At 45.9% G+C, this 202,342-nt stretch overlaps 2 long non-coding RNA genes and 1 pseudogene across 44 annotated transcripts; 2 read left to right on the top strand and 1 right to left on the bottom strand.

The window, feature by feature from the left end:
• Positions 1-35,427: 35,427 nt before the first annotated feature.
• LOC111559277 lies at positions 35,428-101,228 on the bottom strand. 20 transcript variants are annotated; one of them, XR_006593723.1, is made up of 14 exons: positions 99,804-99,939; positions 93,402-93,491; positions 74,175-74,377; positions 61,965-62,049; positions 45,548-45,686; positions 43,260-43,316; positions 42,652-42,821; positions 42,279-42,339; positions 42,136-42,164; positions 41,979-42,046; positions 41,761-41,855; positions 40,517-40,599; positions 38,955-39,092; positions 37,988-38,358 (listed from the first exon to the last, which is right to left on the bottom strand). It is a non-coding gene; the product is annotated as an uncharacterized LOC111559277 (long non-coding RNA). The 20 variants fall into 20 exon arrangements; XR_006593722.1 differs by lacking the exons at positions 37,988-38,358; positions 40,517-40,599 and adding an exon at positions 35,428-36,733; XR_006593724.1 differs by lacking the exons at positions 37,988-38,358; positions 40,517-40,599 and adding an exon at positions 36,743-37,480.
• Positions 99,841-156,314, top strand: LOC109499376. Of its 24 annotated transcripts, none has more exons than XR_006593703.1 (14): positions 99,841-99,980; positions 100,877-102,227; positions 102,998-103,061; positions 110,834-110,853; positions 115,026-115,130; positions 115,586-115,721; positions 116,900-117,000; positions 117,227-118,088; positions 124,457-124,614; positions 134,229-134,619; positions 136,101-136,189; positions 137,864-138,020; positions 155,301-155,457; positions 156,158-156,314. It is a non-coding gene; the product is annotated as an uncharacterized LOC109499376 (long non-coding RNA). The 24 variants fall into 24 exon arrangements; XR_006593707.1 differs by lacking the exon at positions 115,586-115,721 and having other exon boundaries at positions 117,227-117,577; positions 117,799-118,088; XR_006593702.1 differs by lacking the exon at positions 115,586-115,721 and having other exon boundaries at positions 117,227-117,866; positions 117,994-118,160; positions 156,158-156,313.
• LOC111559416 lies at positions 132,161-132,313 on the top strand (annotated as a pseudogene).
• Positions 156,315-202,342: the final 46,028 nt, after the last annotated feature.

Genomic DNA, 202,342 nt, shown 5'->3' on the forward strand with positions numbered 1-202,342 from the left:
TCACATCCATTCATGATAAAACCCCTCAGCAAAGTACATTGAGACTCAACCTACCTGCACATAATGAAGGTCATCTATGAAAAACCCACAGCTCATCTCATCCTCAATGGGGTAAAATTGAAAGTTTTTCCTCCAAGGTCAGGGACAAGATAGGAATGACCCCTCTCACCACTGTTATCCCGCATAGTACGGGAAACCCTAACCACAGCACTCAGACAACACAAAGAAATAAGAGGCATCCAAATCGGCAAGGAAGAAGTAGCACTTTCGCTATTTGGAGCTGACATGATGTGTTGTATAAAAAACATGAAAGACTCCCTTAAAAACTGCTAGAATTGATATATGAATTCGACAAGTCACAATCTACAGAAATCAAGGTACATAGATGTATTGAATTTCTAACACAAATCATGAATTAACAGAGAGAGAAAGTAAGGGATCAGTCCCATTGAAAGGCTCACAAATACCACAAGAAACCAGGAATAAACCTAACCAAAGAGGTGAAAGACCTGTACTCTAAAGGCCGTGAAACACTGATGAAAGAAATGGAAGAGGACACAAAGAAATGGAAATACATTTCATGTTCATGGGTGGGAAGCACAAAATACTGTTAAAATGTCTACACTGCTCAAGACAATCTACACATATAATGAAATCCCTATCACACTAACAAAAACATTTGTCACAGAACAAGAACAAATAATCTCAAAATGTGTATGGAATGACAAAAGTCCCCAAACAGCCAAAACAAAATTGAAGAAGAAAAGCCAAGCTGAACACATCACAATTCCAGACTTTAGGTTATATTACATAGCTGTACTGATCAGAACAGTATGGTACTGGCAAAACGACAACAACAACAACAACAACAACAACAACAACAACAACACACAGAGGCAGAGATGAATAGAATGGAAATCCAGAAATGAACGCACACCTATATGGTCAATTAATTTTCAACAAAGCAGGGAAGAATATCCAATGGAAAGAAAGATAGTCTGGGGACACATGGGTGACTCAGTCAACAAAGTGTGTGATTGTGAATTCAGCTCAGGTTATGATCTCAGGGCAGTGCAGACCATGCGTGGAATTCTCTCTCCCCATTTCTCTCTGCCCCTCTTCTGCATTCTCTTCTCTCTCTCTCTCTCTCTCTCTCTCTCTCTCTCTCAAAAATAAATTAATAAATTTAAAAAAAAGGCTCCTCAACATATGGTTTTGGAAAAACTGGACAGCAACCTGCAAAACAAAACAAAAACAATGGACCACTTTCTTACAACATACACAAAAATAAATCCAACATGGATAAAGACCTATATGTAAAACCTGAAACCATAAAAATCCCAGAGGATAACACGGGTAGTATCTTATTTGACATTGCCTGTACAAACGTCTTTGTAGATATATTTCTAGAGGTAAGGGAAACACAAGCAAAAATAATGAGACTTCATAAAAACTAAAACCTTCAATCACCAAGGAAATAATCAACAAAACTAAAACATCAACAGAATGATATTGCAAATGACATCGGATAAAGGGTTACCGTCCAAAATATATACAGTTATACGGCATCCAAAAAATGAGAAATCTGATTAAAAATGGGCAGAAGACACGAATGGACATTTCCTGAAGGAAGACATATACAGGCCAAGAGACACATGAAAAAATGCTCAACAATACTGATCTTCAGGGAAATACAATTCAAAAGTACAATGAGAGAACACATCACATCTGTCACAATACTAAAATCAATGAAGGATGAAACAACAGGTGTTGCCAAGGATGTGGGAAAGCATAACCCTCTTGCACTGTGGGTAAGAAGGCAAACGGGTGCAACCAGTCTAGAAAACGTCATGGAGATTTCTCAAAAAAAAAAAAAAAACTGGAAATAGAAGTACCTTACGATCCAGCAATTTCACTCGAAGGTATTTCCACAAAGAATACAAAATCTTCAAAGGGATACATGCACCGTGATGCTTACAGCAGCATTTCCTACAACAGCCAAATTACAGAAACTATCCAAGCATCCATCAACTGATGAATAAATTGAGATGTGGTATATGGAATGTAATATTATTAGGCCGTAAAAGCATGAAATCTTGTCATTTGCCATGAGCTGGATGGAGCGAGAGAATGTTATCCTGGGTGAAATAAGCCTTTCAGACAAAGACAAATACCAGATGATTTCACTAACACATGGATATAAAACAAAACAAAGCGGGGGGGGGGGGCGGGGAGGAGACAGTGACAAACAGACTTTTAACTAGGAAACAAACTGAGGGCTTCCAGAGCAAGGTGGGGAATGGGTGAAAGAGCTGCTGGGGATTAAGAAGTGCACCTGGGATGAGCACCGGATGACGTGTGGAGGGGTTGCTCTATATTTTACACCTGAAACTAACACTACACTGTATCTTTACTCACTGCAATTTAAATTAAAGATAACGTACGTCAATGACAGGTATCTACCAGGTTTTCTGTAGTTTGCAATCACTTCACTAGGTTCGAAAAATAACCATGAAATTTTTGAAAAAGCATGTATGATGTGGGGGACAGTTTGTGCCTTTACCTCGGTCACTGGTTTCAGCAGAACTTGGAAAATGGGTCCTAGCTCATACTTCTAGGAGTTCCCAGGAAGAGAATTTCATGTATTCATGTCCTAACGGAATGCAGCTCCCGTTCTTCTGAATTTCTGTCAGGGTTTCTTCCCGGAAACTAGCCTGAATCTGGAACAAACCATCGACTGCATCGATGAGGTGATGTCGTGGGACCCTGCAATCCACGAGACCTTTAGTAAAATACATCTTGTTCAAATACTGTCCGGGAAGGGGAGGAATGAAACACGGGAACAGCTCAGAAAATGCAAGGGCCTGGGCAGCTCAGCAACCAGCTTGCCCAGGGAAGCCACCCAGCGCCCACTCCTCAGCACTCAGTACAATAAGGCAAATTCTCTCTGGCGACTCAGGAGATGCCAAGTTGCTACAAAGCTCCCAAGATCTCCCCTGGGGCGGGCAGCACAACCTGCTGGAAATGCAGCTCTGCTCTCTGTACTGAGGCAGCGGCAGAGGCCCTGAGTCCTCTGGGAGCAATCAAAGCTCTTCCTGCTCTCAGGTGCCCTGGGTCAGAAAAGCCGATGGTGCGCCCTCTGCTGGCCATCACTGCCTGGGCAGAGGAACCCGCCCGTCCGGGTCTGTGGTGCTCGAGCTCTCTCTGCTGGCCATCACGGGCATTCTTGCAATGTGGAAGGCCCTGGTCGCTCAGCTGAGACACTGAAGGTGCTCTGGGCAACTAAACCTGTTCTCCACATTGGGAAAGGTTTTAATGACAAGGCCTGGGACACAAAGAAATCTTTTCCTTCTCCTTTCTTGTGAGTGAAAACTAAAACCAAATTTATTGACGTAATGACATCAGTTGTAATGCTTTAAGCAATGTTCACATAAAAATAGGCCGCCAATTTACACTTGTTAAGCAAGTGGAAATTGTGTTTACCACCAAAATACTTAGGTTAGATAAAGAATGAACACCTTTGAGAGAGATACCGGCGACAGCTATGGAATGAATCAGTCCTAGGGATACAAGGGACAGCCAATGGAATGGAGTCAATCCTGTAATAATACTGTTGCATGCTTTCACAGGATAGCTACACTTGTGCTTAAGTACAATATAATTTATAGACATATGGAATGACTACAATGTATGCCTAAAACTCATACAACAAATGTGTGAACAATATTTCAATTAAAAATAGACATCCTTTACACTATCTTTAATTTCTCCTTCTTTGCCAATAAACTATCATTCCTGGGGCGCTTGGGTGGCCTAGTTGGTTAAGCGTCCGACTTTGACGCAAGTCGTGATCTTGCTGTCCATGAGTTTGAGCCCCGTGTCAGGCTCTGTCCTGAGAGCTCAGAGCCTCGAGCCTTGCCATCAGATTCAGTATCTCCCACTCTCTCCCCCCTCCCCAGCTCGGGGCTCTCTCAAAAAAGAAAAAAGAAACATTAAAAATGAAAATTCATTCCTAATTTGGAAACCTGTGAAATTCCATTTATACCAAGATTCTAATAACATCACCTTCTTGATGTGGAGAGCTTATCTGAAAAAGTCACTAATAATATTCTTTGATGGCACATATGTTGAAAAGGTTCAGAATGAAAATCTTACAGGGAGCTATGAATCAGTTGTGGAATTTACAGTATGTATACTTGGCTAATACTTCCAATGACAAACGTGCTTTAGGGACAAGGATGGATGAAAATATGTCCAATAGTCATATAGGTAAATATCCTATAGGACCGTTATGCTTTCAATTACTAATTGCCATCTCTTCACCATTAAAAGAAAGATGGGACAAGGAAAGTGTCGGTGAATTTGATGTAAGAGAAGACTAGAGTGTTTTACAGTGTTCACCTACCTTCACGGGAATCCTCAGATATAATTGTGGACAGGAGGATAGCAACCCACGATTGGGATGCACACAGCTAGTTGCAGAGGGAGGATATGGACCTTATTGTCAATCTTTTTTTTTTATCAATATCAGCCGTACACCCTTACCTAGTACAGACTTCAGGGACCTGGGGGCAAAGATGATGCCTGATTGCCTGGGCTCACAACTTGAGGAAGAGAAGCTGGTGGGGGAGAGAGGAAATACAACAGGGAATGGGGGCAGTGAGGGAGATGGGACGGCGACAGCTCCCCACAGGGAAGGGCTGGAGTTTGGGGCCAAAGGGCAGCAGAGTTCATGACCCAAAGGAAACCCCTATCCATGACTCAACATGAGGCCAAGCCTGCAGAATTGAGAAGAAATGAGGGATACCCTTCTGTTCAATTGTGAGGCTCAGCCTCATGTTCTGTCATGGAGAGGGATGTCTTGAGGCAGACTGTGCTGCTCTTTGGCAGGTAAACTCCAAGCCTTCCCTGTGGGGAGGTGTCGTGGGGCCATCTCCCTCACTGCCCCAGGCCCTGTTGGATTTCCCCTCTCCCCCACCAGCTGGTCTTCCTCAAGTTGTGAGCCCAGGCATCAGGCATCATGTTGCCCCCAGGTCCTGAAGTCTGTACTAGGTAGAGGTGGACGGCTGATATTGATAAAAAAAAAAATTGACAATAAGGTCCATATCCTCCCTCTGCGACTAGCAGTGTGCATCCCAATCGTGGGTTGCTATCCTCCTGTCCACAACTAATCTGAGGATTCCAGAAGGTAGGTGAACACTGTAAAACACTCTAGTCTTCTCTTACATCAAATTCAAAGACACTTTCTTGTCCCAGCTTTCTTTTAATGGTGAAGAGATGGCAATTAGTAATTGAAGGCATAACGGTCCTATAGGATATTTACCTATATGACTAGTGGACATTATTTCATCCATCCGTGTCCCTAAAGCACGTTTCATTGGAAGTATTAGCCAAGTATACATACTGTAAATTCACAACTGATTCATAGCTCCCTGTAAGTTTCATTCTGACCTTGTCACATATGTGCCATCAAAGATATTATTAGTGACTTTTCAGATAAGCTCTCCACATCAAGATGGTGATGTTAGAGAATCTGGTATAAATGGAATTTCACAGGTTCCAAATTAGGAATGATTTTTCATTTTTAATGTTTCTTTTTTCTTTTTTGAGAGAGCCCGAGCTGGGGAGGGGGGAGAGAGTGGGAGATACTGAATCTGAGGCAGGCTCGAGGCTCTGAGCTCTCAGGACAGAGCCTGACACGGGGCTCAAACTCATGGACAGCAAGATCACGACTTGCGTCAAAGTCGGACGCTTAACCAACTAGGCCACCCAAGCGCCCCAGGAATGATAGTTTATTGGCAAAGAAGGAGAAATTAAAGATAGTGTAAAGGATGTCTATTTTTAATTGAAATATTGTTCACACATTTGTTGTATGAGTTTTAGGCATACATTGTAGTCATTCCATATGTCTATAAATTATATTGTACTTAAGCACAAGTGTAGCTATCCTGTGAAAGCATGCAACAGTATTATTACAGGATTGACTCCATTCCATTGGCTGTCCCTTGTATCCCTAGGACTGATTCATTCCATAGCTGTCGCCGGTATCTCTCTCAAAGGTGTTCATTCTTTATCTAACCTAAGTATTTTGGTGGTAAACACAATTTCCACTTGCTTAACAAGTGTAAATTGGCGGCCTATTTTTATGTGAACATTGCTTAAAGCATTACAACTGATGTCATTACGTCAATAAATTTGGTTTTAGTTTTCACTCACAAGAAAGGAGAAGGAAAAGATTTCTTTGTGTCCCAGGCCTTGTCATTAAAACCTTTCCCAATGTGGAGAACAGGTTTAGTTGCCCAGAGCACCTTCAGTGTCTCAGCTGAGCGACCAGGGCCTTCCACATTGCAAGAATGCCCGTGATGGCCAGCAGAGAGAGCTCGAGCACCACAGACCCGGACGGGCGGGTTCCTCTGCCCAGGCAGTGATGGCCAGCAGAGGGCGCACCATCGGCTTTTCTGACCCAGGGCACCTGAGAGCAGGAAGAGCTTTGATTGCTCCCAGAGGACTCAGGGCCTCTGCCGCTGCCTCAGTACAGAGAGCAGAGCTGCATTTCCAGCAGGTTGTGCTGCCCGCCCCAGGGGAGATCTTGGGAGCTTTGTAGCAACTTGGCATCTCCTGAGTCGCCAGAGAGAATTTGCCTTATTGTACTGAGTGCTGAGGAGTGGGCGCTGGGTGGCTTCCCTGGGCAAGCTGGTTGCTGAGCTGCCCAGGCCCTTGCATTTTCTGAGCTGTTCCCGTGTTTCATTCCTCCCCTTCCCGGACAGTATTTGAACAAGATGTATTTTACTAAAGGTCTCGTGGATTGCAGGGTCCCACGACATCACCTCATCGATGCAGTCGATGGTTTGTTCCAGATTCAGGCTAGTTTCCGGGAAGAAACCCTGACAGAAATTCAGAAGAACGGGAGCTGCATTCCGTTAGGACATGAATACATGAAATTCTCTTCCTGGGAACTCCTAGAAGTATGAGCTAGGACCCATTTTCCAAGTTCTGCTGAAACCAGTGACCGAGGTAAAGGCACAAACTGTCCCCCACATCATACATGCTTTTTCAAAAATTTCATGGTTATTTTTCGAACCTAGTGAAGTGATTGCAAACTACAGAAAACCTGGTAGATACCTGTCATTGACGTACGTTATCTTTAATTTAAATTGCAGTGAGTAAAGATACAGTGTAGTGTTAGTTTCAGGTGTAAAATATAGAGCAACCCCTCCACACGTCATCCGGTGCTCATCCCAGGTGCACTTCTTAATCCCCAGCAGCTCTTTCACCCATTCCCCACCTTGCTCTGGAAGCCCTCAGTTTGTTTCCTAGTTAAAAGTCTGTTTGTCACTGTCTCCTCCCCGCCCCCCCCCCCCCGCTTTGTTTTGTTTTATATCCATGTGTTAGTGAAATCATCTGGTATTTGTCTTTGTCTGAAAGGCTTATTTCACCCAGGATAACATTCTCTCGCTCCATCCAGCTCATGGCAAATGACAAGATTTCATGCTTTTACGGCCTAATAATATTACATTCCATATACCACATCTCAATTTATTCATCAGTTGATGGATGCTTGGATAGTTTCTGTAATTTGGCTGTTGTAGGAAATGCTGCTGTAAGCATCACGGTGCATGTATCCCTTTGAAGATTTTGTATTCTTTGTGGAAATACCTTCGAGTGAAATTGCTGGATCGTAAGGTACTTCTATTTCCAGTTTTTTTTTTTTTTTTGAGAAATCTCCATGACGTTTTCTAGACTGGTTGCACCCGTTTGCCTTCTTACCCACAGTGCAAGAGGGTTATACTTTCCCACATCCTTGGCAACACCTGTTGTTTCATCCTTCATTGATTTTAGTATTGTGACAGATGTGATGTGTTCTCTCATTGTACTTTTGAATTGTATTTCCCTGAAGATCAGTATTGTTGAGCATTTTTTCATGTGTCTCTTGGCCTGTATATGTCTTCCTTCAGGAAATGTCCATTCGTGTCTTCTGCCCATTTTTAATCAGATTTCTCATTTTTTGGATGCCGTATAACTGTATATATTTTGGACGGTAACCCTTTATCCGATGTCATTTGCAATATCATTCTGTTGATGTTTTAGTTTTGTTGATTATTTCCTTGGTGATTGAAGGTTTTAGTTTTTATGAAGTCTCATTATTTTTGCTTGTGTTTCCCTTACCTCTAGAAATATATCTACAAAGACGTTTGTACAGGCAATGTCAAATAAGATACTACCCGTGTTATCCTCTGGGATTTTTATGGTTTCAGGTTTTACATATAGGTCTTTATCCATGTTGGATTTATTTTTGTGTATGTTGTAAGAAAGTGGTCCATTGTTTTTGTTTTGTTTTGCAGGTTGCTGTCCAGTTTTTCCAAAACCATATGTTGAGGAGCCTTTTTTTAAATTTATTAATTTATTTTTGAGAGAGAGAGAGAGAGAGAGAGAGAGAGAGAGAGAGAGAGAGAATGCAGAAGAGGGGCAGAGAGAAATGGGGAGAGAGAATTCCACGCATGGTCTGCACTGCCCTGAGATCATAACCTGAGCTGAATTCACAATCACACACTTTGTTGACTGAGTCACCCATGTGTCCCCAGACTATCTTTCTTTCCATTGGATATTCTTCCCTGCTTTGTTGAAAATTAATTGACCATATAGGTGTGCGTTCATTTCTGGATTTCCATTCTATTCATCTCTGCCTCTGTGTGTTGTTGTTGTTGTTGTTGTTGTTGTTGTTGTTGTTGTCGTTTTGCCAGTACCATACTGTTCTGATCAGTACAGCTATGTAATATAACCTAAAGTCTGGAATTGTGATGTGTTCAGCTTGGCTTTTCTTCTTCAATTTTGTTTTGGCTGTTTGGGGACTTTTGTCATTCCATACACATTTTGAGATTATTTGTTCTTGTTCTGTGACAAATGTTTTTGTTAGTGTGATAGGGATTTCATTATATGTGTAGATTGTCTTGAGCAGTGTAGACATTTTAACAGTATTTTGTGCTTCCCACCCATGAACATGAAATGTATTTCCATTTCTTTGTGTCCTCTTCCATTTCTTTCATCAGTGTTTCACGGCCTTTAGAGTACAGGTCTTTCACCTCTTTGGTTAGGTTTATTCCTGGTTTCTTGTGGTATTTGTGAGCCTTTCAATGGGACTGATCCCTTACTTTCTCTCTCTGTTAATTCATGATTTGTGTTAGAAATTCAATACATCTATGTACCTTGATTTCTGTAGATTGTGACTTGTCGAATTCATATATCAATTCTAGCAGTTTTTAAGGGAGTCTTTCATGTTTTTTATACAACACATCATGTCAGCTCCAAATAGCGAAAGTGCTACTTCTTCCTTGCCGATTTGGATGCCTCTTATTTCTTTGTGTTGTCTGAGTGCTGTGGTTAGGGTTTCCCGTACTATGCGGGATAACAGTGGTGAGAGGGGTCATTCCTATCTTGTCCCTGACCTTGGAGGAAAAACTTTCAATTTTACCCCATTGAGGATGAGATGAGCTGTGGGTTTTTCATAGATGACCTTCATTATGTGCAGGTAGGTTGAGTCTCAATGTACTTTGCTGAGGGGTTTTATCATGAATGGATGTGACGTTTTGTCAAATAGTTTTCCTGCATCTGTTGAAAGCATCATATTGTTCTTATCCTTTCTTTTATTATTGTGGTGCAACATGTTGATTGATCTGTGAATGTGGAACCACCCTTGCAGCCCAGGAATATATCCCACTTGATTATGGTAAACGATTCTATTAGTGTATTGTTGACTTTAATTTGAAGGTATTTTAATAAGAATTTCTGCATACATAGTCATCAGGCTATTGGTCTGCAGTTTTATTTAACATTTTTAAAAACATTTTTAGATGTTTATTTCTTTCCTTAGAGTACATAAAAGTGAGGGTGGGGCACAGAGATAGGGAGAGAGAGAATCCTGGCCATGCTCCACACCGTAATGGCAGGGTCCAACGTGGGACTTGAACGCACGCACCACAAGATAATGTCCTCATCCGAAATTAAGAGTTAGACAGTAAACCGACCGAGCCACACAGGGGCCCTGGCAGTTTTCGGTTTTAGTGGAGGCTTTATCTGGTTTTGGTATCAGGGTAATGATGGCCTCATAAGATGAATTCGTAAGTTTTCCTTCTTTTTTTATTTTTTTGTAATAATTCGAGGAGAATACATATCATGTCTTTCTTAAATGGATGGTAGAATTCATCAGTTAAACAATCTGGGCCAGAACTCTTGTGTTGGGGGAGATTTTTTTTATTACTGATTTGATTTCTTTCTGTTTTCAGATTTTACGTATCTTCCTGTTTCAGTTTTGGTAGTTTGTGTGTTTCTAGGAATTTGTCTAGGAATGTTCTCAGAGTGTCCAATTTGTTGCATATAGTTGTTCATAATATTATCTTCTAACTGCATTTTTGTGGTGTTGACTGTTATTTCTCCTTTCTTATTTGTGATTTTATGAGTCCTTTCTCTCTTCTTACTGAAAAGTCTGCCTAGAAGGTTTTCATGTTGATTACTGTTTTCAAAGAACCAGCCCCTGGTTTCCTTGATTTGGTCTAGTGTTTTTTTGGTTTGTATATCCCTTATTTCGGCCTTAATCGCTATTACTTCCTTCCTTCTGCTGTTCTTCTTCTGATTTGTGACCTAGAATGTGATCAATTATGGAGAATGTCCCATGTGCGCTTGAAAAGAATATGTACACTGCCATTTTAGTATGGAGTGTTCTGAATACATCTGTTAATCCCATCTGGTCCAGTGTGTCATTCAAAGCCATTGTTTCCTTGTTGATTTTCTGTTTACAGCTTCTGTCCATTGATGTGAGTGATGTGTTAAAGTCTTCTACTATCGTTATATTATAATAAATGAGTTCCTTAATGGTTGTTGTTAAATATTTTATATACTTGGTGATCGCATGTTGGGTGCATCAAAATTTACAATCATTGGATCTTCTTGTTTGGCTGTCCCCTTTAGTATGAGATAGTGTCCGTCTTTATCTCTTGTTATAGCTTTATTTATTTATTTATTTATTTATTTATTTATTTATTTATTTAAATTTAAGTCATAGTTGACATACAGTGCATTCTCGGATTCGGGAGTAGAATTTGGTGATTCATCCCTTACATACAACACCCAGTGCTCATCACAACAAGTTATCTCCTTAATACTCATCCCCCATCTAGCCCAGCACTGACCCATTTCCCTCCATCAACCTTCAGTTTTTTTCTCTAACAGTAAGAGGCTCATGTGGTTTGTTACCACTCTTCTCGTTTCCTGCCCCCTTCCCATGTTTTCATCTGTTTTGTTTCTTCAATTCCACATGAGTGAAATCATATATTTGTCTTTCTCTGTTTGACATACTTCACTTAACATAATACATCCTAGCTCCATCCACATCATTGCAAATGGAAAGATTTCATTCTTCTGGAAGTTGAGTTATATTTCATTGTATATACATATGTATGTATATATGAATGTACACATATGTACATATGTACATATGCGTATACACACACACACACACACACACACCCCACAACTTCTTTATGCCTTCATCAGTTGATGGATACTTGGGCTTTCTCTATACTTTGGCTACTGTTGATAATGCTGCTATAAATACTGGGTTCACGAAATGTCACCCAAATGTATTTACCCAAAGGGTACCAAAATAGAGTCTCTTGCATTGAATGTGTCGATTGCTTTGGGTAGTATTGACATTTTAACAATATGTTTCTTCTCATTCATGAACATGGAATGTTTTTCCATTACTTTGTGTTTCTTCCATTTCTTTCAAAGACGTTGTATGGTTTGTTCCTTTATTTTTTTGTTTGTTTATTTTTGAGAGAGAGAAAGAAAGAAAGAGCACATGAGCAGGGGTGGGGCAGAAAGAGAGAGAGAGGAGACACAGACTTTGAAGCAGGCTCCAGGCTCCGAGCTGTCAGCATAGTGCCCATCACGGGACTCAGACCCACAAATGCGGGATCATGTCCTGAACCGAAGTCAGCACTTAACCGACGGAGCCACCCAGGCGCCCCTCTATTCTTTTAAGTGTACTGATCTTTTACCTCTTTGGTTATGTTTAGCCCTGGGTGTTTGATGGTTGTAAACACCCATCAAACAGGTGTTTGTTTGTGCAGGTGTAAAGTACATCAATCCTTGATTTCTCTCTGCTGACTCATTATTGCTGTATAGAAATGCAGTCAACTTCTGTATATTGATTTTATATCCTGAGACTTTCCTGAATTCCAGTATCAGTCCTAACAGTTTTTCCATGGAGTCTTTTGGATCTCCTTGGAAATTATCATGTCTGCAAAGAGGGAAAGTTTGACCCTCCTTGCCAATTTGGACACCTTGTATTTCTTTTTGTTGTCTGCTTGCTGAGGTTAGGACTTCCAACAGTTTGTGCAATAACAGTGGTGAGAGTGGACATCCCAGTCGTGTTCCTGACCTTAGGGGGAAAGCTCTCTGTTTTTCCTCATTCAAGTTGATATCAGCTGTGGGACTTTCGTATCTGGACATACTGATATTCAGACAAGATCTTTCTATCCTTCGTTTCACGAGTGCTTTTTTTTTTTTCATCAAGAAAGGATGCTGCATTTTGTCAAATGCCCTTTCTGCACCTATTGAGAGGATCATATGGTTGTTATCCTTTCTTTTATCAGTGTGATGTATCACATCAGTTTATTTGCAGATATTGAATTGGTGGTGCATCCCAGGAATAAAATCCACCTCATTGTGGTGAAAAATTATTTGTATATATTGTTGGATCCGGTTCGCTAATTTTTGTTGAGAATTTTTGCATCCAGGTTCATCAGGGAAATTGGTCTGTAGTTTTCCTTTCTGGTGGGGTCTTTGTCCAGTTTGGACTCAAGGCCAAGCTGGCCTCATAGAATGAGTTTGGAAGTGTTCCTTCCATGTCTCTGGCCATGACCTTATCTTGTTCTTTCATTTGGGATGCATTCTTCTCTTGGCATTTTGGCTGAGTATTTGCCTTCTCTGTGTTACAAAAGCTCATTATGTTAGCTGCCTGTGAGATGGATGGCTTTATGAAGAGGAGGTCATCTAGTGTCCAGCGGTTGACACATCAGGGAGTGTCTGTGGTGTGTGTTGCATACACTGTTTTGTGTTCTGGCTGCACTATCCTTCAGGCCAGTTGTATGGACAATGTATGGTCCTTGGCCAGGATGTGCTGAGTTTTATCTAGGTGGTCAGCTCTGATCTGCTTCTTAAATGAGACTTGAAATGACTGCCACTCGAAGTGAAGCTCTGCAGAACTGTCTGGTCAAGAGAGGTGGTGTGGTCATGGGCTTCCGATGGTCTTCTGGGGAAGGGGACACCTCCATTGGGACTGAGGCAAGCCTGATTGACCTAGAAGGCCAGTCTCACCAGAGCACAGGAATGTGGAGTTGGTGTAAGCTTCTTAGGCAGCCAGTGTGGGGATGACATTGTTTCCAGCAGATGGCTCTGTGTCTATGCTGTGGGGAAGAGGAGGAAAATGGTCCCACACACCTCCTCTGTCCTAGCTCCTTTGTCCCCTTGTTGTGAACACTGCCTCTCAGGGATGCTCTCCATGATAGTGTATAATCTCCCCACTGTGTGCACCAGGCGATGTACAGGTCACTGTTTCCATGCCATCTGCCTGTAAGTAGTTTGCTGCCCTCTCTGAAGGATTAGGCCAGTGTCCTCAGGGCTGTATCCCAGCCAAGGCTTCTAACCTTTGAAACTCCACATTCTCGGGGTGCCTGGATCACTTGGTTAAGTGTCCGAGTCTTGATCCTGGTTCAGATCATGACCTCGTGGTCATGGGCTTCTCTCTCTCCCTCTATTACTGCCCCTCCCTTGCATGTGCTCTCTTTCTCTCTCTCTCTCAAAATAAATAAACTTAAATTTAGTGGCATGGAATACCTTATTTAGGCAAGATTTCCTCCCTGAGGGAATGGCAGTTGTCTATCAGTTAAATTTCCAGCACTGACTAGGAATTTCATTGCTGACTGGTTAAAGGTTACATTCCTACAGGAATGAATTTAGCGTTAGTGACATGGGGCCTTAATGTAAGTAACTCCATGATGGTCCTGTGAGTTTTCTTTACATTCCACACCCATATTTTTGCACATCATTTTTTTAATTAAAATCATAGCCCTAAATAATATTTTAGTCATCTACTGCCGGCCCGATGATCATATCCTGTAAAACTGTGACCATCTCCTAATCATAGATGAAGATCCACTCTGTGGCTCTAAGGCTTTTGTGACTCTAAATTACATTGATGTATGTTACTAAGATCTTTGTGAGTCTAGGTTACTGCTGGCCTTCTGAAGTCTTTGACCAAGGGACACCCAGCCAGATTGCTGAGCCATCACTTAGGCACAGAAGCACCCTTGCCCCTTCACCTCTTCCTAAAGCTTTGTCTTTCCCTCTGGTACTTCTGGGTCTTACCCTTTTGCAGATCACGTGCTGTGATGGACATCCCCTCATGAAAACCTGTCAAAGTGGATGAGAGAAACCTGCTTCTCTGTGATGTTTCAGAAATGTAAATCAATAAATATGACCCCTCACATAATTGAATGAAAGAAAAACCATCCAGAAACCAGACTCAACTATAAATAGCAAACGGAGGATTACTAGAAGGGAGGTGGGCAGGGGCATGGGTTAAATGGGTGTTCATCTAAGGAGGGCGCTAGTAGTGAGGAACACTGGATTTTGTATGTAAGTGATGGATGACTACATTTGATACCTGAAACTAACATTACACTGTCTGTTAACCAACTGGAATTTAAATAAAAACTTGAAAAAATATATACTAAAGAAATACATAAATAAATTTAAAGTAAACAAAATAAATATATTTTTTAAAATGTTCTTAATGTTTATTTATTTTTGACAGAGAGAGAGGGGGAGAGAGATAGAGAGAGAGAGAGACAGAGTGGGCATGATCAGGGGAGGGACAGAGAGAGTGTGAGACACAGAATCCAAAGCTGGCTCCATCTGAGCTGTCAGCACAGAGCCTATGCGGGGCTCAAACCCATAGACCGTGAGATCCTGACGTGAATCAAAGTTGGACGCTCAACCAGCTGAGCCACCCAGGCGCCCCATACATTTTCAAAATTAAAAAGAAAACTGCTGTGACTATGTCAATAGACACAGAAAAAAAAGTTCTGAGAAAATTTGGTATCCATTTGTGCTAAAAAAACTCTTTAAAAATTCCCCGTAGATGGAACATATCTCAACATAAGAAAGGCCATGTAACACGTTGTGTCTTTTACTTGTTATGTGTTTAGAGGAGATGCAGTGATGGCACCACAGGGCTTTCAGGTCAGCCTGAGTGAGGACATTGTAATGTTCTTCAAGTTTCTCAGGACATGCATGAAATGGGCAGTCATTTCCACATAGTGAGATGGGCAACACGTGTCTCTGATAGAGAAGGAAAGAGGCCTTATACATGCTGACAGACATAGCATTCCCTAAGATGTAGCTTGTACAGAGACCATGTGCTGGGCTCTCTGAGGGATGAAACACACCCCTAACATACTTTCTAGCGAGTTGAGACCTGAGCTGTTCACAGCTGCTTGATTAGTCATAAAAACACCTGAACCAGGGCCCTGTAAACCTTCCTCAAGGGACAGGATCAGATCTCCCTCTTGTCCTCAAGGGTCACCCCAGGCACGTGGAAAACACTCTGTCCCTGGTAAGGGACCCGAGAGTGTAAATGAGTTGAATATAATGAAACATGTGGCGGATGGTTTGTTTTTCTTCCACACAGTCTATGCAAGTCAGAATCAACCTCCAACCGCCTCCATCCTTTATGAGACCTAAGACGTGATGCAGCTCCAATGGGAAATATCAGTTGTGTCTCTACCAAGGATGCAGAAAAAGACAAGGTAAATTCTGTTGCCAGTTTCAGTTACAATACTTTCTGGAATCTTTTATATGGCCTTGTCTGTTTTTTGTTTTTGTTTTTGTTTTTGTTTTTGTTTTTTGTTTGTTGTTGGGTTTTTGTTTTTGTTTTTGTTTTGTCCTCTGGTGTCTTTACTGTTTGATTTACGTCCTCACAAGCCTCCAGGCTTCTTCAATGTAACATCATCATGTTAGCTAGTGCCTCCGGACGCCACAAGTGCATAGAGGCTGAGGACCACGTGGCTCTCACTTAGTGTTTGTGGAAATAACTTGAGGAGGATGACACTTCCCTGCACCCTCAAGTCTTCTGGAGCGTCTAACTCCTTCCACACCTTTTTACACGGGATTATCCTGATTATTTTCATTTTTTCCTATTTCAGTGTAGGCCATGAATGTGTTCAGAATGTCTGCTATGAGCCTCATGACTGGAATTGATAAAAACTCTTTCCAACATTATATTGTGTGGTTTGTGCAGTGCTGAGCGTTCTTAGAAAAATTTCAGAATTCATTACTGGTCCTTCTGTGTTGGTAAATGTATGATAGAGAATTTCTCCAGTTGTCCCCTAGGTGGAAATACTCTGAATTTTCAGAAGTGGCACATGTAATAAAAAATGTACGTGGAACTGCAGAGAATCAGTGATTACCTGCAGGGCCAATACCTCAGAGTTCTCCAGTTGTGTTTATAGGAGTAGGTTCTCTTGTGTCCCGGGAGCAGTTGTAATTGGTACTTTGTCTCATGATACCTTATGGGAGTTTTTCACCTGAAATTGAGACATGTTTGTGTTCATTCTTTTATGTAGAATTTCTACCTCCCTTTTACAATGGCACAAAATAGTTCTGCAACTCATATTGTATTTAAAAGCTGAATTACCTGTGAATTAAGATAAAGATACTTGAGACCAATGAATATGCACAGGTAATGTGTTTCCCTCAGAAAACTCATATCCAGGCCCCAATGCTGGACTCCAGGAATCCCCATCTCCTCAGAGGTCTGTGGCCTTGCACAGATGTGTTTGTAAGGGAGGGAAGCAGAGTGAGGACAGGTATGGGATCAAAGGTAGAGCTTTGACCTTGGGGTGGCCCTGGATCTCTGTGTGGTTCTGGTCATTTCTTTCATTCCTTCATGTTCTGTCTGTTCTCAATGTGCAAAGAAAAAGTCTGCAGGTCTGGTGGAAGAGGACACCAGAGGGATCCTGGACACAGATGCCTGCCTCTCTGGAATACGTTCCTTTATTAGACTGGCATTAGTGCCATCAGTCTTCTAGAACAGGACTCGTTGGCTTTCTGCATTTTTAAACATGGGCAGTGACGTGTGGCGACAGTCGTTTTCCCTTGTGGCATCTGGTACTTTCAGGCTATAGGTGGGACCTCATGGAAGGGTAGTTTTCTGACACTGATTCTCTGTTCTACTAGAACCCATGAATGAGCAAGGGGCCAGGTGCTGACACCTGCTTCATCGTGTTTCAGCTACTGTGGGTGTTCTGCTTCTGTCTGTCACACCAACACACCTGTCACTTCTGTTCTGTAGGTCCCTATGGATGCAAGAGGACCTCCTTCTTTCCCAGGTCCACCCTGCACAGATACAATTTATCACTGTTCATGGGCTCTATGGGCTACCTCCAGCTCCTTGATGGTGGGACAGCACCCACCACCTCCACCTCAACTATTTGTGAGATGAACTGTGCCGTATTAGTTGACATGTTCAACATGTTCAGCTTCTATGTTGTTGAGTCTTTGAGAAGACGTAGAGATGGCCTCACACGCTTTGTAATGCAAGGGTGCTGCTGGATGAGGACACTGTTAAGATTCCTCAAGTTTCTCAGGACATACATATGTTGGGCTGTGTCATTTCCATTACTGAGCTGGGCTGCATATATCCTTTGTGGAGAAGGAAAGAGTCTTTTAATAGAAAAGCAGGCATATCAGTTCTGCAGATGTTCCCAGCACACAATCCATATCCCTGGCTCTGTGAGAGATGAGGCAAACCCTTACCATCAGGGGCTTCAACTGTCCTAATGGAGAGAGAGTCACATGTGTTAAATTACATGGACCTTCTGGTCTACAATAATGGCAGCTCCAGTAATGGGTCCTCAAGTACAAGAGACGGAGACATGAAACTCATGGAAATGAATTGGAGACTGTGCATGAGAAGGGAGAGCTGAGACGGTACAGAGAGGAGGGTGTTGGACTCAGTGAGATGGAGTTGGAGGCCATTTGTGGCAGGGCCCACAACCTGGGCAGGGATTGTGAGCGCAGAGTGGCATCCACACAGAGCTGCTGTATGGGTTCAAGGATAGTTCATGCAGGTATCATCTCTGAAATGTCATTGTGGCCAAAGTGCACCTAGTTCATTATCTAAATAAAGACTATTGTTTCTCTTGGAGATTCTCCTTAAGGTCCTGGATCCTTGTGAAAGAATGCTCTGGAGATTTGTAGTTTTCCTTGGTTCTTATGGGATGCTTGTCTGCCTAAGTTCGCGTGCCTCTCTGTGACTAAATGTGATGAAAGGTTGTAGATTAGCTGTGTGGCTTCCTTGGCCTTCAGCCTGAATCACACTCTTAGCAGGGAAATCAGGGTTGACCAGGAAACGCCCCTGCTGGAATCTTGTCACCGCACCCCTGAACCTACTGTCATTATCCTGCATGAAGGTGTACATCTCTGAAACTTCCCTCACAATTTCCAGAGGCACTGCCTGTGATCCTGCTGTCTCAGCCCTAATGCCAGCTCTCAGTGGGGCCATCTCAGAGCCTCAGCATTGTAATCTGAGAAGCAGGAACAATGTTGGTCTCTGAGGTCAGTGCGATGAAGAGGTGGTTAAGCACATAAGGAATTTGTAAAATGTATGGGATGAGTGGGCATTCACCCTTCTCAGGGTGGAAATGAATGTATCTGCACACAGAAGATCATCAACAGATGTTCATTCAGTTTCATGAAACTAAGGGTATAATGCCTGAGGTTGGGAGATTGGCAATTCCTGTTTCAAAAGATACAACAAAGACCCCTGTGTTTTTTCTATTAAAATTCAGGTCCTACTTTACAAAGAAGGAAAAGATAAGTATGGGAATGTGTATATTCAGGCATCTATATCTCAGATCTGAGGTAGACATACTAATGCAGCCACACAAATATGTGCTCATCCAAGGCCACAGATATATTGTAGAAGACAAAATGCATAGAGGAGAACAGAAGATCCCTTTGCAATAAGTCAAAATCACTTTGACGTAGAGGACAATCCGTTTGAAATTTGGAGAAGACACTGAACCATTACAAACCAGCTATGGGTATTATATATTTAGAGATGGTGTCTAATCTGCCTCTTGGTCTGAATGCTTTCCCTGCCCACCCGGTCCACTCCACTTTGTCCTTCCTAATGTCCCCTAATACAGTTGTCACAGTTGTGTTTCCGTGTCAGTGTCTGCTTCCAGGAAAATCAACACTCATTCCCCATCAAGCGTACACTTTGGGGTTCCTGTGTATGGAGTCAGCCAACACATAGTATGTACAGGATTGGTGGAAGAAGACAGATCATTCTTTGGGGTTGTAATGCCTGGAAGGGACCTATAGTTCCATCTGAGGAGTTGGATACATCCTTTAGGGAGATCTGGTGGTGGTTGTTATATCTGTAGATAGATACTCATGAGCACATGGCATGCGTGCTAGTTGATGGGGTTCATGCTGATGAGGAGGGCAGGTATCTGACTCCAGAAAAGGGTCTCTTCCGATGGTGAGGAATGGATTCAGGAGACCGGTAAGGAGGCCCTGCATTAACTCAGCTCTTGTGCCCTTGTGCACCTTACCAGCTTCCCCCAATAGCACCAATCTAGGTGGCCTCAAGGGGACAAATGGCGCAGCTTTTGTGGTGAGTCCCACATGATGTCCCCCATGATGTCCCACAAAGCTTCGCCTGTTGCCTTATTGAGCAATCGGGAGGGCAGAGCTCCATGGTCTGAGATAGGTTCCTTGGACACCACCCAGGAGAGTTGTGGGTAAGCATATGGCTCCTTCTACATCGGCCAAGCCAATCCACTTTGGCCCAGGCACCCCGAAACCTCTGAGCCCCTTTTTCCTCCCAGCTTAGGGAAGCAGCCAGCCCTATAGAAGTTTTTGTGTCATGGATTAGCCACCAAGGGTAAATCTGGCTGTCCACATGCTGCCAGCATTCCTCTAGCAAATGTCAACATGAACAGCTGCTGTAGAGGGGATTCTCCTCCATTGTGATCAGGGCCTGGGACAAAACAAGACATGAGAGAGGGAGAGACAGGAGTGCCCTGTGCTCCTAGACATGGTGCATGCACAAAGCAGATATCCTGAAGCCTGGGGAGAGGTGGAGAAAGAGACAGGCAGGGAGAGAGACATTGAATTTGTGATAGGGGAATTGGGCATGTCCTAGAGAGTGAAAGGAAGAAATAGAGAGAGATGTGGTTAGAGAGAAAGAGAGACAAGGAGGAAGTACAAGGAGAAAGTAGAGACCTGGTCCAGGAATGTGGATGGGGTGAGATTGGCCAGAGGAGAGGGGATGTATGAAGTGTCTCTGAGTGCTGGGGCAGAAATGGCAGGTATCATGGGCATCAGTGTTGTGTGACTCCAAGACTCCAACATCCCTGGGGCCAAGCTTTGCAGAGGCTATTGCATTTGAAAAGATGGGTATCCCTCATTTCTCCTGGAATTGTGGGGGCACAGCCTCATGTTCTGTCATGGAGAGGGATGTCTTGAGGGAGAGTGTGCTGCTCTTTGGCAGGTAAACACTAGAGCCGCCCTGTGGGGAGGGAACCCGGACCCATCTCCCTCACTGCCCCAGGCCCTGTTGGATTTCCCCGCCGCTCCCTACCAGCTGGTCTTCCTCATGTTCTGAACCCAGGCATCAGGCATTGTGTTGCCCCCAGGTCCGGCAGTCTGGACCTGGCAGAGTTGAACTGCTGATATTGATAAAAAGTATTTGACAAGAAGGTCCATATTCTCCCTCTGGAGCTAGCGGTGTGCATCAAGATCGTGGGTTTTTATCCTCCTGTCCACTGCCAAACTGAGGATGCCAGATGGTAGGTGAACTTTTTAAAACACCATAGTCTTCTCTTACATCAAATTCAAAGACATTTTCTTGTCCCAGCTTTCTTTTAATTTTGAAGAGATGGCAATTAGTAATTGAAGGCATAATGAATGGTCCTATAGGAATTTGACCTATATGACTGATGGACATTATTTCATACATCTGTATCCCTAAAGCACATTTAATTGGAAATATTAGCCAAGGATACATACAGTAAATTCTTAACAGATGTGTAGCTCCCTGTAAGTTGCATTCTTATCCTGTCACATATGTATCATCAAAGATACTTTTAGTGACTATTGAGATAAGCTCTCCACATCAAGATGGTAATGTTAGAGAATCTAGTATAAATGGAATTTCACAGATTCTAAATTAGGAATGATTTTTTTTTAATTTATAATGTTTCTGTTTTTCTTTTTTGGAGAGAGCCTAAGGGAGGGAGGGGGGAGAGAGCAGGAGACACTGAATCTGGGGAAGCTCCAGGCTCTGAGCTGTCAGGACAGAACCTGATGCAGGGCTCAATCTCATGGACTGCAAGATCATGACCTGAGGGGAGGTCGGACGCTTAACTGACTAAGCCACCCAAGCGCCCCAGGAATGATAGTTCATTGGCAAAAAAAGATAAGTTAAAGATAGCATAAAGGATGTCAACTTTTCATTGAAATATTCTTCACACATTTGTTGTATTAGTTTTAGGCATACATTGTAGTCATTCCATATGTCTACAAATCATGTTGTACTTCACAAGTGTAGCTATCCTGTGAAAGCATGCAACAATATTATTACAGGATTGACTCTATTCCATTGGCTGTCTCTTGTATCCCTAGGACTCATTCGTTCCATAGCTGGAAGCAGTTATCTCTCTCTCAAAGATGTCAATTCTTTATCTAACCTAAATACTCTGGTGGTAAACACAATTACTTGCTCAGCATATGTAAATTGGTGGTCTATTTTTCTGTGGACATTGCTTACAACATTACAAATGATGTCATTATGTTAATAAATTCTGTTTCATTCTTCAATCAAAAAAAAGGAGAAGGAAAAGATTTCTTTGTGTCCCAGGCCCTGTCACTAAGACCCTTCCCATTGTGGAGAACAGGCAGAGTTACCCAGAGCACCTTCAGTCCCTCAGCTGAGCGACCAGGGGCTTCAACATTGCAGGAATTCCCATGGTAGCCAGCAGAGAGAGCTCAAGCACCACAGACCTGAAGGGGCGGGCTGCTCTGCCTAGACAGTGATGGCCAGCAGAGGGCGCACCATCGGCTCTTCTGGCCCAGGGCACCTCAGAGCAGAAGGACTGCTGTTTCTCCCAGAGGACACAGGGCCTCTACCGCTGTCTCAGGACAGAGAGCAGAGCTGCTTTTCCAGCAGGTTCTGCCGCCCGCCCCAGGGGAGACCTTGGGAGCTTTGCAGCAACTTGACATCTCCTGAGTCGCCAGACAGAAGCTGCCTTGTTGTACTGAGTGCTGAGGAGGGGGCGCTGGGTGGCTTCCCTGGGCATGATGGTTGCTAAACAGCACAGGCCCTTGCATTTTCTGGGTTGTTCCCGTGTTTCATTCCTCAATTTCCTGGACAGTATTTGAACAAGACGTATTTTACTAAAGGACTCATGGATTGCGGGGTTCCATGACATCAACTCATAGATGCAGTCGATGGTTTGTTCCAGATTCAGGCTTGTTTCCGGGAAGAAACCCTGACAGAAATTCAGAAGAATGGTAGCTACATTCCATTAGGAATTGACTACACGAAATGTTCGTCTCAGGACCTTCTAGAAGAATGAGCTGGGACCCACTTTCCGAGTCCTGCTGGAAGCAGAGACCGAGGTAAGGGCACAAACTGTCCCCCACATCATACATGCTTTTTAAAAAAAACTTATGGTTATTTTTCGAACCTAGTGAAGTGATTGAAAACTACAGAAAACCTGGTAGGTAGGTGTCTTAACCTTATGTTATCTTTTACTTTAAAATGCACTTAGTAAACCTACAGTGTAATATTAGTTTCAGGTGTACAATATAGAGCAACACTTCCACGCGTCACCTGGTGCTCATCCCATGTGCACTTCTTAATCCCCAGCAGCTGTTTCATCCATTCCCCCACCTCACTGTGGAACCCCTCAGTTTGTTTTCTCGTTAAGAGTGTTTGTCACTGTCTCCTCCCCCCCCCCCCACTTTGTTTTGTTTCATTTCCATGTGTTAGTGAAATCATCTGGTATTTGTGTTTCTCTGACAGGCTTATTTCACCCAGCATAACATTCTCTCGCTCCATCCACCTCGTGGAAAATGACAAGATTTCATGTTTTTATGGCTAAATAATATTACATTCCATATACTACATCTCAGTTTATTCATCAGTTGATGGATGCTTGGTCAGTTTCCGTAATTTGGTTTTTGTAGAGAATGCTGTTGTAAACTCATGGTGCATGTATCCCTTTGAAGAATTATTTTTGTGTTCTTTCTGTAAATACCTCGTAGTGAAATTGCTGGATCGTAACATAGTTCTATTTCCATTTTTTTTTTTGACGAATCTCCATGATGTTTTCCAGAGTGGCTGCACCAGTTTGCATTCCTTCCCACAATTCAAGAGGGCTTCTCTTTCCCCACATCCTTGCCAACACCTGCTGTTTCATCATTCATTGATTTTAGTCATTCTCACAGATGTGACGTGTTATCTCATTGTACTTTTGAATTGTATTTCCCTGAAGATGAGTAATGCTGAGCATCTTTTCATGTGTCTCTTGGCTATGTTTATGTCACCTTGGGAAAATGTCCATTCATGTCATCTGCCCATTTTTCATTGGATTTCTCATTTTTTGGGTGCTGTATAACTTTATATATTTTGGACAGTAACCCTTTATCAGATGTCGTTTACAAATATTATTCTGTAGGTGTTTTAGTTTTGTTGATTATTTCCTTTGTGACAGAAGCTTTTTATTTTTATGAAGTCCCATTATTTTTGTTTGTGTTTCCCTTACCTCAGGAGATATATCTACAAAGATGTTTGTACAGCCAATGTTAAATAAGGTACTGCCTGTGTTAGGTATCCTCTGGGATTTTTATGGTTTCAGGTTTCACACATAGTTCTTTATTCATGTTGGTTTATTTTTGTGTATGTTGTAAGAAAGTGATCCGTTTGTGTTTTTGTTTTGTTTTCCAGGTTGCTGTCTAGTTTTTCCAAAACCACATGTTGAGGAGACTTTTTTTTTTAAGTTTATGTATTTATTTTTGAGAGAGAGAGAGAGAGAGAGAGAGAGAGAGAGAGAGAGAGAGAGAGAGAGAGAGAGAACATGCAGAAAAGGGGCAGAGAGAAATGGAGAGAGAGAATCCCACGCATGCTCTGCACTGCCTGAGATCATGATCGGAGCTGAATCCACAGTCACACGCTTTGGAGCCACACGTGTGTCCCAAGAGTATCTTTTTTTCCCCATTGTATATCCTTTTCTGCTTTGTTGAGAATTAATTGACCATATATGTATGAGTTCATGTCTGGGTTTCCATTCTATTGGTCTCTGCATCTGTGTTTTTGTTGTTGTGGTTAGTTGCCAGTACCATACTGTTCTGTTCACTACAGCTTTGTAATATAACCTAAAGTCTAGAAGCGTGATGTCTCCAGCTTTAATTTTGGTCTTCAATTTCTTTTGGCTGTTTGGGGTCTTTGTCACTCCATACATATTTTGGGACTCTTTGTTCTAGTTCTGTGACAATTGTTTTGTTTGTGTGATAGGGATTTCATTACATGTGTAGATTGTTTTGTGGAGTGTAGACCTTTTAACAGCATTTTGTTCTTCCTATCCATGAACATGAAATGTGTTTCCTTTTCTTTGTGTCCTCTTCCATTTCTTTCATCAATGTTTCACAGCCTTTAGAGTACAGATCTTTTACCTCTTTGGTTAGGTTTATTCCAGGTATCTTGGGGTATTTGGTGCACCTGTCAATGGGATTGATCCCTTACTTTCTCTTTCTGTTAATTCATTATTTGTCTACAGAAATGCAATAGATTTATGTACATTGATTTCTGTATATTTTGATTTGTCAAATTCATATATCAATTCCAACAATTTTGGGGGGAGTCTTTCATGTTTTCTATAGAGAGCATCATGTCAGTTCCAAATAGTGAAAGTTCTATTTCTTCCCTGCCAATTTGGATGCCTCTTATTTCTTTTTGTTGTCTGATTGCTGTGGCTAGAACTTCCAGTACTATGTGGAATAACAGTGGTGAGAGGGATCATCCCTGTCTTGTCCCTGTCCTTGGAAGAAAAACTTTCAATTTTTCCCCACTGAGGATGAGATGAGCTGTGGGTTTTTCATAGATGACCTTTATTATGTGCAGGTAGGTTGAGTCCCAATCTACTTGCTAGGGGGTTTTATGGTGAATGGATGTGACATTTTGTCAAATCGTTTTCCTGCATGTCTTGAAAGCATCATATTGTTCTTATCCTTTCTTCTATTACTGTGGTGCATCATGTTGATTGATCTGTGAATGTGGAACCACCCTTGCAGTCCGGGAATATATCCCACTTGATTATAGCAAGTGATTCTATTAATGTATTATTGACTTAATTTGAAGGCATTTTGATGTGAATTTATGCATACATATTCATCGGGATATTGGTCTGTAGTTTTATTTAAAAATTTTTTTAACATATTTAAAGTATTTATTTACTTAGAGACATAGAGTCCATAAAAGTGAGGGAGGGGCAGAGAGACAGGGAGAGGGAGAATCCTGGCCATGCTCCACACTGTCAGCAAAGGGTCCAACGTGGGACTCGAACCCATGCGCTGCAAGATAATGTCCTAATCCAAAATTAAGATTTGGACACTAAACCCACCGAGCCACACAGGAGCCCTGGCAGTTTTCATTGTTAGTGGAGGCTTTAACTGGTTTTGGTATCAGGGTAGTGATGGCCTCATAAGATGAATTTGTAAGTTTTCCTTCTTTTTTTATTTTTTGTAATAATTCGAGAAGAATACATATCTCTTCCTTAAATGGATGGTAGAATTCATTAGTGAAGCCATCTGGCCCTGAACTCTTGTGTTGGGGGGAAATTTTTTTTATTACTGATTTGATTTCTTTCTGTTTTCAGATTGTATGTATCTTCCCATTTGTTTTGGTAGTTTGTGTGTTTCTAGGAATTGTTCCATTTTTCTCAGAGTGTCCAATTTGTTGCATATAGATTTTCATAATATTATCTTCCAACTGTATTTTTGTGGCGTTGCCTGTTATTTCTCCTGTGTTATTTGTGATTTTATTTACTTGAGTCCTTTCCTTCTTCTTTGTGAAAACTCTGCCTAGGAGGTTTTCATGTTGATTACTGTTTTCAAGGAACCAGCCCCTGGTTTCATTGATTTGGTCTAGTGTCTTTTTGGTTTCTATATTCCTTATTTCTGATGTAATCTCTATTATTTCCTTCCTTCGGCTGTTCTTCTCATTCCTTTAGTTATAAGTTAGGATTGTTTGGGATTTTTCTTGCTCTTTTTGGTAGGCTTGTACTGCTATATACTTCCATCATAGACTGCTTCTGCCGCACTCCAAATATTTTACCAGTGTATTTTCATTTTCATTAGTTTCAGTGTATTTTCTCATTGATTTCCTGTTTGACCCATTCATTTGGTAGCATGTTATTTAACCTCCCTTTATTTGTGGCCTTTCCTCCTTAGTGTGTGTGTGTGTGTGTGTGCGCGCGCGCGCACGTGGTTAACTTCAAGTTTCTTAGCTTTGTGGTCAGAAAAAAATGCTTGGTCTGATCTCTGTCTTTGGGTACCTGTTGAGGCCTGCTTTGTGACCTAGAATGTGATCAATTATGGAGAATGCCCCATGTGCACTTGAAAAGAATGTGTATTCTGTCATTTTCGTATGGAGTGTTCTGAATATATCTGTTAAACCCATCTGGTCCAGTGTGTCATTCAAAGCCATTGTTTCCTTGTTGATTTTCTGTTTACAGGTTCTGTCCTTCAATGTGTGTTATGTGTTAAAATCCTCTAATATCGTTATGGTATTATAAATGAGTTCTTTTATGGTTGTTGTTAAATGTTGTATATACTTGGTGGTTGCATGTTGGGGGCATCAAAATTTACAGTCATTGGATCTTCTTGTTTGGTTGTCCCCTTTAGTATGAGATAGTGTTCGTCTGCATCTCTTGTTACAGCTTTATTTATGTTTTATATTTAATTCTTAGTTGACATACAGTGCATACTCGGATTCGTGAGTAGAATTCAGTGATTCATCCCTTACATACAATACCCAGTGCTCATCGCAACAAGTGCTCTTCTTAATACAGGTCCCCCATCTAGCCCCGAGCTGACCCATCTCCCTCCATGAACCTTCACTTTTTTTTTCTCTATCATTAAGAGACACATGTGGTTTGTTACCACTCTTCTCTTTTCCTGTCCCCTTCCCATGTTTTCATCTGTTTTGTTTCTTCAATTCCACATGAGTGAAATCATATATTTGTCTTTCTCTGATTGACATATTTCACTTAGCATAATGCATTCTAGCTCCAACCACATCATTGCAAATGGCAGGATTTCATTGTTTTTGAAGCTGAGACATATTTGATTGTATATACATATGTATGTATTTATGTATGAACACACACACACACACACACACACACACATGCGTATACATGAATACACAGACACACATACACAGACCCCACAAATTCTTTATACCTTCATCACATGATGGATATTTTGGCTTTCTCCATAATTTAGCTACCATTGATAAAGCTGCTATAAATATTGGGTGCATGCAATTTTACTACTAGGTATTGACCTAAAGGGTACCAAACTACAGTCTCGATTTTAAAGTTTTTTTGCCCGATATAAGTATTGGTACTGGGTTTCTTTTGATATTTTTGGCATGATAAATGTTTTTTTCATTCCCTCAATTTAAATCTTTAGGTGAATTAAGTCCAAATAAGGCTTTGTAGGCAGCACCAAGGTAGGCCTTGTTTTTTTTGTTTCTTTTCTTTTTCTTTTTTTTTTTCCATTCTGTCCCCCATCCAATGTCTTTTGATTGGAGCATTTTGTCGATTTACATTAATTATGGATAGGTATATATTTAATGCCCTACTAGTTGTTTTACCATTGTATCTTGATGTTTTCTCTATTCCTTTCTTGTCTGTAACAATTTTGGTCTTTCATTTCCACTAAAAGAGCCCGATTTATATATTCTTTTCTTTTGACTGGCAGTATATTTCTTTACTTATTTTTAATATTTCTTCTTTTTTAATATTTAAGCCCAAGTTAGTTACCTTATAGTGGAATATAGTTTCAGGATTAGAATTTAGTGATCTATCAATTACAAAATATATCCAGTACTCATCCTAAGTGCTGTCTCTAATGCCCATCACCCATTTAGCCCATACCCCTATTCAGTAACCCTCCAGGAACCCTGAGCTTCTTCCCTCTATTTAACGGTGTCTTATCGTTTGACTCCATCTCTGTTTGTATCTTATTTTTGCTTTCCTTTCACTACATTCTTCAGTGTTATGAATTCTCTCATCTGTGGAATTTAATATGATGTGTGTCTTTCTCTGACATATTTTCCTTATCATAATAAAGTCCAGTTCACTCCACGTTGTTGAAAATAGCAACATTTCACTCCTTTTAATCGCTGTGTAATATTCCATTGTATGAATATACATCTTCTTTATCCATTCATCCGTCAATGGTAATTGGCCTCTTTGCATAATGTAGCTATTGTTGATAATGTTGCTATAAACATTGGAGTGCATGTGCCACTTGGAGTCAGCATTAATGTATCCTTTGTGTAAATACCTAGTTGTGCAATTTCTGGGTCCTAGTGCAGTTCTATTTTTGGTTTTTGTAGCGAGTCTCCATAGTATTTTCCAGAGTGGCTACACCATTTTGCATTCCCACCAGCATTGCAAAAGCTTTCTTTTTGCATCCTTGCCAACATCTGTCGTTTCCTGAGATGTTAATTTTAGCCATTCTGATAGGCGTGAGGGGATATCTCATTGTGGTTTTGATGTGTATTTCACTTATGAGGAATGAGTTGGAGCATCTTTTCACATGTGACCAATCTGGATGTCCTGTTTGTTAAAGTGTCTCTTCATGTCTTTTGCCCATTTATTCTCTGGATTATTTGGCTTTTGGGTGCTGAGTGTGATAAGTTCTTGATAGATTGTGGATACTAACCCTTTATCTGATATGTCACCTGCAAATATCTTCTCCCATTCCATTAAGTTTCCTTTTAGTTTTCCTGATTGTGTCCTCTGCTGTGCAGCTTTTTATCTTGAGGTCTCAATAGTTTATTTTGGTTTTATTGCCCTTGCTTCTGGAGAAATGACAAGCAAGAAGTTGTTGTAGTCAGGATCAAAGAGGTAGGTTGCCTGTTTTCTCCTCTAGGATTTTGATGGTTTCCTGTCTTACATTTAGATCTTTCATCCATTTTGAGGTGTGTGTGTGTGTGTGTGTGTGTGTGTGTGTGTGTGTGTGTGAGAGAGAGAGAGAGAGAGAGAGAGAGAGAGAGAGAGAGAGAGAGAGAGAGAAGTCTAAGAACATAGTCCAGGTTCATACTTCTCACTGTCCAGGTTTCCCAGTACCATTTGCTGAAGAGACTCTTCTTTTTCCTTTGGATATTCTTTCCTGCTTTATGAAAGGTTATTCAGCCATATGTTTGAGGCTCCATTTCTGGGTTCCCTATTCTGGTCCTTTGATCTATGTGTCCGTTCTTGTGCCCGTACCATACTGTCTTGATGATTGTGGCTTTCTAATGCACCATAAAGTCCAGAATTGAAATGTCTTCATCTTTGCTTTTCTTTTTCAACATTGCTTTGGCTCTTTGGGGTCTTTTCTGGTTCCATACAATTTTAGGATTGTTGTCTCTAGCTCTGTGGAAAATGCTGGTGTTATTTTGATAGGAATTACATTGAATTTGTCGATTGCTTTGGGTAGTATTGACATTTTAACAATATTTGTTCTTCTAATCCATGTGCATGGGATGTTTTTTTTTTTAATTTCTTTGTGTCTTCTTCAACTTCTTTTATAGACGTTGTATGGTTTGTTCTTTTAATTTTTTAATGTTTATTTATATTTGAGAGAGTGAGCGAGCAAGTGAGAGTGCATGAGCGGGGGGGGGGGGTGGGAGGCAGAGAGAGAGAGGGAGACACAGACTCTGACGCAGGTTCCAGATCTGAGCTGTCAGCACAGAGCCCGTCAAGGGACTCAATCCCACAAATGCAGGATCGTGCCCAGAACCGAAGATGGCACTTAACCGACTGAGCCACCCAGGAGACCCTCTATTGTTTTAACTGTACTGATTTTTTCCCTCTTTGGTTGGGTTTATCCCTGGGTATTTTATGGTTTTCAACACAGTAGTAAATTACATCAATTCCATGATTTCTCTGTTGATTCATTACTGGTGTATAGAAATTCAATCAACTTCTGCATATTGATTGTATATTCTGATACTTTCCTGAATTCCTGTATCAATCCTAGAAGTTTTTTGGTGGAGTCGTTCGGATTTTCCACGGAGAGTATCGTGTCTGTGATCAGGGAAAGATTGATTCCTCCTTGCCAACTTGGACACCTTGTATTCTTTTAAATGTCTGAATGCTGAGGCTAAGACTTCCAACAGTATGGTGAATAACAGTGCTGAGAGTGGACATCCCTGTCGTGTTCCTGACCTTAGGGGGAAAGCTGAGTTTTTCACCATTGAAGATGATATTAGCTGTGGGACTTTCATGTCTGGATATTCTCATGTTGAGGCATGATACTTCTATCCCTCCTTTCATGACATTTCTTTTTTTCATCAAGAAAGGATGCTGCTGCATTTTGTCAAACGTTTATTCTGCACCTATTGAGAGGATCATGTGGTTGTTATCCTTTCTTTTATCAATGTGATGTATCACATCAGTTGATTTGCAGATATTGAATCTATTGTGCATTCCAGGAATAAAATGCACCTCATTTTCCTGAATAATCCTTTTTATGTATTGTTGGATCTGGTTTACTACTTTTTGTTGAGAATTTTTGCATCCAGCTTCATCAGGGAAATTGGGCTGTAGTTTTCCTTTTGGTGGGCTCTTTGTCCAGTTTGGACTCAAGGCCATGCCGGCCTCATAGAATGAGTTTGAAAGTGTTCCTTCCATTTCTCTGGCCATGACCTTATCTTGTTCTTTCATTTGGGATGCATTCTACTTGTCTTGGCATTTTGGTTGAGTATTTGCCTTCTCTTGAACCACCTTTGTAGCTTGGGAATAAATCCCACTTAATTGTGGGATATATTTACAGTTGGTTTATCTTCTTTTTGGATTGTACCATTTACTGTTATAGACTGTCCTCCTCTGTCTCTTGTTATGTACTTTTTTGAGTGTGTTTTTTTCTGATACAAATATTGCTACCCCAGCTTTCTTTTGACATTCATTTGTGTGATGTTTCTCTATCCTATCATTCTTGAGGTGTAAAGTGGGTCACTCGTAGGCATCTGGATCTGTTTTGTTTTTTCATCCATTCTTAGGCCCTACATCTCTAGATTGGAGCATTCACTCCATGTCCCTTCAAAATTGATTGGTAGGTATATATGTATTGCCATTTTATTGCCTGTTTTGTTGTGGTTTCTATTGATTTTCTCTGATCCTTTCTTGCCTTTCTTTTATGTATTGCTTATTTTCTTTAGTGATATATTTTTATTTCTTTATCTCTATTCTTAGCATATGTATGACTGGTTTTAGGATATGGCTACTGTTAGGTGTTTATAGAACCTCTTCTGCATTTAGCAGTTTGTATTAAGTTGATGGTCATTTACCTTTGAACCCATTACTTTCTCCTCCCTAGGTTTTTGGCAGATGTTATTATATTTCAAATCCATTTCTCTGAGTACTTTAACTGATTTTTTTCCAGAAATGTTCATTTTTTACTTGAATTGTGTCTTCTACTTCTATACTGTCACTGTTTGTCTCCCCTGTCCACTCAAAGAATCCCTCTTCATATTTCTTGCAGGACTGGTTTAGTGGTACAAACTCCTTTAGTTTTTGTTTGGGGAAGTCTGTGTCTGCTTCATCCTGAAAGATAGCCTTGCTGAATAGAGTATTCTTGGCTGCTGATTTTTCCATTCAGCACTTTGAATATGTGATGTCACTCACTTCTGGCTTGCCAAATTTCTGTTCAGAAATATGTAGCTAGCCTTATGGGTCTTCCCCTCTAAGTTAAGGACTGTTTTGCTGTTTTTACAAGTTTTTCTTTATTCTCACCCTAATTTGCAAGTTTGCTTACAATGGGTTTGTGTGTTGCCTGATTTTGATGGGAGTTCTCTAGTCTCCTGGATGTGGATGTTTGTTTCCCTCCCCCAATTAGGGAAGTTTTCAGCTATTGTTTCCTCAAATAAATTTTCTTCCCCATTTTCTCTTCCTTCTGGACACCTACAATATGAATATTATTATATTTCCTGTAGTCACTGAGTTCCCTTAGTCTCATCTCACGTTGCAGAATTCTGTTCTCTCTCTTTGGTTCAGTGTGATTAATTTCCATCACTGAGTCTTCGAGGTCACTAGTTTGTTCGGCTGCTTCTTCCATCCCTCTGTTATTTCCAGCAAGCATGTTTCTCCTTGATTGTGTCCTCAGTGTCTAACTATGTTATATCTTACCTCTGTCACGGGTCTCACTCTTCTACTCATTCCACAACTCCAGTGAGTATCCTTATGATCATTGCTTTAAATTCTGTATCAGGTATGTTACTTATATCTCTTTGGCTTAGATCTCTGGCTGTGGCTTTGACTAGGTCTTTCACTGTAGATAAACATCTCTGTGTGTCCATTTTGTCTGTCTCTCTGGCTCTATTTCCCTGTGTTAAGAAAGTCAGCTGTGCCTTCTGATATTGAAATTAATGCCGTTATGAAAAAGAGGTCCTGGAGTCCTCAGCAATGCATGTCTCCATTTATAGGACCTGGACCTTCAAGAGGATATCGTATGGGTATTGCTCACTCCCTGCTGTTGTGTCTGGGTTACATTTCCTTTCAGTGCAGGGGTCTGCACTGATTGTGTGCCTGTTGTGGGCTGTGCTTGCTCTCAGTGGTGTCAGTGGGACTCAGGCAGGCCCAGCGGGGTCAAGAATCAGCATGAATACATGTGTCTCCTGTGGCCTAAGCATTGTGTGAAATGCCATGTTTATGTTGCCTCTCTACACAGGCAGGGACCTGGCTATCACTAATCCTCCTGGATCACCCAGTGCTGGGTCAGCTGACCTCCAAAGTGCCAGGATCTAAACTCAAGGGAATTCAGCCCCCCTGGGTTTTAATGCCCAATGTTATGGAGATTAGTCTTCCCTGTGTCAGCTCCCTGGTGTGAGGGCTCACTTTCTCTGCTCCTTCTGTAGGCAGCCAGCCTCCACCTTTCTGACCTTCCTAACCTTTCTGATGCAGCTTTTCTCTATTTAGGTGTGGAGTTTGTTCTGCCAGTCTTTGAATTGCTCTCTGCTTCATGGACTTGGATGTGGATGTTATGCAGTTGAAAACATGGGACAGGGTGAGCTCAGAGTTCTCTTACTCTGCTATTATTAACTTTTTAAATGTCTTGTTATTTTGGATTTTTGAGACATGGGCAGAGAGACTCATATCACCCACGCACTTCAGGATTGGACAGGAACTTTCCCACATTTGCTTCTAGCATTTTATGTTTTGAAACTCTCTTTAATGAGGTATAATTTACATATAACAAAGAGCCTCAAATTAAAGGGTATAATTTGATGAAACTTGATCTCATGGATACAGCACCATGAAGTCCTATGGTTGCTCTCTAAACCTTAATCATGATCCCTTTGTGTCTAGAGCTAATGTTGCTTTTGGAGTAAGGACTTGGTTTTTTTTTACATTTTCAGATATTGCCCAGGTGGCTGAAGGCCTGCACTAGGGTACCTACCTCCTTTTCGGATAGACTGTATTCCCGTAAGTATTGCCGTCGCTCTACCTTTGGACTTTATCCTGCCTTGTATCTTTCAGTCTGTTCACTTAATTTTATGCAGTACTTTAATGCTGAGGGATGCATAGTTGGATTGATTTTCACTAAATGGTACGAGCTGCAGTTCCAATCGTGACAGAAAGCACGTGTTTCCTGTGTTAGGTACTCAAGAGCAAGGCAGATACCCTGGGCACTTGAGTTGAGTATGTCACTCGGTGTTTTGCCAGCCCTCTTCCCCTCCGTGGGAGACAAGGGTCTCGTTTTGGTCACACAGAAATGTAGGTGAAGTCAGCAGAGAAGTGTCCCTTCTCTTCTCTTCCGTTTGTCTCTCAAACTCCCTGTCACTACCTTCTGCCTGGCCCTTTCCCTGACTCAATCCCCCAGGCCCACTGCTCCATTCCAGCCATGATAAGGGTGTCCTCCAGCTGCTGGCCTCAGTTCTGCCATCACTCAGTGAGGAAACTACAGGATTATTATGTAGTTCATGGGTCTGATCAAGAAATCTCTGCTCCTCATAGTCACCCTACACGTGGTGCTGTCTGTGGAGACCTGGCATCCTGGGCGTGGGTCTGACCCTCACTCCTCTCTACAGTCACTGCTGGTTCCTCATCCTTCTCCACCATTAGATCTCAGCCATTTCCTAAGGACAGATACCTGTCTGACCCCAAGGCACCATGGAGTCAGGGAATATTTCCAAAATAATTGAGCATAGGGGCGCCTGGGTGGCGCAGTCGGTTAAGCGTCCGACTTCAGCCAGGTCACGATCTCGCGGTCCGTGAATTCGAGCCCCGCGTCGGGCTCTGGGCTGATGGCTCAGAGCTGGAGCCTGCTTCCAATTCTGTGTCTCCCTCTCTCTCTGCCCCTCCCCCGTTCATGCTCTGTCTCTCTCTGTCCCAAAAATAAATAAACGTTGAAAAAAAAAATAATTGAGCATAAGCACCCCATCAATCTAGATATAGGTAGTTCCCATCACCCTGGAAACTCCCTCAGGTTCCCCTGCACAAAGGGTGATCTTGCTTCTATCCTCCCTCACCACCATTTCTGGCACTTTGTTACCTGTGTGTACAGGAACCCCACTGTGTGCACTCAATGGGGAGCAAGAGCAGATGGCCCTAGAAGCAGACGCTGGCACAGAGACAAAACGATGAAAGGTAGATTAGGCAACAATAGGAAGGACAAAGTGGAGGGGACATGATGCGCAGGGAAAGCATGCAGGTAGATCTGACACCTTCTTAAAATGTATATACAAACACGATTGTCTGTCACCGTGCACAGTCCTCTTCAATTTCAAAAAAGTTGTCCTATAAGGCAAAGAGATTTTGGTTTATTCCCCTGTGATCTTATGTTTTCCTACATGCATTCTGTCTTCTGTAGTTTATCTGTGGCCTCAGATGAACACTTTAGTGTGTGGCTGCATCTGTGAGATTATGTGTAATAGAAAATGATTGTCTTCAGATCTAGGTCTCTGAATGTACACATTCTCATAATTATCTTTTCTTTCATTGTGTGATAGCGCCCGAATTCTAATAGAAAAACGAGGGACATTGTCTTATTTTTTAAAACAGTGATTCCCACTCCCTGGGCTGAGTTGTTAACAGTCTTAGTTTAATGAACTCCCGTGACCATCTTTTTTGGAGGATCATTGTGTGGCGATATCTTAATTGAAACTGTGAGAAAGGTGAGGGGACACTTCCCAGAGAGTTTGCAGATGCTTTCTGCACTGAATGTCTTCTTTTCTCTTGTTCTTGGAAACAAATGTTATCCCTGTTTTTACAGATACCACAGCTGAGGCTCTGTGTAGGTCCCACTGAGAACTGGTATTAGGGCTGAGACAGCAGGAACACAGGCAAAGCGTCATAATATTGTGAGAGAAGTTTGAGGAGATGCAAAGCTGTAGTCAGGGTGATGACAGGGGTCCAGTAGTGGTGGCATATGGCCAGCCCTGAATTGTAGGATGACTCAGCTGATCTAGACTCTGTATCCACTTTTAGTCTCACTGAGGGATATGAACTTGGACATACAGTATTTTCATAAGACCAAGTTAAACTCCCCATATCTCCAGGGCTCTTTCCCCCCCACAAATACCAGAAGCTTCAGGAAAATCCAGGGAGACAACAATCTTTTTAGATGATTACCTGTGTGCACTTTGGCAACACAGTGACATTTTGGAGATGAACGGTTCATTGTGCACTGAGAGCGATCCCACATAGCAGCTCCATATGGACCTCACACTCCCTGCTCAGGCTGTGGCCAGGAATGACCTCCAACTGCATCTCACTGACCCCAACACCCTCCCCTCTGCACCTCCTCAAACTCTGCTTACTGTGCTCAACTTCCCTTCTATTCCTGTATGATTCAAGGTTCCCCCGTTTTTGCCCTGGATCCTTCACTGGTGTTTCCATTTTGGTGATTACAAGGTCTGAATCATTTAATGAATGTCCCTCTTTCACACAGGACACCTGATGCTCTAAAAGTTAGGCAACCCAACACATTGTGTCTCCAACATACGCCCCAGTACTGCTGCTACGTCTGCTTTTGTGTAAAAAATCCTCTTTCATTTGACAAGAGAAACGTATAGCTCACTGTATTACAGGGACATGACACTGCCCATTGTATGTATGTCCTGAGAAACTTGAGATATGCTACAGTGTCCTCAGGCAGTTTGTAGTTGGATTGCCAAGACTCACAACTATCTCTACATCATTGACACAAAGTCAATCATGAAGAAGATGAATATACACTCATCCAGTTCAGGTCATCTTAACAAATAGAGTAGGTGGAGGAGGGGGATGTGGCCTATAGCCCATGACTGGTGGTGAAGGGTGGTCCATGGGGTACAGCCTGCAAGGCAATCCTGGGAAAGGACCAGGACTCTTGCATACAAAATAGCCTGCGGAAAAGAAATAAGAGGTATGTTCATAGGACAGAACAGAGCACCAACACCAGCAAAAAGCAGAAACCCAAAGCAGCAGTGCTCATATCCTACTAGCTTCCCCACCACCAGGTTCCAAGAGGGCAGCATCAGTGCCAAAATCTCTACCCACACTTTGGGTTCCACTTACAGCTTTGGGGTGGGAAGAGGATGTGATTGGGGTAAACTAATGTCCCCACGTGTCTGGAAACGTAGGAACAGGAAGGGCCCTTTCCTAGAAGATTTATAGTCTGAATACTAAATTAACGAAATAGCATATTCCAAATAGGAAGGCAACTATGTCCAGGATCACACTCCACCCTTCATCCCCTCCACCACAGAGGCTGTTTATTGTGTTGTGAAGAACTACAGAATGAGAAGGAATGAAAATCCCAGTGTACACACATGGAATCATAGCCCTCGTGGCTCAAAGTTCTGTCTCTAAGCCCCTGCCTGTGCCCAAACTACTGTCCCAACGATGGGGTCTCCTTCTCTCTGGAAGTGCTATCCATGGGCACAGAGACATATGGGGAGACGGGGATCCTGAGGGCCTGTAGAGGCCCTGGGAAAGCATGCTCTTAGAGAAACAGGCAGCCTATACATGTTAGTTGGCCTATACATGTTAGTTAGGTTCAGCTAATTTATTTGAATTCAGAGGTACTTCTCAGCTTAAGTACAGTATATTTGACAGGGTAATTGTGTTCTCTGGAAAAATGAGCTGAAATTCTAAAAGACAAAATTAACACAAATGCACTTTGATGTCTGGTGTAAGTTTCCATGTTTTAGCTGTACCTGTGACACAGGACACGAGAGAACGTGCTCATGTGAACACAAGTGAAGGACACCGTGGGGACTTGCCACACAGGTAATTTTGGATTTTTTTCTCTTCACAACTTAAGTATCAGTGCATGTTTTCTATGACAAATATGCCACCTCTTATAGTTCAGAGTATTTGTTACCAGGGCACACATGAGGGGATTCTGGACAGCATGTTTACCCAAATGCTGATGGGTATGAAGTTTACTTTGTCTAAGACCATTCTAAATGACACATACAAAAATGTAAGTTGGAGTGAAGGCAGTTCGCATTTTGAAATTGTAAGGATACCCACAGATTTTTCTGACCATGTTAAAACCCTCAATAGAAGGAAACAGGAGAGGAAGAAACAGCAAGAGCAATGATTCCACATTGAGGAGATCCACAAAGAATGAGGCAATGTAGGAGACTTCCAAGTGGAATGTGGTGTCATCATCCTTGATTTATTCCAGGAATACATTGGAAAAGCCCTATGATCCCCACCTTTAGGCACGCTTAGCTGCTCAAGTTACCACAAACAGATGCCAGCTGGAAAACAGGGAAGCCCATAGACTCGGCGGTAAAGGTTTTGCATTTGGGAAAAAAACAAAAACAACAGACAGACCATACTTCACACAAACCAGAGACAATGGCAAGAGAGTGTCCTGTACAGAAAGATGTGGCTGTCCGTAAAGACTTAGAACTGAAAATGGCCACAGCATTTACTTTGTGCTTCTCGGCAGTTTTGGCAGAGCCAGTGTCGATGTCACTCTTGGTTGTGACATCTACTTCTGGACCTGCAAAAAATCCTGGAAGGGATGGAGGTTTATTCTGATTTGAGTCCACTGTTTGGAGATCAAAAACAAAAGACCCTCCCCTGATACTTCCGACAACTTAAACTCTTTGCCCCAGTGAGATCCCAAATTACATGCACAGGGTGTCCCATATGCCTCCAGTGATCCCCAAGAAGAACTTGAAGAACCATCCCTTATGACATGATGAAGACTCATAAAAGCCCTGATTCAGATGTATTCATCACTCATCGAACAACTATGGATGGCTGGGGGCACAACTAGATGCACATACGTTATGTTGTGCCTCATGCCTCACAGATCCCAGCACGTGGACTGTGTACAGGGCATTTCTGCTGAAACGCTATGTCTAGTTTTCTGCATACAGCCCCATTCCTTCTCTAAAAGAGACGCCTGTACCAACCCATGGTGAGGGAAAGGACAAAGATGAGATCCTGAGCAACTTGAGGAATGTGGTAATGGCAGCAGACACATTCCCCTTGCATCACAATGGTCTGTGGTACCACCTCTGCACCTTGGCCCAAGACCTAACAGCAACAAAAATAAGGTGAGTGTGTTTTACAAGTCAACTCCTAGTGCTCAGATCATCTTACCAAGTGTTGCAGGTGGAGGGGTTCCGGGTGGCCCCAGGGCCACCAAGGTTCAGGAGGTGGATGTGCCTAATAGTCCATGGGGGTGGGGCATGCAGAATCATCCAGTTAACGGAGGAAGTCCCCAGGATCCAGACTGCCCTGCAGAACAGAAGTGACAGCCACATACATATGCCAGACAAGAGAACCAATACCAACAGCAGCTGTAACCCAGAGAAGAGTGTGTCAGCACCTGCCACCTTCTCTGCCACCAGGATCCAAGAGAGTAGCATCAGTACCTGAAAACTCTGTCCCTGCCACTGGATAGCACCTACAGCTTGGGGTAGTAGATGCAAGAGGTTAACCTACTGCCACCACACATCACTGCCCACGTCTGTGGAAGAAAATGGCAATGGTCCTGTCCTAACGGGTTAACAGAAGTAATTACAGATTAATGAAGTAGCATTCTCCAGACAGGCGGCCATTGATGTCCAGGTTCACCCTGCATCCCTCCTCTACGCCAACTCCAGATGCTCTGCTTTTGCTATATTAAGAACACACAAAAAATGAGTGGGAATACACGGCTCATATTCTGCTCATGGAATCACAGCCACTCCTGGCAAAACGTTCTGCAGCCGGACCCTCTCTATGCCTCCTCTGCTCTTCTCCCTGAGAAAGGAGTCTTCCCTCTTGAAGTGTTGTCAAAGGCCTCTGAGACCTCTGGGGAGTGGAGGATGCCTCGAATCCTGCAGGGGAATGAGAGTCTTCTGTGAAGAACGAGTTACTTGTGGTGAATGTCTACAAAGCTCAGATGTGTTCATCTTAATTCATAGGGAATTCTGACTTTAAGCATACTACAGGACACAGAGTAATTATGTGCAACAGAAAAAAAGAAGGAGAAATTCACATAACAGATTTCATGCAAGTGTTTTGGTACAAAACTCCTGGTATGCGTCATGAAACTGTATGAGCTCTAACAGTGACTGGGGACACAACCAAAAACTGCTCATAGAAACACAATTGAAGGACACAGTGTTCAAACTATTTTTACCTAAGGTATAGGTGGAGAATTCCAGGCAAGTCATTTACCAACAAAGACAGGAAGGTGATGACTGATGACACTGGCTTTATCTAGGACCACTCTAAATGGCACAGGGCACAAAATATAAAGTTGGAGTCATGATGTCGTTTCTAACAGGTTCATCTCCTAGCCAGAATCAAGAAAGAAAGACACAGCAACCACACTCTTCCCACAGAGGTGAGGTCTGGAAGGGGTCACCCAGGCCAGGAGACTTCTGTTTGGAGTGTGCAGTCATCCTCCTCTCGTTATTTCTTGAAACTCACGGAAAAACCTTAAGGTACTCAGTCTCTAAGCGCTTTTGGCTTCTAAACTTACCACAGAAAGCTGACAGACTAAAAATTGAGAAGCCTGTGGGCTCCTGGGTTATGGGTATGCGTTTTGAAAACAAAGAAGAAATAGACATATCACACAACACGCAAAACAAGACAAGGCTAGGTGAGCGTGCTGTACATAAAGATGAGGGTTTCCCAAAAGAGTTACAACTGAGAATGGCTCCGGCATTTACCTTGCCTTTGTCTGCATTCTTGGTACAGCCAGAGCCGCTGTAACTCACAGAGGTTTCAGCAGTTTCTCGATTTACTAAAGGCCCTAGAAGGGACAGAGGTTTATTCTGCTTTCAGGGGACTGGACATAATGAAAACAATCCCTCAACTCATTCCTCAAATATCTTAAACTTTTCCCTACAGTCAGGTCCCTGACCAGAGGCAGACGGTATCCCACATGCCTCAGGTGACCCCCAAGGATAAGGGAGAGAACCATCCCCTCACCTTGATAAAGACCTCACGGTGCTCTAGTTCATGTTGTTTCATAATTAATCACATAACTGTGGACAGGCCAGGCACAACTAGCAATTTAGAATTTATCAGTAAAACAGTTTTCTCAGTATACATCATGGGAAATCACGATTTTATTACAGATAAAGAATTAATATGAGGATGCTTGGATTCAGCATCTGACTCTTAATTTTGGCTCAGGTCACGATCTCACAGCTTGTGAATTCAAGCCCAGCGTTGGGTTCCTCACTGACAGTGTGGAACCTGCTTGGCATTCTGTCTCTTCCTCTCTCAAAATAAATAAACTTAAAAAAAAAAGATTAACATTGAGAACACTGGTTTGGTGTATATCCTCAATGAGCCCTCAAGAAGCGTGCATTTCTTCAGACTTCAGGCAAATTGTTCAATCTCTCAGCTTATCTACAAGCTGCCTTCCACATGAGAGCAATTAGTATATAACTAAAGACTAATTTTACACTATAGAGAAAAGGAAAACTGTGAGAAGTTAGCAGCGAAGCTGCAGAGTTATACTGATACCATCAGAGGACTAAGCTAAGCTTTATGGAACTTGAGTGGACGGATGTAGGGCTACAGTTCCCAAAAACAAACAAAAATAAAGACCATTAAAACTAGTGAATAAATGACCTTCTCCTCAAATAAACTAAAGTCTTCACATTGAGTCTGGGTGGGAAGAAGGATGAGGCCCATATCCTGTCATCCTTTCCAGGCTCTTTAGACAGGGGGATGCTAGAGGAGGTGGGAGGGTCACTGGTAGAGGAGGGGCATGAGCTCCACCAGTCTCAGGGACAAGTGCCTCACTGTCTGCGGCAGCAGAGGAGAACACCCTTCTGTCACCCCTTCAGACCACCTGCTGTCCTTAGTGCTTGTGATTCTTTCCAGACCACACAATGATCATCCACAGGAACAAGCTGCACAGCAGAAGTTAGATTGCGGCACATCACAACATGCCTCTTACCTCTCCTCGGAGGGTTCTGCTTCTCTGGTCTTGCAGCCATTGGTTTCTGCCTCGTGTATCCCTCAGGCAGCCTCTTTGCTTTCATCCCGTCCAGTCTTGGATACAGAAAAATAATGGACTTCTATAAGAGTTGCAACACCACGTCGTCTACTAGACAACTAACAGTGCAGGTGTCATCCCTGGAAACACCCATCAAAACGCAAGTCAAATGACCACACCTGTATTTCAAGTAAGCGACCTCCCTGCCCTGCTCCGCCATCTCCCTGTCCCAGATCTGAGTCTTGATCTGGGGGAGAAAAAACACATCCACCTTCAGTGGGAAGGTGGTGCCACACTGTGCACCAAAGAAAGAGGAGGAAACAAGAAAACACTTACCTAGTTGTCCTGAGCATTCATCTCGTGAACTGCAAGCGGAAAAAGCCAACAAGGAAAAGCCCGTGGTTAGGGATTCCAAGGGCCACTACACTCACCCGCGTGAGGTGCTAAGGGTTCAGTATGTCAGGTAGAACTCAGGTTACCTGGTATCTAAAGGTGAGCTCTGCCTGCTGCAGCTGTTCCCGTGTTTGTTCAATTTGTTGCCTGTGAGTTACAATTGCTCTTGTCAGATAAGGCCCAATATTGGGTATGATTTTAAATAAGCTGCCCACGTTCCCACCAACCTCATATCTGTCCCCTGATACAATTTATTCTTACACATGAAACACTTTGCCCATGATTATCAATGTACAGTAGGATCAAAGCTATTGTCACATCTTTTCCTTACTCATTATCCCATGCCTGTAGGGTTCAGAGTTCATAGAATTCCTTCCCATTTTCAATCTTTCTCTAACTCATCATGTGACAAGTGTCTTTTATCATAAAGATCTATTCTTCTATAACTTATATCCTCACCATGTTTCCCAGGGTTGCAAAGACGAGGGCCATGAAATGGCACTACCACGTTGATGGGTATGATTCATTGTACGACACACTGCTTTCCTACAGATGACGACAATTGACACCACCCCCGAGGAATGTTAGCATGGACAAAGTTTCCACACAGTCTGGTCACTACTTGAGATCTGCAAATGTTTAGAAACTTTATTTTATTCTTTCTAAAACTTACCTTTTTTATCTGTTAATACTCTATGCATATGTTGACTTTAAACTTTTCAAAAAGATTAAAAACCAAAAAATGAACAGCGGTTTCATGAGCTCCTGGTAATTACTAGCTGAACTCACTTGTACTTGTTTATTTCTTCTGTAGCTATTTTCTTTTTTTTCCCTAATGTCTATTTATTTTTGAGACAGAGAGAGAGAGAGAGCACATGCATGAGCGGGGGAGGGACAGAGAGAGATGTAACAGAATCTGAAACAGGCTCCAGGCTCTGGCCTGTCAGCACAGAGCCTGACACGGGGCTCGAACTCACGGACTGTGAAATTATGACCTGAGCTGAAGTTGGACGCTTAAACGACTGAGCCACCCGGGCGCCCCTTCTGTAGCTACTTTCAAATTTTACCTGCAGCTGCTAGCTGATTCTTCTTTGCCGCCAGTTCACAGTGTCATTTTCAGCTTCCTAAGATGGGAAAGTTACATACACAGTCAGGACCAAGGTCCAGAGGTTCTCCCTTTTTACCTCCCAGCACTCTTGAAGGCCTATGCAAATATCCCTTCCCCCACTTCTCCCATAAATGCACACACTGACAACCCAATCAGAGAATTGAAGTGAACACCCCATTTAAGTTCAAGAAAATTCAACTTCTGTCTGCTGCCACGTCTCTACTATTGGAACTGTCTTTCTAGTTCTCGTTTCCTCTCCTTTATCATAAAGTCATCAAATAACATTGTACTTTGTGCCTTCCCAGAGTTGGTCTTTTGTTTGATATGGCGAAGACTCATTTCATCAGTGAGTGAAAAACCGTATCTGACCAACTGTACCCATTAGGATGAATCAAGGGATCATCACTAGTCTTACACCTCCATGGGGAGCCCTGATTCTCAGTCCAAAAGTTGTACCATGACACAGGCAATCACCTGAAAGACGACCTTCCAGAATATGGTTTCACTAACATTGCAGCTCACTCCCAGACATCGCTAGCGTTCAGGACTGCAACCCCTGCCTCCACCTTGAAAAGGCCAATCTTAGAACAACCTCATCTCCTGACGTACAACCTGATATGAACTGTCACACAGTCTGGGTTTACTTCCAGGAAAGAGATGTCAGGTGGAAAACTCTCAACTTCATGGAGCCAAATCTACTTTAACAAGACTCATTCCATTGATAGTGAAGGCAGCAGAAGGCAATGCTTGGCAAGGCTGGGTTGCTGTGTTGCCCTCAGACCATTTTCTTTGTGGTGTTGACTGAGATGGTTTCAACTTGACACTTGATGTACTCAAGAATCACATGCAAAATTGAAAATCTCTTAGCAAATGACACAAAAGCACTAGACAGAGAAAGGCACATGCATTTACTTCTGGCCTCTCAGGCAGTCCTTGGGCAAATGCTTGCTGGAGTGGTTGTAATGTAGTGGCTCTGTTGTAAGGGGTTGAAGATAGAGAGGTGGTCAGGGTGCTGTACCCACTCACAGAAAGAGCTTACGAGTTAACAAAAACAAGATGCCAGTGAGACAGAGCAAGCCCTAACCCCAGCTGTGGGAAGGACGAACATAAAGGTGAGTCTCCAGGGAAGAGAAGACTTCCCTTTCCAACACGAGTGAGGGACTCTAAAGTCCCCCATCTCCTCCTGAGAACAAAAGGAAATACTGTACAAAGGAGGAAACATGTGACTGAATGCACCAAGTATCTGACAACCCCACAAAGACACACAAGACCAAGATGGAGAAGAAGGAAGCCCAGGACGAAGCCAGCCTGGCAGTTGGACCCAAACTCCCTAGGACTCATCATTGATGTGGGGTGCATACACTTGAATGGCAAAGAAGCTGAACAACTTTATGGGCACAGACTTAGAAGTAAAGAAGTGTACTTCAGGGGAGGCCAGCAAAGATGAGCCCTAGTGAAGCTGCGGGCTTTGGCCAAGACTCAGAAGAGTTACACTTGAAAAATCAGGGGACAGGAAACGACTTTCTTAGGGATTGGGCCTGCAGTGAGCAATCTCACTGGCAGAATGGATGCAGGGATCCAGTACTGCTGGTACCCCTACCCACTTTCCAGAAAGCAACTTCCATTGTTTCTGCAGCAAGAGAATTCAATTTTTTCCCCACACATTTTTGACCCATGTCTGGTCCTGAACAAAAATGACCTAATTGCTGGGTGACAAAACAGTGTGATGCGATTGAAACCTATAGGACAGTGTAGGTGGATCCAGAGTGGATCCAGGTATTAACGTTATTAATGATGGCACCTTCCCTCTTCTGCCCCCAAAACATGACACAATGTGTGGCAAGCACTTAGGACAGAAAGGAAAATGCAGGTTACATTACAGAAAGCAAGGTAGGAAGGGAAGGTCCAATTCTACTGAATGCATTGGGCAAAAATACTCTGGACCCAGTTCCAAAAGAAATACAATTATCTCTACTGGCTGCCATGTTCTCCCATACAATACGGTCCTTGTGACAGTTCTCACATGAACATCTTTTCTAAAATTTTTTTAACGTTTATTCATTTTTTGATAGAGACAGAGTGCGAGTTGGGTAGGGCCAGAGGAAGATACAGAATCGAAAGCAAGCTCCAGGCTCTGAACTGTCAACACAGAGCCCGACATGGGGCTTGAACTCATGGACCGTGAGATCATGACCTGAGCCGAATTTGGACGTTCCACCGACTGAGCCACCCAAGCGCCCCCCTTACTTTTTTGTAGGCACTTTTCTTCGTTCATAGAATTCTTCTAGGTTATGTGCTTTCTCCTTCAGCTGTTTGACTTTTGCTTCCTTTGTGGCTTTCACAGACCTCAATGCATCACACTTGTCTACCAGGGCGTTTTTATTTTCTGGGAAAAAAAAAGGGGGTGTTTTCTTGATAAACGGGCACATGACCTGAGTCTTGATTTTGGTGAGACAGAAAAAAGGCAAGAACCATGAAGGCATGAAAGTATTCTTTCCCTTACCAATTCAAAGTCATTGCCATCATATGGGGATTTCTCCCCAACAGAAAATATAACTTCTAGTTGACAGTTATTGGACCTCAAGGCTCTTAGCTATGCATCCTCGAATTCAACATTTGCATCATGTGGTTAAGGCAGATGTGAGGAAAGACTTTCACGGAAAACTGATCACACAACAATTTGTACCTCACACACCAAGATCGTGCATTGCAATCAAAAAACACCTTGAGGCATGAATATAACTAGAAGACAAAGATGATGGAATATAGTTAATGTCTAACAACTCATGGCTTTCTTAGTGGTGTATGTATGTATGTATGTATGTATACCTGTTTATCCCCCAATTCACGTTGAAAATTTACTATTCAGCATTCAGAAAGAAAGAGACTATTGAGCACCTGGGTAGCTCAGTCAGTTGAGCATTAGTCTCTTGATTTTGGGTAAGGTCATTTTTCTAGGATCATGTGATCCAGACCTGTGTTGGGCTCCACACTGAGTGTGAATCCTGCTTAAGGTTCTCTCTCTTTCCCCCTGCCCCTCTCCCCCACTTGCATGCTCCCTCACTAAAATTAAAAAAAATCATAAAGCATAATTTAAACATATTTTTTTAAAGGGAAAGGTTCATACACTATGGCTATAACCCTTTCTCTCTCAACTATATTTGGGTATTTTCTACATATCGTGGAGGGCAGAGTTGAATGATGTGATAATTACCTAGTTGTGAAAATAAAAGATAACTCCTAGTCCTTGAAATAGCAAAACTCATCTTGGCGGTCCTAGTAAAATTCCAGCTCATTGGTCAGAAAGAGTTTTGATGGGGGGTGGGAGGGAGGGGAGGGTGGGTGATGGGTATTGAGGAGGGCACCTTTTGGGATGAGCACTGGGTGTTGTATGGAAACCAATTTGACAATAAATTTCATGTATTGAAAAAAAAAAAAAAAAGAAAGGGTTTTGGCTCCCAGAGGCCCACTGTCTACTGTGGTAAATGGCAGGCAAATATGCTGTGCTCACTTCACCCAATGAAAAAAAGCCTCCAAAGCCAAATTACGGTAAAACTCAGCAGCCGACTCTTACCACTTCCTGTTTCTTCACACTTCTTTCTCTCTCTCTGAGTTTGCCAAGTAGCAAGTGCCCTTTGAACGGTGTCATTTAAAACTTCATTAAAGTGGGTGGCTGGGGGGCTCAGTCAGTTAAGCATCTGACTTCAGCTCAGGTCGTCATCTCATGGTTTGTGAGTTTGAGCCCTGTGTCGGACTCTGTGCTGACAGCTCAGAGCCTGAGGCCTGCTTCGGATTCTGTGTCTCCGTCTCTCTCTGCCCCTCCCCTGCTCATGCTGTGTCTCTCTCTCTCTAAAATAAGTAAACATAAATAATTTTATGTTTACTTGTACTCAACAAGTACAAAAAGAGATCATACCGTGCATAGTTTCAGACCCCAATGCTATGAAACTTGAAATCAACCACAAGAAAAAATTTGTGAAGATAACAAATACTTGTAGACTAAAGAACATCCTACTGAACAATGAATGGTGGAATCTAAGCTGCTGCAGCCACTCTGGAAAACAGTATGGAGGCTCCTCAAAAGCTAAAAAGAGAACTATCCTATGACACAGCAATTTCAATACTAGGCATTTATCTAAGGGATACAGGTGTGCTGTTTTGAAGGGACACTTGCACCCCCATGATTATAGCACCAGTATCAACAATAGCCAAAGTATGGAAAAAGCCCAAATGTCCATTGATGGATGAATGGATAAAGAAAATGTAGTGTGTGTGTGTGTGTGTGTGTGTGTGTGTGTGTGTGTGTGTGTGAGACATGGAGAATTACTCAGCAATCAAAAAGAATGAAATCTTGCCATTTGCAACTACATGGGTGGAACTAGAGGGTATTATGCTAAGTAAAATTAGTAGTCAGAGAAAGACAAATATCATATGACTTCACTCATAGGAGGACTTTAAGAGATAAAACAGATGAACATACGATGGAAGGGAAACAAAAATAATATAAAAACGGAGGTGTACAAAGGAAGCGCACACATAAATATAGAGAACAAACAGTGGGTTACTGGAGGGGTTGTGGGGGGATGGATTAAATGGGTAAGGGATACTGAGGAATCTACTCATGAAATAACTGTTGAACTATACGGTAACTAATTTGGATGTAAGTTGTAAATAATAAAAACTAAAATAAAAAAAAAAGAATAAATGGGTGAACCAAAAAGTTAAAGGAAAATTAAAAAGTACATGGAAGCTAATAAAACTGATAACGCCACAGTCCAAAAGCTCTGGGATGCAGCAAAGATAGTCATAAGAGGAAGTTTAGCAATCCAGGCCTTCCTAAAGTGGGAAGAAAAGTCTCAGATACACACCTAAGCTTATACCTTAAAGTAATGGAAAAGAGATCATCAAATAAAAACCAAATCCAGCAGAAGACAAGAAATGATAAAGATTACAGCAAAACTCAATGCTTTCAAAACTGAAAATAAAAACAAAAACAAACAACAACTCCCTATCCCCCCCCCCACACACACACACAAACAGAAGAGATCAATGTAACCAGAAGCTGGTTCTTTGAAATAATTAATAAAATTGATAAACCACCAGCCAGTTGGATCAAAAAGAATAAGTAAAGGACCCAAATAAATAAAATCAAGAATGAAAGAGGAGAGATCACAACCAACACAGCAGAAATACAAACAAGAATAAGAGAACATTATCAGCAATTATATACCAAAAAAATGGGCAATCTGGAAGAAATGGACAAAATCCTAGGAATACACAAACTATGAAAACTGAAAGAGGAAGAAATAGAAAATTTGAACAGAACCGTAACCAAAAAGAATTGAATTAGTAATCAAAAATCTCCCAAAAAACAAGAGCCCAGGGCCAGATGGCTCTCCAGGAGAGTTCTACCAACCATTTAAGAAGGGTAACATCTATTTCCTTGAAGCTGCCCCAAAAATAGAAATGGAGGAAAACATCCAAACTCTTCCTATGAGTCGGCATTACCTGGATTCCAAACTAGACAAAGATCCCACTAAAAAGGATAAGTATAGACCAATTTTCATGATGAACATTGAGGCAAAAATCTTCCACAAGATTTTAGCCAACCAGATCCAAAGATACATTTAAACTTTATTCACCACGACCAAGTGGGATTTATACCTGGAATGCAAGGCTGGATCCATATCCACAAAATAATCAATGTGATTCATCACATCAATAAAAGAAGGGACAAGAACCACATGATGCACTCAATAGATGCAGAGAAAGCATTTGGCAAAATACAGCATCCTTTCTTGATAAAAGAATTCCACCCAAACCTGCTAAAATGATCCATGAATTCAGCAAAGTGGCAGGATATAAAATCAATGCACAGAAATTAATTACATTATTGCATTTAATTTAATTAATTGCATTATTTGCATTAATTTAATTAATTACATTCTTGCATTTCTCTTCAAACAAAGAAGTAACAGAAAGAGAAATCACAGAATCGATCCCGTTTACAATTGCACCAAAACCCATAAAATACCTAGGAATAAATCTAACCAAAGAGGTGAAAAATCTATACACTGAAATCTATAGAAAGATTATGAAAGAAAATGAAGATGACAAAAACACAAAAACAAAAAACATTCCATGCGCCTGGATAGGAAGAACAACTATTGTCAAAATGTCAATAGTACCCAAAGCAATCTACATATTCAACGCAATGCCTATTGAAATAACACCAGCATTCTCCACAGAGTTATAACAAACAATCCTTCAATTTGTATGGAACCAGAAAAGATCCCGAATAGCCAAAGCAATCTTGAAAAAGAAAACCTAAGTAGGAGGTATCACAATCCTGGACTTCCAGCTGTATTACAAAGCTGTAATCATCAAGACAGTACGGTCCTGGCACAAGAACAGACACTCAGATCAATGGAACAGAACAGGAACACAGAATTGGACCCACAGATGTATGGCCAGCTAATTTTTGACCAAAAGAAAGAAGATCCAATGGAATAAAGACAGTCTCCTCAGCAAGTGTGCTGGGAAAACTGGACAGTGATATGCAGAAGAATGAGCCTGGACCACTTTCTTACACAAAAGACACTCAAAACGGATGAAAGACCTAAATGTAAGATAGGCAGCCATCAAAATCCTCAAGGGGGAAATCAAGTAAAACCCCCTTAATGTTGGCGTCCACAACTTCTTACTCAACATGTCTCCAGAGGCAAGGGAAACAAAAGCAAATCTGAACTATTAGGACCTCATCAAAATAAAAAGCTTCTGCACAGAGAAGCAAACAATCAGCAAAACTAAAAGGCAACCAATAGAATGGGAGAAGATATTTGCAAACAACATATGAGATAAAGGAGTAGTATTCAAAATCTATAAACAGCATACCAAACTCAACACCCAAAAAAACCAAGTAATCCAGTGAAGAAATGGGCAAAGAAATGAGCAAACATTCCTCCAAGGAAGACATCCAGATGGCCATCTGACACATGAAAAAATGCTCAAAATCACTCATCATCAGGAAAATACAAATGAAAACCATAATGAAACTCCCCTTCACCCCTGTGAGAATGGCTAACATTAACAACGCAGGCAACAACAGATGTTTGCGAGGAAATGGAGAAAGAGGAACTCTTGCACTGCTGGTGCACTGGTGCACTGGCTGGCACGGCTGGTGCAGCCACTCTGGAAAACAGTATGTAGGTTCCTCAAAAAATGAAAAAGAGAACTGTTCGACAACCCAGCAGGTGCACTAGTAGGTATTTATGCAAGGGATACAGATATGCTATTTCAAAGGGACACGTGAAACCCAAAGTTTATAGCAGTACTATCAACAATAGCTAAAGTATGGAAAAAGCCCAAATGTCCATCAATGGATGAATGGATAAAGACGTGGTATAAATACATACATGTATACATAGTATGTATATGTATATGTGTGTGTGTGTGTATACACATACATACACACAATGGAATATTACTTAGCCATCAAAAAGAATAAAATCTTGCCATTTGAAACTACATGGATGGAGAGCCCCCTGGGACCTAACACTAACCGTAGCCATAACCCTAACCATAACCCTCACCCTATACTTAATCCTATCTAGCACATGAAATGTAAACCAGATCCACAGCCGCACATGTGCCCTCACTTCAGCCCTCCATGGAATTAACAACATTGGTGTCACTTCAGCCTTAGTGACTTCCCTGTACCGAACCCTTACCCTAGGTAAGTGTTTACCCCATGGGGACCCAATTCCAAAGTCTGACAAGAGCACGCACATGTGTTCGAGAATTGGTGCAACAATACTCGGCATGGACTGTGGACATCACCATATCGTTTGCAAAGTGTGATTGCAGCTGCACAACAGGATTCCTGAGGCCTATTCCAAGGGTGGCCCAAACATCTCCCTGCCCTTGTATCCTGAGAACTGATACTGACCGGTATGCTCCCTTATGCACTCCACGCAGCCCTTCAGGGAGACAACTGCACTGTTGTGGGTTCAGTACCTGGAGCTTCATTGGACCTAAACCTAACCCTAACCATAACCCTAAACATAACACTCAACTTACACCTAACCCTGTCTCTAACTGAACCCTATACTTTACTCCCAACTTCGCTAAGGCCCTCAACACAGCCCTGGAGGGAGATCATGGGAATGGAGTGGCTTGGGCCTTGTCGACTTCGTTGGACTGAACCGTAACCCTAGCCAAGGCTTTCTCCCCATGGGGACCCAATTCTAAAATCTGACAACAGCACCCACAAGGGTTCGAATATTGGTGCAACAATACTCAGCATGGAACGTGGAACATAACAATGTCATTTCAAAAGCGCGACTACAACTGCACAAGAGGATTCCTGAGCCTAACCGAAGGGCGGCCCATACATTTGCCTGGCCTTGGAACCCAAAGACTAATCCTAACAGGCACCCTCCTTTGTGTCCTACACTCAGCCCTTCAGGGAGACAATTGTTCTGCTGTGCGTTCAGTGCCTGGAGCTTGCTGGGTTAGGACCTAACCCTAACCCTAATCGTAACCCTAATCATAAACATCAACCTACACTGAACCCTATCTCTAACCCAAACACTACACGTGACCCACACACTTGCATGGGCACTCAATTCAGCCCTCCAGCGAGATCACGAGACTGGAGCCTCTTCAGCCGTGGCCACACCACTGGAATGAACTCTAACCCTAGCTAAGGCTCTGTACCCATTGGGACCCAATTCCAATATCTGACAACAGCTCGCACACTGGTTCAAGAATTGGTCCAGAAATAGTTGACATAGAACTTGGAACCTCACCATGTCACTTCCAAAGCACGACTGCAGCTGCACAGCGGGAATCCTGAGGCCTACCCAAACGGTGCCCCATACATTTGTTTGGTCTTGGAACCCAAATACGAAGACTGACGGGCACCCTTCCTTGTGTACTACACTCAGCTCTTCAGGTTGACACCTGCTGTTTGGGGTCTGTGTCTGGAGTCTCGTGGGACCTACACCTAAACCTAACAGTAACCCTAACCATAAATGTCACCGTACACCAAACCCTATCTATATCATTAAGTCTACACCAGACCCACAGCTGCACATGTTCCCTGACTTCAGAGCTCCATGGAATTCACAACACTGGAGTCGCTTCGGCCCTGGGGACATTGCTGGACCAAACCCTAAACTTATCTAAGTGTCTCTCCCCATGGGGAACCAAGTCCAAAATCTGACAAGAGTACACACAAGGTTCGAAAATATGTGTAGAAATACTTGGCATGGAATGTGTATCATCACCATGTTATTTGCAAAGCGCACGACAGGATTTCTGAGGCCTATTCGAAGGGTGGCCAATACATCTCTGCCTTTGGATCCTAAGGAATGATACTACCGGCACCCTCCCTTGTGTACTCCACTCAGCATTTGGGGATACAACTGCTGTGCTGTGGGGTCAGTGCCTGGAGCCTCTGGGGACCTAACCAAAACACTAACTGTAACCTAACCATAACGCTCACACTACAACTAACCCTATCTATCACACTAACTCTAAACCAGATCCACAGCCAAGTGTGTTCCTAATTTCAGCCCTCCATGGATTTCACAACAATGGTGTCGCTTCATTCATGGCGACGTCCCAGGACTGAACCATAACCCTAGCTAAGGCTCTATCCCATGGTGCCCAAATCCAAATCTGACAAGAGCATGCACACGGGTTTGAGAATCAGTGCAGAAATACCCGGCATGGAAAGTGGAACATCACAATGTCATTTCCAAGTACGAGTGCAGTTGCACGAGAGGATTCCTGAGGCCTATGGGAAGGGTGGCCCATACATTTGTCTGGCCTTGGACACAAAGACTAATACTGACTGGCACGCTCCCTTGAGCACTCCACTAAGCCCTTCATGGAGACAAATACATTGCTGTGCGTTCAGAGCCTGGAGCTTCCAGGGACCTAACCGTAACCCTAACCTTACCCTTAACCATTACCCTCACCCTACACCTACCCCTATATCTAACCCTACCCTACATTAAACCACACCCTCATATGTGCCCTCACTTCAGACCTCGAGGGAGATCATGAAACTGGACTTGCTTCAGCCCTGGCGACTTCCCTGGATTAAACCCTAATGCTACCTAAGGCTCTCTCCCAATGGGGACCCAATTCCGAAGTCTGACAACAGTACGCACACGGGTTCGAGAATCAGTGCAGAAATACTTGGCATGGAACGTGGAACATCACAATGTCATTTCCAAAGCGTGACTGCAGCTGCATGAGACGCTTCGTGAGTCCTACCTGAAGGGTGGCACATACATTTGTCTGGCCTTGGAAGTCAAAGGCTAATCCTGACTGGAACCCTCCTTTGTGTACTCAGCCCTTCGAGTTAACACCAGCTCTACTGTGGGAACAGTGTATGGAGTCTTCTGGGACCTAAACCTAACCCTAATCCTAAACATAATCCTCACCCTACACCTAATCCTATCAATCTCAATAAGCTACACCAGACCTTAGCCACGCACGTACCCTCACTTCAGCCCCCCATGGAACTCACAACACTGTTAGTGCTTCTGTCCTGGTGAAGTCCCTGGACCGAAACCTAACCCTAACTGAGGCTCTGTCCCCATGGGGACCCAATTCCAAAGTCTGACAAGAGCACGCACGGGTTTGAGTATATGTGCAGAAATACTCGACATGGAACGTGGAACTTCACTATGTCATTTTCAAAGAGGAACTGCAGCTGAACGAGGGGATTCCTGAGGCCTATGTGAGGCTTGCCCAATATTTGTTTGCCATTGGAACCCGAAACTAATCCTGACTGGCACCTTCCCTTGTGTACTCCACTCAGCCCAACGGGGAGACAACTGCTCTGCTGTGGGGTAAGTGCCTAGAGCCTCCTGGGACCTAACCCTAGCCCTAACGTAACCCTAAGCATAACCCTCACCCTACACCTAACCCTAACAGTAACCCAAATCCTACACTTGACCCGAACTGTTGCATGGGCCCTCAATTCAGTCCTCGAGGGAGATCACAAAACTGGAGTCGATTCGCTTCTGCTAACTTCCCTGGACCTAACCCAAACAGTAGGTAAGGCTCTCTCCCCGTCGGGACCCAATTCCAAGTCTGACACCAGCATGCACACGGTTTCGAGAATCAGTACAGAAATACTCAACATGGAATGTGGAACATCACTATCTCATTTCAAAAGCGTGACTGCAGCTGCACAAGACGAATCCTGAGGCCTACCCGAAGGGTGGCCCTTACATTTGTCTGGCCTTGGAACCCAAAGACTTGTCCTGACTGACACCCTCCTTTGGGGACACCACTCACCTCTTCGTGGAGACAACACCACTGTTGTGGGTTCAGTGCCTAGAGTCTCCTGAGACCTAACCCTAACCCTAATCATAACCCCAACCATAACCTTCACCCTACACCTAACCCAATCTAGCACACTAACTCTAAACCAGATTCACAGCCGCGCATATGCCCTCACTTCAGTCCTCCGTGGAATTCAAAACACTGGTGTCGCTTCGGAATTGGCGAGTTCCCTGTACTGAACCCTGACCCTAGCTAAGTGTCTATCCCCATGGGGACTAATTTCCAAAGTCTGACAACAGCACAAACACGGGATTGAGAATCGGTGCATAAATACTAGGCATGGAACATAGAACATCACCATGTCATATGCAAAGCATGACAGCAGCTTCACGAGAAGAATCCTGAGGCCTATCTGAAGGGTGGCCCATATATTTATCTAAAGTTGGAACCCAAAGACTAATCCTGACCAGCACCCTCCATTGTGTACTCCACTACTCCCTTCAGGTAAACAACTGTTCTCATGTGGATCAGTGCCTGGAACCTGATGGGACGTAACCCTAACCCTAACCGTAAACCTAAACATAAACCTAATGCTACACCTAAACGATCTCTAACCATAACCCACACTTGACCCACGCCCTTGAACAGACCCTCAAGATAGCCCTCGGGGAAGACCACAAAACTGGAGTCGCTGCAGCCCTGGTGACTTCCCTGAACTGAACCCTAACCCTAGCTAAGGCACTCTCCCCATTGGGACTCAATTCCAAAGCCTGACAACAGCACGCACATGGGTTCGAGAATCGGTGCAGAAATACTCAGCATGGAACATAGAACATCACCATGTCATCTGCAAAGCGCAACAGCAGCTGCAAGAGAGGATTCCTGAGGCCTACCCGAAGGGTGGGCCAGATGTTGGTCTGGTTTTGGAACCCAAGACTAATGCTAACCAACACCCTCTCTTCTATACTGCACTAAGGCCTTCAGGGAGACAACTACTCTGCTGTAGAGTCACTGCCTTCAGTCATCTGGGACCTAACCCCAACAGTGACCCGAAACATAACCCTCACCCTAAACCTAACCATATCTAGCACACTAACTCTACAGCAGACTCACAGCCACACAAGTTCCCTCACATCAGCTCTCCACTGAAAGCAAACAGTGGTGTTGTTTCAGCCCTGGCGACATCCCTGGATGGAACCCTTAACCTAGCTAAGGCTCTTACCCATGGGCACACAAAACCAAAGTCTGACAACACCATGCGCCTGGGGTCCAGAAGCAGTGCAGGATCATTCAGGATAGAACCTGGAATCTCAGCATGTCGTTTCTCAGGCCCAGCTGAGGCTGCCCGAAAGGATTGCTGAGGCCTACACGACCAACGGCACATACAGTTGTCTGGAATTGGAACGGAAAGAGTAAACCTGACCGGCATCCTCCCATGTGCCCTCAACTCAGACCTTCGGGAAGACAACTGCACTGCTGTGGACTCAGCGCCAGGAGCCTCCTAGGACCTAACCCTACCCCTAACCAGAACCCTCAACAGAAACCAAAACCTATGTCGAAACCTAATGCTACACTTGACCCGCACCGTCACATGGGCCCTCACTTCAGCCATTGAGGGAGATCAGGATACTTGAGTCGCTTTGCACTTGGTGACATCCCTGGACTAAACCCTAACCCTAGCTAGGGCTCTCTCCCCGTGGGGACCCAATACTAAAGTCTCGCAACACCACGTGCCTGGGGTCCAGAAGCGATGTAGGGTCACTCGGTATAGAACCTGGAACATCACCAAGTCATTTCCAAGGTCCGACTACACCACATTGCTGTGGGTTCAGTGCCTGGAGCCTCTTGGGATCTAACCGTAACCCTAACCCCAACCAGAACCGCCAACCAAAACCTAACCCAGTCTCGAACCCTAACCATACACTTGACCAGTACCATCACACGGGCCTTCATTTCAGCCCTCGAGGGAGATCACAAGACGGGAGTTGCTTCAGTCCTGGTGACGTTCCTGGACCGAACTATAACCCTAGCTAAGGCTCTCTCCCATGGGGACCCAATACCAAAATCTGACAATACCACGTGCCTGGGGTACAGAAGCCATGCAGGGTACTCCACATAGAACCTGGAACATCACCAGTTGTTTCCAAGGCTGGGCTTCAGGTGCTCGAAAGTATTCCTGAGGCCTAACCGACCAGTGGCCCATAGAGTTGTCTGGCGTTGGAACCCAAAGACAAATCCTGACCGGCACTCTCCCTTGTGCCCTCAACTCAGCCCTTCGGGGAGACAAGTGCATTGCTATGGGTTCAGCGCCTTGAACCTCCTTGGAACAAACCCCGAACCCTACTCCTAACCCTAATCAGAAACCTCAACCGAAACCGAAACCTAACTCGAACCCAAACCCTACAATTGATCCACATCGTTGTATTGGCCCACACTTCAGACCTCAAGGGAGATGACGAGACTGGCTTTGTTTGGAGCTGGTAATGTCACTGGACGGAAACCTAAACCTAGATAAGGCTCTCTTGCCGTTGGACCCAATAACAAGATATGACAACACCACATGCCTGGGGAACACAAGCAGTGCAGCATCACTCCGCATAGAATCTGTAATATACTATGCCTTTTTGAAGGACCGGTTGAAGCTCCAGAGAGATTTCCAGAGGCCTAACCCACTAGTGGCCTATACAGTTGTCTAGCCTTGGACTCAAAGACTAATGCTAATCAACATCCTCAATTGTGCCTTCAAATTAGACTTTGGGGAAACAACTTCACTGCTCTGGGTTCAGCACCAGGTGTCTCCTGGAACATAACCCTAAACCTATCCCTAAACCTAACTAGGACCCTCCACCGAATCCTAAAGCTATCTCAACCCTAACCCTACACTTGACACGCAATGTCGCATGGGTCCTCAATTCAGCCCTTGAGGGAGATCACGAGACTAGAGTTGCTTCAGCCCTGGCGACGACTCTGTAACAACCCATAACCCTACTTAAGGCTCTCTACCCATGGGGACGCAATAGCAAAGTCTGACAACACCACGCCCTGGGGAAAAGAAGAGGTGCAGGATCACTCAGCATAGAACCTGGAACATCAACATGTTATTTCCAAAACTGGCTACAGCTAGCTGAGATGATTCCTGAGGCCTACCAGACCACTCTCCCATAGTGTTGTCTGGGTTGGAACCAAAATATTAAACCTGACAGGCACCCGACCTTGGAACCTCAACTCAGCCCTTCGGGGAGACAAGTGCAATAATGTGGGTTCAGCTTCTGCAGTGTCCTAGGAACTAATCCTAAATACTAACCCTAACCCTAACACAAATCCTAACCTTAATCCTAGCCCTAAATCTGATCCCTAACACAAACCATGGCACTAACCCTATCCTAACCCCAATACCAACTGCAACCATAATACTAACCCTAAAGCCTACACCATAACCCTGAACCCAAACTCCAAATCCTAACCCAAATCCTAACTGTGACCATAAACTTAAACCCTACACCTGAACACTAAACTCTAACCCTAATCCCTAAACTATAAATCCTAAACAATAATCCTAAACCAAACACTGACACTGACCCTAACCCTAAATCCTGACCAATAACACCTAACCCCAAAAACCTAACCCTTACCCCAAACCCTAAAGGCTAAACTGTAAACAATAAATCCTAAATCCTAACACATATCCCATGACCCTGACACTACCCTGACCGTGACCCTAACCTTGAGGCCAGTAATGACACTAACTCTAACGCCTAAGCCCTACCCTAACCATCACCCCAACCCTAACCTCTAAACCCTAAACCTAACCTTCACCCTAATCCTAACCCTTTAGCTCTAACCATCTAAACCTAACCCTAACCCCTAACCCTAACCCTAACCCCATGGACAGTCCTTCATCACAAGTCATGGGCTATGAACCACCCCCCCTCCTCCACCTCCCCCACTTGGGTAGATAAACTGAAGTGGTTAGGGATTTCTAAAGCATATTCATCTACTTCGTGAAACACTTTGTGGGAAAAATGTAGAGATGGTTGTTAGGGCTTGGCAATTCAACTGCAAAACTGCCTGAGGACTTTGTAACATATCTCAAGTTTCTCAGGACATATGTTCAATGGACTGTATAATTTCCCTGTAATGAGGTCAGCTTTAGGTTTCTCTTGTCAAAAAGAAAGAGGATTTTACACAAAGGCAGATGTATCGGGCGTACTGAAAACCAGTGAAGGAGTGGGGGAAACTTGAATCACACAGGAATAGAAATTTGAGGAATTTGAGGACATTAAGCAGACTTTGAGGAAGTGCAGAGGGGAGGGTCCTGGGTTCAGTGAGATGCAGCTGCAGGCCATTCCTGACCACAGCCTGAGCAGGGAGCATGAGTTCCACACGGAGCTGCTATGTGGTATCACTCACAGTGCACAATGCAAGGTTCCTCTCCAAAATGTCATATTTGTAAAAGTACACCTAGGTGATCATCTAGGTGCACTTTTACAAATATGACATTTTGGAGAGGAACCTTGCATTGTGCACTGTGAGAACAAACTGAGGGTTGATGGGGGGTGGGAGGGAGGAGAGGGTGGGTGATGGGTATTAAGGAGGGCACCTTTTGGGATGAGCACTGGGTGTTGTATGGAAACCAATTTGTCAATAAATTTCATATATATATAAAAATAATAAAAAATAAACAGTAGCTCCCATAAAAAAAAAAGTGCACCTAGGTGATCATCTAAAAAGTTTGTTGTCTCCCTGCATTGTCTGAAGGTTCTGGATATTTATGGGTGAAAAAATGCCCTGGATATATAGAAAATTTAACTTGGTCTTAAGGAAATGCTTGTGTGCCTAGGTTGATGTCCCTCAGTGAGACTAAAAGTGAAGACAGGATCTAGATCAGCTGAGTGCCTGCAGTGGACTTCAGTCTGGGTCAAACTACAATTCAGGGATGCCCAGATGCCACCCCTGCTGGACCCCTGACATCACTCTGACTACAGCTTTACATCTATCTCCTTAAACTTCTCTCACAATATCCCAAAGGTTTCCCTGTGTTCCTGCTGTCTCAGCCAGAATACCAATTCTCAGTGGGACCTACACAGAGCCTGAGCTGTGTTATCTGTGAAACAGGGGTAATATTTGTTTCTAAGGACATAACAAAAAGAAGACATTGAATACAGAATGCATCTGCAAAATATCTGGGAAATGTCCACTTACCCTTCTCACAGTTTCAATTAAGATACCTCCACACAAATGATCATCAAAAAAGATGCTCACAGAAGTTGATTAAACTAAGACGGTTAACGCCTCAGCCCAGGGATTGGGGATCGCCACTTTAAAGAAGAAGACAATGACACACTTATTCTATTAATATTCAGGCCTACCAGACAAAGAAAGAAAAAGATAATTACGAGAATGTGTATATCAGAGTTCTACATCTGAGATCTGAAGACAATCATATTCCATTACATATAGACTCGCAGATGCATCCACACCTAAGTGTTCATCTGAGGCCACAGATTAAGTACTGAAGAGGGAATGCATGTAGGAAAACATAAGACCATAGGGAAATAACCCCAAATCTCATAAATCCCACCGCCTTATACGACAACTATTTTGAAATTTGAAGAGGACTGTGTGAGATGACAGAGTATGGTGATTATATATCTTAAAAATGTGTCAGATCTGCCTACATGCTTTCTCTGCCCACCCTGCGCTCTCCACTTTGTTTTTATTAGTATCCCTTAAGAGTACTTTCACTGTTCTGTCTCTGTTTCAGTGTTTGCTTCTAGGAGAACCTACTCTCACCCCCCATAGAATGCACACAGTGAGGTTCCTATACACACAGGTAACAAACTAGAAGAAGTTGCAGTGATGGAGGATAGTAGCAAGATCGCCCTTTTTGCAGAGGAGCCCGAGAGAGTTTTCTGGGGTGATGGTAACTTCCTATATCTAGATGCATGGGGTGCTTGTGCTCATTTATTTTAGAAACATTCACTGACTCCTGGTGCTTGGGGTCAGATAGACAGGTACCTGACCCTAGCATATGGCTGATTTCTAATGGTGGGTAAGGATCAGTGACCAGGGGTGACTGTGGGAGATGAGTGAGGAGGCCACATATGGAGTCAGATCCTCCCTCAGAATGTCATGTCTCCACGGACATCAACCTTGTGCAGGAGGGCTCTGAGGACCACGTTTCTTGATCAGTCCTGTGAACTGCATAATCCTACTCCAGATTTCTCACTGAGGGTTGGACAGGGCAGAGGCCAGCAGCTGGAGGACACTCTGATCATGGCTGGAGTGGAACAGTGGGCCTGGGAGACTGAGTCAGAGAAAGGGAAAGGCAGAAGATAGTGGCAAGGATTTTGACAGATAAAGGGAAGAGGACAGAATGCAATGTTTTCTACTGACTTCACCCACATTTCTGTGTGAACAAAAGGAGATTCTTGTCTCACAGGGAAGGGAAGAGGGCCAGCAAAAAGACAGGGTGACATTCTCAGCTCAAGTGCTCAGGATATCTGCCTTGCTCTTGAATACATGTCACAGGAAGCCTGTGCATTCTGTCATAAGTGGAACTGCAGCTCATACCATTTAGTGAAAATTAAAGCGATGATGATAAATTAGTGCAACGAAAGTATGTGAACATACAGAGAGATACAATAGAAGCAAAAGTCCAAAGGGAGACCGACTGCAAAACTTATGGAAATAGAGACTGTAAGAAAAGGAGATACCCCAATGCTGGCTTTCAGACACCTGGGCAATATGTGATAACATGGGGAAAAAAAAAAGAAGTCCTTACTTCAAAAGCAACATTAGCATTAGACACAAAGGGATCGTGATGGAAGGTTTAGGGAGAAACCCTAATATCATGATGCTGTACCCATGGTCCTGTACCCTCAATCTCATCAAATTATACCCTTTAACTTGAGGCTTTGTTATATGTAATTATACCTCATTAAAGAGAGTTTCAAAACATAAAATAATAGAAGCAAATGTGGGAAAGTTCCTTTCCAATCCTGAAGTGCATGTGTGATATGAGTCTGTCTTCCCATCTCTCAAAAATCCAAAATAATAAGACATTTAAAGAATTAATATAGCAGAATAAGATGACCCTGAGCTCACCCTGTCCCATGTTTTCAACTGCATAACATCCACATCCAAGTCCATGAACCAGAGAGCGATCCAAAGACTGGCAGAACAAACTCCACACCGAAGTAGAGAGAAGCTGCATCAGAAAGGTTAGGAAGGTCAGAAAGGTGGAGGCTATCTGTCTGCAGAAGGGACAGAAAAAGTGAGCCCTCACACCAGGGAGGTCAAACAGGGAAGACTAATCTCCATAACATTGGGCATTAAAACTTGAGGGGCTGAATACCTTTGTGTTCAGATCCTGGAGTTTTTGAGGTCAGCTGACCCAGAACTGGGAGATCCAGGAGGATGAGTGATAGCCAGATCCCCGCCTGTGTAGAGAAGAATGTAAACATGGCATTTTACACAATGCCGAGGGAACAGGAGACGGATGTATTCATGCTGATTCTTGAGTGTGTTGGAGGACTTCTCCAACAATGAGGGAGCTCACAGACACCATTCTTCTCCCTCAGCCTCCCAGAATAAGCATAGAAGCACCCACAAGAGGGTGAGGCTGCACAGACACTTGCTAACTAACCCGTTAGCAGTGCGCCAGTCCCAAGGGTTCACTAGGGGACTCACCACACCAAGCCGGCTGGTCTCAGGGCAAACATTTTTCAAACCACAAGGGCACCCTGTCTGACAAGCTGCATACATAGCTGCCACAGCACGCTGTGCACATCTGTACCTCACCCAGCTGTACATATCCAGACACCCTCATCTGTCTCACTAAGCCACATGTCCCCAGGCACAGACATGCTCTGTGCATATCCTCACGCCCCTAGCTTCCATGGCTTGTCCACAGCCCCCAGGCACCAAAGGACATCGGGAAATCTGGCATAGGACTAGTAGCTCTATGCAATTTTGCTAACACTCCTGCCCTGTGACCAAGTTATCCAGCGGGCATACCACCCCACAGCTGGCCTGCCTGGGTCCCACAAACACCACTGAGACAAAGCACAGCCCACAACAGGCACGCAACCAGTACAGACACCTGCACTAAAAGGAAAAGTAACCCAGATACAGCAGCATGGAGTGAAGAATACCCATACGATAGCCTCCTGAAGGTCCAGGTCCTATAAACGGAGACATGCACTGCTGAGGTCTCCAGGACCTCTTCTTCATCACGTTATTAGTTTCAAGAGCAGAAGGGACAGCTGACTTTCTTAACACAGAGAAATAGAGACAGAGAGACAGACAAAATGGACACACAGAGATGTTTATCCACAATGAAAGACCTAGTCAAAGCCACAGCCAGAGATCTAAGACAAAGAGATGTAAGTAACATACCTGATACAGATTTGAAAGCAACGATCATAAGGATACTCATTAGAGTTGTGAAATGAGTAGAAGAGTGGGACCCCTGACTAGAGATAAGAAATAATTCAGTAGACATTGAGGGCACAATAAAGGAGAGACACGCTTGCTGGAACTAACAGAGGGATGCAAGAAGCAGAGGAACAAACCAGTGACCTCGAAGACTGAGCAATGGAAATTAATCACATTGAACCAAAGAGAGAGCACAGAATTTTGTAACGTGAGATGAGACTAAGGGAACTCAGTGACTACAGCAAAGATAACAATATTGATATTGTAGGAGCCTCAGAAGAAAGAGAAAAGGGGGAAGAAAATTTATTTGTGGAAACAGTAGCTGAAAAATGCCCAATTGGGGGAAGAAACAAACATCCACATCCGGGAGGCTAGAGAATTCACATAGAAATGAACAAAATCAAGCCAACATCCAGACATATTGTAAGCAAACTTGCAAATTACAGTGACAATAAAAAAAAAAAAAAACTCTTAAAAGCAGCAAGACAAAGAGACTTCACTTAGAAGGGAAGACCCATAAGGCTAGCTACCAGATTTCTGAACAGATACTTGGCAAGCCAGAAGCGAGTGACATCACATATTCAAAGTGCTGAATGGAAAAATCAGCAGCCAAGAATACTCTATCCAGCAAGTCTATCATTCAGAATGGAAGGAGACACAGGATTTCCCAAACAAAAACTAAAGGTGTTTGTACCATGAAACCAGTCCTGAAAGAAATATTAAGAGGGACTCTGCGTGGAAAGGAGAGACAAAAAGTGACAGTATAGAGTTAAAAGACACAAATCAAGTAAAACATGAATATTTCTGTAAAAAAATAGTTAAGGAACTCAGAGATATGGATTTGAAATATAATAACATCTACCAAGAACCTAGGGAGGAGAACATAATGGGTTCCAAGGTAAATGACCATCAGCTTAATACAAACTGGTAAATGCAGAAGAGGTTATATAAATAACCCAGCAGTAACAATATATCAAAAACCAGTCACAAATATGCTAAGAATAAAGATAAAGAAATTAAAGTACTTCACTAAAGAAAATGAGCAAAACATGAAAGACAGACAAGAAAGGATTGGAGAAAATCATTAGAAAAAAACAAGAAAACGGGTAATAAAATGGCAATACATAGATACATATCAATCATTTCTTTGAAGGTACATGGAATGAATGCTCCAATCTAGAGACATAGGGTGTAAGAACGGATGAAAAAACAAAAGCTGGAGTAGGAATATTTGTATCAGAAAAAATACACTTAAAACAAAGTACATAACAAGAGACAGAGGAGGATGTTATATAACAGTAAAGGGTACAGTCCAAAGGAGATATAACAACTGTAAATATATCCCACAATTAAGTGGGTTTTATACCCAAGCTGCAAGGGTTGTTCAGTATTCACAAATCAATCAATGTGATACAATATATCAACAGGAGAAAGGATAAGAACCATATGATCGGGGCACCTGGGTGGCTCAATCCTTTAGCAGTCCGACATCAGCTCAGGTCATGACCCCATGATTGGTGAGTTCAAGTCCCACATCGGATTATGTGCTGAAAGCTCAGAGCCAAGAGCCTCCATCGAAGTCTGTGTCTCCCACTCTCTTTTTGCCCCTTCCCTGGTCACACTCTGTCTCTCTCAAAATTAATAAACGTTAAAAGAAAAGAATCATATGGTCATTTCAATACATGAAGAAAAAGCATTTGACATACTACAACATCCTTTGATGATTATAACCCCCTAAAGTAGGTTTACAGGGAACACACATCAATGTAATAAATGTTTTCTATGAAAACCCTGCAGCTATAATCAACCTTAATGGAGAAAATCTGAGAGCTTTTCCTATAAGGTCAGGAAAAAGACAAGGATGTTTACTCTTACCACTTTTAATAAACATAGTACTGGAAGTCCAAGCTACAGCCAGCAGATAAATCAAACAAAATGAAACGAAACAAAACGAAATGAAACAAAACAATGTAAAGTAAAGTAAAGTAAAGTAAAGTAAAGTAAAGTAAAGTAAAGTAAAAGAAAAGAAAAGAAAAGAAAAGAAAAGAAAAGAAAAGAAAAGAAAAGAAAAGAAAAGAAAAGAAAAGAAAAGAAAAAAACTAATCCAAATCTGGAAGAAGTGAATTTTTTGCACTTTGCAGATTACATGACACTATGTATAGAAAACCCTAAAGAGTCTACCCAAATACTGCTAGAACTGATAAATGAATTCAGCAATGTCACCGGATACAAAATCATTGTACAGAAATCTGTTGCATTTCTAGACAATAATGAAGCAATAGAGAAATTAAGAAAACAGTCCCATTTACAGTTGTACACCAAATAATAAGGTATCTATAAATAAATCTATCCAAGCTGGTGAGCGACCTATACTCTGAAAATTATAAAACAGTGATGAAAGAAATACAAGATGACACAAAAAAAATGGAAGGATATTCCATACTCATGGATCGGAAGTACAAATTTCATGGAAATGTCTATACTTCCCAAAGCAACTGATTCAATTAATGCAATCGCCATCAAAATAGCAACAACATTTTTCATAAAACTAGAACGGTCCTAAAATTCGTACAGAACCACAAAAGACCCCAATCTTCAGAGTAAATAACCTTTATGTGAAGTGATAATTATGGATGGAACTATGCCTCTGGATCTTCTGCTCCAAAACACAGTAGTCAGCCTAAGCATTTGAACAAACGTTACACATATCCCAACCAAGGATCATTCTACAAAATACATTCTACAAACATACCCTCAAAACTTTGCAGATTATGAAAAATATGGAAAAATCTAAAAATCGCCATGGCCAAGTGGAGCCGAAGGACACAGGATGACTGTCATGTGCCAGCTGGGATGAGTCTGGGACAGAAGAGTTTAAAACCGAAGCAATGTGAATACAAATATAAAATTAGTTAATACTACCATATCTCTTTGGGATATTGATTGTGATCATGTATCAACTTAGAGGACATCAATAGTCAGAAAACACTCTGATGTATGTGGAGACTCAATAATATCTTCCCAATTTTTCTGGTTACTAGAAACCCACCACGAATGAAAAGATTATTAGTAATCATGGTTTTATGTTTTCAACACATAATATTATATGACTAGTTCTAGTATTAGTTACTAGTGATGGTCATGTACCTATTCTTGTTGTTCTTACTATTGTGTAATTTAAATAATAGCATTCATGGTACAGAAAACTCAATGCATGATATACATTTCATAGAAACATCTACTTTACATAATTTAAGGTAATAACGTATGTATATACCACTGTATTATGTGGTATGTAAATTTAGTGTTTTTCAGATCTTGAATGAACATGTCATCAAATGGCTTTCCATAAAGGCAGTTATCCTAGATAATGAATGATACACAGATTTTACAGGATGTACTTCACATCATGCCTGATCAGAGTCCAAAAAAAAAAAAAAATACATACGTACACACGGCCAGATGGATCATTGTGACTGGCTCACTTATTGTAAAGAATCCTTGCTTTAATATTTTCACGCATATTTTTAGCAGGAATACAAGAGAATGAAATATTTCCAAATCGAAGAGATGTTCAAAGGCTGGAAGAATGATAGGGTGTTCAAGGGGTTTCAGAAGGAAAAGATGTGACCATGAAGTTGCAGTCACAGAGAAGCAGGTTTCTCTCATCCACTTTGACAGGTTTTCATGAGGGGATGTCCATCACAGCACGTGATCTGCAAAAGGGTAAGACCTAGAAGTACCAGAGGGAAAGACAAAGCTTTAGGAAGAGGTGAAGGGGCAAGGGTGCTTCTGTGCCTAAGTGATGGCTCAGCAATCTGGCTGGGTGTCCCTTGGTCAAAGACTTCAGAAGGCCAGCAGTAACCTAGACTCACAAAGATCTTAGTAACATACATCAATGTAATTTAGAGTCACAAAAGCCTTAGAGCCACAGAGTGGATCTTCATCTATGATTAGGAGATGGTCACAGTTTTACAGGATATGATCATCGGGCCGGCAGTAGATGACTAAAATATTATTTAGGGCTATGATTTTAATAAAAAAAAATGATGTGCAAAAATATGGGTGTGGAATGTAAAGAAAACTCACAGGACCATCATGGAGTTACTTACATTAAGGCCCCATGTCACTAACGCTAAATTCATTCCTGTAGGAATGTAACCTTTAACCAGTCAGCAATGAAATTCCCAGTCAGTGCTGGAAATTTAACTGATAGACAACTGCCATTCCCTCAGGGAGGAAATCTTGCCTAAATAAGGTATTCCATGCCACTAAATTTAAGTTTATTTATTTTGAGAGAGAGAGAGAAAGAGAGCACATGCAAGGGAGGGGCAGTAATAGAGGGAGAGAGAGAAGCCCATGACCACGAGGTCATGATCTGAGCCAGGATCAAGACTCGGACACTTAACCAAGTGATCCAGGCACCCCGAGAATGTGGAGTTTCAAAGGTTAGAAGCCTTGGCTGGGATACAGCCCTGAGGACACTGGCCTAATCCTTCAGAGAGGGCAGCAAACTACTTACAGGCAGATGGCATGGAAACAGTGACCTGTACATCGCCTGGTGCACACAGTGGGGAGATTATACACTATCATGGAGAGCATCCCTGAGAGGCAGTGTTCACAACAAGGGGACAAAGGAGCTAGGACAGAGGAGGTGTGTGGGACCATTTTCCTCCTCTTCCCCACAGCATAGACACAGAGCCATCTGCTGGAAACAATGTCATCCCCACACTGGCTGCCTAAGAAGCTTACACCAACTCCACATTCCTGTGCTCTGGTGAGACTGGCCTTCTAGGTCAATCAGGCTTGCCTCAGTCCCAATGGAGGTGTCCCCTTCCCCAGAAGACCATCGGAAGCCCATGACCACACCACCTCTCTTGACCAGACAGTTCTGCAGAGCTTCACTTCGAGTGGCAGTCATTTCAAGTCTCATTTAAGAAGCAGATCAGAGCTGACCACCTAGATAAAACTCAGCACATTCTGGCCAAGGACCATACATTGTCCATACAACTGGCCTGAAGGAAAGTGCAGCCAGAACACAAAACAGTGTATGCAACACACACCACAGACACTCCCTGATGTGTCAACCGCTGGACACTAGATGACCTCCTCTTCATAAAGCCATTCATCTCATAGGCAGCTAACATAATGAGCTTTTGTAACACAGAGAAGGCAAATACTCAGCCAAAATGCCAAGAGAAGAATGCATCCCAAATGAAAGAACAAGATAAGGTCATGGCCAGAGACATGGAAGGAACACTTCCAAACTCATTCTATGAGGCCAGCTTGGCCTTGAGTCCAAACTGGACAAAGACCCCACCAGAAAGGAAAACTACAGACCAATTTCCCTGATGAACCTGGATGCAAAAATTCTCAACAAAAATTAGCGAACCGGATCCAACAATATATACAAATAATTTTTCACCACAATGAGGTGGATTTTATTCCTGGGATGCACCACCAATTCAATATCTGCAAATAAACTGATGTGATACATCACACTGATAAAAGAAAGGATAACAACCATATGATCCTCTCAATAGGTGCAGAAAGGGCATTTGACAAAATGCAGCATCCTTTCTTGATGAAAAAAAAAAAAGCACTCGTGAAACGAAGGATAGAAAGATCTTGTCTGAATATCAGTATGTCCAGATACGAAAGTCCCACAGCTGATATCAACTTGAATGAGGAAAAACAGAGAGCTTTCCCCCTAAGGTCAGGAACACGACTGGGATGTCCACTCTCACCACTGTTATTGCACAAACTGTTGGAAGTCCTAACCTCAGCAAGCAGACAACAAAAAGAAATACAAGGTGTCCAAATTGGCAAGGAGGGTCAAACTTTCCCTCTTTGCAGACATGATAATTTCCAAGGAGATCCAAAAGACTCCATGGAAAAACTGTTAGGACTGATACTGGAATTCAGGAAAGTCTCAGGATATAAAATCAATATACAGAAGTTGACTGCATTTCTATACAGCAATAATGAGTCAGCAGAGAGAAATCAAGGATTGATGTACTTTACACCTGCACAAACAAACACCTGTTTGATGGGTGTTTACAACCATCAAACACCCAGGGCTAAACATAACCAAAGAGGTAAAAGATCAGTACACTTAAAAGAATAGAGGGGCGCCTGGGTGGCTCCGTCGGTTAAGTGCTGACTTCGGTTCAGGACATGATCCCGCATTTGTGGGTCTGAGTCCCGTGATGGGCACTATGCTGACAGCTCGGAGCCTGGAGCCTGCTTCAAAGTCTGTGTCTCCTCTCTCTCTCTTTCTGCCCCACCCCTGCTCATGTGCTCTTTCTTTCTTTCTCTCTCTCAAAAATAAACAAACAAAAAAATAAAGGAACAAACCATACAACGTCTTTGAAAGAAATGGAAGAAACACAAAGTAATGGAAAAACATTCCATGTTCATGAATGAGAAGAAACATATTGTTAAAATGTCAATACTACCCAAAGCAATCGACACATTCAATGCAAGAGACTCTATTTTGGTACCCTTTGGGTAAATACATTTGGGTGACATTTCGTGAACCCAGTATTTATAGCAGCATTATCAACAGTAGCCAAAGTATAGAGAAAGCCCAAGTATCCATCAACTGATGAAGGCATAAAGAAGTTGTGGGGTGTGTGTGTGTGTGTGTGTGTGTATACGCATATGTACATATGTACATATGTGTACATTCATATATACATACATATGTATATACAATGAAATATAACTCAACTTCCAGAAGAATGAAATCTTTCCATTTGCAATGATGTGGATGGAGCTAGGATGTATTATGTTAAGTGAAGTATGTCAAACAGAGAAAGACAAATATATGATTTCACTCATGTGGAATTGAAGAAACAAAACAGATGAAAACATGGGAAGGGGGCAGGAAACGAGAAGAGTGGTAACAAACCACATGAGCCTCTTACTGTTAGAGAAAAAAACTGAAGGTTGATGGAGGGAAATGGGTCAGTGCTGGGCTAGATGGGGGATGAGTATTAAGGAGATAACTTGTTGTGATGAGCACTAGGTGTTGTATGTAAGGGATGAATCACCAAATTCTACTCCCGAATCCGAGAATGCACTGTATGTCAACTATGACTTAAATTTAAATAAATAAATAAATAAATAAATAAATAAATAAATAAAGCTATAACAAGAGATAAAGACGGACACTATCTCATACTAAAGGGGACAGCCAAACAAGAAGATCCAATGATTGTAAATTTTGATGCACCCAACATGCGATCACCAAGTATATAAAATATTTAACAACAACCATTAAGGAACTCATTTATTATAATATAACGATAGTAGAAGACTTTAACACATCACTCACATCAATGGACAGAAGCTGTAAACAGAAAATCAACAAGGAAACAATGGCTTTGAATGACACACTGGACCAGATGGGATTAACAGATGTATTCAGAACACTCCATACTAAAATGGCAGTGTACATATTCTTTTCAAGCGCACATGGGACATTCTCCATAATTGATCACATTCTAGGTCACAAATCAGAAGAAGAACAGCAGAAGGAAGGAAGTAATAGAGATTAAGGCCGAAATAAGGGATATACAAACCAAAAAAACACTAGACCAAATCAAGGAAACCAGGGGCTGGTTCTTTGAAAACAGTAATCAACATGAAAACCTTCTAGGCAGACTTTTCAGTAAGAAGAGAGAAAGGACTCATAAAATCACAAATAAGAAAGGAGAAATAACAGTCAACACCACAAAAATGCAGTTAGAAGACAATATTATGAACAACTATATGCAACAAATTGGACACTCTGAGAACATTCCTAGACAAATTCCTAGAAACACACAAACTACCAAAACTGAAACAGGAAGATACGTAAAATCTGAAAACAGAAAGAAATCAAATCAGTAATAAAAAAAATCTCCCCCAACACAAGAGTTCTGGCCCAGATTGTTTAACTGATGAATTCTACCATCCATTTAAGAAAGACATGATATGTATTCTCCTCGAATTATTACAAAAAAATAAAAAAAGAAGGAAAACTTACGAATTCATCTTATGAGGCCATCATTACCCTGATACCAAAACCAGATAAAGCCTCCACTAAAACCGAAAACTGCCAGGGCCCCTGTGTGGCTCGGTCGGTTTACTGTCTAACTCTTAATTTCGGATGAGGACATTATCTTGTGGTGCGTGCGTTCAAGTCCCACGTTGGACCCTGCCATTACGGTGTGGAGCATGGCCAGGATTCTCTCTCTCCCTATCTCTGTGCCCCACCCTCACTTTTATGTACTCTAAGGAAAGAAATAAACATCTAAAAATGTTTTTAAAAATGTTAAATAAAACTGCAGACCAATAGCCTGATGACTATGTATGCAGAAATTCTTATTAAAATACCTTCAAATTAAAGTCAACAATACACTAATAGAATCGTTTACCATAATCAAGTGGGATATATTCCTGGGCTGCAAGGGTGGTTCCACATTCACAGATCAATCAACATGTTGCACCACAATAATAAAAGAAAGGATAAGAACAATATGATGCTTTCAACAGATGCAGGAAAACTATTTGACAAAACGTCACATCCATTCATGATAAAACCCCTCAGCAAAGTACATTGAGACTCAACCTACCTGCACATAATGAAGGTCATCTATGAAAAACCCACAGCTCATCTCATCCTCAATGGGGTAAAATTGAAAGTTTTTCCTCCAAGGTCAGGGACAAGATAGGAATGACCCCTCTCACCACTGTTATCCCGCATAGTACGGGAAACCCTAACCACAGCACTCAGACAACACAAAGAAATAAGAGGCATCCAAATCGGCAAGGAAGAAGTAGCACTTTCGCTATTTGGAGCTGACATGATGTGTTGTATAAAAAACATGAAAGACTCCCTTAAAAACTGCTAGAATTGATATATGAATTCGACAAGTCACAATCTACAGAAATCAAGGTACATAGATGTATTGAATTTCTAACACAAATCATGAATTAACAGAGAGAGAAAGTAAGGGATCAGTCCCATTGAAAGGCTCACAAATACCACAAGAAACCAGGAATAAACCTAACCAAAGAGGTGAAAGACCTGTACTCTAAAGGCCGTGAAACACTGATGAAAGAAATGGAAGAGGACACAAAGAAATGGAAATACATTTCATGTTCATGGGTGGGAAGCACAAAATACTGTTAAAATGTCTACACTGCTCAAGACAATCTACACATATAATGAAATCCCTATCACACTAACAAAAACATTTGTCACAGAACAAGAACAAATAATCTCAAAATGTGTATGGAATGACAAAAGTCCCCAAACAGCCAAAACAAAATTGAAGAAGAAAAGCCAAGCTGAACACATCACAATTCCAGACTTTAGGTTATATTACATAGCTGTACTGATCAGAACAGTATGGTACTGGCAAAACGACAACAACAACAACAACAACAACAACAACAACAACAACACACAGAGGCAGAGATGAATAGAATGGAAATCCAGAAATGAACGCACACCTATATGGTCAATTAATTTTCAACAAAGCAGGGAAGAATATCCAATGGAAAGAAAGATAGTCTGGGGACACATGGGTGACTCAGTCAACAAAGTGTGTGATTGTGAATTCAGCTCAGGTTATGATCTCAGGGCAGTGCAGACCATGCGTGGAATTCTCTCTCCCCATTTCTCTCTGCCCCTCTTCTGCATTCTCTTCTCTCTCTCTCTCTCTCTCTCTCTCTCTCTCTCAAAAATAAATTAATAAATTTAAAAAAAGGCTCCTCAACATATGGTTTTGGAAAAACTGGACAGCAACCTGCAAAACAAAACAAAAACAATGGACCACTTTCTTACAACATACACAAAAATAAATCCAACATGGATAAAGACCTATATGTAAAACCTGAAACCATAAAAATCCCAGAGGATAACACGGGTAGTATCTTATTTGACATTGCCTGTACAAACGTCTTTGTAGATATATTTCTAGAGGTAAGGGAAACACAAGCAAAAATAATGAGACTTCATAAAAACTAAAACCTTCAATCACCAAGGAAATAATCAACAAAACTAAAACATCAACAGAATGATATTGCAAATGACATCGGATAAAGGGTTACCGTCCAAAATATATACAGTTATACGGCATCCAAAAAATGAGAAATCTGATTAAAAATGGGCAGAAGACACGAATGGACATTTCCTGAAGGAAGACATATACAGGCCAAGAGACACATGAAAAAATGCTCAACAATACTGATCTTCAGGGAAATACAATTCAAAAGTACAATGAGAGAACACATCACATCTGTCACAATACTAAAATCAATGAAGGATGAAACAACAGGTGTTGCCAAGGATGTGGGAAAGTATAACCCTCTTGCACTGTGGGTAAGAAGGCAAACGGGTGCAACCAGTCTAGAAAACGTCATGGAGATTTCTCAAAAAAAAAAAAAAAAACTGGAAATAGAAGTACCTTACGATCCAGCAATTTCACTCGAAGGTATTTCCACAAAGAATACAAAATCTTCAAAGGGATACATGCACCGTGATGCTTACAGCAGCATTTCCTACAACAGCCAAATTACAGAAACTATCCAAGCATCCATCAACTGATGAATAAATTGAGATGTGGTATATGGAATGTAATATTATTAGGCCGTAAAAGCATGAAATCTTGTCATTTGCCATGAGCTGGATGGAGCGAGAGAATGTTATCCTGGGTGAAATAAGCCTTTCAGACAAAGACAAATACCAGATGATTTCACTAACACATGGATATAAAACAAAACAAAGCGGGGGGGGGGGGCGGGGAGGAGACAGTGACAAACAGACTTTTAACTAGGAAACAAACTGAGGGCTTCCAGAGCAAGGTGGGGAATGGGTGAAAGAGCTGCTGGGGATTAAGAAGTGCACCTGGGATGAGCACCGGATGACGTGTGGAGGGGTTGCTCTATATTTTACACCTGAAACTAACACTACACTGTATCTTTACTCACTGCAATTTAAATTAAAGATAACGTACGTCAATGACAGGTATCTACCAGGTTTTCTGTAGTTTGCAATCACTTCACTAGGTTCGAAAAATAACCATGAAATTTTTGAAAAAGCATGTATGATGTGGGGGACAGTTTGTGCCTTTACCTCGGTCACTGGTTTCAGCAGAACTTGGAAAATGGGTCCTAGCTCATACTTCTAGGAGTTCCCAGGAAGAGAATTTCATGTATTCATGTCCTAACGGAATGCAGCTCCCGTTCTTCTGAATTTCTGTCAGGGTTTCTTCCCGGAAACTAGCCTGAATCTGGAACAAACCATCGACTGCATCGATGAGGTGATGTCGTGGGACCCTGCAATCCACGAGACCTTTAGTAAAATACATCTTGTTCAAATACTGTCCGGGAAGGGGAGGAATGAAACACGGGAACAGCTCAGAAAATGCAAGGGCCTGGGCAGCTCAGCAACCAGCTTGCCCAGGGAAGCCACCCAGCGCCCACTCCTCAGCACTCAGTACAATAAGGCAAATTCTCTCTGGCGACTCAGGAGATGCCAAGTTGCTACAAAGCTCCCAAGATCTCCCCTGGGGCGGGCAGCACAACCTGCTGGAAATGCAGCTCTGCTCTCTGTACTGAGGCAGCGGCAGAGGCCCTGAGTCCTCTGGGAGCAATCAAAGCTCTTCCTGCTCTCAGGTGCCCTGGGTCAGAAAAGCCGATGGTGCGCCCTCTGCTGGCCATCACTGCCTGGGCAGAGGAACCCGCCCGTCCGGGTCTGTGGTGCTCGAGCTCTCTCTGCTGGCCATCACGGGCATTCTTGCAATGTGGAAGGCCCTGGTCGCTCAGCTGAGACACTGAAGGTGCTCTGGGCAACTAAACCTGTTCTCCACATTGGGAAAGGTTTTAATGACAAGGCCTGGGACACAAAGAAATCTTTTCCTTCTCCTTTCTTGTGAGTGAAAACTAAAACCAAATTTATTGACGTAATGACATCAGTTGTAATGCTTTAAGCAATGTTCACATAAAAATAGGCCGCCAATTTACACTTGTTAAGCAAGTGGAAATTGTGTTTACCACCAAAATACTTAGGTTAGATAAAGAATGAACACCTTTGAGAGAGATACCGGCGACAGCTATGGAATGAATCAGTCCTAGGGATACAAGGGACAGCCAATGGAATGGAGTCAATCCTGTAATAATACTGTTGCATGCTTTCACAGGATAGCTACACTTGTGCTTAAGTACAATATAATTTATAGACATATGGAATGACTACAATGTATGCCTAAAACTCATACAACAAATGTGTGAACAATATTTCAATTAAAAATAGACATCCTTTACACTATCTTTAATTTCTCCTTCTTTGCCAATAAACTATCATTCCTGGGGCGCTTGGGTGGCCTAGTTGGTTAAGCGTCCGACTTTGACGCAAGTCGTGATCTTGCTGTCCATGAGTTTGAGCCCCGTGTCAGGCTCTGTCCTGAGAGCTCAGAGCCTCGAGCCTGCCTCAGATTCAGTATCTCCCACTCTCTCCCCCCTCCCCAGCTCGGGCTCTCTCAAAAAAGAAAAAAGAAACATTAAAAATGAAAAATCATTCCTAATTTGGAACCTGTGAAATTCCATTTATACCAGATTCTCTAACATCACCATCTTGATGTGGAGAGCTTATCTGAAAAGTCACTAATAATATCTTTGATGGCACATATGTGACAAGGTCAGAATGAAACTTACAGGGAGCTATGAATCAGTTGTGAATTTACAGTATGTATACTTGGCTAATACTTCCAATGAAACGTGCTTTAGGGACACGGATGGATGAAATAATGTCCACTAGTCATATAGGTAAATATCCTATAGGACCGTTATGCCTTCAATTACTAATTGCCATCTCTTCACCATTAAAAGAAAGCTGGGACAAGAAAGTGTCTTTGAATTTGATGTAAGAGAAGACTAGAGTGTTTTACAGTGTTCACCTACCTTCTGGAATCCTCAGATTAGTTGTGGACAGGAGGATAGCAACCCACGATTGGGATGCACACTGCTAGTCGCAGAGGGAGGATATGGACCTTATTGTCAATTTTTTTTTTATCAATATCAGCCGTCCACCTCTACCTAGTACAGACTTCAGGACCTGGGGGCAACATGATGCCTGATGCCTGGGCTCACAACTTGAGGAAGACCAGCTGGTGGGGGAGAGGGGAAATCCAACAGGGCCTGGGGCAGTGAGGGAGATGGCCCCACGACACCTCCCCACAGGGAAGGCTTGGAGTTTACCTGCCAAAGAGCAGCACAGTCTGCCTCAAGACATCCCTCTCCATGACAGAACATGAGGCTGAGCCTCACAATTCCAGAAGAAATGAGGGATACCCATCTGTTCAATTCCAACGGCTTCTGCAGAGCTTGGACATAGGGATGTTGGAGTCTTGGGGTCATGGAACTCTGATGCCCATGATACAAGCCCTTTCTGCCCCAGCACTCAGAGCCACCTCATACAACCCCTCTCCCCCGATGCATCTAACGCCGTCCACATACCTCCAGCAGGTGTCTACCTTCCTCTTTGTACTTCCTCTTTGTCACTGTTTCTCTCTAACCACATCTCTCTATGCTTCTTCCTTTCACTCTTTAGGGAGTGGTGTAACATACGGTGCTAACCTTTATTCTTAGACATGTGAATATCCAATTTTCCCAGCAACAGTTATTCAAGAGACTACTCTACTCCACTGTGTATTTTTGACTCCCTTGTCAAATAGTAGTTGACTGTGCATGCATGGGTTTAGTTTGGGCTCTCAATTTCCGTTCCATTGTCTTGTATGTGTGCTTATGCCAGTGACATAATGGACTTCTTTGTGTTAGAATGAAGCTTGAAATCAAGAAGTGTGATGCCTCCTATTTTGTCCTTTCTTGCATTGGCTACTTTGGGTCTTTTTGTGGTTCCAAATACATTTGAGGATATGTGTTTCTAATTGCATAAAAATTACATTGGAGTCTTGATAGAGATTGCATTGAATCTCTAGAGGACTTTGAGTAGCATGGACATTATATCTATATTAATTCCTCCTACAGATGGACATGGGGTGGCTTTCCACTGACTTGTGTGTTCTGTTTCTTCCATGCAAATTGAATTTCTTCCATTTCTGCACACACGTTTTATCGTTTTCTGTAGAGATCTTTCACTTCCTTGGCTAAATTTATTCCAATAAATTTTATTGTTTTTGATGCTATTGTAAATGGGATTGTTTTCTTTCCTTCTTAGATAATTTGGTTAGTGTATAGGAATGCTACAGAATTTGATATGGTGACTTTCTCTTTTGGAAATTTACTGTATTTCTTCATTAGATATTAACAGTTTCTTTTACATTAAACTTTTTGTTTCATTCCTTTACCGTATTTAAAACAAACATGTTATTTGGGAATAGCTGACACACTGTGTTACATTAGTTTCAGATGAACAACATAGTGATTGGACAAGTGTATACATTCTCCTGGGCTAACCCAGGTGTAGCTATCATCTCTCACCACGCATCACTATTCCAGTACCACTCTCTATGTTCCCTATGCTATATCTTTTATCTGCGATTTATTCATTGCATAACCGGAAGCCTGCATCACCCAATCCCCTTCACATATCTAAGACATCCTTGTCTTGGGCTTGATTTTAGTGGAAAAACTTTCACAATTTCACTATTGAGTATGATAATGGCTGTGGACTTCACATACATGCCCTTTCTTTTTTTTTTTTTTAATTCTTTTTTCAACGTTTATTTATTTTTGGGACAGAGAGAGACAGAGCATGAACGGGGGAGGGGCAGAGAGAGAGGGAGTCACAGAATCGGAAACAGGCTCCAGGCTCCGAACCATCAGCCCAGAGCCCGACGCGGGGCTCGAACTCGCGGACCGCGAGATTGTGACCTGGCTGAAGTCGGACGCTTAACCGACTGCGCCACCCAGGCGCCCCATACATGCCCTTTCTTATGTTGAAATATGTTCCTTCTACACTGAATTTTTAAAGACATTTTTAACACAAATCAATACCAAAGTTTCTCAGAACTTTTTTTCTGTGTCAATTGACATCATCACATTTATTTTCTTTTTATTTTTTAAAACGTATTTATTTAGTTTAATTTAAATTTATGCATGCAATTCTTTAGTATTTATTTTTTCAAGTTTTTATTTAAATTCTAATTGGTTAACATACAGTGTATGTTAATTTCAGGTATAGAATGTAGTCATCCATCACTTACATACAACACCCAGTCATCCTCACTGCCAGCACCCTCCATAGCCCATCACCCATTTAACCCATGCCCCTGCCCATCTCCCTTATAGTAACCCTCCATTTGCTATTTATAGTTAAGAGTCTGGTTTCTGGTTGATTTTTCTTTCACTCAGTTATGTGAGGGGTCACATTTATTGATTTGAATTTCTGAAAAATCCTGCCTTTACAGGAGAAAAACCATACATCACGGTCAATGATCCTTTTCATGTGATCCTGAATTTGGTTTGCCTGTATATTACTGGGAATTATTCATCTATATTCATCACGGGGATACTAGCCTATAGATTTCTGTTCAGGTAGTATCCTTTTCTGGCTTCCTACCAGGGTAATTCCAGTCTCATGAAATGAGTTGGTGGTGTTCATTCTTTTTGAATCAGTGAGATGACTGCTCTTAGTTCTTCTACAAACGTTTGGTTAAGTTCACCAATGAATCCACCTGGTCCTGGGGTTTTCTTCCTTGGCAGAACTTCGATTACTGATTCATTTTACTTACATTGGTTATCTTCTTGTATTGATACAGTCTTCCTTTAATGAGTCTGTGCACACCGTCTATATCTTCCTGACACAATCTAGGTTGTGTGTTTCTAAGAACCTGTCCATTTCTTCTAGGTAGGTAGTTTTCTGGCATCTAATTTAGCCATAGTCGCCACTTTGTCTGCTTTATGTTTCTTTGGTATAAGGCGTAATGTCCTCTCTTTTATTTATAATTCTCTTGAATTTGGTCCTCTCTCTGTCTTAGCATAGCCTATGTATACTCCTGACAATTTTGTTTCATTCTTCTGAAAACCCACTGTTGGTCTTCATATTTTCTATTGATTTCATGGTCTCAGTTTCCTTGGTTTCCACTCTCATATGGATTAATTTCTCCCTTTTGAGAACACTGGGCATAGATTGTTGTTTCCTTCTAGTCCTTAGAAGTTAAAGGTAGGTTGTTCATTTGAGTCTCAAATCTATCCTCCATGCATGCAAATCCAGTGACTCATCAGAGAACCTTCAATAGGTCTTTTCTGTCCTACTTCTCATTCTCAGAACTCTGAGAAATCGAATCCGAAAATTTATTTGAAGACACAATAAATGAAAACTTCTCTAATGTGGGGAAGGAAACAGATCCAGAGCAGGAGGCACAAAGAACCCCCAGTATATTCAAAAGAAGCAGATCCACACCAAGTCCTATAGTAATTAAAACCCAAAATATCGTGATAAAGAAAAAATTTTCACAGCAGGAAAACATAAGTTGACAGTTACCTACAAGGGAAACCCCATAAAGTTATCACTGGATGTATTTCAGAAGAAACTTTGAAACCGTAAGTGAGCAGCATGGTTTGGTAAAGGTGCCGAATGGAAAACATCTGCAGCCAAAGAGAGTCTATCCAGCAAACTATCATTCAGATGAAAGGAGAGAACAAGAGGTTCCCAAATAAATACTAAGCGAGTTCACAACCAACAAACCACCCCTGCAAGAAATGTTAAAGCGGACTCTTTAAGTGGAAAAGAAACACCTAAAGTGACAATATTAAAGTGCGAAATGCAAAAGCAATAAAAATGAGTATATCAGTAAAACATCAGCCAAAGTATTCGCGATGTGAAAGGTTTTGAAATATGACACTACATATCTACAACACGGGGAGGAGAGGAGTAAAGAACTGGTTCAAACTTAAACAACTATCAACTTATTATAGACTCCTATATGCAGAGGTGGTTAGGTACAAACCTAATAATACCCACAAATCAAACACTACTAATACATATGCAGAGTATAAAGACAAACAATTTCAACTGTGAAATTGTGAAGAAACCCAGCAAATCAAAAACAGAGAAAGATAACAAAGGATCGTAAAAATTCAGAAATAACCAACATCAAGTAATAATAGGACAAGTACATGTCTATCAATTACTTTGAATAGAAACAGAATAAATGCTCAAATCAAAGGCACTGGGGGACAGATAGGGGCACCTGGATGGCTCAATCGCTTGAGATTTGGACTCTTGATTTCGGCTCAGGCTATGATCCCAGGATCATGGGATTGAGCCCCAAATGGGCTCTGTACTGAGCATGGAATTTGGTGAGGATTCATTCTCATTCTCATTCTCATTCTCATTCTCTCTCTCCCCCTCTCTCTCTTTGTCTCTCTCTTCCCTCATTCCCCCTACCCCGCCCTCCCATGCCTGTGCTCTCTGTATTCATAATAAAAGGCACTGGGTGATAGAATGAGTACATATATAGGACCCATCTATCTTCTACCTACAAGAGACTAACTATAGAACTAAAGTATCATAAGAAATCTGCAGTAGCAATACCTTTATCAGACAAAATAGATTTAAAAAGACAACGGTAACAAGAGACAAAGAAGGACACTATAATAATAAAAGATGCAATCCACAAAAAGATAGAACAATCGTAGACATATATGCACTCAACCTGAGAGCATCCAAATACACAAAACAGTCCAAAAGTAAAGAATTCAATGACATCAATGGAGAGATAGTTCCATCAGAAAATCAACAAGGAAGTAGAGACTTTGACTGATAGAGTAGACCAGATGGACTTAACCGATATATTTTAGACATTCCATCCTAAAACAGCACAATACACATTCTTTTCACGTGCACATAGAGCATTCCCCACACTCGATAAAATATTAGGTCATAAAACAAGCCAAAACAAAATCAAACCGATCGAAGCCATACCATGTGTCTTTTCAGACCATAATGTTATGAAAGTAGAAGTCTACAACAAGAAAAAAAATCTGGAAAAGGCACAAAATCATGGAAGTTAAATAACATGCTTATGAAAAATCAATAGCTCACCAACAAATCAAAGAGAAAATCCAAAACACATGGAAAGAAATGAAAATGAAAACACAACAATCAAAACTTCTGTAAGCAGGAAAAATGGTTCTAACAGGGAAGTTTATAGCAATACAAGTCTGCCTCAGGGGGGTAAAAAAAAAAAACAACAACAAAACACTGAAGTAAACTCCATAACCTTATAAGTATAAAAGCCAGACAAAGGACAACAAACAAAACTCCCAATCAGCAGAATGAACAAAACAATTAAAATCAGAAGAAATAAATGATATAGAGATTAAAACTATGCACCCCATTAATCAAACACGGATGAGGCAGTACGTGAATTCCTATCATACGGAGAGAGGGCAGGGTGACAGTGTGAAACAGTCCAGAGACAAGCTCGAATGGGGCGAGGTGAAAACAACCTCCAGTGCAGAAAGACAGGGACGAAAAAAATGAACGCAATCCCTCCTGGATGGAGGGCTGTGTGCACACATGAACATCTCCCCGCCCCAAGTGGGAGTGCAAGCATGACCTACTTTATGTCCTATCCCTAAAACTAACACTAACCAAAATCCCAAAACCTAAATCTAACAGATAACACTAACCATAAACCTAATAAAACCAAGCCCCTATCCCTACGCCTAAACCCAACACTAACCTTACCGAACCGACAAAGTAAACATAACCCGAACTAACCATAACCTTGACCCTAAATCTCTAACCGTAACTCTATAAATCAAACGATAAAACCCTAACCCTAATGCTCTAACTCAACCCGCTAATCCTAAAATTACAAAACTTAAAACTAACCCTAATCCTCACCATAAGACTCTAACACTAACACTAAGGCTAACCCTTAATCCAATCCCAACACCCATAACCCGAACCCAAGTCATACCTAGACCTCACCTTATCCCTGAACCTAACACAAACCCTAACACTAATGCTATCAACTAACCCTAACCCCACCATCTAACCATTACCCTAACTCTCAAACCCAAACCATAACCCTAAACTTAAGGCTAACCCAAGCCCAAACCTAATGCCTAAACCTAACTCTAACTCCAAACCTAACACTTAACCATAACACTAAACACTAACCATAACCCTAAAGATAACCCTAATGCATAAACCTAACTCTAACCCCTAACAATAACCCCTAACACCAAACCCAATCCCAAACCCTAACCCAACGCACACGGCACACAGGAATGGTGTCACATCCACACTGGTGAAGTCCCTGGTCAGAACATTAACCATAGTTAAGGATCTTTCTAGATGGGGACCCAATTCCTATCTCTGAGAACACCACAAACAAATGGCCCAAATCAGTGCAGAATTACTCCACATGGAACATCGAACATCATCATGACATTTCCAATGCCCGCATGGAGCAGCACAAGGGGGTTGATGAGGCCCAACTGAAGATGGCACACACACGAGGCTGGCCCTGGAACACAAAGACTAAGCCTGAACAGCCCGTTCCGATGAGACCCACACACAATCCTCTGGGGAGACCACTACCCTGCAGAGGTTCAGTGCTTGGAGCTTCCTGGAACCTAACCCTAACCTTAACTGTGACACTCACATACCGCTGAAACTAAACCTCACCCCGATTCTAAACCTAACCCTACACATGACCTGCACCCGCACATGGACCCTCATTCAGCCCTCCAGAATGATCATGGCACTGGTGTCGCTTCGGCCCCGGCAACATCCATGGAACAAACCTTAACCTTGGTAAAAGCTTTCTCCTAATGGGGATCCAAATCCTAAGTCTGAGGACATGACGGACATGGGGCCCAGAAGCAGAGGAGAATTACGCGGCATGGAACCTGGAACATCACCATGTCATTTCCAAAGACCAGAAGGAGATCCACAGGAGACTTCTTGAGGTCTAACCAAGGACTGGCACTGGAACCCAAAACTCAGCCTGACTGGGACCCTCCTTAGAACCCTCTACTCAGCCTTGTGGGGTGACAATGACCCTACTGGGGGTATAGTGCTAGGAGCCTCCTGTGACCCAGCCCTAATCTTAACAGTGACCCACAGTATACATGTGAACCTAAACCTCACCTCATCTTTAACACTCACCCTACACCTGACTCACAATGCATGTGCCCTCATATCATCGATACAGGGAGATCACAGGGCTGGTGTCACTTCGGCCCTGGAGATTTCCCTGGCCAAAACCCTATCTGTAGCTAAGGCTTTCTCCATATGGAGACCGAATTTCCAGTCTGACAAGAGCAGGCACAAAGGGTTGAGAAGCGGTGCAGGATAATTCTGTGTGAAACGTGGAACATCACCATGTCATTTCCAAAGCAGGGCTTCAGATGCACAGGAGGATTCCCGAGGCCTACCGAAGAGTGAGGATATAGGTGTAGGGCCGTGGAATGCAAAGACTAATGCTGACCAGTACCCTCCCTTGTGCACTCCAGTCAGCCCTTCGGGGAGACAACCGCACTGTTGTAGGTTCAGGGTCTACAACCTCCTGGGAACTAATCTCAAACATAAACAGAACCGTAAACCTAATGCTACACCTAAACCTAACATGATCTCTCACACTAACTCTAAACCAGACCCACCACCGCCCATGTGCCCACATTTCAGCCCTCCACGGAATTCACGAGAATGGTATCGCTTCAGCCCTGGCGACCTCCCTGTACCGAACCCTAACCCTAGCTAAGGCTCTCTCCCCATGGGTTCCCAATACGAAAGTCTGACAACCCCACACGCCTGGGGTCATGAAGCGGTGCAGGATCACTCAGCACAAAACCTGGAACATCACTGTGTTGTTTCCAAGCCCGAGCTGTAGCTGCCCCTGAGAATTCTTGAGACCTACCCGACCAGTGGCCCATACAGTTGTCTGGCCTTTGAACCCAAAACTTAATCCTGACAAGCATGATCCAATGTGCCCTCCACTCAGCCCTTCAGGGAGACAACTGTACTGCTGTGGGGTCAGCGCTTGGAGCCTCCTGGGAACTAAACCTAACCCTAACACTAGCCAGAACTCTCAACAGATCCCTAACCCTATCTCAATTCACAGCCTACTCATGACCTGCACCTTCGCATGGGCCCTCACCTCAACCCTCCATGGAGATCACAAGCCTGGATTCGCTTCAGCACTGGTGATGTCACTCGATCGAACCCTAAATTTAGCTAAGGTCTCTCCCCATGGGGACCCAATACCAAAGTCTGAAACACCACGTGTCTGGGTGCATGAAGTGGTGCAGAATCACTCAGCAAAAAACCTGGAACATCACCATGTCCTTTCAAAGGCCTGGCTGCAGCTGCCCAAGAGGATTCCTGAGACCTCCCTGAAGGGTGGCTCATACGTTTGTCTGGCCTTGGAACTCAAAGACTAATCCTGACCGGCATCCTCCCTTGTGCACTCCACTCAGCTCTTCGGGGAAACAGTTGCTCTCATGTGGGGTCAGTGCCTGGAGTCTCCTGGGACATATCCTAACCCTAACTGTAATCCTAACCCTAACCCTCAACCTGCACCTAACTCTATATATAACACTAACTCTACAGCAGGCCCACAGCTGTGCATGTGCCGTCACCTCAGTCCTCCATGGAATTCATGATACTAGTGTTGAGTCAGCCCTGTCGAGGTCCCTGGTCCGAACCCTAACAGTAGCTATGGCTCTCTCCCCATGTAACCCAATTCCAAAGTCTGACTACAACACGCACACGGGTTCGAAAATAGGTGCAGAAACACTCCGCATGGAACCTGAAACATCACCATGTGATTTCCAAAGTGTGTCTACAAGAGACACATGTGTCCGAGTGTGTCTACAAGAGAGTATTTCTGAGACCTACCCGAAGAACGTCCCATAGAGTTGTGTGGTCTTGGAACCCAAAGACTAATCCTGACTGGCATACTCCCTTGTGTACTCCACTCAGCCCTTCATGGAGACAAGTGCAGTGTTGGGGTTTCAGTGCCTGCAGCGTCCTGGGACCTAATCCTAACCTTAACCCTAACCATAACCCTCTACCTACACCTAACCCTGTCTCATTAAAAAGGACAACATCAGAATCATAGGGCTCCCAGAAGATGAAGAGAGAGACAAAGGGGTAGAAGTGTTAAGTCAGCAAATCATAGCGGATGTTTATTTTTTTTACCTGGGTAAAGGCACAGACATTAAAGTCCTGGAAGCACAGAGGACTCTAGTAAGAGTCAACAAAAACCCACCAGTAAAAGGAATATCATATTCAAATTCACAAAATACTCAGGCAAGGAAAGAATCCTGAATGCAGCAAGGGAAAAAAAGTCCTTAACCAACAAGAGACGACAACAAAGATCAGGTTTGCAGCAGACCTACCCACAGAGGCTTGGCAGGCCAGAAAGGAGTGGCAAGATATACTCAATGTGCTGAATCAGAAAACTATGCAGGCAAGAATTCCTTATCCAGCACGTCCGTCGTTCAAAAGAGAAGGACAGATTAAAAGTTTCCCAGACAAATAAAACTTAAAGGAGTTCGTGACCACTAAACAAGTCCTCAAGGAATTTTCAGAGGAACTCTCTGAGGGGAGAAAAGATGGAAAAAAAAAAAAAAACAATGAAAAAACACCAATAGTACCAAAGACTGTGTAGCACAAAAAACACCACCACAAAATCCAATGGTACAAGACACATAATGGCAATAATCTCATATCTTTGAGTACTCACTCTAAACGTCAATGGCATAGATGCTCCAATCAAAAGACACAGGGTAGCAGAGTGGGGAAAAAAAAACAAGATCCATCTATATTCTGTTTACAAGAGACCCAAAGACTGTTTCCTTTAGACCTAAAGACACCTTCAGATTGAAAGTAAGGGGATGCAGAACCATCTATCATGCTAATGGTCGCCAAAGAAAGACAGAGTAGCCTTACTGATATGAGACAATCTAGGCTTCAAAATAAAGACTGTAACAAGAGATGAATAAATGTGTTGTATCATAATTGAGGGGGTCTATCCACCAAGAAGACTTAACAATTGTAAACATTTATGCTCCCAATGTGAAAGAACCCAAAGATATAAATCAATTAATCACAAATATAAAGAAGCTCATTGATAATAAAACCATAATAGTATGCGACTTCAACACCCCATTATGACAACAGAAAGATCATTTAAACAGAAAATCAACAAACAAACAATGGATTTGAGTGAGGCACTGGACCAGATGGACTTAAGTTATATTCAGAACATTTCATCCTAAAGCAGCAAAATATACATTCTTCTCCAGGACACATGGAATGTCTGCAGAATAGATATCATACTGGAAACAAATCAGCCCTCAACAAGTACAAAAAGTTCAAGATCATACCGTGCATATTATCATACCACAACGCTATGAAACACAAAATCAACCACTAGAAAAAAATTGGAAAGATAACAAATACGTGGAGACTAAATAACATACCACTAAAGAATGAATGCTGGAATGCAAGCTGGTGCAGCCACTCTGTAAACAGTATGGAGTTTCCTCAAAAAAACTAAAAACAGACTACCGTACGACCCAACAATTACACTGCTAGGCATTTATCCAAAGGATAAATCCAAAGGATGCTGTTTTGAAGGGACACATGCACCACCCCCATGATTATAGGAGGACTATCAACAATAGCCAAAGTATGGAAAGAGCCCAAATGTCCATCAAAGGATGAGTGGATAAAGAAGAAGTGGTATAGATACAGATATAGATATAGAGATAGAGATATAGAGATATAGAGATACACACACACACACACACACACACACACACACACACACACACACTGGTGTATTACTTGTCATTCCAAAAGACTGAAATCTTGCCATTTGCAACTACGTGGATAGAACTGTAGTGTATTATGTTAAGTGAAATTGGTCAGTCAGAGAAAGACAAAAATCATATGACTTCACTCACATGAGGACTTTAGAGACAAAACATATGAACATAAGGGAAGGGAAACAAAAAGAAAATAAAAACAGTAAGAGGTCAAAACAGAATGGACTCATAACATTGTAGAATAGACAGAGGGTTACTGGACGGGATGTGGGAGGGAGTTGGGCTACATGGGTAAGGGGCATTAAGGAATCTACTCATGAAATCATTGTTGCACTATATGCTAACTAATTTGGATGTAAATTTTAAAACATAAAAAATAAAATAAAAAAAAAGGAATGAATGGGTGAACCAAGAAGTTAAAGAGAAAATTAAAAAGTACATGGAAGCCAATGAAACGGATAACACCACACCCCAAAACCTCTGTGATTCAGCAAAGGTAGTCATAAGAGGAAATTTATAGCAATCCAGGCCTTCCAAAAGCGGTACGAAGGTCTCAGATACACAGCCCAACTTTATACCTTAAAGAGCTGGAAAAAGAACAACAAATAAAACCAAAACCAGCAGATGACAAGAAATGACAAAGATTACAGCAAAAATCAATGCCATCGAAACTGAAAACGACAACAAAAACACACACAGAAAAAAAAAAAAAACAAATAACCCCCCCCCACACACACACACAAAACAGTAGAAAAGATCAATGAAACCAGAAGATGGTTCTTTGAAATAATTAATAACATTGATAAACCACTAGCCAGTTGGATCAAAAAGAAAAAGGAAAGGACCCAAATAAATAAAATCACGAATGAAAGAGGAGAGGTCACAACCAACACAGCAGAAATACAAATAATAAGAGAATATTATCAGCAAATATATGCCAATAAAATGGGCAATCTGGAAGAAACAAATTCCTAAAAATATATAAACTAACAAAACTGAAACAGGAAGAAATAGAAAATTTGAACAGACCCATAACCAGTAAAGACATTGAATCAGTAATCAAAAATTTCCCAAGAAAAAGAGCCCAGGGCCAGATGGCTTTCCAGGGGAATTCTACCAAACATTTAAGGAAGAGTTAACACCTATGCTCTTGAAGCTGTCCCAAAAAAAGAAATGGAAGGAAAACTGCCAAACATTTTCTCTGAACCCAGCATTACCTTGATTCCAAAACCAGAAAAAGACCCACTAAAAAGGAGAGGTATACACAAATTTTCATGATGAACATGGATACAAAAATCCCCCACAAGATATGAACCAACCAGGTCCAACAAAACATTTAAACGTTACTCACCACGAGCAAGTGGGATTTATACCTGGAATGCAAATCTGGTTCAATATCCACAAAACAATCAATGTGACTTATTACATCGATAAAAGAAAGGACAAGAACCACATGATCCTCTCAACAGATGCAGAGAAAGCATTTGAGAAAATACAGCATCCTTTCTTGATAAAAACCCTCAAGAACGTAGGGATAGAAGGATCATACCTCGAGATCATAAAAGGCATATATGAAAGACCCGACGCTAATATCCTCAAAGGGGCAAAACTGAGAGCTTTCCTCCTAAGGTCAGGAACAAGACAAGGATGTCCACTCTCACCACTGGTATTCAACATAATATTGGAAGTCTTAGCCTCAGCAATCATACAACACAAAGACATAAAAGGCATCCAAATCGTCCAGGAGGAGCTCAACCTTTCACTCTTCATACATGGCATGAAACTCTATGTGGAAAACCCACCATAGTCCAACAAAAAACTGCTAGAAATAATACATGAATTCAGCCAAAAGGGCAGGATATAAAATCAATGCACAGAAATCAGTTGCATTCCTATGAACCAAGAATGAAGCAACAGAAAGAGAAATCAGGGAATCGATCCCGTTTACAATTGCACCAAAACCCATAAAATACCTAGGAATAAATCTAACCAAATAGGTGAAAAATCTATACACTGAAAACTATAGAAATCCTATGAAAGGAATTGCAGGTGGCAAACACACAGAAAAGACAAATATTGCATGCTCCTGGATAGGAAGAACAAATATTGTTAAAATGTCCATAGTACCCAGAACAATCTACATAGTCAAACCAATACCTATCAAAATAACACCAGCATTCTTCACTGAGCTACAATAAAGAATCCTACAATTTGTATGGAACCAGAAAAGACCCCAAATAGCCAAAGCTATCTTGAAAAGGAAAACCAAAGTAGGAGGCATCACAATCCTGGACTTCAAGCTGTATTACAAAGCAGTAATCACCAAGACAGTATGGTCCTGGCACAAGAACAGACACTCAGATCAATGGAAGAGAATACGAACACAGAAATGGACCCAGAAACGTTTGGCCAACTAATCTTTGACAAAAAGGATAGAATGTCCAATGGAATAAATACAGTCTCCTCAGCAAGAGTGCTGGGAAAACTGGACAGCGACATACAGAAGAATGAGTCAGGACCACCTTCTCACACTCAAAATGGATGAAAGACACTCAAAATGGATGAAAGACCTAAATTGAACATAGGAAGCCATCAAAACCCTCGAGGAGAAAGCTGGCAGAAACCTCTTTGATGTTTGCTTCCACAACTTCCTAGTCAACAAGTCTCCAGAGGCAAGGGAAACAAAAGCACAAATGAACAATTAGGACCTCATCAAAATAAAAAGCTTCTGCACAGTGAAGGAAACAATCAGCAAAACTAAAAGGCAACCAACAGAATGGGAGAAGATATTTGCAAACGACATATGAGATAAAGGATTACTATGCAAAATCTATAAAGAACATATCGAACTCAAAACCCCCCAAAAACAAGTAATCCAGTGAAGAAATGAGCAGACTTGAGCAAACAGTTTCCAAGGATGACATCCAGATGGCCATTTGAAACATGAAAAAATGCTCAACATCACTCATCATCATGGAAATACAAATCAAAACCACAATGAGATAAAACCTCACCCCTGTGACAATGGCTAACATTAACAACTCAGGCTACAGATGTTGACAAGGAAGTGGAGAAAGAGGAACTCTTGCACTGCTGGCGGGAATGCAGACTGGTACAGTCACTCTGGAAACCAGTAGGTAGGTTCCTCACAAAATGAAAAAGAGGACTACCCTACAACCCAGCAGTTTCACTACTAGGTATTTATCCAAATGAGACAGATATGCTATTTTAAAGGGAAAAGTGAACCCCAAAGTTATAGCAGCACTATCAACAACAGCTAAAGTATGGAAAAAGCCCAAATTCACATCGATGGATGAATGGATAAAGAAGATGGTATGTGTGTATGTGTGTGTGTGTGTGTGTGTGTGTGTGTGTGTGTGTGTGTGTATGCATATATACACACACATATACATACACAATAGAGTATTACATAGCAATCCAAAAGAATAAAATGTTGCCATTTAAACTGCATGGATGGAACTAGAGGGTATTATGCTAAGATAATTCAGTCAGAGAAAGACAAATATTATAGGACCTCACTCACATGAGGACTTTAGATACAAAACAGATGAATATAAGGAATGGGAAGCAAAATAATATAAAATCATGGAGGGGGACAAAAACATAAAAAAAACTCTTAAATGTGGAAAACAAAAAAATAAATTAACTAAAAATTAAAAAAAAAACTAACCCAGTAAATAAAAGATATCCCAACAGAATATTGTTGAAAATCTGAGCCAGTCATGAGTCTCCACTAAGGTTTGTACCTAAGTGGCTTTCTTAATCTCCCTAGTTTCTCATAAATACAGGCAATGTGCTCTGACACAAATCTGCTCTTGCCCTGCCTCAAGGTGAGCAGAAAGAACATATTCACCTTTGACTTGGCTTGTTAAAAAGAAAAGAGAAGGGGCGCCTGGGTGGCAGAGTCGGTTAAGCGTCCGACTTCAGCCAGGTCACGATCTCGCGGTCCGGGAGTTCGAGCCCCGTGTCAGGCTTTGGGCTGATGGCTCGGAGCCTGGAGCCTGTTTCCGATTCTGTGTCTCCCTCTCTCTCTGCCCCTCCCCCGTTCATGCTCTGTCTCTCTCTGCCCAAAAATAAATAAAAACGTTGAAAAAAATTAAAAAAAAAAAGAAAAGAGAAAAGCAAATTCATTTGAGATAAAGCAACTTTTACTCATGATGCAAAATCTGCTTGACTACTTTGGACATAATGTATTGCATTTGTTTATGGCAGACTTTGCCTAAACTAGTGAATCTTTTTAAATGACCAAATATTCCACATTTCTCTTAGTTGCAAACACACAGACACACACACACAGACACACACACACACACACACACACACACACACACACACTCACACACATACAAATAGCACGAAACCAAAGTGAATAGGATATAACAAAAATGCAGTAAGGGTATAAAAGATTAGTTTTCCTATAAAACGTAAAATAACTGCTTTGGCAAAAATTTTCCATTTGATAACTTCACAAGCAAATTTATATTGACTTCCAATTTATTAACCATTTTTAGAAATACTATGTTTAATGATAACTCTAAATACAAATGGGATTATTTTTCAGAAAGAGGGAAACATTTTTTTCTCCTTAGTATATTAATTAAGCTGAAAACTGAAAGGATATCAGTTTTATAAAAGACAATCCCAACAGACAACACTGTTGGTATCTGAACCATCATGTCAGTAAAAGTACAGTCAGTGAGGCTGTATCCTTGACTGAAGATCATGCACCATTTGTGGAGAGAACACCAGAAACTCTCCTCCAACATGATGATTGTCATTCAGGAGCTGTATTTTTTTTATTTGATGAAATGGCATGTTCAAACTATCTTTATCATGACTCCAGTCTCTGGCTGTTTAAGTCCAGGTCAGTTCTAAAATGGTCTTAATTCATTTGCCTCGGGTAACTTCTCTTAATCCTGAATACCCAAATAAAAGAGACCTCAAATTAATTTTTTGATCATTAAAGAAAATAGGTCTACCAAAACGACATATACCAAACCTTACTAGCTATGATAGTATGCTTATCTCTTCCAGGTTACTAAAAGATTACTGCTTGTATTCAGCTTAATGGTCAACCTGGCATTTCATGGGAGCCTAGGGACACAACAGTAATGTATGCTTGGAGTTTCAGGCTATTTCTTTGTTTCAATCAGCAGTCACTATAAATATGTTATGGTCTACAGATTCATTCTAGACCTATTTTCTATGTTTAAGTTTATATTTGAGAGAGAGAGAAAGAGCATGAGCCAGGGAGGGGCAGAGAGAGGGAGACACAGAATCTCAATCAGGCTCCAGGCTCCCAGCTGCCAGCACAGAGCCCAACATGGATCTCAAATTCATGAGCAGTGAGATCACGACCTGTGCCAAAGTCAGATGCTTAACCAACTGAGCCACACATGCCCGTAGACGTATTTTAAAATTGCAAATTAATATCAGACTCCAAAAGTATTGACTATTATCTAAGCCTTTAGCTCATTCACAAGGTGCATTGACTTTGAACAGAATTAATTTTGATAAGATGCGCTAGTCTTCTATTTTTAGGAGGTACACAGACATAGAAGCAGAAAACCAACAGCTTCCTCATACACAACTTAAGAATCATCTCTACACCACTGATACCAATCTAAAACAACCATTATATGGCCACTTGATCCACATTCATAAGGTCATGGCAACGGTTTGGAAATGCCAAATGAAACCAGAGCTCAACACATGTAAGGAGTCACACCATGACCCTTAGGATTTCCATCTACATGCCCAAATGACAACTATTAACAGCTGCTTTCCTGTCAATTTAATGATGGTACAACTTGCATGAATGCAAATATAACATACTTTTTAAAACAAAGCTCATTCTGAAATAGACAATCTATGCAGACAAATCCCAGGTTCTATTTCAAACAATCAGCTGCACCCAAAGAAAGAACAATACTCTCTTAACTATAAATAACTGACTTTCAAAATCTACGACGGGTTTTCACCAATACAGCTCAGTCATGTTACCAAGAACACATGGTAAACTCTTACAACAAAAGCAATGACCTTTTACTCTATGTTGTAGGAAAAATAACAGCTATTATCTTGACACGAATTCATTGTATAATTCAGACCTGTTACAAAGGAAACAAACTCTCTCAGTATTCTTACTGGCTAAATTTTGCAAAGGGAAGAATACGTTTATGTAATCATTAAGGATAACAGAAATTGCAGCAGTAAAAAATAAAAGGATGTGAGATTGAAATTCAACCTGTGGGTATAATTACTCAGATACTAAACTTAATCCCATTTCCTGAATTCTTACGCCAGCATTACACATACCATTGCTTATATTATACCAGGCTGAAGTATGACTTTTCCGCATTCAACTTGGAGACATGTGGTAGATGAAAGAAAGTGGGCTTTGGAGCCCATGAGAACAAAGTTATCCAAAGGACAGCACTTACTAGTACTGTGATCTCAGAAACATGACTTACTCTCTTTTAAGCTTCAGATTGTTGATTTTCAAAATGAAAATAATCATACTTACCTCACGTGGAGGTTATGATGTCCGTGCTAAGGATGTAACTCCAGTGCCAGCCAGGAACTTGGAGTATAGAGGTAGAGGGAAGATGCAAGCCTATGCAAATAAATAAACGGAGTTATAACTTGGGCTAAGGGCAAACTGGGATTAGCACTGTGTGAGCAAATAATGGGCACAAGGGCATAGAGGAAAAAAAAAACCATGTAGGTACTGACTAGGTACAACAGACAGAAACCTGTTATGGAATGGATTTGCCCCCAAAGTCCATACATTGAAGTCCTAACTACCCATCAGACTGTACTTGGATACCAGATCTTGAAAGGTAAAGTGGAGGTCGAATGAGCTCATTTGTGGGGAGGGACTCTAATCTGATAACTGGTGTCCTATAGGAAGAGAGTGGGCAACTACACACACAGAAGGAAGACCACGTGAAGACAATGGGAACGAGATCATCCACCAGTCATGGAGAGAGGACACTCACCCTGGCCACACCTTGATCTAAAGTGTGAGAAAATAAATAAATAAATTTCTGTTGCTTAAGCCACCCAGTCTGTGGTACATTGTGATGGCGGACACAGCAAAATAATATGAAATCCCAATATTTACTTGCTCAGTAAAAGGTGTGTGAGCCTTTGAAGGAGTTAGGCACTGTTCGAGGGCCCTAAGGAACCAGGCTTAAACAAAGCTAGTTTGGTCTTTGGACTCCATGGAGCCGACAAACTGGCAGGGACTGCAGTAGGCGACATCCAGCAAGCAAGAAAGAAAAACAGATGGTGCCAAGGGCCAGGAAGAAAAAGAATGCAGGGAAGGGATATCGTGTGTTCAGGTCGGAGAAGGAGCAGTTTTCAGTTTTACATAGAGAGCTAGCAGAGACACCACTGAGCAGGTCATGTCAGAGCAAGGTGATGATGGAAATGAGGGAGTTTGTCATGTTGGCACATGGAAGTATGTCCCCGACAGAGAGAGGCAAAGTGTGTGCAAAGACCTGAAGCAGGAGTATGTGCTTGACAAGCTCAGGGAGCAGGGAGGAGCCAGTGTGGCATCAGCCCAGTAAAAAAGGGGAGGGGAACAGGAGACGCCTACAGGGAGGTAGCAGAGTCTGGGGAGGGTAGTACCTGTGTGGTGCACAGCTGGAGTCAGGCGTCTGGAGACATGAACAGCTGTGGGCAGCGTGCAAAGACTTAGAGGCCCCAGCTGCTGGCATATAGAAGCCTGAGGCTGGCTGAGATCACCCCAGAGTAAGGGCGGATGGAAAGCAGATGGGGGGCAGGAAGATGAGGACCAACCAACACAGACAAAGGTGAGCAGCGGCCCAGATGGTGGGAGGAGGAAGGAAGTAATCCTTAAAGAAAGGGAGTAATCAAGTGAGACTGTAAAATGGTGCCACGTAATCCACATACTGGAGTTTGAGACTTCACTGTGACCTTCAGCGATGTGTGTCATCCATTAAAGAGATGAGAACTAGGGATGAGTGGGAGAAGAAACCCATTCAGACTCGGCTGACAGAGAAACAAGGGAAGTTCTGCAGACACTGGCACATGTGCTGCTGGGCATAGGAGGACAAAGCAGGTGGTGCTGGATGTGAAGTGATTGCTCCCCATGGACTGGGAGAAACAGCTGCAGGTGCACAGAAAACAATAATGCTAGTATGTGCAACAAGAAATATTTGTACTTGCTTAAGCTCTATCAGAGCAGATAACCATGGATAGTTAACCATGAGATAAAAATAACCTAACTATAAAGTCAATATCCAACCAATTGTTGACCCAACACAGATAGGCAATCAAGGAAGATGAAAAGAAGTAAAAGGAACTCAGTGAACACAAACCCCACCTGTTTACCAGTAAAATCACCTCTAGCATTTCTAGTTTTAGAGGCCTTGCCTGCCTAGGGACATTCATGAAACGGCCATGGTATCCTGACCGTGAAAGAGTAGCATAATCACTTGTTTCCTAAATAGTGACTCATATGAATGGCCACACGAGGGTTTTAATATCTCTTCCAATCAGTGAAATGGACCTTCCCGTGAAGAGGCGGGGATAGGGCAAGAGACAAGTAGACCGATGGAGCTGCTTTAAAATGTTTTTAGCTTCACGGTTTTTTGAGAGAGAGAGAGACAGACAGAACACACATGGGGAAGGGGCAGACAGAGAGTGAGACACAGTATTTGAAGCAGGCTCCATGTTCAGAGTCATCAGCACAGAGGTGAAGCGAGGGTTCGAACCCACAAACCGTGAGACCATGACCTGAACCGAAGTGGGACACTTAATCCAATGAGCGGCCAAGGCAGTGCAAAATACGTCTGACCTAAAAGGAACATCAAGGCTACATCGCCGATGAAGGGGTGCAGAAGGGGCACATGCATCATCCCCTCCCATGCAGAGGTGTGGGGGAGAACATGAGTGACACCCCTCCATCACAGAGACAGTGGCGCAATGGTGACCCCCTCCCTTGATGTGGGAGGGTGCATGTGTTAACCCCCTCCTGTCCAAAGGGGGGTACGCTAATGCTTGAAAACCTTTCATAACCAGGGTGGAGGAAGTACTACCTAAGCCTTACTCTACCCCTTATGTCAGTCCCAACCTTAACATTTTCCTTAAGAGATGTGTGTTTCTTCAGCTGTGAAAGTGAAAGAACCATTCGTGAAATATCACATTTAATAGTGACATCACTACTCTCTCCCTAAAAGGTGGCACTGTGCATGGGTGACCATCTCACACACCAACCAGGGGCAAGGCAGAATCCTGAACCACCTCTGGTGTCAAGTGGGGTGGGACACATGTTTCAACGCCCTCCAACGCTGAGGGGGGTTCTGTGCATGTGTGAACACCCTTCACACCGAGGTGAGTGGGGACAAGCATGAATGCTCTCCCTTGCTGAGGGAGGGTTGTGTGCCTGTACAAATGGTCTACCTCACAGAGCGGGGGTTGTGGGCATGCCTGAACCCACTTCGGCAAGGAGGGGGTGCTTTGTACATGCGTGAACGCCATCCTGGCGAGGGGGGCGGGGGGCATACATCAACGGCCTCCCTGGCTGCAGAGTTGCAGGGCACATACATGAAAGCACCCCCCCCTCATAGAGAGGGGCTTGTTCCTATGCATGAACACCCTTCCATGACAAGGGGGCGTGGTGCATATGAGAACCTTCTCCCAGTGGAGAGGGCTGGGTGCATGCGTGAACACCATCCCACATTGAGAGGGTTCGTGCACATGTGTGAACACCCTTCTGTCCCTAGGGGTAGCAGTGCGTGTGTGTGAATAGCCTCCCGCAATATGGGGGTGGGAAGCCTAGGTCAACACCCTGCTGTGCCAAAGTGGTGTCGGGCACATGGTTGAACACGCTCCCGTGCCAAAAGTGGACATGCTAATGTTGGGAAATCCATGCCCAGGGGGAGGAAGCTTGACCAAACCCTTACCCTGCCACTGATGGTAATGTTAACCCTAAACATAACCTTAAGAGATACGTGTTTCTTCAGCTGTGAAAGTGAAAAGAACCATTCATGAAACGTCACATTCAATAGTGACATCAGTACTTTCTCCCTGAGGGGTGGCGCTGTGCATGGGTGACTGACTCACATGCTGACAGGGGGCCAGGAGGAAGCCTGAAGCACCTCCTGTGCTAAGTGGGGCAGGGCGCATGCGCCAACGACCTCCTTGCCTGAGGTGGTAGTTCTGCTCATGCCTGAACACCCTTCCTTGCCGAGGCGAGGGGGGCACATGTGCAAATGCCTTCCCTCATTGAGGGGAGCTGTGTGCATGTGTGAACATACACCAGTGGGGGGGGGGCAGTGCACATGCCTGTACAGCCTCCTGCGGTAGTGGGTAAGGAGCATGCATGAATGCCCTCCCTCGCTGATGGGGATTGTGCTCATGTGGAAACGCCCTACCTCTTGGAGCAGGAGTTTTGTGCATGTGTGAACACTCTTCCGCCAGTAGGGAGAGGCATGCACATGTGTGAACAGCACCCAGTGATATGCGGTGGGGCCCATGTGCGAATGGCAACCCTCCCCTAGCCGGGGTTGTTCAGAAGTGTGAACACACTTCTCCACAAAGGGGGCTGTGCACATCTATGAACACCCTCCAGGGAGATCACTGCACTGCTTGGGTTTCAGCACCTAGGGCCTCCTGGACCCTAACACTAACCGTGACCCTTGCAGTACTCCTCAACCTAAACCTCACTCCAAATCTAATGCTAATCCTACACCAGACCCTCACGTGTGCATGGTCCCTCATCCAACACCCCATGTAGATAACATGAGTAGTGTTGCTTCATCGCTGCTAATGGCCCTGAAGCAAACCCTAACGGAAACTAAGGCTCTCTCTGATGGTGACCCAATTCTTTAGTCTGAAGATCCCACACGCATGGAGTCCAGAGGAGGAAGAGTATTACTTGGCGTGGAATGTGGAATATCACCATGTAAATCCAAAGTCCAGATGTTGCTGCAGAAGTGGTTGCTAAGTCCCAATCAAAGAATGGCCCACGATGGAGGCTTGCCCTGGCAAACAAAGACTAAATGCGTCTCCTGTCCATTCAGCCCTATCTAAGTCCCTGGCACAAACCCGAACACCAGCTAAGACTCTCTCTCTCGATGAGGACAAAATTCCTAAATCTGATATGACCACACACATGTGGGGCCAGAAGTGGTGCAGCGCTACATTCCATGGAAAGTGTCCTAAAGGACACAGATGCTCCCAGTACCTGAAGGCGCGCCTGTGCCTGAAGCTGCTCCCCAAATCTGAAGGCCCTCCCTTGCCTGAAGACAAGCCCCTTGCCTGAAGCCACTCCCTGTGCCTGAAGGCATGCCCCGTACCTAAAGACAAGCCCCTTACCTGAAGCCACACCCCGAGCATGAAGACATGCCCCATGCCTGAAGTCAGGTCCCATGCCTGCAGGCTGGCCCCTTGACTGAAGGCTTCCCCTGCCTGAAGGCTGGCCCCATGCCTGAAGGCTGGCCCCATGCCTGAAGGGCTAGGCACGCCCAGTGCCTGAGGGCATGCCCAGTAACTGAAGTCAGTCACTCCCATGTCTGAAGTCATGCCCAGTCACTCCCAAAGTCACTCCCAGTGACTGAAGACAAAGTCACTCCCAGGGAAGGAAGTCTTTCCCTAAGTCACTCCCAGTGATGAAAGTCACTCCCTAAGTCACTGCCAGTGAAGGAAGTCACTCCAGATGTCTCTCCCAGTGACTCAAGTCACTCCTGAAGTCACTCCCAGAGACTGAAGTCAAAGTCATTCCCAGTGACTGATATCATAGTCACTCCCAGAGACTGATGTCAAAGTCACTCTCAGTATCTGCAGTGACTCCCGGTGGCTGCAGTCTTCACTCACAGGGACTGCAGTCCAGTCGTCACTCCCAGTGCCTGAAATTGGTACTCGCAGTGCCTAAAGGCACTCCAGGGGAAGGACAGAGTGAGAGGGAGACACAGCCTCCCAAGCAGGCTCCGGGCTCTGTGCTCTCACCACAGAGCCTCCTGGGGAAGGACAGAGAGGGAGACATAGAATCCCAAGAAGCCCCTCCAGGCTCTGTACTCCCAGCACAGAGCCCCAGGCTCCGTGCTCACAGGACAGAGCCTCCAATGCCTCAAGGCACTCCCCTTGTCTGAAGGCACTCCCCTTGCCTGAAAGGCACCAGCACTCTCTAAAGGCACAACCCATGCCTGAAGGCATGCACTGAGTCTGACTGAGCTCCCTGTGCAGGATGGGGCATTCCGTGCCTGAGTGTCACAGGCGCTCCCCTTGCCTGAATGGCACAGGACCTCCTCTTGCCTGAAGCCTCGCCCCATGCCTGAAGCCCTGCACCATGACTGAAGCCACTCCCTATGCCTGATGGTTCGCCCCATGCCTGACTGCGTGCCCCATACCTGAAGAGCACAGATGCTCCCCATGCCTGAAGGAGCGCCCCGTGCATGAAGCTGCTCCCTGTACCTGAAGGCACTCCCAGTGCCTGAAGACAAGCCCCACGGCTGAAGGAGCACCCCTTCTCTGAAGATGCTCACTGTGCCTGAAGCCACTCCCTGTTCCTGAAGGCACGCCCTGTGCGCGAGCCACTCCCTGTTCCTGAAGGCACGCCCTGTGCGTGAAAAAGCTCCACCTGCCTGTAGGTCAAACCACTGCCTGAAAGCAAGCCCCTTGACTGAAGCAGCGCCCTATGCATAAAGCCGCGCCCAGTGCCTGAAGGCACACCCTGTGACTGAAGGCATGTTCCGTGTCTGAAGGCGCTCCCCTTGAATGAAGGGCACAAGCACTCCCTGAAGGCACACACCATGCCTGACTGAGCACCCCTTGCCTGAGGGAGCCCCGTGCCTGATGGCGCGCCCAGTGCCTGATGGTGCGCCCGCTCCTTGACTGAAGAGCACAGAGGCTCCCCGTGCCTGAAGTCGCGCCCTGTGCATGAAGCCGCTCACTGTACCTGAAGGTGCTCCCAGTGCCTGAAGACAAACCCCATGGTTGAAGGTGCGCCCCGTGCCTGAAGACGTTCCCTGTGCCTGAAGCCGCTCCCTGTTACTGAAGCCTTGCCTCTTGCCTGAAACAGTTCCACGTGCCTGTACTCAAGCCCCTTGCCTGAAGGCAAAACCCACACCTGAAGGTAAGTCCCCTGCATGAAGCCTTGCCCCATGCAAGAAGCCCCGCCCAGTGCCTGAAGGCATGCCCCTTGCCTGAAGGTACGCCCCATGCCTGAATTCTCACCCTGTGCCTGAAAGCTAGCCCCGTGCCTGAAGGGCCCAGGCATGCCCCTTGCCTGAAGGCATGCCCAGTGACTGAAGTCAGTCACCCCCAATGACTGAAGTCATGCCCAGTGAATGAAATCACTCCCAAAGTCACTCCCAGTGAAGGAAGTTACTCCCAAAGTCACTCCCAGTGACAGAAGTCACTCCCTATGTCACTCTCAGTGAGGAAATTCTCTCTCAGGAAGTCACTCCCCTTGAGGGAAGTCAGTCCCAAAGTCACTCCCAGTGACTGAAGTCACTGGCAAAATCACTCCCAGTGCTGGAAGTCACTCCCTAAGTCACACCCAGTGACAGAAGTCCCTCTTGACGTCACTCCCAGTGACTGAAGTCACTCCTGACGTCACTCACAGTGACTGTAGTGACAGTAATGCCAGTGACTGATGTCATAGTCACTCCCAGTGACTGAAGTCAAAGTCACACTCAGTGTCTGCAGTTACTCCTAGTGACTGCAGTCGTACTCCCAGTGAATGATCTTCACTCCCAGTGCCTGAAGTCTTCACTGCCAGTGCCTGAAGTTGGCACTCCCAGTGCCTGAAGGAACTGCAGGGGAAGGACAGAGAGAGAGGGAGTTACAGAATCCCAAGCAGCCTCTTCAGACTCTGTGCTGCGAGCACAGAGCCTCCAGTTCCTGAAGCCACTTACCATGCCTGTGCCTGAATGCACTCCCAGTGCCTAAAGGCACTTCCTGTGCCTGCAATGCACAGGCATCTCTGAGGGTGCACCCCATGCATGAGGGCATCTCTGTGTCTCCTAGAGTTCACTGTGCATGATGGGGAGCCTCTTGTTGAAAGGCACATGTGCTCCCCTTGCCTGAATGGCACAGGAGATCCAGGTGCCTGAAGTCGCGCCGCATGCCTTAAGAAGCTCCCCGTGCCTGAAGACAAGGCCCATGCCAGAAGGCGCTCCCCTGACTCAAGGTCACAGGTACTCCCTGAAGTCTTGCCAATGCCTGACTGAGCGCCCCTTACCTGAGTGTGCCCTATGTCTGATGGTGAGCCCAGTGCCTGATGGCCCTCCCAGTGCCTGAAGAACACAGAGGCTCCCCTTGCCTGAAGTCGTGCCCTGTGCATGTAGCCTCTCACTGTAACTGAAGGTGCTCCCAGTGCCTGAAGACAAGCTCCATGGTTGAAGGTGCGCCCTGTGCCTGGAAAGTTTCCCTGTGCCTGAAGCAGCTCCCTGTTCCCGAAGGCATGCCTCTTGCCTGAAACAGCTCCATGTGCAATTACTCAAGCCCCTTGCCTGAAGGCAACCCTCCTACCTGAAGCCTTGCCCCTTACATGAAGCCCCGCCCAGTTTCTGCAGGCAAGCCCCTTGCCTGAAGGCACGCCCAATGTCTGAAGTCTTGCCCCACGCCTGAATTCTCACCCTGTGCCTGTTGGTTAGCCCACTGCCTGAAGGGCACAGGCATGCCCAGTGCCTGAGGGCAAGCCCAGTGACTGAAGTCAGTCGCCCCCAATGGCTGAAGTCATGCCCAGTGAATGAAGTCATTCCCAAAGCCACTCCCAGGGACTGAAGTCAAAGTCACTCCCAGTGAAGGAAGTTACTCCCAAAGTCACTCCCAATGAGGGAAGCCCCTCCTGTGGTCACTCCCCATGATGGAAGTCACTCCAGATATCACTCCCAGTGACTGAAGTCACTGGCGAAGTCACTCCCAGTGAAGGAATTCCCTCTGGAAGTCACTCCAGGTGAGGAAAGTCACTCCAGAAGCCACTCCCAGTGACTGAAGTCAAAGTCACACTCAGTGTCTGCAGTTACTCCTAGTGACTGCAGTCCTCACTCCCAGTGACTGAAGTCTTCACTGCCAGTGCCTGAAGTAGGCACTCCCAGTGCCTGAAGGAATTGCAGGGGAAGGACAGAGAGAGAGGGAGACACAGAATTCCAAGCAGCGTCCAGGCTCTGTGGTCTCAGCACAGAAACTCCCGGGGAAGGTCAGAGAGAGAGAGAGGGAGATACAGAATCGCAAGCAGCCTCTCCTAGCTCTGTCGTGGGATCACAGAACCTCCAGTGCTCTGCCCCTGGCTTAATCTTGTCCTCAGCACAGTTCTGGACACAGACATGGACACTCCCATTTTACTGAAGGAAACCAGCCCAGGCTCACACAGCTGGTAAGCAGCACACTGGGTCTCAAACTCTAGGCTCCTGGCTCTGCTGTCAGGGGCAATGAGAGGCTCCCCAGATGGGAGGCTGATATTGGCTTTGGGGACACTTAAATGAATGATCTCACTTGTTCAAGGCTGCCAAAACTCTGTTCACTGCGTCTACTTTCCCTGGTCTCTGCTCCAGTTATAATCAGGGTGACCCCGGCCACCCTTCTTGGAATTCCCTGGGGCCCCTTATAATCAGGGCCTCTCTCCCATTCACTTTTGGGCCAGTCAGTCTCCACCCCCTCTGGAGCTGACCTCTCCATTATAACCAGGAAAGCCCAACACTGGGGTTCTTTAGGCAGGCAGCAGGATCTTAAGGGAATGTAACTATTAGTTTTTCATTCTTGTTTGTTTTGGGTTTGGTTTTCGTTGTTTTGTATGGTTTCTTTATACTTAGGTTGGAGACCTTGCTTTGCTCCTTTAGCAGTGCCCAAGTGGTTCATGTTACAACTAATTTGCCAAAAAAATAAAAGTGAAGGGATTTAGAACAATGATTTTCAGATGGGTAATCATTGAGTCGATCATGTAGAGAAACTAGGAAGCTCAGCTCAGGACAGAGCCCAGGAGAGATGAATACAGTAGGTTTGTCTAGTCCCCTGGGTCCCTGGACCCTGCCCACCTGCTTGGCCCTCCCCACCCAGCACACCTGGAGCTGCCAACAATCGGTGTTGTTGTGGGTCCCCCAGGAGAGATGCGGATGAACTATTTCTCTTAAAATCCTGTCATTCCAGGAGTCCTCAGGAGATCCCTATTGAGTCAGCTGGATTTCTTCTCTGACGACCACCCTCTCCCCCCGTAAGTTCATAATGTACAGCCCATGCCAATAGCTAGGACGGTCCCACAGATAAATAACAGATCTACCACTGTTTGTGGTGTTAAAATGTCTAGGTCAGTTAGAGATGATTTGGGGATCAGACAATATTCTCCCACCAATATTCCAGGATATTGCAGGCCAGGAGACATTTTGGATTACACTTTTATCAGGCTTCTATCATTCAGGTCAAATGTAGGTCTGTTTCTTTGGGATTTCTCGACTCATATTCTACTTCTAGAGGAATTTCTCAATGTCTAAACATATGGGAATTTCTAGTTACCTCTTTATTAGCGATTTCTAGCACATTCTAATACCAAACCATGCCTTGTGTGATTTTATTCCTCTCAAAGAATTTCATTCCTTTGAAATTTCCCTTATGGCTGTAGCAAGTAGGGTGAATATTTGTAACTGTATCCTCTGTGCCTAAAGTGAATGTGTCCTCTGCAGTGTTATGTCCGTGTGGACACATATATGGATATAGCTGTGGGATTCCGATGGTTTGCTTTCAAGATCTCTGTCTTATGGATGTTCTATCTTCTTTGACTTACTGAGAGAGGGTTAAACCTTCCTGTCTGTTTGTGTATTTGATTGTTCTTGCAGTTCTGTCCTCCTTTGCTTCTTCGGTTGTTCAGCTATTGCCCGTGGGAGATGGGAGTTCAGATAGGAAGGAGAGAGCACTCAGAAGAGGTGACAGGGAGCTGGGTTAGGAGGGCCCAGAAACCAGAAGGTCAGCCAAGTTTCCAGAGAGAAACGGTCGTTGGGATGGCACGTGGTGGTGAACCAGCTGGGAAGCGGCTTTTTAAAAATGAGGTCACATGGGGTGTCTATGTTGCTCTACCAGGTTGGTCCAGAGAGAGTATAAATGTTCCGGGTTGTTATGGAAACACCCAGACAGGCGAGGGCTTGGAAGAACAAGGACCTTCCTCTGCTCTACCTGCTTTTGAGAGTCCACTTAACCTGCTGTTTGTGTCCTGCTCACCTAGTGATTTACTGACCTGCTAACCTACTAACCTGTCTGAACCCTCCTCCCTCCCCTCTTGTACTTGATCTGATCCTGGTACTGTCTCTGACCCCCTTCTTCTCCTGACACTCCCCTTCCCTAACCCCACCCTGTTTTTATACTCCTCCCACATCCTCAATTACCACCCTCCCCTGTGTCCCACCCCTCCCCACTCCTCCCTTTCCCACCTACACCCCATCCCCCATGTCCACCTCCTGCCTGGAACCCTAGAGTCCCCTTAAAGGACAGGGACAGGAAGGGACAGAGGCTGTGTTTCTAGCTCCTTGTGCTTGGGTGTCCCCGTTCCCCAAACACAAATGTGAGTAAACATGGGACATCGGTGGATTCTTCCTTCCAATTGGGTTCTTTCACACTGGTTAAACAACAGCTTTTCTATGGGGCTTTTGATGGGAACTTCAGAGGAACTTCATTTCTTCCTGAAGACTGAGGACCACAGGGAAGGTTTCTCCACAAGCCTGAAGTCATTGTGGCCACAGCTGTCCACATCAAATTCTGGGTCCTGTCTGTGCTGCTTGGTTCAAAAAGAGCGGTGCGGACAGGATGTAAACCCGAATATAGTAGGTCTATAGTGTCAAGAAGGAAGGATTTGTGAGGATACTAAAAGCTATTGAGCTAATTGACTGGAATAGGTATTTCTATGATGTGTGAATTATTTCACTAAAGTTGTTTTTAAAAATGTCACACGCTCTTATTTAGTTCATTTTCCTATCAGCACATTGTTCATATTTGTGATATTTGGTAGGCCTGGGAACAGTGATAACTGGATTGGTGTTAGTACTAGAGTGTTAAAAAGTGTAATGACTTTGGACTCTGTACGTCCTGGTTTGATGACTTTTAACAACTTCTGAGGCATCCCTTTGCCACTGGTCTTGGAAGCTTCCTCCAGGGACTCTGTGTCCAACTGTGTCGTTGGGAGCCTCATAAGCCCAGCAGACACTAAGTGACTGCATCTTGCTTGCACATTTACGATAGGAAAATCACTAGGAGCAACATGATCAGGAAGTGAATAAATTGTTGTCCTTTCTTTTCTTTTTAAATTTTTTAACTTTTTTTAAATTATTTTTGAGACAGAGTGAGACAGAGCATGAACGTGGGAGGGTCAGAGAGAGAGGGAGACACATAATTTGAAATAGGCTCCAGGCTCTGAGCTGTCAGCACAGAGCCTGACACGGGGCTTGAACTCACGGACTGCAAGATCATGACGTGAGCCGAAGTCGGACGCTTAACCAACTGAGCCACCCAGGCAGCCCTGTTGTCCTTTCTTTAGCTACGTATGTGCAGAGTGTTGATTTATTCAAAACAAGAAGGGTTTTGAATGTCCTTGGGATTGTCCAAATACAACGAAATACCAGGTACCCAGTGTGACTAATCAAAACTCATACCCCTAGGAGAGTGAGAGTGGCAGACAGACAGGGAACACCACAGAGATAAGTAGATTTCTTTAGATTGGAATGTACCGGATCCTTAGAGAGGGACCTGAAAAGTCCCAGTAGTCAGGAATAACCCTAGCACTGAGGCAGAATCATTCCACATGAATGCCTCCAATCTAAATAGAATCAATTCTCTTTCTTTTGAGACTGCGAAGGAGGAAAATTCTTGATCGTCTTTACAGAATTTCCCCCCTTTACCTGCCTCTCACGGACAGGTTCAACTCTCTCTCCTTGCCTCATCTCTGCATTCTTCCACCAACTAACTTGTCTTGCATTTCCCACCTCCACCTACTCATGGCCACTGACTGTGAGAACCTAGTGTTATTGGCCCCAATGGATCTAATCTAGTTCAGCGTCAACTCCTGATATCTGTAGGCAGACAGCTGCCAGATGCACCAAGAGTGCCCACAGCTGAAGATGTTTTACCGTCGTGACAAGATGGCCTGTGTCTTTGGTGCATTTGCGCCCCATGACCAATCATTGTGCTGACAGCTACTGCTTTCTTTCAGACAGTGGTTAGACAAAGACAGTGTATATGTCCCACCATTACACATTTTTGTGACCTCATCTCTGAGAGCTGAAGATTAAAATGTTACAGATTTCAGAGGCTACTTTCTAGACATGTTCATTTGCACAAAATTAAGCTTGCTATGTGAATTAGTGTGAATTGCATTGTGAGTGTTTTGTTCCTAAAGTGCTTCTAAGTCCAATTTTTGTAGAATGATATGTGTTCTGTTGTTTTGGTGACCATATCCCAGAATTTTGTATTCTTTCTTTATTTTTCATTTTAAATTGTTTAATGTTTATTTTTGAGAGAAAGAGACAGAGTGTGAGCAGGGGAGGGACAGAGAGAGAAGGAGACACAGAATGTGAAGCAGGCTCCAGGCTGTGAGCTGTCAACACAATGCCCGATGTGGGGCTCGAAATCACGGACTGCGAGATCATGACCTGAGCCAAAGTCAGTTGCTGAACCAACTGAGACACCCAGGCACCCCTGTGTTCTTTTAGAGATCAATTTTCAGAGTTGCTATTGATTGATTTTGGCACAATACCATGAAATAGAAACATGAATTCCTTTCACTGGCTATTTGGAGATGTGTGTTCAGGAAACTTAAAATCCCACAGATATTATCAAACTATACAACCTGATTATGCAAATCTTTTTGTACCTCAGAAATCTGACATTTTGAGCTGTGATTCAGAATCAAAGTGAACATTGAAAGAAAACATCAAAAAGTGAATGCTAATGTGTAATTCCTCTTTTTGGAAAATAATCGCATATTAGTATAATAGCAGTTGCCCATCTCTCTCAGATATATCCGTATCTGTAAACATCTTTCTGTAGAAGAATCTCATTTGTATCTCTAGTACATTTTGTGTTTTTACGTTCTTCCATTCTTCCATGAATTTGGGGCATAGTTTGGAGATATTCCAAAGGATTGTATCCAGGTTCTTCATGAATCTACAATAGAAGTCATTGACTTCTTATCTACTCTAAATTTGCATTTTCTTAATTATTCTGTTTTACATTGCCTTACAAATTCTTACTATTAAAACACAGTTGCAATATGTTTGTCAGCAAAATAAAACTTCTCAGAGTTGCCTATTATGTTTTTCCTACAGCTTCAGTGTCGTATACTTTGTATAGAATAGCAATACCTTTTTAAAGAATACAATTCATTGATATCTGACAAATGGTAAGCAGCAATGAAACCGTGACCACAGTAAGAGAACAAACACAGTCGTCGCCCCCATAAGTTTGCTCCTGCTCCTTTGTAAGCCATCTGTCCTCTCGCTCTTCCATGAGGAGACATTTGAGAGGAGTGCTTACTAACCTCCTGGAGGCTGGTAGAGGGTTTATAAGGATGATTATTTATGACAGATATAGTGTAAACGTCTTTAAGATTCCTCATCATCTCCAATATTATTTCAGCCTGTCCATATTTTGCCTGACCATTTCCCTCTTGGCTGTGATGTGTTTGAAATTCACTGGAAACATAGCATCATTCCTGCCTCCATGGGAACTAATGCTTGTCTAATTTACCTCTGGTGAACTGGTTTTGCTGTGTGTATACCAAAGTACCTTATAGATAGACTTGTAATCATAAGTAAGCAGAGAATTTTATAATAGCTGGACCTTTTATATGCACTCAATATTATAAATTTCCCTCTAATACATTTAATTTTCGTTATCATTTAGATTAAATATGCTAAAATTTCTGCAGAAATGTCTTCTTTGACCTCTATGGATTTTTTAAAATTCAACTATAATTAACATACAGTGCAATATCAGTTTCAGGTGTTCCATATGATTCAGTGATTTTATGCATTTCTCATGCTCATCACAAGTGTACTCTTGATCTACTTCACCTATTTCTGCCATTACCAACCCCCCCCCCCAACTCCCATCGAGTCCATGTCTTTTTGAGAAGGTTATTGTTTAATTTCATTTTTTGGGGTCATTTTCCAACAAAGACATTTTTGTTCTTGATGTCTAGTTTGAGTGATTTGTGGTCTGAGAACATACTTCCTATGATTTGATTTACTTTGTTCAGATCTCTCTATAACGTCTCAAGTACCTGGTCTAATTTTATAATGTCTTCAGGGAATGACTCTCGTCAAGGAAGCACTTTTTGCACTTTCTGGAAACGTTTGTTTTCATTTCTGTTGTTGCTCGTGTGTTTTCTCTAGCCATCTCCCCCTTCCTCTCTGATTTGAAAACCTTTATGGTTGGTGATGGGGGAAAAATCATAGGACCCGATTTGACAGAATTGTTTGTCAGTTCAGAAAATAGCCAACTGCAGCAGACATTTCTCCAGTGTTTCTGGTGAGTCAGAGGCATCTTTTAGTCCAAAGATTTTACCTTTACTTTTGTTTTGTCTGAATCTCTGAGATATTTGTGGTTCTGAAGTTTATTATGGTTATTGGACTTGACAAAAAAGAATTGGAAGTAAATGGTGCATTGGTTATTACACTAAAATAACTCTGCCATTTCCATTATTGAAAATTAGTAGTTTGGTGTCTGTTTCATAGAATGTAAACAGAGCTTTTGGTCAAAAATAAGATTTCTACCTTAATTTTCTTCCATAGAAATGGTTGTTGAAATATCAGCAAGTAGAAAGGAAATTATTTCTATAGGTTATTCTACTTCTAAAGTTTTAGTATGGTAGGCCACAGGTACACTATTCTAGAGTGTTTCCTGAGGCAGAGGAAATAAAAACAAAATTAAACTATTGGGGCTACATCAAAATAAATCGCTCCTGCTCAGAGACAGAAACAATCAACAAAACTGAAAGGCAACCCACTAAATGCGAGATGATATTTGCAAATGAAATAGGTGATAAAGGGTTAGTACTCAAAATATACGAATAAATTATACAACTCGACATCCAGAAAGCAAATAATACAATTTACAAATGGACCAAAGTCACAAACAGATATTTCCACGAAGAAGACATTCAGAAGGTCAACAAACACATGAAAACATGCTCAACATCATTCATGGTCAGGGAAATGCAGTCAAAACCACCACGTGATATCACCTTACACCTGTCAGAACGGCTAAAATCAATAAGACAAGAAAAAAACTAGTGTTGGCGAGGATGTGGAGAAAAAGGAACACTCATGCACTCCTGCTGGGAATGCAAATTGCTGTTGCCATTTTGGAAAACAGTATGGACTTTCCTCAGATAACTGACAATAGAAATGATTTGTGAGGCAATAACTGCACTACTGGGTATTTACCCAAAGAATACAAAAAAAAAAAAAAAAAAAAAAAAAAAAAACTACTTCTAAAGGAGGTAAGTACCTCTGTGTGGGATAACCTTAGGAATCCCCTGGGCTTACACCAATGGGTTCACAAGGCACAAAGAAATAACATAGTCAAGATAATACTCACAACCGAGTTTGGCTAAACCAGATTGGCATCCCAAGAATCGGGGGGGGGGGGGTGCAAAGACACTCTGAGAATAGGGAGGAAAAAGGTACTGGGAATATGGAGGTACAAAAGTCCCCAAAATAGGGAGGGGGTGCTGAGCCCCCAAAATATATACAGAGGCAAAGGACTGAAATAGAAATGACAGAAAGATGGTCAATACACAGAAATAACAAGTTAGATATTCAGGGTGAAAGACCCCAAATTTAGTACCATAGCAGAAAGGTGCTTTCATAGGAGAATAGGGCCAGGATGGGTACAGTGGTGAATTGGACTTTGGACTACTGCCATGCAGGAAAAGCAGCCTGGAGTGGATATGGTTAACAAAAGAAAAGGTGGCTTATTAACCCTGAGGTTATTCTCACTATCTGTCTCATCCCCTAGGCTGGCAAAGATAAATAGGCACAGCACCTCCTGTCTGCTGTTAACAGCCATCTACCCATCTGTTCGAAGCCTGGATTTTGTTTTATGTTGACCCAAACCCAAAACAGTGTATATCTTCAAATTCCCCCTTTTCCCCTCACATCCACAAGTTAATGGTCCTTGTTTCTTTGTCTCTTTGTACACACCCATCACGTTTGCAAGCCTTCTGATCTGAATAAATATGGGGCAAGGACCCTTATTCGGGGTTCTTGTCCTTTTCCTGGACATTAGCCATCTCTAGTTTCAATCCTGGATCTGCTCTTTTGCTGGCCAAAAGAGAACTTTAGACTTAGAGTCTACGACACACCCCTATGTTTACTGCAGCGTTATTTACAATAGCCAAATTGTGGAAGCAGCCCAAGTGTCCATCCATAGATAAGTGGACGAAGAAGAGGTGATATATACATTAACACACACACACACACACACACGAACATTACTCAGCAAAAAAAGGAATGAAATCTTGCCATGTGCAACAACACAGATTGATAGAGAGGATATAATGCTAAGGAAAGACAAATACCATCTGATTTCACTCATATGGGGAATCTAAGAAACAGAACAAATGAGCAAAGGGGGGGAAAAGAGAGAGACGAACCAAGAAACAGATTCCTAACTTTAGAGAACAAAGTGATGGTTACCAAAGCGGAGGATGGTGGAGGGATGGGAGAAATGGGTGATGGGGATTAAAGAGTGCCCTTACCAGGATGAGCCCTGAGTAATGTACAGCATTGTTGAATCCCAATATGTGCATCCAAATCAAATATAACATTGTATGTTAACTATACCAGAATTGCAACAGTTATAAACATAATTTATTTTGCTGAACCACCCTTTATTATAATACCACATTGGATTATGATTTTGACATTGTTGTCATGAGGTATACTTTTATAAAAAATATTGTTTCTACATCAAATTTAATTTTCTTTATCCCTCTTCTAGGGAGAATCAAGTATATGAAGGTAAGATTTCAGGCTTCTATTTTCCTTGTAATCTATTGTTTTTAATTTTTTAAAAAAGATTCAAAAGCCTGATGCGGGGTTCGATCTCACAAACCATGAGATCATGACCTGAGCCACAATCAAGAGTTGGAAACTCAATTGACTGAGCCACCCAGGTGCCCCTTAAACTTTTTTTTATACAGCTGTTCACTGTGGTTTCTAATTCAGCTAGAAATAAAGAGATTGACTTATATGGTCTAGTTAGTCCCTTAACTCTTTACAGTGACTTTTCCTTATTTGCATCCTATGTGATAACACAGATTGAGTTGCAGGCAACTGAGATAGGTGACCAAGTAGAGGAAAAAATCAGAGAATTAGAGAGAAGTGGATGAATTTAACTCTGGGTCAGAAATGTTTAAGAATCCAGTGGCAGGAGTATTTTGGCATGACCTGCCTACTGGGGGAAATGTACAGATTGAGGTACTATCTGAGCCTGTCAAGAAGCTCAAGGCTTACATAAGAGGTCAGATATTGCCAGGCCACGTGTGTGTCACTAGAGAGGTTTAAGCATGTGTTATTAATCCTGGTGGAGAGACCCTCTAGTGTCAGTGGAGAGTGAGTGGAAGTGAACAAGATGCAAAATGGGGCTAATGGATTGTGTATGGGTTTCAGGGACTGGGCTGATCAAGTGACCCGGCATATAGTGGGTCCTCAAATGCTGGTGTTGCTATGGGGAATACAGCACTGCTGGTATAGAGAAGGGTGACCTCAGGGCAGCAGAGCTCTCACATTGTACAAATAGAAGGTAAGCTTGCAGCTTGGGACCGAACAATAGAATTCAATGCCTGTCAGAAGATTCTGGAGTACTGGGCCCTGTTCTAGGTGCTTTCCATGTGCTATCCACGTGTAAGATGAGTGTCCCCTGCATGCATGGTGTTTACCAATAATGCAGGTGGTAAGGTTTGCATCTTGGGCTTTCACCATCTTGTGATTTGGGGACATTAGGAGTTATCCAGGGTTCTAGCTACTAAGTAGTAAAGCTGAAATTTTTACCCAAGTGTGTTTGATTCCAAGCCCATATGCACCTGAGCATCCCACCCTGGGTGCCATGGACGGGACCATGTGGAACAGCAGAAAGACATTGGAGGCCTCTAGTGCCAAAAAAGTGACATTTAGAATAAATTCTCTCTCAGTATTTGTTTAAATGTTTATTTACTTATTTTGAAAAAGAGAGTGTGTGCACGAGTGGTGGAGAGGCAGAGAGAGAAGGAGAGATACAGAATCGCAAGCAGCCTCCATGCTTTCAGTATAGAGCCTCACATGGGCTCAATCTCACTGACCGTGAGATCATGACCTGGGCCAAAATCAACTGATCACGTGCCCAGAAGCCCGAGGTTCTTGTTATAGATAGAGTTAGAGTTACAGTTAGTTAGAGTTATTTATTTATGTATCCATTTATTTATTTATTTATTTTTTTAACGTTTATTTATTTTTGAGACAGAGAGAGACAGAGCATGAACGGGGGAGGGTCAGAGAGAGAGGGAGAAACAGAATCTGAAACAGGCTCCAGGCTCTGAGCTGTCAGCACAGAGCCCGACGCGGGGCTCGAACTCACAACCCGTGAGATCATGACCTGAGCCGAAGTCGGACCCTTAACCGACCGAGCCACCCAGGCGCCCCATGGATCCATTTATTTAAAAGATTTATTTATTTATGAGAGGGTGTGAGGGTGCAAGTGAGGAGGGCGCAGTGGGAGAGGAGGACAGAAGATCTGAAGCAGGCTATGTGTGGATAGCAGTGAGCCTGATATGGGATGAAACTGGTGAATGGTAAGATTATGACCATACTGAAGTGGGACCTCCACTGACTGAGCCACCCAGGAGTCCCTTTCTTTATTTTTAAAGCGTGAGTGAAAGTGGGGGAAAACCTGGATGAAATTAGGTAGGTTATTTTTTCTGTTTGATGTTTGTTTTTAAAGTAATTGCACTGATTTATTTATTTGATCATGAAATACAGAATATAAGTATGTAGGATACTTGATTTTCTCCATTTCTCCTCCAGTGAAGTCAGGGAAATTTGAACTGTTCATATATTCTAAGAACAATCTTGCTTAATGATGGCATATTAGGGGACACCTGTGTGGCTCAGTTGGTTGTGTATCTGACTTTCCATTTTGGCTCAGGAAATGATCACAGGGTCATGGGATCGAGCCCTGATTTGGACTCCCGCTGAGTCTGGAATATGCTTAAGATTCTTTCTCTCTCCCTACGCTTCACCCACTCATGTGTTTTCTCTCTCTCTCTCTGAAAGAAAAAGAAACAGAGAGAGAGAGAGAGAGAGAGAGAGAGAGAGAGAGGAGAAAAAGGAGAGAAAGAAAAGTAAAATGCCAGTAACTAAAACTTACCTTCTTCAGGGACCACAGTAATGCCAAAATGTTACATGTGACCAAAGTGCCAGACACAATGGGTAATTTGATTTTACTGGTTTTGGTAATAATCTTGAGAAATTGCTTTAGTAATCTTTTTGGTTAATTTAAATCAAGTTTCTGAGAAGATTAAGTACTACATGAAGGAAAATTCAAAACGCTCAGAAAAAAATATCCATTTGTGAACAGCAGGTATAATCATCCCCCCCATTTTTTTTTCATTTTCATGATTTCATCTAGAAATGCATTCACTTATGGTTCACTGATTTTACCATCTCCTCTTTTATCCTGATGTCCCATTTCATCCCATCCTCTACCAGGCTAAATTCAAAGCAATCATCACATATGTAAAATACCACATCCTTTATTTCTGTAGTGACTTACCCACAAGAGGTAGGTTTTCATGTCAGTGTAATTAATGTTTTTGAATTCTGAATCCTTTATTACATATTTGTGTAGATCAATGGGGCAAAGAAATGTGCCCAAGAAACCTTGTGGCAAAATAATCTTCCCTCTTATGAAGCACATAGATGTAAGATAAAAGTCCCTTCTTTGTCCTGGGGTGCCTGGGTGGCTCAGTTGGTTAAACATCCAACTTTGCTTTCAGCTCTGGTCATGATCTCATGGTTCATGAGTTTGAGCCCTGCATCAGGCTCCATGCTGATAGTGGGGAGCCTGCTTGGGATACTCTCCCTCTGTCTCTGTGTGCCCTTCCCCTGCTCGCTCGCTCTGTCTCTCTCGCAAAAACTAAATTTTAAAAAGTATTAAAATCCCTTCTTTGTCCTTTAAAAATGGAAGTAAAAGAAAGGAGTAAGTATTCCTGATGATTATGTGTTTTGTTGAAGAACAACCGTGAGACACTTGAGCGCACTAATGAATTTTTTAGGACATCGCTCCAAGTGCGCACGCTTCGCTGCAGTCTGAGACAAATCAGAATGTCAAGAATCGGGGCTTCCTGAGTTACCATAATTTGATGTTTGAGCCCTTTTGGTCATTGGGTGAATTGAGCCCCTCAACCTTCCATGCTGTTAACTTCTGTTTCAAGCAGGAACACCACAGTACCTCTTTTAGGTAGGAGTGAGGCAGAATTTGTTTTCATAACCCTGGCTTAAGTTTTATATCATTCAGTGGTGTCAGGAGAGAGCACTAGAGGTTTCTCACCATGTTGAACAGTTGTGTTCCTCTTTATTCAGAGAATTTTGAAAGAGAATCTGGTGACAATATTTCTTTTCCGTAAAGAAAAGTCATTCATTGGAGCTGTTTGGCTCGAAAGATTTTACACTTTCTTCGTTTTTTCATTGTCATCCAGTCACAGTTCCATTGTCTCAAAACCAAGATAGTTGCTCTGAAACATTTACCCCTTCCACCATTCTCCTCGGCCTTCATTTCTTTATGTGTCTGGCTTTTCCCTTTGTCCCAAACTGGATTTTTAATGATACAGAGACTGACTGTGGGGTATGTTCTACTGACAATGCTTCTTCGTGACACATTGTCCAGTGTATGTTTGGAAAGCCTCGTACACGTTCTGTTTCTATCTTCTTGCAAATCAGGGAAAGGAAAAATCTACAAAGAACTTGAAAGGTGCTAATTTAGTAAACACTTCAGAAGTTTCAGAAGTAAATTCCCTCTATTTCCTGCAGGATTTCCAATGAACACTTTAGCTTTGAAGAAAAACAAATCTTCCTGTCTTAGAATATTCAATTTATATGTTATCTACTGAGTGATCTTCTTCCTGGGAAGAAATCACTAGAGTGAATATTTTTCTCAGGTTCACCTCTCCCTTAATGAAGTTGATACCAAGGGAGTGAAATCAAAGTCCGAAAAACAGCCTCTGCAGAAAGAAAATGCTCAGCTTAAGATCCAAAAGAATCAGGTAACGTAATTTACTATCAAGTGTTATATAAATCAGAGAACTGAACATCATTACTTTTTTTTTTAAGTTTCTCTTCTTTCACTGTGGTAAAATACATGCATTAGAAAGATTCCCATCATAAACATTTAAGTCTACATTTTAGTATTGGTAAGTATATTCGCTATAGTGTACGTTCTTCTATAGTCATTCCACCTTTCTCAAATATGTCTTAAAGTCGGGAGATACTACTGCACGCAGCAAGGATTTGATGCAGGGAGTCTTGATGTCTAATAATGTAACCTGAAATAGGTGTTGCTTTGGAGGGGAGAAAACCACACTTGGTAGAATGAGTTTCCTCTGGGAAGGTAAAAAGTGGCTTCCTGTCTTAGTAATCTTGTCCTTTCTCCTCTACGCCCTCATGGCCAAACTCGTAGAATAGGTGTGCACACTCAAGGAAACTGTTTTATGCTTGACAGACAGCAAAAGGGAACTGGGGGCCACTGTGATGGACTTAGGAGTGTGAAAGGGGCAAGGGATGCAAAATGGGGCACGCTGAAGAAGAAAGTAGACGTTCGTGGTAGAATGTGTGGACAAAGACAGAAGCTCACAGAAGTAAGTAAGATTTTCAGGTGTTAATTGGTACAAACACCGTTGTAAGAACGATTGTGTCAGACAGTGGGGATAATTTTCTTTCGTTGAGCACATTTAACACCAACCATACTTTTACCGTAGTAATCAGTAAAGAATTGTGATCCTCCCTTCTGCCTTAATTTCTGTGATCTGCACCTTCCTTCACTTTGTGAAAACCTCAGGGTTCATTTTCATTGTCCTTTACATTTCAGCCCCATCATAGTGACATGACTGCCATATGTGTATATATTTTTGTTTACACTCTAGACATTAGGTAGGAAATATTGGGAGGAAAATTCAGGTGTACTGTGATGGTATCTTGCTGCAGATGATATGGGAGTTATGTCTGGTAGGAGATCAGGAGTGCCAGCATTACTGAAACCTGTGAACTCAGTATTCCTTCCTTTCCTTCTTTCCCTTCCCTTCCCTTCCCTTCCCTTCCCTTCCCTTCCCTTCCCTTCCCTTCCCTTCCCTTCCCTTCCCCTCCCCGCATTCCTTTTCCAGAAGACAACATTATAAAGGTGGGCAATTCACATCATTTTCTTTTAACCAGTGTATTTTACATTCTTGTCAACTGGTGTCTTTGAGGCAGGTGGCAGGAGTTCCCTCGCGAACTGTAGAAATATCCAGGAGGTCATTGTACAGTGATAATGACACCATGTCCAAGAAAGATGTCTCTATGGCAGTGTCATGGCCTGAGCCTTGATTGAAAGTTCTGGGCTCTTGGGAGAAATCAGTCAAGTCAGAAACCCCTGCGTCATCCTTATGTGTTTAGTTGGGATGAGTTGGCCAGGCTTAGTTTTGTACATTGAAAAGAAAAACACTTTTGCTGTTCCAATAACAAAAGCCTGAGACTGGGAGGGCTCTTAGTGCATCTCAGCTGGGCTTTTTATATTTATGTGATGTATTGATGAGTACGAATAGAGAGCTGTGAAGAGGAGCTCAGAGTTGCCAAAGACTTGCAAGCATGCTGGAATTGGTGTTTGTTTAGTCCCTTGATGGTGGGTGTCATTGCTTCCCCCTGGTTGTATTTGTGGATCTGTGCATTTACGGGGAAGGGGAGAGGGGACATTTGAGTCCTGCCTTCAGATTTCAGGGAGGGAATAAAGGCAGAATTTTACATGGGTTACCAGGAAATATATGTTTCTTTCCCCTCATAGGAAGCTGGGACTGAAAGAATGGGAGCAGTGGAAGGGGAGAAGCAGCTGTCAGCCACAGAGGAGAAAGTGAAATTAGCTGCAGAAGAGCTTCGGAACTACAAGTGAGTTCAGCTCCTACCAGCAGCTCTCACGACAGCCATTTTATTACTTTGAAACTTTGTACAGTGTTTAGAGCCAAGTAGCACACACATACACACAAACATTCAGGAGACATTCATTTTTATAGAGACTTCAAGAGAGATGTGACATTTTCCAGATGATAAGTTAAAACTATTAATCTAAACAAGTTAATTAACTAAAGATTTCCTGATCCTTGATCCTCGCCAGACTATGTGGAAATGGTTCCTGAACATGTTTCTCGAGGTCCTGGAAATGATTACACACCTCAGGAAGCAGTTTGGTCAAGGACAAATCACATCGACAAGTATGAAGATCCCATTTTAGAGACGCACTTGTTGTAACCATGAGAAATATGATAAGGATACAAGGAAAAGAAGATTTGAGCTTTACAATGAAAGATCCTCACTGCAGAATTCAGTTCTTGTGATGGGAAACTGGGCCAATTAACATCACGCTCAACATGGTGCTTCATCTGATGAAAGCCATTGCACGCCCAGGAGAAGAATAGAAGAAACACAAGAACAGCTGCAGCAGTCAGAGCTCACCTTCAGACACCAGGTAGCCTGCACTCTGCCTAGTAGTTCCTAAGTGCTTCAGCACCTAACGCAGATGATCATAACGGGACACTGAATCTCTCCACATGGGTTTTATTGATGTGCTGACTGTTTCTGATTGCTCTTTGTGACAAGGCATTTCAGGACAACTGGGTAAGAATGTTTCCTCTCCTCCTCTTGTGCACACCCCGCCACAACTAAACGTAGATGTGTTTCTCTCTCGAGTTCGGGGCTCATGATCTGAAGAAGGCAGTGGCGGAGCAGAGCAGGGAGGTTGCCTACTTGAAATGCAGGTACAGGATTTTGGCATATTTCTTTTAAGGGCGCTGTGACGTTTTAAAAAAGGCTAAACCATTTGGTGTCCAATGGAGGCCTGGTTGTGGTAACTCTTAGTGAAATTGACTCATCTCGATCTTTAAGACTGGAAGTCATCCAAAGACAGAGGCTTCTAGAGGAATTCAGGAGGCACAAGCCAATGGCACGGGGACCTGACAAGGAGATCCCTCCATGGAGAGGTACGGAGCACATTTTGAAATGCGGTAGCTTAACTTCTGCAGCAACATCCACACAATTGGCTTCTCGTTCCAGTGAGTGTCACTGTTGGGTCTCATGCAAACAGTCCCAGGTGGTTATAGAGGGCACAGGTTGTCTCACAGTGGTGGCAGGACACTAGTTCCCCCAGATGCCCCAGCCAGCAGGGCTCTTTGGGTCTGTCCCTGTGTGTGGTAAAGCTCCCACCCCTCCACTGACTGTGGGTCCCCCTGCCACCTCCCGGTTACACTTAACTGGAGAGAGGGTGCTAGAAAGATCGTGGGTCAGCGCCCCTTCCACCTTGAGACAATGTTGAAGGCTGTTTCTTTTGTTTCACATAAATAACGTGAACAACAGCATGAATTGGAGGCTGTATGTCCTGATGAGCTTTCTTGAATTGGCTTTTGGATAAATGCTCAGAGAAAATATGCTTTGATGAAAGAAAGCAGACATTTCTTCCTCTGTTTACAGGTCCCTTTATTCTTTTTTTTTTTTTTGTATTGTGAACTATAGTTCTCAGTAAAGTAAATCCTTGTGAAATTTCACTTCTGTAATGTTATTTTATTAGTGTAACTCTGAAACTTTGCAGCTCAATCCACATAGCGTTAACATTTCCCTTCCTCATTACTATAGTATTAGTCTCCTCAAGGTCGTTTCTTTTCATGAATACTTACATAATCCCTTGTCAGATACATAAGGCAGATGATATATACAGTACAGCACTTGAAAAATCCCACACATGCCTTGTAGAAAAGGACAGTGTGCTGTTCATGCTGACATTTGCAGACATTATCTTAACTAAGCCATTCATATTTTAATTTTTAATCTGTGATGAAATGTCGTTTCCCATGATGTGTATTAGGAAACCCTTCTTTTAGTGTTGATTTCCAATGAATTGAGCCCTGACCTGTCCACAGTTGGCTGATTAAAAAATATCCAAACAAAGCCTTCTGGTGCCTTCCTCAAGGCTCCCCTGAGTCCCAAGGGGTCACCTCTGTCATGTGGAAAGCCCTCTGTTTCTGGTAAGGGACCTGATTGTAGAAAGCAGTGCAAGATGTTGGAGGAAGGCACGGAGGTGTTTTGTTTTGTTTTGTTTTGTATGTTTTTATTTCCATGCAGTCTGTGCAAACCGGAAAAAACCTCCATCCCTTCTTTGGCCTCTATCAAATGCAGAACCTGGTGCAGCTTCTGTGAGAAACAAGAATTCAGTCCCTACTATGGACACAGCGAAGGTCAAGGGAAATGATACAACAATTTTCAGTTGTAACTCTCTCTCTGGAATCTTTTATCTCTTTATACAGCACTCTCTCCTGGTGTTGTCTCTAGGTTGTATGTTCTGACATATATCTATGGCGTTATTTACTGTACAAAGAGTAAAACTCTTTCTCAAGAGCCTACAGGCCTCTCTGTTCTTAGCTTGTTTGTCATCTTTGGTGGTGCCTCCAGAAGCCATAAGTGTTTGGAGACTGAGGACCACAGGGAAGCCACTGTGTGTTTGTGGAAATAACATGAGGAGGATGACATCTCACCTGACACTCAGGTCTCCTGGCCTGGCTCACTTCTTCCAGACCTCCTTTCATGGGAATATTCCTGAAAACTGAAACAGTTTAATTGTTGTTATTTTACTCCTTTTCTGTACAGAGTTAGTCATTAACCTGGTTAGAACATTGGTTGTGAAACTCACTAACTGAAAAACACGAAAAGTCCTACTTTCTGCAATATGCTTAGCAATTTTGAATGCTCTTAGTCAAAGGTTAATTTTTTCCAAATTTCATAATTCATCAGTTTTCCCATCTCTGGGAAACGTGCTTTTGCAGAGTCACTGCAGCTGTTCATGTAGTAAAAATATTATGAATTCCCAGGGAAGACATATTTGCAGTAGAACACTGCAATGCTTGCAGTGAGGAAACCCTGTATTAATCCAGATGTTGTGGTCTTTTCCCAACTACCAGCTACCTCGCAGTAGCACCAATCCAGGTGGGAGCTGAGGTAGATTTATGGTAGTCGTTTTTGGGGTGAGATTTATGATGTCTCGTATTCCTCTCAGTGTTTTCTTTATTTTTTTTTTCTTTTCTTTCTTTCTTTTTTGTGCAATGGTTGTTTATTTATTTAGCAGGAGAGAAAGAGAGACAGAACACAAGCGAGAGAGGGGCAGAGAGAGAGAGGGAGACACAGAATCCAGAGCAGTTTCCAGGCTCTGAGCTGTCAGCCCAGAACCTGATGAGAGGCTCAAACTCATAACCCATGAGATCACGACCTGAGCTGAAGTCAGACACTTACCCGACTGTGCCACCCAGGTGCCCCTCATCCCACTGTTTTCTTAGTGACGGATGGGCAGGGCAGAGGTCAAACACATGAAACCCTTTCCTCCCTCACCACCAAGGCAGGGTTTGTTGTAAACATAGGGCTCTGTCCTGGACTTAAAGCCCATGCATTCTGCCCTTGAGCCACTGATGTCTGCAGGGCCCTCCTTCCTCCCAGGTTGTGGACACAACCGGCCCTCCAGAAACTTTGGGTTCATGGCTGGGCCACCAAGGGGTCAAGGTCTGGCTGTCCACATGCTTCCCAGGAGTGGTTGGAACAGCAATGCTGCAGTACAGGTCATCATGAGCAGCTTCTGTAAACAGGAGTCGCATACACTGTGATCAGGGCATGGGCTAAAAGATGACAGGAGAGAGGAGGACACAGGACATGTGGTGCCATGCTTCATGGACAGGGCTGCATAGAGCAGAAGGATGAGGGCCTGGGGAGAGGCAGAGAAAGAGACAGGCAGGGAGAGAGACAATGAGTCAGTGATGGGGGAATTGGGCATGTCTGAAGGAGTGAGAGGAAGAAACAGAGGGAGACAGTAGAGAGAAGCAGTGACAAAGAGGAGGCAAGGAAGAAAGGATGGAGCTGGTCACGGTGTGTGGAGAGGGCGATGGGCCATCCAGGAGGGGCTCTGTGATGATGCTCTTAGTGTTGGAGGCAGAATGTGTAGGAACCCTGGGCATGACAGTTCCCTGAGTGCAAAGCTCCAACCTCACTGCGGCAACCTCTGTACAGGCCATTGCCCTTGAGAAGATGGGTGCCCCTCATTTTGCCTGGCGTGTTGGGGTCCTGTCTCTGTATCAGTCATGGAGATAAATGGCTTGAGGCAGCGTGTGCAGCTTGGTAGCAGGTAAAGACCAGAGTGTGCCCCATGGCATCCTCGAATTATAGCTGTTAACCTGGGAAATGAGGGAGAATCCCTCACATCTATTAAGCAGAGGAACAGGGAGAGAGAGTCAGTGTCTCCTTTTAGTTGGGTTCTATCTCGGCTAGACCAATAAGGTCCTCTTCTGGAGGTTCCTCCTGATATCTGCTGGGTTTTTGGGACTTTCCCTTGTTGGGACACTTATTCTTTCTAATGTCCTTTCCCCTTGCAGTAGGATCATTGACCCCTTGCTAAGGAGGTTCTCGGCCTCCTCCCTTGCTGCTGGGCATATTTATGGTCTTATAAGCCCCCTGTTGTGATCTCCCTGAGACCCTCTGATATCAACATATGTGGACCTGCATCTGGAGAGAACCTGCACCTGGCCAAGGGCACAATCTGGCCACAGGGCCTTGTGGGGGAGGGTTGTCTTGCATGGAGGGGAGGAAAATGGGTGGCTGCAGTGGCAGTGCCTTGGCTGGGGAGGCTGCAGCAGTGGCAGCAGTGGAAGCAGCCAGCCCTCTGGGGGAGGAGTTTCAAGCTCAGGGGAGGGGAGGGGAGCCTAAATTGTCATGAAGAGGGGAACATTAGGGGAGCAGTCTGTCGCTTCTTTGGCTCCCTGGGTGAGTCTCCGGGTAAAGCAGCCTAAACCTTTGCCTGGCTCTCCTTGCTCCATCCCAACTCCACAATTCTCCCGTGAGGCGGAGTCACAAGGACAGAGGGACAGGGGCGCCCTTTCCAATGAGGAGACCAGCCAGATGCTTGCCTGGCCATTTCCTGAAGGAACCCAGGTGACGCTCAGCCCCAGAGGTCCCAGCCTTGTGACACATGATCAGAAGCCATTCTTATATCACCACAGACCCAGTGCCATTCATTATGGAATCTCAGACAGGCCCACTCAGTCTCCATGGGCCCCTAGGGACCCCAAGGGTACCTGTCTGTGGAGCCACAGAATCTTACTCAGCAGGCAAGTGAGACCGAATCGCACATTCACATTCACATACACACCAGATGTTATTATATTCCCTACCAGAGAATCCCTACCTGTGAGGCTTCTGAAGTCTTGGGGAGTAAACAGGTGCCCCTTCCACTCTTGTGAGTGGCCCTGACTAGATTGGCCCCAGCCTTACCGGTTCTGACCCTCGGGTCCAGTACCTCACCAGCCAAGTCTCCTCGTGTCCGGTGGGAATGGCGGTGAGGTGCTGGCCTGAATGGGACAGAGAAGGAGACTGCCGATATTTAGGCAGGTTGCTCACTCTACCTTAGGATCCCTCATTCCGGTACCGCCTCGCTGTTCTCCCAAACTGGTGGCAACAATGAGCCAGCATGGTTGGGTTTCCTGCTCAGGGAACCAAATTTGTTATGGAACCAGGTTGGAACACTGGTGGAAAAACCAAGTGGCACTCAGAGATCTTGGGGGATTGGAGATTTATTTAACACAAGCGGGCTCAGAGGAGACCGTATGTCTCCAAAGATCTCAACCCTGATTGAGAGCAGGAAGGGTAATTTTTAGTTATCAGCCTCCGTATTTGTGTGTGTGTGTGGGGGGGGGGGGTTAAATGTGCAGCAAACAAGGGAAGAAGAACCCGGAGGACGGGGTCTCTAAGCTAGAGACCAGAGTTTGTTTTAGTTCAATCAGCCACCTTTAGTGTACCTTCTCCACTTCTCCAACAGAACTAGTTATGTGCAACATGATAGTGCATTGCTATTCTTACATCTACTGCTGATCTCTGGATTGTGGATTGTAAGTGAGAAGTTTAAAACACCACCCCTTTCTCTTACATGAAAAGAGAAATCTCTGTCTTCACCTAGCCTTCCTGTGATTGTGAAGACATGGCAATTATTTCAAGGCACAATTATCTACCTATGAGTCTGATGGAACTTATTTCACACATCTTCATCCCTAAAGCACTTTTCATAGAAAATATTACCCATATAGAGGCAGGAAATTCATAACAGATGTGTAGCTCCCTCTAGGTATGCATTCTGACCTTGTCACATTTGTGTCATCAAACACATTATTGACAACGTGAAAAATAAGCTCTCAACATCAAGATGGTGACATTAGAGGATATGGTGTAAAAGGAATTTCATGTGTTCTCAATTAGAAATAAATTTTAATGGTGAAGGAGAAAGTTAAAGTATTGTCAAATTTTTTGACATATAGTAGACACACCGTGTTGTATTAGTTTCAGGCGTATATCATAGTGATTCCGTGTGTATACAACATGCTCTCCATATACCTAGACAAGCGTAGCTATGATGTGAAAGCATGCAATATTTTCTTACAGGGTTGACTATATTCTATAACCTGTACATTGTATCCCAATGACATATTCATTTCATAGCTGGAAGCCTGTATCTCTTTCTCAAGGGTGTCAATTTTTTATTCAACCCATGTATTTTCATAGTAAATACCACTGCCTGTCGTTCATTCAGCATGTGTCAATTTGCAGTCTGTCTTTCTGGGAATGCTGCTTAAAGCATTACAAATTACATCATTGTATCAATAAATTCGGTTTCATTCCTTATTCAGTAAAAAGGAGAAGGAAAACATTTCTTTGTGTCCCAGGCCCTGTCAATAAGACCCTTCCCAATCTGGAGGGCAGGCTTAACTGGACCAGCTACACCCTCAGTATCTCCAGCTGAGCGGCCATGGCTTTGAACATTGCAGGAATTCCCACAGCGGCCAGCAGAGGGCGCGCACACAGCACGCCCATGGAGGGGCCGGTCCTCTGCAGGCTCAGCGATGGCCAGAGAAGGCGCCCATTAGGCTTTTCTGATCCAGGGTGCCTCAGAGCTGGAAAGGCTTCCTTGCTCCTGAGGACCCAGTTCCTCTGAGTGTGGGCAAAGAGCCAGAGCTGGGTATCCAGCAGGCTCCGCCCCCAGGCCTGGGGGAGACTCTGGAGGCTTCCCAGCCACTTGGTGTCTCCTCAGTGGTGGGGCTGAGTACTGGGGAGGGGTGCTGGGCAGCTTCCAGGAAGCGCTGGATGGTCAGTGAGCAGCACAGTCCCTTGCATTCTCAGGGCTGTCCGTGGTTTTTTCTTCATTTCCCCTGCCGGTATGTGAACAAGATGTATTTCAGTCAAGGATGTGTGGATTCAGGGGGTCCCACGATGCCACGTCAGAGAGGCTGGGTTTTTTTTTTTGTTGTTGTTGTTGTTGTTGTTGTTGTTCCAGATTCAAAATTGTTTTAAGGGAGAAATCCTGTCACAAATACGGAGGAACAGGAGTCACTTTCAGTTTGGAAGTAAAGACACCAAATGTTGACTCTCAGGACCTTCTAGAAGAATCAGCTGGGACCCACTCTCCAAGTCCTGCTGGAAGCAGAGCCAGAGGTAAAAACACAATGTGCCCTCCACATCATACATGCTTTTATAATTTTCAGTGGGTGTTTTTCCCCCAACAATGTTGTAGTCGCTGAAAACAACTGAAAACCTGACAGGTACTTTGTGTCAGGAACCTCCCGTTATTTGAATATTCAATATTATTCCTGCGTCAGAATTTGTTACAGTTATCCTTTCTTGTCTTCGTTGGAAGGAATCTCATCAATGATATCTTAAAAACATACTAGTTACCTTATGTCTTTTTCAGTTGAGATTTGGCATGTTTTTTAATTTCTCATGAACTCGTGAAAAACTGAAATACTTTTAAATTGATTGCAGTTTTTACTAAAAGCTGATTCACGCCATCCCTCTGAGACTGCTGCTGGTCAAAGAACTTACCAATGCCACTTCTCAGTGTGGGAAAGATTGTACTAAGCAAGCATTGTGAGCCAAGTTTAGAAGAAAAAGGCTGAGCATAGTGTGTCTCTATGAAAATTGATGCTTAGATCCCCTGTCTGATACATTTCCACTTTTTTTTATGTTTCTTTTTTGGCCCATTTTCTCATTCAGAGATTCGTAGACCTGCCTCAGTTTTACATTCACCACCCATTTTAGTCTGGTGGACTTTTTTTTGAGTACGTTGTTAGATTCTGTTTACCAAATCTTGGTTGAGGACATTTGCATCTGTGTGCTTGAACGATATGGACCCGTAGTTTTGTTTTTTCGTGGTGTCTTTATCTGGTTTTGGTATCAGGGTAATGCTGAATTAATTTGGATATTTTCTTTCCTGTTCTATTTTCTGGAATAGTTTGACAAGTATAGGCATCAACTTTTCTTCAGATGTTTGATAGAATGTGCTTGTGAAGTTGTCCGGTCCTGGACTGTTGTCTCTTAGGTGACATTTGATTACTGAATCTGTCTTCTTGCTAGTAAACCATCTGTTCAAATTTTCGATTTCATTCTGCTTCAGTTTTGGTAAGTTCCATGTTTCTAGGAATTGATCCATATAATCTGGTTTGTCCAGCTTGTTGGCATATAGTTTCTCATAATATTCTCTTACAATTGTTTGTATTTCTGTGGTGTTGGTTGTTCTCTGTCATTGTTATTTATAGGTGTCATTTCTGTTTTCTGATTAGTCTGGCTAGGGCTTATCAATTTCAATGTTCTTTTCATTGAAGCAGCTCCTAATTTCACTTACCTTGTTCTACTGTAGTTTTAACTTCTATATCACTTATTTCTCCTCTGCTTTTAATTATTTTCTTCATTCTGCTGTTTGGGGGTTTTGTTTGTTGTCCTTTGTCTGGCTTTTATAGTTATAAGGTTATGGAGTTTACTTCAGGGTTTTTTGTTTTTTGTTTTTTCCTGAGGCAGACCTGTATTGCTATAAGCTTCCCTGTTAGAACTAGTTTTCTTGCTTTACAGAAGTTTGGATTGTTGTGTTTTCATTTTCATTTGTTTCCATGTTATTTCGATTTCATCTTTGATTTCTTGGTTGACCCATTGATTGTTTAGGAGCATGCTGTTTAACTTCCATGTTTTTGTGCCTTTTGCAGATTTTTTTTTTCTTGTTGGAGACTTCTACTTTCATAGCATTGTGGTCTGAAAAGACACATGGTATGACGTCGATTGGTTTGATTTTGTTTTGGCTTGTTTTATGACCTAATATTTTATTGAGTGTGGGGAATTTTCCATGTGCATGTTAAAAGAATGAGTATTGTGCTGTTTTAGGATGGAATGTCCTAAATATATCGGTTAAGTCCATCTGGTCTACTCTATCATTCAAAGTCACTACTTCCTTGTTGATTTTCTGATGGAATGATCTCTCCATGGGTGTCATTGGAGTGTTAAAGTGCCCTACCATGATTGTATGACTATCAATACTTTACTTTAGGTTTTGACTGTTTTGTGTACTTGGATGCTCTCAGGTTGAGCATGTATATGTTTACAATTGTTCTATCTTTTTTTGGATTGTACCTTTTATTATTACAGTGTCCTTCGTTGTCTCTTGTTACAGTTTTCTTTTTAAATCTATTTTTTCTGATATAGGTATGGCTACTGCAGTTTTCTTTTGATACTTTAGTTCTATAGTTAGTCTCTTGTAGGTAGAAGATAGATGGGTCCTATATTTTATTCATTCTATCACCCAGTGCCTTTTATTATGAAGAGAGAGTGCACAGGCATGGGATGGCAGGGTGGGGGAATGGGGGAAGATAGAAGGAGAGCGAGAGAGAATGAGAGTGAGAATGTATCTTAAGCAAATCCCAAGCTCAGTGCAGAGCTCAGTTGGGACTCAATCCCAGGATCCTGGGATCATAGCCTGAGCCCAAATCAAGAGTCGAAATCTCAAGCGATGGAGCCATCCAGGTGCCCCTATCTGTCCCCCAGTGCCTTTGATTTGAGCATGTATTCTGTTTCCGTTCAAAGTGATTGATAGACATACAGTTGTCCTTTTATTACTTGATGTTGGTTGTTTCTGAATCTGTCTGATCCTTTCTTCTCTTTCTCTTTTCTATGGTTTGCTGGGTTTATTTAGTAGTGCAGTTGAAATTGCTTGTCTTTATACTCTGCATATGTATTAGTGGTGTTTGATTTGTGGTTATTATTAGGTTTGTACCTAACCACTTCTGCATATAGAAGTCTATATTAAGTTGATAGTTGTTGAAGCTTGAACCAGTTCTTTACTCCTCTCCTCCCCGTGTTGTAGATATGTAGTGTCATATTTCAAAACCTTTCATATCGTGGATACCTTGGCTGATGTTTTACAGATATATTCATTTTTATTGCTTTTGCGTTTTGCACTTTAATACTGTCACTTTAGGTGTTTCTTTTCCACTTAAAGAGTCTCCTTTAACATTTCTTGCAGGGGTGGTTTGTTGGTTGTGAACTCGCTTAGTATTTATTTGGCAACCTCTTGATCTGTCCTTCCATCTGAATGATAGTGTTGTGGATAGACTCTCTTTGGCTACAGATGTTTTCCATTCAGCAACTTTACCATACCTGCTGCTCACTTACGGTTTCAAACTTTCTTCTGAAAAACATCCAGTGATAAACTTATGGGGTTTTTCTTGTAGGTAACTGTCATCTTTTCTCTTCCTGCTGTTAAAATTTTTCTTGATCATGACATTTTGTGTTTTAATTACTACATGACTTGGTGTAGATCTGCTTCTGCTGAATATTTTGGGGGTTCTTTGTGCCTCCTGCTTCTGAATCTGTTTCCTTCCCCGATTGAAGGAAGTTTTCATCTATTGTGTCTTGAAATAAATTTTCTGGTTCTATTTCTCAGAATTCTCAGAATGAGAAATAGGACAGGAAAGACCTATTGAAGCTTCTCTGATGAGTCACTGGATTTGCATGCGTGGAGGATACATTTGGGACTGAAATGAACAACCTACCTTTAATTTCAAAGAACTAGAAAAGGACAACAATCTACGTGCAATGTTCTCAAAACGGAGAAAGGAATACATATGAGAGTGGAAACCAATGAAACTGAGACCATGAAATCAATAGAAAATATGAAGAAGACCAACAGTGGGTTTTCGGGAGAGTGAAACAAAATTGTCAAGACTATACATAGACTATGCTAAGACAGAGAGACGACCCAATTCAAAATATCTATAAATAAAAGAGAAGACATTACACCTGATACCGAAGAAATATAAAGGAGACAAAGAGGTGACTATGCGCAAACTAGATGCCAGCAAACCACTTACCTAGAAGAAATGGATAGGTTCTTAGAAACACACAACCTACCGAGACTGTATCAGGAAGATATAGAAGGTTTGCACAGACCCATTAAAGGAAGACTGCATCAATACAAGAAGATAACCAATGCAAGTAAATTGAGTTAGTAATGGAAATTCTCTCAGGGAAGAAAAGCCCAGGAACAGGTGCATTCACTGGTGAATTTGAACAACGGTTGTAGAAGAAACTAACAGCAGTCCTCTCACTGATTAAAAAGGGATAAACACCTCCAAACTCATTTCATGAGACTGGAATTACCCTGGTAGGAAGCCAGAAAAGGATACTACTTGAACAGAAAACTATAGGCCAGTATCCCCGTGATGAATAGAGATGAATAATTCCCAATAATATACAAGCAAACCAAATTCAGCATCACCTTAAAAGGATCATTGACCGTGATGAAGGGCTTTTTTCCCTGTAAAGGAAGGATGTTTCAGAAATGCAAATCAATAAATGTGACTCCTCACATACTTGAATGAAAAAAAAAATCAACCAGAAACCAGAATCTTAAGTAGAAATAGCAAAGGCAGGGTTACTAGAAGGGAGGTGGGCAGGGGGATGGGTTTAATGGGTGACGGGCTAAGGAGGGCGCTAGTAGTGAGGAACACTTGGTGTTGTATGTAAGTGATGGATGACTACATTCTATACCTGAAACTAACACTACACTGTATGTTAACCAACTGGAATCTAATTAAAAACTTGAACAAATAAATTCTAAAGAAATACATAAATAAATTTAACCTAAAATAAATAAATACATTTTAAAAATTAAAGAGAAAACTCATGTGACGATGTCAATAGACACAGAAAAAAAGTTCTGAGAAAATTTGGTATCCATTTGTGCTAAAAATCTCTTTAGAATTCTGTGTAGAAGGAACATATCTCAACATAAGAAAGGCCATGTATGTGAAGCCCACAGCTAACATCATACTCAATAGTGAGATTGTGAAAGATTTTCCTCTAAGATGAGGCACAAGACAAGGATGCCCTAGATATGTGAAGGGGATTGGTTGATGCAGGTTTCTGTTTATGGAATGAATAAATCGCAGGTAGAAGACATAGCATAGGGAAAATAGAGAATGGTATTGGAGTGGTGATGCATGGTGAGAGATGACAGCTACACCTGTGTTAGCGTAGCACCATGTATACACTTGTCCACTCACTATGTTGTTCATCTGAGACTAATGTAACACAGTGTGTCAGCTATTCCCAAATAACATGATTTTTTTAAAAAATAAGGTAAAGGAATGAAATGAAAAGTTTAATGTAAAAGAACCTGTTCATATCTAATCAAGAAATGCAATAAAGTTCCAAAATAGAAAGTCACATATCAAATTCTGTAGCATTCCTATACACTAACCAAATTATCTAAGAGGAAAAGAAAACAATCCCATTTACAATAGCAACAAAAACAATAAAATTTATAGGAATAAATTTAGCTAAGGAAGTGAAAGACCTCTCTACAGAAAACTGTAAAACCTGTGTGCAGAAATGGAAGAAATTCAATTTGTATGAAAGAAACAGGAGAACACACAAGTCAGTGAAAAGCCATCCCATGTCCATCTGTCAGTGGAATTAATATAGATACAATGCCCATACTACCCAAAGCCCTCTAGAGATTCAGTGCAATCTCTATCAAGACTCCGATGTAAGTTTTATGCAATTAGAAACACATATCTTCAAATGTATTTGGAACCACAAAAAGACCCCAAGTAGCCAATGCAAGAAAGAACAAAACAGGTGGCATCACACTTCTTGATTTCAAGCTGCATTCTAACACAAAGAAATCAGTTATGTCATTGGCATAGGCACACACACACAAGACAATGGAATGGAAATTGAGAGCCCAAACTAAAGCCATGCATGCAGTCAACTAGTATTTGACAAGGGAGTCAAGAATACTCAGTGGAGAAGAGTAGTCTCTTGAATAACTGGAGCTGGGAAAATTGGATAGTCACATGTATAAGATTAAAGCTTAGCACCTTATGTTACATCACTCCAAGAATTAACTTGAAATGGATTAAAGATGTAAATGAATGATATGAGAACAAAATTCTTCCTCACCATTTCAGCTCTTATTATGCCAAGACGTAACTGTTGAAGTGGTGAAGGGCTGGTTAGAGAGTAGTCCTGGAAATAGAAGCCTGTGTGTGTGAAACAGACTTTCTTTAGTAGTCTGGAATTATCCCCCTGATCCTTTAAGAGTAGCCACTTCCTTCCCTACATTTTCAGGCACAGCTAGTACCATGCTTGCTGCCAGCAATGCACTGCTTTGTCTCCACAAACCCCTAGAAGCTCTAGGTTGGACCCATTGGGAAGGGTGGAGTTTTGTGGCAGTGATGCTGCCCTGTTGAAACCAGGTGGAGGGGAAGGAGAGAGGTGCCATTCCGGCTTCACTGGGGTTCAGGTATGTTAGTGTTGGTGTTGGACTTTTCACCTTTTACTCTAACACATCTCAAGAGTTTAATTTCTGTCCGGCATGTCAAAATGGCTTCCAGAACAGTTCCTCCTTTCTCAGAAGTGCCCTCCGTGTCATACCCCGTTGGGCTGCTCTTTATCACCATCCATGGTCTTTGGGCCACCACCAACTTCTCCAACCTGGTGGCCTCTGGGACCTCACCCACCACCTCCACCATCTGGAACGATGATTGAAACAGTATGAGTTGACTTATAAAACACGTTTTGTCTTTTTACTTGTTGAGTGTTTGGAGAAGATGCAGTGATGGCACCACAGGGCTTTCAGGTTAGCCTGAGTGAGGACAGTGTAATGTGCTTCAAATTTCTCAGGAAATGAATGAAATGGGCAGTCGTTTCCACCCAGTGAGCTGGGCAACACATGTCTCTGAGAAGGAAAGAGGCCTTATACATGCTGAGAGACATAGCACTCCCTAGGATGTAGCTTGTACAGAGACCATGTGCTGGACTCTCTGAGGGATGAAACACACCCCTAACTTTATTTCTAGCTAGTTGAGACCTGAACTGTTCACAGCTGCTTGATTAGTTATAAAAACTCCTGAACCAGGGCCATGTAGACCTTCCTCAAAGGACAGGATCAGATCTCCCTCTTGTCCTCAAGGGTCACCTGAGGCACCTGAAAAACCCTCTGCCCCTAGTACGGGACATGAGAATGTGAAAGAGTTGAATATAATGAAACATGTTGCGGATGGTTTGTTTTTCTTGCACACAGTCTATGCAAGTCAGAATCAACTTCCATCCCCCTCCATCTTTTATGAGACCTAGGACATGGTGCAACTCCCATGGGGAATATCAGTTGTGTCTCTATCATGGATGCAGAGAAAGACAAGGTATATTCCATTGCCTATTTCAGTTGCAAAGCTTTCTGGAAACTTTTGTCTGACCTTGTCTGGTTTTCTATGCCCTCTGGTATTTTTACTGTTTGATTTGCATCCTCACAAGCCTCCAGACTTCTCCAGTTTAAGATCATCATGTTAGCTAGTGCCTCTGGACGCCACAAGTGTGTGGAGGCGGAGGACCACGTGGCTATCACTTTGTGTTTGTGGAAATAACTTGAGGAAAATGACACTTCACTGCACCCTCAAGTCTTCTGGAGCATGGGACACCTTTCTCACCTTCTTTGCATGGGATTATCCTGATTATTTTCATTTTTTTCCCTATTTCAGAGTAGGCCATGAATTTGTTCAGAATGTCTGCTATGAGCCTCGTGCCTGGAAAAGATAACAACACTTTCCAATACTACATTGTGTGCTTTGTGCAGTGTTGAGGGTTCTTAGAAAAATTTCAGAACTCATTACTGGTCCTTCTGTGTTGGTCAACGTGCAATAGAGAATTTCTCCCAAGCTTTGCGCAGTGGCAGTATCATAGCCAATGAGGTTTATCCGAGCCGCGATTATTGCTAATTGAGAATTTCTCCAGTTGTCCCCTAGGTGGAAATACTCTGAATTTTCAGAAGCGGCATGTGTAATCGAAAATGTACGTGCAACTTCAGTCGTGAAGGGAGAGAATCAGTGATCACCTGCAGGGCCAGTAACTCACAGAGTTCTTCAGTTGTATTTATATGAGCAGGTTCTCTTGTGTCCCGGGAGCAGTTGCAACTGGTACTTTGTCTCATGATGCCTTATGGGAGTTTTACACCTGAAATTGAGACATGTTTCCGTTCGTTCTTTTATGTAGAGTTTCTACCTCCCTTTTACAATGGGATAAAATAGCTCTGCAACTCATATTGTACTTAAAAGCTGAATTACCTGTGAATTAAGATAAACACTCTTGAGACCAATGAATGTGCGCAGGTAACGTGTTTCTCTCAGAAAACACATTTCTAGGCCCCCTGCAGGACTGCAGGAATCCCCATCTCCTCAGAGGTCTCTGTGCCCTTGCACAGAAGATGTCTTTGTCAGTGAGGGAAGCAGAGTAAGGACATGAATGGGATGGCAATTTGAGCTTTGACCCTGGGGTGGCCCTGAATCTCTGTGTGGTGCTGGGCTTTTCTTTCATTCCTTCATGTTCTGTCTGTTCTCAATGTGTAAATAAAAAGTCTGCAGATCTGGTGGAAGAGGGGTGTCCTGAACACAGATGCCTGCCTCTCTGGAATACGTTCCTTTATTAGACTGGCATTACTGCCATCAATTTCAAGAATAGGATTCCTTGGCTTTCTGCATTCGTAAACATGTGCAGTGATGTGTGGAGACAGTAGTTTCTCCTTGTGCATCTGGTACCTTCAGGCTGTAGGTGGGACCTCATAGGAGGTCCTCGTGAGACCTTCAGGTTGTAAGTGGGATCTCGTGGGAGGGTAGAGTTTTCTGGCACTGATGCTGCATTCTACTAGAACCCGTGAATGAACAAGGGTCCAGGTGCTGACACCTGCTTCATTGTGTTTCAGCTCCTGTGGGCGTTCTACTTCTGTCTGCCATACCAACATACCTGTCGCTTCTGTTCCATGTGTCCTTATGGTTGCAAGAGGACCTCCTCTTTTACCAGGTCCACCCTGCATGCCCCTGCCCACAGATCCCCTTTATCACTGTTCATGGACTCTATAAGTCACCACCAGCTCATTGGTGCCCTCAGTGACCTCCACCTCGACTATTTGTAAGATGATCTGAACAGTATGAGTTGACATGTTCAGCATATTCATCTACTGTCTTGTTGAGTCTTTGAGAAGATGTAGAGATGGCCTCACAGGCTTTTCAATGCAAGGGTGCTGCTGACTGAGGACACTGTTAAGATTCCTCAAGCTTCTTAGGACATACATATGTTGGGCTGTGCCTAAGTGTGTGTATCTCTGTGAGACTAAATGCGACGAAAGGTTGTAGATTAGCTGTGTGGCTTCCTTGGCTTCAGCCTGAGTCACACTCTTAGCGGGGAATTCAGGGTTGACCAGGAAATGCCCCTGCTGGACTCCTGTCACCGCAACCCTGAACCTGCTTTCACCACCCTGCCTGAAGGTTTGCATCTCCGACACTTCCCTCACAATTTCCTGAGGCTTTGCGTGTGTCCCTCTTGTCTCAGACCTAATGCCAGCTCTCAGTGGGGAGAGCCTCAGCTCAGAGCATCAGCTTTGTGATCTGAGAAGCAGGGATAATGTTGATCTCTGAGGTCAGTGCGATGAAGAGGTGGTTAAGCACATGAGGAATTTGTAAAATATATGGGATGAGTGAGCACTCACCCTTTTCAGCGTGGAAACGAATGTATCTGCACACAGAAGATCATCAGCAGATGTTCATTCAATTTCATGAGACTAAGGGTATAATGCCTGAGGCTGAGAGATTGGCAATTCTAGTTTCAAAGGATACAACAAAGACCCCTGTGTGTTTTCTATTAAAATTCAGGTCCTACTTTACAAGGAAGGAAAAGATAAGTATGAGAATATGGATGTTTAGGGATCTGAAGATAATCCTCTTCCATTACAGGTAGACACACAAATGCACCCTGACAAATATGTGCTCATCCAAGGCCACAGATGTATTGAAGAAGAAAACACGCATATAGAAGAACAGAAGTTCCCTTTGCAATAACTCAATCACTTTGACATAGAGGGCCACCAGTTTGAAATTTGAAGAGCACACTGAACCATTACAAACCAGCTGTGGTTATTATATATTTAGAGATGGTGTCTAATCTACCCCTTGGTCTGAATGATTTCCCTGTCCACCCCGTCCCCTCCACATTGTCCTTCCTAATATCCCCTAATACACTTGTCATAGTTGTGTTTCTATGTCAGCGTCTGCCTCCAGGAAAATCGACACTCATTCCCCATCAAGTGTACACTTTGGCGTTCCTGTATATGCAGTTAACAAACAGGTAGAATGTATAGTATTGGTGTACGAAGACAGATCATTCTTTGGGGTTGTATTGCCTGGAAGGGACCAATAGTTCCATCTTAGGGGTTGGATACATCCTTTAGGGAGATCTGGTGGTGGTTGTTCATGTATAGATTGATGCTCATGAGCACATGGCACATGTGCTAGTTGATGTGGTTTGTGCTGATGAGCAGGGCAGGTATCTGTCTCCAGGAAAGGGTCTCTTCTGATGGTGAGGAATGGATTCAGGAGACCAGTAAGGAGGCCCTGCATTAATTCAGCTTTTGCGCCCTTGTGCACCTTACCAGCTGCTAGCAATAGCACCAATCCAGGTGGCCTCCAAGGGGGCAAATGGCACAATTTTTGTGGCGAGTCACATGGTGTCCCATAAAGCTCCCCCTGAAGCCATATTGAGGCATGGGGAGGGCAGAGGTCCATGGTCTGAGAAAGGTTCCTTCGACACCACCCGGGAGAGTTGGGTGTAAGCATACGGCTCCTTCTACATCAGCCAATCCAATCTACATCAGGGACCCTGAACCCTGTGAGCCCTTTTTTCCTTCCAGCTTAGGGAAGCAGCCAGCCCTCCAGCAGCTTTTGGGTCATGGCTGGGCCACCAACGGTAAATGTCTGGCTGTCCACATTCTGCCAGCATTGCTTTAGCAAATGTCAATATGAGCAGCTGCTGTATGGGGGATTCTCCTCCATTTTGATCAGGGCCTGGGGCAAAACATGACGAGAGAGAGAGAGAGAGAGAGAGAGACAGAGAGACAGAGAGACAGAGAGACAGAGACAGGAGTTCCCTGTGCTCCTGGACAGGGCTGCATGCACAGAGCAGATAGCCTGAAGCCTGGGGAGAGGTGGACAAAGAGGTAAGGAGAGAGAAACTGGATGAGTGATAGGGGAATTGGGCAAGACCTAGAGAGTGAAAGAAAGAAACACAGAGAGGTGTGGTTAGAGAGAAACAGAGACAAAGAGGAAGTACAAGGAGAAAAGTGGAGCCCTGGTCCAGGTATGTGAACGGGGTGAGATGAGCCAGGGGAGAGGGGATGTGTGAAGTGGCTCTGAGTGCTGGGGCCGAAAGGGCTGGTATCATGGGCATCATAGTTTCATGACTCTAAGACTCCAACATCCCTGGGGTCAAGCTCTGCAGAGGTCATTGCAATCGAAAAGATGGGCATCCGTCATTTCTACTGGAATTGTGGGGCTCAGCGTTATGTTCTGTCATGGAGACGGATGTCTTCAGGGAGAATGTGCTGCTCTTTGGCGGCTAAACTCCAGAGCCCGCCCTGTGAGGAGGTGTCCCGGGGTCATCTCTCTCACTGCCCCCAGGCCCTGTTGGATTTCCCCCCTCCCCCCCAACCAGCTGGCGTTCCTCATGTTCTGAACCCAGGCATGAGACATTGTGTTGCCCCCAGGTTCTGCAGTCTGGACCTGGCAGAGGTGGACTGTTGATATTGATTAAAAAAAAATATTTGACAATAGGTCCATATTCTCCCTCTGGAACGAATGGTGTGCATCCAAATCGTGGGGTGCTATCCTCCTGTCCACAACCAATCTGAGGATTCCAGAAGGTAGGTGAACCTTTTAAAACACCATAGTCTTCTCTTACATCATTCAAAGACAATTTCTTTCCCGGCTTTCTTTTAATTTTGAAGAGATGGCAATTACTAATTGAAAGCATAATGGTCCTGTAGGAAATTGACCTACATGAGTGATGGGCATTATTTCATCCATCCGTATCCCTAAAGCACATTTCATTGGAAATATAAGCCATGGATACATGTCATAAATTCATAACAGATGTGTAGCTCCTGTAAGTTGCATTCTGACCTTGTCACATATGTGTCATCAGATATTATTAGTGACTTTTCAGATAAGCTCTAAACATCAAGATGGTCATGTTAGAGAATCTGGTATATATATTGACTTTCACAGATTCTAAATTAGGAATGATTTTTCATTTTTAATGTTCCTATTTTTTTCCTTTTATGAGAGAGCCCGAGCTGGGGATGGGGGAGAGAGTGGGAGATACTGAATCTGAGGCAGGCGCCAGACTCTGAGCTAGTCAGGACACAGCGTGACTTGGGGCACAAACTGATGGACTGCAAGATCATGACCTGAGTGGAAGTCGGACGCTTAACCGACTAGGCCACCCAAGCGCCCCAGGAATGATAGTTTACTGGCAAAGAAGGAGAAATTAAAGATAGTGTAAAGGATGTCTATTTTTAATTGAAATATTCTTCACACATTTGTTGTATTAGTTTTAGACATACATTGTAGTCCTTCCTTATGTCTATAAATTATGTTGTACTTAAGCACAAGTGTAGCTATCCTGTGAAAGTATGCAACAGTATTATTACAGGATTGACTCTCTTCCATTGGCTGTCCCTTGTATCCCTAGGACTCATTCATTCCATAGCTGGAAGCCAGTATCTCTCTCTCAAAGGTGTCCATTCTTTATCTAACCTAAACACTTAGGTGGTAAACACAATAACCTCTTGTTCATCATGTGTAATTTGGTGGTCTATTTTTCTGGGAACATTGCTTAAAGCATTACAAATGATGCCATTACCTTAATAAAGTTGGTTTCATTCTTCACTCACAAGAACGGAGAAGGAAAAGATTTCTTTGTGCCCTAGGCCCTGTCACTAAGACCCTTCCCAGTGTAGAGAACAGGCTTAGTTGCCCAGAGCACCTTCGGTCCCTCAGCTGAGCCACCAGGGTCTTCAACATTGCAGGAATTCCCATGGTGGCCAGCAGAGAGAGCTGGAGCACCACAGACCCGGAGGGGCGGGTTCCTCTGCATGGGCAGTGATGGCCAGCAGAGGGCGCACGATCGTCTTTTCTGACCCAGGGCACCTCAGAGCAGGAAGGACTTCTATTGATCCCAGAAACACAGGGCCTCTGCTGCTGCTGCCTCAGGACAGAGAGCAGAGGTGCATTTCCAGCGCGTTCTGCCGCCCACCCCAGGGGAGACCTGGGGAGCTTTGCAGCAACTTGGCATCTCCTTCGTCCCACAGAGTATCTGCCTTGTTGTACTGAGTGCTGAGGAGGGGGCACTGGGTGGCTTCCCTGAGCAAGCTGGTTGCTGAGCTGCACAGGCCCTTGCATTTTCTGGGCTGTTCCCGTGTTTCATTCCTCCCCTTCCTGGACAGTATTTGAACAAGACGTATTTTACTAAAGAACTCGTGGATTGCGGGGTCCCACGACATCACCTCATAGATGCAGTCGATGGTTTGTTCCAGATTCAGGCTTGTTTCCCGGAAGAAACCCTGACAGAAGTTCAGAAGAACGGGAGCTGCATTCTGTGAGGACGTGAATACATGAAATGCTCGTCTCATGACCTTCTAGAAGAATGAGCTGGGACCCACTTTCCGAGTCCTGCTGGAACCAGAGACCGAGGTAAGGGCTCAAACTGCCCCCACATCATACATGCTTTTTAAAAAATTTCATGGTTATTTTCCCACCCTAGTGAAGTGATTGAAAACTACAGAAAACCTAGTAGGTAGGTGTCATTAACCTTATGTTATCTTTTAATTTAAATTCCAGTGAGTGAAGACACAGTGTAGTATTAGTTTCAGGTGTCCAATATAGAGCAACCCTTCCACATGTCACCCGGAGCTCATCCCAGGTGCACTGCTTAATCCCCAGCAGCTGTTTCACCCATTCCCTCACCTCACTGTGGAAGCCCTCAGTTTGTTTCCTAGTTAAGAGTCTGTTTGTTTGTCACTGTGTACTTCACCGCCCCCCCCCTTTGTTTTGTCTTATTTCCATGTGTTAGTGAAATCATCTGGTATTTGTCTTTCTCTGACAGGCTTTTTTCACCCAGCATAACATTCTGTCGCTCCTCCACCTCGTCGCAAATGACAAGATTTCATGTTTTTACGGCCTAATAATATTACATTCCATATACTACATCTCAATTTATTCATCAGTTGATGGATGCTTGGGAAGTTTCTGTAATTTGGTTGTTGTAGAAAATGCTGCTGTAAACATCATGGTGCATGTATCCCTTTGAAGAATTATTTTTGTATTCTTTGTGTAAATACCTCTTAGTGAAATTGCTGGATCTTAAGGTAGTTCCATTTCCATTTTTTTTGATGAATCTCCATGATGTTTTCCAGTGTGGCTGCACCAGTTTGCATTCCTACCCACAGTGCAAGAGTGTTTCTCTTTCCTCACATCCTTGGCAACACCTGCTATTTCATCATTCATTGATTTTAGTCATTCTGAAAGATGTGATGTGTTATCTCATTGTACTTTTGAGTTGTGTTTTCCTGAAGATCAGTATTGTTGAGCATCTTTTCATATGTCTCTTGGCCATGTGTATGTCTGCCTTGGGAAAATGTCCATTCGTGTCTTCTGCCCAGTTTTAATCGGATTTCTCCTTTTTTGGGTGCTGTATGACTTTATTTGTTTTGGGCACTAAGCCTTAATCAGATGTCGTGTGCAAATAGTATTCTGTAGGTGTTTTAGTTTTGTTGATTATTTCCTTGGTGTTAGAAGCTTTTTATTTTTACGAAGTCCCATTATTTTTGCTTGTGTTTCCCTTAACTCAGGAGATATATCTGCAAAGATGTTTGTACAGCCAATGTCAAATAAGATACTGTCTGTGTTCATCATCCTCTGGGATTTTTATGGTTTCAGGTTTCACACATAGGTCTTTATCCATGTTGGATTTATTTTTGTGTATATTGTAAGAAGGTGGTCCATTGTTGGTCTTGTTTTGTTTTGCAGGTTGCTGTCTAGTTTTTTCCAAAACCATATGTTGAGGAGATTCTTTTTAAGTGTATGTATTTATTTTTGAGAGACAGAGAGAATGCAGAAGGGGGCAGAGAGAAATGGGGATTGAGAATCCCACACATGCTCTGCACTGCCCTGAGATCATGACCTGAGCTGAATCCCCAATCACATGCTTTGCAGCCTCCCATGTGTCCCAAGACTATCTTTTTTTTTTCTCCATTGGATATACTTTCCTGCTTTGTTGAGAATTAATTGACCATATAGGTTTGAGTTCATTTCTGGGTTTCCGTTCTATTGATCTCTGCGTCTGTGTGTTGTTGTTGTTGTTGTTGTTGTTGTTGTTGTTGTTGTTGTTTTTTGCCAGTACCATACTGTTCTGTTCAGTGCAGCTTTTTAATATAACCTGAAGTCTGGAATTGTGATGCCTCCAGCTTTAGTTTTCTTCTTCAATTTTGTTTTTGCTGTTTGGAGTCTTTGTCGTTCCATACAAATCTTGGAATTATATGTTGTAGTTCTGTAACAAATGTTTTTGTTAATGTGATAGGGATTTCATTACATATGTAGATTGTTTTGAGGAGTGTAGACATTTTAACAGTATTTTTGCTTCCCATCCATGAGGGTGAAATATATTTCCTTTTCTTTGCGTCCTCTTCCATTTCTTTCATCAGTGTTTCATAGCCTTTAGAGTACAGGTCTTTCACCTCTTTGGTTAGGTTCATTCTAGGTATCTTGGGGTATTTGGTGCACCTGTCAATAGGATTGATCCCTTACTTTCTCTTTCTGTTAATTCATTACTCGTCTATAGAAATGCAATAGATTTCTGTACATTGATTTCTGTATATTGTGATTTGTGGAATTCATATATAAATCCTAGCAATTTTCATTGGAGTATTTCATGGTTTTTATAGAGAGCATCATGTCAGTTCCAAACAGCGAAAGTTCTACTTCTTCCTTGCCAATTCGGATGCCTCATTTCTTTTTTTGTCTGATTGCTGTGGCTAGGACTTCTTGTACTATGTGGAATAATAGTGGTGACGGGTCATCCTTGTCTTGCCCCTGACCTTGGAGGAAACACTTTCAATTTTTCCCCATTGAGGATGAGCTGAGCTGTGGCTTTTTCCTAGGTGACCTTTATATGTGTAGGTAGGTTTAGTCCAAGTCTACTTTGCTGAGGGTTTTTATCATGAATGGATGTGACATTTTGTCAAATGGTTTTCCCGCATCTGAGGAAAGCATCATATTGTTCTTATCCTTTCTTCTATTACTGTGGTGCATCATGTTGATTGATCTGTGAATGTGGAGCCACCCTTGCAGCCCAAGAATATATCCCACTTGATTATGGTAAATGATTCTATTAATGTATTGTTGACTTTAATTTGAAGGTATTTTAATGAGAATTTCTGCATACATACTCTCAGGCTATTGGTCTGCAGTTTTATTTTAAATTTTTTAACATTTTTTTAAATGTTTATTTCCTTAGATAGAGTACATAAACGTGAGGGAGGGGCAGAGAGACAGAGAGAGAGAATCCTGGCCATGCTCCACACTGTCAATGCACTGTCCAATGTCGGACTGGAACCCACGCCCCACAAGATAATGTCCTCATCCAAAATTAAGAGCTGGACAATAAACCGACTGAGCCACACAGGCGCCCCGGCAGTTTTCGGTTTTAGTGGAGGCTTTATCTGGTTTTGGTACCAGGGTAATGATGGCCTCATAAGATGAATTTGTAAGTTTTTCTTCTTTTTTATCTTTTGTAATAATTCGAGGAGAATACATATTACCTCTTCCTTAAATGGATGGTAGAATTAATCAGTGAAGCCCTCTGCCCTGAACTCTTGTATTGGGGGGAGATTTTTTTTTTCTTATTGATTTGATTTCTTTCTGTTTTCAGATTTTAGGTATCTTCCTGTTTCAGTTTTGGTAGCTTTTGTGTTTCTAGGAATTTGTCCATTTTTCTCAGAGTGTCCAATTTGTTGCATATAGTTTTTCATAATATTATCTTCTAACTGTATTTTTGTAGTGTTGACTGTTGTTTCTCCTTTCTTATTTGTGATTTTATTTATTTGAGTCCTTTCTCTCTTCTTTGTGAAAACTCTGCCTAGGAAGTTTTCATGTTGATTACTGTTTTCAAGGAACCAGTCCCTGGTTTCATTGATTTGGTCTAGTGTCTTTTTGGTTTGTATATCCCTCATTTCTGCCTTAATCTCTATTATTTCCTTCATTCTGCTGTTCTTCTCATTCCTTTAGTTGTAAGTTAGGAGGGTTTGAGATTTTTTCTTGCTCTTTAAGGTAGGCTTGTATTGCTATATACTTCCATCTTAAATTGCTTTTGCCGCATTCCAAAAGTTTTTACCAGTGTATTTTCATTTTCATTAGTTTCAGTGTATTTTCTTATTGATTTCCTGTTTGACCCATTCATTTCGTAACATGTTATTTAACCTCCCTTTATTTGTGGCCTTTCCCCCTTTGTGTGTGCATGTGTGTGTGTGTGTGTGTGTGTGTGTGTGTGTGTTTGTGTGTGTTTGTGTGTGTATGAGTGTGGTTAACTTCAAGTTTCCTAGCGTGTGGTCAGAAAAGATGCTTGGTCTGATCTCTGTCTTTAGGTACCTGTTGAGGCCTGACTTGTGACCTAGAATGTGATCATTTCTGGAGAATGCCCCATGTGCGCTTGAAAAGAATGTGTACTCTGCCATTTTAGTATGGAGCGTTCTGAATATATCTGTTAAACGCATCTGGTCCAGTGTGTCATTCAAAGCCATTGTTTCCTTGTTGATTTTCTGTTTACAGGTTCTGTCCATTGATGTGACAGATGTGTTAAAGTCCTCTATTATCATTTTATTATTATAAATTCTTTTATGGTTTTGTTAAATGTTTTTTATATTGGTGATTGCATATTGGGTGCATCAAAATTTACAATCATTGGATCTTTTTGTTTGGTTGTCCCCTTTAGTATGAGATAATGTCTATCTTCGTCTCTTGTCACAGCTTTATTTATTTTTTTAATGTAAGTCTTAGTTGACATATAGTGCATTCTCTGTTTCAGGAATAGAATCCAGTGATTCATCCCTTACATACCACACCCAGTACCCATGACAACAATTGCTCTCCTTAATACTCGTCCGCCGTCTAGCCCAGCGCCGACACATCTCCCTCTATCAACCCTCACTTTTTTTCGCTATGGCTAAGAGACTCATGTGGTTTGTTACCACTCTTCTCTTTTCCTGCCCCCTTCCCATGTTTTCATCTGTTTTGTTTCTTCAATTCCACATGAGTGAAATCATATATGTGTCTTTCACTGATTGACATATTTCACTTAGCATAATACATTCTAGGTCCATCCACATCGTGGCAAGTGGCAGGGTTTCATTCTTTATGAAGCTGAGTTTCATTTCATTGTATATACGTATGTATATTTGTATGTATATATGAGCATACACGTGAGTACATATGCACACACACACACACACACACACACAAGTTCTTTATACCTTCATCAGTTGATGGATACTTGGGCTTTCTCCATAGTATGGCTAATGTTGATAATGCTGCTATAGGGGCGCCTGGGTGGCGCAGTCGGTTGAGCGTCCGACTTCAGCCAGGTCACGATCTCGCGGTCTGTGAGTTCGAGCCCCGCGTCTGGCTCTGGGCTGATGGCTCGGAGCCTGGAGCCTGTTTCCGATTCTGTGTCTCCCTCTCTCTCTGCCCCTCCCCCGTTCATGCTCTGTCTCTCTCTGTCCCAAAAAATAAATAAATAAACGTTGATAATGCTGCTATAAATATTGGGTGTATGCATTTTACTACTAGGTATTGACCCAAAGGGTACCAAACTACACTCTCGGTTTTGAAGTTTATTTTGCCTAATATAAGTATTGCTACTGGCTTTCTTTTACATTATTGTCATGATAAACGTTTTTTCTTTCCCTCCTTTTAAATCTGCAGGTGACATATGTCCAAATAACGCTTTGTAGGCAGCATCTAGATAGACCTTGTTTTGTTTTTGTTTTTGTTTCTTTCTTTTTATTTTTCTGTCCATTCTGACACCCTATCCTTGTCTTTTGATTGGAGCATGTAGTCGATTTACATTCAGAGTAATTATTGATAGGTATATATTTAGTGACATTCTACTAGTTGTTTTCCATTGTTTCTTGATGTTTTCTCTGATCCTTTCTTGTCTGTAACACTTTTGGTCTTTCATTTCCACTCCAAGAGTCTGATTTAAATATTCTTTTCTTTTGACTGGTAGTCCATTTCTTTACTTATTTTTATATTTCTTCTTCGTTAAAATTTAAGCCCCAGTTAGTTACCTTATAGTGGAATACAGTTTCAGGATTAGAATTTAGTGATCCATCAATTACAAAATGTATCCAGTACTCATTCCAAGTGCCCCCCTGAGTGCCCATCACCTATTTAGCCCATACCCCTATTCAGAAACCTTCCTGGAGTCCTGAGCTTCTTCCCTCTATTTAACAGTTTCTTATCGTTTGACTCCCTCTCTGTATCTTATTTTTGCTTTCCTTTCACTATGTTCATCAGTGTATTAAATTCCACAGATGAGAGAAATCATATGATGTGTGTCTTTCTCTGACATATTATGGTTAGCATAATAAAGTCTGGTTCCATCCACCTTGTTGCAAATAGCAAGATTCCACTCTTTTTGATTGCCGAGTAATATTCCACTGTATGAATATACCACATCTTCGTTATCCATTCATCTCTCAATGGTCATTTGGGCTCTTTGCATAATTTAGCTATTGTTGATAATCCTGCTATAAACACTGGAGTGCATGTGCCTCTTCGAGTCAGCGTTAGTGTGTCCTTTGGATAAATGCCTATTAGTGCAATTGCTGGGTTGTAGTGTAGTTCTCTTATTGTTTCTTGTAACGAATCTCCATACTATTTTCCAGAATGGCTACACCACTTTGCATTCCCACCAGCATTGCAAAAGCGTTCCCTTTCTCTGCATTCTTGCCAACATCTGTCGTTTCCTGAGATGTTAATTTTAGCCATTCTGATAGGTGTGAGGGGATATCTCATCGTGGCTTTGATTTGTATTTCACTTATGACGAATGAGGTTGAGCATCTTTTCATGGTATGACCAATCTGGATGTGATCTTGTTAAAGTGTCTCTTCATGTCTTTTGCCCATTTCTTCACTGGGTTATTTGGTTTTTGGGTGTTGAGTGTGATATGTTCTTTATAGATTTTGGATAGTAACCCTTTATCTGATATGTCACCTGAAAATATCTTCTCCCATTCCATTCAGTTTCTTTTAGTTTTGTTGATTGTGTCCTCTGCTGTGCAGAAGCTTTTTATCTTGAGGTCTCAATAGTTCATTTTTGTTTTTATTGCCCTTGTTTCTGGAGACTTGACAAGAAAGATGGTGCTGCAGTCAGGATCAAAGAGGTCGGTTGCCTTTTTTCTCCTCTAGGATTTTGATGGTCTCCTGTCTTACACTTAGATCTTTCATCCATTTTGAGGTGTGTGTGTGTGAGAGAGAGAGAGTCAGAGAGAGAGAGAGAGAGAGAGAGAGAGAGAGAGAGAGAGACAGACAGAGACCCAGAGGTTTAAGAACATAGTCCAGGTTCTTCTTCTCACTGTCCATTTTTCCCAGTACCATGTGCTGAAGAGACTCTTTTTTTTCCGTTGGATATTCTTTCCTGTTTTGTCAAAGATTACTCGGCCATAATTTTGAGGGTCCATTTCTGGATTCCCTATTCTGTTCCTTTGATATATGTGTCTATTTTTGTGCCCGTCCCATACTGTCTTGATGATTGCTGCTTTCTGATGCACCATAAAGTCCAGAATTGTAATGTCTCCAGGTTTGTTTGTTTTTTTTTTTCTTTTTCAACATTACTATGGCTCTTTGGGGTCTTTTCTGGTTCCATACATATTTTAGGATTGTTTGTTCTAGGTCTGGAAGAATGCTGATGTTATTTTGATAGGAATTACATTGAATTTGTCCATTGTTTTGGGTAGTATTGATATTTTAACAATATTTGTTCTTCCAATCCATGAGATGGGATGTTGTTCCATTTCTTTGTGTCTTCTTCAACTTCTTTCATAGATGTTGTATGGTTTGTTCTTTTATTTTTTTTAATGTTTATTTATTTTTAAGAGAGTGAGCGAGTGAGCAAGAGCCCGTGAGCAGGGGAAAGGCAGAGAGAGGGAGACACAGAATCTGAAGCAGGCTCCAAGCTCCAAGCTATCAGCACAGAGCCCGTCACAGGACTCAAACCCACAAATGCGGGATCATGTCCTGAACTGAGGTTGGCACTTAACCGACTGAGCCACCCAGGCACCCCTCTTTTGTTTTAATGTACTGATCTTTTACCTCTTTGGTTAGATTCATCCCTGGGTATTTTATGCATTTCTGTGCAGTTGTAAATGAGATCAATTCCTTAATTTTCTTTCTGTTGATTCATTATTGGGGTATAGAAATGCAATCAACTTCTGTATATTGAATTTATATTCTGAGACTTTCCTGAATTCCTGTATCAGTCCTAGAAGTTTTTTGGTGGAGTCGTTTGGATTTTCCACGGAGAGTATCATATCTGTGAGGAGGGAAATTTTGACCCCTCCTTGCCAACTTGGACACCTTGTAATTCTTTTTGTTGTCTGATTGCTGAGGCTAGGACTTTCAACAGAATGGTGAATAACAGTGTTGAGAATGGACATCCCTGTCGTGTTCCTGACCTTAGGGGGAAAGCTCTCAGTTTTCCCCATTGAAGATATTATTAGCTGTGGGACTTTCATATCTGGACATTCTCACATTGAGCCACGACCCTTCTATCCCTCCTTTCATGAGGTGTTTTTTTTTCCATCAAGAAAGGATGCTGCTGCATTTTGTCAAATGTTTATTCTGCATCTATTGAGAGGATCGTGTGGTTGTTATCCTTTCTTTTATCAACGTGATATATCACATCAGTTGATTTGCAGATATTGAATCGGTTGTGCATCCCAGGAATAAAATCCACTTCATTGTGCTGAATAATCTTTTAATGTATTGTTGAATCCAGTTTGCCACTTTTTGTTGAGATTTTTTGCATCCATGGCCATCAGGGAAATTTGTCTCTCGTTTTCCTTTATAGTGGGGTCTTTGTTCAGTTCGGACTCAAGGCCATGCTGGCCTCATAGAATGAGTTTGGAAGTGTTCCCTCCATTTTTCTTCCCATGACCTTATCTTGTTCTTTCATTTGGGATGCCTCCCTCTTGTCTTGGAATTTTGGTTGAGTATTTGCCATCTCTGTGTTACCAAAGCTCATTGTGTTACCTGCCTATGAGTTGAATGGTTTTATGAAGAGGAGGTCATCCAATGTCCAGGGCCTGGCACATCACGGAGTGTCTGTGGTGTGTGTCGCATGCACTGTTTTGTGTTCTGGCTGCACTATCCTTCAGGTCAGTTGTATGGGAAAGGTAGGCTCCTTGGCTAGAATGTGGTGAGTCTTACTGAGGTCGCATCTGGGATCCCTGGAAACTGCAGTGCAGTCAGAACTGGGTTCACTGCATGGTGCAGTGCGCGGGCACTGGGTTCACTGGAGGGGGCAGTGCCACGGGTACTGGCTTCACTGGAGGCTGCAGTGTCACGGGCAGTGGGTTCACTGGAGGCTGCACTGCTGCGGGCACTGTGTTCACTGCAGGCTGCATAGAAGCGGGAACTGGGTTCAATGCATGGTGCACTGCCGCGAGCACTGAGTCACTGGAGGGTGCAGTGTGGCAGGAACTGCCTTCACTGGAGGGTTTCAGTGCTGCGGGCAGTGAGTTCACTGGAGGCTGCACTGCAGTGGGAACTGGCCTCACTAGAGGGTGCAGTGTCGCGGGCACTGGGTTCACTACAGGCTGCAGTGCACTGGTCACTGCTATAACTGGAAGCTGCAGTGCTACGGGCTCTGGGGTCACTGGAGGAAGCAGTGCATCGGGCACTGGCTTCACTGGATGCTGTAGTGATGCGGACACTGGGGTCACTTGAAGATGCAGTGCGTGGACACTAGTTTGTCTGCAGGCTGCAGTGCCTCGGGCACTGTGTTCACTGCAGATGGCAATGCCGTGGGCAATGGGGTCACTGGAGGGTGCAGTGCCACGGGCACTCTGTTCACTGAAGGGTGCAATGTCACAGGCAGTGGGTTCACTGGAGGCTGCAGTTCCGCCAGCAGTGATTTCACAGCAGGATGCAGTGCCACGGGTACTGGGTTCATTGGAGGGTGCAGTGCCGCGGGCCCTTGGTTCACTGGAGTGTGCAGTGCTGCGGGCCCTGGATTCACTGCAGGTTGCATTGCCGTGGGCACTTTGTTCACTGGAGGCTGCAGTGCTGTGAGCATGGGTTCACTGCACGCTGCAGTGCCAGGGGAACTGGGTTCACTGGAGGCTGCAGTGCTTAGGGCACTTGGTACACTGTGGGTGAAGTGCCGCAGGCCCTGCGTTCACTGGAGGGTGCAGTGCAGCGGGCACTGCCGTCACAGAAAGCTGCAGTTCCGCATGCAGTGGGTTCACTGGAAGCTGCAGTGCTTCCAGCGAAAAGTTCACTGGAGGCTGAGTAACTCCACAAGTGGGTTCACTGGAGGCTGTAGTGCTTCGGTGTGTGGGTTCCCTGGAGGCTACAGTGCTCGGGCAGTGGGTTCACTGGAGGCTCCAGTGCCGAGGGCACTTATTCACTGGAGGATGCAGTGCCACGGGTACTGGTTTCACAAGAGGATGCAGTGCCACGGGCACTGGGTTCACTGATTTCTGTAGTGCCGCGGGCACTGGGTTCACTTGAGGCTGCAGTGCTGCGGGCACTGTGTTCACTGGAGGCTTCAGTACCTTGGCACACTGTTCACTGGAGGATGCAGTGCTGCGGGCACTGTGTTCACTGGAGGATGCAGTGCCACGGGCACTTGTTCACTGGAGGCTGATGTGCCTCGGTCAGTGGGTTCACTGGAGGCAGCAGTGCCTCGGTCAGTGGGTTCACTGGAGTATGCAGTCCCGTGGGCACGCGATTCACTTGAGGCTCCACTGCCGCGATCCTTGGGTTCACTTGAGGCTGCAGTGCCGCGGGCACTGGGTTCACTGCAGGCTGCAGTGCCTGGAGCAACGGTGCGCACCTTCAACCATGGGGCTTGTCTTCAGGCCCTGGGAGCACCTTCAGGCACAGTGAGCGGCTTCATGCACAGGGCGCGACATCAGGCATGGGGAGCCTCTATGCACTTCAGGCACAGTGTGAGCTGACAGGCACTGGGCTCGCCATCAGGCACAGGGCGCGCTCAGGCAAGGGGTGCGCCGTCAGGCATGGGCAAGCCTTCACGGAGTGCCTGTGCCCTTGAGGCAAGGGGAGCGCCTTCAGGCATGGTGCTTGCCTTCAGGCAATGGGAGCTTCTTCAGGCATGGGGCACGGCTTCAGGCACAGCGAGCTCCTGTGCCATTCAGGCCAGGGGAGCACATGTGCCTTTCAACAAGGGACGCCCCATCATGCACAGGGCACTCAAGGAGACACAGAGAATGCCCTCTGGCAGGGGTGCACCCTCAGAGAGTGCCTATGCCATTCAGGCAAAGGGAGTGCCTTCAGGCACGGGGAGTGCCTTCAGACATGCTGAGTGGCGTCAGAAACTGGAGGGTCTGTGCCGCGAGCACAGAGCCTAGAGGCTCTGTGCCGTGAGCACTGGGGTACTGGAGGCTGCAGTGCCGAGGTCATGGGGCACTGGAGGCTGCAGTGCCACTGCCACTGGATTCACTGGAGGATCCATTGCTGCGGGCACTGGGTTCACAGGAGGCTGCAGACCGCGGGCACTGGGTTCACTGGGGCTGCAGTGCCTCACGCATTGTGTTCACTGGATGCTGCAGTGCCACAGGCACTGGGTTCACTGGAGGGTGCAGTGTGGCGGGCACTGGCTTCACTGGTGGCTGAAGTGCCGCAGGCACGGGGTTGATTAGGTGCTGCAGTGCCACGGGCGCTGCGTTCACTGGAGGAGGCAGTGCCGCGGGCACTGGGTGCATTACAGGCTGCAGTGCCCCGTGCACTGGGTTCACTGCAGGATGCATTGCCGCGGGCACATTGTTCACTGGAGGCTGCAGCGCTGTGGGCACTGGGTTCACTGGAGGGTGAAGTGCCGCAGGCACTGCGTTCACTGGAGGGTGCAGTGCAGTGGGCGTTGCCTTCACTGGAAGCTGCAGGGCCGTGGGCACTGGGATCACTGCAGGCTACAGAGCACCGGTCAATGAGGTAAGTGGAAGCTGCAGTGCTGCGGGCACTGGGGTTACTGGAGGATGCAGTAAGAACCTTATGGGTTTTCCCTCTTAGGTAACTGTCAACTTTTGTTTTCTTGCTGTGAAAATTTTTCTTTATCACGACATTTTTGGTTTTAATTACTATACGACTTGGTGTGGATCTGCTTCTTTTGAATATACAGGGGGTCCTTTGTGCCTTCTGCTCTGGATCTGTTTCCTTCCCCGCATTAGAGAAGTTTTCATTTATTGTGTCTTCAAATAAATTTTCGGATTCTATTTCTCGGAGTTCTGAGAATGAGAAGTAGGACAGAAAAGACCTATTGAAGGTTCTCTGATGAGTCACTGGGTTTGCATGCCTGGAGGACAGATTTGAGACTCAAATGACCAACCTACCTTTAACTTCTAAGAAATAGAAGAAAACAACAATCTATGCCCAATGTTCTCAAAAGGGAGAAATTAATCCATATGAGAGGGGAAACCAATGAAACAGACCATGAAATCAATAGAAAATATGAAGAAGATCAACAGCGGGTTCTTAGAAGAGTGAAACAAAGTTGTTAGGACTATACATAGACTATGCTAAGACATAAAGAGGACCAAATTCAAAAGAATTATAAATAAAAGAGAAAATATTATGCCTTATACCAAAGAAACATAAAGCAGACAAAGTGGTGACTATGGCCAAATTAGATGACAGAAAACTACCTACCTAGAAGAAATGGATAGGTTCTTAGAAACACACAACCTACCAAGATTGTATCAGGAAGATATACAAGGTTTGCACAGACCCATTAAAGGAAAACTGTATCAATACAAGAAGATAACCAATGTAAGTAAATTGAATCAGTAATCGAAGTTCTTCCAAGGAAGAAAACCCCAGGACCAGGTGGATTCATTGGTGAATTTAACCAAACGTTTGTAGAAGAACTAACAGCAGTCCTCTCACTGATTCAAAAGGAATGAACACCACCAAACTCATTTCATGACACTGGAATTACCCTAGTAGGAAGCCAGAAAGGATACTACCTGAACAGAAATCTATAGGCCAGTATCCCTGTGATGAATATAGATGAATAATTCCCAATAATGTACAGGCAAACCAAATTCAGGATCACATGAAAAGGATCATTGACCGTGACGAAGGGTTTATTCCCTGTAAAGGCAGGATGTTTCAGAAATGCAAAGCAATAAATGTGACCCCTCACATAATTGAATGAAATAAAAATCAACCAGAAACCAGACTCTTAACTATAAATAACAAATGGAGGGTTACTATAAGTGAGGTGGGCAGGGGCATGGGTTAAATGGGTGATAGGCTATGGACGGCGCTAGCAGTGAGGGTCACTGGCTGTTGTATGTAAGTGATGGATGATTGCATTCTATACCTGAAATTAACATACACTGTATGTTAACCAATTGGAATTTAAATAAAAACTTGAAAAAATAAATAAGAAATGCATACATAAATTTAAACTAAACTAAATAAATACATTTTATTTTATTTTATTTTTAATATATGAAGATTATTGTCAAATTGGTTTCCGTACAACACCCAATGCTCATCCCATAATGTGCCCTCCTCAATACCCATCACTTACCCTCCCCTAATTCCCACCCCCCATCAACCCTCAGTTCTCAGTTTTTAAGAGTCTCTTATGCTTTGGCTCTCTCCCTCTCTAACTTCTTTTTTTTTCCTTCCCCTCCCCCATGGGTTTCTGTTAAGATTCTCCGGATCTACATAAGTGTGAAACCATATGGTATCTGTCTTTCTCTGTATGGCTTATTTCACTTAGCATCACACTCTCCAGTTCCATCCCTGTTGCTACAAAGGGCCATATTTCATTCTTTCTCATTGCCACGTAGTACTCCATTGTGTATATAAACCACAATTTCTTTATCCATTCGAAAGTTGATAGACATTTAGGTTCTTTCCATAATTTGGCTATTGTTGAGAGTGCTGCTATAAACATTGGGGTACAAGTGCCCCTATGCATCAGTACTCCTGTATCCCTTGGGTCAATTCCTAACAGTGCTATTGCTGGGTCATAGGGTAGGTCTATTTTTAATTTTTTGAGGACCTCCACACTGTTTTCCAGAGTGGCTGCACCAATTTGTATTCCCACCAAGAGTGCAAGGGGGTTCCCGTTTCTCCACATCCTCGCCAGCATCTATAGTCTCCTGATTTGTTCATTTTGGCCACTCTGACTGGCGTGAGGTGATATCTGAATGTGGTTTTGATTTCTATTTCCCTGATGAGTAGCGACGTTGAGCATCTTTTCATGTGCCTGTTGGCCACCCGGATGTCTTCTTTAGAGAAGTGTCTATTCATGTTTTCTGCCCATTTCTTCACTGGATTACTTGTTTTTTGGGTGTGGACTTTGGTGAGCTCTTTATGGATTTTGGATACTAGCCCTTTGTTCGATATGTCATTTGCAAATATCTTTTCCTGTTCCGTTGGTTGCCTTTTAGTTTTGTTGGTTGTTTCCTTTGCTGTGCAGGAGATTTTTATCTTCATAAGGTCCCAGTAGTTCGTTTTTGCTTTTAATTCCCTTGCCTTTGGGGATGTGTCAAGTAAGAAATTGCTACGGCTGAGGTCAGAGAGGTCTTTTCCTGCTTTCTCCTCTAGGGTTTGGATGGTTTCCTGTCTCACATTCAGATCCTTTATCCATTTTGAGCTTATTTTTGTCAATGGTGTGAGAAAGTGGTCTCGTTTCAATCTTCTGCATGTTGCTGTCCAGTTCTCCCAGCAACATTTGTTAAAGAGACTGTCTTTTTTCCATTGGATAATCTTTCCTGCTTTGTCAAAGAGTAGTTGGCCATACGTTTACAATAGCATCAAAAACAATAAAATTTGTTGGAATAAATTTAGCCAAGGAAGTGAAAGATCTCTACAGAAAACTGTAAACCTGTGTGCAGAAATGGAAGAAATTCAATTTGCATGGAAGAAACAGAACACACAAGTCAGTGAAAAGCCACCCCATGTCCATCTGAAGGAGGAATTAATACAGATACAATGTCCATACTACTCAAAGCCTTCTAGAGATTCAGTGCTATCTCTATCAAAACTCCGATGCAATTTTTATGCAATTAGAAACACATTTCATCAAATGTATTTGGAACCACAAAAAGAGCCAAAGTAGCCAATGCAAGAAAGGACAAAATAGGAGGCATCACACTTCTTGATTTCAAGCTTCATTCTAACACAAAGAAGTCTGTTATGTCACAGGCGTAAGCACACACATAAGACAATGGAACGGAAATTGAGAGCCAAATCTGAACCCATGCATGCACGGTCAACTAGTATTTGACAAGGGAGTCAAAAATACACAGTGGAGAAGAATAGTCTCTTGAATAACTGGTGCTGGGAAAATTGGATATTCACATGTATAAGAATAAAGGTTAGTACCATATGTTACACCACTCCCTAAAGAGGGAAAGGAAGAAACATGGAGAGATGTGGTTAGAGAGAAACACTGAAAAGAGGAAGTACAAAGAGGAAGGTCGACACCTGCTCCAGGTATGTGGATGGCGTTAGATGCATCAGGGGAGAGGGGATGTATGAGGTGGCTCTGAGTGCTGGGGAAGAAAGAGCTTGTATCATGGGCACCAGAGTTCCATGACCCCAAAACTCCAACATCCCTGGGTCCAAGCTCTGCAGAAGCCGTTGGAATTGAACAGATGGGTATCCCTCATTTCTTCTGGAATTGTGAGGCTCAGCCTCATGTTCTGTCATGGAGAGGGATGTCTTGAGGGAGATTGTGCCGCTCTTTGGCAGGTATACGCCAAGTCTGCCCTGTGGGGAGGTGTCCTGGGCCATCTCTCTCACTGCCCCAGGCCCTGTTGGATTTCCCCTCTCCCCCACCAGCTGGCCTTCCTCAAGTTCTGAACCCAGGCATCAGGCATCATGTTGTCCCCAGGTCCTGAAGTCTGTACTAGGTAGAGGTGGACTGCTGATATTGATTTAAAAAATGACAATAAGGTCCATATCCTCCCTCTGGGACTAGCGGTGTGCATCCCAATCGTGGGTTGCTATCCTCCTGTCCACAACTAATCTGAGGATTCCAGAAGGTAGGTGAACACTGTAAAACACTCTAGTCTTCTCTTACATCAAATTCAAAGACATTTTCTTGTCCCAGCTTTCTTTTAATGCTGAAGAGATGGCAATTAGTAATCGAAGGCATCATGGTCCTACAGGATATTTACCTATATGACTGGTGGACATTATTTCATCCATCCGTGTCCCTAAAGCACGTTTCATTGGAAATATTAGCCAAGGATACATACTGTAAATTCACAAATGATTCATAGCTTCCTATAAGTTTCATTCTGACCTTGTCACATATGTGTCATCAAAGATATTATTAGTGACTTTTCAGATAAGCTCTCCACATCAAGATGGTGATGTTAGAGAATCTGGTATAAATGGAATTTCACAGGTTCCAAATTAGGAATGATTTTTCATTTTTAATGTTTCTTTTTTCTTTTTTTGAGAGAGCCCGAGCTGGGGAGGGGGGAGAGAGTGGGAGATACCGAATCTGAGGCAGGCTCGAGACTATGAGCTCTCAGGACAGAGCCTGACACGGGGCTCAAACTCATGGACTGCAAGATCACGACTTGCATCAAAGTCAAACGCTTAACCGACTAAGCCACCCAAGCGCCCCAGGAATGATAGTTTATTGGCAAAGAAGGAGAAATTAAAAATAGTGTAAAGGATGTCTATTTTTAATTGAAATATTCTTCACACATTTGTTGTATGAGTTTTAGGCATACATTGTAGTCATTCCATATGTCTATATATTATATTGTACTTAAGCACAAGTGTAGCTATCCTGTGAAAGCATGCAACAGTATTATTACAGGATTGACTCCATTCCATTGGCTGTCCCTTGTATCCCTAGGACTCATCCATTCCATAGCTGACGCCGGTATCTCTCTCAAAGGTGTTCATTCTTTATCTAACCTAAGTATTTTGGTGGTAAACACAATTACCACTTGCTCAGCAAGTGTAAATTGGTGGTCTATTTTTCTGTGAACATTGCTTAAAACATTACAAATGATGTCATTACGTTAATAAAGTCGGTTTCATTCTTCACTCACAAGAAAGGAGAAGGAAAAGATTTCTTTGTGTCCCAGGCCCTGTCATTAAAACCTTTCCCACTGTGGAGAACAGGTTTAGTTGTCCAGGCAACTTCAGTGTCTCAGCTGAGCAACCAGGGCCTTCCACGTTGCAAAAATGCCCATGATGGCCAACAGAGAGAGCTCGAGCACCACAGACCCGGAGAGGCGGGTTCCTCTGCCCAGGCAGTGATGGCCAGCAGAGGGTGCACCATGGGCTTTTCTGACCCAGGGCACCTGAGAGCAGGAAGGGCTTTGATTGCTCCCAGAGTACTCAGGGCCTCTGCAGCTGCCTCAGTACAGAGAGCAGAGCTGCATTTCCAGCAGGTTGTGCCGCCCGCCCCAGGGGAGATCTTGGGAGCTTTGTAGCAACTTGGCATCTCCTGAGTCGCCAGAGAGAATTTGTCTTATTGTACTGAGTGCTGAGGAGTGGGCGCTGGGTGGCTTCCCTGGGCAAGCTGGTTGCTGAGCTGCACAGGCCCTTGCGTTTTCTGGGCTGTTCCCGTGTTTCATTCCTCCCCTTCCCGGACAGTATTTGAACAAGATGTATTTTACTAAAGGTCTCATGGATTGCGGAGTCCCACGACATCACCTCATTGATGCAGTCGATGGTTTGTTGTTCCAGATTCAGGCTAGTTTCCGGGAAGAAACCCTGACAGAAATTCAGAAGAACGGGAGCTGCATTCCGTTAGGACATGAATACATGAAATGCTCGTCTTGGGAACTCCTAGAAAAATGAGCTGGGACCCACTTTCCCAGTCCTGCTAGAATCAGTGACCGAGGTAAGGGCACAAACTGTCCCCCACATCATACATGCCTTTTAAAAAGTTTCATGGTTATTTTTCCAACCTAATTAAGTGATTGCAAACTACAGAAAACCTGGTAGGTACCTGTCATTAACGTACGTTATCTTGAATTTAAATTGCAGTGAGTAAAGATACAGTGTAGTATTAGTTTCAGGTGTAAAATATAGAGCAACCCCTCCACACGTCATCCGGTGCTCATCCCAGGTGCACTTCTTAATCCCCAGCAGCTCTTTCACCCATTCCCCACCTTGCTCTGGAAGCCCTCAGTTTGTTTCCTAGTTAAAAGTCTGTTTGTTACTGTCTCCTCCCCGCCCCCCCCCCCCGCTTTGTTTTGTTGTATATCCATGTGTTAGTGAAATCATCTGGTATTTGTCTTTGTCTGAAAGGCTTATTTCACCCAGGATAACATTCTCTCGCTCCATCCAGCTCATGGCAAATGACAAGATTTCATGTTTTTACGGCCTAATAATATTACATTCCATATACCACATCTCAATTTATTCATCAGTTGATGGATGCTTGGGTAGTTTCTGTAATTTGGCTGTTGTAGAAAATGCTGCTGGAAACATCATGGTGCATGTATCCCTTTGAAGATTTTGTATTCTTTGTGGAAATGCCTTGTAGTGAAATTGTTGGATCGTAAGTTACTTCCATTTCCACTTTTTTTTTTTTTTAGAAATCTCCATAATGTTTTCCAGACTGGCTCCACCAGTTTGCCCTCTTACCCACAGGGCAAGAGGGTTATTCTTTCCCCACATCCTTGGCAACACGTGCTGTGTCATCCTTCATTGATTTTCGTCATTGTGACAGATGTGATGTGTTATCTCATTGTACTTTTGAATTGTATTTCCCTGAAGATCAGTATTGTTATTTTTTCATGTGTCTCTTGGCCAGGTATATGTCTTCCTTCAGGAAATGTCCATTTTTGTCTTCTGCCCAGTTTTAATCAGATTTTTCATTTTTTGGGTGCTGTATACCTGTATATATTTTGGGCACTAACCCTTTATCTGATGTCGTTTGCAAATATCATTCTGTAGGTGTTTTAGTTTTGTTGATTATTTCCTTGGTGATGGAAGGTTTTAATTTTTATGAAGTCTCATTATTTTTGCTTGTGTTTCCCTTACCCGTAGAGAGATATCTGCAAAGACGTTTGTACAGGCAATGTTAAATAAGATACTACCTGTGTTATCCTCTGGGATTTTATGGTTTCAGGTTTCACATATAGGTCTTTATCCGTGTTGGATTTATTTTTGTGTATGTTGTAAGAAAGTGGTCCATTGTAGTTTTTGTTTTGTTTTGCAGGATGCTGTCCAGTTTTTCCAAAACCATTTGTTGAGGAGCCTTTTTTTAAGTTTATTTACTTACTTTTGAGAGAGAGAGAGAGAGAGAGAGAGAGAGAGAGAGAGAGAGAGAGAGAAAGAGAGCATGCAGAAGAGGGGCAGAGAGAATTGGAGACAGAGAATCCCACGCATGGTCTGCACTGCCCTGAGATCATAACCTGAGCTGAATTCACAATCACACACTTTGTTGACTGAGCCACCCCTGTGTCCCAAGACTATCTTTTTTTCCATTGGATGTTCTTTCCTGCTTTGTTGAGAATTAATTGACCATATAGGTGTGAGTTCATTTCTGCGTTTCTCTTCTATTGATCTATGCCTCTGTGTGTTGTTGTTGTTGTGGTGGTGGTGGTGGTGGTGGTGGTTGTTTTGCCACTTCCATACTGTTTTGATCAGTATAGCTTTGTAATATAACCTAAAGTCTGGAATTGTGATGTCTCCAGCTTTGCTTTTCTTCTACAAGTTTGTTTTGGCTGTTTGGGGACTTTTGTTATTCCATACAAATTTTGAGATCATTTGTTCTTGTTCTGTCACAAATGTTTTTATTAGTGTGATAGGGATTTCATTGTATGTGTAGATTGTTTTGAGGAGTGTAGACATTTTAACAGTATTTTGTGCTTCCCATCCATGAACATGAAATGTATTCCATTTCTTTGTGTCCTCTTCCATTTCTTTCATCAGTGTTTCATAGACTTTAGAATACACGTCTTTCAACTCTTTGGTTAGGTTTATTCCTGGTTTCTTGTGGTATATGTGAGCCTGTCAATGGGATTGATCCCTTACTTTCTCTCTGTGTTAATTCATGATTTGTGTTAGAAATGCAGTACATCTATGTAGCTTGATTTCTGTAGATTGTGACTTGTCGAATTCATATATCAATTCTAGCAGTTTTTAAGGGAATATTTCATGCTGTTTAGAGAACACATCATGTCAGTTCCAAATAGCGAAAGTGCTACTTCTTCCTTGCCGATTTGGATGCCTCTTATTTCTTTGTGTTGTCTGAGTGCTGTGGTTAGGGTTTCCCGTGCTATGTGGAATAACAGTGGTGAGACGGGTCATCCTTGTTTTGTCCCTGACCTTGGAGGAAAAATTTTCAATTTTTCCCCATTGAGGATGAGATGAGCTGTGGGTTTTTCCTAGATGACCTTTATTATGTGCAGCTAGGTTGACTCTCAGTGTACTTTGCTGAGGGGTTTTATCATGAATGGATGTGACATTTTGTCAAATAGTTTTCCTGCATCTGTTGAAAGCATCGTATTGTTCTTATCCTTTCTTCTATTACTGTGGTGCATCATGTTGATTGATCTGTGAATGTGGAACCACCCTTGTAGCCCGGGAATATATCCCAGTTGATTATGGTAAATGATTCTATTAATGTATTGTTGACTTTAATTTGAAGGTACTTTAATAAGAATTTCTGCATACATAGTCATCAGGCTATTGGGCTGCAGTTTTATTTAAAATTTTTTTAACACTTTTTAAATGTTTATTTCTTTCCTTTGAGTACATAAAAGTGAGGGAGGGGCTCAGAGATAGGGAGAGAGAGAATCCTGGCCATGCTCCACACTGTCATGGCAGGGTCCAACATGGGACTCAAACCCACGCACTGCAAGATAATGTCCTAATCCGAAATTAAGAGTTGGACAGTAAACAGCCCGAGCCACACAGGCGCCCCGCCAGTTTTCGGTTTTAGTGGAGGCTTTATCTGGTTTTGGCATCATGGTAATGATGGCCTCATAAGATGAATTTATAAGTTTTCCTTCTTTTTTATTTTTCATAATAATTCGAGGAGAATACATATTACCTCTTTCTTAAATGGATGGTAGAATTCATCAGTTAAACCATCTGGCCCAGAACTTTTGTGTTGGGGGGAGATTTTTGTTATTACTGATTTGATTTCTTTCTCTTTTCAGAATATATGTATCTTCCTGTTTCAGAGTTGGTAGTTTGTGTGTTTATAGGAATTTGTCCATTTTTCTCAGAGTGTCCAATTTGTTGCATATAGTTGTTCATAATATTAACTTCTAACTGTATTTTTGTGGTGTGGACTGTTATTTCCCCTTTCTTATTTGTGATTTTATTTATTGGATTCCTGTCTCTCTTCTTACTCAAAAGTCTGCCTAGATGTTTTCATGTTGATTTCTGTTTTCAAAGAACCAGCCCCTGGTTTCACTGATTTTTTCTAGTGTCTTTTTGGTTTGAATATCCCTTATTTCTGTCTGAATCTCTATTCCTTCCTTCTGCTGTTCTTCTTCTGATATGTGACCTAGAATATGATCAACTGTGGAGAATGTCCCATGTGCGCTTGAAAAGAATATGTACTCTGCCATTTTAGTATGGAGTGTTCTAAATATATCTGTTAAACCCGTCTGGTCCAGTGTGTCATTCAAAGCCATTGTTTCCTTGTTGATTTTCTGTTTACAGCTTCTGACCATTGATGTGAGCGATGTGTTAAAGTCTTCTACTATCGTTATATTATAAAAAATGAGTTCCTTTATGGTTGTTGTTAAATATTTTATATACTTGGTGATCGCATGTTGGGTGCATCAAAATTTACAATCATTGGATCTTCTTGTTTCATTGTCCCCTTTAGTATGAGATAGCGTCCATCTTCATCTCTTGTTATAGCTTTATTTATTTATTTCCTTCCTTCCTTATTTATTTATTTATATTAATTTAAGACATAGTTGACATATAGTGCATTCTCGGATTTGGGAGTAGAATTTGGTGATTCATCCCTTACATACAATACCCAGTGCCCATCACAACAAGTGCTCTCCTTGATACTCATCCCACATCTAGCCCAGCACTGACCCATTTCCCTCCATCAACCTTCGGTTTTTTTCTCTAACATTAAGAGACTCAAGTGGTTTGTTACCACTCTTCTCGTTTCCTGCCCCCTTCCCATGTTTTCATCTGTTTTGTTTCTTCAATTCCACATGAGTGAAATCCTATATTTGTGTTTCTCTGATTGACATATCTCACTTAGCATAATACATTCTAGCTCCATCCACATCATTGGAAATGGCAAGATTTCATTCTTCTTGAAGTTGAGTTATATTTCTTTGTATACACATATGTTTGTATATATGAACGTACACATATGTACATATGTATATAGGCATATACATACTTACACACACACACACACACCACAACTTCTTTATACCTTCATCAGTTGATGGATACTTGGGCTTTCTCTATAGTTTGGCTACTCTTGATAATGCTGCTATAAATACTGGGTTCATGAAATGTCACTATTAGGTATTTACCCAAAGTGTACCAAAATAGAGTCTGGGTTTTAAAGGTTATTTTGCCTGATATAAGTATTGCTACTGGCTTTCTTTTAACATTATTGGCATAATAAATATTTCTTCATTCCCTCACTTCAAATCTGCAGGAGACTTAAGTCCAAATAAGGCTTTGTAGGCAGCATCTAGATAGACATTGTTTTTTGTTTGCTTGTTTGTTTGTTTGTTTTGTCCATTCTGACGCCCTATCCAATGTCTTTTGATTGAAGCATTTAGTCCATTTATATTCCGAGTGATTATTGATAGGTATATATTTAGTGCCATTCTACTAGTTGTTATGCCATTGTTTCTTGATGTTTTCTCTGATCCTTTCTTGTCTGTAACACTTTTAGTCCTAGATTTCCACTCAAAGAGCCTGATTTAAATATTCTTTTCTTTTGACTGGTAGTACATTTCTTTACTTCTTTTTAATATTTCTTTTTTTTAATTCAATCCCAAGTTAGTTACTTTATAGTGGAATACAGTTTCAGCAGTAGAATTTAGTGATCCATCAAGTACAAAATATATCCAATACTCATCCCAAGTGCGCCCGTAATGCCCATACCCATTTAGCCCATACCCCTATTCAGGAACCCTCCTGGAACCCTGAGTTTCTTCTCTGTATTTAAGAGTCTCTTATCGTTTGACTCCCTCTCTGTTTGTATCTTATTTTTGCTTTCCTTTCACTACGTCCATCAGTTGTATTAAATTCCACAGATGAGAGATATCATATGATGTTTGTCTTTCTCTGACATATTTTGCTTAGCATAATCAAGTCCGGTTCCATCCATGTTGTTTCAAATAGCAAGATTTCATTCTTTTTGACCGCCGAGTAATATTCCATTGTATGAATATACCACATCTTCTTTATCCATTCATCTGTCAATGGTCCTTTGCGCTCTTTGAATAACTTATCTATTGTTGATAATGTTGCTATAAACATTGCAGTGCATGTGCCACTTGGACTCAGCGTTAGTGTATCCTTTGGATAAATACGTAGTAGTGCAATTGCTGGGGCCTAGTGTAGTTCTATTTTTAGTTTTTCTGACAAATCTCCATACTATTTCCAGAGTGTCTACACCACTTTGCATGCCCACCAGCATTTCAAAAGCGTTCCCTTTCTCTGCATCCTTGCCAACATCTGTCTTTTTCAGAGATGTTAATTTTAGCCATTCTGATAGGTGTGTGGGGATATCTCATTGTGGTTTCGATTTGTATTTCAGTGATGACAAGTGAGATTGAGCATCTTTTCATGTGTGACCAATCTGGATGTCATCTTTGTTAAAGTGTCTCTTCACGTCTTTTGCCCATTTCTTCACTGGATTATTTGGTTTTGGGGTGTTGAGTGTGATAATTGTTTATAGATTTTGGATACTAAGCCTTTATCTGATATGTCACCTGCAAATATCTTCTCCTATTTCATTCAGTGGCCTTTCAGTTTTGCTGATTATGTCCTCTTCTGTGCAGATGCTTTTTTATCTCGAGGTCCCAATAGTTCATTTTGGTTTTTATTGCCCTTGCTTTGGAGACATGACAAGCAAGAAGTTGTTGTGGCCAGGATCAAGGAGGTAGATTTCCTGTTTTCTCCTCTAGGATTTTGATGGTCCCTTTCTTACATTTATATCTTTGATCCATTTTGAGGTGTGTGTGTGTGTGTGTGTGTGTGTGTGTGTGTGTGTGTGTTTGTGGTTTAAGAACATAGTCCATGTCCAATCTTCTCATTGTTCAGTTTTCCCAGTACCATTTGCTGAAGAGACTTTTGTTTTTCCATTGGATATTATTTCCAGTGTTATCAAAGATTACTCGGCCATATGTTTGAGCGTCCATTTATGGGTTTCCTATTCCATTCCATTGATGTCTGTGTCCGTTTATGTGCCCGTACCATACTGTCTTGATGATTGCGATTTTCTAATACACCATAAAGTCCAGATTTTAATGTCTCCAGCTTTGTTTTCTTTTTCAACATGACTTTGGCGATTTGGGGTCTTTTCTGGCTCCCTACAAATTTTCGGGTTGTTCTAGTTCTGTGAGGAATGCTGTTGTTATTTTGATAGGGATTGCATTGAATGTGTCCATTGCTTTGGGGAGTATTTACATTTTAATAATATTTGTTCTTCTCATCCATGAGCATGGAATGTTTTTCCGTTTCTTTGTGTTTCTTCCATTTCTTTCATAGATGTTGTATGGTTTGTTCCTTTATGTTTTTAATCTTTGTTTATTTTTGAGAGAGAGAGAGAGAGAGAGAGAGAGAGAGAGAGAGAGAGAGAGAAAGAGAGAGCACATGAGCAGGGGAGGGGTAGAAAGAGAGAGAGAGGGAGGCACAGACTCTGAAACAGGCTCCAGGCTCCGAGCTGTCAGCACAGTGCCCATCACGGGACTCAGACCCACAAATGTGGGATCATGTCCTAAACCGAAGTCGGCACTTAACCAACTGAGCCACCCAGGCGCCCCTCTGTTGTTTTAAGTGTACTGATCTTTTACCTCTTTGGTTATGTTTACCCCTGGGTGTTTGATGGTTTTCAGTGCAGTTGTAAAGTACATCAATCCTTGATTTCTCTCTGCTGACTCATTATTGGTGTATAGAAATGCAGTCAACTTCTGTATATTGATTTTATATCCTGAGACTTTCCTGAATTCCAGTATCAGTCCTAACAGTTTTTCCATGGAGTCTTTGGGATTTCCTTGGAAAGCATCATGTCTGCGAAGAGGGAAAGTTTGACCCTCCTTGCCAATTTGGACGCCTTGTATTTCTTTTTGTTGTCTGCTTGCTGAGGTTAGGACTTCCAACAGTTTGTGCAATAACAGTGGTGAGAGTGGACATCCCGGTCGTGTTCCTGACCTTAGGGGGAAAGCTCTCAGTTTTTCCTCATTGAAGATTATATTAGTTGTGGGACTTTCATATCTGGACATACTGATATTCAGACAATATCTTTCTATCCTTTCTTTCATGTGTGCTTTTTTTTCCATCAAGAAAGGATGCTGCATTGTGTCAAATGCTCTTTCTGCATCTATTGAGAGGATCATATGGTTGTTATCCTTTCTTTTCTCAATGTGATGTATCACATCAGTTGATTTGCAGATATTGAATTGGTGGGGCATCCCAGGAATAAATCCAATTCATTGTGGTGACTAATTATTTGTATGTATTGTTGGATCCGGCTTGCTACTTTTGTTGAGAATTTTTGCATCCAGGGTCATCAGGGGAATTGGTCTGTAGTTTTCCTTCCTGGTGGGGTCTTTGTCCAGTTTGGACCCAAGGCCAAGCTGGCCTCATCGAATGAGTTTGGAAGTGTTCCTTCCATGTCTCTGGCCATGACCTTATCTTGTTCTTTCATTTTGGATGCATTCCTCTTGTCTTGGCATTTTGGCTGAGTATTTGCCTTCTCTGTGTTACAAACGCTCATTATGTTAGCTGCCTGTGAGATGAATGGCTTTATGAAAAGGAGGTCATCTAGTGTCCAGGGCCTGACACATCAGGGAGTGTCTGTGGTGTGTGTTGCGTACATTGTTTTGTGTTCTGGCTGCACTGTCCTTCAGGCCAGTTGTATGGACAATGTATGGTCCTTAGCCAGAATGTGCTGAGTTTTGTCTAGGTCAGCTCCGATCTGCTTCTTAAATGAGACTTGAAATGACTGCCACTCGAAGTGAAGCTCTGCAGAACTGTCTGGTCAAGAGAGGTGGTGTGGTCATGGGCTTCTGCTGGTCTCCTGGGGAAGGGGACACCTCCATTGGGACTGAGGCAAGCCTGATTGACCTAGAAGTCCAGTCTCACCAGAGCACAGGAATGTGGGGTTGGTGTAAGCATCTTAGGCAGCCAGTGTGGGGATGACATTGTTTCCAGCAAATGGCTCTGTGTCTATGCTGTGGGGAAGAGGAGGAAAATAGTCCCACATACCTCTTCTGTCCTGGCTCCTTTGTCCCCTTATGAACACTGCCTCTCAGGGGTGCTCTCCATGAGAGTGTATAATCGCCCCACTGTGTACACTAGGCAATGTACAGGTCACTGTTTCCATACCATCTGCCTGTAAGTAGTTTGCTGCATTCTCTGAAGGATTAGGCCAGTGCCCTCAGGGATGTATCCCAGCCAAGCCTTCAAACCTTTGAAACTCCACATTCTGAGGGTCTGGATCGCTTGGATAAGTGTCCGAGTCTTGATCCTGGCTCACATCATGACCTCGTGGTAATGGGCTTCTCTCTCTCCCTCTATTCCTGCCCCTGCCTTGCTTGTGTGAGCGCTCTCTCTCTCTCTCTCTCTCAAAACAAACTTAAAACAAATTTAGTGGCATGGAATACCTTATTTAGGCGAGATTTCTTCCCTGAGGGAATGGCAGCGGTCTATCAGTTAAATTTCCGGCAATGAATAGGAATTTCATTGTTGACCTGTTAAAGGTTACATTCCTACAGGAGTAAATTTAGGGTTAATGACATGAGGCGTTAACGTAAATAACTCCTTGATGGCAGGCACTGGGTTCATGGAGGCTGCATTGCCTCGGACAGTGGGTTCACTGTAGGCAGCAGTGCTTCAGACAGTGTGTTCACAGGTGTCAGCAGTGCTTCGGTTGGAAAGTTTACTGGAGGCTGCAGTGACACTGGCAGCGGGTTCACTGGAGGCTGCACTGTGTCGGGCAGTGCGTTCACTGGAGGCTGCATTGCCCCAGGCACTGGGTTCACTGGACAATGCAGTAGAGCGGGCACTGGGTTCACAGGAGGCTGCAGTGCCTCGTGTACTGAGTTCACTGCAGGCTGCAGGGCCGCGAGAACTGGTTTCACTGGGGCCTGCAGTGCTGCGGGCACTGGGTTCACTGGAGGCTGCAGTGCAGCGGTCACTGGATTCATTGGAGGCTCCAGTGCCTCAGGAACTGGCTTCACTGGAAGCTGCAGTGCCACGGAAACTGGCTCTACTAGAGTATACAGTGCCATGGGCACTGGCTTCACTTCAGACTGCAGTGGCACGGACACTTGGTTCACTGGAGGGTGCAGTGCCATGGGCACTGGTTTCACTCGAGGGTGAAGTGCCAGGGACACTGGCCCCACTGGAGGTAGAGACCCGCAGGCCCTGGGTTCACTGCATGCTGCAGTGCCGAGGTCACTGGGTTCACTGGATGGTGCATTGCCGCGGGCAATTTGTTCACTGAGGGATGCAGTGCCATGGGCACTGGGATCCCAGGAACCTGCAGTGGAGTCGGAACTGGGTTCACTGCAGGGCGCATTACTGTGGTCACTGGGTTCACTGCAGACTGCAATGCACGGAACACTGGAATAACTGGAGGCTGCAGTGCAGTGGGCACGTGTTTCACTGGAGCCTGCAATGTCTCGGGCACTGGCTTTACTGGCAACTGCAGTGCCGCGGACTCAAGGTTCAATGGAGAGTGCAGTACGGCGGGCACTGGCTTAAATGGAGGCTGCAGAGCCACGGGCACTGGGTTCATAGAAGGCTGCAGTGCCGGGGCACTTTGTTCCCTGGATGGTGTAGTGCCGTGGGAACTGGGTTCACTGGAGTGTAGAGACCCTCAGGCACTGGGTTCACGGGAGGGTGCATTGTCGCAGGCACTTTGTTCACTGGATGCTGAAGTGCCATGGGCACTGGGATCCTTGGAACCTAAAGTGCAGTCAGAACGAGGTTCACTGCAGGATGCTGTGCTGTGGGCACTGGGTTCCCTGCAGACTGCAGTGAATGGATCACTGGAATAACTGGAGGCTGCAGTGCAGTGGGCACGTGTTTCACTGGAGGCTGCAAGGCCCCGGGCTCTGGCTTTCCTGGCGGCTACAGTGCTGAGGACCCCAGGTTCACTGGAGAGTGCAGTACGGCGGGCACTGGCTTCCATGGAAGCTGCAGAGCCGGGTACACTGGGTTCCTAGTAGGCTGCAGAGCCACGGGCACTGTGTTCACTGGAGGGTGCATTGCCACAGGCACTTTGTTCACTGGAGTCTGACGTGCCATGGGCCCTGGGATCCTTCTACCTGCAGTGCAGTCTGAAGTATGTTCACGGCAGGGTGCCGGGATGTGGGCACTGGGTTCACTGCAGACTGCAATGCACGGATCACTGGGATAACTGGATGCTGCAGTGCTGCGGGCACGCGTTTCACTTGAGGCTGCAATGCCGCGGGCACTGGCTTTCCTGGCGGCTGCACTACCGCGGACCCAAGGTTCAATGGAGAGTGCATTAAGGTGGGCACTGGTTTCAATGGAGGCTGCAGAGCCGCCGGCCCTTTGTTCACTGGATGGGGTAGTGTTCTGGACACTGGGTTCACTGGAGGGTGCATTGTCACGGGCACCGGGTACAGTGTAGGGTGCAGTGCCACAAACACTGTGTACACTGGAGGGGGCAGTGTCGTAGGGAGTGGGTCACTGGAGGCTGCTGTGCCAGGGGCAGTGGGTTCACAGCAGGCTCCACTGCCACTGGTACTGATTTCATTGGATGGTGCAGTGCCGCGGGAATTGGGTTCACAGCAGGCTGCAGTATCCTGGGCAGTGTGTTCAATGCAGGATGCAGTGACGCGTGCACTGGGTTCAATGCAGGGTGCCGTGCCTCGCGCACTGGGTTCTCTGGAGGCTGCAGTGCCGCGGGCAGTGGGTTCACAGAAGGCTCCAACACCAAGGGTCCTGGGTTCACGGCATGGTACAGTGGTGCAGGAACTGGGTTCACCACATGCTACAGTACGGTGGCCACTGGGTTCAATGCAGGATGCAGTGACGCGAGCAATGGGTTCACTGCAGGCTGCAGTACCCTGGGCAATGTGTTCAATGCAGGATTCAGTGACACGTGCACTGGGTTCAATGGAGGATGCAGTGCCGCAGGCACTGGGTTCAATTGAGGCTGACGTGCCGCGGGCAGTGGATTCACAATAGGGTCCAGTACAACGGATACTTGGTTCACTGGATGGTGCAGAGCTGCGAAACTGGGCTCAGTGGAAGGGGCAGTGTCTCAGGCAGTTGGTCACTGGAGGTTGCAATGCCACAGGCGGTGGGTTCACTGGATGGGGCCGTGCCGCCAGATCTGGGTTCACAGGAGGCTGCAGTGCTGCGGGCAGTGTGTTCACTGGAGGCTGCATAAAAGCTGGAACCGGTTTCACTGCATGCTGCAGGCCCGGGGCACTGGGTTCACAGGAGGCTACAGGGCGGTAGGCAGTGCCTTCACTGGCGGGTGCAGTGCTGCGGGACGTGGGTTCACTGGAGTCTCCAGTGCTGCGGGATCTGGCTTCACTGGAGGCTGCAGTGCTGCAGGCACTGTGGTCAGTGCATGCTGCATAGAAGCGGGAGCTATGTTCACTGCATGGTGTAGTTATGCGGGCACTGGTTTCACTGGAGGCTGAAGTGCCGCCGTCAGTGGGTTCACTGGAGGCTGCAGTGCTGCTGGCGATTGGTTTACTTGAGGCTGCATGAAAGCGGAAATTGGTTTCACTGCATCGTGCACTGATGCGGGCACTTTGTTCACCAGATGGTGTAGTGCTGTGGGAACTGGGTTCACTGGAGGGTAGAGACGAGCACGTCCTGGGTTCACTGCAGGCTGCAGTGCCACGGGCAATGGGTTCACTGGAGGGTGCATTGCCGCATTCACTTTGTTCACTGGAGGCTGAAGTGCCATGGGCACTGGGATCCTTTGAACCGGCAGTGCAGTCAGAACGAGGTTCACTGCGGGGTGCAGTGCTGTGGACACTGGATCCATTGCAGACTGCACTGCACGGATCACTGGGAACCTGGAGGTGGCATTGTTCTGGGCACGTGTTTCACGTGAGGCTCCAAAGCCGCAGGTACTAGCTTTACTGGCGGCTGCAGTGCCGCAGACCCAAGATTCAATTGAGAGTACAGTACGGCGGGCAGTGACTTCAATGGAGGCTGCAGAGCAGCGGGCACTGGGTTCATAGCAGGCTGCAGTGTGGTAGTCAATTGTTCACGGGATGGTGTAGTGCTGTGGGCACTGGCTTCACTGGAGTGTGCAGTGCCGGGGCACAGGCTTCACTGGAAGGTGCAGTGCCAGGAACACTGGCTTCCCTGGAGGGTTGAGACCCACAGGCCCCGGTTTCACTGCAGGCTCCAATGTCGTCTTCACTCGGTTCAATGGAGGGTGCATTCCCGCGGGCACTTTGTTCACTGGAGGCTGCAGTGACATGGGTACAGGCACCCCTGGAACCTGCAGTACAGTCGGAACTGGGTTCACTGCAGGGTGCAGTGCTGTGGGCACTGGGTCACTGCAGACTGCAGTGAACGGATCATGGGATAACTGGAGGCTGCCGTGCTGTGGGCACGTGTTTCACCGGAGGCTGCAATGCCCCGGGCTCTGGCTTTACTGGTGGGTGCAGTGCCGTGGACCCTAGGTTCACTGGAGAGTGCAGCACGGCGGGCACTGGCTTCCATGGAGGCTGCAGATCCGCCGGCCCTTTATACAGTGGATGGTGTAGAGTTCTAGACACTGAGTTTACTGGAGGGTGCATTGCCACGGGCACCGGGTACTCTGTAGGGTGCCGTGACATGGACACTGTGTTCACTTGAGGGGGCATTGTCGCAGGCTGTGGGTCACTGGAGGCTGCAGTGCCAGGGTCAGTGGGTTCACAGCAGGCTCCACTTCCACGGGTACTGAGTTCACTGGATGGTGCAGTGCCGCGGGAACTGGGTTCACTGCAGGCTGCAGTACCCTGGGCAGTGGGTTCAATGCAGGATGCAGTGATGTGTGCACTGGGTTCCCTGGAGGCTGCAGTGCCGTGGGCTGTGGGTTCACAGCAGGCTCCAGTACAATGGGTCCTGGGTCAACGGCATGGTACAGTGGTGCGGGAACTGGGTTCACCACAGGCTGCAGTACGCTGTGCACTGGGTTCAATGCAGGATGCAGCGATGCGAGCAATGGGTTCACTGCAGGCTGCAGTACCCTGGGCAGTGTGTTCAATGCAGGATGCAGTGACACGCACACTGGGTTCAATAGATGATGCAGTGCCGTGGGCACTGGGTTCACTGGAGGCTGAAGTGCCGCGGGCAGTGGGTTCACAGTAGGCTCCAGTACAAGGAGTACTGGGTTCAGTGGATGGTGCAGTGCTGAGAAACTGGGTTCAGTGGAAGGGGCAGTGTCTCAGGCAGTTGTTCACCGGAGGTTGCATTGCCACAGGCAGTGGGTTCACTAGATGGGGCAGTGCCGCCAGATCTGGGTTCACAGGAGGCTGCAGTGCTGCGGGCAGTGTGTTCACTGGAGGCTGCATAAAAGCTGGAACTGGTTTCACTGCATGCTGCAGGCCCGGGGCACTGGGGTCACAGGAGGCTACAGGGCGGTAGGCAGTGCCTTCACTGGCGGGTGCAGAGCTGCGGGACGTGGGTTCACTGGAGTCTCCAGTGCTGCGGGATCTGGCTTCACTGGAGGCTGCAGTGCTGCAGGCACTGTGGTCAGTGCATGCTGCATAGAAGCGGGAGCTATGTTCACTGCATGGTGTAGTTATGCGGGCACTGGTTTCACTGGAGGCTGAAGTGCCGCCGTCAGTGGGTTCACTGGAGGCTGCAGTGCTGCTGGCGATTGGTTTACTTGAGGCTGCATGAAAGCGGAAATTGGTTTCACTGCATGGTGCACTGATGCGGGCACTTTGTTCACCGGATGGTGTAGTGCTGTGGGCACTGGGTTCACTGGAGGGTAGAGACGGGCAGGTCCTGGGTTCACTGCAGGCTGCAGTGCCACGGGCAATGGGTTCACTGGAGGGTGCATTGCCGCATTCACTTTGTTCACTGGAGGCTGAAGTGCCATGGGCACTGGGATCCTTTGAACCGGCAGTGTAGTCAGAACGAGGTTCACTGCGGGGTGCAGTGCTGTGGACACTGGATCCATTGCAGACTGCACTGCACGGATCACTGGGAACCTGGAGGTGGCATTGTTCTGGGCACGTGTTTCACGTGAGGCTCCAAAGCCGCAGGTACTGGCTTTACTGGCGGCTGCAGTGCCGCAGACCCAAGATTCAATTGAGAGTACAGTACGGCGGGCAGTGACTTCAATGGAGGCTGCAGAGCAGCGGGCACTGGGTTCATAGCAGGCTGCAGTGTGGTAGACAATTGTTCACGGGATGGTGTAGTGCTGTGGGCACTGGCTTCACTGGAGTGTGCAGTGCCGGGGGCACAGGCTTCACTGGAAGGTGCAGTGCCAGGAACACTGGCTTCCCTGGAGGGTTGAGACCCACAGGCCCCGGTTTCACTGCAGGCTGCAATGTCGTCTTCACTCGGTTCACTGGAGGGTGCATTCCCGCGGGCACTTTGTTCACTGGAGGCTGCAGTGACATGGGTACAGGCACCCCTGGAACCTGCAGTACAGTCGGAACTGGGTTCACTGCAGGGTGCAGTGCTGTGGGCACTGGGTCACTGCAGACTGCAGTGAACGGATCATGGGATAACTGGAGGCTGCCGTGCTGTGGGCACGTGTTTCACCGGAGGCTGCAATGCCCCGGGCTCTGGCTTTACTGGTGGGTGCAGTGCCGTGGACCCTAGGTTCACTGGAGAGTGCAGCACGGCGGGCACTGGCTTCCATGGAGGCTGCAGATCCGCCGGCCCTTTATACAGTGGATGGTGTAGAGTTCTAGACACTGCGTTTACTGGAGGGTGCATTGCCACGGGCACCGGGTACTCTGTAGGGTGCCGTGACATGGACACTGTGTTCACTTGAGGGGGCATTGTCGCAGGCTGTGGGTCACTGGAGGCTGCAGTGCCAGGGTCAGTGGGTTCACAGCAGGCTCCACTTCCACGGGTACTGAGTTCACTGGATGGTGCAGTGCCGCGGGAACTGGGTTCACTGCAGGCTGCAGTACCCTGGGCAGTGGGTTCAATGCAGGATGCAGTGATGTGTGCACTGGGTTCCCTGGAGGCTGCAGTGCCGTGGGCTGTGGGTTCACAGCAGGCTCCAGTACAATGGGTCCTGGGTCAACGGCATGGTACAGTGGTGCGGGAACTGGGTTCACCACAGGCTGCAGTACGCTGTGCACTGGGTTCAATGCAGGATGCAGCGATGCGAGCAATGGGTTCACTGCAGGCTGCAGTACCCTGGGCAGTGTGTTCAATGCAGGATGCAGTGACACGCACACTGGGTTCAATAGATGATGCAGTGCCGTGGGCACTGGGTTCACTGGAGGCTGAAGTGCCGCGGGCAGTGGGTTCACAGTAGGCTCCAGTACAAGGAGTACTGGGTTCAGTGGATGGTGCAGTGCTGAGAAACTGGGTTCAGTGGAAGGGGCAGTGTCTCAGGCAGTTGTTCACCGGAGGTTGCATTGCCACAGGCAGTGGGTTCACTAGATGGGGCAGTGCCGCCAGATCTGGGTTCACAGGAGGCTGCAGTGCTGCGGGCAGTGTGTTCACTGGAGGCTGCATAAAAGCTGGAACTGGTTTCACTGCATGCTGCAGGCCCGGGGCACTGGGGTCACAGGAGGCTACAGGGCGGTAGGCAGTGCCTTCACTGGCGGGTGCAGAGCTGCGGGACGTGGGTTCACTGGAGTCTCCAGTGCTGCGGGATCTGGCTTCACTGGAGGCTGCAGTGCTGCAGGCACTGTGGTCAGTGCATGCTGCATAGAAGCGGGAGCTATGTTCACTGCATGGTGTAGTTATGCGGGCACTGGTTTCACTGGAGGCTGAAGTGCCGCCGTCAGTGGGTTCACTGGAGGCTGCAGTGCTGCTGGCGATTGGTTTACTTGAGGCTGCATGAAAGCGGAAATTGGTTTCACTGCATGGTGCACTGATGCGGGCACTTTGTTCACCGGATGGTGTAGTGCTGTGGGCACTGGGTTCACTGGAGGGTAGAGACGGGCAGGTCCTGGGTTCACTGCAGGCTGCAGTGCCACGGGCAATGGGTTCACTGGAGGGTGCATTGCCGCATTCACTTTGTTCACTGGAGGCTGAAGTGCCATGGGCACTGGGATCCTTTGAACCGGCAGTGTAGTCAGAACGAGGTTCACTGCGGGGTGCAGTGCTGTGGACACTGGATCCATTGCAGACTGCACTGCACGGATCACTGGGAACCTGGAGGTGGCATTGTTCTGGGCACGTGTTTCACGTGAGGCTCCAAAGCCGCAGGTACTGGCTTTACTGGCGGCTGCAGTGCCGCAGACCCAAGATTCAATTGAGAGTACAGTACGGCGGGCAGTGACTTCAATGGAGGCTGCAGAGCAGCGGGCACTGGGTTCATAGCAGGCTGCAGTGTGGTAGACAATTGTTCACGGGATGGTGTAGTGCTGTGGGCACTGGCTTCACTGGAGTGTGCAGTGCCGGGGGCACAGGCTTCACTGGAAGGTGCAGTGCCAGGAACACTGGCTTCCCTGGAGGGTTGAGACCCACAGGCCCCGGTTTCACTGCAGGCTGCAATGTCGTCTTCACTCGGTTCACTGGAGGGTGCATTCCCGCGGGCACTTTGTTCACTGGAGGCTGCAGTGACATGGGTACAGGCACCCCTGGAACCTGCAGTACAGTCGGAACTGGGTTCACTGCAGGGTGCAGTGCTGTGGGCACTGGGTCACTGCAGACTGCAGTGAACGGATCATGGGATAACTGGAGGCTGCCGTGCTGTGGGCACGTGTTTCACCGGAGGCTGCAATGCCCCGGGCTCTGGCTTTACTGGTGGGTGCAGTGCCGTGGACCCTAGGTTCACTGGAGAGTGCAGCACGGCGGGCACTGGCTTCCATGGAGGCTGCAGATCCGCCGGCCCTTTATACAGTGGATGGTGTAGAGTTCTAGACACTGCGTTTACTGGAGGGTGCATTGCCACGGGCACCGGGTACTCTGTAGGGTGCCGTGACATGGACACTGTGTTCACTTGAGGGGGCATTGTCGCAGGCTGTGGGTCACTGGAGGCTGCAGTGCCAGGGTCAGTGGGTTCACAGCAGGCTCCACTTCCACGGGTACTGAGTTCACTGGATGGTGCAGTGCCGCGGGAACTGGGTTCACTGCAGGCTGCAGTACCCTGGGCAGTGGGTTCAATGCAGGATGCAGTGATGTGTGCACTGGGTTCCCTGGAGGCTGCAGTGCCGTGGGCTGTGGGTTCACAGCAGGCTCCAGTACAATGGGTCCTGGGTCAACGGCATGGTACAGTGGTGCGGGAACTGGGTTCACCACAGGCTGCAGTACGCTGTGCACTGGGTTCAATGCAGGATGCAGCGATGCGAGCAATGGGTTCACTGCAGGCTGCAGTACCCTGGGCAGTGTGTTCAATGCAGGATGCAGTGACACGCACACTGGGTTCAATAGATGATGCAGTGCCGTGGGCACTGGGTTCACTGGAGGCTGAAGTGCCGCGGGCAGTGGGTTCACAGTAGGCTCCAGTACAAGGAGTACTGGGTTCAGTGGATGGTGCAGTGCTGAGAAACTGGGTTCAGTGGAAGGGGCAGTGTCTCAGGCAGTTGTTCACCGGAGGTTGCATTGCCACAGGCAGTGGGTTCACTAGATGGGGCAGTGCCGCCAGATCTGGGTTCACAGGAGGCTGCAGTGCTGCGGGCAGTGTGTTCACTGGAGGCTGCATAAAAGCTGGAACTGGTTTCACTGCATGCTGCAGGCCCGGGGCACTGGGGTCACAGGAGGCTACAGGGCGGTAGGCAGTGCCTTCACTGGCGGGTGCAGAGCTGCGGGACGTGGGTTCACTGGAGTCTCCAGTGCTGCGGGATCTGGCTTCACTGGAGGCTGCAGTGCTGCAGGCACTGTGGTCAGTGCATGCTGCATAGAAGCGGGAGCTATGTTCACTGCATGGTGTAGTTATGCGGGCACTGGTTTCACTGGAGGCTGAAGTGCCGCCGTCAGTGGGTTCACTGGAGGCTGCAGTGCTGCTGGCGATTGGTTTACTTGAGGCTGCATGAAAGCGGAAATTGGTTTCACTGCATGGTGCACTGATGCGGGCACTTTGTTCACCGGATGGTGTAGTGCTGTGGGCACTGGGTTCACTGGAGGGTAGAGACGGGCAGGTCCTGGGTTCACTGCAGGCTGCAGTGCCACGGGCAATGGGTTCACTGGAGGGTGCATTGCCGCATTCACTTTGTTCACTGGAGGCTGAAGTGCCATGGGCACTGGGATCCTTTGAACCGGCAGTGTAGTCAGAACGAGGTTCACTGCGGGGTGCAGTGCTGTGGACACTGGATCCATTGCAGACTGCACTGCACGGATCACTGGGAACCTGGAGGTGGCATTGTTCTGGGCACGTGTTTCACGTGAGGCTCCAAAGCCGCAGGTACTGGCTTTACTGGCGGCTGCAGTGCCGCAGACCCAAGATTCAATTGAGAGTACAGTACGGCGGGCAGTGACTTCAATGGAGGCTGCAGAGCAGCGGGCACTGGGTTCATAGCAGGCTGCAGTGTGGTAGACAATTGTTCACGGGATGGTGTAGTGCTGTGGGCACTGGCTTCACTGGAGTGTGCAGTGCCGGGGGCACAGGCTTCACTGGAAGGTGCAGTGCCAGGAACACTGGCTTCCCTGGAGGGTTGAGACCCACAGGCCCCGGTTTCACTGCAGGCTGCAATGTCGTCTTCACTCGGTTCACTGGAGGGTGCATTCCCGCGGGCACTTTGTTCACTGGAGGCTGCAGTGACATGGGTACAGGGACCCCTGGAACCTGCAGTACAGTCGGAACTGGGTTCACTGCAGGGTGCAGTGCTGTGGGCACTGGGTCACTGCAGACTGCAGTGAACGGATCATGGGATAACTGGAGGCTGCCGTGCTGTGGGCACGTGTTTCACCGGAGGCTGCAATGCCCCGGGCTCTGGCTTTACTGGTGGGTGCAGTGCCGTGGACCCTAGGTTCACTGGAGAGTGCAGCACGGCGGGCACTGGCTTCCATGGAGGCTGCAGATCCGCCGGCCCTTTATACAGTGGATGGTGTAGAGTTCTAGACACTGCGTTTACTGGAGGGTGCATTGCCACGGGCACCGGGTACTCTGTAGGGTGCCGTGACATGGACACTGTGTTCACTTGAGGGGGCATTGTCGCAGGCTGTGGGTCACTGGAGGCTGCAGTGCCAGGGTCAGTGGGTTCACAGCAGGCTCCACTTCCACGGGTACTGAGTTCACTGGATGGTGCAGTGCCGCGGGAACTGGGTTCACTGCAGGCTGCAGTACCCTGGGCAGTGGGTTCAATGCAGGATGCAGTGATGTGTGCACTGGGTTCCCTGGAGGCTGCAGTGCCGTGGGCTGTGGGTTCACAGCAGGCTCCAGTACAATGGGTCCTGGGTCAACGGCATGGTACAGTGGTGCGGGAACTGGGTTCACCACAGGCTGCAGTACGCTGTGCACTGGGTTCAATGCAGGATGCAGCGATGCGAGCAATGGGTTCACTGCAGGCTGCAGTACCCTGGGCAGTGTGTTCAATGCAGGATGCAGTGACACGCACACTGGGTTCAATAGATGATGCAGTGCCGTGGGCACTGGGTTCACTGGAGGCTGAAGTGCCGCGGGCAGTGGGTTCACAGTAGGCTCCAGTACAAGGAGTACTGGGTTCAGTGGATGGTGCAGTGCTGAGAAACTGGGTTCAGTGGAAGGGGCAGTGTCTCAGGCAGTTGTTCACCGGAGGTTGCATTGCCACAGGCAGTGGGTTCACTAGATGGGGCAGTGCCGCCAGATCTGGGTTCACAGGAGGCTGCAGTGCTGCGGGCAGTGTGTTCACTGGAGGCTGCATAAAAGCTGGAACTGGTTTCACTGCATGCTGCAGGCCCGGGGCACTGGGGTCACAGGAGGCTACAGGGCGGTAGGCAGTGCCTTCACTGGCGGGTGCAGAGCTGCGGGACGTGGGTTCACTGGAGTCTCCAGTGCTGCGGGATCTGGCTTCACTGGAGGCTGCAGTGCTGCAGGCACTGTGGTCAGTGCATGCTGCATAGAAGCGGGAGCTATGTTCACTGCATGGTGTAGTTATGCGGGCACTGGTTTCACTGGAGGCTGAAGTGCCGCCGTCAGTGGGTTCACTGGAGGCTGCAGTGCTGCTGGCGATTGGTTTACTTGAGGCTGCATGAAAGCGGAAATTGGTTTCACTGCATGGTGCACTGATGCGGGCACTTTGTTCACCGGATGGTGTAGTGCTGTGGGCACTGGGTTCACTGGAGGGTAGAGACGGGCAGGTCCTGGGTTCACTGCAGGCTGCAGTGCCACGGGCAATGGGTTCACTGGAGGGTGCATTGCCGCATTCACTTTGTTCACTGGAGGCTGAAGTGCCATGGGCACTGGGATCCTTTGAACCGGCAGTGTAGTCAGAACGAGGTTCACTGCGGGGTGCAGTGCTGTGGACACTGGATCCATTGCAGACTGCACTGCACGGATCACTGGGAACCTGGAGGTGGCATTGTTCTGGGCACGTGTTTCACGTGAGGCTCCAAAGCCGCAGGTACTGGCTTTACTGGCGGCTGCAGTGCCGCAGACCCAAGATTCAATTGAGAGTACAGTACGGCGGGCAGTGACTTCAATGGAGGCTGCAGAGCAGCGGGCACTGGGTTCATAGCAGGCTGCAGTGTGGTAGACAATTGTTCACGGGATGGTGTAGTGCTGTGGGCACTGGCTTCACTGGAGTGTGCAGTGCCGGGGGCACAGGCTTCACTGGAAGGTGCAGTGCCAGGAACACTGGCTTCCCTGGAGGGTTGAGACCCACAGGCCCCGGTTTCACTGCAGGCTGCAATGTCGTCTTCACTCGGTTCACTGGAGGGTGCATTCCCGCGGGCACTTTGTTCACTGGAGGCTGCAGTGACATGGGTACAGGGACCCCTGGAACCTGCAGTACAGTCGGAACTGGGTTCACTGCAGGGTGCAGTGCTGTGGGCACTGGGTCACTGCAGACTGCAGTGAACGGATCATGGGATAACTGGAGGCTGCCGTGCTGTGGGCACGTGTTTCACCGGAGGCTGCAATGCCCCGGGCTCTGGCTTTACTGGTGGGTGCAGTGCCGTGGACCCTAGGTTCACTGGAGAGTGCAGCACGGCGGGCACTGGCTTCCATGGAGGCTGCAGATCCGCCGGCCCTTTATACAGTGGATGGTGTAGAGTTCTAGACACTGCGTTTACTGGAGGGTGCATTGCCACGGGCACCGGGTACTCTGTAGGGTGCCGTGACATGGACACTGTGTTCACTTGAGGGGGCATTGTCGCAGGCTGTGGGTCACTGGAGGCTGCAGTGCCAGGGTCAGTGGGTTCACAGCAGGCTCCACTTCCACGGGTACTGAGTTCACTGGATGGTGCAGTGCCGCGGGAACTGGGTTCACTGCAGGCTGCAGTACCCTGGGCAGTGGGTTCAATGCAGGATGCAGTGATGTGTGCACTGGGTTCCCTGGAGGCTGCAGTGCCGTGGGCTGTGGGTTCACAGCAGGCTCCAGTACAATGGGTCCTGGGTCAACGGCATGGTACAGTGGTGCGGGAACTGGGTTCACCACAGGCTGCAGTACGCTGTGCACTGGGTTCAATGCAGGATGCAGCGATGCGAGCAATGGGTTCACTGCAGGCTGCAGTACCCTGGGCAGTGTGTTCAATGCAGGATGCAGTGACACGCACACTGGGTTCAATAGATGATGCAGTGCCGTGGGCACTGGGTTCACTGGAGGCTGAAGTGCCGCGGGCAGTGGGTTCACAGTAGGCTCCAGTACAAGGAGTACTGGGTTCAGTGGATGGTGCAGTGCTGAGAAACTGGGTTCAGTGGAAGGGGCAGTGTCTCAGGCAGTTGTTCACCGGAGGTTGCATTGCCACAGGCAGTGGGTTCACTAGATGGGGCAGTGCCGCCAGATCTGGGTTCACAGGAGGCTGCAGTGCTGCGGGCAGTGTGTTCACTGGAGGCTGCATAAAAGCTGGAACTGGTTTCACTGCATGCTGCAGGCCCGGGGCACTGGGGTCACAGGAGGCTACAGGGCGGTAGGCAGTGCCTTCACTGGCGGGTGCAGAGCTGCGGGACGTGGGTTCACTGGAGTCTCCAGTGCTGCGGGATCTGGCTTCACTGGAGGCTGCAGTGCTGCAGGCACTGTGGTCAGTGCATGCTGCATAGAAGCGGGAGCTATGTTCACTGCATGGTGTAGTTATGCGGGCACTGGTTTCACTGGAGGCTGAAGTGCCGCCGTCAGTGGGTTCACTGGAGGCTGCAGTGCTGCTGGCGATTGGTTTACTTGAGGCTGCATGAAAGCGGAAATTGGTTTCACTGCATGGTGCACTGATGCGGGCACTTTGTTCACCGGATGGTGTAGTGCTGTGGGCACTGGGTTCACTGGAGGGTAGAGACGGGCAGGTCCTGGGTTCACTGCAGGCTGCAGTGCCACGGGCAATGGGTTCACTGGAGGGTGCATTGCCGCATTCACTTTGTTCACTGGAGGCTGAAGTGCCATGGGCACTGGGATCCTTTGAACCGGCAGTGTAGTCAGAACGAGGTTCACTGCGGGGTGCAGTGCTGTGGACACTGGATCCATTGCAGACTGCACTGCACGGATCACTGGGAACCTGGAGGTGGCATTGTTCTGGGCACGTGTTTCACGTGAGGCTCCAAAGCCGCAGGTACTGGCTTTACTGGCGGCTGCAGTGCCGCAGACCCAAGATTCAATTGAGAGTACAGTACGGCGGGCAGTGACTTCAATGGAGGCTGCAGAGCAGCGGGCACTGGGTTCATAGCAGGCTGCAGTGTGGTAGACAATTGTTCACGGGATGGTGTAGTGCTGTGGGCACTGGCTTCACTGGAGTGTGCAGTGCCGGGGGCACAGGCTTCACTGGAAGGTGCAGTGCCAGGAACACTGGCTTCCCTGGAGGGTTGAGACCCACAGGCCCCGGTTTCACTGCAGGCTGCAATGTCGTCTTCACTCGGTTCACTGGAGGGTGCATTCCCGCGGGCACTTTGTTCACTGGAGGCTGCAGTGACATGGGTACAGGGACCCCTGGAACCTGCAGTACAGTCGGAACTGGGTTCACTGCAGGGTGCAGTGCTGTGGGCACTGGGTCACTGCAGACTGCAGTGAACGGATCATGGGATAACTGGAGGCTGCCGTGCTGTGGGCACGTGTTTCACCGGAGGCTGCAATGCCCCGGGCTCTGGCTTTACTGGTGGGTGCAGTGCCGTGGACCCTAGGTTCACTGGAGAGTGCAGCACGGCGGGCACTGGCTTCCATGGAGGCTGCAGATCCGCCGGCCCTTTATACAGTGGATGGTGTAGAGTTCTAGACACTGCGTTTACTGGAGGGTGCATTGCCACGGGCACCGGGTACTCTGTAGGGTGCCGTGACATGGACACTGTGTTCACTTGAGGGGGCATTGTCGCAGGCTGTGGGTCACTGGAGGCTGCAGTGCCAGGGTCAGTGGGTTCACAGCAGGCTCCACTTCCACGGGTACTGAGTTCACTGGATGGTGCAGTGCCGCGGGAACTGGGTTCACTGCAGGCTGCAGTACCCTGGGCAGTGGGTTCAATGCAGGATGCAGTGATGTGTGCACTGGGTTCCCTGGAGGCTGCAGTGCCGTGGGCTGTGGGTTCACAGCAGGCTCCAGTACAATGGGTCCTGGGTCAACGGCATGGTACAGTGGTGCGGGAACTGGGTTCACCACAGGCTGCAGTACGCTGTGCACTGGGTTCAATGCAGGATGCAGCGATGCGAGCAATGGGTTCACTGCAGGCTGCAGTACCCTGGGCAGTGTGTTCAATGCAGGATGCAGTGACACGCACACTGGGTTCAATAGATGATGCAGTGCCGTGGGCACTGGGTTCACTGGAGGCTGAAGTGCCGCGGGCAGTGGGTTCACAGTAGGCTCCAGTACAAGGAGTACTGGGTTCAGTGGATGGTGCAGTGCTGAGAAACTGGGTTCAGTGGAAGGGGCAGTGTCTCAGGCAGTTGTTCACCGGAGGTTGCATTGCCACAGGCAGTGGGTTCACTAGATGGGGCAGTGCCGCCAGATCTGGGTTCACAGGAGGCTGCAGTGCTGCGGGCAGTGTGTTCACTGGAGGCTGCATAAAAGCTGGAACTGGTTTCACTGCATGCTGCAGGCCCGGGGCACTGGGGTCACAGGAGGCTACAGGGCGGTAGGCAGTGCCTTCACTGGCGGGTGCAGAGCTGCGGGACGTGGGTTCACTGGAGTCTCCAGTGCTGCGGGATCTGGCTTCACTGGAGGCTGCAGTGCTGCAGGCACTGTGGTCAGTGCATGCTGCATAGAAGCGGGAGCTATGTTCACTGCATGGTGTAGTTATGCGGGCACTGGTTTCACTGGAGGCTGAAGTGCCGCCGTCAGTGGGTTCACTGGAGGCTGCAGTGCTGCTGGCGATTGGTTTACTTGAGGCTGCATGAAAGCGGAAATTGGTTTCACTGCATGGTGCACTGATGCGGGCACTTTGTTCACCGGATGGTGTAGTGCTGTGGGCACTGGGTTCACTGGAGGGTAGAGACGGGCAGGTCCTGGGTTCACTGCAGGCTGCAGTGCCACGGGCAATGGGTTCACTGGAGGGTGCATTGCCGCATTCACTTTGTTCACTGGAGGCTGAAGTGCCATGGGCACTGGGATCCTTTGAACCGGCAGTGTAGTCAGAACGAGGTTCACTGCGGGGTGCAGTGCTGTGGACACTGGATCCATTGCAGACTGCACTGCACGGATCACTGGGAACCTGGAGGTGGCATTGTTCTGGGCACGTGTTTCACGTGAGGCTCCAAAGCCGCAGGTACTGGCTTTACTGGCGGCTGCAGTGCCGCAGACCCAAGATTCAATTGAGAGTACAGTACGGCGGGCAGTGACTTCAATGGAGGCTGCAGAGCAGCGGGCACTGGGTTCATAGCAGGCTGCAGTGTGGTAGACAATTGTTCACGGGATGGTGTAGTGCTGTGGGCACTGGCTTCACTGGAGTGTGCAGTGCCGGGGGCACAGGCTTCACTGGAAGGTGCAGTGCCAGGAACACTGGCTTCCCTGGAGGGTTGAGACCCACAGGCCCCGGTTTCACTGCAGGCTGCAATGTCGTCTTCACTCGGTTCACTGGAGGGTGCATTCCCGCGGGCACTTTGTTCACTGGAGGCTGCAGTGACATGGGTACAGGGACCCCTGGAACCTGCAGTACAGTCGGAACTGGGTTCACTGCAGGGTGCAGTGCTGTGGGCACTGGGTCACTGCAGACTGCAGTGAACGGATCATGGGATAACTGGAGGCTGCCGTGCTGTGGGCACGTGTTTCACCGGAGGCTGCAATGCCCCGGGCTCTGGCTTTACTGGTGGGTGCAGTGCCGTGGACCCTAGGTTCACTGGAGAGTGCAGCACGGCGGGCACTGGCTTCCATGGAGGCTGCAGATCCGCCGGCCCTTTATACAGTGGATGGTGTAGAGTTCTAGACACTGCGTTTACTGGAGGGTGCATTGCCACGGGCACCGGGTACTCTGTAGGGTGCGGTGACATGGACACTGTGTTCACTTGAGGGGGCATTGTCGCAGGCTGTGGGTCACTGGAGGCTGCAGTGCCAGGGTCAGTGGGTTCACAGCAGGCTCCACTTCCACGGGTACTGAGTTCACTGGATGGTGCAGTGCCGCGGGAACTGGGTTCACTGCAGGCTGCAGTACCCTGGGCAGTGGGTTCAATGCAGGATGCAGTGATGTGTGCACTGGGTTCCCTGGAGGCTGCAGTGCCGTGGGCTGTGGGTTCACAGCAGGCTCCAGTACAATGGGTCCTGGGTCAACGGCATGGTACAGTGGTGCGGGAACTGGGTTCACCACAGGCTGCAGTACGCTGTGCACTGGGTTCAATGCAGGATGCAGCGATGCGAGCAATGGGTTCACTGCAGGCTGCAGTACCCTGGGCAGTGTGTTCAATGCAGGATGCAGTGACACGCACACTGGGTTCAATAGATGATGCAGTGCCGTGGGCACTGGGTTCACTGGAGGCTGAAGTGCCGCGGGCAGTGGGTTCACAGTAGGCTCCAGTACAAGGAGTACTGGGTTCAGTGGATGGTGCAGTGCTGAGAAACTGGGTTCAGTGGAAGGGGCAGTGTCTCAGGCAGTTGTTCACCGGAGGTTGCATTGCCACAGGCAGTGGGTTCACTAGATGGGGCAGTGCCGCCAGATCTGGGTTCACAGGAGGCTGCAGTGCTGCGGGCAGTGTGTTCACTGGAGGCTGCATAAAAGCTGGAACTGGTTTCACTGCATGCTGCAGGCCCGGGGCACTGGGGTCACAGGAGGCTACAGGGCGGTAGGCAGTGCCTTCACTGGCGGGTGCAGAGCTGCGGGACGTGGGTTCACTGGAGTCTCCAGTGCTGCGGGATCTGGCTTCACTGGAGGCTGCAGTGCTGCAGGCACTGTGGTCAGTGCATGCTGCATAGAAGCGGGAGCTATGTTCACTGCATGGTGTAGTTATGCGGGCACTGGTTTCACTGGAGGCTGAAGTGCCGCCGTCAGTGGGTTCACTGGAGGCTGCAGTGCTGCTGGCGATTGGTTTACTTGAGGCTGCATGAAAGCGGAAATTGGTTTCACTGCATGGTGCACTGATGCGGGCACTTTGTTCACCGGATGGTGTAGTGCTGTGGGCACTGGGTTCACTGGAGGGTAGAGACGGGCAGGTCCTGGGTTCACTGCAGGCTGCAGTGCCACGGGCAATGGGTTCACTGGAGGGTGCATTGCCGCATTCACTTTGTTCACTGGAGGCTGAAGTGCCATGGGCACTGGGATCCTTTGAACCGGCAGTGTAGTCAGAACGAGGTTCACTGCGGGGTGCAGTGCTGTGGACACTGGATCCATTGCAGACTGCACTGCACGGATCACTGGGAACCTGGAGGTGGCATTGTTCTGGGCACGTGTTTCACGTGAGGCTCCAAAGCCGCAGGTACTGGCTTTACTGGCGGCTGCAGTGCCGCAGACCCAAGATTCAATTGAGAGTACAGTACGGCGGGCAGTGACTTCAATGGAGGCTGCAGAGCAGCGGGCACTGGGTTCATAGCAGGCTGCAGTGTGGTAGACAATTGTTCACGGGATGGTGTAGTGCTGTGGGCACTGGCTTCACTGGAGTGTGCAGTGCCGGGGGCACAGGCTTCACTGGAAGGTGCAGTGCCAGGAACACTGGCTTCCCTGGAGGGTTGAGACCCACAGGCCCCGGTTTCACTGCAGGCTGCAATGTCGTCTTCACTCGGTTCACTGGAGGGTGCATTCCCGCGGGCACTTTGTTCACTGGAGGCTGCAGTGACATGGGTACAGGGACCCCTGGAACCTGCAGTACAGTCGGAACTGGGTTCACTGCAGGGTGCAGTGCTGTGGGCACTGGGTCACTGCAGACTGCAGTGAACGGATCATGGGATAACTGGAGGCTGCCGTGCTGTGGGCACGTGTTTCACCGGAGGCTGCAATGCCCCGGGCTCTGGCTTTACTGGTGGGTGCAGTGCCGTGGACCCTAGGTTCACTGGAGAGTGCAGCACGGCGGGCACTGGCTTCCATGGAGGCTGCAGATCCGCCGGCCCTTTATACAGTGGATGGTGTAGAGTTCTAGACACTGCGTTTACTGGAGGGTGCATTGCCACGGGCACCGGGTACTCTGTAGGGTGCGGTGACATGGACACTGTGTTCACTTGAGGGGGCATTGTCGCAGGCTGTGGGTCACTGGAGGCTGCAGTGCCAGGGTCAGTGGGTTCACAGCAGGCTCCACTTCCACGGGTACTGAGTTCACTGGATGGTGCAGTGCCGCGGGAACTGGGTTCACTGCAGGCTGCAGTACCCTGGGCAGTGGGTTCAATGCAGGATGCAGTGATGTGTGCACTGGGTTCCCTGGAGGCTGCAGTGCCGTGGGCTGTGGGTTCACAGCAGGCTCCAGTACAATGGGTCCTGGGTCAACGGCATGGTACAGTGGTGCGGGAACTGGGTTCACCACAGGCTGCAGTACGCTGTGCACTGGGTTCAATGCAGGATGCAGCGATGCGAGCAATGGGTTCACTGCAGGCTGCAGTACCCTGGGCAGTGTGTTCAATGCAGGATGCAGTGACACGCACACTGGGTTCAATAGATGATGCAGTGCCGTGGGCACTGGGTTCACTGGAGGCTGAAGTGCCGCGGGCAGTGGGTTCACAGTAGGCTCCAGTACAAGGAGTACTGGGTTCAGTGGATGGTGCAGTGCTGAGAAACTGGGTTCAGTGGAAGGGGCAGTGTCTCAGGCAGTTGTTCACCGGAGGTTGCATTGCCACAGGCAGTGGGTTCACTAGATGGGGCAGTGCCGCCAGATCTGGGTTCACAGGAGGCTGCAGTGCTGCGGGCAGTGTGTTCACTGGAGGCTGCATAAAAGCTGGAACTGGTTTCACTGCATGCTGCAGGCCCGGGGCACTGGGGTCACAGGAGGCTACAGGGCGGTAGGCAGTGCCTTCACTGGCGGGTGCAGAGCTGCGGGACGTGGGTTCACTGGAGTCTCCAGTGCTGCGGGATCTGGCTTCACTGGAGGCTGCAGTGCTGCAGGCACTGTGGTCAGTGCATGCTGCATAGAAGCGGGAGCTATGTTCACTGCATGGTGTAGTTATGCGGGCACTGGTTTCACTGGAGGCTGAAGTGCCGCCGTCAGTGGGTTCACTGGAGGCTGCAGTGCTGCTGGCGATTGGTTTACTTGAGGCTGCATGAAAGCGGAAATTGGTTTCACTGCATGGTGCACTGATGCGGGCACTTTGTTCACCGGATGGTGTAGTGCTGTGGGCACTGGGTTCACTGGAGGGTAGAGACGGGCAGGTCCTGGGTTCACTGCAGGCTGCAGTGCCACGGGCAATGGGTTCACTGGAGGGTGCATTGCCGCATTCACTTTGTTCACTGGAGGCTGAAGTGCCATGGGCACTGGGATCCTTTGAACCGGCAGTGTAGTCAGAACGAGGTTCACTGCGGGGTGCAGTGCTGTGGACACTGGATCCATTGCAGACTGCACTGCACGGATCACTGGGAACCTGGAGGTGGCATTGTTCTGGGCACGTGTTTCACGTGAGGCTCCAAAGCCGCAGGTACTGGCTTTACTGGCGGCTGCAGTGCCGCAGACCCAAGATTCAATTGAGAGTACAGTACGGCGGGCAGTGACTTCAATGGAGGCTGCAGAGCAGCGGGCACTGGGTTCATAGCAGGCTGCAGTGTGGTAGACAATTGTTCACGGGATGGTGTAGTGCTGTGGGCACTGGCTTCACTGGAGTGTGCAGTGCCGGGGGCACAGGCTTCACTGGAAGGTGCAGTGCCAGGAACACTGGCTTCCCTGGAGGGTTGAGACCCACAGGCCCCGGTTTCACTGCAGGCTGCAATGTCGTCTTCACTCGGTTCACTGGAGGGTGCATTCCCGCGGGCACTTTGTTCACTGGAGGCTGCAGTGACATGGGTACAGGGACCCCTGGAACCTGCAGTACAGTCGGAACTGGGTTCACTGCAGGGTGCAGTGCTGTGGGCACTGGGTCACTGCAGACTGCAGTGAACGGATCATGGGATAACTGGAGGCTGCCGTGCTGTGGGCACGTGTTTCACCGGAGGCTGCAATGCCCCGGGCTCTGGCTTTACTGGTGGGTGCAGTGCCGTGGACCCTAGGTTCACTGGAGAGTGCAGCACGGCGGGCACTGGCTTCCATGGAGGCTGCAGATCCGCCGGCCCTTTATACAGTGGATGGTGTAGAGTTCTAGACACTGCGTTTACTGGAGGGTGCATTGCCACGGGCACCGGGTACTCTGTAGGGTGCCGTGACATGGACACTGTGTTCACTTGAGGGGGCATTGTCGCAGGCTGTGGGTCACTGGAGGCTGCAGTGCCAGGGTCAGTGGGTTCACAGCAGGCTCCACTTCCACGGGTACTGAGTTCACTGGATGGTGCAGTGCCGCGGGAACTGGGTTCACTGCAGGCTGCAGTACCCTGGGCAGTGGGTTCAATGCAGGATGCAGTGATGTGTGCACTGGGTTCCCTGGAGGCTGCAGTGCCGTGGGCTGTGGGTTCACAGCAGGCTCCAGTACAATGGGTCCTGGGTCAACGGCATGGTACAGTGGTGCGGGAACTGGGTTCACCACAGGCTGCAGTACGCTGTGCACTGGGTTCAATGCAGGATGCAGCGATGCGAGCAATGGGTTCACTGCAGGCTGCAGTACCCTGGGCAGTGTGTTCAATGCAGGATGCAGTGACACGCACACTGGGTTCAATAGATGATGCAGTGCCGTGGGCACTGGGTTCACTGGAGGCTGAAGTGCCGCGGGCAGTGGGTTCACAGTAGGCTCCAGTACAAGGAGTACTGGGTTCAGTGGATGGTGCAGTGCTGAGAAACTGGGTTCAGTGGAAGGGGCAGTGTCTCAGGCAGTTGTTCACCGGAGGTTGCATTGCCACAGGCAGTGGGTTCACTAGATGGGGCAGTGCCGCCAGATCTGGGTTCACAGGAGGCTGCAGTGCTGCGGGCAGTGTGTTCACTGGAGGCTGCATAAAAGCTGGAACTGGTTTCACTGCATGCTGCAGGCCCGGGGCACTGGGGTCACAGGAGGCTACAGGGCGGTAGGCAGTGCCTTCACTGGCGGGTGCAGAGCTGCGGGACGTGGGTTCACTGGAGTCTCCAGTGCTGCGGGATCTGGCTTCACTGGAGGCTGCAGTGCTGCAGGCACTGTGGTCAGTGCATGCTGCATAGAAGCGGGAGCTATGTTCACTGCATGGTGTAGTTATGCGGGCACTGGTTTCACTGGAGGCTGAAGTGCCGCCGTCAGTGGGTTCACTGGAGGCTGCAGTGCTGCTGGCGATTGGTTTACTTGAGGCTGCATGAAAGCGGAAATTGGTTTCACTGCATGGTGCACTGATGCGGGCACTTTGTTCACCGGATGGTGTAGTGCTGTGGGCACTGGGTTCACTGGAGGGTAGAGACGGGCAGGTCCTGGGTTCACTGCAGGCTGCAGTGCCACGGGCAATGGGTTCACTGGAGGGTGCATTGCCGCATTCACTTTGTTCACTGGAGGCTGAAGTGCCATGGGCACTGGGATCCTTTGAACCGGCAGTGTAGTCAGAACGAGGTTCACTGCGGGGTGCAGTGCTGTGGACACTGGATCCATTGCAGACTGCACTGCACGGATCACTGGGAACCTGGAGGTGGCATTGTTCTGGGCACGTGTTTCACGTGAGGCTCCAAAGCCGCAGGTACTGGCTTTACTGGCGGCTGCAGTGCCGCAGACCCAAGATTCAATTGAGAGTACAGTACGGCGGGCAGTGACTTCAATGGAGGCTGCAGAGCAGCGGGCACTGGGTTCATAGCAGGCTGCAGTGTGGTAGACAATTGTTCACGGGATGGTGTAGTGCTGTGGGCACTGGCTTCACTGGAGTGTGCAGTGCCGGGGGCACAGGCTTCACTGGAAGGTGCAGTGCCAGGAACACTGGCTTCCCTGGAGGGTTGAGACCCACAGGCCCCGGTTTCACTGCAGGCTGCAATGTCGTCTTCACTCGGTTCACTGGAGGGTGCATTCCCGCGGGCACTTTGTTCACTGGAGGCTGCAGTGACATGGGTACAGGGACCCCTGGAACCTGCAGTACAGTCGGAACTGGGTTCACTGCAGGGTGCAGTGCTGTGGGCACTGGGTCACTGCAGACTGCAGTGAACGGATCATGGGATAACTGGAGGCTGCCGTGCTGTGGGCACGTGTTTCACCGGAGGCTGCAATGCCCCGGGCTCTGGCTTTACTGGTGGGTGCAGTGCCGTGGACCCTAGGTTCACTGGAGAGTGCAGCACGGCGGGCACTGGCTTCCATGGAGGCTGCAGATCCGCCGGCCCTTTATACAGTGGATGGTGTAGAGTTCTAGACACTGCGTTTACTGGAGGGTGCATTGCCACGGGCACCGGGTACTCTGTAGGGTGCCGTGACATGGACACTGTGTTCACTTGAGGGGGCATTGTCGCAGGCTGTGGGTCACTGGAGGCTGCAGTGCCAGGGTCAGTGGGTTCACAGCAGGCTCCACTTCCACGGGTACTGAGTTCACTGGATGGTGCAGTGCCGCGGGAACTGGGTTCACTGCAGGCTGCAGTACCCTGGGCAGTGGGTTCAATGCAGGATGCAGTGATGTGTGCACTGGGTTCCCTGGAGGCTGCAGTGCCGTGGGCTGTGGGTTCACAGCAGGCTCCAGTACAATGGGTCCTGGGTCAACGGCATGGTACAGTGGTGCGGGAACTGGGTTCACCACAGGCTGCAGTACGCTGTGCACTGGGTTCAATGCAGGATGCAGCGATGCGAGCAATGGGTTCACTGCAGGCTGCAGTACCCTGGGCAGTGTGTTCAATGCAGGATGCAGTGACACGCACACTGGGTTCAATAGATGATGCAGTGCCGTGGGCACTGGGTTCACTGGAGGCTGAAGTGCCGCGGGCAGTGGGTTCACAGTAGGCTCCAGTACAAGGAGTACTGGGTTCAGTGGATGGTGCAGTGCTGAGAAACTGGGTTCAGTGGAAGGGGCAGTGTCTCAGGCAGTTGTTCACCGGAGGTTGCATTGCCACAGGCAGTGGGTTCACTAGATGGGGCAGTGCCGCCAGATCTGGGTTCACAGGAGGCTGCAGTGCTGCGGGCAGTGTGTTCACTGGAGGCTGCATAAAAGCTGGAACTGGTTTCACTGCATGCTGCAGGCCCGGGGCACTGGGGTCACAGGAGGCTACAGGGCGGTAGGCAGTGCCTTCACTGGCGGGTGCAGAGCTGCGGGACGTGGGTTCACTGGAGTCTCCAGTGCTGCGGGATCTGGCTTCACTGGAGGCTGCAGTGCTGCAGGCACTGTGGTCAGTGCATGCTGCATAGAAGCGGGAGCTATGTTCACTGCATGGTGTAGTTATGCGGGCACTGGTTTCACTGGAGGCTGAAGTGCCGCCGTCAGTGGGTTCACTGGAGGCTGCAGTGCTGCTGGCGATTGGTTTACTTGAGGCTGCATGAAAGCGGAAATTGGTTTCACTGCATGGTGCACTGATGCGGGCACTTTGTTCACCGGATGGTGTAGTGCTGTGGGCACTGGGTTCACTGGAGGGTAGAGACGGGCAGGTCCTGGGTTCACTGCAGGCTGCAGTGCCACGGGCAATGGGTTCACTGGAGGGTGCATTGCCGCATTCACTTTGTTCACTGGAGGCTGAAGTGCCATGGGCACTGGGATCCTTTGAACCGGCAGTGTAGTCAGAACGAGGTTCACTGCGGGGTGCAGTGCTGTGGACACTGGATCCATTGCAGACTGCACTGCACGGATCACTGGGAACCTGGAGGTGGCATTGTTCTGGGCACGTGTTTCACGTGAGGCTCCAAAGCCGCAGGTACTGGCTTTACTGGCGGCTGCAGTGCCGCAGACCCAAGATTCAATTGAGAGTACAGTACGGCGGGCAGTGACTTCAATGGAGGCTGCAGAGCAGCGGGCACTGGGTTCATAGCAGGCTGCAGTGTGGTAGACAATTGTTCACGGGATGGTGTAGTGCTGTGGGCACTGGCTTCACTGGAGTGTGCAGTGCCGGGGGCACAGGCTTCACTGGAAGGTGCAGTGCCAGGAACACTGGCTTCCCTGGAGGGTTGAGACCCACAGGCCCCGGTTTCACTGCAGGCTGCAATGTCGTCTTCACTCGGTTCACTGGAGGGTGCATTCCCGCGGGCACTTTGTTCACTGGAGGCTGCAGTGACATGGGTACAGGGACCCCTGGAACCTGCAGTACAGTCGGAACTGGGTTCACTGCAGGGTGCAGTGCTGTGGGCACTGGGTCACTGCAGACTGCAGTGAACGGATCATGGGATAACTGGAGGCTGCCGTGCTGTGGGCACGTGTTTCACCGGAGGCTGCAATGCCCCGGGCTCTGGCTTTACTGGTGGGTGCAGTGCCGTGGACCCTAGGTTCACTGGAGAGTGCAGCACGGCGGGCACTGGCTTCCATGGAGGCTGCAGATCCGCCGGCCCTTTATACAGTGGATGGTGTAGAGTTCTAGACACTGCGTTTACTGGAGGGTGCATTGCCACGGGCACCGGGTACTCTGTAGGGTGCGGTGACATGGACACTGTGTTCACTTGAGGGGGCATTGTCGCAGGCTGTGGGTCACTGGAGGCTGCAGTGCCAGGGTCAGTGGGTTCACAGCAGGCTCCACTTCCACGGGTACTGAGTTCACTGGATGGTGCAGTGCCGCGGGAACTGGGTTCACTGCAGGCTGCAGTACCCTGGGCAGTGGGTTCAATGCAGGATGCAGTGATGTGTGCACTGGGTTCCCTGGAGGCTGCAGTGCCGTGGGCTGTGGGTTCACAGCAGGCTCCAGTACAATGGGTCCTGGGTCAACGGCATGGTACAGTGGTGCGGGAACTGGGTTCACCACAGGCTGCAGTACGCTGTGCACTGGGTTCAATGCAGGATGCAGCGATGCGAGCAATGGGTTCACTGCAGGCTGCAGTACCCTGGGCAGTGTGTTCAATGCAGGATGCAGTGACACGCACACTGGGTTCAATAGATGATGCAGTGCCGTGGGCACTGGGTTCACTGGAGGCTGAAGTGCCGCGGGCAGTGGGTTCACAGTAGGCTCCAGTACAAGGAGTACTGGGTTCAGTGGATGGTGCAGTGCTGAGAAACTGGGTTCAGTGGAAGGGGCAGTGTCTCAGGCAGTTGTTCACCGGAGGTTGCATTGCCACAGGCAGTGGGTTCACTAGATGGGGCAGTGCCGCCAGATCTGGGTTCACAGGAGGCTGCAGTGCTGCGGGCAGTGTGTTCACTGGAGGCTGCATAAAAGCTGGAACTGGTTTCACTGCATGCTGCAGGCCCGGGGCACTGGGGTCACAGGAGGCTACAGGGCGGTAGGCAGTGCCTTCACTGGCGGGTGCAGAGCTGCGGGACGTGGGTTCACTGGAGTCTCCAGTGCTGCGGGATCTGGCTTCACTGGAGGCTGCAGTGCTGCAGGCACTGTGGTCAGTGCATGCTGCATAGAAGCGGGAGCTATGTTCACTGCATGGTGTAGTTATGCGGGCACTGGTTTCACTGGAGGCTGAAGTGCCGCCGTCAGTGGGTTCACTGGAGGCTGCAGTGCTGCTGGCGATTGGTTTACTTGAGGCTGCATGAAAGCGGAAATTGGTTTCACTGCATGGTGCACTGATGCGGGCACTTTGTTCACCGGATGGTGTAGTGCTGTGGGCACTGGGTTCACTGGAGGGTAGAGACGGGCAGGTCCTGGGTTCACTGCAGGCTGCAGTGCCACGGGCAATGGGTTCACTGGAGGGTGCATTGCCGCATTCACTTTGTTCACTGGAGGCTGAAGTGCCATGGGCACTGGGATCCTTTGAACCGGCAGTGTAGTCAGAACGAGGTTCACTGCGGGGTGCAGTGCTGTGGACACTGGATCCATTGCAGACTGCACTGCACGGATCACTGGGAACCTGGAGGTGGCATTGTTCTGGGCACGTGTTTCACGTGAGGCTCCAAAGCCGCAGGTACTGGCTTTACTGGCGGCTGCAGTGCCGCAGACCCAAGATTCAATTGAGAGTACAGTACGGCGGGCAGTGACTTCAATGGAGGCTGCAGAGCAGCGGGCACTGGGTTCATAGCAGGCTGCAGTGTGGTAGACAATTGTTCACGGGATGGTGTAGTGCTGTGGGCACTGGCTTCACTGGAGTGTGCAGTGCCGGGGGCACAGGCTTCACTGGAAGGTGCAGTGCCAGGAACACTGGCTTCCCTGGAGGGTTGAGACCCACAGGCCCCGGTTTCACTGCAGGCTGCAATGTCGTCTTCACTCGGTTCACTGGAGGGTGCATTCCCGCGGGCACTTTGTTCACTGGAGGCTGCAGTGACATGGGTACAGGGACCCCTGGAACCTGCAGTACAGTCGGAACTGGGTTCACTGCAGGGTGCAGTGCTGTGGGCACTGGGTCACTGCAGACTGCAGTGAACGGATCATGGGATAACTGGAGGCTGCCGTGCTGTGGGCACGTGTTTCACCGGAGGCTGCAATGCCCCGGGCTCTGGCTTTACTGGTGGGTGCAGTGCCGTGGACCCTAGGTTCACTGGAGAGTGCAGCACGGCGGGCACTGGCTTCCATGGAGGCTGCAGATCCGCCGGCCCTTTATACAGTGGATGGTGTAGAGTTCTAGACACTGCGTTTACTGGAGGGTGCATTGCCACGGGCACCGGGTACTCTGTAGGGTGCCGTGACATGGACACTGTGTTCACTTGAGGGGGCATTGTCGCAGGCTGTGGGTCACTGGAGGCTGCAGTGCCAGGGTCAGTGGGTTCACAGCAGGCTCCACTTCCACGGGTACTGAGTTCACTGGATGGTGCAGTGCCGCGGGAACTGGGTTCACTGCAGGCTGCAGTACCCTGGGCAGTGGGTTCAATGCAGGATGCAGTGATGTGTGCACTGGGTTCCCTGGAGGCTGCAGTGCCGTGGGCTGTGGGTTCACAGCAGGCTCCAGTACAATGGGTCCTGGGTCAACGGCATGGTACAGTGGTGCGGGAACTGGGTTCACCACAGGCTGCAGTACGCTGTGCACTGGGTTCAATGCAGGATGCAGCGATGCGAGCAATGGGTTCACTGCAGGCTGCAGTACCCTGGGCAGTGTGTTCAATGCAGGATGCAGTGACACGCACACTGGGTTCAATAGATGATGCAGTGCCGTGGGCACTGGGTTCACTGGAGGCTGAAGTGCCGCGGGCAGTGGGTTCACAGTAGGCTCCAGTACAAGGAGTACTGGGTTCAGTGGATGGTGCAGTGCTGAGAAACTGGGTTCAGTGGAAGGGGCAGTGTCTCAGGCAGTTGTTCACCGGAGGTTGCATTGCCACAGGCAGTGGGTTCACTAGATGGGGCAGTGCCGCCAGATCTGGGTTCACAGGAGGCTGCAGTGCTGCGGGCAGTGTGTTCACTGGAGGCTGCATAAAAGCTGGAACTGGTTTCACTGCATGCTGCAGGCCCGGGGCACTGGGGTCACAGGAGGCTACAGGGCGGTAGGCAGTGCCTTCACTGGCGGGTGCAGAGCTGCGGGACGTGGGTTCACTGGAGTCTCCAGTGCTGCGGGATCTGGCTTCACTGGAGGCTGCAGTGCTGCAGGCACTGTGGTCAGTGCATGCTGCATAGAAGCGGGAGCTATGTTCACTGCATGGTGTAGTTATGCGGGCACTGGTTTCACTGGAGGCTGAAGTGCCGCCGTCAGTGGGTTCACTGGAGGCTGCAGTGCTGCTGGCGATTGGTTTACTTGAGGCTGCATGAAAGCGGAAATTGGTTTCACTGCATGGTGCACTGATGCGGGCACTTTGTTCACCGGATGGTGTAGTGCTGTGGGCACTGGGTTCACTGGAGGGTAGAGACGGGCAGGTCCTGGGTTCACTGCAGGCTGCAGTGCCACGGGCAATGGGTTCACTGGAGGGTGCATTGCCGCATTCACTTTGTTCACTGGAGGCTGAAGTGCCATGGGCACTGGGATCCTTTGAACCGGCAGTGTAGTCAGAACGAGGTTCACTGCGGGGTGCAGTGCTGTGGACACTGGATCCATTGCAGACTGCACTGCACGGATCACTGGGAACCTGGAGGTGGCATTGTTCTGGGCACGTGTTTCACGTGAGGCTCCAAAGCCGCAGGTACTGGCTTTACTGGCGGCTGCAGTGCCGCAGACCCAAGATTCAATTGAGAGTACAGTACGGCGGGCAGTGACTTCAATGGAGGCTGCAGAGCAGCGGGCACTGGGTTCATAGCAGGCTGCAGTGTGGTAGACAATTGTTCACGGGATGGTGTAGTGCTGTGGGCACTGGCTTCACTGGAGTGTGCAGTGCCGGGGGCACAGGCTTCACTGGAAGGTGCAGTGCCAGGAACACTGGCTTCCCTGGAGGGTTGAGACCCACAGGCCCCGGTTTCACTGCAGGCTGCAATGTCGTCTTCACTCGGTTCACTGGAGGGTGCATTCCCGCGGGCACTTTGTTCACTGGAGGCTGCAGTGACATGGGTACAGGGACCCCTGGAACCTGCAGTACAGTCGGAACTGGGTTCACTGCAGGGTGCAGTGCTGTGGGCACTGGGTCACTGCAGACTGCAGTGAACGGATCATGGGATAACTGGAGGCTGCCGTGCTGTGGGCACGTGTTTCACCGGAGGCTGCAATGCCCCGGGCTCTGGCTTTACTGGTGGGTGCAGTGCCGTGGACCCTAGGTTCACTGGAGAGTGCAGCACGGCGGGCACTGGCTTCCATGGAGGCTGCAGATCCGCCGGCCCTTTATACAGTGGATGGTGTAGAGTTCTAGACACTGCGTTTACTGGAGGGTGCATTGCCACGGGCACCGGGTACTCTGTAGGGTGCGGTGACATGGACACTGTGTTCACTTGAGGGGGCATTGTCGCAGGCTGTGGGTCACTGGAGGCTGCAGTGCCAGGGTCAGTGGGTTCACAGCAGGCTCCACTTCCACGGGTACTGAGTTCACTGGATGGTGCAGTGCCGCGGGAACTGGGTTCACTGCAGGCTGCAGTACCCTGGGCAGTGGGTTCAATGCAGGATGCAGTGATGTGTGCACTGGGTTCCCTGGAGGCTGCAGTGCCGTGGGCTGTGGGTTCACAGCAGGCTCCAGTACAATGGGTCCTGGGTCAACGGCATGGTACAGTGGTGCGGGAACTGGGTTCACCACAGGCTGCAGTACGCTGTGCACTGGGTTCAATGCAGGATGCAGCGATGCGAGCAATGGGTTCACTGCAGGCTGCAGTACCCTGGGCAGTGTGTTCAATGCAGGATGCAGTGACACGCACACTGGGTTCAATAGATGATGCAGTGCCGTGGGCACTGGGTTCACTGGAGGCTGAAGTGCCGCGGGCAGTGGGTTCACAGTAGGCTCCAGTACAAGGAGTACTGGGTTCAGTGGATGGTGCAGTGCTGAGAAACTGGGTTCAGTGGAAGGGGCAGTGTCTCAGGCAGTTGTTCACCGGAGGTTGCATTGCCACAGGCAGTGGGTTCACTAGATGGGGCAGTGCCGCCAGATCTGGGTTCACAGGAGGCTGCAGTGCTGCGGGCAGTGTGTTCACTGGAGGCTGCATAAAAGCTGGAACTGGTTTCACTGCATGCTGCAGGCCCGGGGCACTGGGGTCACAGGAGGCTACAGGGCGGTAGGCAGTGCCTTCACTGGCGGGTGCAGAGCTGCGGGACGTGGGTTCACTGGAGTCTCCAGTGCTGCGGGATCTGGCTTCACTGGAGGCTGCAGTGCTGCAGGCACTGTGGTCAGTGCATGCTGCATAGAAGCGGGAGCTATGTTCACTGCATGGTGTAGTTATGCGGGCACTGGTTTCACTGGAGGCTGAAGTGCCGCCGTCAGTGGGTTCACTGGAGGCTGCAGTGCTGCTGGCGATTGGTTTACTTGAGGCTGCATGAAAGCGGAAATTGGTTTCACTGCATGGTGCACTGATGCGGGCACTTTGTTCACCGGATGGTGTAGTGCTGTGGGCACTGGGTTCACTGGAGGGTAGAGACGGGCAGGTCCTGGGTTCACTGCAGGCTGCAGTGCCACGGGCAATGGGTTCACTGGAGGGTGCATTGCCGCATTCACTTTGTTCACTGGAGGCTGAAGTGCCATGGGCACTGGGATCCTTTGAACCGGCAGTGTAGTCAGAACGAGGTTCACTGCGGGGTGCAGTGCTGTGGACACTGGATCCATTGCAGACTGCACTGCACGGATCACTGGGAACCTGGAGGTGGCATTGTTCTGGGCACGTGTTTCACGTGAGGCTCCAAAGCCGCAGGTACTGGCTTTACTGGCGGCTGCAGTGCCGCAGACCCAAGATTCAATTGAGAGTACAGTACGGCGGGCAGTGACTTCAATGGAGGCTGCAGAGCAGCGGGCACTGGGTTCATAGCAGGCTGCAGTGTGGTAGACAATTGTTCACGGGATGGTGTAGTGCTGTGGGCACTGGCTTCACTGGAGTGTGCAGTGCCGGGGGCACAGGCTTCACTGGAAGGTGCAGTGCCAGGAACACTGGCTTCCCTGGAGGGTTGAGACCCACAGGCCCCGGTTTCACTGCAGGCTGCAATGTCGTCTTCACTCGGTTCACTGGAGGGTGCATTCCCGCGGGCACTTTGTTCACTGGAGGCTGCAGTGACATGGGTACAGGGACCCCTGGAACCTGCAGTACAGTCGGAACTGGGTTCACTGCAGGGTGCAGTGCTGTGGGCACTGGGTCACTGCAGACTGCAGTGAACGGATCATGGGATAACTGGAGGCTGCCGTGCTGTGGGCACGTGTTTCACCGGAGGCTGCAATGCCCCGGGCTCTGGCTTTACTGGTGGGTGCAGTGCCGTGGACCCTAGGTTCACTGGAGAGTGCAGCACGGCGGGCACTGGCTTCCATGGAGGCTGCAGATCCGCCGGCCCTTTATACAGTGGATGGTGTAGAGTTCTAGACACTGCGTTTACTGGAGGGTGCATTGCCACGGGCACCGGGTACTCTGTAGGGTGCCGTGACATGGACACTGTGTTCACTTGAGGGGGCATTGTCGCAGGCTGTGGGTCACTGGAGGCTGCAGTGCCAGGGTCAGTGGGTTCACAGCAGGCTCCACTTCCACGGGTACTGAGTTCACTGGATGGTGCAGTGCCGCGGGAACTGGGTTCACTGCAGGCTGCAGTACCCTGGGCAGTGGGTTCAATGCAGGATGCAGTGATGTGTGCACTGGGTTCCCTGGAGGCTGCAGTGCCGTGGGCTGTGGGTTCACAGCAGGCTCCAGTACAATGGGTCCTGGGTCAACGGCATGGTACAGTGGTGCGGGAACTGGGTTCACCACAGGCTGCAGTACGCTGTGCACTGGGTTCAATGCAGGATGCAGCGATGCGAGCAATGGGTTCACTGCAGGCTGCAGTACCCTGGGCAGTGTGTTCAATGCAGGATGCAGTGACACGCACACTGGGTTCAATAGATGATGCAGTGCCGTGGGCACTGGGTTCACTGGAGGCTGAAGTGCCGCGGGCAGTGGGTTCACAGTAGGCTCCAGTACAAGGAGTACTGGGTTCAGTGGATGGTGCAGTGCTGAGAAACTGGGTTCAGTGGAAGGGGCAGTGTCTCAGGCAGTTGTTCACCGGAGGTTGCATTGCCACAGGCAGTGGGTTCACTAGATGGGGCAGTGCCGCCAGATCTGGGTTCACAGGAGGCTGCAGTGCTGCGGGCAGTGTGTTCACTGGAGGCTGCATAAAAGCTGGAACTGGTTTCACTGCATGCTGCAGGCCCGGGGCACTGGGGTCACAGGAGGCTACAGGGCGGTAGGCAGTGCCTTCACTGGCGGGTGCAGAGCTGCGGGACGTGGGTTCACTGGAGTCTCCAGTGCTGCGGGATCTGGCTTCACTGGAGGCTGCAGTGCTGCAGGCACTGTGGTCAGTGCATGCTGCATAGAAGCGGGAGCTATGTTCACTGCATGGTGTAGTTATGCGGGCACTGGTTTCACTGGAGGCTGAAGTGCCGCCGTCAGTGGGTTCACTGGAGGCTGCAGTGCTGCTGGCGATTGGTTTACTTGAGGCTGCATGAAAGCGGAAATTGGTTTCACTGCATGGTGCACTGATGCGGGCACTTTGTTCACCGGATGGTGTAGTGCTGTGGGCACTGGGTTCACTGGAGGGTAGAGACGGGCAGGTCCTGGGTTCACTGCAGGCTGCAGTGCCACGGGCAATGGGTTCACTGGAGGGTGCATTGCCGCATTCACTTTGTTCACTGGAGGCTGAAGTGCCATGGGCACTGGGATCCTTTGAACCGGCAGTGTAGTCAGAACGAGGTTCACTGCGGGGTGCAGTGCTGTGGACACTGGATCCATTGCAGACTGCACTGCACGGATCACTGGGAACCTGGAGGTGGCATTGTTCTGGGCACGTGTTTCACGTGAGGCTCCAAAGCCGCAGGTACTGGCTTTACTGGCGGCTGCAGTGCCGCAGACCCAAGATTCAATTGAGAGTACAGTACGGCGGGCAGTGACTTCAATGGAGGCTGCAGAGCAGCGGGCACTGGGTTCATAGCAGGCTGCAGTGTGGTAGACAATTGTTCACGGGATGGTGTAGTGCTGTGGGCACTGGCTTCACTGGAGTGTGCAGTGCCGGGGGCACAGGCTTCACTGGAAGGTGCAGTGCCAGGAACACTGGCTTCCCTGGAGGGTTGAGACCCACAGGCCCCGGTTTCACTGCAGGCTGCAATGTCGTCTTCACTCGGTTCACTGGAGGGTGCATTCCCGCGGGCACTTTGTTCACTGGAGGCTGCAGTGACATGGGTACAGGGACCCCTGGAACCTGCAGTACAGTCGGAACTGGGTTCACTGCAGGGTGCAGTGCTGTGGGCACTGGGTCACTGCAGACTGCAGTGAACGGATCATGGGATAACTGGAGGCTGCCGTGCTGTGGGCACGTGTTTCACCGGAGGCTGCAATGCCCCGGGCTCTGGCTTTACTGGTGGGTGCAGTGCCGTGGACCCTAGGTTCACTGGAGAGTGCAGCACGGCGGGCACTGGCTTCCATGGAGGCTGCAGATCCGCCGGCCCTTTATACAGTGGATGGTGTAGAGTTCTAGACACTGCGTTTACTGGAGGGTGCATTGCCACGGGCACCGGGTACTCTGTAGGGTGCCGTGACATGGACACTGTGTTCACTTGAGGGGGCATTGTCGCAGGCTGTGGGTCACTGGAGGCTGCAGTGCCAGGGTCAGTGGGTTCACAGCAGGCTCCACTTCCACGGGTACTGAGTTCACTGGATGGTGCAGTGCCGCGGGAACTGGGTTCACTGCAGGCTGCAGTACCCTGGGCAGTGGGTTCAATGCAGGATGCAGTGATGTGTGCACTGGGTTCCCTGGAGGCTGCAGTGCCGTGGGCTGTGGGTTCACAGCAGGCTCCAGTACAATGGGTCCTGGGTCAACGGCATGGTACAGTGGTGCGGGAACTGGGTTCACCACAGGCTGCAGTACGCTGTGCACTGGGTTCAATGCAGGATGCAGCGATGCGAGCAATGGGTTCACTGCAGGCTGCAGTACCCTGGGCAGTGTGTTCAATGCAGGATGCAGTGACACGCACACTGGGTTCAATAGATGATGCAGTGCCGTGGGCACTGGGTTCACTGGAGGCTGAAGTGCCGCGGGCAGTGGGTTCACAGTAGGCTCCAGTACAAGGAGTACTGGGTTCAGTGGATGGTGCAGTGCTGAGAAACTGGGTTCAGTGGAAGGGGCAGTGTCTCAGGCAGTTGTTCACCGGAGGTTGCATTGCCACAGGCAGTGGGTTCACTAGATGGGGCAGTGCCGCCAGATCTGGGTTCACAGGAGGCTGCAGTGCTGCGGGCAGTGTGTTCACTGGAGGCTGCATAAAAGCTGGAACTGGTTTCACTGCATGCTGCAGGCCCGGGGCACTGGGGTCACAGGAGGCTACAGGGCGGTAGGCAGTGCCTTCACTGGCGGGTGCAGAGCTGCGGGACGTGGGTTCACTGGAGTCTCCAGTGCTGCGGGATCTGGCTTCACTGGAGGCTGCAGTGCTGCAGGCACTGTGGTCAGTGCATGCTGCATAGAAGCGGGAGCTATGTTCACTGCATGGTGTAGTTATGCGGGCACTGGTTTCACTGGAGGCTGAAGTGCCGCCGTCAGTGGGTTCACTGGAGGCTGCAGTGCTGCTGGCGATTGGTTTACTTGAGGCTGCATGAAAGCGGAAATTGGTTTCACTGCATGGTGCACTGATGCGGGCACTTTGTTCACCGGATGGTGTAGTGCTGTGGGCACTGGGTTCACTGGAGGGTAGAGACGGGCAGGTCCTGGGTTCACTGCAGGCTGCAGTGCCACGGGCAATGGGTTCACTGGAGGGTGCATTGCCGCATTCACTTTGTTCACTGGAGGCTGAAGTGCCATGGGCACTGGGATCCTTTGAACCGGCAGTGTAGTCAGAACGAGGTTCACTGCGGGGTGCAGTGCTGTGGACACTGGATCCATTGCAGACTGCACTGCACGGATCACTGGGAACCTGGAGGTGGCATTGTTCTGGGCACGTGTTTCACGTGAGGCTCCAAAGCCGCAGGTACTGGCTTTACTGGCGGCTGCAGTGCCGCAGACCCAAGATTCAATTGAGAGTACAGTACGGCGGGCAGTGACTTCAATGGAGGCTGCAGAGCAGCGGGCACTGGGTTCATAGCAGGCTGCAGTGTGGTAGACAATTGTTCACGGGATGGTGTAGTGCTGTGGGCACTGGCTTCACTGGAGTGTGCAGTGCCGGGGGCACAGGCTTCACTGGAAGGTGCAGTGCCAGGAACACTGGCTTCCCTGGAGGGTTGAGACCCACAGGCCCCGGTTTCACTGCAGGCTGCAATGTCGTCTTCACTCGGTTCACTGGAGGGTGCATTCCCGCGGGCACTTTGTTCACTGGAGGCTGCAGTGACATGGGTACAGGGACCCCTGGAACCTGCAGTACAGTCGGAACTGGGTTCACTGCAGGGTGCAGTGCTGTGGGCACTGGGTCACTGCAGACTGCAGTGAACGGATCATGGGATAACTGGAGGCTGCCGTGCTGTGGGCACGTGTTTCACCGGAGGCTGCAATGCCCCGGGCTCTGGCTTTACTGGTGGGTGCAGTGCCGTGGACCCTAGGTTCACTGGAGAGTGCAGCACGGCGGGCACTGGCTTCCATGGAGGCTGCAGATCCGCCGGCCCTTTATACAGTGGATGGTGTAGAGTTCTAGACACTGCGTTTACTGGAGGGTGCATTGCCACGGGCACCGGGTACTCTGTAGGGTGCCGTGACATGGACACTGTGTTCACTTGAGGGGGCATTGTCGCAGGCTGTGGGTCACTGGAGGCTGCAGTGCCAGGGTCAGTGGGTTCACAGCAGGCTCCACTTCCACGGGTACTGAGTTCACTGGATGGTGCAGTGCCGCGGGAACTGGGTTCACTGCAGGCTGCAGTACCCTGGGCAGTGGGTTCAATGCAGGATGCAGTGATGTGTGCACTGGGTTCCCTGGAGGCTGCAGTGCCGTGGGCTGTGGGTTCACAGCAGGCTCCAGTACAATGGGTCCTGGGTCAACGGCATGGTACAGTGGTGCGGGAACTGGGTTCACCACAGGCTGCAGTACGCTGTGCACTGGGTTCAATGCAGGATGCAGCGATGCGAGCAATGGGTTCACTGCAGGCTGCAGTACCCTGGGCAGTGTGTTCAATGCAGGATGCAGTGACACGCACACTGGGTTCAATAGATGATGCAGTGCCGTGGGCACTGGGTTCACTGGAGGCTGAAGTGCCGCGGGCAGTGGGTTCACAGTAGGCTCCAGTACAAGGAGTACTGGGTTCAGTGGATGGTGCAGTGCTGAGAAACTGGGTTCAGTGGAAGGGGCAGTGTCTCAGGCAGTTGTTCACCGGAGGTTGCATTGCCACAGGCAGTGGGTTCACTAGATGGGGCAGTGCCGCCAGATCTGGGTTCACAGGAGGCTGCAGTGCTGCGGGCAGTGTGTTCACTGGAGGCTGCATAAAAGCTGGAACTGGTTTCACTGCATGCTGCAGGCCCGGGGCACTGGGGTCACAGGAGGCTACAGGGCGGTAGGCAGTGCCTTCACTGGCGGGTGCAGTGCTGCGGGACGTGGGTTCACTGGAGTCTCCAGTGCTGCGGGATCTGGCTTCACTGGAGGCTGCAGTGCTGCAGGCACTGTGGTCAGTGCATGCTGCATAGAAGCGGGAGCTATGTTCACTGCATGGTGTAGTTATGCGGGCACTGGTTTCACTGGAGGCTGAAGTGCCGCCGTCAGTGGGTTCACTGGAGGCTGCAGTGCTGCTGGCGATTGGTTTACTTGAGGCTGCATGAAAGCGGAAATTGGTTTCACTGCATGGTGCACTGATGCGGGCACTTTGTTCACCGGATGGTGTAGTGCTGTGGGCACTGGGTTCACTGGAGGGTAGAGACGGGCAGGTCCTGGGTTCACTGCAGGCTGCAGTGCCACGGGCAATGGGTTCACTGGAGGGTGCATTGCCGCATTCACTTTGTTCACTGGAGGCTGAAGTGCCATGGGCACTGGGATCCTTTGAACCGGCAGTGTAGTCAGAACGAGGTTCACTGCGGGGTGCAGTGCTGTGGACACTGGATCCATTGCAGACTGCACTGCACGGATCACTGGGAACCTGGAGGTGGCATTGTTCTGGGCACGTGTTTCACGTGAGGCTCCAAAGCCGCAGGTACTGGCTTTACTGGCGGCTGCAGTGCCGCAGACCCAAGATTCAATTGAGAGTACAGTACGGCGGGCAGTGACTTCAATGGAGGCTGCAGAGCAGCGGGCACTGGGTTCATAGCAGGCTGCAGTGTGGTAGACAATTGTTCACGGGATGGTGTAGTGCTGTGGGCACTGGCTTCACTGGAGTGTGCAGTGCCGGGGGCACAGGCTTCACTGGAAGGTGCAGTGCCAGGAACACTGGCTTCCCTGGAGGGTTGAGACCCACAGGCCCCGGTTTCACTGCAGGCTGCAATGT

The sequence above is a fragment of the Felis catus genome, unplaced genomic scaffold, assembly GCF_018350175.1.
Source record: "Felis catus isolate Fca126 unplaced genomic scaffold, F.catus_Fca126_mat1.0 Un_scaffold_57, whole genome shotgun sequence".
NCBI classification, from domain to species: domain Eukaryota; kingdom Metazoa; phylum Chordata; class Mammalia; order Carnivora; family Felidae; genus Felis; species Felis catus.